This window comes from Cygnus olor, chromosome 6 (genome assembly GCF_009769625.2).
Source record: "Cygnus olor isolate bCygOlo1 chromosome 6, bCygOlo1.pri.v2, whole genome shotgun sequence".
Taxonomy (NCBI): domain Eukaryota; kingdom Metazoa; phylum Chordata; class Aves; order Anseriformes; family Anatidae; genus Cygnus; species Cygnus olor.
In genome coordinates, this window is record NC_049174.1 from 24821392 (window position 1) to 25095020 (window position 273629).

The following is a 273629-nucleotide window of genomic DNA, read 5'->3' on the forward strand; positions in this document are numbered from 1 at the left end:
AAATGGTTTAGGGTCCAGAGCACTGGAATGGATAGCAAGTCAAAGTGCTCTAGGCTGAGTCACTGTTACTTGAAATAATTCATGTTTTTATTAGCATTTCTTCCTCTCTCCACTCCATTTCTTTTGCGTGATTTCTGATCCATTAGGCAGGTGGGACCTGTGAACTTGGTATATAGCAGAATGACTCTTCTGTCAATTATAGAAGATGGGCACCTAGTTCATGTCTTTCCAGCACTGGACGAATATGTAATTTTAATTATACCCAACACGAGAAAATTATATTTGGAGAGTGCTTGGTATGGGTTATTTCCAGTAGCCTAAAGGTTTAGGAAACAGCTTAGCAGAGATGTTACGAGTAGCGTTTTAGAACTTTATATAGGATTAAATCTCTTTGCTTCTTTCAAGGACAGCAGTCTATCCAACTGGGTTAGTTTGCTCTATCTAGGGGAAAAAAAAAAAAAACAACACTAAGATGAATTAATTTGCTGCTCATTACATCTGACTAGGATCTTAGGCCATAAGATCTTTTATATGTCAAAGGAACCTACCAGTGTGCCTGATGACACAATGTGTTTGTGTAGGTCAAGATCTTCAACTTCAACTGAGTTTTTTGATCTTTTTCTCTAGTGCAAATATCAAATAAGAAACTTGCCTCATCTACCACACCATCTGCGGAGAAAGAACTTTCCAGTGCGCAACAGAATCAGCCGGTTCCACCAATTCATATGCCTTGCAGTCAACAGTCTCCTGTGATGCATCAGAAACTGTGTGAACGTTTGCAAACTCAGATGTCTCTGGTAACTGGCCAGCCACCGCAGAACAATAACCAAATTCCTACTGTAACTCCTTTTCCTACCTCAGATCATGGTTAGTAGGACTATTAATGTAGGGCTTGCTATTTTACTCTGAGTTTTGTGCAGAATTGCCCTCATCTATGAAACCATTGTTTTCCTTCAGGATATCAAAATGTTACAGCATTTAATTATCGACTACCTACCTCCACAGCAGATCCGTCCCTACAGTGTGCAGCTAATCCCTTATCTACTCAATCAGTAAGTAAAAGTTTTATTTGAACTATTAATAAGCATTTTAAATGAGCAATAACTATTTATTTATACATTTATTTGTGTTTTTTTTATTGGGCTTATGTAATTTGTTTCCTTAAGAAAAAAATGTACATATTTCAACCTATACTGATGAACAGAATAAATAATGACAGGAAATACTGCTATTTAAAATGTTTTATACATAGACACCGATGAATGAAATTGGAGGCGTTACAAATGGCTGATTGTTTCTCTGTGGTGAATTCTGTAATAGACAGCAAGCATGAAAAGTGCAGGGAATTATTCATTACTGTTAATAATTATATACTCAGTCATGTGTATTAGGGTCACTAAACAATTCCTGATTAAAGAAATCATCTGATATGTACCTTTTCCCCACCAATGATCAACTTCCATATTTCTTCAGATACTATGTTGTATCTTAGAGCCATATTTTAAACGGCTTGTGTGTTTCAGGGCATAAAATAAAACTAATGGAGAGTACCAACTGCCACCTTGGGAAATTGTATGTGCTTGCACCTTGAGACTGTAAGACTGTAGACTTATCTTCCATCTGCAGGCAGTCCATGTATAGTTAGTGCTAACCCTGACTCTTTAAAAATTTGTCAACTTAAAATATTGAAATGTAACAGCATTGTCCTTTTTTTTTTCTTTTTTCTTTTTCCCGTTCTGGTTTGCTTTCAAGGCATGTGTACTTAACAAAGCAAAAAACAACAGCAACAAAAATGCTGCTGAGGTTTTTTTCTTCAATAACAACTGAGAATGACTGTGCTTTATGTTATCTATAATATTTAAGGTAAAGATAATGTAAACCAGATTTACACATGAATTATTCAGAGTATGCTGGAAAATTTATGCAATTAAGGAGTTTGAGATGTAGTTATTTTTATAAAATGCAAAGAATGACCAAGACTACAGTGAGTGAGACAAGTTTGTTGTTGTTGTTGTGTTTTAAACATTTGAAAAACCTCCATGTTAATTTTCTGTTCAACATGGATCTTCTTCATGCAGGATGTTCCTGTAAATAGTGGCAATGAATACGTGGCACAGACAAGAGGAACTGTGGCTTTCCCTGTAGTTTCTAATTCTACTACTCCACAAACGCAGTCTGCCAGTGCTCTTCCTGGTGTGATGCCCTGTATAGCATCAGGTGCATCACGTAACTCTACGGTGCCTACATTCACCCCATCATCTGTTGGCAGAGAGATGACCCCAAGCCATGAGCAGCAGCATAAAGAAGCGGACTTGATAAGATGCATACAAGCTCACCTGTCCCTGTTACAATTGCATGAAATCACAAATGGCAGGACTGATCAGAAGCACTGTCATCATTGTCCAGCAACACAAAATGTCTCAATGAACAGGGAGGAGGACACTTTTGAAGAACTTAGTGAAGAAGACGACTTGAATGTACTTGATGTAGCCCCAGTGAGAGATACAAGTTGCCAGAGAAGTTTTGTAAGGAAAGATCTAAAACAGAGACAGGAAAGCCCGGAAAAAACAGCCCATAAGGTTAAGACAGTGAAATACCTCTTGGGAGAGCTCCGAGCACTGATAACAGATCAAGGTAAGACATGCTCGTTTTGCAGTAGAGTGATTATGTAAAAATAACAGAAAAACTGCATAAAATGAGCAAGCACTTCATTTTCAGGAAGGTGTGTGACATCTCGGATTGGTTTTCCACAACTTTAAGTCCTTCGTGTTTCACTGTGGAGAAGAATTAAGTTATTTTTTGGAGTATTTTAACATCATTGTAACAGCTAGGATAAAGATAGCTCTCATTTCATATACAGTGTTTTCCCCTCAGAAAGAGAGCGGTGTATACAGATTGCAACAGCAATCCCACCAAGGTTAGTTAGATAGGATTTATCAAGATCCAAAAGTGTAGTTCTCGTAGTCAAGCTTTAAAGTTTTAAATAAATAAAGATAGGTTGTCAGAATAAATCGGGTTTTCTTTAAATGTAGATTAGATACTATTGCATCAATTTGATTGTCCCATTACAGGTTTTTCTATGTCTTTTTCCCTGCCTTCTGCAGATGATTCAGAGATGTTAAGGTTGATGAATGAAATTGAAGACTGCATATCATTGCTCCCAGCTGTAGTGGGAAGTACAAATGTACAAACCGAAATAGCACTAGCTTTACAGCCTCTCAGAAGTGAAAATGCGCAGCTGCGTAGGTTAGTAACTGTTTGGTGATTCTGTATTTACAGCAAAAACACCTAAAGTATTCTTAATTGGTCTGTTCTAAATTGCACGTTTTAGCATTGTTGTGTTCTAAGTGTTGTGGCCCTTTCATCTTTGTCTATATTATATGTTACCAAGTGTGTTGGTAAGGCTTTGTTTAATTAATGCGTAGCCACTGAAGCAAGATGTCAGTTAATACTGGTGTTTTATTAGCATCAGTTACATCAAGACTGGGACTTTGTCTAGATGGGATCAGTATATCATCTTGTCCGAAAACTACAGTATTAACATAATTAGTTTGCTCTTTATTCCTTTTGTAGTGTATTCTTAGATGTAGAAATAACTCTCATTTCAGGGGAGCTTTCAGTTACATAACCGGGTAACACTTCACTTCAGAGCAGAGGGAAATATGTTTACCAGACTTTGCAAAGGGTCTTTTGTGTTGAAGAAAGATTGGAATGCAAGAAAAACACATTAATAAAACTTTCTCATATTTCTAAAATATTGTGACATTTTATTCTTACCAAACTAATTTAAAATGCATTGTTTTGGGACTTATTTTGAACTTTCTAACTATGCACTTTTTCACGATTCACATTTAGGAGACTAAGAATATTAAACCAGCAACTCAGGGAACGAGAGAGAAATGAGAAGACATCTGGACAGAGCTGCAACTATGAATGTAAAGTACTAATAGATAGTGATGTTTATTAGGAGCATTTTTGTTAAGGCTTTGTTTAATGAGATACATATAATAAAGATACAGATATATAAATAAAAAATAACACTACATACTTTGGCCTTTAGTGACAACTGAACTAAGCGTTGAGGATCTAGTCACGCAACTGCATTTGTATGGCTTGTTGTGACTGCTTAGGTTCCAGGGACATGAAGGGTTCAGCTCCAGAACAGATTATTTTACCTTATGTCCTCTTACAATGAGAATGACAATTAGCTAAGAAGAAAGCTTGCAGTTTATCTCCCTGCCCCCCCCCCCCAAAAAAAATTTATCTGTAACCAAAATTATGAGCATTTCATAAAAACAGTTCAGTGTATAAGTCCAAACTGTACCACACAAGACACTTAACTTCATATGTTTTACTTTTGGTAGTAGTTTCTTTGCAGTCCTTGAACATGATGCTCCAGACTCAATTGAAAGAATCATTGAAAGGCCTTGAGTCGCTGCAGGCTAAAAATGAAGAGCTACTTAAAGTAATAGAAAATCAGAAGGAAGAAAATAAACATCTTACAAAAGATATTCAAGATAAAGAAAAGGAATTGCTTGAAAACAAACAGCAATATGATATTCATTCTACCAAGCTCAAGATTGGTAAGTGTTTTGAAATTGTTCTTCTTTTGGTGTTTTAAAATTTGAAAAATTTTTAAATTCTTCTTGGTATTTTAGAGGTGGAGGAGGCATTAGCAAATGTGAAGAGCCTTCAGTTTAACCTGGAAGCTTCTGAGAAGGAAAATAAGATTTTGGGCATAACATTACGCCAGCGTGACGCAGAAGTTAACAGACTACGTGAGTTAACCAGGTACTGTTGGCTAAGTGTTATTTTGGCCTCTTGACCTCACTTTTTTTTTTCTCGGTACTTTAAGTTATTGTAATCTTTAGTGCTACACCAGTATCTTTGAGGTAGGCTAAAGCCTCTCTTGGTGCATACTGTTTGCTACCATAGTGCTACAACTGTATTAAAACAGAGTTGTCTTGTTCCATGATGTTAGTCAAAGTGCAATGCTACCTGAGGTAACTTGTGCAAAGTCTTAACTCTTGTAGCAGACTGCAAGTAAGGAGCTGGTTGGGTAGTGCATGGACCTGAAAATCTAGTGATACTTCCCTTGAAGCCATAGAATTAGGAAGTTAACTTTTGAACTGAATTAAGGAGGGATTTCTCTTTCCCCTTAGAAAATCAGAAATCAAACTCTTATGAAAAGAACTGGCAGAAAGATCAGTCTTCAAGTCTCCCACAGCGAGCTCTTCTTGTGGGAATGAGCAGTCCCTCATCTAATTGTACATACACTTGAATTAGATTATGCTTAAGTTTTAATGAAGGGTGAGGGTGGGAACTCTTAGATCCCCTGAAGGAATGTTGAATTACTCACCAATTTTTTTAAAAAAATGTTACTGTGAATTTATTTCATCATCGTGTTCTATGAATCTGGTGACAAGCTGAGAGGCTCACAAATGTTTTTAAACATCCAGAGTGGTGTGTGCATAAAATTTGTGTGGACGTGATGTGCGGAGGAAGATAAACTGTCATCTGTCTTGTTTTTAGGTGATATTGATTGAAATGGTGGAGTGTTTTTAATCGTTATTTCTATCTTTAGTAGACATTCAGATACATTATGTTTTTCTGTAGCTGTTAAATACTGACCACCAGATGGTAGTATAATGATGTCTTATTATTGCATGTTTATATAAATATGCTGGATAATATATATATTAGGATTAAGTATTCATTTTTTGATACAGAAAACAGAAAATTAGAAAATTTGATTTTTTTTTTTCTTTAGAAGCAATAGAATAATTTGGAAGAACTTTCTCTGATATAGAAACGACTATCAAAATGCTTTATAATAGTTTCTTGACATCTATTTATTTTGTAGTACTCAAAGCAGGTAAATCAGGAATAATCTGAATAACTTCAGTGTGTTGTGCTAGGTGCATTTCTCTGAGGCGAAGAATGAAATTGAAGGAACTTGCAATTGGTTCACATCTATATTAGTATTTTATGTATGTAGAAAGAATTATGTATGTAGAAAGAATTGTAATTTTGCTGTCATCTGATAAATCTGATTTCATTTTTATATAAAAGTTTTTGAAAAATAGTTGCCGAAAATATAGTTAACCTGCTGCATTTATCTTATCTTAACAGAGCTTTGCAGGGCAGTATGGCCAAACTTCTGGCAGACCTCACAGCAGACAACATTAAACCCAGATCTGAAAAAGGTCTCTCAAAGTCCCTTTTGGAAGACTATGAGAAACAGATGCAGCCTGATCCATTTCCTGGGAGTACTTCAGTAATGACTTACCTTAAAAAATTAGAAATGGATCATATTTTGACAGATACAGAACTTCAATTTTCAAATAAAAACAGAGAATTGCAAATGCTAAATCTAGCCTATGAAAAGTTTGCTGCTGAAGAAAATAATATAAACCATACATTCTCAGAAGAAAGAGCATCGGCTTCCAGAATATTGCCAACCTTAGTGAAGCAAGATGCAGAAACAGGTAGTGATTCTGGGACTTTAGTAGATGAACAAAGCAAGTTGGATGAGACTGTTTACATTCCATTGACTAGCAGTGCCTCTAAAAAACAGGTCGTCTCTGGGAGAACTGATGGACTACACGATACTAGAGGGGCTTGTAAGATGTTAGACTTCAACTGTGAGCTGTCAAACTCTTTGCAGCAGAATAGATGTGAAATGTCAAAGGATCCAACTATTCTGGATAAATTAAGAGCGGGGTACAGCATGAAAAAGACTATGGAAAACACACTTGAAGTTACAGGGGATAAGGTGAAACCACGAGACAAAGTCCAAGTGAAGCCAAAAGGCGCTCCAAGTGGAGCTGCAAAAGACTGTACAGACAAACCAGGCCAAATTCAGCCACGTGTTCCAATGCCATTTCAGAAAGAGTTTCCTAAGAAACGAGGCAATGAAGTAACTGATACTAGTTTTATTTCATTTGATGATATATCAGGGAAGTCTGAATGGAGTGCATCCTCTTTTTCAACATTTACTTCTCGAGATGAAGAGGACTTTAAGAATGGCTTAGCAGCATTGGATGCCAATATAGCTAGGTTACAAAGAACTCTGCAAAATACCATTATGAAACAATGACTCAGAAAACAAAATAGGATGTGCTTGTTCAGATAATTGAGTGTTTTTTTTTTTTCTGAGGTGTATTAATAAGTATGGTACTGATAGTAGTATTTGTATTTTTTGTATGAATTGAGTTCCTAGCTGTTTAAATTATGAATTGAATTTGTTCCTCATTAAATTATGGTGCTGCTTCCCTTGAAGCGTATAACTTCAAATAACTGGCATAAATTCATTTTTTTTAAAATTGATGACTTAGGTTTATACCCTTTAACTGCAAAATCTAATTCTTAGCACAGTCTTTGATAACTAATAAATTAATGCACTGTTGGCAGTATTTTTTCCTATTAAATGATAAAAGTACACAATTGTTTTCTGTGCTTTCCTAAAGTAGAAGGAACAGCATTAAGAGATGCATTTGAAGTCAACTGCAAATGTGATAAAATTAAGAGAAATTTTGATTTAATAGTAATTTGACATGTATAAAATAAGATGCCTAGTTATTTCCCTTGTTTTTAACTTTCCGTTTTCAGAAGTTAACTCCTTGTTCTGGTTTACAATGAAGGAGTGCAAAGTGTTATCATCAAAGAAATGGGTGGGCAGGATTTCTTTTTCAGCTGCACTGTTTTTGAGACAAGCCGGGTTTAGACCCATTATAATCCAGTAATAAAGTGGGAATTTAACCGATGAAAGTGGAGCTGCTTTGAACTTAAAAAAAAAAAAAAAAAAAAAAAAAAAAAAACCTTCTGCCTTGACTAGATAGTTCTCTTCACGTATTTTTTATTATTATTTTTAAAGGTGAATTTAAGGGCAGAAGTCTTAAACTTTCCTTTATTGAATTGTTTTCTTCCCTGAAGATCAGTTGCAAGGTATCATAAACAGGCAAGAGGTTCCACAGGTAAATGCCAGGGAAGAGCTAACTACCGAGCAGCTTTGCAGCAGCATTGGGGGGTTAAAACTAATGTGTCGGGATAAACAAATAAATGCAGACATCGTATGGGATTTGCAGTATATGGTAGATCCTGTAAAACACATGAAGTAGCCCTTTTTCACTCATCATTGGATAAGACTCAATTTTCACTTTTGAGAATTGTATTTGAAAGAATAAGGGGAGAGTCCAAAACCTTCAGAGTTCTGTTTTGCTTTACAGTTCTGTTTAAGGTCATAGTTTTTACAGATGATTGTTTGTTGCTTTTTTTATCTTGAATATAGTACCAGTGCATAAGCACAAAACACACTGGTGCTAAGAAACAGGAGCAGTAACAGGCTTCAGTTAACATAAAAGAGAAGAATTAGGCATTATTTAGAGCTGGCAAACCAGAACAGTTAGCAAAGCACTAGAATACACAGAATAGTTGTTGAGGTGTCAAATATCTACTGGGCATAAATAGAGTAAATAGAGTCTGGGCTGAGTCATGCAATTTGGCTTATACAGGAATGGGAGCAGAGCAGAGTCGTTCCAGTCCCTCATTCTCCTTGATAGGTATTTCCAGATCTCGATGTCAAGAATATGGATCAGGAAATATTTGAAGTTGAGATACAGAGAGGGTGTGTTACTGCTACTGTTCTGTTCCTCTTGCACACATAACAGCTCTGAAACAGTGTTTTTTCACGGCTCATGGTTTATCAGGGAAAGCATCTTTGGAAATGGAACAGCACTATAAAGACCTGAATTTAAGACCTCTTTTTCTGTAATGTTTGTAGTTGTGTTGTTTTGTTTTCCCTAGAACCTGGTGCTGGCCTTTTCCTTTATGTTTCTTTGTAGGATACAGGTATCACTTTCTAGCACTTTGAAGTTTTTCTTTCCATGGTTAGTTACTTGAATGAACATGTTTTAAAGTTGGTGTGCTAACCATGCATACGTTGTGCTGTGTAGAAGTTCTGAGGTTATTTTAGTTACTGGTAACTGGGCAATCAGAAGGTATGAAGACAATGCATACTAGAAAAAAAAAAGCCAATTGGCACTCCAACTTCGAAAAAGGAAAGTTAGACTAAATAGTGACTTCAGTGATTTAGAATGCTTTTAAGGCTTGGCCTGAAAATCTTAGTACTCTCTACGCTACTTGTGCTCAGATTCAAAATAAGGTTGATGGTATGAAAGCTAACATATTTTAATTAAATATTTACAAGCAGTTTCAGAGAAGAAGCAAAGCAAGATTTAAGCTATGATTATAGCATAGATTAAAGAGAAGCTACAATAAATTCTAGTCCTTAAAACTCACAAGAAGGCTGACAAAAGATTGCAAATTATTCGTTACTACACATATTAAGCCAGTTTTCTTCTTACAGTTACTCCTTTTGAAGGAGGATATTTGTCCTGGCCAAAGATAATCTGCATAAAGCAGCCATGGTGTCAAGATGCCTGAGCATGGTATTCTTACATTTTCATTCACTTTTGTCTCAATGCGGAGGATGTTACACCATCTTGTTTGTGTCCTACTCATCCTTACAAAATTAGTTTTATCAAAGCAAGAGATTGCTGCAAAAAGTTTTTAGGGCAGTGAGATGCGAGCAGATTTTTAATGTCCTCTTAGAGGGGGAGAAGCTAAGAAGAAATAGGAGGAAAGATTTTTCTTTAATAAAATTCTTTTGATTTTTTACTGAGATGTGTCAATCAAAGCTATAAGAACTTAAATGAACTATAAAATTTCCTATATATAGTCATTCATTAATTTGCAGCATTGTGGAAGCAAAAGCTGGCAAGATCAAATATGCAGTTCCTTAAAAGGCGAGAGTGGTTCAACAGAAAACAAGTAATGATAATATTTCTTACAAGCTCTTTATTTAATGAGTGTTGTGTATAATAAAACACCAAATTAAAAACACTTCCAGAATTTGCATGTCGTAGAAGCATTTTGACCACTCAAGTGTCATAGCCTGAGAAGTACACAGCAAGGAAGAGCCCAAGTAACTGGGTAGAGAGATTTGTCTTTGCTGGCTAAACCTGCTTGAGTTATTTCTTCACATTTTCCCTAATAACAAGGAGCAAATCACAATGAACATCACCTTTATTAACACCAGTTCTTGGAAGGTTGGAGCAGTTCATACTGTAGTACGTACCAGTGCGCTTCAGCAGTAACAGAGGTGCAGTCCTCTCCACACTGCTTTGGGGAGCTTTTAAGTCTGATCCCACTGGTGGCATTACCTGGCTAGATTCCAGCACCAAACACTGTTTCCCCACCACTCACAGTTACGCTTGTTAAAAACCGTAACTTCTTATTTGAAAGCAGGATTGAATTTTAACTTCTGTAAGTCCAACATCCATACCAACCGCTCCAAGAAGAGCGATATAATCTGTTGAATTTGGTTTTTGAGCACAATCCAACAGAGGGAGACAGTCATGAGAGAGGAGTCAAAATGTATTTGTGACACAATTCCAGTCCCATTTCTGTCCCAGGCTTTGTTAAGAATGCTTTGGGATAGCTTGGAAGAGGTAAAGAATAAAGTAATTAATTGGACTGTAGTGTCAACTACACAGGTCACTTTTATGTGGCACATGAAATTTTGCTGTTGTTTCTAAGGAAAAAAAAAAAAAGTAGTATTTAAATTCAGGCAGATTTATTGTCTAGTTTGAAAAGCGCAGACCTCCCTCAGAGCTGAAGGATCAGACAAAGGACAACCAGCTGTGATGCTTCAGTTTTTGTAGCCAGAAGACAATGTTTGAATGAGGAAGGTGAAGGGTACCATAAACAGCCCTGAGATAACACAGAGAGCTCAAAAGGAACCAGCACTTCTGTGTCTGAAGGCCTGTCCTTCCACACCTGCTGTTTTACTGCGATCGTGGGAAAGCCAGCTTAAGATTTTCTTCCATGGTATTGTATATAGTTACAAAATAAGTTATTTTATAATCTAATTTAAGAGGTTAAGAAGATTTACAATTGAAATTTATGATGCCAAGTTGAGCAGAGTGCAGCTAGTTGGGCTGAGCAGTTACAGTCACAGGTAGCGTGCTGATCATATAGCCAAACAAGCGTTCAGCACAACACTCCAGCTTGGCCAGGATGGCTGGTTTCAGGTTATGTCCGCCACTGTATCAGCCTCCAAATATAAGGGATATGTGAAATGTGTGTATTCAACATTAAATCATTGTTCTGTTCTACATTCAGGAATAGCTGCTGTGAAACACCTCTCCGCTTCCAAGGATTAGTTTACAAGGAACAGTTCAGCAGCTGCAATTTTAGCCATTGTGTAGCCTCCTCTAGATTTATGTCAGCACAAAGAGACAAGATACAGGGGTTTCATTTTTACGGAGCATATACTGTGAAGTTGACAGCTGCACTTTCCAGAGACATGAAAAGGAAAGGAACTCTTGAAATATGCTTTGCCAAGCTCTTATCAGTAAATTTCCCCTTATGCACCCTCTTCCATATGGAAAAGTAAATGGATAGGGCAAAACTCCAGCGTCCAGCATACCTGAGTTTAAGCCTTTTGTTATTCCCTGCTCTGATGTCCTGGGTGATGAGCGTCTATAACTCAGTGTCTCATTCAGAGAACCGGGGAATGGTGATAGCTCCCTGCAGACACGGAGGATTGCTGCCTTACCACTGTGTGCAAGCCTCTCCAAGTCTGCATAAGAAACAAAGATGTCTTACTTGCTGAAGTGAAGCCAGTGCTACTTCTGTATGTGTAAATAAACTGCCTGGGACACCAGCCCTGGTCAAGTGGCAACATCATTCAGCTCTGTCCAGAAGGAGAGTTTCACAGCTCATGATACATTTTGCAAAGTAACACTGGTTGCTACTAGTATCTCAAGCACCTTACTTAAATCATTGGTTTATGCAGTCATCCTTAATAATCATGATTTTTTTTTTTATTTTTTATTTTTTTCCCTAAGAACGTAAAGAAACACATCCCTGGTTAGAATCTGAGGGCTAGAAAAACAAATTCAGGAGGGAAAAATAAATAAAATAAAATTTAAAAAAGAAATCTTAGATTTAGTCACTTCAGTGATCTCCCCAAACAAGGCAGAGGAATATTCAAGTCTGAATGGGTTTTGATGGTAACGTGCTGCCCTGGTGAGGTCTGTCTTGCTATACAGTGAACAGCCAAAATGCCTGTTAAAAACATTTTTGCTCAGCTGCTTTCCATAACTTCTTGGAGCAACTATCTGGAAGTACTGGGTGAATACATCCAAGGACAATGCTGGACCAGCTGGGACAGTTCTGCACACCCACCACTGTGCCAGAACCAGAATGTCCAAAAACTGAGAACGTTAAGTCAGCTCAAGGGCATTAAAGCCAAACCCAGATTTGGCTCTTAACCATCCTGGGCAGATCAGGCTGCCACATTAATGACCTGTTTCCAGTTAAGCTCAGGCAGGCCATCTCAAGTCGTTCTTGATCAAGACTGAGTCAAATTGTGTTAGAGATTAGTGTCTGCCTTCCCCAAAGTTCAGTAAATTCCTTCAGTAATTTCATTGCACAGCCAAGTCCTTGAGTCAATTTTTCTTCAGCCAGATTCAGGGATATTCAGTAGTCTTTGGTTACATAAGTGAATCAGGGATTTTGCCTGCAAAGCCTCAGGTGCAGGGGACTCAAACAGTAGACGTGGTCTCACTGCTGAGCTTACCCCAGGCTGTCAGCTTTACGGTGGGATTGAGGGTGACAGTAACCAGCCAGGAGCCTGAACAGAACATAGCCTTTCTCCCAGCCTCCAATCAGTATTACATTTGAACAGATCTTTCTTCAGAATAAAGAATAGTTTATGCTTTTTTTTTTTTTATTAACTTAAAAGAAAAATGATGGTTGTACCAATGTGTACACGTATGGTATACAGACACACATTGTCCATAAGCTGTGAAATCTTTTTTGTAGGGAAGAAATCAGATTTCCCAGTTTTTGGTCTTTGGATTTCTTTTAAATGGTGAAAACGGACCCTATTTCTACAGTCTGTAATGTTTTTCAGAAGTGCAGTCACTGTAGATCTTTTCATCTGTTACTGCAGTGTAGGCAAGGGAGAGATACCTCTGTAAGTAGTCCACACCTTCAGTTATTGGCAATTCTCCATGATTCTTGCCAGGAGGCCTCAAAGGTCTTCCTGGTATACTACAGTGCAGTTGTGAGGAGAGCAATATTCACTAGATTATCTTTGTGCAGATGTGAGTTAGTCAGTCCACATAGTCATGTACTGATTTCCCTTCAGAAATTTGACAGAAGTGCCACACTTACCTGGTGATCTTTTTTTCAGTAATGAAATCGTATGTAAACAGGATGGTGTTAAATGTGAATTGTAAATCTACACAGCTGCTGCATTCATACTTAAATGCATCTTCAGTGAAAGCTTGCACATGATGTTTGAAGAACAAACACCAAGATGAAAACCAAATCCTCTGCTTATCAGGACACAAAGTGGAGAGTATTATCCCATGGGTTCTCCAGTCCTACCCTCAAATGTTGGTCCTGGCCACATACAACACTTCACTCCTCATTCACAGCCTTGCTGCAATGCCTGGTCATGAGGTACACCATCAGGATTACAAGTTCACCAGCACTGAGACATGCTGATAATCTCCTTTTTGCACCCTTGAGAACATCCTTTACTGGTGTTCTCTACACTATACTCCAAAGACAGTGTAAAAACTGGTACTTCACTGACCAGAAAAAGAGCAGCCTAAGCTGTAGCTAGAGCGTAGCAGCCATCTGTGCTGAAGCTCACATTATGTGGTTTATAGGCCTTTAAAGTATTTGCATGTCTAAAGACTACTTAGAAGTAGTATTTCTTTTAAGACTCCTGGTTTTGTTCAAGCCTGTGATGAATTCTGGCTACCTCCATGCTGCAATAATACAGCCAAAACATATATTTTCTTACTGCCTCCTCCCAGATTCTGTTCTCTATTTAGAAGCTAGCAGTGATGGTTTTGGACTTGCAATTATGGTATTAAGCTAAGTGTAAAATATTTTTCTTGGCATAAAGTAGAATATAAATAGCTTTAATATCAGTTTCAGGTTCTCTTTATTCCTTAGGGAATGCCAGTTCTCTCTCAGACCGAATCCCAGAACTAAGATCATCCCAACATCACCCTTACCCCAGCACCCTCTTTCCAAGAAACACAAACGGAGCAGGGCCAAGAGCTCTGCTCTGCCCCCCAGGACTTCAGACAGACAACACAGTAGTATTGCTCTGCGAAGATCTTCAGCCTTCATCCCCCTTCCCTCCCAACCTGCAGAGACGCAGCAGTTCATCATGATATTGGGCTCTATCCAGCACTAGTGTTGCCTCCAGCCTAAGTTGGTGTTTCTGTTCAAAGAATTTTTCACCATGGCGTTTTTATATCTTCCACTGGCCCCTGCACCTGAGTTTGAAATTAAAGGGCTAGTGATTTTCATTTTCATTTTCTGTAGCACAAGCACATGGGAATGTTGCCACCGATTCCAGGTTTTAAACCAGGAATGTCTGTGCGACAACTGGAGCTTCCCTAAGTCATGAAGCTAGAATTTCAGTGATTACTGTCACAGCAGCCATTGACTAAGGCGTTATATGGTCAGATCAGATTTTGAAGTGACTTCTTTCAAGAGTACTTGCTATTTTTCCTTTGAAAAGACATCATCACTCAATCCCATCTGCTTGGTGTACCATATCCTGAGCAAACACTGGCATTTGCCTGTTTGAGCTTCCTAGTTGAGTTCTTCCCAGGAACATTCCTGAAGAAGGTCCTGCAGCCACCACTACGTTGTTAAGAAGTCTTTAAAAGTCCCACCTGAAGGTGTTGCCAACAGCTACCTTCCCACTGTAAGAGCAGGCAGCAATGCCAACCGCAATTTCATGGTTGCATATGGACCCATAACATTAATGCAATGTTTTCACCGAATCCACACCTCAGGGTTAAACACTTCCTGACATGCCATCACCATCTTTATTTCACTTTAGTCTCTGCCATCCAATAGCCCAGCTCCAATCCTCACACGAGGGTTAAGATCATCCCTGTTAAAGCACTGCTTGGACAGCCAGGCTCAGGGCACATTGAGGACAGCAGAGCCTCTCTCCTAGCAGCTGGCTGGGGCATCGAGAGGAGGAAACACCACCACAAACCAGCTGAGGAGCCTCAGACACCCTTCTTGCAGACCGTCTTGAGCCATGTGTGGAAGAACTGCTATTGTTAGTGCCACTCAAGAAATATTCTAGGGAGTGTGTAATTGTTTACACACAGATTCTTTTATCGAGACTTAATTAACTGCAGTCACAACACATGTTCACTATTAATATTTTAAATTACTGAGATGGTTTTAAAATCTATTCTGTCGGCCTTCTTAGAAACTTCCACCAAATGTTCCAAAAGTGGTAGGACAGTCCTCTGCTTGCAGCGCTAGCCCCTTCTTGCACAAAGGTCTTCAAGTATGATCTTGCATGGCTTCTACATTTCATGCTTATGACAGAACAAAAGGGACCATTTCTAAACGTTATCTGATGGTGATCTAATTTTCTTCCTTTGTAAACAGCTCCGGGCATTTCTAAAAAAAAATAAAATGTTTTTTACCCAGCTACAACAAACGTTGTTGTCATTCACCCTAACTGCAGAAAGTGGTTACTTTGGATTTGGCCGCATCTTTCAAACACAGTTTCAACAGTCATTTTATCCAGCAGAAGAAGCCACAATGAGAAACATTTTGCTTCTAAAATCCAGAGACCATTTATAAAAGTCTAGACATTTATCCTAGTCAGCTTCTTCAGTTGGATCCCCTTTACTGAAGTAACAGAGCAGCAGCTTCTTCACCTTTTAAATAGAAATCTACTTAGTCCAATTCAAATGTACTAGGATTCCTTATACAAAGGCCTGGGAGGACTGCAAACGAAAGTAATTTTGCACTGTTTTTGGGGTTTGTTGAAAAATCAGTCAGTGCTCCAAAAACTATCAGGAAAAAAAATTATCCTTTTGAAGATTACATTACAGGCTTGCAAGAAGATTCATTACTTGGGTCACAAGGCTTGAAGCTGATCATTCTCAGCCTATGCTCTAGACAGTCTGGCTGTGCAGTACGCCTAGTCATTAAAGATTTCATGTTTGTGGTTTTGCAGAATTTTAGTTTCTAAAGAAGTTATTCTGACTTTTTAAGGAGACATTGACTAGCCTGCTTGTTCCCATCCACCTCTTGCAAATATTGGCATTTAAATCAAGATTATAATTCATGCATTCTTTCTGTGCATTGTTACACTTATGGTTGATCAAATCTGGTAACATCATTCCATTAACATTGAGAACACTTTTGTAGGTTTCTTCATCTAATCTGTGTGGCTTTATGCTTATATATTAAAGCCTCTCCTTTTCCTTCCTGCCATAATTCTCTCCTTGCATATATTGTATCAGGCATGGTTCTGCTCCCATATTCCTTCCAATGCAACCTTTATTGGAATAAGAGTCTACCTTGGTTACCCACTGGAGGAAACAAATTCTTACCATAATGGCATCTGAATGTCTGTGGGTAGTTTACTATAAATCATGGCTCTAACTTCCGGGGACACTGCATTTCCAAGCCAAGTTCCCCAAAGAATGCTCATAAAAGTGAGTGCTCTTGAGATCAGCTTAAGTGTCTGGGCTCCAAGCCTGTGGAGGCACTCTGTGTCTGTTTAGAATCAGGACCTATATTCCTCAGATTATGCAGTTCTTGCACTACGTAATAGAGAAACTAACAGCTGAAGGGGTGCTTTATCTAAGCTTGCACTTGTTCTTCCCACTCCATCCATAATCAATAAAAAATTGCAACATTCTCATGCTTCAGTCCCAATGTATTTACCTAAGGCTACCACTGATATAGGGAATATTAGGACTACTGTTAGAGGGGTATCCAGATTTGAATGAAAAGCATTTATTTCCATATTTTCTTAAAAATCAATCAAGCAAACAAATGACGACAACAACAACAAAAAAGCATTACCCTTTTCAGGTATGCACTAGCTATAACCTACATCTAGTAATAGAAGACCAGTTTTGAGGAAATACTGTAAAAATCACACATGCAGTGTGGCATCACTATTACAAGCCAGAGGGCTTCATTTTTATTTTTTATGAAGGTGAAATCTTTGCTTTTATCACCACTTATTCTATTGGTGGATAAAGACAAACATAAATTGTTAACCTAACTCTGATGGCAGGGATATGATCTGTGCAAAGCTACATGCATTTTAACAGTGAGAGTAAAATGAGCAGTTGCCTCATGTGTTTCAAAACTAAGCTGTATTATCGTACTTCTAAAGAGGTTTTGTATGTAACATAAAATACAACTTTTCACTAGAGTATATTTTTTCCAATGTAGCAAAGGCTTTAGAGATTAAGCAAAGATCTAAGTAATACAGAACAAGTAATTGAATAAATGTTAAAATTCTTATCTGTGAAACAAGCCAAGAAAACATAAGAAAGCTTTAACTACAGCACGTAATTTCTAGACCCTACACCTTCACTTTTCTGCTTACCATTTGACTATCCCTACTAAATAAGACCTAGAGTACTGAACTTGGGTTTATTTGTTGAGATAAAACACAAAACACTTCAACTTTACCACATTCACCACCGAACACATTCTGTTTTGACCGGCGAATGCCAATGTAGCTGAATGGTCCCAGTAGTTAGCACTTAGGAACAGCTCCTGACAACTTTATATTATTTGCATGTTCCTACTTGAATGTTTCCACTATTTCTAATTAGTCTGGACAAGGAGTTATTAAACTTCTTGCTAAGCCCCTGTTTTCATCTGGATTTTTCATAGTACTTTTTTCCTCAAGCAATTGCATGTTTTGTTTGACAGTGGGACTGTGCCAGCTATTTTTGACCTGAGCTTTGGACAAATCTGCAGGAAATCATGCTTTTCTACTTCTAGTACTAGCAGAGATACTTGAATTTTGCTTATTTATTTTCTTTTCAACATAGTTATATGTTTTGGGGAAAGAGAAGCTTCTTAAAATATACCCTATATCACTGAAGGAGGTGTGAGTTGGCAGATGATGGTCCTGGCATCCAAGGAGACGTTCCCCTGTAGAGTTGGAGCTGCCCTGGGAATAGTCCTTCTCCTGTACTTCTGCTGAGCAATAATGCTGGACCTGCTGCCTGCACCATTAGATTTCATATGAAATTTTCCTGAAGAGGTCAAAGGGCAGACCATAAGTTTTATAAAATATACATGCACTTAATAATTCTTATGGTATATGATTTTTGAAGCTTTGTAGCTGTTCTGGTATCATTCTGATCACCTGAAATGTTAATTAAGCATGAATGCATGTTCTAAAGGTTGTAAGGTAAGATAATAATTACTACTCATTAGATACACCTATCTAGGAATACAATCTCTTCCCTCATTGCTCAAGGAAAGGGCATGGGCCCAGCTTATTACAGGTACAGTGAATGCCAGTGAAAGTCAGGCTGGGACTAAAAAGATTTGAGTGAAAAGAGAGAAAGAGAGAAAAAAATCAGATGAGAGAGGGAGAACATTTCTATCTTAGTTTCTGTGCAATCAACAGGAGCAGACATCTGGCTGGTTAGATAATCTCCCTCCATTTCCAGGATGGTTGAGTCATTGAAACATCTAAGGGTGCACTTCGCAGCTAGGTATCACCAGAATTTATATTCTATTACTTTTAGGCTTCTCCTAAAATTTTAAAAATTTATTTTGAGTCATTGCTAGAATGCTTTTGTTTTCTTTTTAAGCATGTCTGGTCCTATGAAGGATTGCAGTTAGCTCTAGCAGGCATGAGGTATGCTGTTTCTGTGGAAACATCAAATCTAATTAAAATGGTAGTGAAGATATAATGCCCTTGGGTGCCTGCAACCCAAGGCATATCTGGGATGCTGGGAGATGGGATAATTTCCCATCAATCTGTAAAAGTCTTTTTGATGACTAGTGGCATCATCTTCCAAGACACAGAGAAGCCAGATGTTAATAATGCCCTCTAGCAAGGCCCAGAAAGCATAGAGAGAGCCAGTGACACCAGGAAGCACTAGATCACCATCTGTGGCGTAATGACCACAAGGACACCAGGGTTCTTTTAGGATCAGTAACTGCTACTACTTTAGCGATGACATAACTTCAGCTCTCTCATTGAGGGCATAACTTTAGCCTCCCTTACTGAGGACAGGCTCCCTTCTTATACTATTCGCCCCACAGCAGTACTTTTCCACTAACTATTCATCGGTCAACAACTTTGCCCGGCAACAGCAAACACCCAGCTAAACTCTTTACGTTCTTGATGGCCTCATCGTTAAGAGTCCGATGTTATCACCAACCATGGGGCTTGTCGACCCCACGGCCACACTCCCACAACCATCATCTAACACCATTTAAATATTAACTGTTAAAGACTGTTCGTCTGCTCTATTACGCCAGATTTACACAAATTGCTGAACAAATGAATCCCTTTCCTCATCAGTCAGGTTCCAGTCCCTACCCAACTTCACCATAGGAGTGAATGAAGTGCCCAGAGCTGAACACAGTGCTCTGGAGGGATACAGCCATCCCAGCAGCATAGAGCCAACCAGCTCTATCTTTGCAGCCACATTCCACCTGCCTGGCAGGTACTTCTCCCTGCTACTCCTTTTGTGCTGCATCTTTCTTGTTGTCATGGCACATTGCAAACTACCATTCTTTACATTGTTCCTCAAAACAGCGGGGCTTTCCAGGCTTCTTTCTACCTCTTAATAAGACATTTTTTTTCTCTTAGGTCTATTGATTTAGATTTTCCAAAACTAAATTTTCCTTCTTTTATTGCTTTTTAGATCTGTTTCTAATCACTTGGCATTATTTTTACTCCACTTGGCAAATATTCCCAATGTACTGTAAATCAATGTATTGCAAATTTAAGATTTAATTATTTTTTCTGTTTTCTCTCCTTCCAAATTTTTTTTTTAAATGTTGGTTTTGGCCTCAGCATCAAAGCTTCTATATTTACTGTCAAACTTTCAGATTAACTGTATTGTCCCTACACAACTTATGGTATATCCTGAACTGTAAGTTTGAATTTTGTATGCACTAACACAATGTATAACAAAACTAGAGAAGTTCTTAACACCCATACAGGGAGCTAATTGGGTTTGGAATTCTTTTAACCTTTTGGCCTCAATGCTATCAGGCATTTGTGCCTTGAAAGCTGTTTATATTCTGGGATAATAAGCATTATTTCATTCTGTTGTAAATACGTTGCCCTGAAGTTTCAGTTGCTATTCCATAGTCTCATAATGGCAGACACAATAACAGGACAGCCTGATAGGCTTTCTTTGGTACCATACATCATTTTACAATCCTAGTGTCCCTTCTTATTTACCTTCTCTCTAAACTGCACACATGCATAGTCACATTAAAAGCAGACGACGTTACCTGCATAAAAATAATAAAAATTGTCATTCAGCTTTATTGGAGCCAAATGAGTTCTGGACAAAGCTTATGACTCATAAAGATTCCGTGTTAAGAGGAAATGGGCTTTCCAAGAGCAGCTGTAGAGTCTAAAGCCTCAGGTAAATTTAGGTTAATAACAGTCAATCTGTTAATACTTCACCAGTTCCCAGTATAGAATGAAAGCAGATTTCTTTTTGTGGTTTTAGCATGTTATATTTGGTCAATTGTTGTTTTCAACCTTTCATTAAATTTGCCTTAATGAGATTAACTTACTACAAACCATAGTTCCATGAATTGATTAATTAATTCACATGTTCTGTTCTTTAGACATTTAACTAATTATTTTGAAATCTCTCAGGAAAAAAAAAATCTATTGCATTGGAAAAAATGTTAAAGCTTTTATTGTGAGACTTGTTGCAAATCATTTAGCACTTGAATGCCTCTACTGATGAATGGGAATCTGATCTGAGTTGGAGTCTCCAGCTTACTCTGTTAATTAATTAAGGCCATTTTCTGTGAAGTCAACATGATTAATCATATTGGTATGAGACTAAAAGACTGCAAACTAGACTGTTTTAGAAGATGGGGAATACATATAGAGGAAAAGACTGTCAGTCTTGTAGTCCTGAAAGTCTAGAAAAATTGCCAAGGAATAGCGTAACCAGTTATTATTAGAACTTCCATTTAGAAGCAGGGAAATTGAGACATAGAGAGATGCCCAAATCCAATTATATTGTAAATCCATAATAAAGAAATTAAAATTTTCTTGAGCTGTGTAGATGTGGTGAAAACATTTCACTTTGATGTGACTGACTTACTCCAACTTCCAATTTTCAGCTAACCTGAGAGACATATTTATGCTACCAATGAACACATGCTCCAGGATAAAAGCAAGATATACAACATATAAAGATGTCAAACAGCTCCAGTTCAAAATAAAATTCTGGCAACAAAATTAATTGGCCGAGGGATTTTTTCTGCAGTTTATTTTGCAGGTAGATTTTGTAGTCCTTTTTGGTTGTTTTTTAACCCCAGTGTTGAGGATGATTTAGGGTGAAATGACTGCACTGTTTGAGCTGAAGTAGGAATGATTTCCAACTTAGATGTATTTACAGAAATATGGCTGGTAGTAAACCTCCCTCTTTTTCATTAAAGGATAAAAATATAACTGTATTTTGTAACACCTACAAAAGCTATGGGAATTGACAAGTCTGGAGACATTCTATTTAAGTCTGGAAATGTCCATTCCTCTTCCGTTTCTCACGCCTTCTAGAATTTGCAGGTGGACAGCAAAGTTGTTCTTTCAGTCTGAGAAGGCGGCCCCTGAGGGTGCTAAATCAGAACTACTAGTGAGTTAAGCAGCCTGAGCAATAATCTGATTTAAGAATAATTAAGATGCATCAGAAATGCATTTAAATTTAAAAACAAACAATAAGAAAAAAAAATCTGCATAAAAATCTTCAAGAGACATGGATAAACTTTAGCGTGTAAAAATAGATAACTGAGAGTGGGAGAAACACTGGACCTTATTTGTTGTACAAGCATATTGATAAATAGCTGAATATTAACATAATTCACCTGGATTTCACACCTTTAATATTGCCTCATTTGGGGCCTTCTGTTACTTCATTTTTACAGCTAGACATTTTGCAGCACTCCAGTAGAAACATCCATCCTGATGGGATGACATCAGAGGTCTGGGGATGTAAGCAAGCTGTGGTTTGTACATATCTGAAACTGTGGGAAAAGCTTGAAAATAGTGTTCATCGGAAGAACGTGCCTGTTAAGATATTTATGCGTCAATCCTTTATTTCTGCAGTTCACCAAAACTATGACGCTCTTTGAGCTGTCGCAGCTATCAATCTTCAAATACCTCAAGCTCATTCAAAACAATTGTTTTTGAAAATAATAATCAGAGTTGACATCTGCATTGCAATGACATCTTGGTCTGTTTTGAAGGTCAGAGAGGCAAGCTAGCAGACTTTCTCCAGATTTCTGCTTAATGACTAAATATTGCCTTAGTGCTGAAGACAGTCACACTCATTCACTCAGACACACATGTATATTTTTATATGTATGCATCAAGGAAAAAAAAAAATACAGCCACAATATTATTTGAAAAGACTTGAATATTTTGTTAATCCTTATGGTGGAATAACAGAACATTAGTCACCATTTTCAGTATCAAGAGCACTTCCAGAAATGAAATCCACAAAGTACACACTTTCACCAGAGTCAAATTCCAGCTTCTCCAGCAGGGGTATATACTGGAAGTCTTAATGAATGCCAGGTACAAAATACCTACCCACAGCTGCCTTCCTTTCCCTACTAACAGCTTGTGTTGGAGCAGCATCAAAGCTGGCTACAAGCATAGCAAATATATGCACCTGCATAGAGTAATTACCGAAGCTAATGCCAGTATATATTAGCTTCAGTGCCCCTGTGGAAAAAAAAAAAAAAAAAAAGTATGGATTAATTCATGGCATTCAGCTTATTATAACTGTCTCACTGCACATCCAGTTGTTATGAGCACTAATAAAGCAATATCCATCTTTGTTCCTTTTTTTTTTATGTCTGATGATGGAGTCCTTCAGCCATGACATTGGAGTATGCTTCAAAGCTACCCCTTTGTCTGATTTTCTCCTTTTTTTTTTTTTTTTTCATTGCAAGCTCAGCATTAGTTTGCAGGTTACTGCCTATTCCCTGCCAGCACACATACCTCTGTTGATCGATGTGCACCTCTGATATAATATGTACTTTTAAATATCTGATTATGTGTTTCTTCCTCATCATCCTGGTTAACCCTCAAAAGACAATTTAGATATCTCTTCTAAAAATCAAAATGAATTTCAAAATCAGTGCTGTGTGCAGTGGATATCAATCTAATGGGAATTAAATTTAGGCACTCCTAATTTTGGCGAATATTGTCCTATGCTGGAATAAATCTGGAAACACAGAAATGGAAAAACTGCTACTTCTGTAACCATTCTCTTGAGCTGCCCCCAAAACCACTTAAAATTATTTTTATTGTGAAACTTTTTTTTTTTCTGTGAAAATGAAGTAAAGATAAAAATAAATTCGAGCTCTCATACGTTGCCTGCTCTGCATGTGCCTGTTTAGTCTAGACTGTGAACAATGAGAACCAGACACCATCTGAAATGTTAATTTAGTTTATTAAGGAAACAAGGCTTATATATGATCCCAGTATCTGTGTCCCCTTAATGACTTTTGAACTCTGTCTGATTCAAGCTAATGTGAGAAGTGGGGGAACAACAAGCTAATTAAGCTGTTACAAGTTTCATGCAAGTTAGAAGCTGGATAGAAGAGAGCAAGCTATAAATGCTCCAGAAGTCTGCTGCAAGAATGCACGTATACTCTGAGATCAAAAGAATCTGTACAGGCGAGATGTCTGATAAATCTCTACAGGAAAAAAAAAATAGAAACTGAAATTACAATTGCTCAAGAGCTCAAGATACTCAAGAGAGACAAACAGCAAGCCGTGCTTTGTTCATCTGGTGCCCTGTGAATCAGGCCGTTAATCTGCTGAACAACAGCAATGCATCCTGCGATGCTGGTGCCTGACAGAGATCAGATTGTCCTGGTGCTGGGCTGAGGATCAGCTGCTGGGGCTGGGGTTGGGGCTGGCAGAGCTGGCACAGCTCAGTACAGCTGCCAAGCTGCATAAATGTTGTCTGAAAACAGTGTTTACTATATGTGTGCTCACTTGCATTTGGCTTCCAAAAGTGGAGGAACTACAAGGGCATAAAACAGCTCTGACAAAAGTAGCTCTTTCAGTCAGAAGTGAGCTGAACATCCAATGCATCACCTAGGGCTGCAGGGAAAAGAGATGCTAACTTTGATGTCTACAGATTCTCTGCTGCAAGGTAGACGGTAAATTTATCTTCAACAGCCTCTATTTTAGCATGGGTGAAAGGAAAGAGCAGAAATGGTATTGGGAGACTGTCCCTAGCACCACAACTCATAGTCATGCTGGACCAGAAGAGCAGTGGTGGGTGAGAGTGCACACAGGTGTGGTATATTCTGCACAGAGCATGTGGGGTGGGGCCAGGAGGGCTAGCAGAGAGATCTGAGCAGAAACGTGCGCATTTCTCTCCTGGCACTATGTGCTCCTCTGCGCTGTTACTCATTTCTTTCTGAGTCTGTCCCATTTCAGCTCAAAAGTTCAGGGACACTCTGAAGGCTTTCTGCATTTATCTCGAGGGTGAACATGTGGTGAAGTCAGCTGCTTTCTTTCCACTGCCCTCCTCAGGGAGCCCTGCCCTGGTTGCAGCAGAGAAGGGAACCCTTCTGAGGCTGGGGGAGAAGGGCTGGGTGCAGGGGCAAGAACCCAGCTGTACCTTCGCTAGTGGGGCTGTCCCAGGCTGGCAGGCAGGCAGAGAAGTTCAGCAGCCCAAAGAAAGTTGTTTCCCAAGTGTCACATTAAAAATGCAGCTGTCTGCTCTGCAACTGCTAACGGCTTAGTAATAGAGCTCGTGCAGCAAGCTCCGATCATCGTTATTTTCTGGTAGATGAAGTTCACTGCCTCCTTCTGCCAGCCACTTGCTGGTTTGGAAGTTGTCTAGATGGGGAATTATTGTATTCAGGATAGAGTTAATTCGTTCTATATTCTCAATGAAAACTAAGCTCAGCTGCACGCTGCCCTGCCAGGCTCCGAAGCTCCCAGCTGCTGCGGCAGCGGGCAGCAGAGGGCAGGTGGCTCTGGCTCTCTGGCTCTGGGTGCTCCGGCTCTTTGGCTCCCCAGATCCCAGGGCTCCGGTTCTCCCCTTCGCTAGGGGCTCCTGCACAGTGGTGGCCTGGTTGGAGGGGAATTTTCTGCAAGAGGCTGCCCTCAGTGTAACTCTCACCTGTTATACTTTAGATCCGTCTCCTCTGGTGAGTGGGAGATGCTGACAGCGGAAGGATGTATCAACTGGGTGGTTGGTGATACGGAGTGTGGCTGTTGTAATTACCTATTGCAGGGGCAAAGAAGGAATAAGAACTTGCCCTGAGCAGTGCTCGGTCCTGCACCCTGGCTCCAGGAGTCCCTTAACCGTCCCTGGGGAGGGAAGGGATAGGGTGGCTTTTGTAAGGAACAAAATTTAAGCCAGCACAAATTACTCTTCTGTTTCCATTTCTAAGCTTTATCAGATGGGCAGTGGCCAACATTTGTTTAAGAAAAAATCCCAGCACAAGGCTGGGTTATAGACGTGACTGCCATGGAACACATTGGGATCAGAACTAGTGTGAGAAAGTCCCTGGACACCAACAGCACTCAGTTTTCAAGCTGAGCTGGCTGCCTTTCTTTGTAAGCACACCTCATATCCTATAGCCTATATTCCTGTACAAATGCTTGTACCTGGAGCATCACTCCAGAGGCTGTGAGGGTAACAGATCCTAATTTAGCACCCCTAGGTTTCAAAGGAATCACAGACTTGTTTCCCAACTGGAAAAATTTCCCCTGTGCTGACTGAACTTCTTGTTGTGCAAAGTAAGTTCAAGCAAGTTCTAGATTTTGAGTGAAGAGAAGCAGGCACCAAAATGTTCTCTATTGCCTTTTCTTATTATTATTACTATTCCTCATTTCCAGCAACTGAAATGCTCTTTATATCCCTGCCTGTGTGCCAACATTTTTAAATAGTTTCTTGGTTTTCCCGTGAGCAAGTGGAGGCCCTCATGTTTGGTCTCAAAGTGCTTTCTCCTTCAATCCCAGTGGATTATAATGTGTATGAATAAAATACACAAATGTATAACATAAAGATGCTTCTGAGAAGGTTGTGTTTAGTAAAGCAGAAGGTCTGACTTTGGGCAATTGGTTTTTTGTATTGCAGAAGGCCTGGAAGTCCTGCTGGGTGAGGTATTTTCACAGATCTTTATCAGAAAAGCCCTCACCACAGGAGGAGCAGAGGAGCCCACAGTGTTTCTCCTTGTACTGCAGCCTAGAAGCAGAACCTGCCTGTGAATGGCCTCATGAACGTGAGCCACTGAGCTAGGAGAAGTGGCCAGGCTGTAACTGCCTTTGTTCTCCCAAAACTTTCTTGTAGCTTAATTTCCCCCAGAGAATATCTTGACACTTATGAATAGGACTGATTAATTCTTGACTTCTGCTGGTTGATGGTAGACCTGGTAATGGCATGTGCTGTCTTTAGGGGTGTTATGACTGTCTGATTCGCTCTGTGAATGATACTGGTGGCTGCGTTTGGACAGGGGAGTGCCACTCACTGCACAAGGAAAAGCACCATAAGAATACAGTGAGAAGGCAGACCTTGGCTTAAAATAAATGAGACTTCCTCTTCCTACAGCAAGAAAAGCAGGAAATGTTTTTAAAGATATTTTAAAGAAAACCTTGATCCTGCAAAAGGAAGTAGGGGGTCCAAAATATGAAGTCAGTGAGAATTTTGCAAGGGGAGGAGTCTCCAGGTGGAGCGTAATCTTCTGACCTGCTCTTTGGGTTTAGGACCTCTCTGCGTCTATGTAAGCGTTTGCTCACTGGCTACATGCTTTTAAATGCTGTGGTAGGAAGAGAAGTTGGTTTGAAGCAAACATATAAAATGTTCATGGTCTTGTGTAATTCTTGGTATGTTGACAGAGCAGTAATGAAAGGCTGTTTCAGCTGACCAATTGGAATATAAATGGAGAATGTGCATGTGGTAAGGAGATCTGCATTCAATTACTATCTTACCACAGACTGGCTGCAGACAAGACAATTCTTCTGTGCCTCAGTTCCCTAATTCTGAAACAATGATGTTCCTTTGTCTGGCTTGTCTACTTAGATGAGATGCTCCTTAAGGCATTGATTGTCTCTTAAAATGTTTTTTTGTTTTACCAGCTAATTCAAAGCAGCTCTGATTATCTGAGTGCTACTGGAATTCTATTGCTCCTAATCGGACGAAGTGGTTAATTAGTCATTTGTTATCTCTGGATTTCATTTCTGTTTTCTTTATTTAATCTTGGCAAAAAAATGCTTTATTCTTAGATAATAACATCGTATGGTATTTTTGGCAAACCATTCTATGTGATGTCTTTGTTTCTCTTTAAACTCATTGCATCGAAATTCAAGAATATCAGCAATGGTAGTACAAATTCCCGTACCAGACCATGCAGACTGTTGTGTGCTTTTTTGTTGTTGTTGATTTTCTCTCAAACTAAGACATTTTGCTATAAGCAAACACCTGTGATTACCTCCACAGTGCTGTTTCATTGCCAGTTAGCATCTGGTGCATGAAGATAGGCTGATGTTGCCAGATTAAACTTGAGATGCCAAAATGTCACTAGCCTAGGTAAATTTTATTGCAGTCTCTTCACATGTGTGTTATTCGCATTAAAACTATCGCTTTGGCACAGAAGCCACTTGACCTAACTTAAAAATATTTGACCGTATAACAAGGAGACGTAACAGTCACTGGAAGCACTTCCAACTTGGGATATTTAATTAGACCTTATGACTGAAAATTCTTGTGATCATCAGAAGATCAACATTCCAACATATTCCTGGTTGTGTTTATTAAATATTCCCTTTTTTGGTCCTGAGTGTGAATGTTTGGAAAAATGTTAAGTTAATACAACCCACTTGACTTCACTGGCACATTTCACAAAAGAAGGAAGAAAAAAATGTAGAAGCCACCGAAAACTAAAGGGTTCTTGCTTTGGAGAAAAACAAAGTTTAAGCCAATGCAACAGACAGGCTGGAACTCCTCCACAGCTTTAAAAGGAAAAGACTATTGAAGACTCTTCACAAAGCTCCTTTGCTTCCTTTGAATAAAAGAGGAACCAGAACACTTAACGCTGTGTAAAACACATTTCTTTCAGAGAAGCCAGCTTTATCTTAAAGCCCTAGCTAGTTAATCTATACAAATTCATTTTTTAGCTTGAAGTCTCAGAAATTTGACACACCACAGGGACTTCAAGTTTTTAGTCTGGATGGAATTTGCTGACAATACTCTCAGCTAGGGCTCTGATATAACGGGATTAGTTTCTCTCATTATGTTTGGTAAAAATAAATGTTTTCTCTCTTGGGGAAAAGACGAAAGGGGAACAAGTAAAGAAAACATTTGCTTTCTTTCTCCCTAGATCTCCGCATGGTATCTTGAGACACATGTTCCACATAAGAATGATGTGCAGACATGGTCATTTTGACAGTGGCTGGGAAATCCTCTGTGAAGCCACAAGCCCACAAGATGCATGTTTACACCTGCTCAACAAGGGAGGTCTAGCTATAAATCCAGAAACCTAGGTATAGTTACAGTGGAATGGGGGTTGGCTTCCAAAATGTAGGTGGTCAGTTTTTTCTGTGGAACTTCTGCTGTGGGTGGCTGGAAATCCCAAATGTGGCCGTGGTCAGGTATGCGTTGCATTTCGAGACAACTCTAACATCCTCTTGCATTTCCTCTGTTTGGGTATTGGTTGATAATCACAATAGAATTTCCTGGCAAAAACTTTTGCTTTACAAATGCTGTGTTACTCTCCTGTAAGTGTTGAAGTTGCTTACTACAAGCTTTGTCAAACAACAATCTGATTGCCATGAATTAGGCAACCTTCAAATATACTACCTGAATATATTACTTTTAATTCTTCAGTGTAACGGATTTGTGTTATAGAAGACTTAGGAGCAGTTGTTTCTTTCTTGCCCAAGGGTAAGACTGATTATGTGCATGTTGCTCTTAAACTTTATATTTAAAAAAAAAAAAAAAAAGGCAATATTGTACATCTCTGTAATCATGCTGTAGCCATGTAGCCATTACCACTGCTTCTTTCTTTAGGCTAGAAACTGAGATTAGAGACTGAAGGTTGTAATAAAAGTAAATTATACTCTGTAGCTAGCTTGGCTGTTCTCTGTATGGAATGGGCACTAACTCAACTCTGTGTAATGGATTCTCTCTAGTTCTGGACCATTACTTGTGCAGAACATAAGTATGCTCTGGTAGAAATTGTTAATAAGCATACTTGCTGATTTTCCTCCAGCCGCCAATTCATCTCAGAACCTCCCCATCAATTCGAACTCACTTTGGCTGAAGTGAGAGCTTCAGGGGAAAAAAAAAAAAAAAAAGAAAAAAAAAAGCTGTAGTCTTCCACATATGTGCAGTTACTGCCCGTTTCCATTCTGTGAAGAAAAGGGTAAAGTTAGCTGCATGATGTAGAGTGGTTGTGTTGCCTTCCTATTCCCTTTATATTGATCTGTGCATTTGTAGGGTCAATCTAGACTCAGTCAGCACCTGTTTCTGAATGAGTTTTTGTGTAACACACAGTAACCGTTCCCTTTATCCATCACCTGGCTTGCATGAATACCAGTCGCGCTCCGTTAATGGCTTTAATTCAGCAGGGGCCAGTAGTAGTTAATGTTTTTAATGCTTTTAGTGTATGAAAGTGGAACTAATCTGCTACCACCAGTGGCTTTATAAGAATGATGGTGAAGAATTCTTGCAGTCTGACAAGATATTTGGCCTGCTAGTTTGAACAGAAATGTCAGGTTTTAACACAAGTTTTACATTTTAGTTCCTACTAAAATTAGTGAAATTACCAGCTTTTCCTTGTTTATGCCTTTTGCTTATACATTATTCCAACCTCTAAGTACAAGGGACTAAAACATCTGATGAGTTTCCAAACCTGTAATTTCCCCCAACAGCCAAATGCTTACAGGCCTGTTAACTTTTTCCAGCAAACCTAAATTTGTAAAGACTCAAATACCTGTATATTTCACCAGATGGGCACACACTTCTTTTGTGGTGTTTTGCTGACAGATCTAACTCATTTTTTTTCCTGCTTTTGAGCTGAGTGAACTGATGCTGGTCTAAACATTATATGTCAGTGTTAGTGCTGCATTGTGCTTGACCTAGTGGGCCTGACCTCTTGGCTTCCTGCCTCCTTAGCTACTCAATCTCTGCAGCAGGAAACACAAAGGTTCTCAATGCCTTCGACATATGCAGTCAGCAAAGACACGAGCAGGATGGGGGATAATAATTTAGTCTGCCTGCAGATTTGGGAAGATATTATAGTGACTTTTAAAAGATTACCTTCTAGTCTCAAGAGGCTAGAAGCTGCATTGCTTTTTAAAATGAGTGCTTACACCCTGCAAAAATAGGCCCCTGCATTCCAGGAAGAGAAAAGAAAGAATTAGTTCTGGAAAATGGATGAACGTGTTCCTTCCCAACAAAGTTATTTCCTCAGCGTCTTCAATTCTACCAGTTTCTCTTGTTAATAAGGGTTGTATCAAGAACTACCACTATACTTAATTTCTGAAGCAGAAGTTTGAGTGAGAAAGAAACACATATAAAATTGCAGTTGTGGTTAGGCACCTTATGAACTTCTTGCTGAAAGGAGCCTAAAAGACTTTACTGTGTGACTTCAAGTGAGAGAATGAATCAGGAAGAAAGCACAAGGCAAAGGAGAGAGAAGTTATCTTTGCTCCCTTTACACAGCTCTGCTCTTTGAGCTCCTAATTATCTGATAATCATCTGAACCTGTAGTTCAGCCTCAGTAACTCACTTTTCCAAACACTTCAGCTGGGTAACTTCAACCTTCATTTGTTTCCCGTGCCTTGCCCTACAGAAGCTATATAAGCTCTCTGAGGGTTTCACTGGTTACAGCCCTGGCTTGTAAGCTACGGAAATCTAAATGTAGGTCAAGATGAGTTGAAATCTTTTAAATACAGTCAGCCACTGCTTCCTAAACATATCCCTGGAGCAGCTGCATGAAGAATGTTTACAATTAAAAAAAAAAAAAAAAAAAAAAAACCCTCAAGTAGCCAGTTGAGAATGCACTCCTGTTCTAGCCAGCAACATTCATTAAATGTGATATGTGAATAATACGTTATTTTGAGCTTGACCTGACTTAGGATCAGTACCTACAGAAGTGGTTCTATTGACTTGCTGCTCCTGTACCTCCTGGAGGACCCTCAGAATGAAGGCCCAGCCTGAAGTTAAATGGCCCTAGCAAGGATGCTGGGGAGATACTATGACAGGATGTGAAGTGTTACCTCATCCTGGTTTCTAGTAGGATGGGACATCCCCCATTTTTTTTTTTTTATACTTCTTGATTTGACTCATGCAAACAAAATAACAGGAGGGGAAAAAAGAGCGAGAGAGAGAGAGAAATATGTGAGTGAGTTCTGCTGAGCATGAGTCAATCCCTTGAAACCCAGCAGGGGCACCGTCTGCTCTCCTTATGGAGCTCGGTGGCTTTCATCCCGATTCAAGTGTCTCCTACTCCTCCCTCCCAGCTGAAGGCAGATGTGGGTTCACTGGCAACAGTGGGCCTTGTTCTTTGTGAGGCCTGAGCAATCATTTTAAATTGAAAGCAGAGACAGTGATGCTATTACAAGATTGTCTAGAGCAGCGATTCTCAACTGGTAAGACATGTACATTTACAGGAAAGGAGTTTCATGAAGCCTAGACTAGAAATCAGCAGAGAAAAGTATGAGTATGATGCAGAGCAGCATCTTCTCAGAGCTCATGCTTAAAAATATTGAGAAGAAAACTTTATCAAAACATGTTGCCAGCACAGACTTTGGTCAGCTATGACATGGAAAAGGTCAAAGCGAGCTCATGGGAGGCTCTACAAGGGTTTATTAGGGGTTTGTGTTCTTTCCTAATTTTAATGGCAAATAATCGTTTATCTGCAGAAAGAAAACAATTGCATAAGATGTGCCTCTTTATAAAATAGCTGACGTGCCCATGACATGCACGTGTATTGCCATTTGCAACAGGGGAGGAGGATCAACTATAGACAGTCACACACTTCAGCAGGGATCAGGGATTTATGTGCATTTGCTTGCTTTGCTCTAAAGGGAAACATATCTGTACAGTCTGAGATATGTCACCACTGTGCACTAAGGAGGAAAAAAAAGCCTAGATGTAAAAGCCTGGCTTTACAGATATTCTTAAAATTTCCTTGAAACCTCTTTGTGATTTTACCAAGGTATAAATCTGATGAGGGAGGTTCAACAGAGACAGTGAGAACTGAGGTATTCGGAAACTCTGGAAATAAAGACACTTCTCTTTAGAACTCTTCTCAGTCATTCAAGTTTGAAAAAGAGAAAAAAAAAGTCCCAGGAACCTTTAAAACAGCGAAAGCCTCTTGTCTTCTCAGCAGATAGTCAATTTAAGGGAATAAAGGGTAAGAAAAGCATCATTGCCAGCACACAATTTCCTCCTAGCAATTCCTCCTCATTCACTCAGTTTCTACTCCACTTGGAAGAATCTAAAGAGATGGCTACAACTCTTCATAGACTCATACCGGTAGATGTTTTCACCCTTGGCAGAGGTTGTGCTCAGTAAGACAGATGATGTACCAGGAAAAAGCAGCATCTTGTCCTGTCTCCTACTCAGGTTGCAGGACATGTACATCCTTTATCGGTGGCTGAAAAAAAATCACCTCAGGATCAAAATGAAAAACATTGAGGTCTCTGTCAATTTAAAGCTCCTATCACTAATGCAGCAAATTGCAGCTTTGCTGTGACTTTCTTATCTTGTCCACGTTTTTCTGAGTTGTCCGCTGTTTAGCAGAAAAAGAGATGGGGTGGGGGCAAGAATTAGAGCCTGTGGTTTGCTCCATGGCCCCTAGAGGCGTTTCAGAGCCCAGTCCTCTGCAGCTTGTGCCTTCCCTTTTCTGTAGCAGCTAGAACCATTTTTGGGATACCTAGCAGCATTTTGATGGCAGCACAGAAGAATACAAGGTGATGGAAAGGTGAGGCTTTATCCCTAGAACCTGGGCTTTTAGTTCATCTATCCCCACGTGTTTGTATTATCTCACTATAAATTCATTTCAGGTGAAAAGTCAGGTGTTTTTTAAAATGAGTAAGTAAAAACCTTTAAAAGTACTGGAACATGAAGTGGTTTAAGTTTGCCACTTACTTGGCTTTCCTTGTCCCTCTTCTTCACGGTCTCTCGTTCCACCTTAGGGAGCAGAAGTAAGGTCTTGGTGTGGAGGAGGTTCCATTTTGTCCCCATCTCACATCTGTTCTTCTTCGGCACTACTTTAGCACTTGATATAATTAACAGTGAAGTGTTTATCAAACCAACCCCCCCACCCCAGGTCTGGACACCCCAGGCTGGTGCACCAGCCCCAGCCAGGCCCTGGGGGTGAGGTGGGGAGGCAAAGCCCCCTGTGTGCCAGGGAGGGCACCCCATTGCTGGCACGTACAAGCTCCATGCACACCCACACACCCCTGTAAACCCCTCAGGCATCCTCTCCACGTCCCACACAGCCCTTCCCACGCACCTTCTGTGTGTGCCATTCGCCCCCTGGATATGCATCCTGTACCTATTCCACGGGCACCCCAAAACTGCTCTGGATGCCTCCCACCCACGAACGCCCTGCCTGTACCCCAGCGCACACCTTGCGCAGCCAAACACACCCCTGCGCCCTCTTCGGCACCGCTCAGCACCCCATGACACCCCTCAGCACCCCTTCCCTGCCGCTCCCTGCCCGTCCCCGGCACCGATGCGGAGCTGCCGGGAGCCTCACCGACCGCAGCCTCTATCGCCTCCGGGCACCGCTTCCCCCCGGGATGGGGGGAACACAACGGGGGGGTTGCGGGTGAGCGGGGCGCCCGGGGAGGGACCGGGTGGCTGTTCCCGGTGCCGAGCCGCGGAGGGGAAGCCCGGGGGTGGGGGGACGCCGGGCATCGCCGGGTGAAAGCAGCCCGGGGGTGTCGGAGGTAGGCGGGGAGGAGGAGGCAGACCTGCCCCTCCGGGGGGAGCGGGCAGGCAGATGCCGGGCTGGGAGCGGCGGAGCCGCGGGACCCCGGCGGGTGGGGGCTTGGAGCGGCTGCCGCCCACCCCCCGGCTTCTCCCGGGGGGCTGCCGCTGGGAGAAGTGCTCACCTCGGGCTCCCCTCCCCGGGGCACGCTGAGCAGAGAGCGGGCGAGCCGGGCTGTAAGTACTGGGCATCTTTTGTGCGGGGTTTGGAGCAGTTCTGTCGTTCCCCGGTGGCAGGTAGCGGGGGCTCGGGCAGGAGAAGCGTTTGCAGGCGAGGCTGCGAGGGTCGGTTCTCGGGCTCTGCTTGGTCTGAGGAGCCTTTCAAATGCCAGGGTGCCTGTGTGGAGGCACGCTGAAATGTTCCTGCACCACGCATCTAGGTCTCTCGTGCTTCAGACAAAACGTGTTGGGCTTTCTTCCCCCCCCCCCCCCCCCCCCCCTTTTCTTTTCTATTTTTTTAAATTTCTGCTCCTCTCACAGTACTCTGTACCATGTCACACAACTCTCTTACTGTCTCAGGAAAGGATAAATCCCGGTGACACCACTAAAGTGCAATGTGTGAGGATGAGGGAAGGAGATGAAAGCTTTAAATCATTAACTTGGGAGAGGGGAGGAGGTGGAATCACTTCTCTGCATGCTGCCTTCACACTATAGAGCAATGTGCTTTTGGGGACTGTTTTGCCATAAAAATAAAATAAATGCTTTGCCGTTTAACACTCTTTCCTGTACGTGCACATCTGGATACTGGCCTGGCACTGCTCCCTGCGCTCAGGCTAGAAGGGGGTGGCATAGCTGGTGCTGGAGATTGGGGACAAAAAGACAGGGAACCTTTCCCTTCCTTTGCAGCTTAAAGATGCCTTTTAGCCCCAGCCCAGTTTTCTGCAGAGCAAATCCATAGGGATAATTCTCCCAGATTTGGGAAGCAGAATCAAGTGTTTTGAAGCCCAGATTATGCTCTCCGTAAATGGAATGGCTGAAAGGATGAATGCAAATACCTGGCTCCACAAATCTTACTTCAGATGTTCCCAAGTATTGAGCCCTATGGAGGGTGAGCAAGGAGTTGCATGACATGCAGACGGTGTGTTCCCTACTAAGACACCCCACACACCCCCCAGATGATGCCCTCTCTTACTGGAGTGCTGGAAATACCATTTCCGTCAGTGATGCTATTAGGGAAGGAGTCGTTCCTCTCACATTTTAAATCCCAAACTGAGGGACTGTCTCCCTCCCCCTACTTCCTTCACACGTCTTTATTTTTTCCTAATGACTTGCATTATTATTTGCCAAATATGGCATGCATCTTCCTGTGAAACTTCATATTTGCTGAGATGTTCCTGGAACTAGGCTCTTACAGTGCACTTTAGGAGTCTTCTGTTTTTAAACCAGAATTGTATATTTACTAATAACTGTCAGATGGCATGAACCGGTAATTTTAATCTATCATATATCCACAGCATTTTGTGGTTCTTCATGATGCAATTCTTGTGTAGTGACACAGGCTAGCAGCTATCTGAGCTGTAGTTTTGGTATATGGTGCTCGTTGTAACACGTATCCGTAATACATCTATGCTGCACTCATCCTTAGCACTTTGCATTCCAGCCCGGCAGGACAAGTGTTCTAACGCCAGAAGTCATCGGAGTGACTTTGTTAGTTGTAGGAGGAGTATTTTAACCACCAGAGGAGCAGCCACGTACCGTGCTGACATGCGGTATGTTAATGGTATTTAACCTCTTTAGGGAGACATGAACAGAAGAACATGCCTGGTTTGACATATATCACAGCTAGGACTTTCTATAAATGTGGGAGGCTCACACTAGTTAATATCACTGACCCAATTTTTATTGGTCTTGTAGGGAAATCTTAAAAGGTCTGCTGCAAAGGAAGTTAGAAATCTGATACTCTGCCGTTGCAAGCATCTCTCCATAACTTCAGTTGCCTTGCTACGTGGTACAAAAGACGATGAAGGAAATAAATCAGTGAAGTTCTGTTGATTTGCTTGTATAATGTTGAAAGTAAATTTATTAAGTTTGGAATAAGCAGTGATTACACATTGTCATTTGTTTAAGTTAAATTGTATAGATGCATGATTTTTCGCTGGTTTTTGGTCTGTTATTCTATTCTGCCTCCTTCTCCTTTAAGACCATAAGGACTTCCTCTGGGTGATGATCCTGTTTTTACAGTCAATCAAAATCCATTCCGATATCCTTATGCAGGCCAAAAACACTGTATTAGACTACAAACCAACAGTTACAAATTACTTTCAGAGTCCTCCTAAAACAAAATGCAGATGTAAATACAGTTCAGAGCTGCTTCATGTGCTACGCCTTAAAGTTGTGGATGTCTAAATCTGGAAAGTGTGCTCAGAAGCTCTCTTTGTGACAATCATGCAGGCAGATGGATGAAGTTTCTGGTAGGACCTCTAGAGAACAGGGAGCCACAGTCTGTGGTGGCTGGACTCTCTCTCCTGTGCGCTTTGGGTTCAGAGCTGAGCATAGACTGGAACTGACCCTGAACCATTTAATCCTGATTTTGCAGAAAGAGTCATCTCCTTTTTAAGAATTTGTCAAATTCATACTAAAACATGCTGGAGTTATTTGCTTTTGCCCTGTTCAGAGCTGTACTCAACAGTTTTCCCAAACTGTATTCCACAGGTATGAGTTAGGAGGTTTGTAACAAAGATAATGGTGGTGTTCATTTTTTATTTATTTATTTATTTTCCATGGCTGCTTAATATCCTCTTCTGTCTTTGTTGCTAAATTATTCATTTCTAACCTCCCTGTGGAAAGTAGGATGTCCTTTCTCTGATTGTTCTTGCAAGGTGTAGCTACACCTGTTGCAGCAGATATTGATTATTTATTTATTTATTTACCTACAATATTTTTCTGAGCCGAAATGACCACAGTGGCATCCAGAGTCCCAGACAGGATCTTAGCAAGCCTCGCACAGCTGCCTTAATCCCCTTCACTGGTGGATATCAGTCCGTGATGTACATTAGGATTACATGGGCTATTTGGACTTTAGCATTGCATGACAGAGAAGAGAGATGATTATAGTGCTTTGTGGTGATGAACAGGATTTATTAGTGAAACCAGATGGATCCAGGTAGGACAGACTCTGGACTTTTTTTTTTTATAAGCCAGCCCTCTGCCAAATTTAATGTTATCTAAATTGTCTGTGATTACAGTATATGTTTTGCTAAAATCTGTATCTTTTCTGAGCAATTGTAAGGGGTCTGTTGAAAGTGCTACAGCAAGGTCTGTCTCTAATAATGTCTTCATTAAGCTTCTCTACAAACAGAAGACTGTACTAATTGCCAGGCTAACATGCTATTTGGCTCTGTGAACAAGCTACTGAACACTAACTTATGAATGGAAACTTGAAAGGATCATTTGCAACCTGCTACATGAAAGAAATACCAAAATGAAATGAAAATATGCTTGTATCTCTGTTGCTGATGCTGTTGCTATTAAAGAACTGGAAACAGAAAACTGATTAGAGTGCCACTTTAATTTTCCAGGGAGACCTGACTGATTTCATAAATGTTTTTTGCCTCCTGAGTTGCAGCAGCTGCTCCCTATATAAAAGCTAGAAATAACTGGTTCTTCTTTAGTAAGAATGAAAGGAGAATTGAGCTCTATACAAATGAGGAGATTAGAGCTCCATGAGGCATATACCCATTTAATGCTGCTGGAGACTAAACACACTAGAATAATCTTAACTCTCGCTTCTGGTGAGCAGAAATTCTAAGAAAAAAAATTTCCTTTAGTGACTTATTAACAAAGGCTTTTCAGGTTTACTGGGATTTATCATGTGAGCCTAATCTACCTTTTGTTCATCCTGTTGGCAGGCTTTAAAATTTAAAAGGGTCTGCAGAAACTCCTCCCCCAAAACTCCTTATTTAATTAAAGAGGCTTGGTGCATTATTTACCTTTGAGTCTTCCATCTATGTGGGAAACAATGAGTTGGCATTAACGTATTGTAAATATTTGTAAATGCTGCATTATAAGCAGAGGCAGGGAAAAGAAACAGAAACTTTGACTATAACTTCAAGTTTGCAACCACTTAAATAGGCTCATTCAGAATGTCTGGAAACAGGGCCACTCCTACATAAGTACTAAATATAAATACAGGTGTGTAACTCCACAGCAGATTTCCCTTCTTCTGTAGGTGATTTAAGAGCCTGGATGCAAGTCACTCTGTTTGTTTCTAAGGGAGCTCTCCAGATTGTTTGGATGCGTAGATCAGGCCTTGCACACAATGGTATTTTATATGTTTTTGCTTTGGTAGCTTAGCAAGGACTCATAGCTATAGTTCTCTCACTGTTTCCCCAGTTTCTCCTCCTCCCCCACTCCATTCACTGCTGTAGCTGTGTGCATCAAGTGCAGATAAACGACTTCTGAGAGAGCAACGGGATGCAGCTCTTGCCAAAGGCAATTAAGCGCTTAGGATTACAGTGTGCTTTACAAAGTGTGTTCTTGCTGAATCCCTTTCCTCTTCTGCTTGCTGGCACAAAGCACTTTCTTGGCACTTATCTTTGTTATAACGAGTCTGAGCATCACTGAACTTCACTACAGTGTGTCAGCTCTCTCAGTCAGTCCAGCAAGCTGCAGTGTCTTGTGTTTTGAGGACAGTCTTGCTGGTGATTCTTCACTAAGAGTCAGCTTGACCTTGTCACCTCTGCTGTAATTGGATTAAATTACTCACTTGCCAAAAGCACGTCCAGTTTATAGCACATTTATTCTTTAGGCCGAAGTGCTGTTTGTATGCACAGCATTCTTAGCACCAAAGGCATTTCTAGGGCCTGTGTGATGCAGCTGATGTGCTCAGGATTCAGAATCCTGAAGGATGTTTTCAGTAATTTGCTTCTTCCAGAAAGGATTAAAACAGACCATATATTCTGTTTGAACATCAAAGATATAATGTATGGGAGAAAGAAGAGATGCTGTAGTTGCCAGTGATGTGCATCTTTTTATCTTCTTTTCTCGTAAAATGTCAAAAGTTATTGAGAGCCCACAGGTGGTCTGAAGCTGCGGCCTTCAGGCTGAGGGAAGCGTGTGATGGTAAGTGCTGTTTTTGCACATCCAGTGCAATGTATTTTAATTGCTGCACAACAGATTAAGATCATCACTCTGGATTATCCTTTTTACTGCTTTTTCTGGTATTCTACAGCTCTCTTGTGTTTTGGGGCATTTGCAGAGCAGCAGGATGATATCTGAACAGACAGAAAGGTGCGTCCAAAATAATACAGGGACTGTGTAGTCGAGGACAATCTGACCACCAGACCTGTAGTTTCATCCCAAGAAGTTTTATGTACTCTCTAGAACAGTGCAATCCAGCTTCTGGTGGGAAGACAGCCAAGTAACAAAAATTACTATCCTGATTGTTAACCTCAGCAAAATAATAAGGGACAAGTCAGTGACAGGGAGACCAAGGACCAAGTGAGTTGCCAATGCTCTCACAAAGAGGGTCAGGATTTGAGTGGCTAGAGAGGGGCACAGGTTAGTACTTGGTCTGGTCTAGGCACTTTCTGAAATGTCCCAAATAACAAAAGGATTTGGAGAATTAGCTGTTCTTATCTGCCTGGCAGTATTGTGAGTTTTCTGTCTGCTTCTAAGGCTTAGCAGAGTTATATTTTGAAGGCAGCTTTGGTCACAAGAGCTGCAGCTACCAGCTCTCTAGTTTGGATCAGGACATTTTATTTCAAGGTGATGCTTTTCTCTGAAGTGCTATGAACTGATGAATACTCATGGTGCAAAGCATTAACTGATAAACAAACTGGGACATGGACATGAGGCTTTCGCTATCTACTAAGTGACAGTCAAAATATCATTACTGAGTAAATGTGCAGTACAAATAACAGGATGCTGAATTCAATATCCCACTCTAAAGGTCTGTAGTGTTCAATCATGTTTTCTGCACCGTTAACTCTTAGGAAGTTGATCAACTCTTAATGAAATAAGTATATAATTCCATAAACTCATTATAATGATGTAAGCGTTTGTTAAAATACTGAAGTAAAGTATTGGGTTTTCTTTTATTTTATGTCATGTATCTGGAATCAATGTAATATTTAAAAATAAAATAAAAAATCACTGACCATGTTGCCTGAACAAGGATTAACAGCCTGACTCTGAAAAAAGTTGGACTCAGTGGTCTTTGTGTGTTCCTTCCAACTCAGGAGATTCTGTGATTCTGAGAACAAATGTGACGGCGTGTTCAGTAAGAAACACTTATAAAGTCCAAGTCAGGGAGCTACTGTCAATATGGTCTTATACTCATTTGTGTCAAAAGGAGAGTTACAGAACACAAGCAATCAGCAGACTGTGTTTAAAATATACATGAAAGAAAAATTTGGAAAAATTAATAAATATATAAAGCCCTCTTTACTCAGGTTATTTACTCTCAATCTTTTTTATGGCCATAAGTTTCCCTTTCCTTTGGTGGAAGAAGAGAAATATATTATGTAAATGCTTCCTGTCTGAACATGTTGCTAGGCCTCCACATCACTGGTTCAAGTCCAGCCCAGATCTGGAGGTGAGAAACCCTTTATTTCTATTTTATGCAGTGTAAGTTTGGTCTTTGTTGTGGGTTAGATCAGTGGGATCCATTCGTGTACACGCGGCCCTCCTTTAAACACCCCCGTTCTGGCTGTGGTGGCCGCAGGTATCTCCTGCAGAGCCTGTGAGACCATCGCACAGGGAGCCCTGGCTTTGAAATGTAACAGCTGGTTTATGGGCATCTCACCCCCAGCTTCAGAGAAGTGCCATTCCTCTGACCTCAATGGAGCTGCAGCATTCATGGTTTTCAGTAACATGGGGGTTAAACTGGGCCTATATTCTTTTAACTGGTCTATTTAGCAGCTCTTTTCCGTACGCAGTCTCCATGCCAGTGACAGGAGCTTCCTGGAACTGACAGGAGACACAAAAGGCTCTCTTCTCTAAATCACTGGACCTTAAGGATATTGAAAGGATGTTACAACAAGCCTCATAATACACCATTGTCAGGCTCTCTCTGAAGATGCCTGCGGTGGTATCGTACCTCTAAGCTTTTCAGAGGGGGTGTGATGACCCCAAATGGCAGAAAATAGAAGAGTAATGGTTTGGGTGGCTGTAAGGAATTTTATGGCACTGCTTCCCTGGGCTGTAACTTGAAACCAGCTGGAGGCAGTTGCTGCTGACTGAACTCGTATCAGTAAGAGGCAAGCAAATATATGAGTATGCATCAAGCAGTTTTCTTAGGAAGAGATCCTGGCTTATGTGTCTGTGCATGCCTGGATGCATCTTTCTCATAGACAAGGGAGTGGTGAAAGATGCTTTGTTTCTTCTTCATTTCCCTTTCTTCTTCCTACTATTTTCCCTGTTCCTCCTCAGTACAGAAATTTTACATGTTGCTGTGAAAACGTCCATGCTCATGAGTGGAGTGAACACATTTGAATGGAAGATGGCTGCTGATTTTTGAAGTCCAAAAGCCAGCATTCCTGGGGGGCCACAGGGTGTGCGCTGTGCCGTTCCCTGGTCAGGGATGTGCCCAAACAGCACGTTGTACTCTTGCTGGAGAGTTTGTGGCAAGACAACTCTGTGTTGCTGGAAAAAAGGCTCGAGTCAGGGAATTTTGAATTTTATTTATTATTTTTTGCCAATCAATACAGTGTTGAGCATCTCCAAAGCTGGAGACTGCACATCCTCTCTGGATGACTGCTACTAGACCACCCTCATGCTGACGGACATTTTAGCTCCACGGTTGGGCTCTGGTGTCTTTTCCCCACTGGGCCGCCCCAGTGCCAGAGCCCACCAGAACCAGCTGGAAACAGTTTGGAGCAGATCACAGCCTCCACCCTGGCACACAAACCTGCCCCTTACAGTGTTGTGGTGAGAGAGGTGAATAAAGAGGGAACTGAGGGGTGGCAGTGAGTATCCAGTAAGGGAATCCCCTCAAGCTGAGGGTCATGTGAGGTGGCAGGGACTTGTCTTGCCCTGAAGACATGGCTGGCCTGAGCACGTGCCTGGGCAGGCTCAGAAGCAGTCCCTCCATTTTGCCTCAGCCCTGATTTGTTGGACCAAAATTTTATTTCAACTGGTGGGGAGTTTTGCTCAAGATATGAGTTCAAGTCAACCTGAACATGGCATTTGTACTGGGCTACTCACTGATAAATGCTTCAGGAGCTTCAAATGCTTCTAAATTTAGTCAGCTGAGGTATTGCTCCTTTGTTTTACCTCAGCTTGTGCCAATATCTAGTTCATCTCAGATGACTTGTAAACCATTTAGGTCTCATTCAATCTATTTAGTTCTTATCTGCTATGAAACTCAGAAGTTATACTCCTTCTCCAAGGCATTTCCAAGCTATAGCTGGGGACTTTGAAGGATGGAGACCAAATCAGCTGTCCTGGTTAGCCTGAACAGAAGTGGAGGCTCAGCTCCTGACTGGACCACACAGACATCCAGAAAGTGAGTTTGTGCAGATTAATGACTTGCATGGCATCTTGACAGCCAGGACAGAAAGCCAGGGATGTTCAAATAGTTTTCCAGGTAAAATAATTTGGACCTTTCTCCACATGTGGTCTTGACCTTAGATTTAATGTAATATTCTTTAACTGCAATCTCTTTACCACTTTATCCCTTGTGTTTTGTCTGAGGTGGCAAAAAGTAAACATGAATGTGTAAGTACATTTAGTACTTGGCATTACAGTGTACCCTTTAGGGACACTGTTTTGTTGTTTCTCAAAATAATATCTCTTGGATTTGTTTTTCTCTAACTCTGTAGTTTGCTTGACAGCTAAGGTAACCTGCTTTGAGCTTGGTGTGGTCGCTCATCAGCGTGTGGGCACTGTGAAGGATCCTGAATGTATGGGATGTACCGTATATTACACTAGAGATGCATGGTTATTGATATCGGTGTAAGAAACTGTAGTAACATAGCTTACTTCTCACAAAATTAAAAAGGATATAATGCCAATGGTGTTTCTTGTCTCTTCACGCCCATTATCTGTCTTGTGATGAATGGAATTCTCTATAAAACTTTCCAGTGCTCATTCCTTTCTGGCTGGTTTTATTACAACCACAAAATTTTGAGATAGATTAAGTCAAGACCAAACACAAGAGAGATCTTTGTCTAATATTTGATCTGTGTAGCATTCAGATAATTTTTTCCAAAGAATCAAAAAAAATTTCTTTTAAAACTGTAGGAGTTAAAATAATGAGGAAATAAATTGAACCTCAAAACAAAAGCTCTATTGTCCTGAAGACAAACTCACTATAATAGCACTTCTTGTGAGGTATTTTTTCTGTCTGTCCTTATATTTCACTTACAAGACAGGAAATACAGCTTTGCTGATTAAATATCTTTATAAGATAAAAATAACTTACCGTCTTCAAAGATGGTATTATTAAACAGCTACTTAAAGAGGTACAGTATTCTTAGATTCTTGAACAGCTACTGTTTGAGATCACTTCTCTCCCTGCCTTTCCACTTCTCACAGTTCTTGTGTTAACAATGTTAGGATATACCCATTTAGTCCTTAACTGTATATTTATGGACCTGTTGTTCAGGAGTTGTTTAATCCCTTTTTGAACCTATGGACCCCTTTGGCTTTACTGCCTCCCATGAAAGCAAGTTCCAGAAGCTTGTAACCTGCTGTGTTAGCAAATATTCTGTATTTAGATGGGTATACTGTAATATTCAGTAAGTACAGCCTCATTCCAGCATTGTGGGATTTGGAAAATAACTGTTCTGCATTCGGTCATTTTTGTGTGTGCGTGTGTGTTGCCTAGCAGGTAGCCTTTATAGCTTTCTCTGGTTTGGGTTGTTCCATATACCTAGAAGTGTCTTTTGCACTGGATATGGATCTAAAATGATGATCAGTAGTGTGGAAACAATCTATTAAAATTGAGAGGCACAAAGTTGTTTGGGGAACTAATGGAACTACATGTATTCCATTTTGCATACACATGGTATATGCAGTGATGTACAAATCTTTGTATTTGTACACATTCTAGCCCAGGGTTTCATAAAATTTAACTCCCCTGCTCTTAAGACATCCAGAAAGAGCCTTGCTCTTTCAGTTTTTCAGACAGAAAAAACCTGAAGGAGGGATGCTCTGAGGTTATTTGAGAGGTCTCAGTAGGCACGTTTACAAGAGCTGGAGTGTGTTTTATTTATTTCTGTGCAGTTACCAGAAGATTGTCCTTCTTCCATAAAGCATGTGCAAGCATTTGAAGAAGTCATGTAGAAAGAGTTTGTATATTCTCTACAGATGCACTCTGAAGAGCTGCTCTTCTTACAGGCACATTCCAGCATTGATAGGAGACATGCAAACAAATTATTGTTAATTAATATTGCTTAGCTAGTCAAAGATAACAATAACCAATAACACCTACATAGATGGATAGTCTAGTGCTGTGTTCTCTGCGCTGTATGCATTTTTCTGGACCATGTCCTGTCCACTGCTTTTGCAATCACCTTACATTCTATAAATAGTCTCACCTAAATCTGCAGAGCTTGTCTTTTTGAGTCTTTACTTAACCTGTGAGTACTGGACCAGTCTTTCTTCAGATCCAGCTATATGTTTGTGCTTTCCTGTTGAAGGCCTTGGATTCAAGCCTACTACATCTGTCTGGAGCAGAGAGCTGTTGGAAATGTACATGCTGTCTCTGTGTGAGCCTGGGGCAGTGATGTATAGATGACTTTGTTGATGAGTTGCAGGAGTTCCCCATCACACCAGCAACTAAAAATGAAGAAGAGTTGTATACTTTAAAAGTTACTGAAAAAAAAAAAAAAAAAAATGAAATTGTCCAGAGCAATTTCTTCATCAAAGCTGACTGGAATAACATCTGTGGTGAAAACCTGTATCTCATCATTTCATTGTAATATGTGCAAGGGAAATGATGTTAAGTGAAACAGTTGCCTGTCATAAAGAAGAACTGGGCTTCATGATGCAGAGTACTTGCAGTTGTGTCTGATGAATCCGTTCTCATGAATGATTTCTCATCAAATGAAATTTCAGTGGCTGTCAGGAACTTTTGTGATCATTGGCCTCTGTGGACCTATTAGGCTATGGATTTATTCTCAGTGCTAGGCTTCAGAAGGATTTTCCTTGTTATCTAGATATCATTTTTTATTTTACAGTCAGACTTGTGTGTTTATGTGGCTAACCTAGCCACACTTCACTAGTCTGATATTTAGGTATTGATAATTTCAATAGCATAATCATTACGTTTTTCTAACTGTAAAATACCTTCTTTAATGTGAATTATTTGTAGGATTTCTACTAGAATGTTTTTCAAATGCTATGGTCAAATACATAGTTCTTATTGCCTTCATCACTAGATTTTAAAACACTTTACAGAGAAGGATCTGAAGGGAAGGAGCTTGAAAGGACTTCTCTAAGGCCTGAAAAAAGGTAAGCAATGTGATTCTTCTGAGTCCATATCTGAATGCAAAATTGTTTTACTCTAGCTAAAATTGATTTAGTAGTTCAGTGAGTAAATTCTGTGAGTGGTACGCTTGCATTACCTATAATAGGCTTAGTCTAGGTTTACCTTAATGTACTAAGGGGGTGGGATGAGCAGAGGCATCACTTTTAAATGCAAGTGTACACGCTTGAATGTTCGACTTTCATCAAAATTTTAGGTTCTTACCTTTAAAATATGCTTCATATGCAAAGTTTTTGTGACTCATTGGAGAATTATTGTTGTAGTGTGGAACAATTTTTGGGTCAATTTTTGTTCCTAGTTCTCTGCGAGTCTCTAAGATTTTGCCCTGGTCTTGCAATATTATTAACTCTGTTGGCTCAGCTGGATTAATTAGCTCAAAAATATGTACTTAATAAAAATAATAATTTCATCCACATTAAGAGATTTGATGTAAAAATAGTTTTCAGAGGCAAACTCTGATTTCTAATTATCCATAGCTATTCCACCCCATTTGCAGACCAAGCAGATTTTATGCTTACAAACCAAGCATGAAACTATTACTAGCTACCATTCCCAGTTTATACCTTGAAAAATAAATAAGATTTTTAAATCACCCTTTAAAACTATTACGTTTATTCCCTGTTTCTTGCCCCCTCCATATGACAAAGTTATTCACTCTTCTCCATCCTCAAATGAGAGAACTCGAGTGTGCTTTATTGAAAAACTGCTCTGCAAAGTTTCCAGGTTTATAGGAGGCAGAACAACTTCTGGAAACTAAAAAATGAGCTTATGAGAAAATAAAAAGATTTGGTGAACTGTTTGACAAATATTGAATCTCAGCTTGTGAAAACAAAACCAGAATTTAGGTTCACTGTTAGGACATGATGCGGTTATTTTGAACAGTTCTGGTTAACTTCATTTCAGAACAAGGGCTGACTGCTCCCTTTTGCATTATGCAGTTACGTAGTACAACGATTAACTTTGAGTTGTGTTATGCTGGCTGTTGTGCAAACACTGAGGAAGACCTTGTCACTGCCCCCAAAGAGCTTTGTGCAAGATAATGAACAGCTTGCTTCCAGTGAGGTGATTTTTATTTTTATTGTAAATTGGAGAACTCCACTGAACTCATAAAAATTGAATCTTTTTGATTTCTGTGTTTCTTTAATCTAGATGGATTTGCTGTCTTTCTGCTCTTACTCCTTGCTTTTCAGAAGCCAGTGTCTTTTCATTAGTCTTGTAACATGTTCTTTAACTTCTGTTGTTTAAACATATCATCCACAAAAACACCTTTTTTTTTTTTTATTCAAAAGAGAATGAAAGGGGACCAACATCATAGGCAATCACATGCAACACTTTTTTTTTTTTCCTCTCTGATTTGTAACCTTTCCTCATGCTTTAGAAGAAATTCACTCTGAAATTTAGATTTCTGCAGCTTCAGTTTCCAGCCCCTGGATTTTGATATGACTTTCTCTAAGATAACTTTCAAACCTGAGACGACTAGTCTTTTCCTTCGGAAAGTACTTCGTCTTCTGTGGTAAAAAACCTTGTAAGCATTTTAAAATGAACTTTGTACTTTTTTGTTGTTGTTTTTGTTGTTTATAGTAAACATTTATATAAGTATATATTTTTTCTACTCTCCAGTTTATTGTCATAGCCCATTTAATTCTCTCCAGACTGTTTCAATGCCCTTTTAAGGGATTATCTGGGTAACTCCACTGTTAAAGCAGAAGTCTATGCCTTTTTCTGGCTTATGTGTGAGAGGACCTTTTTCCTTCAGCAAGGCAGTAGATGTTTTCCATTACATGTATGTGCGTCAAATAAACTGGGAGGCCTTGCTTGCACTTCGAAGTTGTCTGAATTGGTGAATTTTAACCCAAACACTAGAAGAAAAATACTAATGCTGGATGTTTTCTAAAGGAAAAATAGGAAGAAAACAAAGGAGGGGAAGAACAACTAACTAGACCCTGGGGATTGATCTTGACTCTGCCTTATTACCACAGCTTTATCCTTTCCAGTTCTTCAAGATGCTGGCAGTTATTGAACTCTGATCTGATTAATGCATTGGATTGATGCCTATAGATTGTGGTAGTGATATTGCTTCCAGCTGGTTTCCTGGCAGGCAGATTGGCAACAAGTTGTCATCTTTGTGGTCATGAAGGGGAATAGTATAGATTTTTTTCTTTTTTTATGGAGCTTGTCTCAGCAAATAAATACCAGTCGTTGGGTCCATTTCTCTGAAAAACAGTAGCCTTGTGGTAAACTGAATTCTGTAGATTTATTGGAGTCTATAGAGTAATACAGTAAAAGGATGTGATATCTATATTGCTACCAGAGACTTAAAACCCCGTAATACCTGCTGCTCCTTCGGTCAGCAGGGAGCTGGCTTTTGAAGCTACGTGTATCCTGTGCATGTGGAATGTATGGGATAATCCTAGACATGTTTCTTGGGCAAATACTGGATTTCATGGGACTTAATTCAGAGACTTGAGTTCAGTCAATGCAGCAGGCCACAGCTGTTAGAAATTGTTTGGGTACCGCTGTTCAGGAATTATCTTTCTGTATTTTGTGTTTCATGTAGGTAGAAAATATCAGTTTCAGTATAGATAGTATAGATGTGAGAGGGTTAAATTGAGTTGCCTACAGTATCCAGTGGGTCAAAATAAATGACTGAACTGTATCTTCTGGCCTTGCACCCTAAAACTTTTTGACACCACTTCAGTGTCCTAACCACTTTTTTGTGCTGCCAAGAAATTGCTTCTTTTTAGTGACGACATTGTTTTGTTTGCATGATGGTTGCGTGTACAGCTGGTTCCATTTAACCCACAAGGCTGAAATGGTTTGTGAAGCAGCTTCTTATTTTTATTGTTAAAGCAAAGATTAGCCTCTAATCTCCTTTTCCTTACAAGGGGATTTATTCAATTTATCAATATATAAAGTGAAGACTCATTGGGCAGAAGAATCAGATGGAAGACTGAGAATATCACAACTCAGTTACTCCTTCAGGTCTGAGTTCTTTTAATCCTAGAAAAATGCTACCCTTCTGTGAAGGGAGAGGAGCAGGACTCAGTGGGAAGCCTCTATTTGTAGGCTATGTTTTTTCACCATCACTAACTCATTTTAAAACTAGTTCAAGCATATCTGCATGAGTTGTATGCTGTGCAAACAGTAGTGCACATATGTTTAATGCATCATAACTCGTATGGAATAAGATGGAAAATTCCTTAGATTTTTTTCCTTCCACCTTCATTATATTAATGTTCCACGCCACAAACACATAAATATATGTTCCTATCTGTGATCATGTTTGGGCACAATATTTTTCTTCCTTTCTCATCTGTTGATCTCTTTTGATGAGAGAAGAGATGAAGATGGAATGAGATGATATATTTTGCTGACCTCAGGACCCAGTGCGCTCCCTGCAACTTGCACAGAAAGTGGGTTTCTTGGAAGGTGGATTCTGTAGTTCTGAAATGTTATTGCATGTATTTTAACATATAAGCTAGAGAGAACATTGCACTGTTGCTCTTTTACCACTGGAAGAGAGAGAGATGATAAACTGTTACAGGACAAAAAGCTTTGGCTAGAGTTTCAAACTTTAATAACAGTTTTTGTTGCAAGGAAGCTCTGAAATTGCAGTGGTTCTGAGCCAGACCATGCTATAAATCCATGAAGATAGAGAGAACTTGCTAGTAATGTTCTCTGAGGCTGAGATTTCTGACAGAAAATGTGGTTCCTATTGCAATGTGCCTCCTCATTCCAAGACAACTGGCAGCTGGTTCTACTACTACTTGTGCCAACAAGGCTTTAACTCTGTTTTTCTTAATCATCATATTAATTTTCTTCTAGCCCATGAAGCAGAGACTACCACTTATGCACAAATTTAACGGTGGGTTTAAACTTGCTGTGGCCTCTAGGTTGGTAGTATGCAATGTAGCAGGGAGGGCTGATGGTTTTGGAAATGCTCCAGTTACCTATTTCACTTAAATTCGGTTTGTGTCCTCATTAGCTTCACTACTGAGTCCTACCTGCTTCCATCTGCAACCAGGCCAGTAAAAATGCCGTAGGAATTTGAAATAATGCATAACAGACACAACAGGAGAAAGCCAACTCATTCTGCCATGGTTCTAAACCAACTAAATCCCTAATACGTGATTTGTGTCTTGGGTGCATCTGGCCAAATGCTCCCATGCAGTAATTAATGGCAACTGTCTGGTGAGCAATCTCTAGTGGAATAATCACTAAAGCTTTCTGTGAGAAAGCTCTTGAGGAAAATCAGTCTTCCAAGTTCATTTCACCACTTCAGTTGTTTTCTGGGGACCCACAGCAGCCTGAAGAGTACAGAAGCAACCAATGTCTTTCTCTCCATATTAATTCCATTCTGTAATCCAAACTAGAGCAAATACATATCAATGTCATTGTCTAGTGCCTTCCATAGCAGGAGAAACTACTCCAAAAGGATTCATTGCTATAGATGTTTAGGGAGGGGAGGGGAGCACCTTGGCTTAGTCTGCCTAAACCAAGGAAATCTGAAATAGATACTTATGTTCCTAGCTTAATTGTTAAAGTTGTGGGCAGGGAGGAAGGAAGGGAAGTGTATTCAGTGGTATGAGGCTAGAGGCAAATTGCCCACGTCTGCCCTCAGATATGTAAGCACAACTTTCAGTAATTTCAGAGGGAAGAGCACGACATAATGAAAGGATAACGAGGTACGCAGAAGTATCCAACTCTGGTACTATCCTCACAGGGAATGAGACCCAGTGGTGCAGGAGGGCCTGTCCTACCATTTTTTTTTAAATAGCTGTGTCATACAACCTCTTTCACACTCTGATCTTTAAGTGCAATTAAGTTTCTTTCTTTAATTGGAAGTTGCTTCTTTACCATACTTGTGAGCATTCCTCTGATTTTTAAACTAAATATGTTCCCTGTTTATTTTTACCTATGATTTTTCTGTCTTTGGCTATCTCAGAGACATCTCTGGTAATCTCTTGTTGCTCAGAGTTGTGTGTTTTTTTTTTCGTTGTTGTTTTGTTTTGTTTTGTTTTGTTTTGGTCTGGTAGCTATTAAAAGTATGCTATGTAAGAAAAAAGTGGGGCTAAAACCCAACTGTGTAGGAATCTAATATGAGTGAGACACAGAATGAACCAGTAGGCTACTTATACGTGGAAGGCAACCTGGTTAGATTGCAAGACTGACACGTTTGGGTGTAGGCCTGTTCCTCTCCAAAGGCACAGCTGAACTCTTGCTGTGGTCCTTTACCATCTGAGGAAGAGGAGGTTGAAGGCACTAATGGCCTTATGCATAGGGTTCTTGGAAGTGCTTTGGTGGCAAGAAAATAAATTAGCATGCTACAGATTCATTTTATATCCAGGTCCCTTGAAATCAGCATTGTGTTTAGTCTTTACAAGGGCAAGATATGATGATGTGGAGTAGCTGCCAGAGAAGATTTATGAGGAATGATTAATTTGAGAATGTGATGGGGGGGTGGGAGAGAAAACAAAACATTTCACTTTGTGCCAGATCTGGTAGTTCCTAAAAATAAATAATAAGAAGAGCCACCAGTGCACTTGAGATGAAGCTTAAATATATGTATATTTTTTGGCCTCTACCTTTCTTGCTTTGTGTGGCAGCACTTTTCAGAACTACCTATGTTCTCTTGAACATCAGTGGAATTTAGCATATCAGTATCTGAGGAGCTCTCCAAAAAATGTGTTCTCTATGAACCATGCTGCTTTTGTAATGACTCTGCAGGGATTAATGCTGTATTTGGGATCAAGGAGCTTACCTGCTCTGCCATGGTTCTCCTGGATATGGGCTGAAATAGAACTGCAAATTTCTGATGAGTGTGGAAATGGGAAAGGAAGCTGCTGTCCCATGGTTAAATGCATGGAAAATGATGTGAATTTGATTTCTTTTTTGGATTGAAGACCTTGAAGCACAGCTAAAGTTTGCTTAGGTGTGCAGGTCCTCTTCTTGGTCATACCTCAAACTTGTTCCTCAGCAAGCTAAAATAAACTATGTAAGGATCAGGAAGAATATACTTCAGAATTTATCAGTGTCTGTCAAGTTTTACACCTCACAGAAGTTACTACATGTTATTATGATAAGAGTAAAGGAAATTTCCATTTGCAGTAGTGACAGTGTGACAGAAATGAAATGGCTTGCTGTGAGATTCCAAAGAGCCCTTCTGATTTCTGTGTGAAACAGTAACTGAAACCTGGTGAATATTGCTTGTGAATTGTGCTGCTCCTGCCTCCATCAGCTTGCCTAATGAAGGTCCAGAAATAATGGAGTTAAAAGAAAAAGAGAGGGAATATTTGAATTTTATGCTTTCTTTCCAATTTACCTTTTCTTAAAGCATCAATATAGTTCAAGTTGCTTTGTCTCAGTGGAAGTCATATAGCGGTTTTGATTAGTTCATTGTGAAGCTTGTTTGGATAGTTGATCACAATTGCCTTGGTATTTATACCAGCTCTTCTTGGGATCTCTGATAGCCACAGCATGGCTTGGGCCGCTGTGTTACCCTCTTTTCAGCCAACTCAGAAGATCAAAAGTAGTAAGCTAATAAAATACAATTCTTTTATGACTCCTATTTTTCTCTTCCCAAAACTCTCATGCAAGCTGGTAAGACTCCTCCTTCTTCCCCCACACTGGGAAGTACCAGGAACTTCACATAAGTAGGATGAATATTCTAGTCTTGCTTTAAATTGCAGTCATGAGCAGCATTACAAAAACTCTAAGGCTAAATAAGCTTGGCTCATATCTGCTTAGGTGGACGATTATAGCATATGCTTCACTTACTACTGCAGAGGCTACAGCAGTTGCTTAGTTTGCAAAACCACTACTATGCCTCTTGCCTATGCGCTAGATCTGGGTGCAGTGAGGGTAAACCCAGATTTTCCCTTTTTCACTTACGTAAAGTGGCCCTGAAGCTTCACAGCTCCCCTTCTGTTCCCTGTTCCCCAAAAGTATTCTAATATTTGGAATTTGTAAACACGGGATTTGGGATTCCATGTGCATCTGGAAATGATAAACTGTTGGTATTACAGAGATGTAACCCTTTATACCTCTAACCTAAGAATTCTCCAGAGAGAACTTTCAGGCACATCTGATGTAGATACAGGAAGATTCCTAGCAGCTAAAAGCAAAATGAAAAAGTTGCTGTAGAATGAGTGGAATTTTCATTGAAAACAATGTCATTGGGAAGGGTTGGGGGGTGAAAATTATAGAGTCTGGCAATAAATACAGCCATAATAATTTGAGCTAGGAACTGAAGAGACGAAACAAACAAAACTTGTCAGGCAGCATTAGTGGAGGAGAGAACCTTTTGCAACGGATGGGGTAGTGGAAAACAAAAACCAAACCAAACCACAAAACCCAAGACCCTAACAGAATCTTTGATTAGTTGAGGTTCAGTGAATGGCTTTGTTAAAAACTCAAGAAAAGAATTTAAATAGAGAAGTCCTGATAAAGGTGCAGGGCATCGCAGGGCATCGCAGCCCTGTTTCCATAGTGACATTGTTCAAACAGAGGCTTAAAGGAACATGAATACCATTGCAGCTGAGCTCTATAGAAGATACCAGCCTTCCAGTGTGGATTCTGGCCATAGTTTGTTTCATGTTTTTTCCCCTCTAGATGGATATGGAAAAAAAAAAAAAAGTGTTGGGAAAAAAACAAGAGTTTGGACAAATAAATGTCTTGACAGACTACTGCTTCCTTCTGGCTCCAGCTTTCTACTTTTTACATACCCTCTCCACTCATTTTTACTTTGACTGTTGGAGGTATTAAAAATTGCATTTGACTGTTGTTTAAAAGAAAAAAAAAAAAAGACACCTCCCGCCCACACACTTGCCTATACTGAAGCAAACAAGACTTTACACCAAGTGAGATTAAAATATGCATGTTCCTTCATGTCTGTATTTACTCTTCTTTGACAAGAAGATGGAGTCAAATCATTTACTCAAAAGTGGTCTTGGTGTAAGTGTAACATAGTAGATTTACTCTTTCGTGTTTCCCACTTTCTAATCATTCTATATCCTTTCAGAAATTCACCAAGAATCACCTTTTTCATAATTGTTGCTTTTCTCTTTGAAAAGCAGGTTCAAGCTCTGGGTAGAAAAAAATGTTTCCTGTTACAAATATTTTGGTGTTGGAGTTCTTCCTTCCCCTTTTCTTCTCCAAATTGCCATTTTGTAGATTTTTCTTAGCTAAGTGTACTTTGAAAATAAGTACAAAGCCTTAACTTCTTACTGTATTTTGCATTTTGTATTTTTGTATTTTTAGGTTGAAAGCAAACCAGTCATGTCTCTGTCTAAATTATGATACACTTCCTTAAAAACATTCTTTATTTGAATAAAACTTGAGCAGTTCTTGGACTTGCTTTAGCTTTTTAGTATAGGCTGAATAATGCAACCAATTAGGAAGAGAAATTGATGAATAAAGGTTGGGTGGAAAAACTGTATCTGCTTCTTTAGCAGCTTGACTTCAGTGCATAGGAGACTGGGGCAGTATGAAAATGCCGATTTTTATGAGAATGGCCAGGTTTAGACAACTCTTACTTAGATCTGAGCAGCTTCTTATTTTGCATGGATCAGCTGGTGCTCATCATTACTGTGACTATTCTTACCAGTGTTTGAAACCATATGAAGTCATTGGAGTTGCACCAATCTGGATTTGATCACTAGTCTGTTTTCATCTAAAACATAGAATCATAGAATATCCCGAGTTGGAAGGGACCCATAAGGATCATCTAGTCCAACTCCTGGCACCGCACAGGTCTGCCCAAAAGTTTAGACCATGTGACTAAGTGCACAGTCCAATCTCTTCTTAAATTCAGACAGGCTTGGTGCAGTGACTACTTCACTGGGGAGCCTGTTCCAGTGTGCGACCACCCTCTCAGTGAAGAACCTCTTCCTGATGTCCAGCCTAAACTTCCCCTGCTTCAGCTTCACACCGTTCCCTCGGGTCCTGTCACTGGTGATAACAGAGAATAGGTCATCTGCTCTCCCTCCCTCTCACGAGGAAGTTGTAGACTGCGATGAGGTCCCCCCTCAGCCTCCTCTTCTCCAGGCTGAACAGGCCCAGTGACCTCAGTCGCTCCTCATACGTCTTACCCTCTAGGCCCTTCACCATCTTCGTCGCCCTCCTCTGGACACTTTCCAACAGTTTAATGTCCTTTTTGTGCTGTGGTGCCCAGAACTGCACACAGTACTCGAGGTGAGGCCGCACCAGCGCAGAGTAGAGCGGGACAATCACTTCCCTCGACCGACTAGCAATGTCGTGCTTGATGCACCCCAGGATATGGTTGGCCCTCCTGGCTGCCAGGGCACACTGCTGGCTCATATTCAACTTGCAGTCAACCACAACCCCCAGATCCCTCTCTGCAGGGCTGCTCTCCAGCGTCTCATCACCCCAGTCTGTACGTATAGCCAGGGTTGCCCCGTCCCAGGTGCAGGACCCGGCACTTGCTTTTGTTAAACTTCATGGGGTTGGTGATTGCCCAGCTCTCCAATCTGTCCAGATCTCTCTGCAAGGCCTTTCCACCCTCATCCGAGCCCACAACTCCTCCAAGTTTCGTGTCGTCGGCAAATTTGCTCAGAATACCTTCTAGTCCTACTTCCAAATCATTTATAAAAACGTTGAAGAGGACTGGCCCTAAAATGGAGCCTTGAGGGACCCCACTAGTGACCATGTGTGACCAAACACAAGTAGTTTGAAGTGGAAACACTATTTACTCATTGAATCCATTGACCTTTAGTGTTAGGGAGAATTACCTAGGGAAGGATTTCAGCTTCAGTGAGGTGGATGGATATTTTTTTCCCCAAATTGACCAGTTGGCTCAAAACTTCACCTTTAAACTGATTTGAATGCATATTGCAATATTTAATTTTCTGTATATTGATTCAATACCTGTTTTATAAAAACATATCCCAAAGGTGCTCAGAAGCAGAGAGAAGAAAAATAATTGTGAAAATGCAGTGTCTTGGCATGAATATGCTAAGTTTAAACATACTATTCTAGTTAGACTTTGTGTTTGTTATTGTTAAGGAAACAGGCTAGTACAAATGTCCTGTAAAAGCATAAATATGGTATCTAAAAAACTGCGATGATGACAATGAACTTGGGAGAGAGTTCATTTTAAAATAGGTGTTTCTGCAGAATATTCTGTTTATACTTTGTAATGAGAGCTGCTTTTACATATTTCTTGCTTTATTTTCTCTCAGTCATAACCCTTCTGGCCAGCCAAAGAACAGAGAATATGCATTAAATACTTCCTCTTTTCCACTTCCCACCCCTACCTTAGGAGAAAAAAAGCGTACATCAAAATTTCTGATTTCAACAGTGGACTGGAAATTACCAGAGCAAAAGGCACCAGAGATACCAGGCACCAGAGCAAAAGTTATTCCTCTTCTAAAAGCATGGAAGCAAAATGTCACACTTCTAACTAAATTCATCTTTTAATGGGAACTGGTGTTTTATACCATACTATCTTATACCATCTTATTTTCTTTAATATAAATTTAAATGTAAAATGAATGGGAAACTGAACATTTACTCCTCAGTCTCTCTTCCCTTTCAAAGAGATTTCACTCTGAAGTGTCTCCTACTGAGGTGGGAGATTTTCAAATATTTAATATGTAGTATAGCTACTGAGCTGTCTTACCTCTGTACAGCACAGAATTGCCTTACTTAGAAAAAAATTATCAATACATATTATACGTCTTTTCAGTCTGAAGGGTGGTTATAGAATCAGAAATGGAAGCTGTGGGAAATAGTGTTCCCAACATTGTTTAGCATTGTTATCCGCAGAGCAGATGTTGTGACAAAATAAGCCTCTAAACTGGAAGACAGTACGTATTGACACGCTGTGATGGAGTTTCGTTCTACAAGGTCCTTGAGAAACTTGATGGTTGAGCCAAAATAAATCATGCGGTGTTTGACAAAGAGTGCAAAGTTCCTGAACAGAGTTGTTTGCTCCCCTCAGCTTGGCTTGGGGGTGAGTGCCTGGGAATGTCACATCCAGCTTTTGGGCCCCATCTCAGCAAGCTGTCAAGAAAGTGGAGATGGTCAAGGGGAAGGTGGTTAAAGGCCTGGCATGCACAGAGTCTCAGAATGGTTTGGGTTGGAAGAGACTTCAAAGACCACCCAGTTCCAACCTCCTGCCATGGGCAGCGACACCTCCCATAAGACCAGAATGACCAAAGCCCCATCCAGCCTGGCCTTGGATACTTCCAGGGATGGGACATCCACAACTGCATGCCTATAAGGAGAGAATGGAGAAGCTGGACTTCTTTAATCTGATGAAGAAGAGGCTCAGGGGCAGTCAGATAGCAGCTTACCTCTACTTGAAGGGGAGTTACAAATAAACAGCCAAGCTTTTCTCAGTGGTAACAGATGGAAAAACAAAGGGCAGTGACCACACGTTGAAGCTTGGGTGGTTAACACTGAGCCCGAGGAAAACCTTCCTCACTAGGAGTAGTGCAGGACTATAATCAGTGACCCAGAAATTTTTCTGGCATCTCTGTTTGTGGAGGTAGTCAAGGCTTGACTAGAAAAAGCTGTAGCTGATCTGGTCTGGTGGTGGTGGTGGTTCAGCTTCAAGTGGGATGTTGGATTAGGGTTGTCTAGAGATCCCTTCCACCCAACATTTCTGGAACTCTGTTGTTATGTTATCAGTTTATTAGCTTTCCTTCTTTCATCCATTTGTACAGCATCCCTGGGTAAAATAAAGACCTCTTATAGCATCTCCCAAAATAGATGAAATCTTCCTCTGTCTGGAGTCCTGGTTCATAGTTTAAAATTTTGGACAGCTCATTCCGCTTAAAGCATGTGAAGTTGTCTCTGTCAGCCTTGTTCTGAACTTTCTTGGATCTCAGCAAACAATGGCAAGTTTTGGTTATAATTTCCTTGTTTTTATTTATTTATTTATTTCCTGATCTAAAAAGCCATCTCTATCTATCCATCTTCCATGGAAATGATAATGTCCTATATCTCTTAATCTACTGCTATATATTGTCAGCCTAAGGATGCATGTTCTTAAAACTCCACACGGTAGCTGCAAAATATCTGCCTAGAATATAAAAGTCCAATACTCCTGAATTTAAATATCATGAAAGCACGTGCATTTTTAAAAGCAGTAAACTCATTTAATGTTGTGTTCCTCACTGCAGCACATCTTTTTCTTGGAAGTCCTCTTTTAGAGGGAATATGGTTGCATTTAAACTCTCTGTCTGCCTTGTAGAACTGCCACAGCAATTTACTTCTCTATTAACTGAGTAATTTCTGTTTGAACGTGAAACAAACATTATGTTTTAGACTGGCATTAAAAGAAATAGAACTCGGGTTATCTCTCTCTGGAGCTTATATCAGTGCTTTGTTACTGTCAGCTTGGATCTGTGAAGGCAAACGCTTGTGAAGAAAATGCGTATTGAATCTTATAATTACACCTGTAATGTGTTGTGAAAGTCTGTTACTAAGTGAGTTATGCCTGAAATATCCTAAATGGTGCTTTAGGTTAGCTTTCTGTACAGCTAGAATCACAGAATTCCTAGTCTGTCTGAACAGACTTATTGTCACAAGCACTGCAGCTGGGCTTTGACTACGCCTTCTGTTGTTCTCCAAGCCAGGAAGGTTTCCTGCCACAATTCTTGTTTTGATAGATTACTTATGCATGTATGGACAGTTCCACTGGCAGTGCAATTCATCCAGGGTGCCTTCTGTACCTTTTGGGTTTTGGAGACACGTACTGGAATGCTGAGCATGACAAGCACATTGCAGTGTGCTCGTTTTAAGGCCAGTCACTCCTATGACAAAAACAGTATGCCTTTTACTTTGAAGTAGCTCTTAGTGCACTGAAGGAAGTTACACTGAATCCTTTTCTTTTTTAAATTCCAAGTAGGTAGTATTGAAAGAAAGATTTCTTTATAAAGACACGAGTGACAATGCAAAGAAAAATCATACTTATCTGTCAAAACAAATCAAAAATGCTTCTCTAGCTAACAAGCAATGAGTGTTACACTATGATTCTGAAAATACAGTTCTATGTGCAGGAGGAACTGGTTTTGATGGAGCTTGTCGGTTTTAGCTCTGTCGTGTCTGGGATTTATTTGAGCTTGTCAGCTCATCTGATTATCTAATGGGAGGTAATTTTGCCTCTCTTTGCTGGTACCTAGATGGCTTTTGCCTCTTTTATAAGCTGTTGTCACTTTTTGGTGCAATCATCTGCATTTTACTATCCTATTATCAAATTATTAGCTTACTGAGCAGTAGGATTTTCTATCCTATCTATCCTGAATATTGCAGAAAGTGTATTTTATATGAGCACATCAACTGACTTCTGAAACACAAAAAGGTAGGTTTGGATTGTTTACTGAAGCATCCTAGTGGATGCTTGAGATGAGTTTACTTGAGATGATAAATTATGATTTTGGAATGACAGAACTACAGCCACTCTATTTTGTTCTTAACAAAGAATTCAAGGAATATTGCGACATTCGTCTAGAATGTATTTCTAAGACAGCATGTAGACAGGGACATTTGAAAAGTCATGTCTTAGATTTGAGAGATCTTCAAGGAAATCTAAATTCCTGTCCTTTTGAATGTAATGTGACTTTATTTTATTTTCAGTCCTAATCCATCTCTCCCTGTGCTTGGGTGAATGCTAGAGTTAGAAAAAAAAGGAAAAAGTATATGAGAACAGGTAAATGAGCAGGAGAATGTTGTCATTGGTAGCAGCTGACACTTAAGGAGTGGATCCTAGATCCCTCAAGACTAAAGATTAAAAACTTGATCACATTGCTGTACAAATATTAACAGATGCAGCTCCTGGCCTGAGGAGTTTCCACCTAGAAACACTGAGTTGCAATCCTTTTACGAGCAAAGAGATGAAGAACTCAGTTCTGGAAAGATGAGGTACCTTGCCAAAGGTCACTGTAGTCAGCCCTTCTCATGCACACTGACAGTGGCCCAACTCATGTCTTCAGAGTCCAGGGCATTCCTGCCAAACCACGCTTAGCTTTCCCTAATGTTTTCTAACAGTCTAGTCAACAAAGTAGAAAGTTAATTACCACAGAGCTGGTAGAGACCTTCCCTGTTTACAGAGGGTGCATGTGAACATACCCTATTCCTAGAATAAAACTACAGTTCTATCTTCCAACAGCCTCTGGAAATAATTTTCTCTCACATGGTACTCAGGCAAGCAGTATTCAGCCAGTGGATTTGGTAACTTAGGAGCACCATAAGCCATTTATTGTTTCTGAACCTAGCGCTGGATGTACAGAACCTGGAAGCTCTCTCAGCGGGTGAGCAAAAAGCAAGCCTTCCCAAGTACCTTTTGAAGTACATATGGAATTTTTTTTTTTTGAGTGCATTGATATCGGTCACTCTTTGTCAGAATTAACAGTGAAGAAATTAGGATCTTTCTTATGCTTCCAAAGGAGTCTACATTAATTTTGTCTTCTCTGGTTGCTTAAAATGAGAAATAAATAAAGCCGTGCCATGAGGGAAAACTATTAAATACAATGAATAATTTTGCAAAGGAAGTGTCATACTGTGAGATCTGACACTAGAGTTTTTTTCTTTTGATTCGGGGGTATATTTATGTTCTCCCCTCCCATCCTTAGTCACCCTTCTACTTCTAAGTGATATGGAAAATGTTGGTGCCAAAAAATAACTAGATGAAATATTGATAAATGTGGGAATCACTTACTTAGAACAGAGGCAAATTAGAAGGCAGCTGGTTTTCATCTCTTCTGTTAACTTGGGAGCAGGGGGAGATTGAAGAATTGAGGCTATTGATTTATATCCCATATCATGCCCTTGAAGAAGGGAAAAGCGAGTGCTGAGAGTGAGAATCAAGTACACAGCATTTCTTCAGGCTTCTCTTTATTATGGATTGGCTTTTAACAAATGGAGGGAATGTTCTTTGCAGCTCTTTTTCCCAGCTGTATGTCAAATGTCATAAGTGCTAGGGATGATATGAGACAAATTCATGGTATGCTTTATTCCCAAAGCAACTTTCTACTTAAAAACCTTTATTAAAAGTGGACTGAGTATTCTCTGAGAAGCTGTGGTGCTGAACACAATGTCTGTGTTTATTCTAGATTGGCTGTCATAGGGGTGTCGTGGTAATTAGTACAATTGAGGATTCAAGGATCCACATGCAATAATTTAATGGAGAATGGAATTAGAATTCTTACGTATAACGAGGAATGGAATTAGAATTCTTATGTATGACAAGTGATCTTGGCATTGTAATAGATGGTTGTTTCAAATATCCACTCAGGGGTGACCAAAAGAGGAAGTTAGGAATTATAATACAGAATAAAACAGAAATAATTTCTCTGTCATTATCAAAATTTATATCTGTGGCTCTGACTGTAACTCAGAAAGGCATGATAGAACTGAGTAGGATTCCAAGATGGGCAGAAAAATCAGAGGTATGGAATGACATGCATAGGACCAGAGAGTAAAACTAGTGTTCTTTAGCTTGGAAAAATGTTGGTTGGAGGCTGAAGATGTCATAAATCCAGAAATGGCGTGGAGAAGGTAAACAAGGAATAATAACTCATAGCCTCACTTGAATAAAGAAGGCACAAATCAGTAAAACTCAGGCAATAAGCTTGAAAGAAAAGTCTTGTTTAATTAAATAATTTTAATACAAGGCGTGTGCAATTGCTTGTGGAACTCACCACAGTAAAATGTCTTGAAGGCCAAAGTGGGTTCAGGAAAAGGTTAAATTCATAGAGGTTAACCTCAGGGACTATGTAACATGATGGTCCGGCTTCTTAAGTCCATAAATTGCTGATTGCCAGAAGCCAGGAAGGTGTATTTGGGAAAGAATTGCTGTAGGATTACTCTGGCTTTGTGTTCTTTCCCAAGGCATGCATTACTGATGGTCACTGGAGATAGGATATGCATAAGAATGAGACACTGGGGCATTTTCATGGCTTTCTTTCCAGTATCTCTAGCTGACTGACTCCATTTGTAGACAAGATACTTCGGTAACATTCCACCTAATGATCAAACTGCATCCTTATATTTATTCTCTACACCTCTGTTCATACACCGAGGCATACAGTAGCCCTATCTGCCATGGCATCATCCAGGAACTTCTAAGTCATTTATTCAGTGTGACTCCATGTATTTCATCAGAGCAACTGCCTGTGAGGTGCTGATCCCAATTCGGTTTTGTCATTTGTGTAGCGTCTAGATGCTCATTTCCACTTCACTTGCTACTACTTTAATTGTCTTGGAAGCCTTTTCCATTATATCCACTTCTCTTTATTGAAGTTATTCACAGCTGTTATCTAGTTAATTTAGCTGTTGCTTTCCTAGTTGGAACCCACACTTCTTTCCAGCCCCTGTCTCTCCACTTTTGCTTTTCAGTATTTTTTTCTCTGAAATAATGGGTGGGGGGTATTTCCTACTTTTGTCATGGAAAGGATGGAAGTGTGGCACTCGGGTTCGTGTTTGTTGTGAGTGTCTGAGGGAAGTGACACGGTAAACTGTTTGCTCTGTAAATCTCCTTTGACAAGTGACCGACAATTGTTTTTCACATGGGCAAAACGCACATGGGATTTTGTTTTTCAGGACTTTGCTTGTTTAATCCTGTAACTGCCATGAGTGAAGTTCAGGTCAATGTCAGTGTCACATCAGTGGTTGTGAGCCAGCACAGTGAAGCTGCAGGGGCCCACTGGTTTGTTAACCTCTGTAGTAGTGTGCTCAGAAAGTGTGTATACTTTTGCTGCTGTCCCAGAGACTGGGAGTGGGAACTTGGAATTTTCCCACTACAATCAATAGGAAACAAGCAAGTACTGAGGAATGAGAATTGCTTTCCTTTCTGGTACCTGGCTTGTTGCCTATTTTTGTGATTTATGTAGTATTCCAGCTTTCACACCCCTCCAGGGGTGCAGAGGTGACTGCTTTCTTCCCTGGCAATGCATATTAAAATACAGTTTGCATGCAGTGTGAACGTATGCAGCCCTGGGTGTGCCATCTTCAGGGAGATGAGGAGGTTTTTATGCTTTTCTGAGAAGGATGTCTTGTTGACAAAACTGTCCTGAGGGAAAGCAAAGAGCTGTGTCTCAAACACAAGATTTAAATAAATGAAGCACGCTTCTTTAAAGAGAACTAGCTAAAGGTTGAAGGTTAGACAAATATAACAGTCATACCCTGCTTTCTCTGACCAAAAGATTTCAAACTAGCTTTCAGGCTCTTGTAGTTGTGAAGAAACCTTTTGAAGTGTGACCAACACGTAACTGCTGCAGCCATAGCCACCTGAGTTGGCAGGCAGCCTGAAACAATAAGCCTTGAGGTGTGAATTCCTCTCATTCATTCAATGGGTGGCTAATTCAAGTGGCATCAATACGACTTTAAAGGTGAACCTTAACCGTTCCATTGTGTATCAGAGCAGCTAGAAAAATGGAAGGGTGTGTGATGAAGGTGAGTGGCATTGTGCTGGGCAGTCTTTTAACACTTGGCTTCTGAGTATCTGTGCAGCACAGGTCTGCTCAATTAAAGATACATTAGTTATAGATGAGTGGAGATAAACAGTGGAAAGCATGAAGTAAATAAAGAGAAAGGGAAAAATAGACTTTTGTCATAAAATTTCAACTGGAGTTAGTCATGCATTTGCATGCTGGCAGTCTCATGCTCACTGAAATATTCTGCACCCTTACAATGCAGAAATGTTTGCGTGCTTGCTGGATTTGGGCTTGGTACCTATCTAATCAAAGGGGGAAGAGACTAAGTGTGCTTCCTACCTGATGTGAGTAGATTTTTTAGATAGGGATGTGCGTGTTATATTTTGTTGCTGGCAGAAGTAAATAGTACATTTATATTTTTCATTTAGTGCAAAAAGATTGGTTTGAGGGGGAGAGTGCTGTAGGTATGTAGTCTAGCTCAGGAAGAATTGACACGTTATATTAAAAATGGTTTTGTGATCACCTGTGTTAGAGAACACAGAAGAAATTTACTGTATGAGCTTCTACTTCAAAGCAGCTCCAGCTGCTAAATAACAGTCTTGAAAGGCAGAGATGCAGTTAAAAATCTCATTTTTATTTCTCTATATCAAACATGGCTTAATTGCTCTGATGAGATTATTAATATTTTCAAATTGCTCTATAGTTAAAGGACTTTGGTGCCATAGTTTGGGAAAAAGACTGCTAGCCTCAAAGTGCTATAGACTAGAATTAAGTCAAATGTTACGAAAGTAGAAAAGTAAAGCAATAAAGCCTTCTGAGACGTGTTGTGGATAGGAAGAACTCTCAGATTAGCATGGAAGTCAGTTCTATAAAGCCAGGAGCAGATAGACCTTGGAAACTGTTAGTGATAAGGAAATACTAATTTGAATATTTATAGTTAGTTATAGCAAAGTCCTTCTCAGGCTGTGTCCTCCCCTTACAGGAGCTTCTTGACAGCAGATTCTCTTTGTCCATTTGGACATTTAATGATAAAATAGATTTTTGCCAAGAAGCCTGGAAGATCAAACAGCAGAGCTAGTCCAGAAACATTTTGCTGAACAAAATAATCTTAATTCACTTCACTGGGTCTCGTATGGGCCTGTAGTTGCCTCAGAAAGCTTGAACCATTTGGGGGTTTGAATTGTTCTGGATACCCATTAAGCATTGACCTTTAAAAATCATGCTGCAGGCTTTTCCATCCTGGCTTAATGGGTTTGTTAACACGTGTCCTACCTTTTGTTTAGAAACTCTTAAACACTGTGAAAGAAGTACTGCAGTTTTCATCTGTTGGTAGAGTTATGTCAGAGCCACCTTAAGTCTGCCTGGTTTCACACTCTGCCTTGAGTCATTACTTTCCCTGGTGTATCACATGTACTTTCCAAAGTAAGGGGCCAAATGCTGTGGAACTTATTGGAAAGGTTTAAAGTCTTTGACCTGTACTACGTTCCACTAGTTCCTGTTTTTCTTAGACTCTCTACAATTGGTAATTCCATTCAGTCCTTCCCATATCCTTCTAATCGAATCCCTCCTAGATCTTTTTCCATTCTGCTGCTTTTGGAGACTTCTGGACTTGTTGCCACAAACTCCTAAACTGGTTTGTTTTCATGCCTTGTAAGTGTTATAAAATTTTTTGGTATCCAATAGCTGCCCAGGCCTTTAAACAGGTGCTGTATCTACTACTGCCCTAATTGATGCTGCTCACCTTGTACTGTTAAAGCTGCGTCCCACTTCAATGATGGCCACACTCCAAGGCTGGGTGTAACAAATCACATAAAAAAGCTGCAATACCTGGAAAGCAGCTTGGGACAAATGGACACATGAGTGTGTCCGATACCGATGCCAGTGTTCCTGGAGGCCTTACTGTCTCCCCAGTAAAACAGGTCCAGAGGTTGGCTTTGTTTCCCTATGGCTGAATTCAGCCAAGATCATTCCTATCCAGCTTCTTAAGTGACTTGAAAACACTGAAATGAATTGCTTTAAACTCTAATATGTAATTTCTATTACTGAGAAGGATGCATTCACTGCCAGCATGGTACTGGTGCTGAAAGTGGATTACATTAGACTTTTGTTTGAAATCAATTGAGTTTACAACTCCACTTCAAAGTCTTTACAGCTTTAAAATAGAGCCAGCAGAAACTGTTTAACAAGTCAGTGTTGCCCTGGGATTTGCATTGTTCTATCTTTAGTTGTGAGAAGGAAAGACTTAATTTTTCTGTACTTTCACTTCACCCAGGGAGAGTGTTGCAGAACAATAAGCAGCCTATTCAGTTTTGCCTTACCACTGGTTTGCTAGGATTTGCCTAGGCGCAGATGTCTCTTTATGCAATGAATTGTAACTCCTCCAGTGTTTCCGAGTGCTCTCACTTGAAAGCCTGATTTATTGTTAGATCATGCTGTCCTTTTGGATTATTTCACTTTCGAAAACTTTAGATATGATGAAGAATACCTTAAAAAGTTGTTTATGGAACAGTGGAGCCTTTTAGACTTCGCACATTAACTTCGTGCTCCAATTGCACAAAGAGCAGCACGTTTTTTCAATGACCAAGGGAAAACAAAAGCAATAGTTTAAATTGTGAATGCTACCCTGCCATTTCAAATTCATAAATTTCTCAATCACTGTATGTTTCTAATGAAACCAACAAACCAGGAAGCCTTAGCTTAAACATGAATTATATCTTTTGAGGTAGGGGACCATTTTTCATAAAGTAAGGGTTTCTTTTTAACCTCTGCACAATGAAAAGACTTTTGTTAATGTAATCAGGCAGAAGGAGAAGCAGAAAGTGAGTGGGTGAGTCCCATTGTTTCACTAAATGTTTGTCTTTGCTCTCTCATTTGTGGATCAAGCAGTGAGGAAGTTGAAGGAAGCAACAAGGTGCCCCTTACCTTAGTAAAATGCTCCATCAATCCTGGTCTGCTTTTCAACCCTTCCTTGGTCTGTGTTGTTCCAACTCAGGTGTAAAAACTTCCTTCTTTTTCAAGGGCCGCTCACCTAGAAGATGAAATGAAATGTCAGCTCTGTGGAAATGAAGATAATAGCTGTTTCATTTTTAGGACTAAGGTAGTTTAATTTCTGGTTTGAGGAGGAAGTGTAGGCACTGGGGTAGTTCTAGAGTCTGTCAAAAAATACAGTAGATAACAAAGAGCAATATGCATTCAAATAATGTTTGGTGTGCTGAGCATGCAGATTTTTCTGTCTCTCTGCCACAGAAGGATCCCCAGATAGTTCTGGACTCCCCTTGCCTCTTTCCTCTCAAGGGCAAGAAAATGGGGAGACATATGCATATGTTCATTCCATGAAAAAAAACTTTCAAATGCACAGTTCAAAATACGTGGAACTCCAAGGTTCATAGCTGGTGTGAGCACCAGGCAGAGCCTGAAGCGTTATCTCCCACATTCTCTGAATACCTGTGAATACCTGGATTCTGACTCATTTGGGGTAAGTCAAGGCTGGTTTTGTACCTTCTACCTTTGACTGGAAATGGCTTGCATCAAACTGACCTGCATTTTCCCATGAAATGCTTTAGCTGTGACAAAGGAACTGTTTTCTTGAATTACTTTGCCAGAAAAATCCTCATTCGCTCCTGTTCCATTAATATCTCTTTTTCTAGAGGAACACAAAGAGACCTTGGCTGTCCAGTTCTTACATGTGGTATCTCTGACACCTAACATAAGGCTCTGTCTTGCCGCACAAATTGAAACAAAGTTTGAGTAACCTGGTAGCATGAAGTGCTAAAACTTTGGACAGCCCCTGGTATTTGCTGCTCAGAGCTTCCTTGTTCATATAGCAAACACACAAAGCACAAGTGATGGGACTGAACAGATCTTGGTGTGTGTGTGGAAGTGATAGATACTGGGTAAGGCAGTGTGCCTCCCTCTCTAGCTGTCGTTTCTACAAAGCATCCACAGGAATTTGTTTCATCACTTGTTTTGCAGTACTGCCAAAGGCAAAGAAGCAACTAAATATCAAGTGAGCAAAGCCTGAATTAGATTTTGTACTCTGATTCTTTATCTAATGATTTTAATGTCTCTGCGTTCTAGGATAGATAAGATTGATGCTAAGACTGGAGGTTGTGACTAATACTTATTTTTGCATTCCCTGAAGATTTGTGGAAAGGAAAGAGGAAAGGAAGGGAGAAGAAAAAAGTAATAAACCCAGGCCTTGTCCTTAAATCTTAGAAGAACATGCTATCACAAAATGGCTTTGAATGAGTAATAACTGGTATTTACACATAGTTTCTTCTGTTGGAGGGCAATTTGCATCCTAACGCAAGCTCTTCATTATAAATACTGGTTTCCCAGTGCTGGTACAGCAGACACATCACTGCCTCACGCTGCCAAGCACTGTGGTTTTTCAGAAGGAAGAAAAGAGCTTAATGCTATTTGTTCAACCCAGCCAGAGATCTACTGTTTATAATCTGAAATATCATAAAATGTGTTTTCAATTACCTCGTGCATATTTTTAAAGAATTAAATTTCCATCAAAGGATTTTGTGAGCTGTTTGATCGCACTGTGTCTAAAGAGCCCAATCTGACTGGAGATAATTTTGTCTGAACGCATATGGCCCAATTGTAACAAATGTGCCTTTTCAGTGTCTATGACTTTAAGAGAAATCAGACAGTTTATTAGTGAGAGATGAGGATGGTGGGGGGCTAATTCCAGTGTTAGCTGTGAAATGAGGAGCTAAGGACTGGATGGAGGTGTAAAGGGACTATGGTTCTTTGTGCTCTATGGCTGACTTAAGCTTTTCTTTTCCCACTGTGTTAATCTGGATATAGTATTCAGTTTTCCAGACATCTCTAAGTGTGAGACAGAGCCCTACCCTACTGTGAGAACCTGGAAACAAAAGATATAGTATTTTTTTGTTGCACAGTTTCTTTGCAATAAATTTTGATACACAAAGCAAATATAAAGGAAAGAGAAAGAAAAATGAAATGGTTTTATCCAGAAATGGTGTCAGATGTTTGAATTCCTGCTACCTGCTTGTTCTGCCTGCTAGGTCATGTTGTCTTTCCAGTGTCAGGCTTGAAAGAGTGTAATGATGGAATTCAGATTTTTGTTGCTCCTAGATGGGAACTGCAATATTTAAACTAAAAAAAGGAGAAATGTGGGAAGACCACACCTTTTCTTGCTGTAGTAGTGCCTCTTACACCAAGAAACACCTGGAAAAATTAGCTTAAGTCTTAAGAGTGATAATTAGTCCAGTGGATTAGCATGGTCATGTTGCTATTTTAGCTTTGAACTGGCCTGGATACGTCTATAGGATATTGTACTGCCCTGATTAGGCTTATGCTAAATGTAAGAACACCTTTCCCATTCTATTAAAGGAGCTGCTATACCTACTTAATCAACACACCTATTTGGAAACAACTCTCCTACTGAAGTCCAGCATGTATTTTTGCTTTTGATCTCTGTTCCTGTCATGCTTTGTTCTTAAGGAATCCTGATATGAAAGCGGAGTTTTTCTTGCACATTTTGCTTCTTCCCAGCACTTACGGCCCACCTGAAATCCAGGTTTTGTTCCAGTTCAACTGAAGATTGGGTAGCTGTTGCTATGTCTACCTACTAATTCACAGTCCTTTCAGAAAGATAAATTTATCTGCATTTAACTAATTAATGAAAACACATGCTATGCCAAATTAAATTGAAATTAAATTGGGAACATTTGAGTACTTGTGTTTGTGTGGTGGCCTTTGATCGGTCTTCTGCTGACATTGTAATTATTATTTAGGAAATGCCTGTGATTTCACAAATAGATGTCACATGGAAAATAAGCAGCAGAAGGTGAAGCCTTAAAAAGAGCCTTTCTATGCAGATGTCATCCAAACTAAGGAGAGGGAAAGAGAAAGACAGACACTCTGTACAGCAACACCAGTTGTATCTAAACAGAAAGGGGCCTATTTTTCCTAAGTTTCCAGCTAGTGATAGTACAGGCGGTAATGAGATACAGGACTGCTTTCCATCTTACCCTGCCAATTTAGCTCCAACAAAGGTGCCAAATAAGTTTCCATTTTGAGTTTTTCAGTAGAAAACAGCTTTAGCAAAATCCCTGCTCTTTTTTCTGTTGAAACTTTCTTTCCCAGTTTGTGGTATTTGCTACCTGTCTGAGTGTCATTAGCATGAAGCAATGGAAGATTTGTACGAATGATATGTATGGAAAATCCCTAAATCATTCACTGTCTGTTTCTTAGTATTGCTGGAAGAGAAAATAGTGATATCTCTAGGGATGTTTTTTCTATCAGCTGGACCTTCACTAATATGATTAACAGGCTAAATGCTCAAAATAAATCCATCGCTGGCATCAGTTATATTAGAGGTGAATTTTATTCGCTTGTGAATACATCACTAAAAAAACAATGTTAGTTTCTGAGAGCCAGTGAAAGAATGGATCAAATTCATTATTTATTTTTATCCATACGGAGTTTCAGACTAGTATTCTTATATGATACATATGAAAATGTTACTCCATCGTGACCTTCGCTTTGACTGAAATTGTATGGGAAATTTCCTCATGCCAGAAGCACCTTGACTGCAGTATACCACGTTCTGATTCTGGGTGAGTGGTTAATTGTAAGGACTCATTGACACCATGCAAGCCTCAGTGGGGCAGAGCTTGTGGTTGGTTTTGGTTTTGGTTTTGGTTTTGCTTGGTTTTGTTTTCCTTATTGTTTCTGTTTGTTTTGTTTTGTTTCTGTTTTCATTCTTTTTTTTTTTTTTAAGTCAATAATATAAGGAGAGTAGGCTTATTATATGTGCTAATCTGAATTTTATTGCAAGGCAGAATCTTGTTAACAGTCACTTGTTAGATCAAAAATATGGGAGCAGAGCATGGGTCAGAAGATGGGCTGTTACATCTGACAAAGCCTAGCTTTGGAAAGGTTTGGGGGCTAGTACTGGATAAACAAAGAAATAAGGACTCATTGTGATGCTGTAGACAAGAATTTGATTAAACGCTTACTGAGATGTAGAGGAGGAAAAAAAAACATCAAGGAGAAGGAGAGGTGAGGTGTTACTTTTCAGAGACTGTTATACATTTACTATCCAATACTAGTAGCCACACTTCACGAAAGAGGCTGAAATTGGAAAGGGTTCAGGAAATAGATAAAAGAATGAGTCATTTTCTGGAAAAATGCCTTGAAACCAGAGACTAAAGAAGCTCAGTCCATGTAGCTTTTCAAAAGGATAAAACGTGACTCTTATTGGTTCTAATTGTACCTACCTGGATAGGAGGTTACTTGTGGTGGAATGAGAATCAGAGGCTGGAAGCTGAAGGAGAGCTTATTTCCCTTAGAAGTGAGATGCCAAGATGCTGAACCACCTTTAAAGTAAATAAACAATAATAATAATCTGGATTTAGAGACATTTTAGGGTGACTGGATGTCTTCTACAGAGCATCTTAAATAAGAGGAGGAATTCTTGCATGATTTCTTTGGTCTGTGTCCCACTAAGCTCAGACAATATGATTGGAATAATCTCCTTTGACTTTGAACTCAGTAAAACTTCTCAGTTGCCAGTTTGAATTCAGTTCAAACTTCCAGTTTGTGGTCCTGTTTATAGTCTATCTGAAGACCTATTTAGAAGATAATTAGAGTTGTCTTATTTTTGGAGGACAGATAACTGTTAAAAGCATCTTTATAACTGGTGCCAAGGGAAAGCCTCATTAGAGCCTGTGTGACTTTGGTGGTTCTCTATTGTTACCATATTGCTTTAACTCTGGAGTTGCAGCTGGCTGTCTTCCCATAAACCATTTTGAAGACTCGTACTCAAATGAAGGCTGGAATCTCTGTTCATTTGTACCGTAAAGCTAGCACAGGTGAATTAGGGAAAAAACTGGAGTATACAGCCAGCCTTAGAGCACACAAACAGGTAAAGCTTTTGTGCTCTAATCCCACTTCTGTGGTTTTTGAGAATTCACTTGGGCCAAAAATGTTACGAATGAGTGAGCACAAGTGTGTGTCTGCCCAGAGCACGCTCAAGTGTGAGGCTTGTGTCAGTAGAAGCAAGCAAAGGTTGTGTGCATTTGTGTGAAACTGAGACGTAGGAGAGCTTGAGCTTTAACAAAGGTGATTTGGGTTATTTTGTCCACTGTAGCTGTGACTTCAAAAACATAAAAAATAGTAATTTGACTAAAGAGAGCCACAATGAGCAGCTGGATTGTATTACTGTTAGGTGTGTCAGCCACAGGAAGGCCTGCTGTCTCCTTCTGTCAGGGCTATGGGAAAACTGGCAGTCTCTGAAAATGCCTCACTTCTCAGCTCATACGCAAACTGAAACCCAAAAGAAGAATAAGCTTGCTTTATCCTCAGTCTGTCTGAGGAGCCAGCTACTGATAATGAAACATGTATGGTATTGCACAAGGACAATGACTTCTCTTAAGAGTTGTTTGAAATCTCTTAAGGAGAGTTGCCACCGTTACAGGTGAGCCCCTACAGCACCTAACTAGAACGTATGATCCAAGTTTGAGAGAAAAAGCTGAAAAGCAATCATGGTTTATTAAGCAAAATTGTCAAGAATACCAGCACAGTATTTTCCACCATTGGAGTGAAAAAATTGGCTTGTGCGAGCGTTTTTTGTGGTAAACACATTCTTTTTTCAAGTAACCTTATTTCATGAGTTTGTGTTATTCCAAAATACGCAAATCATCCTGGGTGAAAGCTATAAACTTTATCTTATTTGTTTGTTTGGAAATGGCATTGGCCTCTCTCAGACCAATAGAAAATGAATAGCTCTAGTGACTGGCACAGTAGAGAGGATTTAGGTTTAGGTTATAGACTGCAGTTACCAAAATACATGAGAGTGTATTTTCCTGGGCTTTCCATGGAACAAATCATCGTCATAAGGTAACAGATGCTCTTCTGGTATGCTGTAAGTCTCTATGACTCCCTCTTCTTGCAGATATTTTTTTTTTTTGTCTTTTGAAAATACCCAGAGAGAAGGGGTCATATGACATGAAATATGTCTACGATTCTATGAATAGGTTTCATAATTTTATTAATTAATTGAACGATTTCCACCAAGAAGTAAGGGGGAACTCCTCTTGCCTGAGCCGGCTTGCAGGACTGGAAAACCCCCAACTCGGTTCTTACATGGAAAAGAGAATTTCTGCTGTATTCCATATGTTCTTGAGACAGTTGTACTAACAGTTTGAAGATTGATTAGCAAAGACTAGGCTAATTATTGCAACTTTCTGTAGGCAGTCTTTTGTTTCTAATAAATGGCAATACCTTCAAAAAGTCTCCTGTGTATCAGTCAGTAACACACTCTCTTGCTGCCTGTTTAAACAATTGTGGTTTCAGTCATATACCTGTTGTCTAAATCTCTTACCTTCAGTATTTGCAAATTTGCAGTAATGTGTAGAGGATAGTCTGTTTCTGGCCAAGGTGCTTACTTTTTTACCATACAGGTTATCTGTATTGTATTTGTGCTGTCTTGCCTGTTTTCTCTGTGCAGTTCCAGGTGTAGCAGCCATAGCTACATCTAACCTGAGCCCAGGCATTACCAAGGAAAAGAGGAAGCTGTTAGCTCTGAATGGGGTATGATAGACTAGCTGACTAGACTAACTGAGATTCAACTTATAACAAAGCACAAAACCAGTCTAGGTTTGAGCTAGGGGCAAAGAGAATGGCTGAAGCGCTGGGATACAACTGTAGCGCATTATCTGTGGGTATGGCAATGCACTGTTTTGGATATCTTGGAATTTAGAGACATTGGAGGAGGAAGAATTTCTTGCTTGGTCAGGTTTACTGTTAAAAATGGAAAATGCGTTTCACTGCACAGATCATCTTCAGTGAAGAAATTAAATATTTCTTTGGGGAAGTGAGTGTAGAAGGAAATAATTTTTGACTTACTGAAAATCTTATAGGGACCAGAAGTGTATCAGGGTTGTTTCTTTATGGGGAATGGCATATATTTTTGCTTTTCATGGCTCAGCTCTGATTAATTTTAATACTGCTTAAAGGAAAGATCAATATATTTTATGTGATTAGACTTGCCTTACCCTCCTCTTGCCCCCTAAAAATCCCATCAGTACAACATAAAGCTACTGGCTCCCCTTAAGAGGCTATGTTCAAGGAACTATACTTCTGCAAACAGCTGATGCAAGTTACTGTAATACTTACATTCCACTCTTGTGAATGTCTGCTTCTCAAGTGGATTCAAAAATCCTGAAAGAATTTTAGATAAACATGACTATATTATGAAGTCTATAAAAGAAGAAGCAATTAACCATTTATGAGAATTAAATACACAAATTCTGGACCATTTCTTTTTCTGCAAATTGTGTAGTCTTATCGGCTTTCAAGCTACTGAAGGATTTGAGGTTCTTTTTCTTCCTCTTATGACTAAAAGTTACAGCCTTCTTCTAGTTAAAGGGGTGTCAATGACTGCATTTTCAATTACTGTGTTTTCCAGCGTTCATGTGTCTGGACCTCTAAATAATGTATGTATAAAACTCCCGAAGGCAGTAGCCCTGTTCCCATAAATGCATTAATTCAGTACAGTTTGGATCTTCAGTCCTTTAATGGGTGGTGAATTATGCCTGCAATGAATTTCCATTTTTCCTATTATTGGGTGATGTCATTGCAGGCATAAAGAAAGAAAATGAATACAGCTGGAGCAGCCAAAATTCACAAAAGCAGATGATGTTAATTTTTTTGGTTTTGATTAAAAGTTCATTCCAGAGAAGTATATTTTTCCAATACTTAGCTAGTGAGAAGTTGGGAGCTGAAAAGACCTGGTCATAAGCAGGTATTGCTTAATCTATTTTCCCTGCTTGTTGATGCTGCAGTACTTCCACTACAGAGCCAATCTTTTGAGGACCCCCCACAGAATCAAAAGCAGAGATTTAGATCCTCCATGAGCTGGAAAATCTTGATTTCTTTGTGGTTTAATAAAGCCAGTTTGTGTTACAGTGACAAATCTGCTTTTTCAGCATGAAGCAATATAGCAGTTATAGTGAGTGAGTGCAAGTGAAGATGGCTCCTGTTGGTATTTGGAAGAAATTACATAGATCAGTGTTACATATCTCCTTTTCTGTCTCTACAGATTAGAAATGTATAATGTACCAAGAACTGTTGTTTAGCTTAGTCAATATTTTCTAATGCCATTAAGGCAGGAGATGTATTGGTGCAGAGCTGTCAATGGCAGCTTTATTTTATTTTATTTTATTTTATTTTATTTTATTTTATTTTATTTTATTTTATTCTTGTGATGTGGGGATGGGTGTCTAGTGGAATCGATCACACTAGACAACTAAGGTGTCTAGTGGAATCTATCCAGTACAGAATGTTGAGCTGAAAATGACAGTTAACCACTTATTAGGATGGTAAATTAGTACACTAAAGCTGATCTTGTTTGCTCTTCTTTGTAAGACAGACATTCATAGGTGCTGCTTTTCCTTACTAGTTTGTGTTAGTGACCTCTGTAAAATAAACTACAACAATTAAATTTAAATCTGGCTTTTAAGACACAAGAGGTGAATGCACTGCAAAAGTTCTTGTCCCAGCTTGGCTGACAGGTGAAGACTGTTTACTGCATGTATTACTTGTTGCTATTGCACTTGGCTCAACTCAAGAGAAGCTGCTATACTGTGGCTATTTTGCTTCTCAATGTGATCAGAAAGAAAAGTCAAACCACAGAAAGCAGATGATTGTACGAGATGCATTAACAGGAAAATTGGCTGTCCTGGGAAGAATTTACAGCTGCAAATCTATCTCACGTCTTGAATTTCTTACTCAGATTCACTTAAGGAAGGGTTTATCCTTTCAAGCACATTGATTTTGAGTACTACATATGTAGTTGTAGTTGTATGTCTTCTTTATCAATGGCTAAGTTTGCCTCTGAAGTATTTTTAAAACACTAGAATCTTCATCTTGTTAAATAGTTTTTAGTTGTTGAGCTTCTGATGTAATAGTAAACATACCGTCAAATTATAATGTCCTCTGTGGCTGGGAAACATATTTCCTTGTAAACCATAACTAAAAAAGTGACCTGTGTAAGCAAAAAAAGAAATAGGAAGGAGACAGAGAAAAGATAACCCAGGTAATAAGCAAGCACAGGTTTCCTTATACTCTTTGGACTTGGGAGTTCAGGTTGGCACGTCTTTTGACCAGTGGCATTCTAAAGATTCTTTTTAGTGCTTCAACTGGACTGAAAATTTGCCTGATAGTTTGTTTTATTGTTTGTAAACAGTGCAAACCCATTTCACCCCGTGCATGAACTGAGTAGCTTTGAGCAGGTGTCTTGCTCAGTCATACCCATGTGCTGAGATTTTATCAGATGACTATTCCTGAGCCTTAGACCTATTAGCAGTGCCCCCAGTCTGTTTTAGTGGTTCTCTTTATGCCCTGTAGGTTCAGAATCAATTAGCATTGCTGTTTAAGCTTTGGTTTTCCCCACTGTTTAACTCAATAACAAAACTATTGCAAAGGATTCAGCTCTGTCAGATGCCAATAATCGTCTGCATCTTAGGACTTCACAGGGCTATGTCTGTTCCAATCAAAAATTGTAACAAGATATTGTTTCCTTTTTCTGTTGTTGTTGCTGTTTGATTTTTATTTTTCTTTTCATTTTCTTTATGTGTGTGCATACTTATTTATCTAAACAGATTGACCAAGTTCATAGAGACCTTTCCGTATGTGCAAGCAACAAAGTTTACAACAGAGTCCTTAAGGAAAAGAACAGGCATTAATTAGGATTAGCATTCAGGTTTATGGTAGTTTCTTTTACACAACAGCAATCTTCACCTTGTCAGAACACTAAAGACATCTAACAGTTATTTTACTGTCTTGTAAGTTTTTGTCTCTAACAGATCTTTTGGGCTCAGATGATTTCAGTCTTCCATGCAGCAGATATAGCAGCCCTGTATGAGAGGGGTTAAAACATGGCCAGCACTTGAATCTAAAGAAAGTAGCAGTTAAAATACACGTAGCATGGGGCACTCTGGCAAAAAGAAAGCCCACAAAAATCCTGTTTTTTTTCTCCCTAGAAGACTTATAAGGTCCCACAGAACCTTCCCAAAGAGAATTTAAAATATTTTTTTAATGCAGCAAGACATCAGAAAAGTTATCAGTAGCTGTTTTTTTAAAATCTATGGCAGAAAGGCAAAAAGAACTTGAACAATAAAAACAAAACAAAAATCCTCTAGTCTTCCAAAACAACTGCTACTCTTAGGGGAAAAACAGCAACAACAACAACAATCAAAACAAAACCAACAAAATTTGAGATGTATGCAATTGTTTCATCAAATACTCTTCCAACAATCTCTAGTTACCACAAGAATTAAAGTTTCTCAAAAGGCATGATCAAAGTCTGTTAAATCAGGGAACCCATTTAGTTCAACAGAGACTAGATTTGAGGGATTAAACCAGTTTTAAGTCAAAGATTAAATACTAAAGTTAAGTAAGAAGTAAGTAACTGGATTAGACATCCAGTTTTGACTGTTTGTTTTAAACTTGCAGCCCTTGATGATGTGAAGGGCTGTTTTTCTTGACAAAATTCATGCTTGGGGTGTAATTAAAAAGAAAAATAAAATAGCCCTCAGCTTATCTGCATTTCTGAAAAAAAGAAAAAAAAAGAAAAAAAGTAGAGAACAAGTCAGGCCCTAATACTGCAAAAGCTAATTTTCATGATTGATTTCACTTCTGTACCAAATGATATTGAACTTGGTTAAAACTTTCTGTGCAAGCTTCAATGTTGTTTACTGTTACAAAAGCTTCCCAGAGAAGCTCTGAGGAACCTCAGCAAGCCAAGGCAGTGATGGTCAGGACTGCTAGACAAGTAGCCTGTAGATGGGCACTTGACTTTTGATTCCTTCTAACTACTGAGATATCTATTTCCTCTTCAAACATAAGAATATTTGTTTGCCATTTGACCTTTAGGAAGTTGGCATTATCTAGCCCTGGTCTGTCAGAAAGCTAGGCAGCCTTTTAGAGGAGGTGGTTAGTGATATAGAGTCTTGATTTAAGCTGTGTTAACCTATTTGTTACCTACTGCCTGGCTTGTAGTACTACAGTGTATGTGGGCGTGAAGCCATCAGTCCTTAGGTTACTGCAGGAAGTGGAAAACACTGAAGCGTGTGTCCTGCAAGACAGGCTAATATGAAAAAATCATACTTGTATATAACTATATAGAAAAAACCGTCTGCTCTAACATTCTTCCTGAGCAGCAAACATCACTGAGATCTTGTAATTACAGCAGTGGCAAAACAAAGAATAAAACCTACGAGTCCTGATCTAACTGATGGATGGTCCTCAGTCATTCAGCAGCATGTCATTTCAAGACTAGCAGTCACAATTGCCACTTCGTATAAATGTAAAATGAGTAATTATGGGTGCCCTAAATCCCCTTAGCCTTCCAACTGGATAGTATTTAACTTTGTCATAATAATTTAATACTGTAGATAGCAGCTGCTTTATGTAGATAGCTGCTGTATTATATTCATGTGATCCTGGAAAAATACAAAACACAGGTGTCCTCCATCTTCTCTATCCCTATTCTAGTTTGGAAAAGCATCATTTGAAATATCTTCAGGGCAGTGAATTTCTGTTTGTTCATTTTCTTCTCCACTCTATAGAAAGGATAATCTTCCCTGAGACAAAAAGCTAACTACTAGCGTAACAACACTTAATGACCAATACCTAAATATTTTTCTTGTGGTAGCTGAGGGACCTTCTAGCCAAAACTTGCTCTGAATCTTGATATATTTTTTTTTCTTCAAAAATCAGCTATTTCAGTTTTTCTAGTTTAGTTCATTATCCTTTCTGGATAATGCAAAATATATATACTGGATCTGGGGAAGTTTTTATTTAACAGCTAAACCACAAAATTTCCTCTGCTATAGCAAGTGCTCTTGGCAAATAAGCACCTGCTTACTCGACAGGTCTGCCTCTGGCCTCTTCAAAGTCTTATCTGCTAATTTTCACCCACTAGAAAAGTATTTTGGTGCTCTTCTCTCATCTCTTCAAGATCATCCTAAGAGGAAATCTGTCAGCCATCACTAGTGGTGCGTTATATAAAAAGTTTTTAAGCTTATAAAAGAGACAGGTAGGAGAAGCACAATTGGCCCTTTTTCATAATAGGCCCTTGAAGATTTGAGGTTGGTGCCTGGAAATCCAGTGTGACTGTAGTTCATGTCTCTGTTCGATGTACGAAGAGATAGCCCTGCTGCTCCCTGACATCTGTTACTTTCCTGGGCTGCCCTGAGGCAGTGGGGTATTGCTGAGTGTTGATATTTCCATTATTCCCTTCTTGCTTCTAAATCCCTTTGATCATTGGATCCACATGGCTGAATGCAAGTGGAATTAATATCACTTTAAGCCTCCAGGCTCATTCAATTTAGCATGTCTCTTCCTTCATATGCATTCAATATAAGAGCCTCCTGTTGAACTGAAAACAAATACAGTGCATTTGTCTGCTTAATTCATTTTACAAGCTTCGAAGACTCTGTGCTGCTGTTCCCCAGCTAACATATGTTTTAAAAAATAATAATGATGACAGAAGGTTAGATTCATTCTTCTGTGGCTTTGTGTGGCACAGGAGCAAAGCAGTCACTTGCTGAATTGGACCAGTAGATTTTCAGCTGAAAAACAATTATTGTGACTACAGCAGCAAGAATCTCCGCAGCTTCATGCATACAGGCTCAGCATGGATCTGTTTTGTCCTGTTTCTGCTTGATGTGGGTTTGCAGTAAGCTTGGGTTTCAAATGCAAACAAAAGCCAATACTGTGGAACGAAAAACTTGCTGTGATTAGGGATGGCAATGGTAACTGAAATGTTTGCCAACCTCAGGAAATTGGAATAAGTTTTAGACTTACAAGAAACCCTTTCAAGTTGGGTAATTTTCTTTAGTTCAAGTTTGTTGTAAGGATGTCTAATCGTGATATCAGAAACCCGTAGAAATTGTTTTCCTAAAGGTTTTCTCCCAGATCTCTTTTCATGCATAGCACCAATAAAGCCAGAACAGTGTCTGTTTTTCCAGCACAGGAGCAGCCACCTCTTTGTAGAAAGCAGTTAATAATTGTTTCAGATATCTCAGGGGCTTAGATAATAGTGCCGGGAAAAGCTGCTCTTGACTGTTTTGCTAACAAATCAATTCTTACTTGGAGTTCTGCTGTTATTTGGAGCCTGCTGTTATTTGTTCTTGCTGTAATTTCATATCCAAAACTTTAAAATAGAAAATTGGGCAGTTTTGAGTCTTTTTAATATGTCTTGACTCTTTTTTTTTTTTTTTTTCTCCCCTCATTCCTCAAGAAGGGAATTAGTTTCGGCTTTGTGTCCATGACTCTGTGCATTAGAAATACCAATGTTCTGTTGAACATGCAGTGCAATATCATCTAGGATCCTAGAAAAGCTTATTTCATTGTCATTTGTTGGGCGAATCATTCTGATGTACCCTGTAGAACCAACCAAATAAAATTGCTGGCTCTGATCACTTGGGTTGCAACGTCCTCTAAACAAAACTGCATCTGGCCACACACTTTAAAGCGTCAGACTTGGTTGTGTTCTTCACTTTAACGACAAAGCATAAAGCTGCAGCAGGTACCTCATAACAACTTGTATAATTTCTATAATCTCTTTTATAGCCATCCTACATTTCTGAATGTCTATAAAGCTGCTTGCTAAGAGTTTCTTAAGTATAAATTCTTTGGCTGCTATTCCTAGTCATACAAAGTTGGCATGAATGGCACTTACAGTGCAAATAACAAAGATGATTAGAACGTGAAGACAGGCTCTACTGTCTTCTTGCAGCAGGGTTTGGATATCTAGTTGTCAAATGTACTTCAAAAAAAAACAACTCTCATAGCCATCTCGAAGATGAATAGCATTCTTTCACTAATCGGGAGGTGCATTAAGAGAATGGAGACAGGAAAAGATCACAAACTGAGAGAGAATCAAGATCAGAAGCAGAATTTGGAAGCTTGGACTCCCTGTCCACTATTCAGATTACTAGATCTTCTGTGCAATTTGCCTAGATTACTCTATTTAGGGGTTATCTATTAAAGCAATGAAAAGGATGCTTTGAAATGTCTCTACCATGTGAAAACAGGACTGTGCTATTTAATCTAAAGAAGAAAAATCTTGTTAGCTACTCTATCTCTGGTTTCAGATAACTTAGTCATTCTGAATATGAGGCTGTTGCCTCAGAGGCAGAAATCATCCTTTGTCCTGTACCTCACCAGGCAGATTCCTAGAGGCTGTTTTTTCCTGCCAGATAAGAAATAGAATAAATAATGCCAGGTCATTGTGATTGCAGATCTCACAGAACTGTAGTACTGTAGTTCATGATTAATGGGTTTACATGAGCTGCCAAAACTTTTACAGAAGATGTGCTACCAGATCCCCAGCCAGTGTACACTGGTTCACTTTTGTGACCCTATGAAAATATAATGATTTGTACCAGCTGCAAACTTAGCTTCTTACCCTAAGAGATTCCCATCCCTTATGAAAACATGACAATAGCAATCCAAAAAAAAAAAAAAAGCTTTATTTACCTGTGTTTGTCTGGCTTCTGTGCTTTACCTTTAATTTTAAATAGTCTAGTGCACTGTAAGGTATTTATTGTTTCAGTAATAAGTAGTAGTGTCTGTAGAATATGCATCCAGCAGTGATGTCACTGGAACATTCCATCCTTCCACAGCAGAGATGCAAAAGACAGGAAGAGTCAGTAGATGATCTCACAGTGATGCAAGGAATCAAGAAGGTATTAAGGAAAATAACCTTTAAGCTGAATCATGCACACCCTGGAGGGGAAAAAAAATAATCCTTCAGAAAGCAGGAGATGAGCTTTTCAACAGAGTTCAACAGATTGTGTACTGCTGTGAGGAAGTGCAGAGGAAGAAGCAGATGGTAAACATGGGAAAGGCACAACTTCCTAGATCAGTTCTTGTTCAGCTGTTTAAGAACTGAAGAAAACACTATTTCACAGAGCCCAAGGCTAGCAATAGAACTGGGTCCTGCTTCTTCTCTGGACTTTCTCTGTGTCTTCACTAAAGTCATTGGGAGTTCAGATATGCAGCTAAAAGATGCATCGGAGAGATGTAGCTGATGAGGCAGGGGGACACCTATAAACCTAACATAGCTGTGGCTTTATTGGAGTAGCCAGAGGTGAGATACTGTGAAAAATTGCCTAAGCAGAAACACAGGTGAATAGATCATTTAATAATTAACTGAATATTTTGCAACACTGGAGAGGAAGGTGGAGATATATCGACAGGGAAGAGGTCCTTGGCCGCTGGGAACAGTAGCAAAGGATTGGATTTGTGGGAAAAGTATTTGAGGCATCAGAGAACTTTTCCTGTGCTGTAGCATGTAACATTCTTCCCAGCACTGGCTGCTGGGCAATACAAGCTCTGATACTGTGGCAAGGCAGGAACTCCACTGCCAGCCTAGGATGTGCTGAGCAGAAAGATCTTTGTGCCTTCGCTACCATCTTAGCTTCCTATTTTGTGGACTCCAGAGATAGTCAGTGAGAGATTTGTATATGCTGATACTTGTCAGAATATTGTCATATTGATTTGGAGTTGTGGTACACACATCTAGTCTGTATATTCATATGGTCTTATTTTTCTTAATTAACTTATATTTCTCTCTCCTTCACAACTAGATTTCCCAGAACCTATACTTGATGTTTAAATAATAATAATAATAAAAAAAAATTCTCATTCTGACTCCCTTAGGTACAACTCAGTTTTCTTCCTTTTTTTTTTTTTTTTTCCCCTAGGAAAAAAGTGCATATTTAAGTGCTTGATTTCTCTTCATAAGTGTTTGTTCTCACAAAACTCTTTCAGCAATCAATTATTTTGCATGTGATTTTGAGGACATCTTTTAAAACTCAAGCCCAAGCATTCCAAGATCAGCAGACGTGGATATGTATCACATGAGGTGCAAGTATTCCAGGAATTTCCTCCGCAAGACCAGTGAACTTTCTGTTTGTGTACCTTTGCAGTTTTCAGTGCTATGATTTCTGCTCCCTGTTTACTGGTTCTTGATATGGATTATCCTTTTAACTGTCTTTTATTGGAAATGACTGTCTCTCTTTTAAAAAACCTACACAAGAAAAGAAGTCGTCTTGTGCTACTGATCAAACCACCCTTTCCTAGAATTGTGTCTATGTTGCATCTGGAGGTCCACTGGGAAAGGCAATTTTCTGTCCTTCTCCTTTACCCTCATAGTAATGGTTTCTAGACTAGGGGATTTTTATCTGAAAGGGGATTTTTGGGGTTTGCAGAACTCTGATTCCAGTTTGATGCTGTGTGTAATAGTTTCTTAGGGTGACTTTCTGGGTTTTCCTGACACAGGAGAACAGACTCTGCATATGGGGAAAAATAGTGTGGATTTTATTGATGTTTTCTCAAACCTTCTCCACAAGCTTTACAAAATTCCTTGAACTTTTATAATCCCATTACTACTAAACAAAGTTCAGGTTTCCCATTTCTTTTGTTATTTCCTGGTTAATTAAGAACCTTTCACAGACACCTAGAACTGAGGCTTACTGTCACTTTTAATGTCTTCTTATTTTGTAAACTTAGTCAATTTTTTGACTGATAAATGGTCCTCCAAGGCACATCTGGTTTAGAGCTTCTGTGCAGAGTTTAGAAGTGTGCCCAGTTCTAAACTGGCCTTCAGACTGCAGAGCTCTGTAATGAGCACAAGTCTCCTGGCCGGTGCTTGTAAATGAAGAGCTTGCCTTGGGCCTCCTTCCCTCTTCAGGTGCCACTAAAGGAACTGGCAGTCTTTCTACTGCCTTTGGTGAAACTGAAGTGAGTCAATGTTATTTTGTCTAGTGTTTACCTCAGATACATTACTTCTGAAATAAAATATGTGCTCAGGAAGACAAAAAAAGAGAGAGAAAAAAAAAACAAACTAGGTTAGGTTTTACTTTCTGTCCTCCTTGGCAGAAATAGATTGTGAGAATAAATTTGATGGAGAGAGATTAAATTTTAATCTTGGTTAAGGATTCAATATGTTATTCTGCTAAGTGTAAGTATCTCAGTGTGGTGGTGGGGAGGGGTAATTTAAGGAGAAGAGAGGGATGCTTCTCTTAATCTATCATTAAAGAAGAAATCCCTGAAAGAAAAAGGAAAAGGAGAGAATAGAGAGAACATGAACAATTTTTATATATAGAAAAGAGATACAAAAAAGGTAATGTGATGTGAAGTGCCAGTTGCTTTTGAAGAACAAACTTTTTTTTCCTTTTTGAAAAATATCCTTAAATGTTGTATCTTAGAAAAGTGAATAATACATTTCTCTGTTTCTAATATCAATGTTTCACATTTTTATTCACATCTGTATAAACACTTGTATAATTGGTGTCTGTCTGACCTGCTCATTTTCAGTATTGGCATTCAGAGCAGTTTGGTGGATGTTATATAAAGGAGAATTGCCCTAAACTGGCAACTAGACAAATTAAGTGAGTAACTGTATCCTGATATTAGTTCAATTAAAGACAAGATTCAGCAGTGGAGCCATTGTGACTCTCAGCCACACTGCCAGTTCAGCTGAAAATTAGTTGGCCTTTGAAAGTCTTCATCCCATGTTCTTTTTTCTCTCTCCCTGTGACCAAACTCTTCTCCCCACCTCAGTGATTTTCTGCATCCTCAGAATTGTCTTTAATTTAATCTCCTGTCAATTTCCTTCTTATTCCTGATTTTTTTTTTTTTAATCTCAGTCCTTCCTTTTCTTCTCTGTTCTCTCCTTGCCACACATCCTTTTTGCCTGGAAGTGGCACGAAGAGGTATCTACCTCCTATCTTTTGCTGCCAGTGAGGAGAGCTTATGCCCGTTACTCTCAATGTGGTAGATAAGTTGAGGTAACAAACAGGATCAAGCATCTGCTGAACATCTTCATCAGGACATTGCAGTGATAAACCTTGCTCCACCTGGGCCTTTTAAAGGGGAGTGGGAAAGTTTGTGCTTTGTGATCATGATGGAAGGATTTTGATTTTATTATTTATACCACTTTTTTCCCTCCTTAAAGAGTAAAGGTTGATATGTTCATTGAGCATTGATACAATGTAAAGAGGGGTTAAGTTCTGGATGGGGCCCAGATCTTCTGACAAGACCATCCTAATGAAATTCCATTGCAGAAGAAGGAAAATGGGCCTTCTTGGGCTTGTCTTCCAGCGGGAAGCAGAGCAGTCAGGACAGACTTGGATCTCAGACTGAATCCAACCAGTCTTCTGCTCATACCAGCCCCACTGAAATGTGAAGGGGCTCCAAACCACTGTTTCACATATGAATCTTCCTTTACGTACACTTTTAAGATGATAGCTTCAAGACCATGCAATGTGTGCTTTTGTGGAACACAGCTGAATAAATCTGTTGTAATCTGTATAATTTACTGCATCTATCTGATTTGCAAGCCCAGTAAGTATGTAAAAGAGCTTTTTTATACAGTAAGGTGTTTGAATGTAACAGGGCAGCTTCTTTATGTTGGAAATGGGAACAGTCTTTAAAGGCACTAATTTCTTTGCCTTCATGTCTACATGTCTCAAATGAAAATTGTATTTGCTTATTATCAGAAATGGACGTTTGGCTGAGATTTGCAAACCGGCGCTTGAGTAAGATTAATCCAAATTCCTTCTGTCTCCCTCCTTCTTGTAAGCCCTTCAATGTTAATGATTTATATATTGATATTGTTGTGGTTTTCATAGGCTGATTTTTTTTCACCTTATAACAGTTGTTTCTTTTCAGTTTTATAGTGTTCTCTACAGAGTAATAGTTGTCTTGCTGGCCCATATCCAGCATGTGAAAGTCCTATATTATATTCCAAATTTAACATTAGTTGTCAGCTGACTCATAGAGTCATGGGATTGGAAGGGACTTCAGAAGGCCATTCAGTCTTTCCCATGTCCAAGGCTAAATCAATTGTACATGTCATTCCTGACAGACATTTGTATGGCTTCCAGCACTGAAAACTCCACAGACTCCTTAAGCAATCTCTTCCAGGTCTGCTTCAATTCTTAAACATTTTCCTTAATGTCTAAATTGATTCTTCCCTGGTACAATTAAAAGCTTATGACTTCTGTTCTTATTTCCCATTGAGAATTATTTTTTCTTCATTTTCTTTGCAGCAAGCTGTTAAGTGTTTCAATATAATTACCAGCTTAACTTCTGCACTTAGTGGGGCCCAACTGGGGAATTTCTCCACACAAGAATTTATAAAAACCTATGACAATTTTTATTTGCTAGTTTTAAAACTCTCTAGCTGGTTCAAGTTTTGAGTGCAGCATGCAGTGTTGGATATGGAACCTAACCAGCTCCAAGAAGAGCAGGTGGGTGGCTTCAGTGTTAGAAGCTGCTCTTGTTTGGTTACATCGTTGCTAAAACCTGTACAGTAGAGGTAAAGTAGAAAAGAAGTCTCCAGCTCAAATGATGCATATAGGGGCTCACATTTCATCATATAAGGACTGCTTTAATTTTTTCGTAATCTCTGGTATAGCTCTCTTTGAGATGGCACTCTTGAAGCTTTTACTTCTTTTCTTTCTATGAAAAGAGACAAGAAAAAGGCCATAGGAAGCTGTCCTGTGCCTGATAAGTAATGTGGGTGAAAGAACATTGTGGACCAACCAGGAGTTTGTTCTCTCCAGTACACGTTGCTTTATCCTGAAGTTGTGAGGGCTGTCATCCCTGTAGAAAGATTTCTTCTGCAATCTAACAGAGATGTTCTTGTCAAGCCTGCAATTGGCTGGCTTTCTGGAGCATCTTGCAGCAGTAAGTTCTGCATGTAATTTAGGTGCTTTTATGAAATAAAACCAACTGCCTCTTTGGTAATTAAAATTTAAAAAAAAAAAAAAATTGTCATTGTATAGCCCATCTCACATTTAGGCTATAACTTTTTCACTAAGGTAGTGTTTTTATTTGCTTTACGGTGCCAAATACGTCGTGAAAGATCGACGTGTAACAGATGATTTTTGGAGAATTCTGGCTTGCATACATGAACAAAACTGCAGTTTCCAGAAAAAATAAACTTGTGGGAGAGCTTATGGGCCAGGTTTTGTGCTGACAGTTAATGGGACTTCATAGAATGGAAGGCAGCACAGAATCTGGCCTTGTACAAAGTATCTCAGCATGAAGAACCAGTGGCTCTTTCAAACGAAGAACCTAATTCCTTTAGTATTAAGTATTTGCAGCATAATTTGAAACTTAGTGGTGTTTATTCATGGCCCAGTCTACATCTGGCTGAAGTGAACAGGTTTCTTTCCAATGCTACCCCGGGGTTCACACACCTCAGCCAGTACAGTGCATGTGTTCATTTTCCCAAATGGCATAGAACTTGGCAGACTTGGGTCTCTTTTTCATTTTTGAGTTCTGGCTGTATTTGAAACTAAATCACAAAGCAAAATGTGGAGGCTAAATATTCTATGCTTTATGAACCACAAATCTTCCATGACTCACCTTTCATGCAACTTTATGGCCCTACTGGCTTGGAAATGGGCAACAGCAATTGGCCACCTGCAGTATCACCATCAAGGAAAGTTAATCTTGTGGTTACTCTTTGAAAAGTGGAACCTGAAAGAAAAATAATTTTAAAAAAAAAAAAAAAAAGAGAGAAGACAACTTATGCTAAACCAGTAGTTCACAGCAAATGTTCTACCACCACTAAGACACTGCAAAAACATGACTTTTACTATGAATCTTCTTTTATTTAAATCAAATGGTAAAGCAAGAATAATCAGGAGAAAATAATCTTAGCTTCTTTTAGGTTGCCTGTCTTGACATGTTTCATGAAGTATCTCAAACAAAATGTTCACTTCCCAAGTTCTGTCCCTTGTTGCTGTATAGTACTAGGCAAGTCAATAAGCTCTTGCTTTTGTCTTTTTTTTTTTTCCAAGCTAGCTTATTATTTAAAACTTATAAAACTTGTCCTATGCTAGCTTCATCTAAAATTAAACTTTTTAGTTTTGCTAAGAGTCTTTCTGAACCATGCACTCAGAAAATGGGAACTACAAAATAAATAGATTTTATCTTTCTTATTAAAAGATTTATTTTTGTATTCAGTCCTTGGAGTTTTGACATCTTGATTTTATTTTTTTTTAAATTTGTTTGTAAGTACCTTTACAAACATAAGAAGTTGTGCTTTTAACTTGGAAAATGGTTGGTTTAGTCTTGCAGTGGAGAGAGGTTTTGCTCTAATTTGGGATAGAGAAGATTTTTTGAAACATACAGCTGGCTCTCAAAACAGCTGCTTAAAACTGTCTCCAGAAAACTTCAGTCTTTGCTGTGGTTCCCCTTCCAACCCAGGAGTTTTAGTGCCAGTGCTTGTCCTGGTGCGTTTCTCTTTTGGTTTGGACCCATGAGTCTGTGGCTTCGCTGCCTGCTCCCCATTCAAACCAGATTGCTTTTCATTTGCCAGTGTATCCCATCAGGTTTGTCTTTGTGGGTAGATGGACAAGAAGGAGTTACCTCTCCATGTGGCAAGCTGGCTTTTGTCCCAACTCCAGAACAGCTACAGTTGTTTTGAATTTTTAGAAAGTGATGGCGTTTTGCAGGTGTGTATCGTGAACACGGGAATGAATTAACTTTCTTCCCCGGAAGCCCTCCTCATGGATTTGGCCAGTGACTGTGGAGTGGGAGTTAGATATCTGAAGTACAGCCTGAAGACTGAAGGCAATGTGTTCCTAAACAGACTGGGAGTTTAAATACTGCTCTCCTTAAAGGTGTCACAAGCTCTGTACTGTTTGAATAGTGAAAGGAGATTTTCCTTAAATACTAGGTAGGGTTCTATGTTCCCCTGAGATAATGAGTCCAGTTTTGCCCTTACCACTTTCCTTCTTCCAAAAATAGGATAGTAGTCCAATGTCCTGCTGTTCAGTGATCAAGGTCATTTCCGCACCCAGAAACATCCCTGAATTTTGGAAGATCTTTGACTTATCTCATGCATGTTTCTATCATCAACACCAACTTCTACCAGTTCTTTTCTGTACTTGTGAAACAAATTATGTAAGGTGAAAATTAAATGTAAAGATTCATTGGCAAGATGATGACTGGCAAAATCTTTTTCTTCAGAAATTGTACCAAGTGCTTGCTCAGCAAATCCTGAAAATTCTTTCTTAAGGACCACAAAAGATATCTTTAGAAATTTGTTCTTTTATGACACCGGTTATCAATGATGAAATTCAGATTTAGACTTTCAGTCCAAACCTTTCCAAGTCTAATGTGTTACATTTTGGTATATACTGAGTATTAGAAATGATCCTTATAGAAAAAATAGTAGAACTTCATTGACAGTGATCTGCTGCTTAGTACACTGAAAACCTTTCTGTAGGTCTTACCTTTTTTTCTTTTTTTCTTTTTATGTTGCTTGTAAACTAGAACTGTAGCAGGTTTTGAAGTCATATTGAATTACCCTCCCCAATGTTCTTCTATAGGAAGCCACTTTGGAATCAGTAAGAACAAGCCCAGCTTGCATCCCGTTTGCCATCTGTGTTTCCCTCTGGCTTCAATTTGTTGCTATAAAATAATTCATAGGTATGGGTGCTTTACTGAACCTGCCCAATGCATGTCATATTTAGTTGCTCATATTTCTTCTAAGATAACAGCTGCAAAGTTGTATTTCTTACGGTCTGTCTTGATTTACAGCTCCTTAATCTGATGTTTCAAATTAACATTTTTGAGTCTTAAAATGCCATTGCATTCTTTTAAGTTGCATGTCCAGCTGCTTGTAATGTGTATCTTTTTTTTTCTTTTCTTAAATTTTAACGTTCAGTGGTTATGGAATAACTGGATTATGTAACCTGTCTGTTTATAATCAAGATAAATATATGTTATCAAAGGTACATATCCCTTTCTCTCTTCATATGGTTTTCCGTATCATTCCTTATACCTGAAATACCCTCTGCAGCTACTTTAATATAGCAATAAACCATTAAGGTGTGATTGTACAAAAGCAGATATCACAGCTCTTGTTAGATGTAGTTTGTTTCAGCGACATGACTACTGACAGTAGGTGAAGTTAGACGTCTGTACAAGTCAGGTATCCACAGCTCAGTGGGCCTGGGATGGTCAAGTACCCTAAACAGAACTGTTAAATTGAGGAAAATTAGAGCATGGTTACAACTGGCAGTATCTGCAAGAAACACGCATCCTTGCTAGTGATTTTCTGGCTAAGCAGCACAAATTGATGGATAAGGAGGTTGTGGTTTTCTTTTTGTTTGGAAAAAACATGTGGGTGTTATTTGTTGTTTTTTTTTCTTTCCTTTTATGGTTTATATAAGTAATTAAGGATGTTTGACTACCAACCTTCTAGTGCTCTAATAATCTTTATATAAGTAAATGTCAATTAGCATCATCTTGAATTATTCTCTTTCACAAGATCAGGATGAAATTCCTCACACAGCAGTGTGATCGTATCATGGAAACAATTACAGGATAAAGCCCATGCTGCAACAGATATGCAAATCTAAAAGAAGGACCAAATTTGTTGATTAGATAGACAGATTCTCTTAAACCTTATCTGGTAAAAGTGGTTCAGTTCTCTGTGTCATGCAAACCATATGACAGTATCTTTTTGTCTCTTTTACGGACTTTCCAACAAAGAGGGCTGCTTTTAGGTTAAATATTAAATAATAAGTCACATGGGGTTAGCCACTTTTACTTACGGACACTTCTACAGTAGTTGTGATTCACATATTCCATAAAAGCTGATGAACTAACCCTTGAAGCAGCCCTGAAAAAATAGGTCGGAATTGTCATTGTTCTTACAGGGATGCCCAAGACACAGTAAAATAAAGGAAATCTTCCACAAAACACCACCGTTGTTTTTGTTTGGTTTTGTTTCATCTTTGTCATGAAAGCAAGTAGATAAAGAGAAGATCTGGGAGAAGGAAGAAAGAAAATGACCTAGCTTCATTTCAGAAAGTTCCTACTGTACTTAATAGTTCAAGCTCTCCACCACAGTCTCACATACATACATCTTCTTTAGAGCTGAGAATATTTCAGTCTTTAAAGCAGCCTGGAGAACATTGTTGTGTCTGAAATACCATACATGGGCTGCAATAGTATTTTGTTAAAATGAGCACCTGGAAGAGTTTGAACCTGTTCTGTCCTTTTTCTGATGTACCACCAAGATTCTTGCTGATGCAAAGCCACACAGCTGACTTGCTGAGTGTGAAATACAAGGCACTGAAATAATTGGATTTGAAGACCTTGCTTACTTCTGGGAAAGTCTTTGACATAATGGTCCCAAATGAAATTGCAACTTGGATTTTTTTAGGCTCAATGAAGTGACAGCAAAGCTTTTGCACAAATCACAAATTGGCCTGTAATTCCCATTTGTGTAGGACAGTTACACAAATGCACTTTGCGGGAACATACTCAGGGATTTTACATGCATGGTGTTGCCAGAACTTAAGCTTGCAAAATTTTTGGAACGTGGAGTTGTGTGTGAAGGTTTGGCATCTAATCCTGTTCCTACTGGCATGGCTAATAGTTGCTATTGAATTTTACTAGGAAAACGATTGGACATTCTGGGGTCTGGGTTGAAAACACCCTGAATATCTTTATGATGAAAAGGCTTTTCTAGAGGTTGGGTAGGCAGGGAACCAGGGAGAATAAGATGGTCATTTATGTATGAGGCAATGGAAGAAGAAACTCCAGTTGAGTTGAGACAGGACTGATACAAGGAGAGGCTTCCTAGAACATGGCTGTGATTAGTGGGGTTACGAATTCCTTGCTTTCTGTTCCAATTCTGCCTCTTCTTGCCTGCTAAATCCACACGTGACTTTATCACCTGAATTGCTTTGCTGGACCTCTGTGGTTTATCATTCTCCCTGCATACCGTTTCTTGGGTACCATTGGCTGAGAGAAGACAGGATACTGCCTTATGTGCTCTTGTAAGGTAAGACTGAAAAGATAGACACAAGTCACGTGGCTGCAAAAATTCATTTCTGTAGTTCTGGGGAGAGTGTGTTCAGATTTGTATAGGTGTATGGTAACCACATTTTAGTCCTTGTGCCAAAGAAAGAAACTGTAAGAGAGGAAATAAGGTGTGTGAACAGAGGAAGCTGTCAAGCAGGTTCTGAAATACTGAGGGTTTTAAAGCATAAGGGATGACATTTAGTCCCTAGCAAAACTGTTGAATTCAGTGATCTGTGTAAGGGAGTAAATTTTACCTAGTGTTTTAAAATGCATGCATTTTGAAAACATCACCCCATTGGTTAATTAAAAAAAAAAAAAAATCTATAATGAGATCCAGCTTCCTGTAAATTACAGTAATTTTGTGGCCTCCTTCCCCCCCCCCCCCCCCCCCTTTTTCTGGCTATGCTATTTATATAGTCCTGTTACTGTAGCCTGACTCCCACCCTCTAATATAGTTATCCTCATAGCACTTCTTTGCGGTAAGGAAGTAAATAATCCCCACTTCACAAATGGGGAGCCATGGCAAAAGAGAGGCTTAGTGACTCGCCTGAGGTCATGCAGGCAGTCCCATTACAGAGCAGGGAATTCAACCAGGGCTCCCAAAGAGCAGACAAATGCTCCAACCCCTGGGCTGGCCTTTTGCTCCTATTTTTAAAGAGCTCAAAAGACAGTGTCCAGATTTCAGAGATGGTTCAGAGGTTATTGAGGGCAGTCTGGCTAAAATAACAGAAAAGCTGGAGCAAGAAAAAATGTGCTGCTTACGTTGCACTAAGCAGAGTTGCAATATCAGTAAGTCCAATAAAGGCTTTTCAACTGGCAGCTCTGGTTTCCTCTCATTTTCACACACTCCCTCTCTCATACGCACACACGCCCTCTCTGCAACTCATTTTTCTTCTGCCTTGGAGGAAGGACTTGGTAAAAGGAAATTAGTATAATTAAATGGTTATGTAGGGAGCTGATGGTAAGTATTTACATATATAAACTCAGTGGACGAGAAAAACTATGAGATGGATTTCTCAGTGTTTGCTTTTTTGGGTTTATATTTGTGAGCAGAGTATTGAGTGACAGAGGTTTGTTCCCAGAAGAAAATGCTTGAAACACATTAGTCTGCTTTGGTATTAGAAAGATTAGAGGGCACACTGTGAGAATTTGTAAGGATTTATGTGCTTTTTAGAAAGGATTAAGAATAAAAAAAATCCAGATTAGAGATGCTGTCTAACCACATCACTAGCCTGAAAGCCAACATTTGCATGCTGGTTTTCTTTTATGTTTTATACCACAATGTTTGTATTGCAACTTCAGTTACAGTTGGTTTTGTTTAAAGACCATAGGTGTGCACAGTATGTGAAATGAAATGTTATGAGTTCATGCAGCATCTTTGAAATCTTATTCAGCAGCAAGCTTGCTAAGAAAAAGATCTTAGGGAGAGGCTCATTCTAGAAAGTTCCTTACATAAAAGAAGACCAGTTAGATGTGTTCCATAGTTTTTAAGTGCCTGCATTTTTTTCCTGCCTATCAAATTTTAAGCTTGAATAAGATTTGTTTTTTGGAACACTATTTCCTTGAAATATTTGGACATAGTGGTTCCATATTAACACCAGACCGCACAACATGGATTTATTTATTTGTTTGGGAACATAATTGTTAAACATCCTCTAAGCTGAAAAAATAGTTCCTAATTATTTGCTAGAAACATCTTCAGCATACACAGCTAATTAAAGTCAGACTGCTAAATGTGGATGATTAGAGGCTTATGTTGCTAGAAAACTGCTTGTGCTGACTTGAGATAATATGCATTGGTAAATTCAATCTTTTTTAGACATTTTATTTATAAAAGCATAAATCCACACAAGATGTCCTTATACAGAAGACTAGCTATTACTTTATTTTATACATTACAGTCCCACTATAAAGTTAGGCATCAATTTGTTGACAATTTCTGGCATGTTACCAACATGCAAAAGAAATGTAACCTGACCAGTACAAATGCCCATATTAGTTGCCCTACTCTGCTTCTTTCTCCCAACTCTGATTCTTTTTTCTTCCCTTTCCCTTTCCTTTTATCTTTCCCTTTCCCTTTCTTTCTTTTTTTTTTTTTTTTTTAAATCCACATAGTGTAGAGCTTAATTGAATAACCAGACAAATCAGTGGAAAAATGTTGTTGGAGTTTAGTTCAGTCTTTTCTTCAGATGATCTCTCCAGCCAGAGGACTTTTGTCCAATGCAGTCCATACATACTTGAGCACGTTGGTGCTTGAAGGATGAGCGTATGTTGGATGAAGCTTGTTTTCCAGGCATGTGCTGGTGGCTTTCCTTCATATACTTATTGAATCTGGTCTCACAGCATAACCCCATGGGGAGGTTTCTGTGTGTGAGCAGGTGTCCTGCCTAACAAGGTTCCTTAAAGATGCCCTGCATAAGCAGTGCATTGTACATAGGGGCAGATACTTCTTGAACATTTTGGACCCTAGAGAATTGTCCTGTGAACATCTGCAGTGCATGTGGTCTTCTCTCTTAGTTGTTTCGGCCATTTTAATGGCATTTGCCAAAATGGAGTTCCATTTACATAGGTGAATATCAAGCTTGAACTGGATTCTGGGTGATTTAGATTTTTCAACTGCTGTTGCAGTTTTAATTTTTTAACACGGTTTAGGGAGTATATGCTTTTTTGCTGTTTTGTTTTGTGTTGCTTGTTGGTGGTTTTGTTTGTTTGTTTTTCAAATTCTCTGCAAAGTTGATACAGATGTGTGTAGAACGATAAGTTTTATTACTGGTTTGTTATGGAATCAAACGTATTAGTGTCTTCAGATTGGAGAAAATTTTCATCATACCTGCATTATACCTGGCACATCGTTACTATTGCAAATGGTCAGAAAATTTTAATTGTAGGTTTGTGTTGGCAGACTGATTTGCTGTTTAAGAGCTAGAGAGACATCACTGATTTCACAGCTAGAGGGACATTGCAGACTTTGGCATTGATAGGATAAGGAAATGGGTAGCTTAGCAGAGGAGAACATTTGGGAAGAAAATCTGAAGACTGAGTAGTAAGTTGAGCATGTTGAAAAGTCAAGATCGTTTGTGAAAAGAGAAATTAAAGAAAGCACTTTTTGAAGGAGAACAGAAGAAAAGAGAATGAGAAATACAATTTAGGATGAAAGCCAACTCAGAAAATGTAGGCAGATATAAAATTATCAGTGTCAAATACCAAAAGTGATAAAAGATCAGTTGATATTTATAGTAATTAGTGATTTGAAAAATGTGTGTTCTTTATCTACAAAGAAAAATCAATCTAAAAAAAAAAAATTGCTGACAGATACTAGCTTGGTAGGAATCAGTTTACAGCTGTGGAATTGATGGAAAGTCTGCTGGGATAAATTATAGTTTTATCTGAGAACTGAGTTTGGAGCATTGTCCTTAACGAAAGAACAGTTAATTGAATGAATACTTCTCTCAAGCTTTCGGTTGTTCATTGGAGTAACTACAGCTGGGAGAGACAGTCATTCTCTGTCTCTTAGGGTGCTACATCGACTTGTTAGAAAAGAAGGAAGTCTACGATTTCATCTCTGTTGCCTGCGGAATACAAGCAGTTTTTTCCCAATTAAAGTTATGTTATGATTTCATATGGTTTCTGTGATAAATCAGGGTAAAATTCTCTTTCTTTCTTTCTTTCTTTCTTTCTTTCTTTCTTTCTTTCTTTCTTTCTTTCTTTCTTTCTATATTTTGAAGAGTTATTTACACTAGAAAGGGAGACTTAAGTTGAGTTCTCAAGCGACTGGCTGCCAGTACACAGATTCTCTGCAAGATTAGCTCTTGGGTAATTTCTTACAGGTTAAAACTTTGCATCATGGTTAGAGTCATCTTTATTCCATTTACATGTTGGTCTAAGCATTTCGATCATTAAAAATGCTAGAGGGCTTTCTTGTTTCTTTTGCATGCTGGTATACAGAAATGTTACCTTAACACCATTCCAGAAGAAATCCAAAGCCCATGTCACCTAGATTCTTAGGAAGACTGAGGAAGGAGTTTTAAAGTACTTTTAGAAAATCTGTGTACATACATAATTTAACTGATATCTTGGAAATATTTGCCTTCTAAACCATGGTTTCTAAGAGGTGCATACTGTGAACAAGAAAGCTCTGTGGTTCCTTCATCTTAGAACAAAACAACCTTTGGAGGTGCCTCTTTCTCTCTGTTGACTGTGAAGGAGCCAAAACTTGTAGCTTAGGTTAGCCATCCGACTTCCAGACTAGTAACTTCCAAGAGAGGAGCTCCCCTCTTAAACTGTTTTTTAACAATGAAGAGGTGTTTCTTGAGATTGTCACACTGTATGTTTATTGAACATGTCAGGTGTGCTGTATGGAAGTATTACGTTCTCAGACTGGCTTTCAGAAGCACACATGACAGCAGAGTATACGTCGTAATAGAAATAAATGAGGTTTGTGTTCCTAAATTGTCTAGTCAGTTTTGAAAAATGCTCTTCTCAGCCTCTGTACTCAGAGAAAAGCTGGATGTTTTCAGAAAGAGTTGCAAGGGAAAACTCATGGAATAGGTTCTGTTGTTGGTTGCAGAAGCTGCAAATGTGCAGTGGTCTTGAGATCAAAAAGACTGTTGCAAGGCCAGTGTTCTTCATAGGTTCAACATGATCTATTGGTTAGTCAAGCCATCTCTCAGTTTTATTCTTTGTTAAACTTGTCTATTAAATAGACATTTTACAGAGCGGCTTCTAATTTATGCAGACGATTCAAGAAATTAGCAGGAGGGTGAGCATCTATTTCTTTTTTTTTCTGGAAAACCTGAGCTTTTACTTTTTAACAAATATAATAGTGCTTTTTCCTTTTTTTCCTTTTTTTTTTTTTTTCTTTCTTTAGGGAAGTATGAGGTGTGTAGCAAAAGAATCACCTCTGAAGCAGATATCTATAATGAGATTTCTTAAGTGCCAGTTTTGTAGCAAGAAATTTGGTGCTATTTTACTAGTCTATGTGCTGTAGAAGGATTTGCAGTAAAGCAGAGACTTAGAATTTCAGCAAAAGTATCTGTTATGTACTAGCAGTACTTTGGAGGGAGATATCCAGATATTTCTTAAGATCTTGAAAGCACGATATGAAAAATCAGATTTTCCACATTCCCACTCACAAGTTAACTCCAGTGCAAACAGAGGTCTCTTGGTCTCTTTATTTCATAAGACTTATTTAACACTGGCTCTGCTTTAGAGACTTATTGATTTTGGTGTATTCCAGGCCAGGAAAATCAAAGTCATATTGCAAAAATATCCTCCTGAAGTAAGTTATTACAATTTAATGCAGTTGTAAAGGATGACTCCTTGGTTAAGGAGCTGGCCTGGGACTGGAGGGTTCAAAGTGAGTTCAGTTCAAGGCTGTGACCCTGTAACAACTGTAGGCACACCAGGAAATCTTCATGGGTCTCAGCTCCCCACCCAAAAAATAGCACTTTTTTCTTCAGGCTGAAGACTCTATGAATATGCATATAGCATACATACAGAACAATCTGCTTCTGATCTGGTTCTTAGCTGCAACTGTAAGTAATTAATGGTCGTAAATTCTACACTACCCTTTGTGTTTCTCTTTTACAGTCCACATCATGGGGGATGTGAAATTGGTGACAACTACTCGAGTATCCAAAACCTCCCTGACACTCAGCCCCTCAGTTCCTGCTGAAGCACCAGCATTTACTCTTCCTCCTCGGAATATCCGGGTGCAGCTGGGAGCCACTGCAAGATTTGAGGGAAAGGTAAGAAATGGAGATGATGGAGGGCTTCTTTGTTTGGTTGCGCCTTTTCCTGAGGCTACCTCATAGTCTGCAAAGCTAGCGAAATTGCCTCTTCAATATGGGACGTTTACTTAAGAAGAATACGCCAGTGTTTCCATTCCTGAGAGGGCAGGAGTGTGACAGGTCTGTTTCTGAGTAGAGGAGAGTGTTGCAAAACCTGACAGTGTGCTGAGCTAACCTAGATGAACATGCTAGGCACTGAGCTAAGTACCAGTGGAAAACTGCCTCAGGAGCTGTCTCTAATCAGAGAGCACATGTTCTCCTACTGCATATCGATCTCCATGCTTCCCAAAGTTGCCTGTTTCTGAAGCTTTACGTGTAGAACAAAGCTAACTGTGTTACATGTGCTTCTTGGTAGTTAAGCTATGAATCTGTACAAGAGAGTTGTGACTTTTCTGTATCTGCACCACCTGCCATACATGTAGCTAATCTGAAAGGAAAAAGCATTTTCAGAGGACAGACTGGCAGAGCGTGGGCATATGTGGATCCCATGTTCTCTCCTTCGCCTCACAACTGAGGCACTGAATTGTCCTTACCAGCATCCATATTCTTTTCATGCTTCAACCCTGGTATGGCCTCTTACTTGTTCTGTTTATCTTCCTTTCTTCTCCCTTGATCCAAATCTTTCTCCTGGGGCTGTCAGTTTTCCCTCTTAGCCCTTTCAGCTTCCTCCTGTCCATGTCATGCTCTGATTGAGTGCTGACAGCTATATCATCAAACTGAATGCAGTTCTAATCTTTGAAGTGGTGGGATTTCCCTGATAGAGGCAGGAAACTGCAACTTTACGATAACAAAAGAAAAGGCTAAAAGGAATTTGGGAAATTTATAACTTCTGAAACTAACTTAAACAGAGGGCCAGTAGAGGGCATCTGATATATATCTTATTTATTTATGCAAAAAAAGATGGCATGTTACTACTTTATTTATGTGATACCTGTGTACAATACTATTCTAACCACAACTGGTTCTTCCAGACAGCACTGCAACTAGCAATAACAGTACAGTGAAATGAAAGTTGAATTCTGTGATGTTGCTAAGTTTTAGTTTTACATTTCTTATGTTTCCTAATTAAAGACTCAAGTAGGGTATTTCCAATTTTTCATTCACTCTGCAGACTTTTTATTATTTGTCAAAAGAAAACAGTGGTAAAATTGACTGTCTTACAAGTTAGAGTGCCATCACTGTTTTGAATATTTTTTTCAGACCTAGCTTTAAAATATTAGTTCTTCAAAGATATCCATCCCCTTTTTAGAGTTGCTTTGAACATGGGAAGGGTAAACTACGCAGGGTTTTTAGTAGCTTGGATGAAATACACAAATTCAATACTAATTAAACTTAACGACTTAAGTTCCTTGAAGGAATGAAGGTTTGATGGAAGTTCTGGATTGAACCTCTTGACGAAAATCTAAATTCCATTTCTGCTTTTTTGCTATATGAAAATGGCTGAATCTTTTAATTTTCTGTCTTTAAAATGCAGATGATAATATACTGACTGAATGCATGTCAAATAGATGAAGTAAACCTGTATTGCTTAAAGTGCTTTATAAAGTGCTGAGCATTGAGACTACAGCTTTGTTGAAATACATATGAGATCTGCAATTACTTTGTGGCAGATAGACTGCCTTATGTTGTATTCCATGGCTCGGCAAGCCAAGATAGGTAATTACAGCCACTGTCTTTGGCACTTCAGCCTCTTGCTGTGCACTGAGTATTGTCTGGTATTTGCTTAGTGCAGCTTTGTTTTGCCTCTCTCAGCTAATGCAGCTGAGAAGCATACAACACAGCTGTAGACATAAAACAGCCAATCTTTATCATTGTGCATTAGTTCCAAATTCCCTGGAATCAACTCTAGTTGGAGGCTGAGATACAAGCTTGCAAATCCGGGGGAGGGAGAACAACCTACATTATAATAATTGGAAATACAGAGTAATACAAGCACAGCATGTTCTCCTTACTATCTTGTGCAAGAAAAACAAGTTTTATAATGATTATACCACCTATAAAAATTGAGTTTGTGCGATCTGTTGTTTATAATGTAATGTGCTTGGGGAGCTTGTGTTTGGTTCTGTTGTTTATAACTGCTGGGTCCAAATGAATGTCTTACTGTGTTCCTGGTCTAGTAACATGGACTGGGGAGGGGGGACACAATGCCACAGTTTGGAAGGACACCGTCATTTAATAGCTGCAGTCCTTCTAGATTGCAGCCTCAGAGCTCATATCATCTGGGACCATCTTTAGCTACTTTGTAGAATGTAGTTTCTTCCATTACTTCAATGTTCCAGAGGTTCAGAAGGACAGAAATTAATATGATTTAGTAATAGAGGTAGCTACTGAACATACTTAGTTTTTTCTATCCTGGAAAATAAGCTACAGATGTTATGAGGGTCTGTTGCTGATACTCTGCTTCATCACATAGTATAAATATTAAACTAGACTTAGGCTAAAGAAAAATAAAAAGTTTTAAAAATGGCTAGACAGGAGATTTTCTTCAAAGAGTTCCTCTGCAGTGGAATCTGTCTTATCAGAAAGAACAAACATTTTGAGAATCCAAGACAGGATATAAATCTGTTATTGTGATGATCCTGTACTTTGACTAAGTGAACAAGAAAGAGGGAGCACTGGAGTCAAACTTTTTGCTTTTCTTTCCAACAGCATGTAAGACAAATTGTGTGAAATGGCAATTGAAGATCAAGGAGAGAGTAGAAATTGAGAAATAGCCCATAAATGTAGGAAACAGGAAGTGGAAAGGAATTGGAATTGCCATTAACATTAATATATTTTTTCTGTTCCTCTCACTACCACCCTGGTTTTCTTGCTAAAATCTCAGCAAGTTTATCTATGTCTGACTGCAAATCTCAGTTTCCTAATGTGATCTCAGGGTAAAATGTTAGCTTATCACTTGCAAGTGCATGAACATGATGTTGGCCTGGAAATCTGACTGAGGGTTGGAACCACTTAGGCTAAAACAAGGTTACCTTCCCTAGGCACTCCCCTAACCTCTGCTGCATGGACACCTAAGTTGTTCATCAGTCGGTTGCTGAGGTGCTTGGTGGGGAAATCTTCCCAGATTATTTTGAAATTGTGTTGTAGGTTCGCAATTTGTTAGAAATTGATTGACAGGCAGATCTCCATTGCATGTCTTATGTGAGATGAACGGCTCAGGGAAGTAACCCCTGCCTTGTGCTAAGGCATTCTACCTTGTCTGTCAGTACTTTTTAAGATACTTTTGGAAAAGGAGAGCATGCCAAAATGTTACCAGGCTCTGTTTTAAGCTGTTTGTTTCTCTGATGGAGAAACTGGAATCACTGGAATATTTATCAATGCTTTGCAATATTGAATAATTTTTGTGTATCTTTCTAATGGAGCTGTATGTCACTGGATGAACTGTAGAACTTAGCAGTTATTTGAATGTTGCCCTGAGTCTACTCTACTTCTGCTTATGGTGTAGGTGGAAGCAGAGTAACTATGTGACTCGCTGCCCATACATAATTTTGCTGAACTTAAACAGCAACGGACTGAGCACATCAAAATTATAGCACGAACACTTCTTGTTCTTTACTCTAACATCACTGAGTGTCAAGCAGTAAAAATTGACAAGTCAGTTTCCAACAAATCTTTCCCTGTCCAGAGTGATATTAACCTCTGCATTTGCTTGCTGCTAGCAGTTAATTCAACCTGCTTTGGCTGCATGTATGTATAATTTTTGAGGGTAATATTGATGGTCATTAATTTTACGAGCCTAAAGAATACTTGTGCTACAGCTCTGCCTGAGAGGAACAGCCAAATGTCATGCTACAGACCACAGACTGATTGCCTAGGGGTCAGGAAAGAATTTTTCTCCTTGGATAAAGCATTGCACAATTGGCAACAGTGCAGTGTGGGTTGTTTTTCTGCTTCATGTGAACCATCATATATGGTCCATTGCCAGAACCAAGTTGTCAAAGTACTAAATCTAGTCTGGTATTCTAATCTGGGGAAGCTAGAAGTCATGTATTGACAGATGTAGTTCAGAGTTTGTGAAGATGTTGGGGTATGTAGTTCAGAGCTTGATGTCCACCGAGTAGTTATTGTCCTGCTGTTCCCATTCCATCCACCCTCAAATAAAGGAATTGAATGGTAAACATTAAGACTAGCCAGGTTAATGTCAAATCCTGCCCGTGGTTAACATTCTTTCTTGTTTTCCTTCTGTCATTCTTCTTCTGCAACACCCAACCTGTGTCTGTTTGTTTGAATCATAGTTAAGGCCAATGATATGTGTGAACTTGCCAATGTCTGAGCTGCTTTTGCTGCTGCTGGCTGCACAGGTACTCTTTGAAACATGTAGCCTGAGGAAATTGTCTGAGATCAGGCAGGGAGAAACAAGAGGCAATGGAGAAAATGACTACCTTCTAAGGGAAAAACTGAGATCTAACCAACCTGTTATGTTCTGGCTGCTGTACCAGCTTTTCATGGCAAAACCTTTGTTATTTGCCCTTTGCTTTGGACTTGAGCTGCAAACACGTGTTCCATTTTCAAGTTTCAGTCAGCAGACACTCCAGAAGTATGCCTTAATTACATTGTATGTCTGGATTTGAGATGGCAGAATATGAAATGAGAGAAGCCCACATCATGACAGAAGATGATGACATGGCATAAAATCCTTTGCTGTTGGCATGAGATGTTTTCTGTTACAAAGCATACCAGGCAGCTAATTGCATGAAGCTGCCAGTGGTTTTGGATCTGTACTTCCTGGAGGGGTGACTGTTCTAAGCTGTATGAGGAAGAAACTCAGGAAAGATCCATGCTTTTATGGGAGACGGCTGCCCTGCTGGGAAGTGGTTAAAGTGGGATTCAGTCACAATTGTTTTCCCATATGGCGTTATCTGCATACAGAATTATTCAAAGACACTTCATCAAATGATACAAGCACCCATGTGTGGGACACCTATTTTTGCTTATTTTTCCTTCTTTCCTTTCCTTTTCCTTCTTTCCTTTCCTTTCTTCTTTCCTTGCTTATTTTTTCTTCAGGAAAACCTGCAGAGGTAGGAGTTACTGCTCAAGAAATTTCTTGATTTTGGACAGTTGTGGTGCTGTTAGCTCCAATTCTGTCTCTCAATCTCTTCAGCTCAGAAATTCACTCCTTACCTGTCTGCCTGTCACATATGGCCATCATGTTTATATTCAGGAATTTCCAGATATTGGTACATAATGATTGTCTGTTTAGTATGTGTGCAGTGTGTCCAACGATTCCCAAAGTACTGGACGTAGTCCACTGTCCCTTGCAATTGGTCTGTTCACGTGCTGAAGCAACAGCCAAGACCTCTGGATATTTGGCAGCTCAGTTTGGTCAGACCTTTTGCAGAGTTGTTCCAAGCTGCCAGACATTCAGAAATCCTAGACAACGTTAAATATTCTGAAATTCCACCCAGACAAAATTTCTAAGCAGGAAAGAGGCCATGATGGGGGAAGACTGGATATACAGTATCCCTACCCTCAATTGCCATTTTTCAGCACAATGTTGATTTTGTGTGTGTGTGTGTAATTGAGACTGCTTTCAGTAACCCACCACCCCCAAATTATGGAAGAAATGTGCTATTTGCCACTATCATATATATTATTCTGTTTGCTTTCTATCTCCTTGCCCATCTTAATTGTTTATCTAGAATAATTTGTGAACAGGAGCTACTCTGTGCAATGGCAGGAAGACTGGCTCCCGTTCTTGGTTGACTTGTTGGAAATTACTGTAAAGGAACATAAAAATCAGGGTGTTTGTTTGTTTTTGTTTTTAATAATAATAATGAATCTAGTAAGGATGATTTTAGAGCCCTTCAACTAATTTACATATGAGCTAGAGAGAATCTCTGATTTTGTGTTGTATCTACATAAACAAGCATTGTTTTAACTGAAGCCAGAACATGCATTTGTGCTGCTCTTGGCCAGTAACTTTTCTTTCTGTCTTTACTTTAACATGCTCCCAATTGTTTTGGATTTTTAGATGGATGCAATTAAAATCCCATGAGGAACAAGACAATAAAAATCGTGTGATTTAATTGAATCTACCTGCTCCCAGTTTGAGATGAGGGGAAGGGAGAACAACAAACTTTTGATTCTGGGAATTTTATTGTAGATATCTGTTTTGGGATCACTGTTATGTGTTATCAGAATGCATGGCTTTGGATCAGCTAAGAAAGGCAAGTGTGGTTATTTAAGGATTTACCCATAAGAATATGCTTAGGGTTGATCTTGAAGATAGTAGAGTTCTTCGGTAGGAACTTCTGAGCTTGCCATTTTTCTGTAGTCCTTAAACAAAAATCAGAGAAGCAGTCAGTATAATTCTTCTTATTTCTCTTGTCCCGTGACGGTTAATTGTGAATCTCTCAAATTTCAGTTAAGTTTAATTAGATTTTTCAATTCTGCTTTTAATTTGAAAAATAACATCATCTTTTCCAGGCTAGTCTCCTTCCCTCTTCTGAGCTAGTGCATGTCTTTGTTGTGGTCAACTCCATTGGCAATAACGCTCATCATGTAGTGTTGTGCTTCCTTATTTAAATAAATGTTTCAGTCTCACTGCTGGAGGAAGCTGCTTGGTGTAACAAGCAGGCTCAAAGAGCACAAGTTGGGGCAGGTAGGAGAAAACCTTTAAGGTGAACTGGTATGACCTATAGTATGAAGGAACCAGGTAAATTATATCAATATAAAAGGATAATCTACTGTAAAGCAGCCTGTAGACTCTTACTATGTCCTTCTTTTTCTGAGACTTCAGTCTCAGTAAAATGCTCTGAATTCTTCCTCAGAGAGTATTTCTTGTGAAAATGATATCCTGGACGGATAACATGGAACCATTGAACAGCAGTGACTCTGCTGATGCTGCTGCCAACAGGTATGAAAACGTACTAACCATGGCACTTTGACTTCAGAGCAAATTTACTGCTATGGATTTTACCTGAGTTTAAATATATTTAATTCCTGAGTGCTCAGTGCTCTTTCGTTCTTCAAGGTACGGAAATAGTTATACTGATTTCACAGAATAGAGACCAGATCTGCAAGCAGGCTTGAAGAAAATTTTGATGTACACTAGGTAGTAATTTCAAGAAAAATATCTTCACTATCCTGTAAGCTCTTTGTGTCTAAAAACTTCTTTTTCTACTAAAATAAATAAATAAATAAATAAATTCTCTAGTTGATTAAGGTTTTACTTCCATAGGTGTTCAGTTCAGTTTTCAATGTTCAGTCTGTAGGATGTTATCAATACATCGTTAGAGGTTACTGAATCTCTAGTGTGTGCCTGAAATGGCACATATTTCTGTGCCATAGCTGCCAGAGCTCACTGCATAGTGTCTGGGGACAAACCTGCCTTCATCATGGTTTTTAAGCCAAAAGAAATCCCAGTTTATAGTTCAATATCACATGTGAATATACTGTAATCTGTATGTACTTCTCTCATGTGGAGGAAATAACCTCTGGAAGAGGAGAGATGTTGACACGTTGGGGTAGTGCTTGATGAGGAGGAGATGCTGCCACTGTTATTGCTGTCAGAGGTTATGTGTGAAAGCTCTCTGCACTAGTAGGAGCTGGAAAATCAAGGTATTCCACTGACTTGTCATCCCTGAGATGACCAGTCCAGTATAAGGGTCTTGAATTGTTGAATCAAGGCCCAAATATATTGAATTTATACTAGGAAATCTGACAGACAAGTTATTGTCTGTCAGTAACTGCCTTTTTTTTTTTTTTGGTTATGTTGGATGGAACTTTCTCTAATTCTTTATGATACAGGATGGAATATGACCAGCTTCTTCAGTGACCAATTTCCCAAGGACCTCATTTCCAAGTTTCTGCATTTAGTTACTGAATATGGAATTAGAGATGTTCCTGGAATCAGGGCCTTCAAATTCCTGTGAATTTAACTCCCAGTGACTTCTCCAAGGCTTGCTACAAATCAGAGGAAGAGCAGGGAATTAAATAATTCTTCTTGACTCACAAGTTATTAATCTGACATCTGGGCTACTCTTCCCACATTAAGGATGTGTTATACTGAGATTCTAGAGATGATCTAGGCTCTTTTGCTTTTCTTCTTCAAAGGGCTTGTAGGACTATGCATGATTATGCATGAGAGTGAACACCCAGAACCATTACGTTAAAAAAAAAAAATAAAAATCTTTTTCTAGACTTTCTGGTGATGAAGATAGTCTTATTCTCTGTAAATCAATGCATTGCTGTAAACCTGCAGCCAGACAGAACAAAGCAATCCTTGTCTTCAAAAAAGCTTTGCCTAAAGCTGGTGCAAATTCCAAGTCAGCTTTGCATGTCGTTGTTGCTTTATAGAGATTTTTGTAATTCATGTGTGGAATGAGGTGAAATGAGGAAATAATTTTTTTTATCAGTATTTCTGCATTTCCCTTGCTTTTCTGCACCTTTTCACAGTACTTCAGTGAATGTTACTCTATGGAATATATTGCTCGTTACAAGTATAACAGTTGAGCTTAGTGAAATACTATGCTAATATGTAGCATATACAAGAAATTTTCAGTTAAAGATGACAACAATCCGCACATGTGGTCCAAAGAAAATGGGGACTCAAAGAATAACAAATTAAATAATTCTGCTTATGGTCACTTGGCTGTTGGTGACAGAATAATTGAGCTTATTTCATCCATTTCTGTGCTTTCCTGACTCATGTTGAATCAATTAGAATGGTAATTTTCTTGTAGCTGTACAGTAGAGTCTCAAATTGTAACTGTGGGGCCTGAGAGGCTGCTGTTCCTTCTAAGTGCCCCGTAATATACAAGTAGGCCTATAGTTATGCTGCAGGTACTATTTGTATTGGTTTTGCAAAACTTTAGAATATTAGTGTGATGCATACTAACAGTTTATAACTTTTAGTAGTATCTGGCATCTTGTATCATTTGTATCACATTCCCATACTCATCAGACAAACAATGAATTAAGAATTTTTTGTTCTGGGAGCACCCTGGAACAAGAGTTAAATATACTTAAGCTTGATTCTTCAGCTTATGTAAGTTCTGGTGTTGCTTTATAAGAGAATAACTCAGCAGTTTGTCTCTGCAGGAAGGCAGATATAAATATTTCATAACAAAGTGATGATAAAAGCCAGGGCACTGGAAGAAAAAATATGATAAAATCTTGGAAATACAAATTAAAGAACTATGGTAAATGGTATTGATTTTTGCTTATTTCATGGTACCACTGAAACAGCATAAATGAATGGGAATCTTACTGTATGTTTGCAGATAGCGTTTAACATGTACATAGGCCAGTCTAGAGTTGGTCTTTTCTCTGATGACCTTTCTAGCTAAAACAACAGAGAAAATAGTTGTTGTTATCCTCTGTGACATTTGTTTGGAGTACTGAAGCATAGTGAGCTCTATTGGTTTGTACAAGATCATACAGAAATACATGCCTGGATTCAGCATTGAACTGTGCATTCCAGAAGTTCAGTTCCCATCCACTACCTTAGATGTGATCCTATCCTTCTTGGAGATAAATACTTTCTGATTTTTGAAGAGAAAGTTAAGATTTCCAATAAATAAAAATGTTACCAATATCTAGGTGACTGCTGTTGGATTTAGAGCATCACTCAATGAAAACAGAATAGCAGAAGTAGGTCCTCAGTGCCTTGACACAAAAGCTAGTCTGTATTCATGTTGGGATATGCTAATGGACAGAATTGTAGACAAAGATTTGTCTGCTCAGGAGACTATTACCCACAGGTTTAATGGAAAGCATTAAGTCGGATTTGTTCAATCTCAACAGGAATGCCAGCAACTGCAGTTAAGTGAAGTTCGATTGAAAGCATATGCAGAGTAAGCACTTTTTTCACAACATAAACAAATATAGCTATTTTTTGAGTGCACGTGTGTGTTGTTCTTACCAAGATCACAGCACTTTTAGTTTTGAGAGAAAGCATTAAAAAGCAGAGGCAAGCCCGCAAAATTTCTCTTGAACTCAGCAGGTCTGTAAATATTTATTCTGAACTGTTGAGCTAGAAATTCATAGCCACATCAATTTATTTAGTATTTCAGTTAGTAGTTCGAGGATTTTCTCTCTTAAATGGTTGCTGTTCAGCCCTTGATTTTTATTTTTATTTTAAACACAGCAGTTTATATGCTCATACAGTTTAAACTCATACAGTTTGTACTGTATGAGTTATCTCTGCTAAACTGTTATTAAAAAGTACATTTGTTAAGCTTGGGAAGCTTATTTTTTGCAGACGGTTATAGGATAAAAACATCATTGAAAGTTGCTGAGGAGCAGTTTGTAATGGGCTTCTGTATGGATGTCTTAATTATTTAATGCCTAGCAGTAAGTTGCACATTACAGAATAAGCAGTGCGAGAAGAAATTCTAGATGTTTAGGCTGTCCAAAGTATTCATATCTTAACAATCCAACATTGCATTTTATTACCAATTTGTCATCTCATCAGTCCTACTTTTTAATGAAATTTAAAACAAATGACATTTCATGCTCATTGTGGTTGCCAGCTCTGCAAAGCAGCATTAACAAAGAAGCAGTACATACAAGTGAGGAGAATTTTTATAACCTCTCCAGACCATTTCCTTTGCCAGCAGCATTCATCACTATCAGCAGACAGACTGTACACGAACATACAACCGTGCAGTTAATTCAGCAACAAAACCCAGTTTTAGCATTTTCTGTGGCCACTGACTGAGTGCTAAATTGCAGGAAAATAATCTTGTGTGGCTGGAAATTGATAAAGCAGGGGCACATTCATTCAAAGCAAAGACATTTTGCTACCACCTCAGACTACAGATGAGGATTGCTTCCCTTAGTTACAAACTTCAGAGCTCCAAGAATATTGCTGTGTGTTTTGAGTACAGTGAGCACTTATTTTTCTATTAATTTTCAACAGTAGGTCATTCACACTGTTTATATAGATTCCTTACCTACAGATAGCATGTATTGGTATCGCACGTTGGGGAATAGTGTCTCCAAGCCAGGAAGATATGAACATACAAGCAAGCTGTCTTGGTCAGTGGCTTAGCTCCTGTGAGAGGGTTGGGCCACCTGTATTTGGTGACATGTAAAATCACTTCACATCATACTAAGATAGAAACTTCACATTGGTAAGAAAAAATAATAATCTTTCAGTCTTCCAGAAATAATATGCAATGGAAAAATAGTTTTTGTGTGTGTGTGTTATTGCAGTGAATGATGATTGCCTTGAGAAAGGCAAGAAGCAGAGTACATTGTTGTCTTTAAAAAGTGACTGCCAATTCAAAAGCCAAACATCATTGTTATGAAGGGATCATTGCTCTCTGTAGATTAGTGATGCAGTTTAGTTTTTTGTTTTGGTTTGTGGTTTTTTGTTTGTTTGTTTGTTTTTGGTATCAGCAGAGTTTTTTGACCTGCTGATGTTGCAGACAAGCTGTTGCTCAGAGTATTTGGATTCCGTAATCAATTCTGTCAGATAAAACAGCTAAATATATATAGTTTTCTTCCAAAGTGGGGACATAAACATTTTGCTTACGGCAGAGTGAAATTTCACCCTGTACATGTCAGGGGGTTTCCTCATCTATGCACTTGGTCTAAGCAATCTTTTCCACCTTTCTGAGTGGTGACTGCATGGGGGATTCACAACCGAAAGTAAAGATATTTCTCAGGCATTAAAAGCTGACAGGTTTTTGATGTGAAGAGAGGAGACAGTTTCCCAACATTTTGTTTTTCTTGCGTTAAACTACATTGTTTGAGTCTTTCTTCTAGTGCTGCCAAATGAAATTTATGGAAAAAAGTAGCAGCAAACACAGTAAATCAGGCTGTCCCGTTGAAGTGGAAATGAATGAACTGCTCCTGTTCTGACAGCTCTCACATCACAACAAAACTTGGGACTGTTTTTTTAAAACATTGTTTCCTGTAGCAGACATTGCTGCTGTTCTGAAATGAACACTGGTCCTGTCAGGACTCCTGGCATGCTTCTAAACCCATTCACAGACTTAAAGCAGCTGCTTCATTTAGCAATACCTGATAGATATCTTGATTCAGAATCACCAAAAATGGAGAGGAAGAGAAGGATAGGGAATGAGGGCACATTTTAGGAGCTTACTGGGGTATGTGGAGCAATTAGCACAAGCTATTTCCATTCAGCAGCCATGGTTGTTTCTCTGTGAACTCATTTACGTTCTTACTGCATAATCCTAAATGACCCATAACCATGCACACAGATGCGATATTTCTTTGCATTTGGAGCATTTTAAATTATTCAAACTATTCAGCACCTCATAACGTTTAAAACATATTAAAAGGCCTTGACACCAGTTGGTCCATGGGAAGAAAGCTTCCTCTTTGCAGTTATTTTTTTTCTTCTAAGGAGAGACTCAGAAGCAGAGAAAATTCCCGTTAAAATTGATTAGAGTTTCACCCAAAGAAGGCTGCAAAGTTCATCTTCCTTGTTTTGCTTACAGCTCTTGTGCTTTGAGATTTTTTTTTGGCCCATTCTGCAGACCATTCTATTTTGCAGAGCTGTATGGCAGTGTTGGAGTTACAGAGAGCTGACCAGGTTCTGTCTTACTATGTTGCTCATATTCTCCTGTGGTGGTGAGTTAATTTTCTGTCATTTGTAACACTACTTCACATGTTTCTCATTTTGCTGCAAAGACTGTACCTGTTCTGTCTGGACTATCTTTACTCAATACTGTGCACTTCGATACCTTTATACAACCACATTAACGTGAGGTTGATGGGTTTCACTCATCATCAGAAGAGCAGCTGTTCTCCTGTGCTCCAACTTCAGTTTAGTCCTATTGATCTCTGCAACAGCAAACTTGTTGGCAAGGAGAAAATATGGTCAGATGATTTAATCTAATGTTACTAAATGTACAAAGCTAATTCCTTTATAATGTGAATTTGGCAAAGTCTCTGAGTGTTTCTGTGTCTCAGATGCTCAGCTATGAAGTTAGAGTGACACTTTCCCACACAACAGCTGTGTATTTTGGAACTGAGATCGTCTTCAGTTTGTACATAAATCAGTATCCTGCGCACTCTTCAATCTCCTTGTGATGAAGTACCAGAATTTCACCACTTCGTAGAGACCTTCTCATCTGTATAAAAATGTGCAACTGCAGAAAAGTAGGAGGGAGCCAGGACAGCATATGGTTGGTGTTGGGGTAAATAGCCTAAACTTTCTCCTAGCCTTTATCAAAGGTTTGTGACATCTGACTGCATTTTAATTGTCAAACTGATGTTGTTTTCTTTTTAAGAGGAAACTTTGGAGACTAAAGATAGATCTAAAAAATACAGAGATCCAGTCTGCTTGTAATCCCATTTTAAATTCAGAAAACTTGTACTTAGAGACAAAAAGTTCCAGGTGAGCTATATGGGTGGTTTGTATAAAGCTCTCCTCATGTTCTTAATAGCTACAGGTCATCTGGCTACAATGTGGGGGAAGTAGAAAGACATATGTTGCTAATGGTAGAATGGTTTATTAAAGCTTCATCAGAAAAGCATCGCCACTCTGGGATTGCAACACCTGTGTGAAAATGCCTCCGTTAGTGTAATAGAGGTTTACAGCCTCAGTTCCACTGACTGACGTTACAGATATATAGAAACTTTATCTTCTGTATGGAGTGTCTGCTTATTGGAAAGGGCAGAGGCCAACTTAATAGTGTTCCCTATTTCATCTGAATGATGTTTCAGGTTATTTGGGGACTGCCAAAAGCATCCAATAACACTATTACTTTAAACACATTAAGATTAAATTAATTATTTAAATGAAATAAAACTTAATTTAGGAAAAGCATCTAAGCATATGATTAACACCACAAGATTTGAGTAAGGCTTAAACATATTCTTAAGAACTGCGTTAGCTGGGGCTGATGTCTGAACTTAGGAATTAAATAAACTGAAAGCAGCTTGAACACCCAATACAGCTCTGAAATTCTACTTGAGTCCTTCAGAAATAATTCAGGACAGACAGACTCATAGATGTTATGGTACCTGGGAAAGCATTGCCTCATTCAAATAGCTATATATGGTGACTGAGCACAAAGCCAATACTCCATGCATCTTTGGGAACCCTCCATGATGAATTTTACAAAAATAGTAATAATAAAAAATAAATGTAGAAGACAGAAGAAGAAATTATCTGCAGCTGCTGTCTGCTTTTCAGTTAGCAGACCATGTCTTCTATGGATAAGTCATAAATTCTTCCCTGCTTGGAGAGCCACAAATGCTGATTCTCCCGAAGAACTGTGCTGGTGTGTGTAGTGTTCAGCTCCTTTGTAATCTGTAAAATGGAGTTGAATAGCAAAATGACAAAACTTGTAGATAATGCAGAACTCCTAAAGAGAGTCAAAGGGAAAACTGGTGGGGAACCATCTGCAAAAGGATTTCATTCTGTTTAGTGCATGGACTATAAAACAGTAAATGCCACTTGGCGTTGATGAGTACAGAGCAGAAAAAGTAATATATACTTAGTTCAATTTTTATTAGCTATTACCCCTGAAAAGAGAGATCTCACCCTGAACAGCTCTCTGATTAATCAGCTCAAGGTGGTAAAAATAACAAATAGAATGTTTAAAAAAAGAAAAACAAACAAACAAAAAAAACACCCTACTATGTCAATCTAGATATCTGTGGGTTTTCACTTTTTGAATGCTACATGTAGTTCTGATCTTTCCCTATCTCAGTCTAGAAAAGAGAAAATTTGACAAAGATTATCAGAAGTATTTCACGGTGTCAGGGATGGAATAAGCACAAAAGCATGTCAGAAAGTTATTCTTCCATGTGATCAAATCATTCCACGCTTTCTAGGATGGAGGGACTTTTTGCCAAGGTGCTGCACAAACCCTTGCAGTTTGCCAGACAGCCAAATGAAACTCTAAGGAAGGATCTCTCACATGAAAATTTAAACTCCTTTAATTTTTACTTTCCCCTATCCTCTGTCTTACCTGAATTCTGTAATTGCATTCTATGATCTAGAGATTAGACCCAGGGTCCACAATCTGAACTCTCTACATATAGGTTTACGATATTATAATGTTTTTAGTGGATTTATAAAATAGTTGGTACAGCAGTCAAAATGAGCCAGAAGTGTTTAGCATTCACTATAGTGTTTCAAGTCAATGAAAACTACACTGTACTCAGCATCTTATGAAATTGGGCCATGGGTTTTTTGATGGGATTTGGAAGAGGTAAAGATCATACGGTACACTAACAAGTGCATTGAAACAATGATTTTAAAGGAAAAGCTTTTAATAAATAGGAAGAGAGTGCTAAGTCTCTTTTTACCTTCTGGGTCTCCTTTGAATATTATGAATTGCATCTTCAGGTGATTCCTCCCCATCTCTCATCAGGGCAAAGGGTACAATGACAAAGCTTGAAGACTCTCTCATGTTATTGCAGTATCATATTAAATTTCTGCTCGAGACTAAAAGACTATGAGTTTTCCTCCACTCCCAATGTTAACATTAGCAATATCAAGGAGTCCAACTAGGCAAAACGTCTTTTCATTGCCCTAAATGGGAATCAAGTAAAATATGTATAGTTTGAAACTTCTAAAGGTGAAATCTTGAGAAGGAATTTAATATAGTTTTATTCTTTCTACTTTTGATTCTTTATTAGTAGTAGTAGTATTGGTTTTGAAGCTTTTTTTCCTCCTCTCTCTCCCTCTCTCTCTCTTCAAGACAGTAGTCTGAATTTTTGTTTTGTCATGGTTCTCTCCCTTCTCCATCCCATTTGGGAGAAGAACCAGAAGACTGCACACACCAGTCGTGAAGACTGATGTCTTCAGACTAGCATTCCGGTAAAGGTTATGGCCGAAGAACTAATTTATGAAGGCTGTATGCATATAGAACAAGAAAACTAAACACCAGATGTAATGTAAGTGTTCAGCTCTTAAAAAACAAACAAACAAACAAAAAACACTTTACAGAAAGACCATTATTGTTTCTTGTAGGTACTACAGATAATGCTTTGAAGTGAGCTATGTTCAGTCCTAGTAACATATTCCGGTTTTGTTTTAAATGAGGCAATTGTAATTCTAGACTGCTCATTTGAAGAAGTAAGAGACGCAAAGTTATTTGCTTTGTTTGCAAGGTTTTAGCTAAGTCCCCAAATATTTAACATTTTCATGTTTAACTTTGCCAGGCAGGTTCTCTGTTCTAGAAGTAAGTTTTTAAAATGGATAAACTGTTCTTGATATGTGGTTTGTGTGTATTTAAACTCTCAGAAGGAGCTTAACAATGTATCATGTCCACTCTCCTTTATCAAGAACATATGCTGTTCATTTGTTATGGCAAACTGCAGTCAGAACCTGACAGAAACACTGTTACAAGTCTTGCAAAAAATCTGTGCTGGCCAGAACCATATTTCCCATCTGCACTAATCCCAAAAAATTACATAAAAATATATCACCTCTTAGATGAGGTCATATTCATGGTGTTCATATTGCAATCTCCACAGGTTTGTACTATTTTTCTCCTAAGATTGACGTTAAGAGTTCACATGAGTATAAACTAATAAAACTAGAAGTAGCTTTTTTCTTTTTTTTTCTTGTTACAGAACAAGCTGGACAGAGCACGTACTGTGGTGTGTCCCATTCTTAGCATCCTCTGCTAAGTCTGCTCTCAAGTACTTGATTCCCTTCATAAGTCTTTAGGTCAAGATCCAAACCCAGAAAATCTTGGCTCTTGACTGAAGGCAGACAGAGTACACTGGCTAGAGTCTAATGACTATGGGAAACATTTTTTTGTAAGCCTTAGGATGAGCCTTTTGTGGGATGAGCCACATCCACAGAACAGCTATTACTGTCTAGATTGAATATCTTGGGGCTGCAGGACGGCCCTGTATTGCCTTTAGCTGTATGAATTTCAGATGAGAGCATCTAATACATAACTTGCAATAAAGTGAATAATTGTCAATTCTGGTGACACCTAAATGTTGGAAGAAGAGGTATGCTATACTTTCTCTGACATATTTCAAGTGTCAGTGTTATACACTGTTTATTCCTTTATCTACACTATTTTGAATAAAATTACAATTACAGAATTTGTCATGCTACCCAATCACGTTCCTTCTGATGCTTTGTTGATACAATCTGATGGATTTAAGTTTTGCAAAAGGGACAGTTTATGTCCCGCTAGTAATGACTGTTTGCTAAGCCAAGTCCTTTCTTTTCTGTGTTAGACTTTTGTTTGCAGGCTGCAGAATAAAGATCAAAGTTTGTCAGATACTCTGAATGGTTCTCCACACCTCCCTTGAGTCTCCTCCTGGTGTGACGTCTAATGATCTGTCCAAAGCACACTTTTTGGAAAAGCTCAATGGTAACAGCAGGCACATATAGGTGAAGCTATCTTGTTTCTAACCCTTTATAACTTCTGATCTCTACAGGCCTTTTCTTGAGTTGTAGTTCCCAGAAATGGCCAATTTCTGGTTGAAGGCAGGCATGGGACAGGGGACAGACTGCAAACCCTTCTCAAAAAGTTACTCATTCTGTGGCATTCTTTAATGTTAAGATAGGAAACCAGCCAAATAAGCAAGAAAAATACTGTTCTTCTGAAGGAGTTAATTGCTGTCAGACATCATCTACCAACCCAATGGCCAGTTTCTCTTACAGCATTCTCTGAGCAGTTTTGTTTGTGTAAGTCCCTTTTTTCCTGCAGAAGGAATGACTAGATCACTAGAAATACCAAAAAAAAAAAAAAAAAAAAAAAAAAAAAAGGATAAAATGAGTTAATACATGGTAAACATGAATGATATGACTGTTCAAATTGATACTAATGTCACACATGGCAAGAAGAAAACCAGCCAATGGTTACAATGATTACAAACCAACGATTACACTTCAACCATTTGCAGTGGCTTTTTGTAATTTCATGTACATGATCTTATAGTCATGGTCTCTTCCAGCCCTGTTTCCCATTATTCTTCATTCATTTTTTCTCAAGGCAGAGTCAACTTCATAGTCTCATTCCTGATAGGTGTTTGTCAAACTGTCCTTACAGGCCCACAATTATGGCAACCTTCCAGTGATAAAAGTCTATTGCTTGCCCTCTCCACCATATATGTGAAAACAGTTTATTGTCATCTGCTTTGCAGGTACCTTTATGCATTAGGAAACATTTCTCATTACTGTCCTTCTTGTTATACTAATTACCCTAGTTACCCGGTTCGGTGCAAACTGTGTTTTCATGTCGTTTTGATGCTCCAAACATTTTTGTCTAACTATAAATACATTTGCTGCCCTACTAACCATCAGTGTTTTTAACAAATTCTTTCTCTGTGTAGCAATGAATGAAGTGTAGGCTCTGTGCATCAGTTTTAATAGCCTCAAGGACTGCATATTCCTAGAAGTTTCAAGGCATGTGGAAAAGTCCATTTTTGCATAGCTCTTTATCATTGAACATTTTAATTTTAAAAAAAAAACAAAAAACAAAAAACAAAAAACAAAAAACATTTTTTCTCTTAGAAGTATATTTTATATTTTTCTCTCTGAATTATAAATGGGCAGTTATGGTAAAGAGTTCTCAATAAGAATGAGGTGTTAAAAGCAGTGTCACTTAGGTGCAGAAGCAGCAAATCTGCAGACTGTAAGTTGTTAAATACCACCTACCATACACTGTCATTCTTTAACAGCCTACAGAGGGGACATACCTCAAAAAGCAGGTAGGCACGCAAATTGGGTAGAAAGCTACATTTTAAATAGCATACAAAGTATGAAAAATTGAACAGAAAATATTTGTCTTTCAAAGATAAATTCAAAATTAATTGTTCTTCAGATGGATTGAACTATCTTAATAAAACCAATTCTTTTATTCAATGATTGAATTGTTTACCTACAATGGTCTTAACTCTGGATTTTGTGGAAATGAAGGCAAAAGCAATCTACAGAGGTAGTGGCACAAGTGAACACTGTGCTGACAGAATCTGGTGTAATACATATGATGTATTTTGGAGGGATTTTGCCATCCAAGACAGTCTTTTGGTAGATGTTTTCTTCTTGGTCTCACTGTCTGTGTTTTGCTGTAACCTTGAGCAGCAAAAAGTGACATTTATCTAGACCTTAACATTAAGAACTGAACATCTCAGCCAGTATAATGCATGTAACACTTGAATATGTCCGGCGGTATTCACCAGCCTTTCCAACAGCCTTACGATGCTATAGTCACAATGAGTAACTCAGCAATAACACACACCCCATCAAGGTTTCACAGTTGCTTACACTTCAGGTTTTTGCTATTTCTGGCTGACTCTTTTCAAGTGCTCTGCATTTGCATTCATTGTTCACCTTGCTGGAGGCAGTGACAGCTATTACAAACTAGGATCTGACATGGAAGTTAAAACCATGAGCCAAAAGAGTGCATCAGATTACCCGAATCTGCTACTGCAACTGTGACACATTTAAGCAGGCAAATTTATGGGTTTTTGGAATTGATATATAAGCAGCTGTTTTATGGAGCATAGATACAGGCCAAGTTTTAGAAAAAATTTCCTGCACCTTAGAACAGTCAGGGAAAAGGGTTACTGAATATATTTGGCCTTGGCTGTCACCGAATGCCTTTAGGTTTGCGACAATGGAGCCTAGTTTGTAGCAGAACATTTTTTAATAATACTGCCTTTTAGTGGATAGCTTCAATGGATTTGTTGTATTTTTTCTTCTCATTTTTTTCCTTTGGGAACCTGGTGCCGTCCCTTTTCAATGACATTCCCCCAGACCTGGATGCAGACTGAATCTTAGCTCTGGAAGTTTCACAAGGCAACAGGTTTTCTCTCAGCTTTTTCCACTTGCTGTGTTGATGCATGAAGCAGGAGACCTGTTTTACCTTAGCAGACTTTTCCAACCATCTTTTACAAGACTCTAAGTAGTTGATTGGTCCAGACAAAAACTCAAAGCTTACAGCAGATATTTGCTGCTCACCATCAATTTTCCACTTGTTAGTGTTCTGCAGGTAAAGAAAAACTGTAGCCTCACTGGGACTGGCAATGCTCACACAGACCAAGCTGTAAATAAAGGTTATAGCCTTCTGCTGCTGGGCATTAAATAAGCAGATAAATTTCTCTTTGCTGTGGATTTATTCAAGGCAGATGTTTTTAGTGAGCTCTGGAAAGGTTGGGAAGGAATATAAAATCTGCTGCAGTTCTGGAATTGATCCATTAGGATCAAAACCTAGTAACGAGTGATACATTTAAGGGTCCCTGACACTTTTATGGCAAGACTATGTATTTCAGAGCGGGCTGGCTCAGTTTGAAAGACATTCCAAACCCAAACCTGAAATAAATTCTTGCAACAGAGCAACTCAGTAAACTTCTGTTTTCCCCTTATTTCATTTTTGACAAAATATGAAAGAAAAATAAAATCAGATTTTGCGAATAGAATGATTCAACCTTTTGAAAAGAAATGGTATGCTGATCATCTGGGTTTGTAATTTTCTGGGTGGCATTTCCTCAGTGTAGAGGTGTGGATAAACAACATAGCACAGACTTAACAAGAATGAAATAAACACACACAGAAGAAATGGAAAAATACTTCATGTAGGCTTCGCTATTTGATACTGGAAGGGCATGTATAATTGTCTACCTGAATTTGAAGAGTCAGGTAAAAATGGCCTTGTCTGGTCCAAGAAAGACTTAAGAATATGATAAAACAATAAGGAAAACGGAAGTAAGATGCTTCCCATTGCTTCAACCCCAATAGTTCCCTGGCATAAGGGGTGGAAGGTTTGTGCTTAGGTCCTTTGAAGTTCGATGGAACAGTACATCATAAAAAACACCAGAAGGAATGATTGCAAACTCAAAAAAGTAGTAAATGGATGAAGTAATGTGCAATTGATGACTTGTATTCACAGGGCAGAATCTCAGCAGCTGTAACCAGTGGTTAGACTACCATTAGTTAAGCTGATGTGACATAACGCACTGAAAAGGTGGTTCTCTCTTCACACCAATACAAGTGCTACTCTTACTTTACTGTATCCTTAAAATAGGAATTTCAAAGAAATTTTGCCTCATATATTTCAAATTCAAAGAAAGCTTAACTTAATATAAAATAAAACAGAAATGAGAGGTAGAGACTCAATTCTAATCTATTTTCTGGCTTTGGGTAGCTCAATCTAAAATTAGAAGATAGGCAAGAGGGCATCAACAAGGTAATGGTTAAAAACAATTTTCTGGTACAAGTCACATTCTGTACCAATGAACACATTATCAACTCACAAGAGCTATGCTACTGCAAAAAAAAATAATCATATTGATGTTTCACAAACTTCTTATGGTGAAAATTAGATGTGCTGAGAAAGATACCCTTCCTGGGAGCTTGGTCTCTGATTAAGCACTAAAACAATGTGCTACAGTAATGTTAGAGGGCAATATCATATGGGAGCTGATGTTTTTCAGAAAGCACAGGAAAGAAAAGGCATGGGCACAAAATTCTTTAAAAAATGCTGTGGTAGTTTTAAACAGTAAATGACCCCCAGTTGTGCAGGGATCCACAATGCGTTCATCCTAGAACACGGCTCTTGCTGAGGTAAAGATAGAAAGAACCTGAGAAGTTTGTACTAGAAGTGGAAAGTTTATTCACCTTACTCAGCATATTCATGCTCTTGGCAAGCATTACTGTCCTCTCTATATACATATTAAGTAATGCTAGGAAGAAGGGGTAGCCACATCACTGGCAAAATTAATTTTTCTGAACTGATACCGAAGGAATTAAAGGAAAGAAAAATTTCTGACAGCTGTAGCTTAAGCTCAGACAGATGAGAAGCCCAGCTGGAGTGAGGTGGGGCTGGATTAAAAATGAAAGGTTTTGAAAGAAGAGAACATAAGAGTGGGTAAGGCTGGTTGGCTAAGGACTGTAATTTGGAAAGTAAATGCTGCGCAGATAGAAGAAAGCAGAGCTGAAAGGCTGATTTGAAGCTGAGAGGAGACTGCTGGGAGGAATTTGGACTAGCCACAACCCAGACTTCTTCAAATCAAGACGGGTCATCAATATTTTGCCCACCTGGAGGTTGAAGGGACTTCCTGTTCAGTTGCCAAGATTTGACAATGTAGTTCAATATGCAGCATTGCTACTTTCCTAGTGAGCAAACACAGCCGCAACGATTACTCATTTCAGTTCATCTTGATCCACTCAGTTGCTTCAAGACATTTAAGCAAAGCATCAAAGAGTTGGACGATGGAGAGCTAACATATCAGAGTGGGGGGAATAGGAAAAAAAGGGGGAAAAATGTAATCAGAGGTTGCTATGACAACAGGGGAAGTGTGCTAACAGTTAACACATACTAAACCAACCTTCAAAGTGGATGGCATCTCTCGTAAAGCAGAGGAAGAACCTTTGCCTGAGGAGTTAATTTGTTAGTGGAAAAGTATATGTCTCTTTTTTCCATCTTTTTATGAAAGGAAGGCATGGGTCCGCAGCAGGTTTCAACAGCTTAATTGAAATCAGTAACTGTTCTCGGTTATGCCAACTGAGAATCTCTCTGCAAATCTGAGAGTATCATTAATGCCGTAGCAGGCAAGGATATATCAACATGGTTACTGTTTAATGAGCATAGGATTGCTTTGTTTTGTTGAATTCTCCTCTTTGGGTGACTAAGAGACCACAAAGCTCCTTAAATGTAGCAGTGTGTTTGTGTGAATATAACTACGTCTTTATTGTCCACATGTCACCATAACATGAGAACGACCCCTAATGACACTTTCTTAAATGCTTTATGTCCTGCTTTTAAGGATCAAGACAAAAGGTGGTACGTGCCTGCCTGTATATAGGCTGGAGTCACTACATCTCAGCACATACAGGTTTACAAAACAAGCCTAATCCCTGGCAACCACATCAGAAATGTTTGGTCTAGATACCTTGCAGTCTTGCATACTTAGAGATATAACAGCATTTCTGCCCTTGAGTCTCTGAGCAATGAGAACCCAGGTGTGAGGATCCTTCGTTAGTACCTCACCATGCTTCTGGAGGCAAACCGTTCTAGTGGGAAACTTTTGCATATCTATCTGCCTCACTAGTCTTATGATTTTAACAGTCTGACTTATGCAAGAGTTTCTTCATTTCATTATGTTCTGCCATTTGGCTTGCAAAAGAGTATGTGTTTAACAGCTTGTGTGTCAAGAACTTTCCACTGCATTGCTAAATGTCCAACATTTCTTCCTAATACCATCATCTGTTATGTTTGCCTTCTTTCTCTGATCTCTCTCACATCTTTCCAGGTCAGAGGCTACCCCGAACCTCACATCACATGGTACAGAAATGGGCATCCTGTCCCAGAAGGAGACCATTATGTTGTGGACCACAGCATTCGGGGGATATTCAGCTTGGTAATCAAAGGTGTGCAAGAAAGCGATGGTGGTAAATATACCTGTGAGGCTGCAAATGATGGTGGGGTTCGTCAAGTGACTGTGGAACTGACAGTGGAAGGTAAGAGGATACTTATACTGTTATTTCAGTGATTATAGAGTTTAATTAAATGAACAAGGTGTGTGAAACTGCCTGTCTGGTTAAGATCACAACCATACGTACATGCTTTCTCATTGGTGCAAGAGTAATATTCATTAATTGTATTGCTGTTGTCACTGGAAGAGTAATGTGACATGTCTGGAAGACAGAAATCCCTTTTTCATAGCCACAACTCTAACATGGGTGTAGGTCCTAGTCCAAGTGCTGTGGTGGTATCAACAGCCTTCCCATTTCCACATATAAACTACTTATTTTCTTAACTTTTTGGTACTGTTCCCGTCCTGGCTTTATTTATGGACAGTTCTTCTTGGGGCTTTAAGAGGAACTAATATTGTTTTAGATCCCTTTTGAAGGTTGCCCATGCTGTTAGCTGAATGCTCATGTTAACATGAGGGGTCATCTTTGCTGCTTTTTTTCTGGTCTGCTCTATGGCTACACATTTTCACTTACCAGCATATCCAGTCTAAGGCTCAGTGGGCTAATAAAATTAAGTTTTATCACTAAATAAATATCTTCAAAACAGGAGCCATCCATATTAAGATCAAGCTTCAGTTTTGCAATTTGTTTGTAGAACAATGTGTGACTCCCAGCTGAAACTGATGAAGTTGTTTCTGCTGAAGCCATGTATGACTGCTAAATTTCAGCTTGTAAAACAGTTGGTTAGCTTTAGTTAGACTCACTCTTTCAGAGGTATTCATTGTGTTACTAGTGCTGTTTCTGACCTCCCTTTGTGTTAAGCTCTACTACAGGACCTGCACCACCAGTACTGCACTGTCATGTTCCTTAGGGACCACGCAGTATAAGCAAGAAGGGGGATGAGGGAGCAAGCACAGAGGGCTGATGTGCACTTCTCCAATAGAGACAGAACCCCAGCAGGGGCATAAAGGCATAAGCCCGTTCTGCCTGTACTCCTGAGATATGGGAGCAGATATTGGCTGACATCTGTTAGACTTCCAGGACGGAGCTAGTGCAAATAAAACAGGTAGAGCTGGCATTTGTCTGTACCTGTTAGCTTAGACCACATACAACACGTCTCATCAGACCCTTATGTATTGTTGCCCTGCCTTTCCCAGATAAATCTCACTGTTTAAGATGTTTTGCAGGGAAATACATGACTATAGCTACATAAAGTAGGTGTACACCTTCAGATGTGTAAGGCATTGGTAACAAAAGACCACATCTTAAAGACATTGCTATAAGCTTTGCAATTTTGATGGAATCCTCCACTTAGAACAAAAATAAAAGCCTGGAAAGTTAAGATTTTCTCTCAGACAGTAAAAATTATGGCAAGCTTGGATGTTTCACAATGTATCAGGCAGGCACACTTGGGGCAATAGGTGTCGAGTTTTGCCTGTACGCTTCCATTTGCTAAGTTGCACACCTGGTTGTAATTGCATGTTTATCGTCGCATGGAAACGGCTAAGATCAAACCCAGGAATTTTTAAGAGAAAATATGCATATTAGATTGTTGCAAATTCCAAATCTTAAATGTAAAGAGTGACACAGAACCAGTGAATTATGGAAATCAAATGTATTTCTTCTCTCTTAGCTATTTGGTTATGTCAGAGATCTGCTGAATATCAGAGTGTTTCAGGTCACAACTTTGCATTGAATTCCTGAAGCACAGCAAAAATTGACAGCAGGCCTGAAGCAATCAACATTTGGATATATTCTGAGTCAAAATCTCTTACACACATCCTCAGAGTACATACTGAAATATGCATGTGTCTGGAAGGATAGTTACTGCCTTCTGTTTTAAAAATTATGCAAAATATTTTTTTTCCCTAGTTTAAAACTGTCTGAGAAACAACTTGTATGGAGGTGGAGTTTTTTAAAAGTGTTTTTATATCAGTTATTCTGACCTAGGCTTTGCTACAGTTTAAAAACAATGCCATGGTATTTCCTAATGACTGAATTTCCCAGAGTTTAATTACAGTGGTCTTTATTCTAATAAATATGCATCAAGACAGCAAAGCACAGGTATTTTGTTTTTCAGCAAAGACCTATGTAGGGCTGACTGCTACCTGAAAAAAATGATGGACTGAAACACAGTCTAGTCTTTCCATCTTGCGTGACTGTCCTATCTGAGAGTTAATGTAAATTCTTATGAAGTGCTAGAACAACGTGTTTTTTCACAGCCATCAGAGTAGTTTGTTTTGTGCTGCTACTCTGAATCTATCCCAGGCCACTAGCCATTTTTTTCTGAGCCGAAGGTAACAGGAATGCTGTGTGCAGTAGATGGCGCTGAGCTTACATGACTTCGTACACATCTGTCTATTGCTCACAACACCAGTAAGCAAGAGGAACTTTAGAGCTTAAAAGAGAATGATTTTTTTAAGAAAAGGTATTCCTGGGCTAGTACAGGAATAATAATTGGGAGGAAGGGAGGAAGGAAGGAAGGAAGGAAGGAAAAAAACCAATACCTCTTTCAGAGTCCAAATAGTTTTTATGCTATCTAATTTGAGTTAGTGCTGCACTGTAGAAATTAGGCGCTGTCATACATTTTTTTTAAAACAGTTTTTTTCATGAACAGTCTGCAGTGTTGTTACTACTGAGGCCAAGGGCTAGATGCTAACTCTTCTGAAACCTGTTTTTGAAATTGGAGAGCCTAAATTTGGACTATAGGTGACATAACCTTATGTTGCAAGTGTTGCATTCCTCCTTTACTTTTGAAACCTGAAGAAATGCATGTTTTACATAGCCTTTAGTACCTGTAATTCCCAATGTTATTGACAACAATTCTTACTTCCTATTTTTCTGTCTTGTTCTCACAGGAAACTCCTTGAAGAAATACAGCCTGCCATCCAGTGCTAAAACCCCTGGGTAAGAAATCCAGTGGCTTTGATATTGTTTAACAGACACAAATACGTTTTGGTGGGGAACAAGTAAAATGACTGTTCCTAAAGAATATGCACTTCTCTTTTCATCTGCCTTTTGCATCTTTTCTTTAGCTCTGATTTACTCTGAGGGCCAGATAAAATGCGTTGAATTCTTGTACAGTTCTCAGTAACTCCTCACTGGAAACGTGTCCCCAAAGGTCCTTGCCTGTGCAAGAATGAGGGAAATGGAGGAAAGAAAAGTCTGGTAGTTAATGACTCAGTTCTGCACAGCATGACATTGGAATAGAATAACTGATTGGCATGATTGCTCACACTTGTGAAATGGGAATAACAAGGATGGCTGGGCTCACAGAGGCAGGGCAAGCCTAACTTCATCGATTCAAAGCCCTTAGCACCTGTAGAGCTGAGTGCCAGCTACAGCAACATCTGAAAATAAACAAACAAACATTTGTAAAGTCAAGTGTGTTAAGTCCAAATCTCCATTTTTCCCAAGTGGAATAGATACCATGAGAATTGCTCTGTCAGGAAAATGTTCGAGGCTGTCGGGAAGGCATAAGTGGTTTGATTACTGCTCCTTCATAACAGGAATTCAGATGGCTGAAAAGAGAGCTTTCTCTTTCTATCTGTGCTGCAGTTTTGCACCCTTCTGTCTCTGTTCTCTGAAATTCAGAAATCCTTTCCTGCATCTTCCATGACCTGTCAGGCATCTTTTAAAGCTAGAACAAGTGCTACTTTTAGAATGTTTAGTAACAAATAAAATCAACTGAAATCATAATTCACATATAATTTAAATATTTCCAAGTAACACAGTATGCATACTGTAGGCTGGAGGAAAGACTTGTTCTGTTTTGGTGTAACTGTTATGAAGAACTGGTTGATTGGACGATCTACTCTGACCTGACCTGGCACAAAGAGCCTTCTTCCTGTTCTTTACACGTAGCTTGAGGAAGACAGCATTAAAAGCTATCAGTTATTTAATTCTGCAATGAAGTGTTTTCCATTTTAGCTTATTACGGTCACTCTTCTCTCTCAAGCATTTTTACTGATCCTCTTCTCTGTGTAAATTCTTTCATCACAGTCTCATCTCTTTCATAGAAAGCTCAGGTTGCCTATATGGCAGCCGTCATGTCTTGGCAGCACCTTGGATTAAGGCAATAAGGTATCTGTTAGTATCTGACACCTGGTAGAAATGGTGAGGTACTGATACATCTCTCTTGCATGCGGTAAATAGCCATCTGGAAAAGGACTTGAAAGTGATTGAGTTTGCTTGAAATTAGAGCGTTTTTTTTTTTGTTTTTTTGTTTTTTTAAAAAAAAGGAAGGAAGAAGAAATTACCATTTGCCATCTCCTAATGTGTGTCTTTGTTGTACCAGGGCCTTAGAGCAAAGAATGCAAGCGTTACCTTCCACATTAACATTCCTGAAGTTGCACTTTTTTTTTCTTGCTGTAGTACTGTTTGATGTTTTATGCTTTATGGCTGTCTAACTGAGGTTTTTAGATTGCAGTCACTGTTGTCACTTTAGTTTCATTCCAGCTGTGCCATCCTTGTAAGAAGAACTGGGCCCTTGCACTTAAGAGACATTCACTGCCGTTTGGATGGGTGTACTTTGTTTTTGTGCCCTTTCCATGTTTGCTTTGGAAACATTGTAGTAAATGAGATTCCAAACAGAAGCCTTCCCTTAACCAAAAGTCTTTACCAGGACATGTCAGAAATGTTGCAAAAACAAATTGATGATTCATAAACAGAAACTACTGTGTCATTGCACTGAATGTTAAACAAAGTACATGATAAAGAACAGTGAACAACTATGTACAACTAATTAGGAGACAATTAAGAAACAGAAAAGGGTAAAAGCTATATGTATGCAGTGTTTCCTGTCATTTAGTTTGTCCAGCTCTGCTTATAGGCAACTCATGTGGAGATCCCTGTATACTGGATGAGGGTACATAGCATTATACTCTGCTAATGCTATCCTCATTCACTGCATGAGGAGTCAAGAGCAGCCATCACAAGCATTTGCATTTCTTCAGTTGGCCAAAAAAAATAGTGTATGGCTGAAAATCTGGTAACTACAATGTTGGTTACTGTTTATTATATATCCTTGTTGGCAGACCACCAGTTTAAAATGCTTCCTGAATTGTGCTTTAACCATGACGACTTCTAGTAGTTCTGTAACACCAGGATTTTGATTCCCTTTTTAGAGGAAGACTTACTATTCCTCCTGTGGAGCATAGGCCAAGCATCTGGGGAGAGAGTCCACCCAAGTTTGCTACAAAACCCAATAGAGTTGTTGTGCGTGAAGGCCAAACAGGCAAATTCTCATGTAAAATAACAGGACGACCTCAGCCTCAAGTAACTTGGTATAAGGTATGAATTCCCATTAAATTAATTTTTTCTTTCTGTTCTGATTTTTTTTTTTTACTTGGAAGAATGATATGCATTTGATACTGCATATGGCAAATGAACATGGCAAGAATTTATGTACAAGGAGGGCCATATTCTTCCTCATTTTCATGTGGAATAAATCCACAAAAGATGTTAGTGTTTCTTCTGAGTATAAAGTTCTATCATAAAAATAGCAAGTATGAGATATACTTGCCCCAAAACCTTGCACACCAGATAAGAGAAATAGAGAAGGGATGGGAAATATGATTATCACAATCTCTGTTTTATAGAGAAGGTCTGCAGGGATTTAATGCTTTGGCTGAGATTAGAGAGGAGTCTCTTACAGCTTTGAAAATTACAACTCTATTTCCCAAGTTCTATGTCAGTGCCTCAATCACAAACAGCCCTTTCTCTTTCACTTACACTAGGTTTCACCTGTACATTAGAATTAAGAAGATGTCTGCAAAGAAATGAAATTGAATTGGAAAGAAAACTAACAGCTTAGGAACTATCAGACATGATTATTTTTTGGCATGCACAATTGTTTTTTGCAAATTAAAAAAAAAAAAGTCTAAGATAAACAACTGTTTGACTGATTCAGTATGATCTCTGCTGAAACACTGGTAGCTGAAAAGAGTCTGACATGGAATGTAAAGGAGACCTGAGCTGTCAACTTCAGATCTTCATTAAAATGGGGAATTGTTAGCATATATAAAATACAAAAATACACATATTTATATAAAAATAAGCAACACTTAAAATTCATTAGACTATTAAAAAAACACTGAAGACTTAGGTCCTACTGCTCCCTTTGGGCATATGCAAGATCTCCAGACACTTTCTTGGTAGTTAGGAGAAAGTGTTCAGATGATAATTAAATATTTCACTGATTAGGCCCTTTATTTTCTGGAACTATTATTATTTTAGAGAATTGCTATTGCTTTCTTTAATTTGGAAGAACAAATATTGTGATTGCTCTATTGGCATCCTGCTCCCCTTCAACCTTCATGAACCAATTGCCTTATGCATTGGTGTCAAGAGAAATGGAAATGTGGCAGCTTTTCCCAGAGCTTTTAATTTTTTCTAATGTCTGCAGGTTTTCTGGGGGGGAAAAAAAAAAAAGGCAGAAAACTGCTTGTAGGGCAGGGACATGCTTCCTACTCATTGCCTGCTTCACTCCAGACTTATTCTTGTTCTCTGTTATACAAGAATGCTGTTACTTCTCAGAAAACAAGCAACCTTGTTCTGTGGAAGCACTTACTAAGAACATCTCCTTCAGCTGGCAGCTCTGCCTAGAATCTGCTTCCCTCTCTGGCTGCCATCAGTTCTCTTGGGCCCTCTGGCTCTTGAGGCAGTCTGCAGTGCAGCTGCTCCACAGCTGCAACAGTCTGCTTTCAGTCCCACCAGACTCACTTAGGCTTTCCAGCCATGCAGCTCAGTGCAAAACAAGATATGTCATTCAGTTCTCTTTGTTCAGGGCTATGTGGTAAACAGCAGCTTGGATAAACACTTTGGTACTTCATACACTGTTTTGCAGTTTGGTAGAGGTTACTTTATGTATTTTGCCATTCACTGTTAGCTTCTTTACCCTATGATTCCATAATCTGACATTCCTCCTCTAATCAAATGAACTAAGTATGTGACATTTTTGTTACTAGCAGCTCTATGAGTCCTGTTCATGTTTCTGTCCTTAAAAAACAAATTTTGACTCTCACAGGTCTGCATATATTATTCAGTAAAATACCATAGCTGTGTTGTTCAGAGGTTCACTAGTCACACCGTTGCTGGCCTGCAGACACCCTGTCACTCTTGAACTTTTCCTCAGTTCATCGCTACAATGTTTTGGTTGAGTTGGGTTTATTTAGGCTTTCATAATATTAATTTAGCACCTATTTTGAGCAGAGTAAAGCTTTCTTTCAATAATTCATGTGCTCTGTAAAGTAAAAATGTGTTGTTGCTCTGTATCAGAGTTTTATTGGCAGGTTGTTGTGAAGCATGTTTTTATACCTTTATTCATAAGGCATGACTCAAAAGGTAATCATGTGTGTGCTTTGGCTAGCTGAAAACAAGCTCAAGCCCACAATACTTCAGGTCACATCAGGATGGCACTGCAGAGTCCTGCTGAGTGGCAGGTGTATCAGCCCTGCCTCAGCACCATGGAAATGAGCTTATGTGACAACTGGACCACATCTGGCTAGCGCAGAGCCAACACATGGACAAATTAAAACTGCACATTTCAGAACTAATGAATAAGTTCTTGTGTAAATCTCTTACTCTGCTTATTTTTTTTCTTCAGCCTTTTCTTACTTAAGTTGCAAAGAACAGAAGCTTATACAATATCATTACCAAACCCCTGCTGTGAATCAGCTTTTTGGGTTTACAGGATTTACAGCACCCAGAGAGCAGCAAGTTCACAGAGACTGCAGGAACTACAGTGTCTGAAAACACTGTAGAGTTCCCAGAACTTTTACTGACCAGTACCTTACAAATCCTGGAGGAAGCACATTTTTTCCTTCCTAAACTTGGGATAGGAAAAGTTGTGGTGCCTGATAGCAAGGAACTCCTCTTTAATGGCTGATGTTGAAGCAGAGGCAAATTTGCTCACAAATTGAGGTGTTGGTCAATTTAAAATAGAAGGGAATTTAAAAGCAAATAAATAGTTGTTCTGATTGTCTGATCTATGTAAAAGCCCAGAACTAAATATATTTTCCTGCCTTAAAGTCACATGTTTTGATTCACCTCCACTGTAGCCCTTTGAAAGAAACTCCACTTTATTTTAAATTTTGGAGGTGTAGGAGAATGCATCAAATTTGCAAGTAAATTGTATTAATCTTCTACACTTCTCACTATTCCTGGCTTCAGACTTTTTAATTATTGGATTGCATAATATCCTGATGTGGTAGACTAAGGAGCACTCTAATATTAAACATCTTTTTTAGATAAGTTTAAACCTTCATGAAGTTTAGTTCTTTTGTGACAGAAGTAATAAAGTCCAAGTTGGCTTTCTCCCATCTATATTTTCTTTTCTAATGGCTTGTTTTGGTCATGAGGGCTCTGTTAGAGAATGCTTAAATCCAGACACACCTTCTGCTGGTCTCCACAAAGGATCTGTGTTGCAGCAGTGCCTCCTCAAGGCACAGTTAATGCCTTCTGCTACCCTCACCTGGCCATTGATAAGGTCCTCTCATGCAGAAATTTTCCAGTTCCTGAAGAGATACAGCATAAAGGAGCTATTGAATAATGGAGAAATACTCCTCAGGCTGGAAGTCGCTACTTAATGTGGTGTTTGATTTCCCGGGAATGAATATGAACGGAAAAGTGGTTTGAGCCAACATACAACAAAAGAAAATATTTGTAAGGATGTGGATATGGTAAATAATGAAAAAGCAAAACCAAACTGAAATGTGTGGATGGCAAAATGCAAAGAGAAACAGCCTCTTGCAGTTATGAATTAAAGAACTTTTGGGCACTTTTTTTTTATATCATCCAGGTATTTTTCACTGAAGGTATTGGGCTGAAAGATAGGAGAAAGACATTTTTACCTGATGTTTTACCAAAAAAAAAATATGGTTTCTCCCCTTTTCCTACCAACAGCTCTCTGTCTCATGGTGTCTTGTGATATTTGCAGGGTGATATTCAGTTGCAGCAAAATGAGCGTTTCAACATGTTTGAGAAAACAGGCATCCAGTTCTTGGAAATCCAAAATGCTCAGCTTGCTGATGCAGGAATTTACATATGCACAGTGGTGAACAGTGCTGGGAAGGCATCTGTGTCTGCAGAGCTCACCGTCCAAGGTACAGTAAAGACAAATACACAGGAGAACACAAAAGAACCACTGTCATTGCTTTGAAAAATTTTTGGTTGTGTTTTCAATATAAGCATTTACTTTTCTTCATTTTACTCTCTCTTCGTTAGATGGTACTGTGATAGCTTGGAGCATGCTACAGCTGAAAACATTGTGTTGGTTTAATGGCAATCAACAGTCTAATTGCTTCTTTGTAATAACTTTCTATAAAATGAGCTTTCCATTTTTACTGTGGTTTTGATCTTCATATATTTTGAAGATAGAATTTAACTTCGGCTAGGAACTTTGCATTTGTAATTCTAAACAGTGATTAATTTTGTATTTATTGAATAACAGCACTGGATGCATATTTATACCAACTATCTTTTGGGAAAAAAAAATGTATCTGTATTTGTAGAACTAGGAAAGCAAAGTACAGGAGCATAACTTTAAACTGTAAGAGATAAAAAGAAGTTTAATGAGATTAAAATTCAGGCTTCTCAACTCCAAAGTCCACTCCGTCTCTGTCCCTACTGTTAAAGAAAATAATGTATTTGTATAAATACTTCAGGATGTTCTATTCCATATATGCTTTACCATATAACAGTTCAATTTGCAGTTTGATGATTCTTACGGTACCCTTTACATTAGCCTCAAAATCATAAAGCCTTCAGCAACCACACTAAAGAGGAATTTCATCAGTCAGTGGGTAAACAGCTGGCTTAACAGTTGCTGAACCCAATGAAATAATTAAATCAACAGCTGCTGTCTTTACCTGCAGTCACAAGATCAATAAGGTTACATGCGCCCCCAGCAGTGAAATTTTTGGTGAGTGTTGTCATTCTGTAAGATAACAAGAACATAAATAACACATGGATTTCCATTTGGGATTCTCAGAACCACAGCTAGCCTTTACCACTAAAAGCTGTGTGTTGTTTTTTTTTTTTCTTGTTTTTTTTTTTATCTGTAAGTTCCAATCTGATGAGGCCATTATAGAAAGTTTCTATGGGTTGCCTGTTCAACTAATGTTTCATAGAAAAGGCCATAAAGTTCACTAAGCCCTTTTTTTAACATGAAACTTGATAGTTACTCACTCTCCCTGAACTTGTGAGCTTTCTGTTATGTAATGGGTACATCTGCCCTGAGAGATGATGCAGAACTGGGGTCACAAAGTCAGATGTGGTATATGTTTGCTTCAGATGCTGACCACATCTCTGAATAATGCACGCATTCTTTCTTGGATTAGTACAGGTCAGTAAAAAGGGCACTCTCTTACAATGTACTTGACTAACTGGATGATTCCACTTACCGAACCACAATAATATAATATCTAAGTCTTTCATTATCAATTAAATTAGGTAGTAGGAATTGCTGCAAAATGCTAGCAGAAAATCAAGTGTTCAAAATCAAGTTCAGAATTACTGAATTTTCTTTTATAGCCATGCGGTCTCTTATCTCTACAATCTTGCTCCAAGAGCTTCATTTTTTTCCCCAGCTTTCTAAAGTGGTAAGAGGAGAGGGAAGGGAAAAATGTTCTTTTAATTAGCAATGTTGCATGGCTTTGTTTTTTCTGCAATTGGTAGTTATTCAGCTTTCTCTTCAACATTTATTCAGTCTCTTTTTAGCTTTAATTTTTATATGAAGAATTTCAGTTACAGTTTAATGACAGGTTTATGGGTTATTACTGACAGGTCAACTGTCAACTTTAATCTGACCAAGAGAAAACAAACTGCATACCGCAGTTTTAACTATGGAAAAAATAGAGAGATGTGGTTGGTACTTGATTTGGAGTAGTATTTCTGTCATTCTCCTGCTGCCCCCAAGGGAATCAAATACTATCAAGGACTGGGAGAATGCATAGAGGCTTAAATACATATGACCTAAGAGACTGACTATGGGCAAATATGTGCTCGCTTATATCAATAATGAGGTAACTTGGCAAACCAGTGTAGCTTAGCCCAGGTTTCCTGGTAATGTTTCAAAGTGAAGAAACACTGTTTTAAACAGGGGACCACTGCAGTTTCATTGTAGGCATGCTCAGTGGTATTACTGGTGGTTTGTCTTTCACCCACTTCTGCATGCTCTTTGGAGTTCCCATAGGACTTGATGAGCTGCTTCTCAGGTGGAACCTCTTCTTCACTTCTGTTCTCCAACACAGAGTCTTTGAGATTCACAGTTCTCAAAGGACTTGAGAACTTACTTGACCTAGAAATGTCTCAAAATGGACTAAGACCTCTGTGTTTCAGCTGAGCCATTTGGTGTATTCTATATAAATTCTAGACATGGTGGTAGTCAATCTTGACTTCAAAGGACTGAAAATGTGTAGAGTGAAATTTCTTAAGTATGTTCTTCACTTATAATCTTTGAAATTTATTGGAGTGTGCATGGTATTGTACATATAAGGTACCTGTTCTTTTCTTTTTCTATTTCAGGTCCAGACAAGACTGACACATACACTCAGCCACTGTGGTATGTTTTTACTAGACTTCTTTCTCGGTATATACCAAGGTTCCTTCTCAGCACTGATTTTGACATTTACTGCATGAGCCTTCCTCACAAAGTGATCAATCTTTTTGGGTCAGTCTGTATTTGGAAGTCAGACAATGTGTACTTGGAATGAGATAGTGCCAATATCAGGTCTCCTGGTAGTATGAAATAGTTGGTAGAACTGCTGTCAAAATTCAGAATGCTGGTCTGGTTCAGGAAAGCAAAATTTAGATGACTTTATGCTCACAGTTTCCAAGTAGCCAACAAGTTGTATAATCTGAACAAGAGCTATGTGAGGACACTCACATATACTCTGTACCAATTGGTCAATTTTTTTTTTTTTTCATCAAAACCCTAAATATCAAGTAAGTACTGGGCAGGCTGTTCTTTGCTGTCAAAAGTAAAATACGCTATGACCATAGTCTTTGATATTGTTTGAAAATAGACTACAAAAGTAAGGGTGAAGTAATAAGTAATAAAAAAAATATATTTATTTTAGGACATTATCAAGATAATTAAAATTAAATGACTATGAATTTTAAGAAATCATTTTGTAAAATGACTTTAATTTAGGAACAGAAAATGCTGAAATGAAATGCTCTATGCTGCCTGTGTAAGACACTTTAATGAAGGCCATTTGCTTTACAGTCTTCAGGATGTTAAATCTGTCCTCACGTGCCATGGATGGCATTTCAAAAGTACATGTTTACGTTGTCCTGACTCTATGTCAGTTGTAAAGTGGATCTGAAAATGCTGTGCTACCTTGTTTAAGGTTTGTGTGATTTTTAGGAACATAGTTTAAAATAAGTTTAGTGTGATTCTCTACAGCTGGAATTCCCAATGTACTGGGTTCTTCACAGTATTTTTGCCTCCTCCATTGTTTACTCACAAATGAAGGATATTTCATAAAATGTAAAAATCTTACAGTTGTAACTGTAAATCTTGTGTGCATTATTTCTATATTGCCTTTAACTCTGGCTGAAGAAAGTACCACCATAAATATCCTGAATCTCCCTGGGAGAATAAGTCAATGACACAAAACATAGCAAAGTAGAGCTGGGTTAGAAATGACTTTTAGAATTTCATATGTTCCATTTCTGCCTTGGAAAAATAATTATGCTTTTGGAGGTGTGAGACAGACACAGTACTCTACAGGTGGCAGCTTATGGGTCAGGGCAGTCAACTTCAATGTAGGAAACTTAAATTCAAGTCCCTCAAGTTCTGACCAGCAGATCCATCACAGTTCTGAGAAACTCTTCCTAATAAAATCATAGATGATATTTTTACATCCATTCAATTGATTTTTTTTTTTTACTACACCCCTTTTCCCTCCTCTAGTATTCTGCCAAATTTACTGATGAGTTCCATTTTGAAATCACCTAAGTTATAAGACACCATAATTAGAAATAGTAAATTCACTGCATAATTTACATTTTAATTTCACCTTAAGGAGCTATTTTACGTGGCATTTTGAGCTATAATTACATGTAGCCTCAATTTATTAAAACATGTCATAGTGTTACACTATGGATATTCCAGGAACTCATGTAATTACTCTCTAGCAGCATATTCAAGGCTAGTGTCTGACTCACAAAACATGTGTTACAACCTGAGCAGAGGATTTGTACCCAGAAACTCCTCAGCTGAGACAGTGTTTGAGCACTGATCACATTTAATGAGTAATTTCACTTTACCTCTTTCATCCCTGTTTTTAATCTGTCTGAGGGAAAGAGCAGTGCTCGTCACTCACATAACTAAAGGCAAATTGATCTTCCTCCTAAGTGCTTGGACATTTATATCATTGCTGATAATAATAATTAGTCTTTATACAGAGTCATATATCTGTAAACTTATCTTCCTTCAGCATGCCGTCAAAACCAACATTTGCTCCTAAAGCTGCTGAAAACTCAGATTTCAAACAGGCAGCTAGCAATGGGATTGCCAAAGAGCTCAAATCTAGCAGCACTGAACTCATGATTGAAACCAAAGACAGGGTGTCAGCAAAGAAAGAGGCCTTTTACATCTCCAGAGAGGCCAAAGAGAGTAATCAAGTACAGAACCAAGAAGTCAATGCAGTATCTCTTCAAGAACCTAAAGGAGGAACAAAGGGATCTCAGGTCTTGCAGAAAACTTCAAGCACCATTACACTACAGCCCATCAAAGTGCAACCAGAACCAAAGGCAGAACCCCAGACCACTTTCATCAGGCAGGGTGAAGACAGGAAAAGGACTGTGCAGCCCCTGATGACAACTCAGCAAACCCCATCTCTGACAGGACAAGTAGGTCCAAGGAGTAGAGAAGCAGAAAATAGAGCTGGAGCCCGGAAGACTGTAATGGAGGAGAAGAGGGATCCTTTGGGAATTCCTCCTCAGTTTGAAAGCCGCCCAGAGAGCCTGGAAGCATCAGAAGGACAGGAGATTAAATTCAAGAGCAAAGGTAAAGGGATGAAAGGTATCAGAGCCCTGGGGTTAGTCAGGTTACCCTTCTGTGTGCAGAAGTAGGGAAGCTCTTCCTCCTTCACTGCAAGTTGCCCTGCTCATAAAGCATTTCAGAAATAGATGGTGAATTTCATGTTGTTTCCACAGTAATCTGCTGTGGAAAAGATCAGGTAAGAAACTGCAATCAGTCTCTATATTTCCATTTGGGAATCTACTATTGCCCCTCATATTTGGTTGGCCCAGTGATGATCTGAGTGCTTCCTAACAGCTGAAATGAAAAGGTCAAAATTAAAACGGTGTTTAAGAGTTTTCTCCACAGTTTGGCCAGGTTTCAACCTCTCGAAAGAGTAATGAGGGCTGTATCTTGCTGAATCCAAGAAGAATGTTTAGAACACTTCTTTTTTTTTTCTTTTAATTACAATTTTAGTAGAAGATTATTTGTAAGCTTTTTTTTTTTTTTTTCAAGTTTGCACTCTAAAATGCTCCTAAAAGTGAGAGAGAAATTGTTTTTTATGTCTCTAGCTTTCTCTTCTCTAGGTTGTGCAGTCCCAGAATGAACAACCACACTAATTGTTTCAGTGGTAGGAACCGTGGATTGTGAAGTACTGATAAGTACTCAGAGAAGCCAACTGAGCAGGATAGGAAGGAATGGCAGAAATACCTTTTTCTTCTCTAATATCACATCCATTTTTTGTGTGTGACTTGTTAGAGGAACAATTTTCAGACAGAAGTGCTGTGGTTTTTCAGGTTACCAAGCATTTTTTATTTTAAAGTTGGACTGGCTGAAAGGTTTTGGAACATCAGGAATATCAGACTGTCTTTTGAAGATAGTGTATTACTGACTCATTAAGGTTTATATAATCATGTACGTGTAAATTATACCTAATTTATACTAAAGCAAATAATGGAATTGCACTAATACCTGTTCATAAAAATTCAAAGACCTGATGGTTTAGTTTCAGGGAAACCAAAACCAAATGTGGAGTGGTTCAAAGAGGGTGCACCTATTAAAGCTGGAGAAAGTATCCAAATATATGAAGAAGACGGAGTTCATTGCCTATGGTTAAAGAAAACCTGCTTGGGGGACAGTGGATCTTACAGCTGTGCAGCTTTCAACCCCAAAGGCCAGACTTCCACCAGCTGGTTGTTAACTGTCAAAAGTAAGTAAGCTAGTGTGAGCCCATCTGCACTTTGAAAACTGTGGCTGGTCTTTACTGTGTTGCCAAAGGGTGGTGACTGAAAAATTCCTGTTAGAATTTCTCAGTAAAGTTTAATTCTGATTCCTAGTTTTGTCACTGATGTGGTGTGGGATAGCTGACAAGCCACTTTCTGCATCAGTTTCCATTCTGACCTTTTGTTTTTGTTGTTTGTATAACTAAAACCCTCTCATCACATGCTTTGCACCCAGGGAGGTCTGTTCCCCATTGGAGTTTTCTATTAATGTTTGTATTTGATACAGTTTGCCAAAGATTTTGTTGTTGTTCTGCATGTAGTTCTCTTGGAGTTGCTTAGCATTTCTGCAGGACACTGCATATCTGAAATGTTTTGCAAGCACAAACTGATCCTGTGCAGTAGAGCAAGTAAGAAGAAAAGTGAAGGAATGAGGATTGCATGCTGCCAAATTCAAGTATAGCTTCCAGTAAAAAATTATTTTGAGGTTGAAGGCACTGTCTTACTGGTCTTACTGAAAGATTTTTTTTTTTGCCTTTTAGTAAATCCTGTCCTCATTTCTAAGCGTTTCACCTGGTTTTAGGTTTTCTCCTGGAGCTATGATCATGTTTATGCAAATTTCTCTATTTGCTGTGCCTGAGGTTAAAGAAGGATACCCAAGATACTCTCACTTTCCATCTTATGAGACACCTGTAAACTGCATCCTTAATTCACCCTGTTTCACTGCCAACCAGGGGAAACTGGGGAGAGGAACTGGAAGAATACAGACAAGCATAGAGAAGAATTTTCCTTCTTATTCTTTGCACTGAGCTCTCTGGCAATATGTTGCATACCCTTCTAGTAATTGGCTGCAACTGGTGAAATCTGGAGCAGAAAACCACCACCTAAGAAACAGCTTGAAGGCTGGCAATGCTTGCTTTGTAGATTATGAAAGAACCCCTTATTTCACACCAGTTCACACTCAAAATGATTTATGTTTCCCAATAAAATATTTCACTGTGGTTTTGATTTTTTTTTTTCTGGTTGGCACAGGATGAATCTGTTAGCCCAGCCATGCCACCTAACCATACCTAGAAAAGTCACTAAGTGGTAAAGGTCATTTTGTCAATTTGGGTTAAAGGAACTGTTTTCATTTTGGTTTTAAGGGCCTAAAGTTGAAGAGGTTGCTCCATGCTTTTCCAGTGTCTTGAAAGGATGCACTGTGAGTGAAGGGCAAGACTTTGTGCTGCAGTGCTGTGTAGGAGGCATACCTGTGCCTCAGATCACATGGCTTCTCAATGGTAAGGAACCCCCTGGTCTGCAATACGTGCATGCACCCACTTACATTCACAGTCTCAAATGCCACCCTGATCAGTACATAGCATGGCTGTGAATACTGCACTCTAACTCACCATAATATAATACACTAGAACCTTCGAAGAAAATCACCTTATATTCAGATAGTAAACAAGAAGGATAGTGGTTTTTTTTTGTTTGTTTGTTTGTTTTCCTGTCTTACTGCAGTTTTCCAGTATGTCCAGGAGGGGACTCTAGTGACAACATTGTATGCAGATGGTTTTCCTGGGTTTCGTTAAATGAAGTTTTGACCGTGCTGCAACAAAATCTGTGTTGCTACTGTATGCTGAATCCTGTGCTACCTCCACTCCTTTGGTATGAGCCTCTGCTTGGAGAGTAGCAGGTTGGCACCATGATCCCACGGGAGAAATAAGTCCTAAGCAAAATAAGTACCTTATCACCTTCTAGGGTTGGAAGGAAATCTATGCCAGATTCCACTCATCTTTCAGCTGGGCAGGTCATAACCGTTTTTAGCATCCAGATGCCTAAGATAACAAAATCACAGCTTTTCTCATTGCTTGTCTACTAGGAAGATGTTCCTTGAGATCCTAGGTCTGCACAGGAATGCCTATAAAAAGTTGATTAAAAAAAGGATACATAATTTTTTATTTTATTTTATCAGGCTCTATAAACTCCTCCCATGTTCTTATTAAACAACTGAACATGGAAGCTTCCTTAACAGTCCCCTCTTGATATCAGTTGGACCCAAACTTCAGTATTTTGCTTAGATTTCAAATGATTTCAGAGATCCAAGGACTACATGCTTTGACTAAGGTCTCTTTCAGTTTAGAGTCATGTCTATTAAACACCAGACAGATTTATTCAGCTTAACCCTCAAGCACCTCTGTTATTCCTGAAGTGCAATTGATTTTTTGCAGACTCCCCCAGGCTATTTATCTTTGTGTGTGTGATTTAAAGACAAAGAGTACCATGCTTTGCCATAAAGCTGTTTCCTCTAGGATTGTTTTAAAATGAATTATTTGTACATGATCTCTGCTTTTCTTAAGTTGTTCGGAGTAAATGGGATAACTCAAAAAGGTGGCAGGGCAAATGAACCATGACCTTGAGATCGGTATGTTCCCACAGCCTGGCCTGTTCTCCTTCCCAATAGCTCCATGTCTAGAATAGAAAGGCCACCGCTTTATTTACAGCATGAAACATGTGAATGAAAGCTCAGACATACTCCCATTGGAAAGCATTTGTTTCTCTGAAGACTATTTTACAGTTCCAGCTTTGCAGACTGGGGTAGAATCACTGTTGCAACTAAATAATTGTGTCTTGAAGCACAGAGGGGACAACTCCTATGCATGGGGTCAACCTTTTCAGCTTCATGTTCCAAGGGTATCCCATGCCCTATGCAGTTCCCTTAGTCATTGAATGATGTAGTTACACCTAGCTGTCATCCACATCACACAGAGCATCTTCCTGTCTCAAACGACTTCAAATTCTGTGTTACACTTTATCAGGAACAGAGATAACGTCTCCATCGATGTAACCATGCTATCCAGAAAGACATTGTCTCCTGAAAAAATGTAGCCTAGAGGTCAATAAACCACAGGTTTCTGTAGGCTTCCAGTATGCACTGCGCTCGCCTGCCATTTTTCAATATGTTTGTTCTGCTTTGACCTTCCTCTTTTGAACTCAGCTGAGTCTGCGCCTGTTCAGGCATCACAATGTTTTTATTGTATCCAACCTTCTAACTGTAATTGTATCAGTATCACAAAGAGGCATAAGCATGGTGTTTTTTTTCAGGTAGCTGGAATTTAAACCATTTATGATTCTGTAGGTGAAAGCTAGCTCTGCTCTTAAATAAAAAGACAGTGATGATCCTGAGTAACAGTAGCACAACAAACTATTACAATAATAAAAATTAGGAACATCATTATTTTAAAGATATACGTACACTTCTTTTATTAAAGACTCCTATAATATACCATTATATTTTAATGTTTTCCTGTCTTGCATCTGATTGTGATGCATAACAGTTTGTATACCATTTTGATACAAACTTGAATGGATTATAAACAGTAGTTTAATGCTGCTAATTCCATATACACTCCTAGGGTCGTTATTCTACCTGACAATCAAATTGGATATAGCGATCTTTGAAAGCAAACTTTTCTTTCCTGTCTACAAGCTAGCTAGATACTACAAACCACTCATCTTTATAGCCATAACCAAATAAAGGAGAAAAGTGTGTTTTCAAAAAAAAAAATAAATAAATAAAAAATAAAGTGTTAGAATCTGCTGTCCATGCTTGGAATATAAAGCCTCTTCAGTTCATAAGTGGTAGACTGCTGCAGAGAAAAATGTAGTCTGCCCAGAGCAATTGCACAACTGTTTGAAATATAGCACTTTTTATATGGGACAGGATGTGCAGAGTTCACAAGAAAATATCAAATGCGAATTGTCTTCCAAGTGTGACAACAATAATGGATTATTTTTTTCGAAAGGACTAGTGGGAAAAATATGTACATCTAGATGAAATAATGTGTGCAAAGCCCAAGTTTAGCAAATCATAAGAGAACAGGGGAAAAAAAAAAAAAAAGAGTCTAGGCTGGCCAGCCCTTGATACCAAGCAGCATGTATGCTGCCCAGTTTGCCTCCGAGGAACCAACAATACCTGAGAACTAAAAGATTTACAACAGCTCGTTACATACAAGTACTACTTTTATATACTGACTGTTTTTACCAGTTGTGACTGCATGCAAATTTAAAATATTTTCCAAGCCATACATAGATTGACCTCTCTTTTTAGGGCAACCAAGCCAAAACAATAGATGATGTAAGTGGCACATTGTCAATAATTACTTCTTAGAACCTGTAAAGGCAAGGAGTTACTTCCACATTCATCCAAGTTTAGCTCCTACTCTTCTCTGCAGCTTTACCATCCTCAATTTCATTTTTATACTTTTTCCAGGCCTATTATAATGATTTAAATATTTTTTTCCAACTTTTTAAAGACAGTTCTTTTGTCTTTTGCTCTAATTCTGCATAATAAATTAAATTTTCCCCTGAATCTTCACCAATTTACTTCATTTTTTTTTAAAATTCTCTGAAAATAAACTTTTTTTGGTTTAGTTCTGGCCTCACCAAAATTTCAATTTCAATTTATTTTAGCTTCTTTAAATGCTTTACTGGTAACTTCTTTTTAATTTGTAAGGATAAGGCCCATTTCTCTTTATTTCAAATATATCCTTTTTCTTATTTTTTTTTCCGAAGTTAAATTGAACATCTTTTTTATTTAAAAACAATAATAATAAAAATATTAATTTAAAAACAATATGATCACAACTTTAAGCAGAACAATTCTCTGAGTAGTGTTTTGTTTTAGGATAGCTTTATGATCTGTACAGAAAGCTTTTAATAAATGGGCCAGGGGAAAATTTCCTTTCTTCTGGCATAACATGCCAGCAGTAAGGTATTTTTTGTTATTGTTTCTACTGCCAAGCTGTCATGGAGATTTGACTGTTCTGCCTCTAGAGAAGGCAACATTTCACTGCTGGGAGAGTTGTTTTTATTAGATCAAAATATAAGAACAATGGATATAACTTAGAATCTTGCTGTAGGTTATTCCTCAGAGCAGAAATATTTTCATTTGTTTGCTGGGGTCTAATGAAAAGGCAGAATGGTGAATAGTGCTAAAAAAAAAAAAAAATGATTTCATTGAGTTGGAGTCAGAAATGGGATGCCCTGACAAATTTCGATTTGAGGACATGGTAAAGGAGGCCCCATTTTCTTTTTCCACACAGAACATTTATCGTATTCATTTGTTTATTTATGACCAAAAAAAAAAAAAAAAAAAGTCCAGTTTTAACAATGCAGCTTTTGTTCTGAATGTATTTCTGACCTGGTTATCATCATAGCATCATTAGGCACCATTTATAGTTTCAGGGTCAGAATCCCAGACAGGATCCCTGACAGGTTTGACACCCTACAGTCAGACCAGGAAGGCAGTCCAACACCCCATGCCCTCTTACAGAAAGCTTTCTTTGCTTGAGCTTCAGTTCTATGTGTACGTATTTGAATGTAATGGTATTCCTGTATGCAAAAATATGTGATTGGAATTAATAGTTACAACAGCCCATGTAACTGAGTGAAAGGGATCTCAAAGGAACTAGCAACAAGAATATGTGATCTGTGATCTGCGAAGAACGTGAGGTGAGTTTATTCTAAAATCGGAGTCTTCTGGGCAATTGATTAAATGTTTGCCCCAGTTTTTCATGCTGTAGAAAATCTGCTAATTTAACAAAGAGATAACTTTAAAGAGAAAAAAAGGGAATGAGATCATCTACCCAGGCGTTATATAGTATTTTTTAAATATTGGATCATGCTGATTTGGGTGCATCTATGCATTTCCAAATTAAACTTCATATGCGGATAAATAATGCATAGATAATAACTGTCTTCTGCTAATGTTGGAAATCAGAGATGAGAGAAAAATCTGTATCATCATTTAATTTATCCTGCTGATAGTGCGGAGATGGTTTTTAGAATCCCCAGAGGTTTTTTTCCCAAATGTTTTTAAATGACTTTGGCAATTAAATCAATTTTGATCTTTCCTTTTGACCATTATCTCCCAAGTGACAGATGTCTTTGATACAGTCCTGCACAATTTCTCTGCAGTTTCACCATCCTCTCAGATGACCTTAGTTTCTCTTCCAGCATGGTGTTTATGCAGATATCAGGCCCTCTTAAGCATTGCATACACTGGGAAAGCAACCAATGATGAGTCAGTACTGGAAAATATTTAATATGGGGAAAACAGATTGCAGAAGCATTTCAGAAAGTAAGGCTGAGATTGATGATAGTTCCCGAAACAATAGCAAGGCGACTTAAACCAGTCTACACTAACATTTAAGCATGTTCCATATCAATTCAAGGAACCAGTTTCTTAAAATGAACTTCTTTAACAGTCGTGTCACTGTAGACCAGACTGTACCTGTCTGCTAGCAGACATACATTAGTGTAGATTGAATGCCTGGTAGATCAGCCTCTTGGCTCCATCCTAGACTTTGCTGCCTCTCTTGGAATGTCTTCCACTGCAAAGTACTTAATTTAAGGGGCTTCAAGTGCTTCATCATGCCCTTTTGTACATCTGGACGGTAATACCAGTATCTTTTTTTCAGGCAAAGTGCTATTAGATGGAGGCAATGTCTAAGTAAACACACAAGACATTTATTCTCTTATTTGCCTGAGAGAGAATCTCTTCAAAACACAAAGATAAACCTTCTTCCTCTTATTGCTACCAAAGGTGGCAACCAATAAACCTAATGAATGGTGAGGTTTGTCTGAAGACCATATTCTGCTTTGTGCTTGGGATGCTTCTGTTTGTAGTCACTAGAGAGCAGGGGCTGTGCATTCTAATATACTGACTGCTGTTAGGCATCCAAATTTCACTGAAAGCAAGAAGTGTTTTTGAAACATATGGCTGATGTATTAAGATAATTGTCTCCCTTTCTGTCTGCAGAACAGCCAATTCAGTATGCCCATTCCACTTTTGAAGATGGAGTTGCAAAACTGACTGTCCAAGATGCCTTACCAGAAGATGATGGCATTTATACCTGTCTGGCTGAAAACAACACAGGACAGGCATCATGCAGTGCTCAGGTCACTGTCAAAGGTGAATACTCAGCTTCGTGTAATTACAGCGGTGGTATCTGCCATAATCGTTTAAAAACAAACAAACAAAGAACATTAGATCATTAATGAAGGCGATTGTAAATGTATTCTGTGTTTTTCTTAGCTCTTCTCTGCAGGCTTGGTTTTCTCCTCTTTGGAGGTGTGTGAAACTTAGATGTTTAGGGACTGTGAAAAGTAAAGTTATATGTATGTTGCTTAAAAGGGTATTAATGTTCTGATATTACCAAGAGTGGCTTAATGTGGTAGAGAGCAGTGAAGCTAAGGTTTGGAAGAATTGTATCAGTGTAGGAAAGGACTGTCTCTGCTGAAAGAAAAGAGTGCAATATCACCAGTGTCACCCATCAGGAAGAAAGTGCTGTGATGAGAAGGCAGCTGCCACCCCTTTTGCTTGAACAGAGTTCTGTCAGAGAACAGGGCCAGGGACTGCAATTATGATGGCAAATGTCACTGTTCAGCTACCAGGAGTTATGAGAGGGAAAAATAACTTTGAGGAGGTATGTGTTAGCTAATTGGAGGAAGTATATCTCCGAATGAGCAAAATTTTGGTAGTGTACGTACCAGAAGAAGGACGTAGTGAGCAATTGAGATGATCTGTCATCTTTGAAATCTAGGAGCATCTTCTATGCAAATATCAATATTTTGATACCCTCAGTGGTGACTCGACATATTTCATTTGTCCATGAATGACATAATTCTGCACTATGATCTGGACAAACCCAATCTAAAACAACAGAGATCTCATCTTGTCAGAATCCCATGGATATATTGAACAGTGAGAGGTAGTATCAATCAGCATTATTTTTGTTATTCTTATAATCTCATGTGGTATCAGGTTATACAGTTGTTTTGTTTTATGGCTGCAGATGATCAGATTCCACCTCCCTCTGCATTCAAGACTGTATTTAGTATTTATCATCAGCAAATTATTTTTTTCCCAAAGTTATAAAAGTTTGCCACTGCCTGTCCAACAGACGGATGAGTGACAGCTGCCAAGGGAAGTATTCCATTTGTCTAGGACCAAGTAATGCCTGCAGCAAATTAGTGCATATATCTTAGTGGGAAATGTATCCTGATTCCTGGGATCCCCGGATTTGTCTTGGTTTGCCAATGTTCTGTGGTGTTTGTCTTCAGCACTTCAGTGATAGGTCTGCACCTATTCAGTCTATGTGAATCCACTTAAAAATCTAGGCAAGCTGAAAAATGAAAACAGAGTAATTGTGGTAAATCTGCGAGTTAATTTCTTGATTACAGAATTGGAAATGCAGTACCTACCCTACCCCCTCAAAAAAGGCATGAAGTAAGAAAACATTGACTTCAAATAATCCTGAAACTAATATGTTATCTAATATGTTCTCAAAGCTGCCATTTATAATTTCTCTGAAGCATTTTATCTGCATTAGCTAAGGGGCAATTGAGAGAACTGCACCTCAAGGGAGCAGTCTTTGACATGGGACCTGCTGATTCTTCACTGGGACACAGAATCAAAAAAGACAGCCCCTTTCTCACTAATAATTTCTGAGTTATTTTAGGGTTGACATGCGATGCTAATGCACTTAGTGACCTAGCCTTTCCCTAGGTTACTGTACTTTTCTGAGCTATTTCAGGCTACTTAGGCACCGTTGCACTGACTTGGATTCCTCTTATACTTTGGCTAGTCTGGGGCTCAAAAACTGCAATGCTACAGCTACTCTACTATGGGGAGTTAGTTCCTCTGTTCTGCATCCCGTTCTGTTTTCTGAGAGTCATGGAGTGTGGAGGGACAAAGAAGAGCAGAATTAACAACATGCGTGACAGGCATGTGTTTAAAGTTTTTACAGCCTTAGCTCTCCTCTCCACTTCCTCCCTAAAAGTCATTATGTCCTTATTGCTGTGAGGATTAGAATAACTTTCCCCAACACTCAGATCAATGCAGATTTGCCTGACAGAAATAGTACCAAATTTAAAATTGTGATTTCCAAATCTCTTATCTTTTCATATATTTCCATCAGATCCTCTAGCAAACATTTACTGGCTCTAGGCTTCTTTGAGACCCTGAATGCTGCAGCTAAGGCTTCTCAAAAATGCTTGGCTTTTGCAGGCAGATTACAGCAGGAAATCCATGTACATGCAGGAAGAGAGAAAACTTCATAAATCCTCTCCTGACCAGACACTGATTAGTGGGAAAAAGTCTGTACAAGCTGTTTCTGAATTGTAACTCATCTCTTCCCTTTTGTCTCCCAGATGATTTAAGGTTTTCAGGTTTTATGGAGCGTTCAGTTTGTTCGTTCATTGCTAGAGCAATATTTTCCTTTTGTACCTGAAATGTAATTTGTATTTAATCTAAGACAGAATTAATCTTCTTGACATATTATCAATATCAGACCAGTGTCAGAAATCATCTTCCTTCCAAATCATCACTCTTGGCTTTATTGTTATTTATAATTGTCTTTTTCTTCCTTATTACTGAGCAGGATAAATTCTGCCTTGTGGCCAGCAACCTCAGGCCTTCCTTGGTTTTATATGAAAAAAGCTGAAGGCATTTAGCCATTTGTAGGAGGCTTTTGGCATCTTGTTGCAAAAGTCCCACACTTCTTATGGATGGTGTATTAAGAAATGTACTGGTCTTAAAAATTAAACAAATTCAAACTAATCACTCTTGTGAAGATCACTTAAAGGCAGGGCACTAAAGGGACACTAGGTAGTCTCCGAAGAAAGTAAGTTAATCAAGGTGAAGCTAATTCTGGTCTTGTGAAAGACTAAGTAGACTAAATTGAATCCTGACAGTTGTCTTCTCTGTGATGGTGGTTTCTTAAAGCTGTAATGTAGGTTAAAGATGAGCTCCAGAGAATGAGCGGCACTTTTTTGAAAAACCAGGCTAGAAAATATCTTCACCATCAGAATGTTTTCTAACTGAATTCTCCAGTGAGCAGGGTGCACTGGATGAAATGCTAGATTCTAATGCAAGAAAACCTAAGAGGTAAGAAACAGTCCAGATTACTCAAACATTGTGACAGACCTCCCTGTTCCCGTAACAGTATCATTTGTCACTCTGAAAATGTTAGATTTTTTTCTTCACTCAGACTTATACATCATTTTCCATACACAGCAAAATCAAAGTTTGAGAAGCTTTGGGGCTGATGTGCAAGTTTTTCTGTAAGCTTTTAACTTCTGTATAAATGACTGAGTTCTTGCTGTTATTGTAAATTAGTCAACATTTAATACTACAATTTTCCAGATGTTTTGTGATATGAAAATAAGTATCCAAGCCATTTTCTAAATATACCATGCATCTCATTAAAAATAAAATAAAATAAAAAAAAAAAATCCCAGGTTCTTAACAGGCAGATGTAGGGTAAATTCAGGTCACCTGAAATGTATTTTCAGTGATTATATACTGACGGTGAGAGTAGACACTGAGGTTGAATATTAATATTACTCAGCTTTTTGCCAAGGTCTTTGACCTTTTAAACTAGCTTTTTATGAATAGAAAAAATGTGCTGAGGAGAGGTTAATTGACTTGGCTGTACATATAATGACTCAGTTATAGTGCTTTGCTGTAGCTGTGACAGTTGAAGTATATGGACAAGATGACAAGTGGTAATAACTGGTATAGTTGGAATTAAGGCCAACTCCGAGGCACAGCAGCTGTTCTTCAGGTCTGCCTCATACCTCAGATAAGCCTTCTGATATGTAATTGTCTCTGTCAGTTAACTATTCACTGACAAGGAACCATAAGCGAGACCTACCTGTAGCAAAGATGTGTCAAAGGGATATTTAACCACCTGACATTCACACCAATTCCTGGGTGTGCTATACAAGATTACAAGGGTGAGGGAGAGCAGGAGGAGGGATGGGACAAATGATGGGATCAATCTATTATTGTTCTGTACCAAATTAATACTGTGTGTAGAAAGCTTTTGTTCTTTTGCAAAAAGGGTGTGCATGTAAGAGAGGCAGTTATTTCCTTTTTCCAGTGTATCAAGCTGGAGTGCTTGTTACACGAGGGCCAGGAGAATATATTATATATTATATAATATATTATATATATTATACCAGGAGAATGTCCTTCTGTCTTACAGTTCTAACCAGCTGTAGATGACAAACAAAACATCTGACCTACCGCAGCTCTTCTTTCATCATGTGGACTTCCTGAGCCACCTCATGCCAAGCAGAAGCAGCATTGATTTTAAGAGGGAGTGCACAAAGCCTGGCTGGCGATAGCAGTAGCACATGCTTGGAGCTAGGATCGTCCGGTGGGCTCTGGTGCTCTGCAGCCACCCAGAACTGTTTTGCTGATGCTGGCCTTTTGTGCACTGCTTTCTTGAACAGAGGCCTAATGCTGCCTCCCTCAGTGAGCAAACACTATTCAGCAAATGCTGCTGCTTCTGCTCATTGGCTCTTGACCTCATTTCTTCCTCCCTGCCAACACTGCACTTTCCTGATTTCACACCTGTTCCTCTTTCTCCCCAGCCACTTTCAGTTCACAGGGTTGTGGGTTTTTTTTGTTATTTTTTGTAGTGCAGCCTCCCCAGTGTAAATATCTACGTAGGGAAGCTAGTAGCCCTTGTAATCTGATTACTGTAGTCATTCATTGATCATTGGACAAGCAGATTAGAGTCACCTGAAAGCCTGTTAAAGTCCCTGCTCTAGTAACCAGTTTATCTGAGCAGTGAAGGGAGATGTTATGTGGAAAACCAGTTTATTTTGTTCCTGTCACTTTTCTGTCTGGTGTGAGCGGGACTGTAAAATATAAGCAGGTTGAAGAAAGGCTTTCAGGTAGGAGTCTTTTCTTCCACTCATTAGAGACACTGTCTTTAGGTCATGGGTTATTTTCCTTTCTATCTCAGAATGATCTCTCACAGATAGTCATCTTCTAAAGAAAGTAATCACTGCGATAAGCAACCTCTCTTTGAATCCTTAACTGAGAGGCTACAGCTTTGTTTCTCAAATATTTCTGCCTAAGGTAAGTGAAGTGTGATGTCTTACTTGTCAAGAGTGATGAAATAGTTGTGACAGTTTTTCAAAGCCAGTATTTATTGAAAATAATTTGCTGTATTTGAAGCATAACATAAATGTAAAGGACTATAGAAGACTTTCCAAAATGCATGACTCTAGTCTTGTTAAATGTCCAGAAGGCATTCCAGACCAGTAGCCTGGTGGAACTGCTTGGCTATGTAAGAACTGGTTCAGAGCACTAAATGAAAGCAAGGTTTTTTTGTTACTACATTGAAAGGTCAGAGGTAAGCTGTTGTAAGCAGAGCTAATATTAGCTATCAAAGAAACTCTGTTCCAGTGCTTTCAAAAGTGTCCTAAAATTCTTGGTCCAGCACTATGCGTGGGTCAGTAACAGCTGTAATCCTTGTAAGACTGAGCTGCTTTTTTTAATAAATTGCCTTCTTTCAGAACCTCAAGACCAAACATGAAGAACAATGCTGGCTAGAGACCAAAAATGAGGGACAAAAGCAAAACATGTGTGGAAGCTTTTAATGATATAGGATTTGTGCCATCAATACAAAGTTCTCTAAAGACAGCTTCTTGATATAAGCCATTTCCAGAAAAAGGGGAACCAAATTTGGATGCAAATGAGGGATGAGTGATTGCAGAATGAGCGAAAGTTAAATGGCAGGAATTGTATGAATTTTTTTATAAATGAAAAACAAAGCTGACAGAAAAAAAAATTAATTTCAAAAGAAAAACAACAACAACAAGAAAACCCCCTACATCTGATGGTGTTCTCAACTGTGAACATTTAACTATTGTATACCAGAATGACAGAAAACAGATGGTTTTGTTAGCAGTCTTAGGAAAGGTCCTATGTTGGTCCAGGGGTAAACTCCCAATCTGGATTGCCAAATTCTATGATGTTCTAGCTTTAACTGAAAAGTGGAAGTTGTCAAAAAATATATAAAGCCTGTTAACTGAATATACACCTGAGTAATTTTGAAAGCATGGATATGACATTACCCCAAAGAATGTTTCCAAAAGCAGCTGGTATGGATTATCTAGTGCGAATTCAGTCAGGCATCAAATTATCTTATTGAATTAGGTTGACTGTAAAACCTTACAGAAATCATTGTTGTGCAGGAGATTTGAGGTAGGCAAGCTGTGGGAAGTGAAGAAGCCCTAATCAAAACTAATGGCTGACAGTTAATACAGTTAGGAGTGGGTGTTTTTTTGTTTGTTTTTGTTGGTTTGGAGGAAAATGGACTTGGTTTCTAACAGTAAGATCATTTCTATCTGCATTCATTTTCTGGACTTTCTCCTAATTTTTCATGTGGTTAGGAATTTACCCAGTTTATTTTACTTCTATGAATCATATTCCAACCTAGCTTCACTGAACTTCCTTACCATGCATATTAGAGTAACCTGAATTTATCAAAGCAGAGTCCTTTTTTGTATATATTGCTAAACAAATGAAAAAGCGCAAACATATTTTAGTCACTTTTGTACCATCAGTCATGACTACGTCATATAGAGTACTCGCCAATGAAAAACTTAGTCTGCAGACTGGTTATGTACCAGTTAAAATTACTATATACCCAAGAACATCACAGGTAAAATGGCCAAGTGCTAGAAGCAACCTGTTATAACAGGTAAGCTTTTCACATCTAGTGCCTCATACTTAGGCAGAGAGAGAGATACAGATGGAAGTGCACCTGTAAGTTTAATGTTTACCTTTAAACTACAAATCAAAAAGTGGAATACATCTTTAACCAAGCAGTTTCCCAAATTGTGAATTAAAATCTTAGGGGCATTAAGACAGCCTCTAAGGATATATCTGTGCCTTCTCTTCTCACTGTTTAAGGCAATTTGTACTTCCGTTAGTGTGAAGTTTTGTCCCTTTCTATTTATGTCTCTTGGATTTGGTAGCAGAAGCGTTGGCCGTATTTTAGAAGCCTCTTGATTACCTTGCATCACCCGCTGATGTAAAACATATATACAAATAAGCATATATATGCTCCAGTGCAAAAATCTCATAGAAGTTTTACTTACAGAAGGAAAATTCTTGCATAAGCAGAAGAGTATAGCCAACGGTTAGGGAAAAGCAGAGGGCGTCAGTGTCCAGTAAGATTTTTGTCATGTATCCAAGAAAATAATCATTAAAAAATGTCTCTCAATCAAAGGACTCAGTGGACAAAAGAGATTGGTTTGAGAGGAGGGTGATGTGCTTGTTTGAGCATAAATGAGAAAACTTTTGTGAATAGCATTATCAATAGTCTAGGGAAATGGGACAACCACGAAAAAGATTTATGATTGTATAAGCAAGGGATATTCAGCATGTGCAGAGAGAGAAGAACTATAAAGGGGAAAAATGAAGAATTACTTTATGAACAGCACTATGCAGGGGGAAAAGTAGGGTTATAGGGAGAGGAAGGCCAAAGTAAGATGAAAAGGGGAGATGAGTTTGCCTCAGGGGAACGTTTGTGTTTGATTTAGGTGACTACAGATAAATCTGGAAATTTTAAGTACGTAAGCTGGAGTGTATAAGGCCAAGTAAGGATGGTGAACTCTTGAAGGTATGTTTTTTCAGTTCAGTCTTAAAAATTTATCAATGTGTTCTTTAAGCATCTTACTGGGTTACAGTATAGATTCTAGTATTAGTATGCTAGGTTATTATGGACACCCAAATTGAAAACAAAGCTCCTCTGAGTAAACTGACCAAACAAGTCAGACTCTCAGGAATTCCATTTTCATTCTCATTTCTTTCATAGTGCTACTAATTTTCTGAAGGAAAACTAAACAGAACAGCAACAACAACAAAAAATAATATTCTTTGTCCTTAATCTTTGCTCCCAGATGAGAACATGAAGAGGGTAAGGTTTCTTTCCTATGTGCCAAGTCCAACCTAGCTGTTGGCAGGGCATTTCCACTAGGCATAAATGCTCGTATGCTGCTTAGACCCATCTTGCTTTCTGCCCTGTCTCAGTCTAAGGCAAATACTGACCTTGGAGAGCAGATGTCATGAAACTCGACTGTTGTGGACAGATAGTAGTGAGAAGTATCCCATCCTTATCCTACTACAAAAATGTCATTTCTTACCGAGTCAAGAAGAATTAGCAACAAACCTCTCCCTACAAACACAGGGCTCCATGCTGAATATTAGCAGGTCCTGCCTTGTCCTCAATAATTTTGCAAGTCTATGCAGTTCTCTTGCCTTAAAAGGCAGAATTGACCACATAACAGAAGCAGCATAACAGGATTTGTAGTATGAACATTTGGGTTGCAAAATGTACCTATCTAGGCATACACACTGCTCTAACACCTGTTTTCACTCTTCTTTGTAAAATGTAATTTTGTCAAACAATGATACTTCTAGAGGTATAAGGTTTTGATTTTAGAAATTGGAAAAATGTGTGATACAGAAAAGTTTAAGCACTTTAACACAGGTTACTGTGTAAGTCCTAATGAGCAAGTCATTTCTTTGAAGTAGAGGAAAGGAACAGAGGGCAGGAACTTCATGTAGCCGTATATGATTGGAGGTTTCCATATGGCTTCATTTTAGTCAGACCTTGCCTTGACTACAGTTCCACGGACACACTTTGCCTTTTTTTCAGGATAATGTCTTCGTTTTCTGTTTTGTTTTGTTTTCCAATATGAATTCATCAAGAAGAGACAACTGACCACGAACAAAGCCATACTACAACTTTGTTGCTGATGTGGATTTATCTGGGGAGGGAAGGGCTAATGGGGCTTTAACTCTTTGTTAATGCCATCCTCGGGGACAATTGCACTTTATGTGACTGTTGTTCCTGTTGTGCTTCCATTCCATTTCTGCTCATACAGAGCCCATGCTTTTTCTAATGATCAAAGTGGTATCTCAGTACTTCAATAGGCATTGCAATTAAGCTAAATTCTACCTGTGTGGCCAAAGAGAAATTGACACTGGACATGCAAAGGTGAAATTCTGCCTCAGCTGGATGCACATTTTTTGCTACAGAGCTAACCTGGATTGATCACACATATACGAATCACCTTTTCTGCAGTTCTCCATGTCAGACTGGTATAATTGCGTTTGCAGCAATGCTATATTAGTGCAGATATTGGAGTGAATTTCTAGTGGACTAGCTAACGTTGGGGAATTTATTAGCAGAGGGCCAGCTGAGCTGCTGTATAAATGCATTTGGTAGATGCACACACTCTCAGGCCTTCCATGGAGTTGTTGTCTGTGCCAGTGACAAAAGAGCAGCAATCACTTGACGTAAATAGCTCACGAACAGGGTTAGTCATTAATAAGGCAGATGGTTCTGAAGGCAAAAGCAAACAGCTCTTTGACTGCAAAAACTTCCAGTGAGACTGTCACTGCGGATTTGGTCTACTGACTGTGAAGCGCTCTGCAGTGAAACCAGCTGGCTACTTTGTAGTCCCCTGCAGAATAAATGGAGATTTTTGACCACGTTTCTCACAAATAATGGGTCTTACTTGTATTGTCAGCCTTTTGATAGTAGGATTTCTGGAGTGACATCTCTTTCAAATGCTGTGGGCTGCAGAAGAAACTGAATAGACAAAGCAGAGGTTAAAATGCTGAAGACCTGGTGACGTCCCATACAGAGGGAAAGACTCAAAGAAGAAAGAATGTACACAGAGCTGCAGGAGAGGCTGGATGACTATCCTGCAGTACTGCAGTAAAATAAATAGATTGCCAGGCTGGATAAAGTGGAACTCAGTTTCCTTTGTATATCCCTAACCACCCTGGCTAATATAGGCTTAGGGCATTGTTAGTCTGGGGTTAATATTTCTGTGTAATGCATGCAGGACATAGCATCCAGTCGGTAACTACAAAGCATCTCCCAAGGATATTTAAGCCTTGTCTTCCACGTACAAAACCCGATTACAACTGCAGAAATAGATGATGGGAGTTAGATATGTGAAAAACACTGCTAGGTCATTAAATGTCTAGTTCTCATGACCAAAGTTTGCAAAATGGCATACCAACCTGAGATCTTTAATAAAGGAGAAATGTCCCTGCATATCTCAAGTGTATAGAGGTCTCATTTTTTTTTATGCAAGTATAAACCAAGTTTGCGATTCCTGGAAAACTTGCAGAGCATATTTTTACCCTATCACTTCAAGTCTGAGACAGATGAGATGAGTGTCCTAATATCAATTTTCTGCCTTGTAAAAAAAAAAAAAAAAAAAAAAAAAAAACTAATAACAGTAACAACATTATTTTTTTGAGATGATAGCACTGTTAACGTGAGATGAGATCTGGTAACAGCTGGATTTATTTACACTGAAAATATTTAGAGAGGTGAAACTCCTTTCAAAATGTCTGGTTCATCTGGCCAGGCTACTTTACAGCTTTGGCTGTATGTATATGTGTGAATCTGAGGTTTCCTTTGAAAGATTTTAGTGAAATCTGCTGCTTCTCTCTCTGAGCTCGCTCACATGGAGAGCTCTTTGAGTTAAGCATTCCCCTCAGCTCAGTTGACATATTAGCCTCTGAGCCAAAATGATATTTAAACACCATAAATGGTAAATGTTGTTGAGGCAGTCCTTTCGCACGGCTCACGCTAGGCATTATTTGGCAGTTAACCATGTGATTCTGGCAAACAGATTCCTTGAGTATAATTAAATCTCTCATAAGACTAAACAGCGTGTTTGCAGTGTTCTGAACATAATGCAGCAAACTTTCTATTATTTGCGTGTCCCTGACCTCTAACCAGTTGTAACCCTGATCCTCTGCAGCTGAGTTATTGCATTGATGGTGTATATGTTCAGGGCTGTAGCTGACCCTGCACGAGCAGAGGGTTGGGCTAGACAGTCTCCAGAGATCCCTTCCGACCTCTACTTTTCTGTTATTCTGTGCAGTGTGAAGCGTGCTGAAGTCCTGATATTTCAACAGGAGATGTCAGCATTCTGCAGCTCATATTAATAAGTCTTCAGTACCTCTGGGCAGGCAAACAAGCAAGAAAATTTCTTAGAATAGACAATGTCCATAAAACGTTAACTGTTTTATCTAGAGGCCAGGTAGAACCCAAATTCAGTCTTTGGAAATCTTAAAGTTTGTGTCCTTATCTGGACTTTCTGCTTCACTCTAGCTTCAATAGCAAATCTAGGAATTAAAGTGCTGTAGTGAGGCTATTGACTCATTTTTTCCTTCTGTGTGCATAAATTTATCTTTTACCTTAATAAGTAAGTACTTGCAGGTATATGTGTACGGTACAACTGATTTGTAGTGGGCTAACTTCAGAGCAGCATGAATATTCTACTGACTTTTTCTTTTATGTATACACCTTCAACGCAATAACCCACCTCTGCTTATCATTCTACGGTATAAATGTTTCAAGTTCTCTTCAAGCACCAAGTTCTGATTCACTAGGTCCAGGTTTTTAAAAATTCAAGTGTATTTTGGCTCGGGCCCACAGCCAACATTAATATTAGTCTTGCAATAATTTCCTGTCTGCAGATATGTGGAGGTTAAATTGATGCAAAGTATTTTTGAAATTGTGGCTTAAGAGAAGACAAAGAATAGAAAAGCATTTTTTCACCTTAAATTTCTATTAATAGAGGTTAATAAATAGATGTCTGATATTGTAGATGTAGAGGGATTAATTTACTATTGATTGCACAAACACAGGAGAGCAGTGTAAGAGATGAATGGAAAGTTTTGTATCTGAAGCAATGTATCTCTTTACCATTGCCTTCCAAATATGCTGAGAATCCATCTTTATGTTTAAAAAATAATAATATTAACTGGAAGCATTTGAATTCTCCTTAATCTCTGTGGATTTAATGCACTAAATGTTTTGTTTTTCTTTAAACACAGATTTGAATGCTTATTAGAGTGTCCTTCTAATAAAAAATGAACCCTTGGGGGTAAGGCGATACTGTGGGAAAAGCCTTTATTACACTTGCTTTGTAGAAAAACATATGTGGGTATATAAGGTAGTCTTTAAATGCCTTGCTTACTATTTCTGGTCTTCCAGGCTAAGTACCAAGCTCTTTTGAGTGGCAGATGTGGAGTGTCTTGTTTGTTTCCCACTGAGCCGTGCATCTTATTACTTGACATTTTCCAACATTCATGCATATTAAAACCTGAGGAAAGGCAAAAAACATAGGAAACATGTAAGTGGGATCATTGTGGTGGGCTTTTAAATCTATCATCTTGTGTAATGCCTTATCAAAAGCTTGTTGAAATGACAAGACACCGCAGCTCTTCAGAGACTGCCCCAGATGGGCTTATGCATTATGCCAGACCACAGCTCTGTGCAAAGAGCTGTTAGACTTCTTGAGCCCGTAATTTTAGTGGAACCTTTGAGAACTCAGTGCTCTATAATCAGGCTTTGAGAAAATCACAGTATTTTTTGTATTATCTTGCCTGATTTGACCTGCGTGAAACCAATAGTTGTGCTTAAAAATTGTGACTTTTTATAAGCTACTGCAAACTAAACTAGTTGCGGTCTGAAAACAAGTTATTGAAATGTACCTGTGTTTTATCAAGCCCACGCTATCTAGTGCTTTCCGATGTTTCTCACAAATTGCTTTGGCATGATCCGCATAGGGTGAACTCCCTGCAGCAGCAGAAGCTGACTGGGGAAAGGAAGAGGAGGGAGACAGTTAGCTACTCAGGCTAGAAATTTTTGTGGTCACTATGACAGTATTGTTATGTGTTAACTCTTATATTCCTTCTTTTCGTTCTTAAAGGTAAACCTACTCCTAATTGGAAACAATAAGAAGTAAGAGTGGTGGGGGAGATGTTAAATGGCTGTGGGTGATTAGAGCGCGTTAACATAATAGGAAGAGATCAGATCTCCTCTATTTCACATCCAGTTGATTAAGCTTGAGGGTGGGTAGGCATATAGCAAAGTCATGCCCTCAATGCCAATGTCAGACAATTTTCTTTAGGTTCTGGATTTTCTTTTTGGTGCCATGTGTGATATATTTTTATTGTTTGCAGTTTTGGCTGCAAAAATACCCCCACAATATTTTAAAAGAGGATGTGCTCTTTTTGGTTTTGTGTTGTTTTGTTGTTGTTGTTTTGTTTTTTCAGTCAGAAACATAGTGGCTAGCAGTACCTGAGCTTGGAGTAGTACTGGTGCTTTCTTCCTTCTCTTCCTCCTGCTCTGGGCTCTGCAGCCAGGTGAATGTTGTCTGCAGCTCAGTGAATGAGTAGTGTCTCTCTTTTCCCAAGTACCCTCCAAAATCAAGTTGATTTCTCTTTTTCCAAATGATCTGTAAAATTTAAGAAAAGCTTAGGTACATTAATATAGGCTGTGAAAATGTATTACTGCTACCTCATGGTAAAACTGTGAAATGTTAAAGCCTTTGTCAGAGGAGCACTGAGTCACTGCATGCTGCTATGTAATAAATTAACAGCTAAAAGCATTTACAAGCCTCAGAATTTGAAAATAGTTAAGATTCAGACCTTGTAATTTGCCCTTTGCGTGATTGCATCTGTCCCTTCTGAGAAAATGCAGTGATTTTAGACTAAGACTAAACAAAACTAACCTATCTAAAACTAACTCTGGTGTTTTGAGTAAAACATCTGCTAAAAACTAAAGTTGTCAGTAAATCAATTGGTTTGTATTGTTTGTTTGTTTTATTGTGTTTTTTTTTTTTTTTTCCTAAATCTAGAAGTCTACAATACCAGATCTTAAGGAAGAATTGTTACATGAAATGAGCCCCTATGCTTTCTTAATGAACAAATAGTGTTTAGGGACTAGAACTTAAACATTTTTATTTGTTGCTACCAGGTGAAAAAATTGTAGACAATTTTGGTGATATTCTGCCTAAATGATTTGGTAGGATAAACATAGGCTACTGACCAACATGTACTATTGAACAACAGTAGCATAAAATCAGATATCCTATTTAAAAATATATATATAAAAAAATAAAAGGTAAAAGTAGAATGCTTTTGAAGAAAGCCTGTTCAAGTTGCTATGGAGTCAGTCTTTTAGTCTTATATTTATTCCATCCTGGATGTCAAACATTTGAAAAGGAATACAGGTAGTCTTAGCCATGACCAAGCCTCTAATTTCCAATGTGATGCTGACTTGGGTGTAATTTATAACTGCTTAGACATTTTTGAGCTTTTAGATGCAGAAGATTACATATCTGTTGCTGAAGAAATGCCTTCACTGTTCCAATGCTCCAAAGAACATCAGCAATAGAAAGGGAACCATTTTTATTCCTGCTCTGTAACAGGTATTGAGAAATTATGTAGTACTTAAAGGACTGGACTAAATCAAACAGTGTACAAAGGTAGGAATGTCTCCAGAAAGGTTATGATACACAAAGTTGCCTTTGTTTCTGTCCCTGAGGTGATCCTCAGGTTTTCAATATCTCAGACTTAATAATCGCTCTTAATGTTCCTCTGTGTAATTATATTCAGTTTCCCCTGAAACTTAAAATGAAATAAGACTTCCATCTCTTTTTCACCTTATATGGATTTCTGCTTCCCCTGACAGGTCTGTTTCTGTTTAAGGTACAAAGGGATTTTCTGCAGTGCATTGGAGTAGTGAAGGAATATGTGCTAGTATTGCTTAGTCTGGTAGTTGTAAGTAGAAGTTTCCCTGAGTAAACAGTACAAAACCTAGGAATATGGTGAACCACGATGGTTTATTAGTGCAGATGGGTTTGACCCAACTTCACATGCATTTTCTGTACAGAATCAGTACCCACAAGCAGGTACTATAGGACGCACGAAAACTGATGAACGTGGTTTAAAATCAAGCTTTTCAGACTACAAAGTCCATAACACCGAGCCCTGAGTGAGTCTCAGTCAGGTCCCATATTTCCATTCTCACATGCATCAAAGTCTTACTGCTCAGTGCCAGGAAAAGATCAACATAAGCCAGCAGGACAAGACTTTGGCTAGAAAAACCTTTAGTAGAGAAGAGGAAAAACTTCCTCTCCAGGCAGCTTCCAAATTTACATACAGCTCAAATAGCCCTGGGAGAAGCTTAACTTTTGGCCTCCGGGAAGTTCAGTGGACTTGCTCAGTTAAGCGCTTTCAGCTTATTCTTATTGTAGGAATATCTGTTTTTTTCCAGTCTGGCACTTTCTGTTACTGTAATACTGTTTCGGATGATCTTGATATACCTTTGAAAATGTTGAAGGTAGAAATTAGCAAAATGAAGTTATTTTCATGTATGGACAGAAACTAGGGTTGGCATTTTAAAGGTAAGACGTAAGAAGTCTGAACTCAAGCTAAACAAAACAAAAAGTGTATCCAAGTGACCGATAAATATTTATGACTTCCTACCTTTGGTCATGATCACTACTTCGTCTCCAAAAGTGTCTTAGCTCAGGTTTTCAGAGCAGAAGTATCTTTCCTGGTCTAGTGCACCATATAGGACACAGTTAAATGACCTTGCGTCATTGTCTCTTAATACAAGGTGGAGAAAAACACTGCAGGTACTGGAAATGTATCACAGCTAGATTTATTTTTAAGAGTCACTAAGTTAACTCCAGCACTAGTCACTTGATTATATAGCCTCAAGAGAAAAGAAAAAAGCCCCAATCCAACAATTTGTTTCATGCTGTGTGTTGATAACTTCAGGTTTCAGACTTTCCCATCATCAATCAGTTGGCTAAGTGTAACACACAAGAGGAGTATGGTAAACTTTTCAGCTGTTCTCAAATCCATTTGACATTGACCGTCTAACTGACTAACTGGTTTCTAGTTTCATACAGTGGCAAATCCTATATTCATGTGAGTTTAAATTTTTAAATACTCGATGAGAGTAGCAGCTTGTAACTTATTTTAAGATTTTTATGTGAATTTTGCACTGGTTAAAGGTATTGATTTGTTGTTTACAAGTTATTGGTCTTTGTTATTTTTTCTTTTTATACCTGAGCATATGTACTTGGGGGAAATGACTGCAAACTTCTTTGTGATATTCAATCATACGTGTTAATAATGACTTAGGAAGGTATCTGCAGGAAAGACAGTTCAATTCTGATTTCCTGTCTTCCTGCTTGGAGTACTGGCAGAAAAAACAGCTGTATTGGAGTGGCTTCAGTGATGTTGCCTTGTGAGAACTGAAACGAGACCACTCACTTCAAATCAGTTTGAACCTAACATCAAAGCTTGTAATGAAAATTGCAGTAAGAGATCACTTCTGTTCTCTTCTTGACTTCACAGAAAAGAAGAGCAGCAAGAAGGCAGAAAGTGCACAGGCTGTCAAGTTAAACAAGACTTTTGCACCCATCTTCCTTAAAGGCCTGACTGACCTCAAGGTAATGGATGGAAGTCAAGTGATAATGACAGTGGAGGTATCAGGTATGTAGACATAGAACAGTATTATTTAAACATTTTCAGTCCTGCTGCACTTTTTGCCATTCTCCTCTTCTTCTAGCAGGTGTCTTTGTATTTGAAAATAATATTTCAAGGAACTAGTTTTTAAAAAGTGAAAACTAGGATTGTCTAGTCTGTTCTTCAGGGTGCATGAACATTGTTCGGACCTGTACAAGTGTTTCTTTACTGGAATAATTGTCAGGTCATTGTCAAGTCCTGATGAACTAAAACTAAATCTCAGAGGACTTGTAATAGCCTTTGTTTTGAACAGGGCAAGACTGAATTCCTGTCAGCTGGGGTAGGATTAGCACTGCAGAAGAGAGCAGTCCTGGTATGAACTTTGGTAATAGAAACCCTTGACAGCTACCTTAGTGGTAACTAGAAATCATTTCCCCTCCCTATTGTATACATGCTTCCATTATTCATTTGCATTTTAACTCTAATAAGACAGACTTAGAACTGTTCTACATTGCACAACATCAGCAGAGTTAGTGAAATTCCTGAAAGTTTTGCAGATGCCATTGCAGACAGGTGGCAGAAAACAGCCAAACTTGGTCATTTTCTTAATTAGAATGTGGTGGGTTTTTTTTGCTTGTTTGGTTGGTTGGTTGGTTTTTTTTTTTTTTTTTTTTTTTGTGTATGTCTCTAATTTTTGTTCTTTGCTGTTTTTCAGCTAACCCACCTCCTGAAATTATCTGGCTGCACAATGGGAAAGAAATCCAGGAGACAGAGGATTTCCATTTTGAGAAGAAAGGCAATGAGTACAGTCTGTACATCCAGGAAGTATTTCCCGAAGACACAGGCAAATACACCTGTGAAGCCTGGAATGAATTAGGAGAAACTCAAACGCAGGCTACATTAACAGTACAAGGTATAACGTTGTTCTTCACCTTAGGAAATGCAAAAAGGAAATAATTCTAATGTGCTGGAGGACTGTCTATTTAAAGTAGATGAGTGTTTATAAGGTCTGTTGTGAAGGATACTAGGAGTTTTCAGTCTCTGCATCTGAGTTAAAAAGGATATTGAGCAGAAGCAACTTTAAAAAAATGATTTCACTCTGGAACATTATGTTACTATTTCAAAAATGCATTCCTGAGTCCTATTCCTAGGGACAGTGCAAAACTTCTGCTAAATGCAGCTTCAGATTATAATTACGAGGCTTACTTAGCTATGGACTTAATGTAAACCATTTAATGATGTTTTTCTTTCTAATTAAAGCACTGACTATTTGGAAAAGCTGTCTAGGAGCCAGGTATTTTAGCATTAGCGGGTGAGGAACACATGATTTCTGCAATTTGAGAACCGCATGCAGAAAATTTGGCTTTGAATCTCCATGTATGATGTAAATCCCACAGTAAACACTGAAGTACCTCCAAACTTACCATGATTTGGGTATTCACTACCTTCATGACACTAGACTTTATCTAATCTTGCTGTAAGCCAACTATTTTCCCATAGTCATTACTTCAAATAATTGGAGACTGACAGGAAGCTTTCATTATTTTTAGTATAAAGGTTCTTAACTCCAGGATTTCAGCGAGCTGTGCCTTAAGGGGTAGGTCTGTAGTCTGTTGTCATTGTCTGCTCTGAATTCAGACCTTCCCTGAGGTCTAGCATCAGAGTCAGCGTTATATCTTAAATGCAATTTTATGCAATTCCTAATGATTTATTACATGATCTCTGAACTAAACAGCAGAGTAATGTTAGTTGCCCTTAAAGCTATTCCTATCCGTATTCTCTACAGACAAATGTTCAAGATTCCTTTTAGGGCAACTTTAAAGTCCCTTTGTTTTGCCCTTAATACAAGTTTGGATTGAGCCAGTAAAGTGCCAAGCAAATGATTAATTTTAGTACTAACACAAGTGACTTCCAAAATTAAAGCCTGGTTTATTTTCAGATTAAAAACTTACACCCTGTATGTTCAAAACAAATTTGTTTTTCTTTTTTTGCTACACCTGAAATTAATTTCAAGCTTGGCATTTTCTCCTGACTGTAAATTCTGTTTGTAAACTACAGAACCTCAGGATGGTATTCAGCCCTGGTTCATTAGCAAACCAAGATCAGTGACGGCAGCTCCTGGGCAAAATGTCCTTATATCCTGTGCCATTGCTGGAGATCCTTTCCCCACTGTTCACTGGTTTAAAGATGGGCAAGAAATATTGCCAGGAAAAGGGTGTGAAATCCTGCAAAATGAAGATATCTTCACACTGATTTTGAGGAATGTGCAGTCTCGACATGCAGGGCAATATGAAATTCAGCTCAGGTATGTTTGCTGTGAAGTTTATTCCATTGGACCAATTAGTTATATTTACCCTCAAGCTGAAGTTCCCACCTGAACAAAAGTATTCCCTTCTATCTGCACAAAACAGTAGAGTACTAGAGGAACTAAATATTTTGGAGGGATTAAAAGATCTAATCAAACAACAAGAGGAAACACAAGAGAGAAGGACAACACAGTATACAGTTTCTTTGGGGATCTTGAAAAACAAAGCTTTGTAGCACCAGTATGGGAAGTGACTTAAGTTTCTAGCAAGGGAAAACACAAAGAGCATCTTGATTTTTGAGTTATTGTTTATCATTTTTAGCATTTCTCTGGATATTTGTAAGGATGTCTGCTTTCCATGAAACAGCCTGAGCAGGAAGGGCCATTCCACAAGATATATATGGTTCATACATTTAAGAGGAGAAAGTGCTCCCCTGCCATTTTGGAAATGTTTGAAATTTATACAGATACTGGAGTCTCCTTTTTTTGTCATATCTTTGAAACGAGGCACCTTAATACTTTGAGCACCTTGCCAGTCCTACAAAATTTGGAAGAGTTGTTTTTAAATTTATTTTATTTATTTTCTGGTAAAATAGCTGTTCTTTAAATCAAACATCAGATTTGCTACTGCTTTCTTTCTAGAAGGTGCTGTAATGTTTTTCCACTTCTAATGGTGAGGGTTGGACTTAATAACGTATTTCCTGTGAGGTTTTAGAAAACCAAATGTACAACTTTAAACTGATATCATTCTCTGCTATTTATTGTGCATAGGTATATCACCTTACTTGACTAATATTCGTGACCTTTTATATTAAAATGTATCTGACCATCATGGACAATTGAATCTATTACCCTGGAAGAAAATCTGCTCTGCTCTGCATGCTACTTTTTTAGGCCTGGCTGGCTTGTCCAGTAGACAGTTTAGCCAGATACCGCCCAATATCACAAAACATTACCATTACAGTTCCTCATCACTTACACTTGCCTGCTTTATTCTGTGTTTTTTTCTTTTTTTTTAAGCTATAAAAAAGTTACCTTTGCTTCATATCCTTCAGACTAGTATGAAATTCGAAAACTGAGTTGTGTTTTATTTTCTTGTAAATAAATTACTCTTGTCTTCCTAACCTATGGGAGGGGTTATATATTTAACCCATTTAGCCCCTAAACAATGAATTTAATTTTGTATAATTACTGTTTATTTTCCAACCTGTGTCAGAAATGGAATAAAGTTATTGTCACAATGATGGACATGTTACTGTATACATATCTAGTCCTAAGGTATGTTTCCATGGGCTACTACAGACAGCCACAAAGTAGCCTCTGTATATTTTTGTATTGTTAGTCGGACAAGGTAATCACTTTTCACCAGAACAGGGAGCTTTAGAAAAGTGTAGCTGTTTTAATTTCAAGTCTTATTACTAACACTTATGTAGGTAGAACCATATGCAACATGAACTTTTTGCAAATAAGCTCTTCAGTAGATTTAGACCCTTTCTACTATTTGCAATAATTTGTGAACTGACTCGCTACAGAAGAATTGGCTTGTTCACAATAAGCTAAGGTGGTCAAGGGCATGCATAAAACTGATTTGTGAAGGTTATGTCTACATACATCCTTGCATCTAAGAAAAGTCTCTTTGGAGATCAGTAGTGTTTCTAATACTCAATATGGGATTAACACTGGTGGGACTAGAAACAGTTCAATTGCATTAAGGTTGCTAACCTTGCTAACAGGATAGAGCAAATCAAACTGTGAGCATTGCTACCTTCTACTTGTATGTGTGTTGGTGGTTTCACTTGAACTAAAAGAGGATGAGATATTTCAGCAAAACTTCATGCATGGAAGGAGGAAAAAGAAAGAGATGAACAAAGGAGTGCCAAGAAGGCTTTGTGTAGGACTTTGATGTGGCTGTCTTGAACAAGGTTGACAATGATTCAGTGTAGCTGATGATCACCCTGGCCAAATTCATCAATGAAGACACTTGTCAAAGTGGAGAGAATGTTATGACTGTACAATAGAACAGGCAGTATGCTTAGATAAGAAATTATTTCATAAAATTATTGGAGGAGAATTTCTTGGGGGGTGGGAAGAAGTAAAGCAGTAGCTAGAAGAAAACACAGCTGATTACATACTAGTTTCAGTTATTCCTTAATCCCTTTATGAGACAAATAGCAGGGGATCCCACAAAGATCAGTGCACTCATGTTGTTTTCTAATCCATAAGGACTAAAGCTGTGTTGGAATTAGAGCCAGGGGAATGCTGATACCTCTTTTTACCCTGCTCTCATCTGTAAAAATTCTGCTACTGTTCAGCGAACAGAAAGCTTTTAGGCAATTGCTTATTGCTTATGAATAACAGAGAAGTAACTGCCTCAGGAATATTCCAGGAGCCAAATGTCAGCTGTATAACTTCATTTTTGCAGCAGAGCTAAAATAATTTTCAACAGCAAATAATCTTGTCTAAATAGCTGTAGAACTGCTTGCATTTGTCTTGAAGACTTGATTGAGAATTGTTTATATATTCAGGAGCAGTCTTAACAGTACCTGAGAGTAGGAGAGCTGAGTTTAGTGTCTTTCTCTCAAAAAGTCCTACAAAGTCCATTAAAAATGTGGAATAACCAAGAAACCACAAGTCAATTCAGAGAAGAATTTATACAGAAATTAACAATACACAGTGGGCTATTTTTAAACATAATCGTTTTCTCTTCAAATGAAATCTGCAGCTCCTTTTCATGTATTAATTTTAGAAATATGTTGCATAGCTGCTTTCAGAGAGTCATTCCTTCTCCAACTCCTTTACTTAGTCTGGGCATAGTTTCATACCAGTGTTAATTGTTTTCCGGTTTGTTTTCTCCATTATTCTTAAGCCCTAAATGCTGTCCTAGTATCTCCACATCTTTTGTGTTGGCTTCTCACAAACTAAAACTCTGGTTTCTAAAAGTTGTGTGTAATATAGGATTTTCCTAGTTCATTCTTTTTTCATCAGAGTGAACTGACAAGGGTGTGTGGCCCAGCATTATCCCAATGTGATCCATCAATGACTACTGGTTGGCTTTCTCTCTTTCCCTCCCTCAGCATCATTCAGGATATGTTCTTGCTTTGTCTTTTTCTGTATAGCGAACTACTAAGTCTGACTTCCAAGAGGGTTGTCATTTTAGCTGCTCCTGGTCCTTGTTTTAAACCTACACAGACCTCTTATTCCTATACACTTCCATTTTTCATTTTAACTGTCTTAATAATGTTCCATTGAGCCTGTTATTGCTCAGGCCTCCAGAAATGGTGTTGCATTAGAAAAAAAAAAAAAAAGATTCATGCACAGCTTTGTTTTATCTATTGAAATTTGAACATGTCAGCCTACCAAATGCCTGCCATACAGTTGAAGGACAAGAAATTGGTCAGAGTCTCCATGAAACCATCACAATTGAAATGGGAAATAGCAATCTGTTTTTATGCAGAAAACCACAGAAATCTTTTTCTCCTCCTGTCCACTGCATCCTTCTAATGATGCTAGCATGTGTACCCTTTTGTCCCAGTGTGTTTTTCCCATGTTCTTTCAGTCAGTGTATACATTGTAAGTACAAAGATAAGAAAAGAAAATGGGAGTACTGAACTGAGACTGAGGTTGTTGAACAAAACCATTGTCTTCATAACACCACAGGCAACACTAGAGATTTTAGAAATCCTCCTGCAGTTCCTTAAACAAATCATCTGCCTTGTTAACCTTTGTCTTCTCAGAAGCTTAGTATTTCTCTTCTCCCCATCCATCACCTTCCATAAAAGCTTGGTTAATGTTGAATAACCTTATTTAGAGATTTTGATAATGTGAATAAAATCAGAGGCAAACATTCATCTTATAAATGACTGGTACCTCAAATACTCTGCATTTCAGGTTATATAAAAAGTAGTTGTCAGATTACATTCCTTTACACCACAGTAAATATGGCTCTGTCTTTGTGTAAAATACTGTTTACAAACCTTGCTATCAACACATTGTCTATTTTTAGAAAAAGAAACCATGACCTATTCCCATTCCATTCTCCTTCTCAATACCCTAAAATGCAAATAAAATGAGTAGTCTTTCGTATGTTTAAAACTAAAAAAAAAAGGCATTTTTGCAAAGACTTAAAGTGAGGCAAGTCAGTGGATTCTCTTTGAAGTCAGTAGATCTGGTCTGTGTTATGTCAGCTAAATTGGTGACCCAGTAGATTAGTTGTGTTCTTTGGGGTGAAAACTTCATGGAGCTTTTTTGTTTGTTTGTTTCTTTTTGGGCTTTTTACCTCTATAAGTAACTCACAAAAGAATTGCAAAACCTCATTCTGAGGCTTTACAGTTACCTGAAAACACCAGCTATAGCTAAGGATCAACTAATTTACTATTCTCTGTTCATTCTCAAACAATGTAATTTACTTTGCAATACTTGTTTCACACTTCATAGGTCAGTAAGAATTTTCAGTGTGTCCTCATGTTGTAATTAACAGTGCATACTTTTTTTCCTCTTCCTCTGGAGAGTGACTCCTAGGGACACAGAGACAATAAGTCCCATCTAAGATTCAGTGGAAATATTTGAGTAGATTCTGCCAAGAAACTAGTATTTCAAGATACTATGAACATAAAAGCCGTTCCAGGGAAAACTGATCCCACAATAGGAGAGGGAGCTGTTTTTAAGATTGCTTCAGGCCTTGCAGCTGAGGCTTTATTTTTTTTGTTTTGTTATGTTTTGTTTTTTGTTTGTTTGTTTGTTTTATTCCTTGACATTTTAAAGTTAAATCCTGTGCATGGGCATTATACAGAACAATCCTACAAAATTCAAACTTTCAGACAAATCTTCGTAACTACTAAGCATAACTTTTATTTATGTCTTACATTTTATTCCACCTTAACAGAGCCACTGAGATTTGTCTTTGGCCAGGGTTTTGTTGATAAAATCCTAACACAGAGAACCTCATGATGCAGAATATTGTTATTGCCGAGACTCAAAACAGCAGAGACCTGAAAGACTTGCAGTAGTGCATGTGTACCACAAAGCTCTATTTTTTTTCTAACTGTCCCTATGTATCTTGCCTTTCCTAGATTCTGAAATTGCATAAATATTTACAAAGTTTCCAGAATTATTCTTGATTGAATTTAGCATCTAAATCATCCAATCCCTCTTAATTTTTCTTGGCTTTGTTCACTTTTTCCATCTTGTGGTCTTGAAGGTGGGTCAATGTTAGTTACTTCACTTTTTTAGACTCTGCAACTGAATTCAGAAGACAAAAATTATATTGTCCCTTCTCCTAATACCAGTAACTAAACTCCGATTTCACTGGAAAGCAGGATTTGACCTGAGAAAGTTATGCTTTTGAACAGGGACATGATGAATAAGAGTCAGACTCAAGGTTTGTATCCAGTGGTCTACTTTTCAGCCATTCACTTGAATCAGAAACCGTAACTAAGATCAAAAAACTACCTTGTGAATCATTTGTCCATCTAGGTACTTCTACTGTTGCCATAATTTGTATGTGTTTCCCAAGGTTTTAAAAATAGAGAGAACAAATGCTCTCCTGCTTTCTTGCTCCCTCCTTTATTTTCCAAACCCTGTGAAAAAATAGCTTAGTCTAGAAAGGTCTACTTTGCCTTCCTTATTTGCTTCTTTGCACATGCAAAGACTTGGCAGAGGGAAAGGTGCCCTGCAGAAGTGGGTCCTGAAGAAATGCCATTATTCTTCACAGTGGTCAGGGTCACTCCAGTACCCCTAGATTCCTCTCTTGGGAGAGTGCTGTGTCTGTTAGTTTAACCTCTCCCACTGGTGACATAATTCTTGTGGGCAAATATTTTTGCCATACAGTCATGACAGAAGCTGAGCAGTGGTGCCTCCCTATTTGATGAATGCTATGAAATGTCTGTACTTCAGCTTGCATGATCTCTTCTCCTTTGTCAGCTTTGGATTGCTTTTAAGTCCTTAAGAGAGAGTAGTTGGGCTCTAGGAGACTTATGGGAGGTATCTTAGGGTAAATGAGTATCCTGTCAACAGCCCAGCATTACTTAAGCAGTTTCAGAGTGCTTCCACTTATCTTAAAAGCTTTTGAGAATAAGGGAAAAGAAAAAAGAAAATCATGAGTTTTCAATATCTGCAAAAGGCAGCATTTTGCAATGAATTTGGGCATTGTTTGAAGACAACATTGGTATTTTGCCATCATTCAATGCCAATCAGTATGTTGGGAGGAAGTGACACATGCACTTCTTTCTATTTATCTTGCTTCTGAATGGAGGTCAAATATAAGAGGAAGTAAGAATGGCAGATCTCCAGCATAGAACTGACTTAAATGCTCCCTGCACTGACTTGGCTCCTGTCTTGCCATTTGGACAGTTTCTGTTTGGTACTTGGATGTTCTCTAGTCTTTTGTATTGAAGGAAATTAGGGTTATAGCTTTGAGGGCTGTTCAAATGGATTGCCATCGCTAACAGTTTCTAGTGTACATAGTCGGCATTTTTGGAGGTATGAAATGTTGAAAGTATTTCTGTGACTTCTTGTTGTTAAGGTCTTAAGGTCAAATAAGGTGTATTCCTACCAGCAAGTCCTTAACTTTGCAGTCCAGTAACTTTGGTCAGCCTCCGCAGTTTCTTCTTGGTTTTAAAGGCTTGATTTTCACACTGTGCTGATCCATTGTTTGATTATCTAAAGCAACAGAAAGCAAGGGAAATCTATCTGAAAAGGTGATGGCACTAACTGCTATTATAAAAGTATAACTTTTTGCTGCAATTGTGTTAATACACTTGCATAGTGTGTGACTCCATTGAAAGTTGCAAATGGGTCAAATTGTAGCTTAGTCACCCAAACAGAACAATACCTAGGAATGCATTTCTCTGGGCTATTTAAAAACAAGCCAATCAATATGTTTATGGTAAATTAACAGAAAGGCACTCCCAAGTCCATGTTTTAAACCTCAGGGCAAAATAGTCTTAAAGGTGCTCTTATCTAGCAAGAGTCTTTTGAAAGGTGATCAGAGTTGGGAAAAACTGCCTCTCTTTCCTTCCTCTCCCCCAGTTCACATGTCTTTTGCTATGTACAAGAAATGTTTTCAATAATAAAAAATATTTTTGTTTAAAAAGAAAAATCATCTGGGAGTTTGCATTAGTTTGCATAGTCCTAGCTTATATTTGTTCGCTTATATTGGGAAGAACAAAAGTGTTCTAATTATTGAAAAATATCTCCAATCCTTAATCACTTTAAAGTAGTAACTCTGTGTGTTTTTAATAGTATTTCAGGGAAGTAGTGGCAGCAATTACAGAGCTGCTGTCTTGGGGAGTTAAATTTTGCTTTTGGCATCTTCTGTGTTAAGTGGAGAAGAGCTGTTTGGGGCTAGAAGAATGATATATATCTGTGGGAGGGAGTGTGCAGTGGGGGTGGGGGGAGCGCTTTGATGAATTCTTTAATGGGAGCCCTTTTCAGAAGGCATCCATGGTATTCCTCTGCAAAAGGAAGAATAAGTACTCAGCACCATATATGGTGACACTTTTATGTTTTTTAATATAAACATGCACAGACTGGAGCAATCCATGTAGATGGGATTTGCTGATTGGTTGGGCTGTGGGGGAGGGAAGGAAATGAGACCCTGCTTTTAATATCTTAACATTAGGAAACTTAAGAGCTTGGGCTTGAATAAATAAACAGTAGGCAGAGTTGGAAAGTTTTTCAACTTTGCAAAATAACCCCCTTCTCTGCCTTGATTTTCCAGCTTTTGTATTTGTTTTCCTTTAGCTTGTTTGTTTGCAGCTGTTTCATTCTGTAAATTGCTTTGATTTTTGTTCGTGGAGTATGTTGTTCCCAGTGTAGACAGTCACAAATCAGGAAAAGCTATTTGAGATAGCTTGGCTCCAAGTATAAGGGGAACAGCTCCACTCAGTCAACCACCACAATGCTGCCCTGTTTTTGAGCTGTTTAGTGCAATACCCAGTCACTTAGCTCAGGTAAGTTACAGTCTTGGAGGGAGAAACCTCTTCTTTTCTGATTTCACTTAAACATTTCAGGAACCAAGTTGGAGAATGCAGCTGCCAGGTGTCTCTGATGCTGCGAGAGAGTTCAGCTTCCAGAGCAGAAATGCTCAGAGAGTGAGTATTTTTCCCAGGGACTTGCATGGGTGGGTTCTATTTTTTGCTCCGTTAATTCCCTGCCCTTACGGACCCAGGCTGGCTGCTGTTCAATCTAATCCCCAAATGTGACCCAACAAATTGTTTTCATCATACAGGCTAAGCACATTGTACCAAGCCAGAGTAGAGAAGATCTTTTTTTGTTTGTGCCCTTATATGGACCCTGAAGTCATCATTGATGCAATAAACTAATGGAGCGTGCTCCTCTAATCAACCTCCCCTTCTATAAACACATTTTGTTCCTGCTCTGAGATTGTTCCCTGACATTTTTAAACCAGCCCCTTTCCTGGCTGTCTCTTTCTTTTCTTTTTCGGATCATAGTGGGAGGGAATCAGCCAGCTCTGGAGAGCGAAGAGATGGTGGAGATCATGGTACACTAACATTTGGTAGAACAAGTGGCTTCAGAAAGAGCAGCGGTGAAACCAGAGCAGCTGAGGAAGAGCAGGAAGACGTCCGGGGTGTGCTGAAGAGGCGAGTGGAAACTCGGGAACACACAGAGGAGAGTCTGAGGCAACAGGAAGCTGAGCAGCTTGATTTCCGTGACATTTTAGGCAAGAAAGTCAGCACCAAAAGTTTTTCTGAGGAGGAACTGAAAGAAATCCCAGCCGAGCAAATGGACTTCCGAGCAAACCTGCAGCGGCAGGTCAAGCCCAAGACCTTGTCAGAAGAGGAAAGGAAAGTTCATGCTCCTCAACAGGTGGACTTCCGCTCTGTGCTGGCCAAGAAGGGCACCCCAAAAACCCCATTGCCAGAGAAGGTGCCACCTCCTAAACCAGCTGTCACAGATTTCAGGTCTGTGCTGGGTGCAAAGAAAAAGCCACCTGCAGAGAATGGCAATGCTGGCACCCCAGCACCAAATGCCCGCACCAATTCTGAAGCCCAGAATGCCACCCCCAATTCTGAAGCCCCTGTTGCCAAACCAGCAGTGAAAAAAGAAGAAAAGAATGACAGGAACTGTGAACATGGGTGCGCCGTGGTGGATGGTGGAATAATTGGGAAAAAAGCTGAAAACAAACCAGCAGCAAGCAAACCACCACCAAGCAAGCCAACACCAAGCAAAGGAACAGCACCCTCTTTTACTGAGAAGCTTCAGGATGCTAAAATAGTAGATGGTGAAAAATTGGTCTTACAATGTCGGATTTCCTCGGATCCCCCTGCAGCTGTCACCTGGACTCTGGACAGCAAAACCATCAAATCATCAAAGTCCATTGTCATCTCCCAAGAAGGTAAATCAATTGAATTACAAGCCAGCTGTGTGACACACTGTTATATCTGACTCTTGATTAATAATATTAAGTTTGTTAAAGATAATGCAATACTTTATTTAAGTCCTGTGCCAGTAACTGATTCCAGATGCAACTTTCTTGTTATTTCAGTGGAGTACACAAGGAACAGTATGTTTGACATTTCTTGCAGATTCTCCTTTAACAGCCTGCAGATGTAATTTTTATAAAGTTGAACTTCTTGCGTTTTTAAATGCTGTTTACATTGCTGATGCTGTTTAAGGAGCTGGTACATGACGTTTATTTAAGCTGAACTTTAAGGATTTAGAAGATGGAAAACAGAATAATGTTATTGCTGGTTTACAAATTCTGATTTAATTCTTTTGTATGTTTAATATTTCAGGTTTTTTATTGCATTAAGAAACACAGAAGCAAAGAGGGGTAGTGTTATAGAAGGAAATTACTACAAGTTTAAATTGCATGTTTAAGATCAGAGTTCAGAATTGACTTCTAGTGTATTTAGTGTCCCCCCACAGAAGTTTTTGTTGTCCTTACAGACACTGAAGTACTTGTCCACCAATGGCATGATGACTTTTAACTAATTTCAAAACAGGATAGAGTTTGGTAAAAGTCCTCAGAGAGAACATTTACTATTGTCAAATTGAGTGTTTATTCTTTATATTCCATATTCTGAGTAATCAAAATCCACTATATTGGTTTTGTATGAAATAATATTGCATTTAGATAAAGTATATTTGCCTTGTGCAAAAACATAGGTAGGATAACTGATAATACAGATAGTCTTCCGTACTTCATATTTATTTCATAAAACACTGAAGGAGTTATAGGGAGAATGACATTGTCTTACACATTGTCAAGCTATGATTCTTACTATGCATGTGAACTCTTTTTTTTTTTTTTTAATATACAGGGGTCCACATTCTTAATTGTGAATCGTGCTTCATTTAATCTAGAGCATTTGCAGTGTTATTACATGAAAATCAAATGAACACACATGAGGGTTCACCACAACCAGTGAATTCTTAAGCAGTGATCCAAGCACTGAAATATGAGGATTCTTTAAAGTAGATGCAGTCAGAATCATAGTTTTCCTCACAAAGGAAAAGAAAATTACCTGAGTACTATATTGAGGGGATAACAATGTAAGCAGATGGGGAGTGGGAAATGATAGCAGGTGCACTGTGTCTGGATAACTGTCATGTACATGAGAAAAAGTTGACTGGAGGAAATGACATCCTTGTGAAAAGGGCTGATGGGATCAGAAGGTAGGAAACTGCAGTTTAATAAACATTACAGTGGAAGAAGCCCATATAGCAAGGTTTCATGACTTTTCTTGGAGTTGCACAGAGTGAAAAGAAATTGTGCACATCAAAGTTTCACATGTCCTCTCAAAGTATGCTAGATAGAAAGCATCTCTATTAGACAGAAATAATCCAGTTCTGAGCTGTGGGAGAGCCTCCTAGAGTGCCAAAGCTTCAGTGATGTGGTGCTGCAGAAAACTCTTTTCTGGACTAAAAGAAGCTGAGTAATTGACTGTTAACAATCCCTGAACTCATATTTGCTTTATAAAATGGTACTTTGACTGCCTGTCCTGGTTTCAGTTAGGACAGAGTTAATTTTCCTCCTAGTAGCTGGCAGGGTGCTATGTTTTGGATTAGGATGAGAAAAGCGCTGATAACATGCTGATGTTTTAATTGTTGTAGAGCAGTGCTTACACCAAGCCAAGGACTTTTCAGCCTCTCTCTGTCCTGCTAGCGAGCAGGCTAGGGATGCAGCAGAAGCTGGGAGGGGACAGACCCAGGACAGCTGACCCAAACTGGCCAAAGGGGTATTCCATACCATCTGATGTCATGCTGAACAATATATAGGGGTGGCTAGCCGGGGTGGAGGGGTGGCCGGCTGCTCGGGGATAGGCTGGGCATCGGTCAACGGGTGGTGAGCAATTGCATTGTGCATCACTTATTTCGTACACATTATTACTATTAATACTATTATTATTATTATTATTGTTGTTATTCTTTTCCCTGTCTTAATAAACTGTCTTTATCTCAACTCACAGGCTTCACTTTCCCGTTTCTCTCCCCCATCCCGGAGAGGGAGGGGGGAGGGTGAGCGAACGGCTGTGTGGTGTTTGACTGCCAGCCGGGCTAAACCACAACACTGCCCAAAGAGGTTATAGTGTTTCCCTCCTTGGAGGTATTCAAAAGCTGTCTGGATATGGTGCTGAGCAACCTGTTCTAGGTTGCTCTGCTTGAGCAGGGGGTTGGACCAGAAGACATCCAGAGGTCCCTCCCAACCTCTACCTTTCTGTGAAAGTCCAGTAGAGTTGGATTCATTGTACTGGAGTATAGTGAAGTGATAGTGATGTACATACATGCTCTGCCACCTGCCTGAGCAGGGTTACGTGACATGTCCCACCCAGTTTGCCTGGACTAGGTGACACTCCTGGATCATGGCACAGAGCTGGCACTTTGTCAGGATGTCCCGCTGTAGCAGTGCTTTCCATTGAGGTAAAGAATGAAGGTCACCACTGGATGAGGAATCCATTGTTTCAGGATGTTCTTGCTTTTTCACAGCGTGAAGTAACTATCCTTATGTTTGAGTTTTACCTGCATTATTGCACTATTATCTTGCTTAGGTAGTCAGTATTGCCTGTGCTTAGAAGTTATGCTGTCTTTTGCACATATTTGCAGAGGCTCTTAGAAAGAAATACTACACAGGGAAGTAAATGCTGTGGTTTTCTCCTTTAATGGAAAGAAACAGAAAGAAGGTTACAAGTATTTTTATTAACCTTACTGCATACCTTCTGGTACACTGAAGGGATGCATTGCACGATGGTCAGTTTTGGTTTTTTTTCAGCCAGTACCTGCCAACTTTGACACCTGGAGAAGGACACGTTGCTGCTCTTCTGCTGTGAAATGCTTTAATGACAGCTGTTAAGAAGCTAACTACATATGCATGATTCTTAAAGTAATTTTCAGTTTTCTCAGAAGTTGATTTTCTGTTTTCCCCTAATTAGGAGCATGTAAATAGTTGAAGTAACCAGGAGAGAAGAAGGAATAATTAGAGCTACAGACTAGAACTGAGAAATAACAAGTTCACGATGAGTATCAAGAAATATTTCTTGATAGAGAAACTCTTCATATGGGTTAGTCTCACAGGAAGTGTTTGGAGCAGCTTTAAACAGAGAGCAACAATAAAACTGGATGCAGTGCTCAGCAGACCAGTACCAAAATCCCACATTCTGTGTTTTGCCCAGAACACTGCAAAGGCAGCTTGGTCAGGCCCACAGGCATCATATCCTTCAGCAAAAGTGCCTTTGGCCAACCTTGGAGCAGCATTTAATGGGCTCTGCAGATAATCCCCTACAGTCATCTCAGCTGAAAGAAGGCTGAGTCTGGAGGAAGGAAAGAAGTTCAGAGCAAATGGACCTAGCTCACATTAATGGGCTTAGATCGTGCAGTCATTTTTTATTTTTTCAGTATGATCTTACTCCTCTTGTGTTCAACACCAAAACCCACAATGAAAATGGGACTGTGTGTGTTCCTAGCTATTTCTCCTGGTTCTGTGCTGCCATGAAGTTTCATGGTGACTACTGGCTCATATATTGAAAATGCTGTATGTACATTTTCCAGAGTTATCTCACAGACAAAGAATGGCTTACTTATGCTTAGTCAGCTGGATACTGGAAAATCTTCTATCAAAAGCAAGAGATCTCTATTTCCTTATTATAGTACAAGCCCATCTTAGTTGTGGGCCAGTGGCCCACAAACTGTTCAATATAAGTAACACGTGAACCTTGGCAGAATGCCATGTATTTGTTCTTTGGAAATGAAATTAACCCTCTCTGTCATCGCCAGAAAGCCAGAAGCAGTGGTTTAGTGATCTGTTGGTGTCAAATATATTGTGTATATAAATGCATGAGATCTTGTTTCAGAAACACACCCACCTGATAAAACAAGTAGCATATTTGTCCAAGGATAGACTTCAAAATATACTTGTGCGTAACAAGTTCACTGGATAGGAGAGGTAACTTCTCCTTTTACGTACTTACTCACAGAAAGCAACTTTCCATGGCATATTTTTCCTAACTGATCCTAAGGCCCTTTACCTGTTAAAAACAACTTATATTCATGTCTCCTCTGTGTTTGAAAAGGCTGACACTGCATTGACTGTCCAAAGCAGGTTATCCATTATAGGGCAGAAGGGGGGGATGTTAGCCCCAAATCTTTGCCATCAGAAGCACAAATTAAAACACCAGTTGGAATAGTCATTGAATTTTAAGGTCTTCAGGGAATGAAAAAATACATTCTGCTCCAAAAAAGACTTTCATATTCAGGCACACTATGTGGTATTTGTGTAGTACTTAATCTAGGGTTTGCAATGTACTCAATATTCTTGGATAAAATTTAAATTAGCAATTAGAAGTCAGAATATAGGCAGCATTATACCGAATGTTACATTCACAACATGTCTAAGAACAATCTCATTTCTTACATTTTCCATTTCAATTATTAATAGTGATTTATTTCCCTTCCAAATCATGAACATTGGTACTTGTTTCCCCATTTCTTTTAATAATTCCCCACATCGTATTCTGTAGGTTGATTGGCATGTGTGATTTGTTGCTTAGAGTATCATTTTTATGACAAAGTGAGCTCTTACACTATTTTCCTTTTACAACTGGTAGGATTTTAGTAAGGGTTTGATTTTATTTTTCTTCTTTTAAACACTTGTCAGAGTTGTTTATCCTGTTTGTGGGGGAAGGCACTAATGTGTTTTTTTGTTGTTGTTTGTTTTTGTTTTGTTTTGTTTTGTTTTGCCTGTGAAATCTCAAAATAAATTGTGAGACAAACACAAAGGAGCATACTCATAACTTAAAGCTTCGTGCGTATATATTGGCAGGTTAGATGGCGTGTGGTTAAGAGGCAATTGTTTTCAATATGAGAGAATGCTCTTTTGTTTGAAGTTATGGGGGGCTTTTTGTTTGAAAAGAAAAAGGTTTTAAGAAGGCTGTAGCAGACATTACAGTGGAGTTAGACATATAAGGACTGAGTAGAACAAACTTCCTCACACGGTGAACTCTGTGGAGCAGGAACCATTTTGTTTTAGATTTGTATAGTACTTGGCAGAGTACTGGCCTGTGCTAGTGTCCTAATGTAACTCACTCTTGGATAGAAAAAAATAGATAGAAAATTTTTGCATGGTTACAAAAACTATTCTAGAAGACACTAGTGAAAGGTATTTGGAAGCTGGCATTCTTGCTAGACTGGAGAACTGAGATGAACGATGAATATAAGTACAAATTGGCAAATTTGCCATTTTGTTAAACCACCTTGTTATGCTTTTTTGGGCTAGATTTAGTACTGTGTGACTATATAGATTGAGGAGGAACTATTTAATACAGCCTTGAATGGCAGCAACAATGTAGGTTAGAAAATGCCCAGTTTGTATTGCTTTGTGTAAGACACAAATATTTTTTTTCTGTGTCTTGGCAGCCTGAAGAGTTGGTAATCCTGTTAGCAGTAATGCCTTAACAACTTTCTCGTGACTTAATATTACTCCTGTCTTCCTATCAATTATTCATGTTTATGTCATTCTAACTAGGATCTGCCATGACTTTTTTGATTTATTTTTTTTAATTAACTTTTAGCAAGAGTTTGGTGTGTAATTAACACAATTCTGTGTACTGCTGAAAGTAGCTGGAACCTGCAGCTTTAAAAGCTTCTTCATAAAGCTTAAGTCTAGGGCAACCGTCTGAGCATCAGTTCTAACACAACTACATGTTTGTCAAATGCCACAAAATTTCCCTCTGTACGGTCATTTTTGTCTGAAGTTTCCTGTACTAGGTATGTAGTGTATATTTAAATACAATGAAAGAGATGAATTTGCTATCATCTCTGTTAATTTATTGCAATGGCTAATTATTCATATTAGTACTTTGCTTTTAAATCGAGAAACAAGGAAATATCTTATTTCTTACTTGACTGTATCTGGTTTCTGCTTCCATATATTAGTTTCCTTCCTTCGCTAAGCTAAAGAGCCTGTTTGTACTTGATATGATGGCTTTCATTCTGTAATCAAGACAGCTCTCCTAATTCTCTTATTTTTAAGACTTGACAAGTCAAGCTCTTATAATTTTCTCTCTATAACGCACTTTATCTAGGCCTTAGCGGTTTGGGTTTGGGGTTTTTTTGTTTGGTTGGTTTTGTTTTGGGGTGGGTTTTTCTTTGTCTTTTTAATACTCCTCTTCAGTTGCTGCTTGTTGGTTTGTTATCTGGTTTAGAAAACAGCCAGCAGCACTGTATCTCAGCATCAGTATCAGTGAGATGGAGATCCTACTGCTGTGCTTGCTGGAGATCATTGGTTCTCTTTCTACCTCATAACAGTGGAGCTCATGTTTGTTACTTCCGTGTTAAACCTTTAAATCTTATGGCAGTAGAGCATCCCTTACCATCCATGGCTATGTTATTTGTCACTCCAATAAGCCCCATTTTCTTTGAGTGAATAGGACTCGGATAAAAAAGTAAATGAGACTGTTTACGTGAACTGCCCTGTTTTCTATATCTTTCTCCTCTTTTCCCTTTCCAATAGTTTTTTGATCATCTGTAAGCTTATCAACATTTAATTTGTGAATACTTCTATATCACAGATTAAGATATTGAATAGCTGTGGTCCTTGTCTGATCACAGAGGAAGTCCACCAGAAACATACCAAGTGATGACTTCCTATTGTCAGCTGTTTCCTGAGATCCTTATTTTGGCAGCTCTAACTCTGCCTACTGCGAACGTCATTAATATATTAATATGGCGTTCACTACAAGCAGAAATGTGAGATAATAAAAATATTTCAGCAGAGACAAATTACCTATGTACAGGTACATTTCACAGTTAAATGTGTAATCTCATAAAGGATGAAAATAGGTTTCTCGTGTTGCTTTCCTTACAACTCTATCAATTAACAATAATTAAATTTGACTCTTTTTCTTCTCTGAAACTCCTGTGAGTTTTTCACTACTTTGGCTGTCGTCATCCTAATTGTAGTCAGTAGTTTCCAGGTCAAGCCACTTGCCATTTTAAAACATGAGTGGGACATTAGCACATATTTGCACTTTCCTGCACAATTTGAGATTCATTAGAAAATTAACACCAGTGGACCAAAGAGTTCTTCAACAAATTTATTATGACTCCTAGGCACAACTTCTCATGACCTAGTATTTGTTAATACTGCTAAATACTCCATATTACCTCTTTGTCCCATGGGATATAAACGAGAAAGACATAGTAACTTCACTTCGCATCACAGACAGGAGTCAGGAGTTAATCCAGCTAGATGCCAGAGCAGGGAATAAGATGCAGGAGCTGTTTTTTGTTGGTTTGTGTATTTGTTTTATATCTGAAGTTCACTTTCTGCAGAGTATCATGGAAAGAATGCAGAAGCCTAGAGATATTTTAAACTGGTTTGTACTATTTCTGAGTAAGTCAGAAAATCCTTTAATAGCTCAAAATGCAAGGGAAAGGCTTTATGTCTCTAAACCAGAGCTCCTAGTAAACTGTCAGCTTCTGTGGCTGCTAAGGTCTTTTCTAGAGCTACACCATTCTGCTAACTGGAAGATCCAACTATTAACGTTTACTCTAACCCTGCACTTCATGGCAGTGTTTTAAAGATTGACAGTGGGCTGGTTCCTAAAAGAAAAAGAGGAGAAAAGGAGGAAATTAATTGCAAATTCTTTTAGTTGATTGGGATTTGCAAAGTGCCATGATTCAGATTTCCAATTGGAGTAACTAGTCTGGGTTTTCTTACATTTATGAGAAAAATAAGCTCATTTCAGGTCACAAAGCGTTTTTGCAGAGGAAATACCATATACCATATACCAAATACATTTGGTCCTCCAGCCCCAGGAATCAGCTGGAGCTCTAGCTCACAGAACATAGACATTCTGGGGACTTTCCTGTCCTTATTAAATCTTGTCGAGTTTTGCCTGGTTTTTGGTTTTGTGCTTTTTGTTATTTTTATTTGTTTGTTTTCTTGTTGCTGTCTTTTTATCCTGGTTTTCCAAGAAAAGAGGTTTCTACAACCATGCTGTCAGTGTCCCCTTGTCCCCCTGACCCAGCCCGGCAAATGCTTTTGTGAACCATGGATCAATTTCACACTAAGTTCTAGTAGTCCACAGTTTCATAAATAGTAGTGGCTAAATAAAGGAGAATGACTCAAATTATCTCATTTCCCTTCACTCCTCCACTGAGGGCAGAATACTACCATCACATCTGGTGGTAGCCACAAGCCCAGCAAACCCTATGTCCTTTGTACGTGCTGTCCTGGTGTAGCTGCTGGGGATTATGAAGGAGTGAAGGGAAATAGGATACAGATTATTGCTGCAGGGTTCTTGAAGTCAGGAGATAAAGGTTAAACCTTGAAAAATCATGTTTCCTTCATTCTGCACTCATGAGGATTCTGTTTCCAGTGGAATAAGCCAAATGCAGCTTCAATCAGACCCTGCCACATGGCTTGGCCAATGCTGGATTATAAAATCACAGCTAACAGACCATTGAACACACGTGGCAAGTAGAAGATCATCATGAGATTTGCTAGGATTAGCTTCTAGATTTTAGTCTAACTTTAGGGAAGGTCTTCTTGTTAAGGTGGGATGTTTCTGTTTGTGTGTGCTGCATAAGGAAGTGTGTCTCATAAGGCGTTAACTTATGCTGCTGCAGAATGCTGTATGGTCAGCAATGCAACAGCATGAATGGTGAGGCATGGTCCTATGTCACATGAGTCTTCAGTGAGCTCATTAACGTACAGGCAAGTAAGGGCTTTTGAGCAGGTAGAAACCTCCAGCAGAAACTAAAGTACATAAAGTACATGCTGCTTTGTTCTAGTCCCTTAAAGATTCAGTTATGCTTACAAGCCAGGCTCCTTCCCTGCAGTAAGATGGCCAGAAATCTTCCTCATAGTTATGTGTTCCATAGTCTATGTTCTTTGGCAGCGGCATTTTTAGGTTCTAAGGTGTGATCTTTTCTAAGCACATTGTATAGATTTACACAAATTCTTAGACCGTAAGTTATCTTTTGTTTACCCTCCAATTTTCTCTAAACAGCAGAGACACCTGAATTTATATTTGCTGGATGCCTGCAAGAATACTTTGCTAATGTCCCTCCTCCATTTGGAACGGGGCTGCAGCTCGTGACATTTTTGGCTCAGCCTGATTCATGAAGATGAGTTGACTCAAGGAAGGCACATGGCTTTTCTCTTCACCCTGTGGGTGACTGAGCACAGCCCATCTGAGTGAGGGGTCAGTGCTCCTCTTCTGAGAGAGTTTTTATGTCATTTCTCAGGGGAAAATTAGCACTATTTAGAGCTTCTTGATTTTGTGGAGAATGAGGACGACAGAAACATTCAATTCTTTCTAACCCATGTGTGTCTGACAAAGCAAATTTGTTGAGAACTGTCTGAGTGTGTTTTTTTTAAAGATTTGCCTTGAACTATAACAACCAATTTTGCAATGAGAGAAAATCTGAATGCCAAAAGTATAGTTACCATATCAGAACTGAGATCTGGTCTCCAAGAGGAGCCATTAAACTCCCAAAGTTCTTCTGACAGCAGAGTGAATCGGCTCGTTTCCAAGGATTAGTGTCACGTGTGACCATGCCATCTCCCACATCACAAGTGATATATTTGATGGTGAGCCTGGGATCAGGCACTCTGGAATGTAGAAGGCAGCTCCCAGGTAACATAGAAAAAAAGATGGAAAATGGCAAGAGAATTTCTTTGTGTCTCAAGACACAGGGAAAAGATTTAAGAAAGATCATCTGTCTGCTCTTGCTGTTAATTAGGAGAGATTGAGAAAGGTAAATGGAGGAAGAAGGGAAGGGAAGATATTCCTGTGGTGGAAATAACTGGAGGGTCGAGGCATTCTGGGCAAAATAACAACAATGGCTCAGGCTGTGTTTAGAGTACGGACCAGGCTTTCCAGTGAGGAAGGAAGAAAGCAAGACCACGCTTTACTCTCTTAATGAGGGATATTTGGAAGGGAAAGTCTGGAGTGCTTTAAGTGGGGTTTTCCCTGAGAAGCAAAGTGCTTTGTTCCAAGCAATGCAAGTGAATGTAAGGAATTAGGTGAACCACATTTCTCCTTCCTTGTCCCCCAACCAGTGGGAACAACTTCTGTTTTGGTTCACAGAGTTTTATTTTTTAAGAGGAAATGTATTTCCCTTGGGTCATACCAAGCTTCCCTTGGTAACTACAGAACTTATGTCGCATCCTGTTTCTGCAAACCCAGTAAAGTCAGATTTGGCTTTTTTGTTTGAAATGGAATGGGGAATTTGTTGCAGTGACAAATTTGATTGCCAATTATATGTTGGACTTCTTAACATTATAATATTAGTCACTCATTCTTTGAGAAATTCAAGCAGAAAGAAAATGGCTCTCAGTGCCATTTTTAAACTTGGTCAGGAAGCTGGAGCTCTACTTTCATAGATGCCCATGGGAGAGCTAGAGACAAGGCTGAATCAAATCTTATAGATGGTCAGTTTATAGAAGTGCTCTTATTTATAGTCCTGCATTACTAGTGCTTTTGAGAAAAAAACATCGAAGTGAGGACTTCTTTTCCCTACTACAAGACAAAGAACAGTAGCAGAGATTCTGCTTTTCATTTTCTCTGCCCCTATCCATTAACCACTCGAGCACTGCAGGGACAGCTTTGAGAATCATGGGGAACAGTGATACGATTCAACATATCTATCCTCCATTTGCTTTTATTTCAGCATTAATAAGGTTCCAATTCCACTGCTGAATTTTTAAGGTCAAAACATCCGTTTTTTTTCTGGCAGTGAAGATCAACTGTAGTAAAGGATTGGATTATTTCATGCATTCTGTTTCTTAGCAGCACTGAGCTTTTAGTGAACTGCAACATGATGTTCATTTGGTCTCTCCTTTGCATTAGGGACACTGTGTTCACTTACCATTGAGAAGGTCATGCCTGAAGATGGAGGCGAATACAAATGCATAGCAGAGAATGCAGCAGGAAAAGCTGAATGTGCTTGCAAAGTGATGGTGGAAGGTAAGTACTTTACTACATACAGGAAAATCATCCTTAGAACTTCCTCCTTCCCTCCCTTTCTCTCTCAACGCCAGCCTTTATGAACCACTTACACAAAAAGTAACTCTGCCCACTTCCCTCCTGCGCTTTTTGGTCCGTACAATAATTCAGTGGGTACCATAAAGGAGCATGAGCAGAGAGACAGTACAGAACCAAGGACTCTCACTGCTTTGTAGAATAATCTACATGCTCCTGCTGCCTACTACTTTTCTAAAGGATTTTAGAGCAGTAAATTGAATCCATGAGGATTTGCTTCTGATCTATATACATTCTTTAAAAGTGTGTAAGAATTCCATGTGGGAGGCTGGCTACCAGTCTGTCTCAGGTCTGCTATGTATGGCATGTTTCTCTGTCTAGAACTTCTCAATTCTTTGTATTCAGTGACATCCGGTCCTTTGTTTTTCCTAGTGAAAGGGAGGTGATACAAACAAATTAGTAGCTCAACTGCCCTTGTATGCCATAGTCTTAGAAAATGAATAATTTGCTAGCTGAGGGATGCCATTGTATATCCCATATCCATGACTGGCAGAGGGGATGGCTGATATTTTTAAATTTGAATTGTGATCTAAAACAACTCATATTGCTTTCCTATCGTTCAGTCTGCTGTCAGCATCCCAGATGATGATTTTTAGACTCAAGAAGTAATCTTAAATTTCATTATATTCCTTTTGTCCCTATGGACTCTAACTACCTGTGGGAAATATTTGACTTAAGTTGTCAAAGTAGATCAGGGACAAATATATAGAATCTTAAGTGTCTAAGCTCAGACCTAACACAGCGTTCTGCCCTTAATTGTTTGCTAGGTGGTTCTGTCTTCCACCAATAACTTTTTAGAGTAACCAAGTTTCATGCTCTGATACCTGGAGATAGGTGACTGAAATGGGTGGTTCCATGTTTATTCTATCTTTTTTCCACTAACTAATTTTTTAAACAGTTATCTCTTGCGTAAAATAATCCGAAAGCTGAATAGTAGAAAGATATAAATTGATACAGGTAGTGCTGTGATCGTAATCCAGAACTGGAATCTCTTTTTCCAAAGAGAAATATTGGAATCAAGCAATCTAAAAGATAACACTAATTAGAATTTGTGTTAAATGAAATGCTCTACCTGGGATAACCTTGCTGAAAAAAAAAAAAAAAAAGATAGCATCTCCTAGTTATTTGTCTGTATCCTATGGGATACACATTGAAGAGAGCATGTATTGACTCTCAGATGCTGGTGGAGTCCACAGTGCTGAGTTGTTGCTGGATTTGGGCTGTGCAATCATGAGAATAATACAATATTTATATCAAACTTTAGTCCTATGGTGTCCCTTCTACTATCCTCTTTAGGAAATGTACTAATGTGTACTATTTTCTTGGAAAGACTTAAACATACAGAAGAAATGCTACTTTTCAACGTGTCTTCATCTCTGTGTATGTCACATAGACAAAGGAATAGAAGAAACACATGAAAGATACTATTTTGGATGAAATGATGCTTCAGAGATGCCTTTACTTCACTCTCCCTGCCATGTCAAAAGCAGCTTTATGCAAACTGTACTTTATTTAATCAAAGTAGGCCCATCAGCTTTGATGGCACGTCTTTCCTAGTTGCTTTCTCAGGTTCTCAGTGCAGCTGCTTCCACTGAGGGATTCTTCTTCTCTGCTCTCTCTTCCTTTAGGAATGCAACGCTCTCCAGCAAGTCTGTGCAGAAAATGTTGCTTAAAAAACTAAAAGCCGGCAATTTCCTCTAACCTTGCAGAAAGATACAAAACAAAGCAATGTTAACAGACAGCTCTTTCGTTATTGTTTTTTAAATAGAATTTATATTTTCTTTGTTTTGATTGCAGACAGTTCAGCCACAAAGACCCCAAAGCCTACTGAGAAGAAGATCAAGAAGCCTAAGACCACACTTCCCCCTGTGCTGTCAACAGAGAGTAGTAAGTGACAGTGATTTTAATTACTTCCTTTTCACCGGAAAGAAAAGACAACTTTGGGTTCTGTGGTTATTCCCTTCTGTTTGCAGGCATAGTCTCAGAAACTTGTGCTGCTTCTTTAACCCTTGAACATAAGGCATGTGAAATGCATTTTTGCCTTGTAGGGATTAGAAGTAAGAACTGAAACTGTGAGTTCAGACCTAGCCCACTCAGTTTTCTGTAATGATGCCATAAACACATATTTCTTTCTCACTGCCTCCCAAAGACGGCATAAATTCTCAAGTAGTGTTGTGTCCTGTGTAGACAATATACTGTCTTATCATTGATAGGTAAGGTATCTTTACTGAAACATCTCTTTAAGTGATTTTTTTTTCCATGAGTGTGGGGAGTGGTTTGTTGAATTTTGCATTCTTTTTTTCAAGCTTAAATGCTTTACTTGTTTTTAATATGTCTTGAAATAACATATCAGCCAGAAATTCCTATGTTTGCTACTCTGCATACATGCATTTCATTAAGAGGAAACTTTAAATGGTAAAGAAAGCACGATAATGTCACTGTTTAGAAATTCCTAATACCACTACTATTTTTGAAATGAAGTGTTCATAGTATACAAATGTCTACTTAGATCAGAAACTGGACTTTGAAAGTTCTGTATCTCAGATGTCCACCATGTGAGTTCCTAAAAAAGATGTAAAGACGGAGTTTTAATGGAAATTTGAAATATTTAATCCAGCTGTCTGAAAAAAAAAAAAAAAAAAAAAAAACATATATATGATCTGATGTTCTAGCACAGAACATTTTCAGCTGCTTCCAGCAGGATTCAGTGTGATTCTGTACTGATTGATGATCACAGGTTATAACTGTTCTTCTGGAATTGATGTCTTATGTAGACCTGTGCCCTGGGCTACAGCTGTTTTTGTTTCTTAATTTCTGACTGAGCATTACTTTTCCCTTCCAGCAGTCATTTAGGAGTGTGGGAAGGGTCACACCAACATACTCCACTTCTGTACCTCATCTTGAAACACTGTAAATTGCAGAAATTAAGAAAAAACTTTTTTTTTTATTTTTCTTGGGTATGAAAGAAAGTTTAAAGCCATCTAAAGTTCCACAAGATAATGTTTTGAATATCATTTTCTCTGCACACAAACTCAATGCATTTCACAGAATCACAGAATGGTTGAGGTTAGAAGGGACCTCCAGAGGTTACCTGGTCCAAGCCCCCTGCGCAGGCAAGGACAACTAGAGCAGGTTGCCCAGGACCATGTGTCAGCAGCTTTTGATGATCTCCAAAGAGATCTCCACAATCTCTCTGGGCAACCTGTCCCAGCACTCAGTCACCCACATAGTAAAGGAGTGCGTCCTGTTGTTCAGAGGGAACCTGCTGTTTTTTGTTTTGTGCTCATTGCCTCTTTTTCTGTCCCTGGGCACCACTGAAAAGAGCCTGGCTGCATGTTCTTTGCATCTTCCCTTCAGGCTGAATGAAGGTTATACACATTGATAAGATCCCACCTGAGCCTCCTCTTCTCCAGGCTGAACAGTCCCAACTCCCTCAGCCTCTCCTCATAGGAGAGGTGCTCCAGTCCCTTAATCATTTTGGTGGCCCTACGTTGGGCTCTCTCTAGTATGTCCATGTCTCTCTTGTACTGGGGGGCCAGAAGTGGACACAGTACTCCACAACACCAGGTATAGCAGAAGGATCACCTCCTTTGATCTGCTGATGATACTTTACCTATTGCAGCCAGGAATATTATTAGTCTTCTTAGCAGCAAGGGCACGTTGCTGACTCATATTCAACTTGGTGTCCACCAGGACTCCTAGGTCCTTTTCTGCAAAGTTGCTTTCCAGCAGGTTGGCCCCCACCATGAACTGGTTGGTGCCTGGGGGTAGTTCCTCCCCAAGTGTAGGACTTTGCACTTCTCCTTGTTTGAACTTTATTAGATTCTTGTCAGCCCACCTCTCCAGCCCATCCAGCTCCCTCTGGATGGCAGCATGGCACTCTGGTGAATCAGCCACTCTCCCCAGTTTCCTCTCATCTTCTCAGCAGTGTTATCAATTGCAGCTTCCCCAGGAGAAAGCGAGAGTGGGAATTAAATCTAAATACACGTATGTATGACCTGATCCACATCCTGCTGGAATCATTGATTGTCTTGCTGTTTATTTTAGTGGAAATTAGATATAGGAAGTAAAATGGAAGCTCATAATTCTGTACTCAGTAATAACTGGGAAACAAACGTTGAAATAATGGTGATTTGTTTTCTTAAGAATGCTCTGTGGCATGTTATATCAGTGTATAAAGTTCTTGAACTTCCGATAAGCTTTTTATTCAAAATGTCTTTAATACATGTTTTACGTTGTACTGAAAGCATCAAGATAACCAGGCAGAATGTTGGGCTTCAGAAGAGCTTTCGGAAAACTTTGGAAAAATGCATACTTAATATTAAAAGGATTTGGCTGCAGAGATTCCACAGGTGTCTTTTAACATCTCAGTCTCAGACTCTGGAGGGCTGTGGGTATTTATCTGTCTGAAATGAGCATTACATTTGTCAATGGCAAAATATACAAAACTGATCCAGTAGACTTCATATTTTCAATATAAACTGAAATCCCTTCCAGAAGTAGAGAATTTAAAGTTCCTTACCTGAAAGAGAATGCACTTAACAAGTCAGGTATTTTTGCATCCTTATGGTACCATTTCTCTACAAAAGAAGGTTACTAAATAGTGACTGTGAAAAAAGATGTCCCAATCTAAGAAGGAGATAATTTTTTTTTTTTACTATGTCCTCTTATAGACTTTGTTGCCACATCAACTCACCAGCAGTCCTACTGACAAGTACAGCGTAAGGAAAGACATGGAAGTAGAGAACAAAAATTCCTGATAATGCTACTGAATAAATTCTGTATTTTGAACAGATATTTCACTTCCAACCCTCCCACCCCAGCTTCTCTGAATGGATGTTGGAGAACTAAAGAAATTACACAGCAGAGATTAACTAGACTGGGAGTATTTAGTGAAAAAAGGTGGCAGTGAAAAGGGGTATGATAAAATGATGAGCAACACTGATGTTTAGTGCTGAGCCTGACTGAGCATGGAAATCAGCAAGAAATGCCATTTCTTGTTGAATTCAGAAGTGATATACCTTTAAATTCAGAGTACATTTTTTCCATCACAAAGTGTAAATGGTTTGTTTTATTTACCCTTCCTGGATTGATAAGATTCAATTCTATTAAGTCACAACAGTATATACTGTGCGAGGTATAAAAACTATATAATCTCTGTCATCTTAAGAAATACTTCTCAGGAAAAATATTCCATATTCTTCATTTTCTGTAAGAAAGTACAAGTCAATTTGTGGTGAGCAGCTATGTCAACCTTTTCAACCTTCAGATAAATTATAAGTGATCCCAAGATTTTTGCCCTAGTGGGAACCTTCAGGGAATCTTACAGAAAGTAGTTCATTTTTGTTCCTGAAAGCAAAGATCAGTACATTTCTTTTTCTGAAGGTGAATGAATGCTTCTGGCATCTGTAGATGCAGATCTGTAGGGTTAATCCGTAGCTGTAGATTCTAATCTGTAGAAATTTTCTCACTGTGAGAATATCTGCTGTCCCATTGACTCCTTCTGACAATGTTATTTTATTATTGGAATTTTGGGTTTTCTAAGCTACAGAAATCCAATAGTAAATCTAAATTGGGGTATTAACTCTTTTGAAATGCTATACATACTAGACTGTCATTTAGAATAAGCAGTTACTCTCAGAAAAGCATCTATGAAGACAGCTTTGTAACGTTCAATATTTTAAAAGATCTCTGAGTGGATCCTTGCAGTGTTTACATGCAGAAAGATTGTTCTTATGTTAGCAAATTAGCAAAATTTGAATGCATTTTTTTGTTAAAAATTTGTATTCTATCACCAGAATTTAGTAATGATTATGAATCTGTTGCATTTAGCAAATCTGAAATGCTAAATAGAATAAATAATAATGTTTTTGAGAAAAACAAACAGATTCAGGTTTGAATCTGAATGAAATCAATATCAATCCTGAGAAAGAATGGAGGAAGGATGTCTTTTTTTTCTCGTGTCAGAACCAGTTCATTCTACACTGACTTTGCTGACTTAGGCTTTGTCACTTGTATGAATGTGAAATGCTGCTGACAAATGTGCTGAAAAAGCTGATGTGAGATGCTAGGTGAATGTGAAATGCTACTGAGAATAATAAGTGTTGTGTTTCCTCTACACGGATACGAAAGACTAGAAGAGACAGTGGAAAATTGGAACCTTTCATTATTTATCATACTTCATACTCCATGCTACACCAGTACAATAAGTGAATAGTGTAAGAGTTTTCTAGCTTGACATAACCCTGCAGCAGAAGTGTTAAGCTAAAATCCTCACCACTTGAATATTTCTCTAGGGAGCTCCAAAATCATCTGATGTAAAGGGATTTGGGAACTCATTTCCCATTGAAATTAGAAGTTACTTCAAAGGAGACTTAAAGGGAGTTACTTATTTAAATTACCAAGACCACTTTGCAAAATTTTCAGTGGTCATTAAATAAATGTTTTTGGCCCAACAGACTGGAAAAATAGAAGTGCTGCTTGAGACTTTTAAGAGTAAATAATGATTTGATGGTTTATAAATAAATAATTATCTTTTTTTTTAAAAAAAAAAAAAAAGGAAAGAAAAAAATAAACTTTTACTACTCTATACCTCCTAAAATTTTTTGTTATTTTATGTTCTTAAGCTGAAGAACTGAAACAGCAGCAAAACACAGCTTGAGCAATTAGCCCAAGAGCAGGAACATTCACTTGCAGGTCTGCAACTCAGCTTTCTTGGTGCTTGATCTTGTGATTAGTTTGCACACCATCCACATAATGTTTTGGTTTTTTTAAACAACATCCCAAAAATTTACATAAATCATGATTTTTTTAAAAGCTAGATTTTTTTCAAAGTGTGTGTTTCTTTGGTGGTTGGGGTTTTTTGGTTGGTTGGTTTTTGTTTTGGTTTGGTTTTAGGATTCACTTTGTGAAAAGGCATATTACGACAGTTAGAGGCTATTTCTTAAACTTCACCAGGGCTCAGCAGTGCAACATAACTTTACTATAGTAGGAAGAAACTGTATCCCAGTCATTGCTACTGAGAAAAGAATTGGCTTTCATGCTTTAGAAAATAACCCTCCTAAATCTAAGCATCAGATAAAAGTGCCTGCTGTTTTTTGAGAGCTAATTCATAGCACTACTTCCAGTAAATATTAAGAGGTGACAACTATCACCTGTCAAAATCACTGGTATGAAAATCTAACAGGATACCCTGGATTCCCTCATTTGAGTTGTTTAACCCACTGTTCTCAATACCCAAACCACATACATTAGAGGAATGCTCCAGCACATGCTTTGATGGCACAAGCATTTCTTCTGCTTTTCTGTGAATAAAGTTACATCAAAGGAAGGAACTTCTTCCACACACCTCCAAGTAAAGGGGCCCAAGATACATTATTTAACAGTATTTGGCATCTTGCTGATATAAATCTTTTATATCAGCTACTATATAAATCTTTTTGATTTCATGTCAAATACATTTTGGTTAAGTAATGATGCATTCTTTTGCTGACAGTTGTTAATAAAATGTCTCCACTGACACTTTCCAGATTTAATCCTCTGAAAGGCTGCATTGTTATCTTACCAGGTCTGATTTCTCAATAGTGTTGGTACTTGAATTCAGGCTGAACAGTGGCATCCCTGGAACAGGGTTATAAATACAAATACGTCAAAGAGGACTTCTTAGCATATTACATATTCTTTGCCATCGTGTCTGTGTGCTTGGGGGTGGAGGGGGGATTTTAAGAGTTTTAATTACCATGAAGAAATTATGAGTCAGTGGCCAAGTGATTAGCTCGCAGTCCTGTTATCTGCTCTTCAGTAAACAATCTTGTCAGAGAAATCCAAATCTGCAAGCACCATTTTAAGAAAACGTTACATTTAAAATTTAAGTTTGATGAGGTTTTGGTTGATTTCCATTCCATCAATATAATATGGAACATGGCATGGATGAACATAAAATGTTTCTAAATTTTACTGTCATATCAGATTGTTTTCTCCTCAGTATAAAACTTGCCTCTTTCTAAGGGAAGAACTGAGTTGCTAAGGAAGTAACTAATCAGGTCAGAGTTGTTCTCTTAATTGTACAAATAAGACAGTACTGTGTAGCAACTGTGGTCTGGCAACTGTGCTGTTGCTGCTGTCTTCTTTGGTCCCTAGCATAGCCTGAGATGCTTTTTAGGGCTCAATGAGGCTCTTTAAACCATTTCTCTCAGTCCCATTCATTTCCCAGAAGGTTCGTGCTGTTCAAGTTCTGACTGTTGCAAGAAGAACCAAGATGTTTTCTGCCCAGTGCATGTGAAGTACCTAGATCTCTACTCAGTGTGTTGGAACAATATGAGTTTCAGTGCCTGAGAAGTCTCTTACCAAAATTTTTCAAGGAAAAAAATCAATATGTCAATAAGTATATGTAAATAAAATTGCCGTGAACTGTTATTAAGATGTAGATTTTTTTTTTCAAATTCTAAACAATGAGAGGTGCTGAATGCATTCTTCAGAATTAGGGTCCAAGGCTGAATAACCGTGGCACAAGTCCTTCCAACCAAACTGGCTGAAATAACAAGACAGTGTTAAGAATTAACTTGGGTTACTATGAAGGCTGGTTGCTTCCCTTGATGAAAAGAAAATTCAGTTACAGTACCTGTAGAGGAGCAATGGAGAAATGCTAATGTATTGTGTAAGTCACTTTTCCATGTTGCCCAGTCCAGCACAGTTAGATAATGTCAGGTATGCATTTTGAATCTCTTCCAGGTTACTTTACAGCTCACACCGTGCTGACATTTTCTGAGTTAAATATTGGCATGGGACAATATTTTCCATGTGTTTTTCATACAGTCCACCCTACATAGCTGTATGTTGACAGAAGAAGACAGAAATGTTTATTGACTGTCTCATGCAGAGAAAAATGAGTGTAGCTTTTGCAACATGGCCTTGAACTGAAGAGATGCCATGCGCTGTTACTTCCCAGTTAAGTCATTAACTAGAAATTGCAGATCTTTGGTAGGTAATAGAAACATTGACCAAAGTTTCTTTTCTCCAAAAGGGACCTAAATCCGTTGGATTAATAAATGTGCAAAAGCGCAGAACACTTAGTTTTTCCTACTGAAATCATTTGGAGCTCCTGAATATCTAAATGGCCTGAAGTCTTTTTCCTTCCTAACAGACTGGGTAGCAGGCTGTTCATACACAATTGCTGTTCATACACAATTGAGCACAGCATTTTAGCAGTTAATTCTAGATGTTCTTGCAGGACATGAGAAATGCAAAAATGTAACCTATATTTAAGAAACTAATGTAGTTGTCTTGCTCCCATCGAAACTTTTAGTGGAATTCACAAGACTAGATTGTTTGTAAGCTCTGTTTGATACTGGATCTCTTCTGTGTTACTCAGATTTGTTTTAACTGCAGAAATTGCTCAAGGAGAGTGCTGACAAACAGCTAAAGAATTGTTTTTTCCTCCAGCTGAGCTGTTTTAAAATACTAAATTACTTTCAGTGTACTATTCTGCATTGCAGAAGCTCTGAGTGTGCTAGTATATGCTAGCTCTTTCTTGACTGGAATGCAGTAGTGAATATTTCCTGGAACTTTTTTCCCCTAATGGAGGAGGAGGCTGGATTTTTTTCAATTAGAGGACAATCTCTGCATGATTTAGAAGCTAAATATGGGATGTTGCAACAAAATGTCAGTTGTTTTTAATGAGAAAAATAAAAGCCACTAAAAACCGAACTGAAACACGCAAACTGAAATGACTGTCTTGTACGGCATTTAGTTTTCTAATTTCCTCATGTCATCAAATTTAATCAGAGTTGTTCTCTATTTTATTGTATTTAGATAATAAATAGTTATTTGGAAACAGAATGAGGAATTTACTTCTTGAGAAGCAATTGAGTGGAACTGTTCAACTTTCAAACCTAGAAAAAGTGTTCAGGCTACTGGTTGTGGTACATTGTTAGTGTTGGTTTCCTCTGTAGGAATTAGCACAGATTCATGAGAGTATGAATAAATTGGTAAGTAATGATGCATTGTCTTTTAGTACAATTTTAGTCATCATCTTCCTCTTATCTCAGCTTGTCTGTGTTAAGTAATACTTGTAACAAGTTTTTGTACCAGCAAGGAAGCCTGTGATAGAAGCAAGGTTAGAACTGAATAAGTCATTGCCTTAACTGTGAGGCCAAGCTTTTTATTCTTCTGTACTTTTAGGTCTCAGTCATACTATGCTTTCTAGCATCAGAAGTGGTAGAGAAGATTCAGAAAACTGTCACCTTTGCTATCAGACCCTGATGTCTGTCCCTAGGGTCAGAATGAGATTACACTGTGATTCATTTACATGTGGGAGACAGAGACCTCTTAAAGTCACATCCCACATACATTGATGTGAGATGGAGAAGACAGAGCAGAGACTTGAATCTGTGTTTTCTGTCTCCTTTATATATGTTCTCGTTTCTGTGATATCTAACACATTATAGACATGACTTCTTTTTTCAGTGTCTCTTTAAGGAAACTCTCTCAAAAAAATAATTTAGCTCCTCTCAGAAGGCAAAATCTTGAAAAGTTTTGCGTGATTGGAAAATGGTTTCCTGTGTGACTATAGTATTAGAGTATGACATTGGCCCTTCTACCTTGAACTAAAATGAGACTATTACACAAGAAGGCAGAAGCAGAGAAATGTCTTGCTCCTTATGTTTAACAGTTAGATATATACTGTGCTTGTTTCACAGCTGCTGAAATCCATCCCTATACAAGATACGCATATAACTTTAGACATGTCCCTAAAGAAAGACAGTAGGAATTATGAACTGGTTAGAAATGCTGTCTTGAGAACTGATGTTTTTTTTCAGACTGTTACAGACTTTTACTTCATGCTTTATGAAAGCAAGTTGTGCAGAGAGCCATTTCAGGGGAGGACTATGACTATTTTTAGTAAAATTCCAAAAAAGGGAAACAAAAAAGAAAGACAGAGGCTTCTGAACATATCTGCTCTCATGAATTCAACATCACGGCAAAGAACTTCACAACCAAATGTCCCACAGCTATCAGCCTGTATGGAATCTTTCCCTTTTTTAGTGTATGTCCCCCCCAGACACAAGCTGTCTAAGAGGCAAACCTGCCTATAAAGTTATGTAAATACCAGCCTTGTGATGTTTACATTAAATCATTTCTAGAAGGCAGATTCATTTAAGGAGGCAATATTATGTCCTTTTTCTTCCAGACTGGTTTTCAGCTTCAGCCTATTTTAATGTAAATATCAAAAGAGAGACAAACTCTCTTTTTTAAAAAAAGCAGCAGAAGCAGACTTGCACTAACATTTCCAAGAGACTTAAATATTTTAATGAAAACAATCATTTGACCTTGTCAACTTTGATTAATCTTATTAGATTCTTTCAATGTCTCCAGCAGCTTTTGAAATAAAAGCTGCTTTTCAAAAGATGCATGAGGTGAGCTGGGATTCTTAAGGAACATCTAAGAACAGTAGAGTGTACACAAGCAGCCAAAAAAGTCAGCTTCAGGGAAGTAGTGATGTATCCTACTCATTCCCTTCCACACTGCCCCTGCCTTTCATTCTGCTCAGGGCTATTTGTGTCTGCAAAACAGGATATTCAGCCAGACCGTCCAGCAACCCTTTGCAGTCTCCATGGTTTGATGAAGTCCAGTGACAGTCTGCATATCCTCAGTTAAGTTAATGTAATGTCCTGATGGGTAAAAATGAAAGATTAAACAAAAATGTTTTATTTACTTATAGAAAGTATTGTCCTAGCTGAATAAGGTGATGGGGTTGTGTTATTTGCTTTGCTGCTACAGAAATCTGCATTGAGGTGAGAGCCTTTTAAACCATCTTAAACATAGCCTTTATTTTTTCCAGGACTAAGAGGGACACCATGCATTTATTCCATTTATAGGATAAAGTAATACCCAGTGGTTCACTGTACGTCCTTGCCTATACCAAATCATTGTTCTTTAAAAGTGATAAATCAAATGTTACCGATTGTAGTTGTGAATGAACAAATTATGTTATTGAGGTCCCTTCTGTGACGAACTGGATAGTTGATAGTAAGCAGGGAAAAGTGAGAGTGGTATCTGAGTATACAGACATCTGTTCTGTGTATGTGTTGTGCAAAGGCAGAGAGTGACATTGTCAGCCAGGTGAAAGAAAAACCTTGAGATATTAAGAGTCAGAGTGAAATATGAACATTCATAGAATAAGATGACTCCACCAGAACCTTCCCTGTTAACTAAGATACTGCACCAAATATGCTGCAAAGACCAAGAGGTAAAAGCTGAGTGAAAATCATGTGGGATTAAGGAATTTGGTTTTCCTCCTATTTGTCTCCAGTGATATTTCTGAAAAACAAAAATAGTGTCTGCAACCCAAGACGTCATTTGACAAATGGTACTTTTTACTCATCGCTGATGTGCTTTGTTCATATCAAGCTTAATGGAATATGAAAATAGCTGAATTCATGACGTTGCTTTAACTAGTATTAAAAGCCATAATTCTAAGGATATACTAAGCAACTATTCCATTCTCTGTTTAGAGAAGAGAATCTGAAGTCAGCAGCACATGAAAAAATATTTGCATGTTATTAAATCATATAACTGAGTTTCCATGGGATTATGCATCTAATGCATAACTAATGGATTACTTTCATTAATGGGGATGTTTAACAGTTGATGATGGGCTAGATTCTCCAGCCCTTCCAAGTGGCACCTGATATATAAGTAGTTTCAACCACATAACTGTAACTATAGCCTGAAATAAATGAGCTCGAAGTGTGACCATGCAATGTTAAAGAGGAGAACTGCTTTGAAAATACCGCTTGTCGCTTTTGCTCGTACAGCTTGGGCAGGAAAGAGGAGCTGGAAATATATATGCTGTCACTTACTATAGCAGCCAGGGGACTTGTCAGCCAGTTAATGGACCAAAAAGTAATGGGTCCCTTCAATGAGCAATAGTGCTCTTCGAAGGCCTCTATTTAAAAAGAGTTAAATCCACAAGGAAGATATGGTCCAGTTATACTGGGATAAAATCCCCAGAAGCACTAATCTAAACTTTTAACTGTTATGTTGAGCTGACAGTCACTGAAGAACGGCATCCTTGGGAGATAGCCAAGTCTTCTTTTTTGACTCAGCCATAAGTACTGCAATATCCTACCTCTCCATTTTAGCATTTCTGGTTCCAACAAAATCAATAAAGACAGAGCATATGAAAGCTAAGCATACCTTGAAAGAAAATCACTATGAAATGGAATATTTTATAAGAAGGTGACAACAACTTCTATATTCAGAGCATAGTGAAACATTCCCCAGAATGTACTGGATAGACACTGGTGTTGACAGCTAAACCATGACTTATTAAAGCATTTGGTCTTTTAATAAGCTATAGCACATCAGTTGTTATTTCTAGCAACTCTAAAACTAAAATCCAAGTCTTCACAACTGTCTGTGACACTAGAGCCCCATGATGGGTTCATTTCTCATGGCTCCACAGGGCATCAGATGATATGTTACCTGGGTATCATGCACAGCTTGTAGTTTGCAAGTAGCAACGGAAGTTAAAATAAAATTCACTCTTTATTGCTTTGGTGGGGGTTTTGGTATCCCCGTTTTGTTTTGGTTTTAGTTCCTCATTGTCTTCTGACTTTGAAGTATTTTAAACAATGATCCAAATAATTCAAACCTTTTGACACTGTTATGGCTACCGCTAGGCACCTATGTAGATGCTGCCAAATATTCAGAATCACTTAGCAGATATTACCTCCATTGCAGGCATCAATATCTCAATAGCCAAGCTACTCAATCAAGCTGCCTAGTTGAGTACAAGAAAATAAGAAATGTCCTTTCAGAGCAGAGGCCATCCTCTGACAAGGATGCTTAGGATAGCAGATAAAAAGAGAGTGCTTTAAAAGGAATTATTTCTTCCACTTCTGGAATTCAGTGGTTTAAAAGCATCCAGACTGTTACATTTAATGGCCACCACTAGACATAACTCCTATGAATCTGTCCTTTTGAACCTTTCTGTGTTTCTGACCTGCAAAACATTGTCTGTGAACCTAACTTGCGCATGCTACATTTAAAAACACTTCTTTTGTTTCTTTCAGAACTGTTCCCTGGTACTTTAATTGGATAGCCCCTAGGTCTTTTTTCCGAGAAATAGTGAATGGTCATTTTCTACATAGCTGTCTTCTCAACCATTTTGTACTTACCATTCACAATTTTGTAGAACATTGTCTTCCTGATATATAGATGCCCAGGTGTCAAATACTGGGCCATACTTTTGGATGCCATGACCCTTTCTTTTGTGAATACTTGAAAAAGTTGTCCCTGCCTAGGGAAGAAGACGTGGCAGAGGAGTGATACGAGTATTTACTGCCTGTATATGTCTGTTTCTTTACTAGCTCACAAATTGCATGATTAGTATGTGGTGTTCACTGCTTTAGTTTTAAATGAGCTCATTCAGCATTGATTATGCTTGAAGTTTGAGCAGATATTCAATATGAGTTGGATCTTGGCCTTGTGTTTTTACCTCGTGAAACTGCTATGAGGAATGGAGTATGACAGACTATGGGATATGGGCAGCAGATTTCTTTGACTCTTTTAAAAGTTACCATTTCAACAGTGAAAATTCTGAGGATCATTCAACATATCAGAAGTGTTTTTTGAAAGTGTTTTTAATTCTTGAGTTTTATATGCTGCAAGAACATCATAGATTTCCAAATGCCAACAAAGAATCACTATGAAAGTAAGCAGTTTATTTGCTACCTTCCAAAACTCACCTTTGACTTAACTTTATTTTTATTTTTTTATTAGGTGAAGCAACAGTGAAGAAGAAACCAGCTCCAAAGACTCCTCCAAAAGCAGGTAATCATTTTCATGTATCACCTACTTGGAATAAATAATAAACCAATACTGTTTTACAGAACAGGCAATGCATTTCTAAGTACAGCCGTTTACCTACTGAATTTATCATGCATGTGTTATTAAATGGCAAGTATGAGGATCTGTGAGGACAAAAATGAAAGCTGAGTCCAGTTTTCAAACTTGTTCATAAAGTTACACGTGGTTAAAACTTCAATTATGAGCATGCAAAAAAGTAATTATCAAATAAATTATAGCAAGATCCTATAGCATGTCAGTATTGTAGCTCTTGCCCATTTTTCTATCCACAACACAGTTTAGCCTTCAGTGAGAAGTGTTTTAATATGTATCACAGAATGCCACATCTGCGTGAGTAGGTACCACAAAGAAGCTGATAAACCATACGTTTCCTCTTAACTGGCATTATGGTAACTTGTTTGTGTGTTTGCATTCTCCTAGGAAAAGCTATATTTAAAGCTATCCAGAATGTTCCTTTGTAAGAAACTGCTTTCAGTGTCCTAAAACTTTGACAGGCTTTTTGACTATTCAAGCTGTTTTCTCTGGCAGATGTGTGCCTCAGCCTAATTTCTTTCAGATACTTTCAAAACAAAACAAAGCAACAACAACAACAAAAAAGCTTTTCTAAGGAAAACAAACCACTTTGTTTTACTGACATTGAAAAGAAAATAAAAGCACTGTTTTCATGCCCAGTAGCCCTGTGCTTTGGACGGGAATGTTACATTTGGCAATGAAGTCATTCTAGTGTTAGGGACTCCCTTTTAATATTTCTGTCAAAATATCTTCATATCTGCCGTCCCTCACCCAAAAATATTTTTTTTACCATGCTGCTCCTGTAAAGCAACTGAAAAGGTTTAACCCTGGAGTTGTCAAGAATGTGATATTTCTGGCATCTGTCCCTAGCAGTTGCCAGGGGCCTGTCACACTCAGCATCACAATTGAGAGGCAGGAAATGGCACTAATTGAAAAAGAGAGGTTCTGCCATCTAACCGTACCCAGATGATGAGAAGGAAGAGGAGGAGAAATACCTGTTTCCAACGTGGAGGAATAAGAATGGGACTGCAAGACTGAAAAGACTGCAATACACAAACAGAAGGATGTGACATTGCTCATAGGAGAATTGAATATGATGAAGAAAAAGTTGATTTCCTTCCTTACCTCTATAATAGATGTCCCACATGATGCTCACCTGGGCACTCTAGAAAGAATATTTAAAGGCAGCTGTTGAATTTTAGATTTTATGAATGCTGTTGATGACATTAGGGAGTAGGTTTGCAGACCCTTTCGTCATGTGCAAATTGAGATGAAGTTAGCTGGGGCCCTTCAAAAATACAAAGTGAAGAAGAATCCTACAGCAAAACATTTTGTAAGCTGTTTGGAATTGATGGTAGGTTTTGACAGTTTCCACCTTCAGATTTCTGTATCTTGGTCTTGTGTGAGCAGCTTCTGATGTGTAGATTGTTACTGCTTCACTACAGTAGAATTAAAAATGTCCACAGTGTTGTTTCATTGCAAGCAACAGATAAGTGCCAGTCTGTATTTCAAATGGCACTCTGAAACTGTTGAACCGAAACATGTGTTTTGAATTTTAAGAAAAATAGAAAGTCTAGTTACATAAACGGATTTTTTTTTTTAATTATTTTTTTTTTTTTTTTATTTTGGTCAGCTACTCCTCCTCAGATTACTCAGTTCCCAGAAGACAGAAAAGTCCGTGCTGGTGAATCAGTGGAATTGTTCGCCAAGGTGGTAGGAACAGCACCCATAACTTGCACCTGGATGAAGTTCCGTAAGCAGGTAAATTGTTTTCTGTTCTGTTTTAACAATCATAAAAAATATAGCTGGACAAGAACTTCAACAACCCATCTTGTCAATCTCCTTTCTCCAGGGACTGGCAGTATCCATGTCATTCCTGTCATATGTTTTCTTCACCTCTGCTGAAAACATTACAGTGATGGAGATTTCACAGCCTCCATTGACAACCTACTGCAGTGCCTAAATATCCATAACGTTAGAAATTCTTTTCCTAATGCCAAACCTAAATCTTTCTTGCTACAGTTTAAACCCATTGCTGTGTGTTCTCTCCCCTAAAAGTAATGACTGTTCCTTTGAGAAAAGCCTTAGACCATGTAACTAAAATATAGTTGATGCAAAGGATGTAGTATCTGAAAGATATTTTTCACAGGAAATGTTTCTGTCCTTTAGAAACAATCTTTTCTTCATTGATGCTAGTTCTAAAGCTATGTCAGAGGGGCAAAATACCATGTAGAAAACTTCAATGAAATATCTTAAAACACAAAGGTCACACTGCAAGACATATCAGCAACTGTGCTGCCCTCATTCCCTGGATTTAAAGTTCTTTCTACTTGAATTACTTTCCTTGTATTGTATTGCATATGTCCATAAAGGCAGCTTATAAAAAGAGTTTCTTTAATGAGTAATTAAAACACTTTAAACCAAACAATCCAATATGCAAGTACAAGTTGGAAGATGAAGTGCCATGTTAAGACAGAGCAAATGTAAATATGTACTGTAGCTGCTATTGTGTTTATTTCATTCTGAATTTGTTATGCACTCTATAGAACATAAATAAAAACAGCTCCTTCTACAAGGAAGTTTATATTCTAAATCCAGATGGGTCAGCATTTAATTGAAAAAGTTCTAAACAGTTTGCCAGTCCAAAGGGTATTCCAGCTTCCTTCTTTGCTAAGCCTAAATAACCTATTTTAGGGGAAAGAGTGTTTTTGTTTTCATTTCCCTGAACTCTCAAATTTCCTTAAAATTCTTTAATTTAGTGACTGGAATTAAAAAGCGGTCTACTCATTTCCACAAATATAGGCCTCAGAAGTGACACTGAGTTCCCCATTTGGCTGAGATCTGTCTTGGCGCATGGATAAAATGTACCCTTCAAAAGTGAGTTGCTGGTATGTGCAGGTTTCTGAGTTCATCAGTGAATACAACAGTCCTATTTGTGTAAATTTCAAGATTTTTACATACAAAGTGAAAGTGCAAACTGAGACCAGCACCTAATACTACCCCTATCAGATCTCTGGTTCAACAGTTTTTTTCATTTGTAAAAGGATGGTAAAAGTAACCATCTTTATTATTTCTTTTCTAATTATTTACTGTGAGACAATCTAAAGGCTTGCAAAATTGTAAAATCAGATGGAGGATAATTTTTTTAGATGGGTCAGGATGGCAGGTGAATGGTAGATGATGGTAGAAAAGATGAAGCCTCAGGAAGGTTAATAAACACTGTAGGAGGACAAGTGAGGGTAGCAGTCTTTCACTCATTGAATTAAATGGGAAGCCAATTACTATGTGCTGCATTATAATAGCCAATAGTAATAGCCAATTACTATTACTGTGCTGCACAATTATTTTGCTTTCTTTTTCACTTATACTTCTTCACACCTTGTTTTTATCCTGAATTTCTTCCTCCTCTATACATGTGGTTGATTTCAACTCTATTCCATTCCCAGTCCTAACAGTGAAAAGAACCCAAGTATTCTTATAACTTTCCTGTGGACTATTTGTTGTAGTTACCTGAGCAAAGCCAGTGAGCGTTGAATTCCAATTTCAGCCCTTCCACTGTATACAGCAGTGAGCAGGAGGGATTCATCCTCTATATGTCCTTCCTCACATTTCCTCAGGTACAAGAGAGCCGCTGTAGCCTCCATCAGGTATATTCTGGACAACTATCTTTTGCTGGAAGAAAGGGAATGTCACCAAGTTATGAGCCATACAGTTGTACATGATTGCAATCTAGTGGAGTGATGCTGGAGCCATGCTTAGCTAGAAAACTGAGAAAGCCTTTGAAAGCCTCTTCTATTGTTAGCTGAGTAACAAAGTCTTTTGTTTAACCTTTCCAACTGTTGTAGACTTGTAACTACGACCAGTGATTCTGTTTTGGGAACGTAGGAATCTATCTTTCTGTTGTCTACACCCATTGCAATGGGTATATAATGCATATCCAGTTCTACTAGACTGCTTTTTTATTACTATTATCCTTTGACTAGTTCTAATGAAGCAAAACATATAAACCAGTATAGAATCTCAGAAGAATGAAGTACATGGGGAAGAAAACAACTTTCAGAAATATTTAAACTCTAATCCTATATAATCCCATTTACTAACTTTCTATAGCAATTACTGTAGGAGCCACTTTCTCAGGTTACTTTTGGGCATATAGTAATGTGCATGTTCCATCTCAGATGAGGAGAAAGCAGGGTAGGTCCTGATCTTAGCCTTGTAATTTCTTATTCTCTGAATATATGTGACAAGATAAGCCAAACTAAATAGCCTTCATTTTTAATGAAATTCTGAGAATGAGTTGGAAGAGTCACATATCTAAAAAGGAAGTGGTGGGAGGAACGAGGGCATTGACATTGTTGTCTGTTTCATAAGAACACAGAGTACAACTTCTATAATTGCAATGTAGCATTATGAGGTTTTAAAATAATCTTTCATGTCTCAAGTTAATACTGATTAAAATCTAAGTCTCCTTGGCCATTTATGCTATGACAGCTTAGTTTCAATTAAAAGCTAGTTCACAATATGCCTATGGTGTTCAGCTGCGATTTTAAGTTTGGGCTCTCCAGAAAATAAAAATGCCTTAGGAAGGCTAAATCTGCTGTTTGTACTTCTCTCTGCACAGCTGTACCATTACATCTCCATTTCAGGCAACATCTTCAATTGCTCAAAACAATGAAACTGTTGCCCTGATTTATATGGAAGTACAGAATAAGGCTGGTTGAGACAAGAGGGTAAAAGTCATAGCTATGGATGACTTGCACATTCAGCTTCTGAAAGGAATGGCAAATGAATTAGGGTATTTAGAGCTAAACCCTTGTGACACTGTGGTCACTGTGAGTTAGTTATGTGAGACCAAATTTTGTTCTTTTGCCAACTAGACAGTGTACACTTTAAGCCTGTCAAAGGGGTCATAGAAAGTGGAGATCCTGTTCCTTAGTGGAGTCCCACCAGAAACAAGGATCCTTGTTTCTCTTGCAGGACTGGAGCAATTGTAATGTTCCACTGCATTTCTAGATGTCTCATGTTGATTACACTCTTTATCAGCTGCACATAATTCACTGTTGTGATAGAGTTATCTGCAGATGACTATCACTATGCTAACCTTGTGTTGTAATTTAAGCGCTTTCATGTATAGAGGTACAGCAATTTCTCCTGTAAGATCTTTTTTTTTCTTTTCATCTTGACAGATTCAAGAAAATGAATATATCAAAATTGAGAATGCTGAAAACAGCAGCAAGCTAACAATATCATCAACGAAGCAGGAACACTGTGGATGTTACACACTAGTTGTAGAGAACAAACTTGGCAGCAGACAAGCACAAGTCAACCTTACAGTTGTTGGTGAGTCCATAATAATAATTTAGATATATACTTATGCTAGACAACAATCTACATTCACTTTATAATATATATGATGATATGCAAAATTAAATGAAATTATCAGATAAGTTAAGAAGACTGAAAAAAAAAACAACTCTAAAATTATCTGGACTGTATAGCGGCATTGTAATAACCACTGTAAGTAACTTAAGTAGGGTTATAATGTGTTTTATTTTCCAAAATTACTAACTATAGATGGAGGTGTAAAATAGCCCAGACTTTATAAAAACACAAGAAAAAAAAGGTCATGTCTCCAATTTTGGTTAGATACCACTATAGTCCATCTCTTCACATTTAACATTTGTAGCATCGAGATATTTGCTAGACTGCAAATTTTAAAACTGCTATTTCAAGAAGGCCTGAGATGACTCCTCTTAGACTGTAAATTTGAAAACATCCTGTTGCTTGGGGGAGGGAGGTATTATCCTTCTAAATGAAATTCCTACCGTTGTCTACTTGTTTTATAGTGACAGAAAGCATCGGACAGAGGCAGTCTGTTATGAATATGGAGCCCTTTACATTTGGAACATTAGACACATGTATTTTTAAATACATATCTAAACTATGGAAGAATCACTTAAAGCATAATAAAGTTTCAAAAAGCCTTGTCAGATGACAACTTCAGAGCACCAGGTTTGTTGCAGCAGGCTGTGGATATCTACAGATAATTTTAGACTGGTAGACAGTTTCAGTATATATGCATATATAACTGCTTGAGTATTAGAGAAAAACTAGAGCTGTGACATCTAGCTTTGAAAAGGCCAACGAACCCACCTTGGCATGGATGCACTGCAAATGGTTTCCAGGGAAATCTAAGAAATGTCTATAGGCAAAGAGGGAGATCTGTTCAAAACATTAGTCTGCATCCTTCTGTTCCTAGGCTCTGGTCTCTATGGCCTGTGGAGGGGTCTTGACATGAAGACCCCCTCTACTGCGGGAGTGAAGAGCATGCCCAGGCATTTGGACAAATTCTAGTTCAAAAAGCAAAGCTTCATCCTAGTGATGCAGTCATAACTGCATTGGCTCTGCTGCCCTTACAGATATGTGGGCTAGTGAGTAAAGCAAGTGTGTATAATGCCAAAGGCAAAAATCGGACTTCAATGAAATCCATGGCAAAACACCAGTAACACAAGTTGGACTGGAAATCCATTTCAGTGATCCAAAGAATAACATGCAAAGTTGAATGAGTAGAATCACACTTCCAAGTACAATGGCCACTACAAAAGAGTGAATGTCGTCGGTTGCGTCCTGTTGTGCGTATCGTCAATACAAGTCTCCTGATTATTTAAATTATTTTTTGTCTAATCTGTGGCACTGGTTGCAGTTAAAAGATAACAGTGAATGCATATAAATATCAAGCAGATGCCAACAATATGCCATAGAATGCAAGAATAGATCATAGATAAATCATATTATTCCTTCCAACAGTAGGTTGTACAAATCAGAAGTGTAGCTAGGTTAAAAATGAAACCCTTGAAAAATTAATCCTCAAATAACTGTTCTATATATTGTTCTAACTACTGCTTTTGTGTCCAAAGTCTCAACACAGCTGTCTAGCAGCTAGAGGTAAGGCAGGAGACAATCTGCTCTTTACATTTCCCCTTTTATCACTCCTTCCTAGGCAACTGCTGCAGTCTGTTAACTGTAACAGGTTATTCGGCAAGATGGATTTTTTCTAGCTGAACCAGGCCAACAGTTCCTATGATCTTGTCATTATGTGATCCTTGCCTCATTATTATATGTCACTGTTTCATGTCTATTGGAATTAATTGGCTTGAAAATCTTTGAATTCTATAACCTTATAAAGCTACATCTCAGCCTCCTGCTTTGCTTTTTCATAAGTGAGAAATGTGCCAGAGAACAGTGGGATTCCCAGAGATGCTTTCGGGAGAGTTGGGTGAAGAATCCTTACAATGTGCTGGAGTTTGCCATGCATTTTGGCTGATGACAAGCTATCTGTTTCCAACTGAAAAGAATAAATTCCCTCTTGTAAAATTGCCAGGCTCTTCAGTGAGACATCTCGCTGATGTCAGCACTGCCAAAGGCATTACAAAGCCTCAAGATTTCTAGTTTGCTCCATATGCTTTTTAACGATAGATTCTTCTATGCGGGTCCTCAAAAATGTGGGAAAAGGGGGCAAAAAAAAAGTCTTCCTTCTAGGGAGTAGGTTTGAATCTCACTACTGAGATAAAATCCCTCACCCCATTTGCACCTTAAAAGGTTGGAAGATGTTGTCTTTTCTCCAGAGCCTGCTCAAGTCAGGATAGGGAAGATGTACTTCTCTAAATATGCAAAACATGAGAACTCAGTCTACCAAAGCTCATCCTTAGTCCTAAATTCTCACCTGTCCATTCTCTCTGCTCTGTCCAAAGTACTGGGAAGAAACTTGCTCTCCCTGCCCTGATCCCCCATTCATAACAAGGGTTTGTGGAGAAAGCCCTGGTGCTAGAACTGAGTCAGCTATTTATAAAAAGAACTATAACTCTGTAAGAGCTGCCTCCCTATCAGTTCACCAATGAAAGGCACATCTGTGTGTATGCTCTGTGTGCAAAACATTGCTGACTGACCACAGTCCACAATTAGTCTTGAATGTATTGAGGAAAACTACAGATACAGAACATCTGCTCTCTGGAGGAGTGTGTCTGAGCTGACCTAGAGCTATGTCTCAAAGGCCTAAGTAATGGGTTTCTCTATTCTGAGTTTCAGCAAATCAAATGCGTTTGTTAAAATATAAAATTAAATAAATAGGAAAATAAAGAAGTATTTATTTTATTATTACTTTTACAACCATGTGAGTTGCAAAGTCTTCATGGTGATGGGCAAGTTTGCCACGTGAAAGACTCCAATACATGTTTCCCAAATTAAATTTGGACTGTAACACATGACAGGGAGCAGGTTGCCCAGAAAAGTTGTGCAGTCTCCATCCTTAGAGGCATTCAAGTTCAGACTGGATAAACATCTGAACAACCTGGTCTGGCCTTGTAACTGACACTGCTTTGAGCAGAACCTTCCTGAGGATATTTAAGACCGTCCTGGATCTTCCTTTTTCAGTTAGGAAAGTAAAAGTGGGAAAAGAAGCACTTGAAAGAATTCCAACTGTATTCTAAGGATTTTTTTCCTTTACAATTTTAATGAATATCTATGAGCAAAATGTCCATTAAACTCAGCCTCCAGTGTAATCTGTTTGCAGTCCACACACCACATGCAGAGATATCTAGTCAAGTTAGTGAAGCCCCTTGTTAATTGTTTGACAGGATGGTGTGATGATGAGTACACAGGACTGAGCCACCAGGATGGAGTCTTGAGTTTAACATTGCTTTATTGTGTACCTTTGTGCCTGTATAAGCACTAATGATGCTGGGAGACCTGCAGTAGAAGGAGAAGACATCCAAGTTAAGCAATCTCTTCTCTTAAAGGATAGACGGTTTCCAAAATGTCCATGTTGAGTTCTGTATTGTTAAGATTGGCTCTCTCAAATAAGCAATTTCATTAGCTGAATGATCTCTCTAGGGAGATTTTTTGCAACATGTTTCTGCTCCAAATCCAAATCAGCCTGATGTGGGACTGAGCTAATGATTTACGGCAGATGCTGTGTCAGATTAAGTGGACTTTTGTTGCCAAAGCTATATTAAATGAGCCAGTGGCGAGCTGAGTGTGAAATAGGACTGATTTAGGAAAGGTAGAGCCCTCACTCTACAGTGATAGCATGGAATATTCATTCCTTCTGTGCCATTTACTGGCTGTATATGTGTAAATATATCAAATTGCCATTTCTGAACATTTTAGGTCTGTGACAGGAATACCCTATACTTTTGAAAAGGAACTTGGTCTTCATACTGGCTATAGCTGGGTACTATGACAAAGAGTCAAAAGAATAACAGAGTATTCAACAAGGAGAATGTGGCACTAAAGAAGTGGTCTATTCTGCAGGTGTGCTGCAAGCTTCTTTCATGATTTTGGGCTAACTGCTCAATGTTTCCGTGCCTATAATACAGGGGTATTCTGATGTTCAACACGGTTTGATGAGTACTTTTTGATATCAGCAACTTTTTTTTTTTTAATACAGAGTTAAAAGCACATGTACTGCCTACCTGTGGCAGTTTGATCAACTTTATAAATCCTTTATATCTGTGTTGTTTCTGGTGTAGTTGTAGTATTGTATAAAAAAAAAAAGAACAGGATGATGATCAGTGAGCTGTAAGATAGATACATATGCAGAAGAATAGGAGCAATATTATTATACCCTGAAAAGCTCAAATATTATTATTGTATATTTATTATGCTAAGCAGTTGTGCACATAACGTGTACTTTGTGTCCTTGTGCACTGTTGAACAGTGATAAACCAAATACTTAACTATACTTATATTTAAGGACGTTGCGTGCAGGCATGTAGTATAACATGAATTCATTAAATAATACCCGCTCCTCTGAATGACATTATAATTCTGTACTTGGTTTGTGATGGAGAGGTTGCATTCTGGGACAAAACTATTATTTCCATGCCTTTAGCAGAACCTGTATGAGCAGAGTCTTTCCAAGCAAAAATGAGAAAATTGAGAATTAGCTGGAGAATAAGATCAACACTAACTCCAGCAGTCATTGAATATAATGGTAGGATTGCTGATTGTTTATATAAAGGAGTTGGTCCTGGTTCAGCAAGTGACATAGATGCATGCTACATTAGCATTACTTCTTTGCCCTTATTTTGTATTATAAGGAAATGTAGTAGCGTAATCAACAGTTAACAGTGGCACTACCAGTGTTTTTGTGAGTGCCTGAGAGGTCTGGCTCGGTGCTAGTGGCTCAGACTGAGTGGATCCAGTGGTGATTAGAAACTGTTATCCATCTGGAAAAGAAGAGAACACTTCTACGGACAACACTGCAGCTCAGAAGTGCTAACATGACTGCTTCTGAAACTTATTTCATCTTCTTTTGAGGAGCACCAGATTATATCTTGCAGTAGCCATGTGATTCCCTGTTTACATCTAGGGTCTGAGAATGCAGTGAATTTCCTAAGAATATGTGGGTGGACTTGGCCTCTAACCTTTAGCCTTTTAAATTCCTTTGGATTGCTGAAGGATTTTTGTTACCAGTTTTCTGGTTAAAGGGCAACTAGACTGACAGTTAAGGAAGAGATGTCTTCTCTTACTGTTTTTGTTTCTGTTGTTGTAGTTCAAGAGTGCTGTGACCCCCACTGTCAGTCTCCCCTCTAACATTTGGTGGCCAAACTCTGCATCCACATCTAAACTAACTTATCACAGCAAGATAATAATGTATAGAGGAAAAACAGCTTACATTGCCTTATCCATCAGTGCCGGCACACTGATGAAGCTTTATTCCTTGAAGGGCCATCTAGTTTCAATGTCATTTCTGTTAAGAGAAATTATAGTAGAACTCTGCCTAGTTATTTTTCCTCACAGTTGCCTTCATTTTTCTTCTGGTGAAGAAAAGGAAATATTACAGCAGTATTTCTCACAACAAACTTCCTGTATTTTACCTGCTGTTAAATGCCAGGAATGTCTTACTTCTTAAGGAATAATTCATCATGACTCCAGTTCTGCACATGAACACAGTGTTCCTAGGACCTGAACTCACACCATCAGGGACTTGGAATCAGCTTACAGTCTCACCAGGACAAGTCCTAAAACTTAACTCTGCCTTTCAGGAGACAGGTATCAGAGGCCTAATTCAACCAGTTATCAAACCAGTTGCCTAACATGTAGCACATGAGTAATCTGAATAGCTTGTTGATTCAGGCACAGGAACAGATGGTTTAGGAAAAGGGCTCCTGAGAATGCATTATATATTTGTTTGTTCCATTAGGCCTGTGGCAGAAGGAGATGTTCTTGTGCTGAGGGCATATGCGTAGGAGTGGTGAGATCTGGTTTCATTCCCAGTTCCATTCTCCTGTGTGTCCTTGGGCAAGGTCATTTTACTCTTTTATGCCTTGGTTACCCCACTGGCAAAGGGGGAAAAACAGCACAAAGTGGTGCTGTGGGCCTTCAATGTTCACGAGCTATTTTACCTGCAGGTCTCAAAAATGCAGATTTTAAACAACAGTTTTATGTCAGCGTTGTGGGGAGGGATCATACTTTGAGGAGGCTAGCACGAGTCTGCTGTGTGTATTAAAAGGGACGGGTGGATTTCAAACTCTACCAGAGCTGCAGGTGTGGAAGTCCCCTGAGCTAACTAACCTTGGCCATATAGTCCTTGGCTCCTGCTGGGGAGGCTGCTTCATTAGCAGAAAAATTCTGTTCATTTCATCTTCACTTGTGTTATTTTGAGGGAGAGCGCACACATTCTTTTCTACTTTACTTTTATGCTAAACCTATGGTGCAATAACACCCAGAAGGGCATTAGCGGGTGTAAAGGGGTGCAAAGGGGTAATAATCTCTCTACTTACAGCACTCCTGTCCCTTGGAAAAAAAAAAAAAAAGCTGCAGGGCATAGTTTTCCGAGCACAGCAGAGAGGTCTGCCATGACCCTAAGCCCTGTCAGCAATAATGCAGGGTTCAGTTATGGCCTTTTATGGTTTCGCTTCTCTCCTGCTGATGAATTTCAAATGAAGGCTTTGCCAGTGCTGTCGGCATGGACAGTGTTCAACTGGCTTTTGCAGCATATTAAATACCTTCTCTGGCTAAACAGCCCGTGGGATGGAATTAAATTGTTTCTTTCTGTCTGTTCTTTATCTGGCAGACAAATATCACAATAGCTAATAATAGTGTTATACAGTAATACGATAACTGGATTTAGAAAGAAACCAAACCAATTTTGAGAACAGATAAAGACAACTACTTCAGAGACATTGCTTCAGTGCTGTCTCTGTTGCTAAAATAACTTTTTTTTCAGGGCCAATGGTTATATAGTTCTGTTTTCAGAGGCTTTCTACTGCAACAACATTGCTGCTTAAAGCACTGCCGGAGCCATGCAAGCTCTGAATGTGCAGCAAAGCCTTGGAGCCTTACTTTGGCTCAGGCTGACCGTCCCATCAAGTAGCAGAACGATTGCTGTTTCCCTGCGCTCTGAGTTAGATAAGGAGAATGCTGCCTTTTTTGGTCTCCTGGAATGGTGCTTGTGTTCTGCAGACTCTGTAAACTGAGCAGTGCTAAAAGGCCAATGAGGTCTGCATAGCACGGTTTCAGATTTTGTGGGAGTCCTGTATGAGCTGGGGTTTGCTACCTATACAGAAGGAGAGAGAGTCTCTTATCAGGAGGAATTTGGGGTTACAGACCACTGAAAAAGGCAAGGACCTCAAGACAAATCTGTTTCTTAAATAACAGTTTCTTAAATATTTTTTTTCTTAAATATTTTTTAAATATGTTTCTTAAATATTGTGCATGCTTATGCTTTATGCTTCTCAGAGTGTACAAATAAAAATTAATTAAAGGCTACTCCAGGGTGTATATCAAAACCTGTTTACCAAAATATCTCTGAGAATTTGTCTGAGGAGGGAGTGCAGCTGAATTCAATTTGAGTAAACAAGAAGTGCATGTTTCAATCCCGGTATGGCCTTAAATGTGGCTTATACATTTCATGCGAGTCCAGCTCATGACTTTACCATCTGCCCTAATGAAAGTATGTCACAAAGAATAAACTGGAACCTGACCTCCTTGGTCTGGGGTAGCAGTAATTTATGTCTCCGTTTGTTGGGAAGTACCTTCTTTCCTAATCTGTGCCAAGTTTGCTGGAGCACAAAGGGAGAAAAGCAGTCGAGTCCCCTTTCACATCACCTCCACTATCCTCTTACTCCCCTGTGCTTGGTGAATAGTAGTACATGAAGCAGCTGCTGCTCCTTCCCCTGTGCCATTAGTGTCAGTGGCTTTACGCAGTCTCTATGCTGCTGTGCAGAATAGTCCCTACGGCAGGCTGGAGGCCAAGTTAGCTGATTGCCTGTCTCCTTTGCCTGCAGCTGGGCTTTGTGAGGCACCTCAGGGCAACCCTACTCTTATTCCTAAAGAGATTACCTATGGAGCTTTGTGCTCGAGTCCCCCTTAGCATTTAGCTATCCAACCTGCAACTACTTTGTTAGCCTTTGCTAACTATTAGGCAAAGAAGGTGATCATGCATGCTAGTAAAAGAGGTATAAGTACTGCCTGCTACGAAGGGGGTGTAGCTTGTAGGAATCTGGGCAAATTCAGTAGGACTATGTGGACACAGCCAATTTGACCAGGACAATCTAGAGTATCATAAAGCATATCATAAAGCATACCTAAATCTTTATTTTGGTGTTATAGTCATTCTGTAAATTAGTCAAGACTGAAACACCCCTGGTTTTGTATAGATAAGACATCTTAGGATAAAGAACATACACGTTTTCTTTTGCTGCATCCAGTAGTGAAGCTGAAGTTAGAGACTGACATTTAAAATGAATTGTTCCCCCTACCATTAGAGTCCTATGGAAGTGTTCACATGGAGCAATGTTATCTTGGAATGCACTCACTTCCTTGTAGATCATATTTTGGCTTGTGGCTATGGTTTGGTATGGGACAGCAAGAACAAAATTGTGGTCCAGTGAAGCTATGTAAAATCCTTGCAATATATGCCTAAGTGTGAAGCACACGTTTGTAAAAGACTGCACATGATATACAAATGAAACATTGAAGATGGGCAGCTCAAGGACATGAATGATATGCTAAACACTAAAACAGAAGGACAAAATAGAGAAACGTGCTGGAGCTTCTGCAGCCCTCCTCAACCCACTGGATATTTTTATTGGAAGCAGTTAATTGTGCTGATAGAGATTTCATATTCCAGAAGGGAATGTAGTTTGGCAAAATGTCCTAGCTTTCAATACAGACAGATGAATAAAGGGTAACCTTTAAAATCCCCATGGAATAAACTATTGAGAAACAAAACAGACACATGGAGAGACCATCTGTAAATTCTCTGAATGTGCAGAGCTGTAAAATACCATCCAGTCTGATATCAAATAATTTCTAAGCGTGGTAAAATGGTATATACACATCTGTCATATTAAGAAAGAGCAAAGATTAAGCTTTCTTTCTTGTTTATGATCTTCCATAGCAGCTACTACCCCAGTATTTATACATTGAGCAGATCTGCAAGCAGCAGCACTTGGTAGGCTTCAAACAAAAATGTGCATCTTTCTGGCTTGAGCAAGTCCAGCCGGGGTTACAGGTTCGCTTATTTTCTTACTGGGAAAATATATATATATATTAGAAATGTAGAAATATTCCCAAGACTGGCAGATATTAGACTAAAGTCATGTAGCATTTTCTTGACAGCTAATGTACGTGAATGTTTTCTCTCTAGTGATCACATACCTTAAAAGCCTTGCTTTATGTAAGCTATGCTGGTCTAAAGGGTTTCCATATCCAGGTGAGTCACGGAAAGTTTAGGCAACTGTTAAAGCATGCCCAGAGTTTCATTTGGAAACAGCAGAGTGTTAAAAGTCAGCAAAGAAGTCACTGTATTCTCATGTCCTGCTGTGCTCTGCAAAGACTGAAGCACATGAGTTCTTTTCTCCTTCACATTAAAATTCAGTGTATAGCTCTAGCCAGAAGCTGTCAGATGTATGGATCTCTATAACCTCATCTTCTCTCTGAAATGAAGGTTTTAGTATTAGAGCAAGCTACTTTTTCTTTTTTTTTAAATAAACCCATAGTGCCCACATTTAGCTGTGTGCATGGCAGATGTCAGAGACTCTGCACTAGCTTGACAAATCTGAACAGATGCCTCTGGAGTGTGATAGACTACTGGCTCTTCAAAGTATTTTCCCCTTGCTATCAGCAACTGCTCTTTTCTGTTTGGATTTAGGATAAGTCAGCTCTTACTTATCCAAGTGCTTATATGTGCATCCTGAGATGGTGCAATGATGATTATATAGGAGGAAAGTATGACACACAGCTAAATGTTCTTCTGAACAGATTTTGAAGAGGACAGAGGCAATATCATTCCCCATGAGGTCTCAATGCATAATAATTTGTAGTGAAAAGTAGTTGGCTGTCATTGCTACTTGACTGAAAACATATAACGCATGTGTGCCATGTAAACGGTTCTCTGGAGCCTGGTGCAGTATTGCACAAGGGTGGTGAAATTGTGAGTGATGTGAGCACTGACCTCTCACTTCTTGCCACCCCAAGGAGTCTGGGGCACGACTACTGCTCCTCAGGCACAAGGAGCCTGAGATACTGTTCTTATCTTTGCTACAATCTTTCTTTCTAATCTTGGACCTCTTTCTAATCATTTAACTTCTCTGTTATTCAGTCTGTGATACCTTAAACTACAAATTTATGCTTGTTAGTAGTCCCTTTGATTTTACCAGAGAATGAGACCAGTAAAAAGTGACAACTAAGCATGGCAGTAAGCCATTCCAGAGGTTAAGGACACCTATTTTGTTTAACAAAAGATGTACAGTATAATGATGACTCCTAGTGGAATGGTGTTTTAAGTGTTGCCAAATTGAATGCAGATAAACCCACGCTCTGGCAGCCTATCTCTCTTCTGCCTGGGCATTCTCACATTGAAGGCAGCAACAAACCCTTGGTGCTCATCTCTCTTCCTCTCTCCCAATCTTTTCCCTCGTACTTAAATGTTCTATTCATACAACTCTTAACATGTTTAAGTTGGGGCGGAGGTGGATATTCAGTGACAACTGCAAATGAATTTTCTCAGAGAAATCATTGGTCAGTGGAACTCTGTAGAAAGAGATGGCCCTGTTCCAGATGGTGAGCTGTCTTGATCCTACCCCATTTTCCCCCTTTATGAGTAAAACCATGGTACTCAGAAGGAGAGGTCTCTCTGTCCAAGAACTAAAGTTGGGCTTCTGGCAAACTGTGGCCACTTCTGTCTGCTAAGTGATTTTCCTAGGGATGATAATTTCAGTCTGGAGAGACAACTGATATAGTCTACCACAGTAAGGCTTTGATCAAAGTCCATGGCAGTTTTCACCAACTTTTGGATGATTTTATTTCTCAAAAAGTTGCCAGACCAGCCAAAAATACAGCCACTCTGCCTTTCTTAAGGAAAAAGTGATAATGTCCATTATCAGTTTTAACCAGCAAAAGGGGACAAGATTTTATCAGTCAGTGTCTAATGCAACCGCTGTAGCATCTCACACTTGCTATCCTTTTATTTTCATCTTCTCTCATTTTATTCCATCCTGTGCTTTCTCATTCAGCCTTTAGTCACTAGTTCACCCAGATCAACATCATCATCATTTTGTAGGTTTTTCTAGATTAACTCTGAGAGGATTATTCCCAGGGAAGACATCTAGTTCCCTTTAAAGTCTTTAAAAGCGCTTAAGTTCATAATTCTTTTTTTTTAATCAGTTATTTTTTTCAGAAGCCAGCATTCTTCTGTCTTAGGAGAACATTCATTTCAGTGACTAGTCAATGATTAAAATTAATTTTGAAAAAGTCATATAACTTCAAGGTTTCTGTATTGTGCCAGACATTTGTATAGTTGGTTGCTCATCTACACACCAGGTTCTGATGATATTGGCTTTTTTTTTTAACCAAAAAATGCACCAGACTTCCAAAGTCTGCTCACATAAAACTCAAGATCTGTGTTTCTATGTCAACATACTGGTTTGGGTATCTCTGATACCCAGGTATAGTTGGACAAGCGGTGCATAGAGGCTATGAAATGTTAGCAGGGGCCTTGAATTATGGAAGCAGAAGAAGGGAGCTTGGGGAATAGTGTCACAGCTATGGTGACTGTTAGAGGGTAACCCTCTAAGGAAGTTCATCAAGGAGAGGTTTGCACTACTGTGGGAGATTTGATTTCAGCACTTGCCAGCATAGTTGTGACTGGTTTTAGTCTCAATGGTTTCTGTAATGATAGCTGTGAAGGGCATTAGGCTTCAGAACAGCTTAGCAGGATGCCCAAGGACTGAACAGCCCATGCTGAGGCCCATGTGGGATTGGCATCTGCATTTGCTAATTCAGGTGCTACAGCTGTATTCTTACTCTAGTACAAACCTCTGAAGCAGAGCAATAGCATGGAAGGAAAATGGTTGTTAGCTAGGGCAAGTAATACCTTAACAGAAGTTCTACCTCTTACCCTTCCAATTTCATCTAGTGTGCTTTGCATCTGTATTTTGCAGATAAACCAGACCCACCTGCTGGAACACCTTGTGCATCAGACATACGGAGTTCCTCCCTCACTCTTTCATGGTATGGCTCCTCTTACGATGGTGGAAGTGCAGTGCAGTCCTACACCGTGGAGATCTGGAACTCAGTGGACAACAAATGGACAGACCTCACTACCTGCCGCAGCACGTCTTTCAATGTGCAGGACCTGCAGGCTGACCGGGAATACAAATTCCGCGTGCGAGCTGCTAACGTGTATGGCATCAGTGAGCCTAGTCAAGAATCCGAGCTGGTCAAAGTTGGAGAGAAACAAGAAGGTTAGTTTTTAAAAGAAAAGTCTAAGTTTAATTAAATCATAACAGTTCCCCAGTAGGGTCAGGCAGCTTTGCCACACTCCTTCGCGTGTGCTTCTGTGCAATGAATGCTTAAGCTGGCTGTAAGCATGCTGAAGTCCCTTTGTAGCTTCATGTAGGTGTCTGTGCTTATGTTTTCCATGCATCAATTGTGGAAACTTGGCTTCAGGAATCCCTAAAACCTGCCTTGTGAAAGCAACCAATAAGTTGACTTCTGGCTTGCTCCGTGCATGCTGGCTGACAGACTTCTGTCGTTCAGCACACAGGTAAAGGGAGATAAAATATTTCACACGTTACCCATTCAGACCTTGCCCAACTGTGAAATTATGTTTGGTGGCTTACCTGAAACATACTGGGGAATTCATTTCACTTTATAGTGGACATACCATAGAAAACCAAGCCAAAAACACTATCCCAAATTTGCTTTTGGAAAAAGCAAATCAGCTTGCTGCCAGCCAAGCACTGAATACACAGCAGAAATTGAATTAGCCTCTCATACTAGACGTGATTTCTGTGCTTCAGATCCCAGCATGGTAAAGCACCTCAGTCCTGTTGCCCCTAATATACCTGATCTTGTGAAATTGTGACTTGTATCCTGCTTAGCATGTTGGGTTTGCAGCATTGTATGGGTGCTAAAAATATTTTTTAGAGTTTTTGATTCCAGGTGCAATGCATGTAAAATATTTTTCAGTATGTTTTTCCTCTTGTCTGCTTAACATCTTCTCAATTAGGCTAATGGGAAGAGTTGAAGCATTTTAGAAATGATTGTAAATTGTTACAAATGTTTTAAACACACACAAAGAAAATCAACATTATTCTTTTTAAAAACAGATTTTGAGTACAGATTTCTGTGCCCACCCACATCTACCTACTGTGCAAGGATCACTTTGATATTCCTACCACACTGAAAATCCCAGAACCAAATTTTCAGCACCAAAATTATGTATTTTGTCATGTTTCCTGTCTTTGGAGAGTGGACTGTGTGTTGTATCTCTCCCTCCTTATCTTTATATGCAGAGCTTTAGTGTTTTAAATGTCTCACGTAGTCCTTGTGATGTTATCTTTCATTGCCACAGCAAGACAAAATGATAGCAAAATGGTGCAGCATCACAAAGCTGTGTAAGCTTCTCAACAGTCATTTCCAAGCACAAGGAAATCATACTCCAAGTGTTTTAAAGATTTAGAAACTGATGTAAATCAAAATGCAACTTCTCTTCAAAGGGAGAAAAATAATGTTAAGAGTAGTAATAAAATTGAAAGAAAGCTAGGCGGTATTGGCTTTTCGTAGTAGAATTCCCTGTGTTTGAATGCCCTCTTTCTTTAGTTGCAGGATGAACACCTTCTAGAGCTGGGGACCCGACCTGTTCCTAGATTTGCTTTTCCTAGAACAAGCGCTACTTGTACTGGACCAAAGCAAACAAGCTATTTTTCTTTTTAAGTCTGACAGTTTTCTTACATAGATTTAAAACAAAGAGTCTATAGAGCAAATGAATCATTGTGATACAAATTTTTAACAGTCAAAAAGTTTCTTTGGGTGAAAAGAAAATGCATTTTGTTTGCAGGAGGGTGGGTTGTCTTTGTGCTCTCAGTTCCAGGGCTTCTAGCTTTCTGTTCTTGATACTGCAGCTAGCGTGAAGAAAGGGCAAGTCATGTAAAGTGTGATTTTTCAAGTGCGTGAGTGTAGCTGGTGCCTTAATTGAAGGCAGTGGAAAATGCACATGTTCAGCACTTCTGAAAGTCAGGACATTAAACTGTCATCTATGTAAACACTTAGCTGAGTAACAGGGGATTTTTCCATTACTGCCAGGAAGAGTGATTACTGATTTTCATACTGAGGTGGCTGTTACATATCAGCAATCTCAATCTCAATAAAATTCTAGCAAAGAAAGGCATGGGTAACTTTTCAAAGTGAATTTCAAGAAAACAGCTACTAAAATAATGTAGTAAGTCACAAGAGATTAAAGAAGACATTGCCATGTTTGAGGAACTCTTTTTACCATTAACACACTTCTGAGAAAGGTTTTAGCACAGCTATGCAGAGCTTACAAAGCTCAGATATATTCTATTTAGTTAATTTAGACTTCCAGTTGTGAACCAAAACGTTTCAAGTTCATGTCTTCAGTATAGTGTCGCCGCAGAACAGGGAACTGACTTCTTTGTCTGTCTAATCACCGTTTGGCAGACCTTAACTACTGGCAGTGTGGCTGGGATCAGCTCCCTTAGGCAGCCCTTAAAAGGGGAGGAAAATGTGATGTGCTTTCTGCAAGTGTGGTTTCTAGCTGAGGAAGATCTGAGGACAGCTACGCCTGCATGGGGAGGGCTCGCTTCCCTCCCTGCTCTTCTGGTAAATGACTGCAAACCAGCAAGTCTGTTTTGGGACATACAAGGGTTGCAAATCCTGCAGAAAGAGAGGAGGACTTTAGTAACAGATTATATTTACTTGATTGGCTTTGCTACCAGAATACATATGCAGGGTTATGTCTTGAATATGAAAAGGTGATGCCTGCATCAGATCAGTTACCTGCGCTCCCTTCATCTTTCTTTCTATTTTCTTGTCCACTACTGCACTTAACTCTATACTCTAAGGCAAATAAAGGTGTCCAGAGTAATGTGTTAATGTTCCATAACATGAATTGGTTGACACAGTGGGGATAAATCATTTGATTAGGCTTGCACTCTATGATGACAAAGTGCAGCTTTGGCAGCTACAGGGAAATTCGTACAGGTCCCCGTGAAACTGCCTTTGCAGCTGCTCAAATTACTGGTCATAGCCAGAGGTCTTAGGAGCAAGTCCAAGCAGTGTAAGTAATATATAGCAACATTCCAGCTACCACCCCTTTGCCTCATACCTGCAGGCAACATAGGGAATAACACACAAACTGGTGCTACTGACAGTTCATTCACATGAGAATAAAAAATTAAAATCGGAACACTCAGGCCAGCTTCCAATCTGCCTTGTGTCATGGGGCTTGCTTACACCTCTGCATGCCTTTGAATAGTCCTGCAGAACTGAGTCTCCATTTGGATATTTTTGCTTTCAAAGTTCCATGCTCAGGAAGGTGTACACTCTCCAAATTTTCTAGTCATCTTGAGTCTGAAAAATGCGTCTCTATGCTTTGCAGGAAATCTTTTCATCTATAAGCATGCTTTAATTTTAGGTTTGCAATTGCAAAAATGCATCAAAAAGCCAGAAAAGGATTTGTCAATGAACCAGAAGTGTAGCTATTGATTTTAATATTTTTAATTTATTTTCTATTCCATTAAGGCTTTCCTAAAGCAATTTATTAGATGATTTTGAATTGATTCAGTATGCTCATGTTTCTACTAGGGAGGTAAAGTAGCCAAACACTGTAAAACACATGAACTAGATTTATCAAGAAATGGTGACTGAAGTTTGACTATGTAGTTATTAGAGATGAAAAAGTGGTGAAAAGATTTTAATTATGGAGTTAATACACAAAATCCCTGACTGGTTTTGCTGCTTAGCCATAAGGGTCTACCAGTTACCCATGTTACTGTGAATAATTTGACTGCTTTATGTGAGTACAATATCCTATTTAATGCATTATTCATGTCTTGATTTTCTTTACAGAAGAACTTAAAGAAGAGGAAGCGGAGCTATCTGATGATGGTAAGAATTTCATATTTTAATCAGGAAAAAATAAAAGCTATGTTTTTATTTCATGTTCTATGGAGGTTTTAATCACGGTCCTCACTCCTTATTTGTAGAAGGGAAAGAAACAGAGATTGAATATCGGACAGTTACTATCAACACTGAACAAAAAGTTTCAGACGTCTATAATATTGAAGAAAGACTGGGATCGTAAGTACTATACTGTGCTTTTAAAGACGCATTGTTTTCCAGGCTACTAAGAAATTACAAGGCTAGAAAAAAAAAAAAAAAAAAAAAAAGAAAAAGAGGAACACACTGTGCACTTGCATTTCCATTATATCGATTAGTGGTTACAAGATTATCCTGCCCACAGGCTAAAATCTCTGTTGACAGTGGTTATAATCCCAAGAGCATTAATAGTATTGCTCAGAGAAGGTCAGCGATTAGCCTGGCTGTTTCTCACTGCTCAAACTCGTGGTTATGTGAATTGCATGCCATGATAATCTTTGAGCAATTTGTGCTGCTGGTGGTGCTGAAGGGCAGAGGATCATGTACGGTTCTCTTAACAGAGCTGGCATTTATCCTTCTGCTGGCTAAGTGTGTCATAGAGGTGCAATTGTACATACACAATGAAGTGAATTGAAAGTATTGAAGACTCTAACATTCCGGTTCTGATTTCATCAACATCCTGACATTTCACTTCAAACCTGAGATGTTTCCTACCTTCTGCTTCTACATAGGTGTATGGCCTATGGAAAACTGTATGGAGACAAACTTGAGTCACATGAACTAAAGAATGCTAGGTGTCCCTTTTTTGAACCCTCTTGTATAAAAAATGTTAATTGTAAAATTGGGGTCTGTCTAAATATGGTAGTCATCAAAATTTCTTGCAGATTACTCTTCACAAAATCAGTACAGAACAGTACTCGATATGATGATTTTTTTTTATTTCAGATAGTGTGGTTGCACTGGCAAATTTAGTAAAATTTTGTTAGTCTTTGTGGACCATGCATTGTAAAAACATTTTATGGAAATAGATGTATGTTTTCAGGGGCAAATTTGGACAAGTCTTTAGGCTTGTTGAAAAGAAGACTGGAAAAGTGTGGGCAGGAAAATTTTTCAAAGCATATTCAGCTAAGGAAAAAGAAAACATAAGGGATGAAATCAGCATCATGAACTGTCTACATCATCCAAAACTCGTCCAATGTGTAGATGCCTTTGAAGAAAAAGCCAACATCGTTATGGTCTTGGAAATGTAAGTATAAAAAGGATCATGCTAACAAAGCTAATAAAGTTGGAAATAATTGTGCATAGAAAAGTAGCAACTTACCTAGATAAGGGTGACTGACAGAAGCTTCAGAGTCTGCAAGGTTTCACACCTTGTAAGTTTTTCCAGTCATTCATCCAAGCTGTTTAAACTGTGTAAGTAAATCTGTGATGTCTTTCTTTAAAAGCAGTGACAATGTGTTGCAGACTTCATTATCTATTTCATTTGGTTTTTAATCTAGTACGTGTGGTGCTTTTCTGCAGCTCACTCTTCTATTGCCAACTTGGAAGGGGAGAGAAAAAAAGTTAGTTGCAATTTGGCTTGTTTTTAGAACCAAAAATGTTCTTAAGGAGGAGAAAAAACATTTTTCTTTAGGAAGTTCTAAACAGATATTGAATAAGCTTGTGTCAAATTTCACCTAAACACTGACCAGTTATCTCTTGCAAAGAACTGTATGTGGATGAAGAATAGGCTGTAGAGGAGAAAGACATACTTGCAAATGCAAACCTTAAAGCTATATTACAACAAAATAGTTGAATTTCCATGAAAAAATCACCCAGGGAAATTTATAGTATCCAAGAGGTATTGAGAACACTTGTTCACATCAAGGGCAATATCCAGTTTTTATATTTTTAAGAGACCTTAAAAAGGGATTAGTCTGATGAGTTTTTCCTGCAACAACATAAACACTCCGATTGTAAAACACTTATTTTTAGTAATGGAGATCCATCTAAGAAATATTCACAGGTCAGCACAGTGAATGCTCCAAATCTAGACCAGTAGATGCAGAAAGATGGTTTACACTGTAACCCATTTGTATTTTTGTTTCCAAATTTGTATTCCAAAACTGTAAATTTTGTTTCCATATTTGTATTTTTTGTTTCAAAAAATAATAAAATAAAATCTAGTTAAACATGACTTGATCTGCCCTTAATATCAAGACAGATTCTGTGTCAAGGTCCAGGTGTCGCAGTTGTAGAAGGGGATTTCTCATCTCCCTGAAAGTCATTACACCCTTTATCACAAGATTTACAATTGAGTAAAGCTGGATTTGAAGACAGCCTAGGTTGCTTTCATGTACTTGCTGAGTAAGCTAGCAATAGCTATCTTCACCTCACAAAAACTGCTTTGGGCTATTAACTCCACACCACTGCGGGAAGGAGAAGAAAAGCGCCTTAAGCAGTGCTATAAAGCATCTCACAGGGCTGGAACTTAGGCATTGAAGATAGATTTTTTTTTTCTTCGTGAAAAGAGAAAGTTGAGAACATGTTCATACACTAAAATTCATTATAAGAAAAGTATCTGCACACTGAGGAGTGGAAAGTAGTGGTCAGACGTCAGAAACACTGAGAATGAGCATGCATAACCAACGTGATGTTTGCATCATGCGTAATGCACCTGCTTAGTGTGAATCCCATACTTGCGGCAGTAGCAGCTGGAAAGAAAAGGAAATCCTGATCTGTGCTGATGTGTTTTCCCAAAAAGTTACATCAGCCACTGTGCTGCTGCCACATCTAGACAGCTGCACTTTAATGGGCTGTCTGCTGCAAGGAGAAGCCGTTTTTTTGCTGGCTGGAACTGCTGAACAAGAAATAGGTTGTTAGGAGCAAAAGAGACTTTATCTATTACCTTGCTTTCTTGGCATTTGCCTAGATTATGTGAAAGCTGCTATTGCACTGGCATATTTCAGAGACTGAAATGCTGTTATACAACCTTGGTACTTATGTGCAAGACGGTGCTTTTATTTTTAGATTCAGAAGTTGAACAAGCTGATGATGGTAAGGGAAGGGAGCCCTACTTAGCTTGGAATTGGAAGCTGGCAGACCTAATGGAAAACAAGGAAATGTATAAAGAGGTTTGAATATCATAGGGCTTTACACTCCATTAGTTCCCCTCTGCAAACAAAGGGTGTTTATTAAAAAATATATATACAAAAATACAAACAAACTTAAAGTAGTTTTGCTAACCAGTCTAATTAGGATGTGATTTTGGTGGCTACACTGAGTTTTGAAACCCCACATGGAAATTTCCATAGCGTTAAGAGCCATAGGAGGAGGAGTTCTTAAAGGAGCATGCAGGCAGGCGATAGCCATCAGTCCCTGCTCTGGAGCAGGTCTGGGCAGTGAGATGCTTCCGTGACACCTTCATGTCAGATGGTTTAGTGGCCTCTGCACTGTCACTGTCCCCAGGTGACACAGTTACAGCATGGCAACTGCACCAGTATTGTTTAGAAAGGCACCAATGGATCGTTTCTGTTTTATCTATTAAGCTAATATTTCTTTGCATGTCAGGGAAATTGTGGCAAGTACTTTCAAAAATTCTTCATATCCAAGCTATTCTTTTTATTCCTACCAGAGTCTAAATAAGTGGATTTTAAATAAATCAAGCTCATCTGCCATTAGTCCTCTGCTAAACCAGATGTTAGCAGTGACTGGAATTTAGCAGCTCCCCCTTGCACTCACAGTGGACCTTTTGATGAGGAGCACCTTTGGATTTTTCTTCCTGATATTAATCCTGAATTTTTCATTTTAATTTTATTCCTACGTCTTTCTTACAAGCTTTTAAACTTTGCCCAGCAATTCTTCTCTCATTTTGCAATTTGTCATACCACTATTCTGCATTGTTTGATTTTATATATATAATAAATTTAGGGTTTTTTCTGGTCATTCATTTTAAATTAAATGCTATAGTGATTCAATCATTTGATGTGCTCTTCCCTGAAAACCTTCTTATCTACTACCATTTGTTAGAAGTCGGGGCAAATCTCAGGCATTTCCTTTGCAGATATAATACAGGATCTGTTCCAAAATAAGTATCTCAGTGGAAAAGGAGCTTAAAAAACAGTAGCATGTTGTGAACAGTATTCAGCGTTGGGAGCTAAGTGCCTTAAAGTACATTTTTACATACTTCAGATAGTCAGTTTATTTTGACATAGATAAGAAAATTATTGTGTTGAAAATTAAGATTATTAAAGCAAAATTGCAGCAGTCAACTCTGCATGTCTCCATTTATTTGGTATGATTTAAGTTGACACAAGTCTCTAAGGTTTTGTCTTTGTTTCAAAGGAAGATTTATCAAAATGCAGGGAGTATTTGCTTGGGCGGCTCCATGGTAGAGTTTTCTCACTGTTCTTCCATGACCAAAATATTAAAATCAAATATTTTAAGTGTGTATTCTCTGACTCTGTAGAGAAGAATATTTCCCTCACATTGACCTGATTAGACGTTTAATTCTGAGACAGCTGTGACTGTGTGAAGAAAGCCTGCAGAAGCAGGTCCTGCTGTGTGTATGCAGGACCAAATCTGCATTGGTTCGGTTCAGCTTCCTAACCTGTGAAAAATTAACCTGCATTTCACTCAGGATATAAATGGAAAAATTTGCATTCTATAAATGCAATTGCAGTTTAATGGTGTTTCCAGAGTTTCTGGTGGTCCTAAGGTAAAAACAGCATGCAGATGCATTAACAGTAATTCATTTCAAAATTGTATGCTAAAAAGTGGTGCTTGAGGCAATGGTACAATTTCTGGAAAACTTTCTCTTTAAGGATCTAAAAAATATGTCAGTTTTCTGTTAAAAATACATCCATGTTAACAGTCAAAAAGGAATCCATACTTTTTAGTATCAGGATGATAATCATTTGGAATTGCAGAGTGCTCCAGTTATAAATATTTTGCATATAGATGTTTTCATAAACACATCCATACAAGTTAATGTCTTACTGCAGTAACAAAATACTTGATCCCATGCTCATCAGAGCTGTTTTTTCAATAGCTATCACCATATTATTGGCTTTATGTTACAAATGTGCTCTAATCCAATGCAACCTCTGAATGTGTCAAGTGTGTGCTGTTCTTTCTATTTCCATGTTAACAGGAAACTGCAGTAGCGTCTATGACTATATATTTTCTGAAATCTTGTAGCCAAAGCAACAGATGTGTCCAGAACTCCAGATGTTTCAATTTCAGTAGAGGATATGAGGGGTATAATCCTATATCTGACAACTTGCAAACATTGCAAGGCCATTTTTCACTTGCGTGTTTTCTTCCTGTAACTGAAATTACATTTGGCAATAAGCATGAATGCTGCAAAATCTTAAGCCATATAAAGACCATGAAACGTTTCAATTAGAGCAGATTTCTAATAGCAAATCTGCTCTAAACACCCCTTGCTCCCTTCTGTATCAGTCATTCATCTGCTACATCCAAAAACATAGTTCCCATCTTTGGACACGAACAGATGAAACAGTTGGTGATTACTCAGAATTAAAAAAAAAATAAAAAGAAATGCATTTTGTTTTATTAAATCTATGTGAACTGTCCCACTTTAGTTCCACAGAGAGTCCAATCCAGGAGATTCTACCCTGGAAAGACTACTTATTTCACATCTTAAATGAACATAAAAATGGAATTGACCTACAAGGAGTGTGATGATGGTTCAGCTAAAAATACCAGCACTGAAAGAGTAGTGGATTATATTGCCCTGCCATAGCTAAGGGGGAAATTCCCACTGAGCTCACTTGGGTCAGAAATTTACCCTTTGAGCTTTCCATTCCAATTAAACATATTGTTTGAATTCTTCCTTCTGCAGACATTCTTTGTCACCCTCAGCCTCCCTTCTTCCCAAATGCCTTTTTGCTAATCTACTAAAAGTTTTGTCCTTTTCTACGACCCGTCCCATACTTTGGGATCATACTCTTGCTCCACACTTTTTTCCCCTCCTATCCTGTATTGTAGTTTTCTTGATTTCTAAATTATGTTATCTGCACTTGTGTAGTAATGGATCATAGAAAGGAAGGAAGCAGTGAGAAACATCAGTTTGGAGTCTGGAGTGGTGGCATGGACATGTCAGAGGTGTGACAACCACATTGCACGCAATTGACAGCCAGGTGCAGGTGGCTGAACGATAAAGGATAATGACATTAAAAAATGTAGATTGTATCCTGGAGTGACTACTGCAAGCTTGAAATACTTGGATTTGTGTAAAGGAAATAGTTTGATTACTATCAAAATGAAAATGGTACAGAAGCCCTCTTTTTTCTGTCTTTCCTAGGGTTTCAGGAGGAGAACTCTTTGAACGAATTATTGATGAAGACTTTGAACTGACAGAGAGAGAATGCATTAAATATATGAGACAGATTTCAGAAGGAGTTCAGTACATCCATAAGCAGGGTATTGTGCACTTGGATTTGAAGCCAGAAAATATTATGTGTGTCAACAAGACTGGTACAAGTATCAAACTCATTGACTTTGGACTTGCAAGAAGATTAGGTAATGACTTTTCTATTTCAGTATGATATGGGGAAAGGGACAGGACAAGCATTAAATCATACTTGCCATTATATTCTTCCATATAAAAGAGTAAACAGACATGTTTTATACAAATAAGTATGAAATTAGGAAAAAATAGAAAAGGGGAAAATAAGACTTTCCAGAGAGAGAGAAGGGCACCTCATCTTTGAAAGTTTGCAGAAAGTAGCTATTTTTTTTCCATGGCCATAGTATACCTGTAGATTGCAAGGTAAAATATACAAAAGTACGAATATTAACAAATATTACTTTTACTATGAGAAACTGTAAAACACTAACTTTCTAACTCTAAGAAATGGAACAAAACCTCAACCTGCATGAGTAGTATTACAAATATTTGAAACTTTTTTAACAGCAGAATTTATGGTGAAGTTCTTGAAGACTTCCAAGTATGGATAGTTACACTGAATTTACACCTACCTATTAGTGTTCTCATTTCCCATCCTAACTAGTAACATATTGTTGTATACGTAAAATACAGGAGGAATTCTATAAAGAGGTGTGTTTTGGTCATGCTCAAAATGACTAATAAAATAATACTACTTAAAATATCACAATGGAAAAAAAAAAGTTCCATTTGACAAGCTCCTCCTCATCCTAAGGTGTTTTTAGTTGTTTCTTTTCATTCATTCTGGACTAAATTTTCCAGAATGATCTGCAATCTGAAAGCCAAAGACCATGGAGGGTTCTTCTTTTCATATTGCTCACTGTCAACTCAGCTTTAGAAGGCAGCTCTCCAGTTGTGTTTGTTCAGTGTTAAACAATGCCAAAATCACACACTGATCTTTTTTAATCCTGCACTTTCACAAGAAAGAAAATAATAATAATTCCAAGAATTAAAAGGAGCTAAAACACTTTATGAAGATGTTACACTGGCTGAGCTTTGTCACTCTTGCCATTAAATTGATTAGAACAACTCTGCATAAAGTTGCCTACAGCTATATTCTTAGTTATAATCTTTCCCCTTCACTCTTTAAACAAAATTATAATTAATACTTATTAAAAAATAGAACATTTTCGTAAGAGTAAATTTTGAAATTGAAACCTGTTCTTTATTACCTGCTATATGCTGCTCATCCTACGTCTTTTGATACTTAAGTAACAGACTACAACATACTCAAGAATATGATTTTACTAAAACAAACCAAAAAATGGTATGTTGAACGAGTAGGGAAAAACAAATCTGCTTTTCAGATTTCAGATATTCAGCTTGAATGAATTTTGCATGAATCTCATTCACAACATTACATGAGTCTTGGAACTAAGAGATATAAGCGTTTATTTCATTCATTAAAAAAAAAGAGTAGCGCACCATTTATGTTCCTTCGCCAGTGGTGAGATTTTTGTTACCAGCTGTGTTAAAGACTTCATCCCAGGATGTTCCAGCTGTCAACCTGGAAAACTATAGTTTTACTGCTGAAGTGAGTGGATTTCAACAGCAACAGACAGGCATGTAACAACAAAACACCTTTTCAAAGAAATTTCTTCAGCTACCTTCATAACTTGACACCCTGGTTAAACCCACATTCAGCAAAAGGAAGATCCTGTTTCCAGGGGCTCGTTCATACCCATTAGGTTTTCCATTTTTCTGTTAATGTAGAGGCACGGCTGTATATTGCAAAGCTGATACCAGTTTGTGAGCTGCTACCGTCAAATCGTATGTGGCAAATCTCTAACCTGTATATAATTTTTTTTTTTTTAACATAGAAAGATGAGAGCTATGGGCATTGAACCTGATTTTGGTTTTACAATGCTGTACATTCATTTGGCTAATTGCTAATTCTTGCAAAGTTACACTGTAGGTAATTGCTGTTTCTTTCACCAGCCTGCTGTTCTGGACAATTCAGGGTGTGTGGCATTTCCATAGCAAGAGAATGTGTCCTCCCGTTCCATGCCCCTAATGTTCCATTTGCTAAAACAATTCTTACTACATGACCTCTTTTTGCTAATTGTCTTACATGGAGAACTGACAGCACATTCCTCCATTTGTATTCCTTCAAGCCTTGTGATTTTGAAATTGACTGTCAAATTCACTTTGATGGAATAGATATGGGATTAGGAGCCCTCGTACTGTGTCCACGTCCCTGATGCAGCAGATATCTCTCAAGCAAGGGACTGCCAAAGGGAGCAGTGACTGATTTTGCATTTCAGCTTCTGAGATTTATTTGTAATTTTTTTTGTAACTAACGCAAACTGATGGTTCTAAATATTCATTGTTTCAATCAGTTTTAGAGAAAATAGAATCAGCTCCTTCTGCCGTCATTTGCTGCAGCTAATTAGTTTTCTTATACTGTCAGGAAATACCAAAGCCGCAGTGGGATATTTTCCTGACCTTTTTTGGTGTGCTGAGGAACACATGTAGAAAATTGTTTAAGATAAACTTCTCGAGGAGAAGAGAACGGGTTTTGAGTACTGTAAAGATATTTTTTTATTAATCAGTTGACTCTACACAGTGCCGGCAACAGTTTCCAGCTAGCCTGTCAGCTTTCTGTCTGAACTAAGTGATATCCAAACACAGATCCTACTGTGTACCAAGCTTGTAAACATCTGAGTAAAGATTTGACATATTACTGCATAGAAAAGGTCTTATTCTTTTCTTTTTTTCTTTTATACACAGAAAATGCTGTATCAGTTCTTTCACTTTGTATGCTTGCACTCAAATGCCATGTTTTCAAAAAACATTTCTCTGACCTATGGGCAGCACATTTCATACACCAGCCTTTTGCATACACAGTGGCTCATGGTAGTTTACACAGTGCACAGAAAAGCTTCCAAACTTGGATGTGAAAATCCGAGCCTGAGATTTGGACGATCATGATGAAGCTTTTAGAAAATAGGCTCTTTGTGACAAATTTTGGTAATTTTTCATAAGGACAGGTGGAAAAAAAATGTGGGTGCTGACCTTAGAAAAAAGGCAACAGGGAAAATGGTATCTTAGGCTTCCTAGTTGTTTTTGGAAAGGAAGGGGGATCTCTCATTGCCACTATGGAGAAGACATCGTCTTCATTCTAGCTAAATCAGTTTAGGTTGGATCTTTTTGTTGTAGGAAGGCTCTGGTTTCATGAGTATAGGGATGCTGTGGAATATCTTTTGCATGTGATTTTTAAAGGCTAATCAGATGTCTGGCAGAAAGGATCTTGTTGTTGGTGAACTTGCATGGGGAGAACAAAGTGAATTCCTGGGACTGCTCCCAGACTTTCTTCTGTTTCTGTCCCTAGAAAAGGGTTCTCTCTGCATAGCAGAGAGTCTCTGAAAGCAGGGATTACATGTGAAAATGAGGTTTCCACAATTAATTTATTATCATCACATTTGAGCAGTGCAAAAAGTGTTTCACAACATTTAAAATGAGAAACTGGCACAATTGTGAATGAATTCACTATGGTAGTGCCTAAATTTCTTGCAAGCATACTGTGCAATCCTGAGGGAAGTTCTTAACCCCATATATCCTTCAATTTTCATGTTGTAAGCTGGGGATTTACATAAATCAAAAGAGTACTAGCATAGATGCATGATTACATTTTATGAAATGACTAAACAGTTTTCAGTGGAGGTAACTGTAAATGCATCATCAGAATTTGGATCAGCATTTATGCTGCAAAATAAAGTAATGGAAGTTCGAGTCAATAAAAATGTTCTGTACTGATTCAGTGTTGTGGACAAACAACTTTTATTGTAGTCTTCTCCAAACTTTGACCTGCTGTTTTGTTGTTTTTTTCAAGCTTTTCTCTTGATTACAGAGCTGGAAATATGTGCATGTGGTTACCTTAGCAGAAGCAGGATTGGAATCTGTTACATCTGTTTTTCTTCCCATTCATATCTGCTTTGTTTAGATGGTAATCTCTTTGGGAGAGGGATGGTTCCTCCCTCTATCATTGTACTGTGCCTAATCCGGATGCTACTCTTGCACAAAAGATAAGCACAATGCAATGTGTCTCACTTAAGGCAAATACTGATTGTTCAGGCACATGTGCAGACTGGACACGAGTATCTCAACCTAAATCCAAGCTTGTTTGAAGTCAGAAACAATTTATCTCCTGACATTTTTCTACTTTTATAATACTTTTTTTTTTTTTAATTGGGACTGTTTTTTTTTCCCCATCCCTAATCTATTCCTTATAGTTTCCTTCCTGCCTGCCCTTGCTTATTCTTTTGCTCTTCTTCCTATCCTATTTAGAATAACCATCAAAGAAATTGAGCCTATTGAGATTTATCTAGTATCTTCTTAGTGAATTACATTGTGTTTCACACTATCAGTAAAAATTAGACATATCACTCCTAGTTGCATACTGGTAGCATAAACTGGTAATGTTAGATTCTGTATAGGTTCTTATTCTACCTTCATCACTGCATTTTCCAGTAGAGTAGTACCGGTGGGTCAGCACAAGAAAGATAAAGACAAAGTTCCCATGTCCTATGACCTGATTCTTTTAGTTCATATTGCTAGCAGTAGCTTGGTTGTGGATCATTTTAGAAGCATCCACAAGCAGAGCCAAATGTAAGATATCTCCCCTTTTTTCACCACTTTGGGGCTCCAGAGGTATGCTTGTAGTCAAGTCTGGTTTTCAGAGCAGGCTCAAACCCACTTTTATTGATAAGGTAGTGATCCATTAGGTGCGTCATCTTCTTGTTTTCTTGTTTCACCTCCTACCTGTGACACTTCAATTAAGAGACAATGTGACCCAGTATTGATTCTCTTTCCTGTTTAACCTATAAAAATGTGTTGGATTGAAATAGATATTTCTTATTATTATAACTTTATCATTACTGTATCTCTACCATAAAATACAGATCCCTGAGCTTTAATAAATCTTGGATAATTTGTGAAAACTCCTTTCTGACCCTGGAATCCTGAAATGTTCTTGTGAAACTGCTTATAGCGATGGAGGCTCAAACACTCGTGTACTTCAGAACATCCAAACCTAATTAAACAGTAAAAGTTGTCTTCTTTCTTAGTCCTGGTGTTGTGCAAACTCCTTGCAATAGCAACCTTCTTAGCATGTGCCTTGTACTGTGTGGTAAAGGATCCTTAACATGTCATTCTTTTTTACTATTCACGTGTCAGCTGAGAAAATAGCAGTTCAGGCATGATTTATTTTTTTCAGGTAAGAATCTTTAACAAAACCACAAATATGAGAGCAAAAGTGGTTTTTCTGTTGTTGGAGAATAACTGTTTTTAAATCCTGCATGCAGCAGTTAACAGTTTTCTCTTTCATTCTTCACAGAAAGTGCAGGTTCTCTGAAAGTTCTCTTTGGGACACCTGAGTTTGTGGCTCCAGAAGTTATAAACTATGAACCTATTGGATATGAAACAGATATGTGGAGTATAGGAGTTATCTGCTACATCTTGTGAGTACCTTTACTATTTGTGACCCAAATCCCGACAGTTTATGAACACGTGAAATTTCCGTCAACTCGTGTTCTCCGTGTTCTCCAATTTTCTTTTTTCTCTCTTTTTTTTTTTTTTTTTTTTGTATTCTATTACAACCTCCATCATGATTAATAAAAATTCTCTGTTCTCTAAAGGGTGTAACTGTTGAACTGCAGAATTAGCAGTTCTGGAAATTTAGCCATTTAGTGATACACACCCTACATCATAAACCAGCAACACTTCATCTCATTTAAAGGACAATGTGACAGTATTTTATTATTAACTTCAAACTATTATTCCTCCAAGCTGTTTAAGAAAAATGGTTGGCCATGTGCTAAATATCTTCCCATTCTTGTATTCTCAAGAGAGACAATTTTTGTGAAATTTGGGGGTCTTCTTATTCAGGGTACATCCCCAGCAGGACAGACTAAAATACTCCAGCATTACTGTATCTGTTCACAGTGCATTTTCATTTATTATTAAATGCAAACTACTAGATAAATACATTTTATAAGTAGCATGGATCAACCTCATGGAAATACTTTACAGGAAGGTTGGTGTGTATTTGATGTGATCTTTATACGTGATTTGATAACATGTGATTATGAACTTCAGTGGGCTTAGAGAAATGTATATGGAAATAGCATCTCCCAGGTCTCACACCTAGTACATCAGTTGATCTTCCTCCAACTGTGACTTAAAAAACATCATGCCATATAAACAAATGAAATGGGAAACTCAATTTGGAGCACGGTTCTTTTTCCCTCACTGCAGTTTCAATATTCAGTGAACAGGAGATCTACTTTTCACTTGTTCTTTTAAAAGGCTTCTGTTGATGCTTTACTTTGTTCTGTAAAAGAACCCCCCCCTCCCTGGCCAGCCTTGTCCCTGGCAGCTGGCAATGCGGAGGTGTTTGCCTCGCCTTTACTCAGTGTGTCTGCGATTCTGCTTGCCTTGTCAGCCTATTTTTGTTCTCATATCCTTCTCATTTCCAAACTAAGCAAAATCATTTTCTCTCTAATCCTGTGCAAAATCTACTGCATCAACTTTCTTACTCCCAGCAAAGACTCTGAATGTTTCTGTTATTTAATTTGTATGGGAAGTGTGCTACACTTTTCAAGGTCACTTTGCTCTGCCAGTTTATTTACAGGACTTTATTTTCCATTCACTTCCAGCATTTTTTTTTCTGGATCTTGAAAGCTAGTTTGGATCATCCTGTAGTTCAAATAATTTAGACCACACAAGCTGTACTCAGAAGACGAATCCATTTATTTCTCTAGTTTCTGAGGCCTCCTGAGTTACAGAGCACTGGAAAAGTGGTGCAGAGATCCCAGACTGCCTGCATGGCTATGGAAAAATCACCACTGAAATCAATGCTGCATTGCCCTCTAGAGGCCTTTTACCCGTTAAGGAACAAAACATTCACAGGAGACACGCACATTTGAGGGTTTAACATCTTTTGCTGTCATCTGTTACCAAAGTATATGATGAGGTTTGTGTACTTGCAGTATAAGAAGGTAATCTCTTGTGTGAAATGCCAGACAAGCACAGCAGAAGTCACTGGCAGCAGCTGTGTGTCTTCCTAAGTCGTGCAGCCAGGGCTGCTGCTCCTGTATGCTACCGGTGGGTCACACCGTCATCGTCTAAGTAGGCAAGGCAAAGGGAGCAGGTGAAACAGAGAGAGAAAAGGTGAAATGTCTTGCCGAAGGTCAGTCTGCTGGCAGTGGCAGGACTGCAACTTCCCTGTTCTTCTGTGGCACCAGAAGCAAGGTATTTGGATGCTGTAATGTTCAGCTGATGGGACCGGGGTGGCTACACCTGATCCGATGTGCCTTGTGAAATACATTGTGAAATAACTTGTTTGCTAACGTGTTTAAGCTTGTTTAAATCCTAATGAGGGGAAACTAACATTATCCAAATGCAATGAAAATCATCTCATTTTTGATGCATAACTATTGCCACAAGAATGATCAGCAGTAGTAATCAGCATTTGTTTCTTGCCATCAGAATAAAGTAACAGAAGTCAGGGGAGACCTGTGAGTCATCACTTGGACTTTCCCTCCCCACCCCAGAGTGACAGGCTCCAAATCTGTCTTCACTTCCTTAAAGTCCAGCTATTTTTGCAGACTTATAACTGTGAGCTATGATCCAAAAGGGACCATCACATCACCATTACAGAATGCAAATAAAAGTCACGGAGAATTGGATCTCTCATTAGTTGTAACTCTGCTTTCCTGTTTTGATTGTAAGCTCAGAATTGCCAAATCTCATTCACGAAGTGTGAGACTCACTCCCTTGCTGTCTGCCTCACATACCATCTCTGGGCTTGTAACTTAGCATTTACATCCTCCCTCTTCCTGATGTGGTGAGTGGGGTCATGAAGGAAGAAGTGACCACTGCTGCGGCACTGGACCTAAGGACAAGTCTACTACAGGTAGCTAACAGCCCAAAGCTGCTGCTGTGTCCATCATATGCCTTAAGTGAAGCTGCAGGAGGCATTGCATGACTTGACAACACCTCTTTCCTGGTAGGATTCAAGAGAGTTGAGAGATCTGTAAGCAGCCTAGAGAGAAATGTGTTCCTGGTATGTCCTGCACAACAAGAAATACAACCCAGGCTCCACAAAGAGCTACTGAAGAGATCTCTGGGAGTGAAGGGTCTTCCCTACAGAAGAACTAATGGGTGGGATGTATCCTCAAGTAAGAAACAGAGTGAAATCACTCCTTCAAGACCCTTCAGGAAAACCTCTCTCCTTCTGCCATGCAGGCATAAATACAGATACTGCACTCTGCTGGGTTGCTGCATGTCTTCCTTACAGCATGATTCACTTAATCCTACAACTAATGGTACCCTTTCCACATTTCTAAGCTATGCATTAAATCCTCTTAATCTTTCTGGATAGCTCATTTAGTTCTCTCTCTTCATCACTCTCTGTTCTTCCTTAAATTTCCCTATTTGTATTCTCCACCTCATGCTTTTTATCTTCCACTTTTATCTTGCTCTCTGTCCTGTTCTGCATCACAGTACTGTCCCACATATTTAAGTTGATATACTGTCTTTGAAGTAACAGACCACAAATATTATAGCTTGTGTATATCATCTCCGTTTATGTCTATTTAAGCGTTTCTTTTTGCGTTTGCAATAACCTTTATCTAGTGAAGGTTAAAACCTCCTGAATTCTTTCCAGCACTTTCTGTCCAATTTATTTTGCTAAATTTGTTTGTTGTGTGGTGTTTTTTTTTTTTTCTATTTCTAGTTCTTTTCCAGTGATACATTTGGATAGCCAGTAGTTCCAATATTTAGTAATCTGAAGCAACTTCTAAATTCTATTTTATTTCGGGACTTCGATAAGGCATGGCACTCTCTGCTGACTTGCATTCGGCTCTATGTCATATTAAAATTTTAAGCCTTGTTAATATAAAGATGAGAGAGCATCCCTTGTTCTTTCAATAAAGCAAGTTAAGAGGCCTTTGATGTTACAATTCTACTGCTCAAAAGGAAATTAATACTTTGGTCAGTGGCACTAGCAAGGCGTGATTGCGCATTAATCCACTGGGCACGTAAACGAAGGATGAGAGCAGAGTACTCACCCGGCTTCAGCAATGAGCTGTATTCGTTTACGTGGGGCTCAGTGGTCCATTTCTTCCCTGGGATGACTGGTGCAGGCATGAGTCAGCCCTCAGATACGGAAAAAATTGTTTTGTATGGTGGATGCATGTCTCCAACAAAGTAGAGTGAGTCTATTTATTTGTTTTATTTCACTTGTAAAAGAATTAAATTACTACGTGCTCTCCAGGGTGACGTTATTATCATCTCTGCCTTAATGGGCTTATGTAGCATGACCTGCACAGCTTTATCAGAACAAGATAGAAGTTCTCTTCATACTGAAATTTGTTACTTTTTTCATTAATGCAATGCAAAAACAGTAAGGAGGAGCTCAGTGTCAGCAGCTGCTGCTGCTGCAGTCACTGCTCGCAGAGGAACGCTCAGAGTCTGACTTTTTGGGACATGCAGCAAGCTCATCTTTCCTGGATTAGTGACAGTCTTAATGCACAGAATTCCAAGTGAAATGCTGTGGTGTTCGTTACACAGGCAGTAAGACTGGTGACTACATTGGCCCCTTTTGATCTTAACACTTCTAAACCTGCCCTGAGAGCTTCATTAGAACAGACCAATAAATGTTAAGGATCATCTAGAGGATAAAATATCTTTCTTCTTTATTTAGAAGTGGAAACCGTGAAAGACTTTTTAAACAAATGGTTCTTACCACGCCAGGAAGATGCCTGGTTAAGTAGCTGGAAAAATGTTTTCAGTAAACAACTTGCTTCTTGTCTAATAGTAACTTCACAGTGTAAGCTCAGTATTAATTTTCTGGAGAGGTAGCTCATCTTTATCACTTAGCTGCAGCATTCCAAAAAGAAATTGTTTCCATAATCTGTCAAAAGAGTTGCTGGGCTATTATTACTTTAAATGGCCATTAAGAAACGAACAACCAAGACTTAGGTCAGTGAGATCTGTGATAAAGATAAGAATTTCTGGGTATAACCTACATTAGTTGCTTTGTTTTTTTGTGGTTTTGTTTAGTTTTTTACTTTCTGTACACAGGGACTTAGTTCTCCTTACAAGTTTTTTCATGACAAAGAAACTGATTCACAGTGTAAAACTGTGGTAGAGAGAGATTATTTTCACCTTATAAATTTGGCACAGCACATACAGAAATACAAAAATACGTTCATTGAAAGCTTGGAATGGGTACTGTTACACTGGTGTTTGGAATGGCAAAGCGAGTGGCAGCTTAATGGGAACAAACCTGGCAATTTACAAAATGCATGGAATGGGTCAATCCTACAAAAGCAATTAAGATTTTAGCAGACAATCCTGTCATGCAATACTTAAAAAAAAAAAAAAAAAAAAAAAAAGCCAAACAAAACAACTCAAGTTTCTTTTTAACCTGTTTAATCTTCTGTTTATCCTCATCCCTCAAAAGATGTGTGACACGCATTCCCTTTGCCCTGAAAGCTAGATGTCTCTATAAACCCTGCATCTGCAATATCAGCGTGGAGCAATGGGCAATATCTGCAGCAGTCTCTTTAGCATGAAAGTGATCTCTCAATACAGCAGCTTTAATCTCTGGAAATAGGCCAAACTATTATTGTAGCACAAGAGCTGCATAATACTATTTGTGGTAATACTATGCAAAGGTCACGTTTGCCATCCTTCGACAAAGTGTTGAAGGGAAACGGGATTGTTCTTGCTCTGCCTACGCAAGTGTTTCCTCTGGAAGTTGAACAGTGTGAAAATAGAAGACGTGCATCCCCTAAATTGATAATGAATTAAAGAAATACCTCACAAACCTGTCATTTATATAAATTGTGAGCTCTTTTGTAAGCCACTGAATTGCTTGAAAGATTATTGTGCTTACTGCATAGTCAAAAAAGAGACAACTTAGAAATCAATATCTAGAAGACAAAATCTAGACTTGTGATATGGATGAGATCTTTTCACCTCCTAAAACATTATGGAGAATGATGGTCTATTACTACAAACAGGAAAATTTTTAAATGTTTGAGTGGGGAGAGATTTAAGGCTTTGCAGGAGTGCTTTGCAGATTCCAGGACAGAGCTTTTGCATCAGCACCTGACCTGGCCGGGACTGCTGATGTGCATGAGGGCACAACAGAGTCCTTCTCATTCTGCAGTGGCTACACCAGCTCGCCAGTGCTGTCAGGCATAAAACTTCTCCTGGCAAACTGTAAGTGTCAAAGACAGAGAACAGTTACGGGAAAGTAGGCTGGTTTTGTGAGCATTTTTGTGTGTGTGTGTGTGTGTGTGTTAATCTTTCAGCTTTCTGCAATTTATGCCTACTATACGTTCATAAATGGGTTATGCCACCTTCTACATTTATTAAGGCAGGCTTCACTGTTGTGTTTGAATGCACCCCATATAATGGAAAACAAGACAGCAGATTCCTTCTATTTTGATTTACCTTCTTCTGCCGGAGAAAAAAAAACAACCTTTTATCTTCATCTCATGTATTATTGCTAGCAAATTTCTGAGGTATACGTATACGACTCTGCACTCCACAGTACTGCACACAGCTTCCAGAAATGGTAAAAGATTTTGTATCTGCTTTGCGTGAGACTTCAAAGAGTGTCTTCCTGCTTTGCCTATAGAAGTATAATCCATAAGAACAAATTCTGAATGAGATTTTGAATGTAATTAGTAACAAAATAGTAGCAAAATAACTTCACTGGAGATAATATTAATCTTATTAATCTAATAGCTCACTTTATTTGATCCCAATCTCTTTTTTTACCAATCTGTTCTGTGATATTCAGTGGCTTCGCAATATTTTCCATATAATATTTTCGGAACACTAATAAGTTCCATTTATTTTTCCAAGGGAAAAAACAAAACAAAACAAAAAAATGCTGTTGAAATGTAACTGGTTGTTTAAGAGAGTGGTTTACATGATTGTACAGACAAAGGAAATAAAGTCTGTAAAATTTCGTGAAGAATAGGTTATTATGTAAATTGCATGCCAGGGAGAAGACCTGGAAAACTGTATAGCTTGCAGTTCCAAGGAATAAAGCAACCTTTCGCCTGAAATTTTTTACTGAAAGGGTGATATATACAGATATCAGAAGTATCTGGATGCACAAAGACACAGTATAATAAACAACAAAGCTAAACGAGGGAAAGATACTCTGCAAAAATGACACCATGATGTTCTGTAATTGCCTTTCACTTGCAATTTATCAGTTACATTGAGTTAAAAGCCTTGGAAGCTCAACTTATGTTATAAAAGAATATTATTTCCATTTCATGCATCATCACGACTGACTGAGAACATAAAGACCAAAATACTTCTGGGTGCATCTGCATAACTCTAGAGCCTGCAGTGATGTAGGACTCTTTTATCTAGCAATATAATTTGCGGGTGGGAGAGGGCTGTGTGTGGTTTTGTTTACAAAATAGCCCCTTGAGTGTCCTGATTTCATGCAGCATCTTTCTTCCTGGGTTCTCTCTGCAGAAATAAATGGAATAAAATGTACAGAAACCTGTATTTGATGGTAAGGGTAGGAAGGTCACTCTGAAAACACACACACACACACACACACAAAAGATACTCAACTGAATTTGGTGTGAAATTTGCAGTATTATTTACGCAGAACTACACAAGTCACTTAAAATCTGGTATGCTCCACTTTCACCTAGTTCTAGTTCACTCCTCAAAAATCTTGGGAAGAGAGAAAGAAGCAGAAACATTTTCCTTTCAGTTTTGCAGTCAATTCTAGTTTCCTCCCCACATGACTATCTGTAGTGAGCTTTGTGTCTTTTTTATTAAAAAGAAAGGGGGGGTGAAGGGAGCTTTTACTGACAGAGCTCTGCAGGACATCGGAGCTGTCACGCATTATTTTAATTTCCTCCATTTGCAAAATGTCACTGTTTGTTTTGTGCCTGTCTGTCTGTTCTGCCCCCAGGGTCAGCGGGCTTTCTCCTTTCATGGGAGACAACGACAACGAAACCCTGGCCAACGTAACCTCAGCAACGTGGGACTTCGATGATGAGGCTTTTGATGAAATCTCTGATGATGCCAAGGACTTTATCAGCAATCTACTGAAGAAAGATATGAAGTAAAGCCGTTGGACTTGATACACTCTCTCTGTTTGCATTTAGCTGAACTTGCTATTCTTGTTTCCCCCGCTGTGAACCTCCACATCGCCGCAGGCACCTCTGGCAATACTTTATAAGGAGCTCCGCGTGCCCGCCTGTCTGTGTGTGCAGCTCCCGTTTAGTTTACAGCACAGGGGCTCAATGGAGGGCTTACTTTAAATCGTCTGCACGTTCTGCTTTTGCTTTCCCTCAGGCAAGACGCAGCCTGAGGCTTTGTGTGCCTCCTCGTCCCTTTACTGTAGCATGACCACTCTGTAAGAACTGCAGATTCTGCATGAAATGCTCTGTCTTGATCTGAATGGGCTGCAGTTTCGCTCAGTTTAGCTCGTGTGTTGCTTTTTGAATGCGGTGCCTCTGAGTACCACAGCTTTCCTACAAATCTAGGAATTGGGCAAGAAAGAAAAAAAAAATCAGAGTTGGAAACCCTGTGTACAGCACACAAACAAAGGAACAAACCAAGGAGAGGAAACATTCTTCCAATGAGTTTGCAATCGGATAGATAGAGAACAGAGGGTTACTTGTGTGTGTATCACGAACAAAATGGAGAATGGGTGTGGCTTGGTCAGAGAATTGGATGTTTCTTTTTTTATTTTTTTTTTTATGTTTAGTGCTGCAGGGAAGGAGGATATTAAGTGGTGGGAAAGGGGAAGTTTCCATAAGCGAAGGAAAGGAGATCTGGGACAGGGCAGGCATGAGGTAGCTGGATCATTGCCATCGAGGCTCTGTTGTATATGTTCCATGCCTAAAACATATGGCTTTTCATGCTTTGTTTTGTAATGTTTTATTCACAGACAAAAATGTACAGCCTTCTCTCTCTCTCTCTCTCTCAAAAAAAAAAAAAAAAAAAAGGAAAAAAAAAGAAAAAGAAAGAAAGAAAATTACAGAAATTGAGAAAGTGAGTTTGGGAAGAGAGCATGGCTGGGAAAGCAGTGCCACGTGATCTACATTGCTAAATTTAGGAAACAGAAAAATCAGCTCTGAGAAAAGAGAGAGAGAAATAATGTTAAAGCAGCTACCGTTAATGGCAACACTGACTAGTCTTTTTATGTAAAAACAGGAGTCGCTTAAATTGTACTCAATGTCTTCAGCATCCATGGCTGCAAAAAGACACCAAAAACATGGAAGCCAAAAAACTTTCCAAAGATAGGATGAAGAAATATATGGCCAGAAGAAAATGGCAGGTAATGAAGAGGATATACAAGTGGGCTTGTTATCCTAATAAGTCTCTGTATTTCTAATGTTTGTGATTCCAAGAAACACGTCGTGCCAGGCAGTTTCTGCTGCAAGGGGAAACTCCCATGCGGGCAGTGTGTGAATGCAGTGAGCAGGTTTGGTGCCTATGGGCGAGCAGGAGGAGGGTGCACGGCTGCGCACATGTAACACGTGAATCCATGTCAGGCTACTGGAAGGCACAGGAGTCGCGAGCCCAAGAGTAGATTTGCCTGTGCTTCTGGGGGTCTGACTGCCTTTCCTCCCTGCCCGCTCTGTGCTGCTGAGGGCCAGGGGTATATGTTACCCTTAAGAAATCTGAACACTGTAGTAAAAGCTTATCCACCTGGCCTGTCTAAAGATAACTTCATTTTGAGGTAGCTTCATTCTCCTAAACCAGTAGCTCCTGTCCTGTTGAGGCACCAAGCTCAGGATTCAGTCAGACTGGTTTAACAAATTTATTTGACCTATCTGGTGTCCACGTCTTCTTTTTTCTTAATGCTGGAAGTGTTGTAGCAGGTCCATCTGTGCCATTCTGATAGTTGGGGTAGCTGATACATAAAGTGCTGGATCCAGCTTTTTGATTCCCTACAAAATACTAATTTATGTAAATCTACCTTATATTTCCTCTTACATTATATTTTACGTGTTTCTTAGGAGCTCATGCAAGCTGTACAAAAATACACACATCCATACTGGAGGCAATGTAGTTTGCGTGTATTTTAGTATCCCGGTGGTTGATTCTCGAGCCTGTCAGAGGTCTGCTTCCATCATGCAGATGGTACTTTTTCATCCGTTTCGTATTAGCTGCTTGTTCATTCTTGATGAAACTCAGTCCAGCCCATAAGGCTATCGAGAAACCCGTCCTCCTCCAGAACTAAGTTCCAGTTAAACAGTACATAGCTTTTTTGCTGGCTGTCCTCTTGCACAGTGCTTCTTATCCTCAGCTAACAGAGACATTCATTTAGGTATGAGTTCATCAGGGGAAGTTTATATCTGCAACTAAATTTGGTAATTCAGACCAGCCTGCTCTGTCTCTCCTAAAACATCAGAGCTATATATAAGCAGTTTGTCCAACAATTCCAGTGCGGTTTGCAGAGATCCCAGCTAATTTGTCCGAAGCACCATTGTTACAGAAAATCACATGCTTTTTGGATTGGATTGATCAGAAGCCTTTTGTGTTATGTCTTAGAAAACAGGCCATGCTGTCCGAGCAATAGGAAGACTGTCATCCATGGCAATGATTTCTGGTATGAGTGGGAGGAAGGCCTCTGGGAGCTCGCCTACCAGCCCGATAAATGCAGACAAACTAGAGAACGAAGGTAAGAACCTTGCTGCACCACCTTTTTACCTCTCCATGAATTGTACTAAAACTTTCAGCAAAATGCTAGAGACCAATCATTGAGGAGGTTATTTCTGCTCTCTCTCTTTCTGTTGTTACCTTTTTTTTTTTTTAAATATATATATATCTATCAAAAAGTCATTGTTCTTGTATTCTGCTACTCAAAATGCCCCAGTGTAAGTACTGGCAGTAAATTGTTCTCTTTTTAAAGGCAAGGAATTAAGGCAGATTTGTCAGCTGCGCTTTGTATCAGTTTGGGAATGTGTGTTTATATAAAGATTGCAGTGATGTATTAGCTTCTCATGCAAGCGAGCAAGCAGTAAAGTATTAACACTTGCTGTAACCAAGAGCTGTACTGGGGCTTAACCATGCCTCTCAGACAGGAGTATTTCAAAAAACAAAAATAAATAAATAAATAAACAGTAAAAATACAAATAATGTGCCTACATTATTCCCCTAAATCCCCACTTGAAATGTGGATTTGTGGTGTATATCGATCAGAGGTGCAGATGCTTGACACTTCTGGAAATCAAGTCGGTCATCCTGCCATACTCACACAGATTGCGGGGGGCCTGGTCCAAGTTGAAGTACTTTACCCCTCTGATGAGCAGAAGTCTGGATTTGCATACAAGCAAATTCAAGGAAAAAAAAAAAAAAGATTATTCATAGCATGGTGGCCTGCATGTTGATTTCATTCTATTTATGGTCTGAATAGTTGTTCAGTTGTGAAAGACTGGCACAGAACTAAGCAATTAATGTCCTGACTGTCCCATCAGCCTTGAAGAATTAAGTGAAATGAAATAAAAGATGCTTTCATTACCATAAAAAATGCAATGCATCTTTTGAGAACATCCCCTGTAAAATAACTAACTACCTTTTCACTCTCCTCCAGATGCTTTTCTTGAAGAAGTGGCTGAGGAAAAGCCCCATGTAAAGCCATATTTCACTAAAACAATCCTCGACATAGAGGTTGTGGAAGGAAGTGCTGCTAGATTTGACTGCAAAATTGAAGGTACATTCAATTAGCATATTTCTTTTTCTTTCTTTCTTTTTCCCTGCCAGCTTTCTGCATTGTGCTGTAGTTTAGCTCTTTTTTCCCTGTGTTATTGTTGTGTTGGTGTCATTTTGGTTTACCAATATCTGCATGTCACAGCATGGATGTGTTGTAGTAACAGAACTTACTGGGAGCAGCATGGGCTTGTTCTGTGCTTGCCATAGAGCAGAAGCCTCCAAGAGTCTACATGTGAGTCACTAATTTACAATACCAAGTGGGAGCAGTAGGATGATTTTTGAGGGTGAAAACAATTAAAAAGAAAATGAAAAAAAAAGATGCAATGTAGTGCCGTAAGTTGCAAGAGTTACTCTTAGAGACTGATAACCAGAAACTAAGAAGAAGTAGGGAGTCATTGTCTGAAATGAAAGACAAGTTTCAGGTGATATTAAGATGACTTTAAGCTATGCATGCATTGTGTTAAAGGCAACGAAGTCCCTAAATGTATTTGCAGAAGTAATAATATAATTGTGCTCGTTACCAAAGTCACAGCTAGAAAACAGCATGTGTTTGTTGTTGTTGTTGTTTTAACTTGCAAGTTCAAGAAAGAAAATTCAGACTGGAATATGCAGATAGAACAAGTTTATGAGAAGACTCCTAAGGAGCTTCGCTTGGTCAGCCTAATAGCCTGAAGGCTGACTGCTAGCATTTCTATTGCAATGAGATTGAAGTTCCTATGTTACAGCTGTTGACAAAAACTGGAGATTAGGAAGAGAAGTGCTGTTAAAACAAAATGAATAGGGTTGGTACCATACTGCATGCGTTAAAAATTAGATAATTTCTAATTTTAAAATTAGTTTCAGAACCTGCTTCACTGACCTTCTGCTTGTTTCTGTGCTCCTAATCTCTTTCACTGCCTGTGTTTCCTACCTCACAGCGGAGATGTGAGGATGGATTATTGGTGCTGATGGATGCTCAGCGTGAGGGGTATGTGCCTAAGTACTGCATGGAATAAAATGGGTGGATGTTTGGAACTGCTGGTGTTCTAGACTTTCCAGTGCATCTCTGTAATGGTCGTTGTGCATAAGGGATTCCTGCACTTTATTTCTGTTCAGCGGGAAGTCACCCTCTCGTCACAGTCCAGGACTTGGCTGAGACGAGCCTTCAGTTTGCTACACCAGCCAAGAGTACTGTATAAGGGATTGTTCTTCAGCATGTACTGTACAGCCCTGCTCCGGGTGCTTCGAGTACAGCAGAGCCATTTGCTTCACACAAGGCTCGGAAACTCCCTCCGAGCTGCATAATTAAAATGCTTTTCTTAGACTCCCTTGTTTATCCTAACAAAGACAAATGAGAAACGCGAGTTCCATGGTCACCTCACAGGACAGGCTGGTTTGTAAGGAACACATTAGGAGGAGGAAAATTCAGAACAGCTGCAACAAAGCAACCTGAGAAGTATTCTGAATTGTAGTTGTAGCCCAAAACACCATACTCTTTACACTCTAAATCTCAATGTTGGGAGCTGCAGGTCCCACAAAAGCTACACCATAAGGTAAGCCTCACACACGCTATTAAGAGTCCCTTTCTACATACAAAAAGCTGCCTGTGGACATTGAAAAACTGATGGAAAGTGGTATCTAAATAGTACCTCAGAGCTAACTTTCCAAAAAAAAAAAAGCCTCAGATCATTTGCATTTATTTTACACTGAATTCAGTGAAATATCTGTGTATCAGCATATTGGCATATCCACACACAGATGTGAAATTGGAGCTTAAAGTAATTACAGATGAGTTAATACTCGTTTATTGCAATTGCTGGTCTCTCTCCACTATTGCAGGCTACCCTGACCCTGAGGTAATGTGGTTCAAAGACGATCAGCCTGTCAAGGAGTCCCGTCACTTTCAGATAGATTATGATGAGGATGGGAACTGTTCTTTGACTATTTCTGAAGTATGTGGGGACGATGATGCCAAATACACCTGCAAAGCTGTTAACAGCCTTGGGGAAGCAACATGCACCGCAGAACTCCTTGTGGAAACAATGGGAAAAGAAGGAGAAGGAGAAGGAGAAGGAGAAGAAGATGAAGAGGAGGAGGAAGAATGAAACAAGGCTCAAAGAAAAAAAAATTGATAAAAATATATTTAAAGACTCTCCTTATAAGGCTCAGAAAACCAAGTTATCAAAAGCACCTTGTGTGATACATAGGTCTTTGGGGGGTTGTTTTTTCAGCATGATCAGTTGATACCTGTTTGCTTTATGTATGGGCATTAATTGAAATCAGCAGGCAATCTAAGTTGCTAGCATGATTGGATTTACTTTAAGCAAGTCATCAAGTAAGTTGCCCAGTCTATTTTAAAATTCGAACGTATGGAAAACAAGTTACAATTATATTCTGATCTTCTTGAAGAAAAGAATATGGTAACTGAGCTCATTGCTCTATAACATCACTTTCCTCAGCCAAAACTGCAGCTAAGTTGGCTCCCTAAGGTTTACTTTACAAGGAATCATTTGCCAGACATGCAGTGAATCTCTCCAGTCCAAAGAAACACGCTGCTCCCAGAGCAGGAGCTTCTATAAGGGAAGGTCTGATATAGCCAGCATTGCAATTTCTATGCTGGTATGATGCATTCTGCATTTGTTTTAAATGCAATTTCATTGTCCTAACTTCAGACACATATACTGCCCTTTCTCGGTGTGCTGTTGGTGCAGTTCTAATCTTATCAACTTTCCCTTATAGAACCTGTCACCTCAGCGCAGTTACAGCTGCCGACTTAAGAAACAGACTGAAAGACTGCAAAGACAGAATATTTTCTGTTGCTCTGGTCAGTTTAATATTGATTTATGATTCATATATATGCTGCTGTGAGACGTATGTTATTGCACAATCAGTGGCTTCGATGTGCATGTGAGTGAATGGAAGCACAGGTTAGTTAAAAATTCACTTGCATTTGTTTGGCAATTGCAAAACAGATTTCAACTGATGGTAAGCTGGAAACTCCCATAGATTTTTGGAGTAGCCAAAAAAAGACAGTAGTCTGGATTAAAAACTCCTTTATACTTAGCAGTTTCCAAAGAATCTTAACCTATATAGAACCTTATTTGTACCTTATGAGCTTGACTGTCTTGTTTTCGTCTTGAACCTGCACCAGTAAGGCTGTTGCCTTTTTTTAAAATGCAGAAAAAAATGAAACAAAAAAATCCCAAACCCTGCGTTGTTTTTTTTTTTTTTTCTCAGAAATTGTTAATGCACTCAAGACTTAATAACTTTGCTTTCCTTTCACAGTATTGGCACTTTTTAATTTTTTTTTGTTGCTGTTGCTCAGAGGTAATATCAGCGGCTGAAAGGTGATATGCATAATCCAGAAAGTGTCTTATATCTATGCATCATTCCAAAAGTGAATCTTTTTCTTTTCCACTTTGTGTGTAAAGTGCAACCATTTGCATTTCAAAGGTTACCTCTTTAAAAAAAAGTACCTTAAATCCTCACAATTAAGTAGTCAGTGTACTTTATTACAGATGTGTACAATATCAACCTTAGGTTGTTTGATATTACCTAGTTGTGTATGTGTTTCATATGATTTGCTCTTCTACATTCAAAGCTCAACTAATGTGGATGACACAATGGTTTTTAACTGCTTTACTCTTTGTTGCTAAATTCAGATTGCCAGCATGTCTTTTCCTTTTCAATTGATAAAGAACTCTTGTTATACTAAACACAGTATTGCCACAATTCCTTATACAGAAAGGTTTTAATCTGATTTAGAGCATACAGAGCTTTTCTCACGTTTTTAAATGTTTTAGGCAACAATGGGGTGTATTTTGTACCTTAATAAAAATATGCTAATGTTTTCCCTGTTTGTTAAACCATCAGAATTGCAAAGATGAGAACCCTACGGCTGTAGTTACTCACAGTTCCTAAATAAATAATACCACAAAGCATGCTACTTGTATACTCTATTGCAGGCGTCACTGCGGTCACATTGGCTAAGCAAACCAACAGCAGCGGTCTTTTCCTATTCTGTCTTGAGACCTGCCTGGCACAAAAACTGATGAGGTGGCAACAGTGAAACTTGCTTGGTCTTTGCGGTGCTGCTGCGCTTCTCCTGTCCCCTCAGCACAGACGAACGCTGCAGGGAGGCTGCTCCGTCCCAGTGCCATCAGGTGCAGCATGGAGCTGGCACGACTTACAGCTGCGTGCTCTGCCATGCGTCTCCAGCCTCATCGCGTGGTCACAAGTGTAAACGTGGATGGGACACCATGGCAGCCCCGGTTTTTCTCTTACAGTTGAGAATTCCTGATGACAGGGAAATGTACAGTTCAGAAAGACTGCAAGCGCAAGAGGGAAAAAAAAAAAAAAAAAAAAGCATTAGGAAAGGATAAACAGGTGCATATTTATACCAGTGTTCCTAGGAACTATAAAGATGAAGGTATTTAACACCTTTGCTTACGCTGCCTTTATGCAAACCTTTCAACACACAGTCCGAGGCAGCATGGGCCATGCAGGACAACACACAAATTCCCTAAAGCAAAGGTTGTGAAACATCTGCTTGTAGCAACACGTTTCTTGAGCAAACCTTCCGCCCTTGAGACAGTCATCTTTGCAAGATGGACTCTACCATCTTGTGAATGTACTTGAATGTACTTAACTTTATTCACTGGCTGCTGGTTTCCACTCAGTCACATTTATAAAGCAGTAAAAGACACGGGTTTGATAGACCTAGGCATGGCAAGGTCTGTAGGATCATGTACTGGGTATCAACACCCACAAACAACATTGGTGATACTGCACAGATTTTTCCCTTCGCTCTCCTCATTTAATAGTCCTTCAGCAGCCTACAGGCTATAAACTGCCTCTTTTTCCCCAAGGACATAATGCGCTTGCCATCCTTCTGTTGCCGCCTGTTAACATCCCTTCTAGTCTGCAGGATAAAATGAACTGCAAAAATGGTGTGATACATATCTAATTCAACTTTGAGCAATTGATTCCAACTTGTATTTAACCTTGATTTTCATTTTCTGTTTGAAGAATAGGAGAAAGACTATTCTATTTTAACTGAAGAAGGATATTTTATGTACTTGAAACCGTGTCTAATTTTGCCAGCCATCCTAATTGGTCTAATAAAGGGTATTACCTCTTCCTACAAACCTCGTCTTGTTTGTATAATGTTCACAGAGAGCCACACTTGGGGTGTGGTGGGGTTGAAACAATCCCGAACAGGAGAGGTTAGGTGAGACACTGCACAAGTTAGACCACTTAATTCTTTTTGTATTTCTTTTGTTTAAAATTCAGTCTTCTTAAGAGGCATTGAAAATTTGGGACTGGCCCTCACTAGTTGGGTTTCTGGATTTACAGAAGCCTAATTGACTTAATTTCAGGCCTGTCCAACCATCTAAGCATCCAGAGCATATTTCTGGTCAATCAAGAGACATTTATAAATTGTATGCAAGGTATGCAAAGATTTCCATGTTGCTTTCTCTTTGCTCACAAGGAAGGCAGAACAGGACTACACAGCTCTCTCGTCTGAAGTGATTATCAGGCTTTGAAAACATAGATTTATTTTTTTTTAGTTGCATATATGAATAATGAATGACTCGCTTCTCTTAAAATTTCTTGGAATGTTTATTGGGAAGGTTCAGAGTACTGCACTAAAAAATTACTGTCTGAAAATGAAATTCTCATGAATCATCTTTGAATTATTAAGCCACACTGACTGCAAGGGATGTGCACGTAACAACACAGATTTATTATAACAAGTACTTATGTGAAAACAGAATTTTCTAGGAGAGGGAGGGATGCTTATGTTGTTATTTTGAACTGGACTTAAACGAACTGCACCATGACCAAAAGGAAAAATAAACTGAGAATTGTTCCTGGAAGTTGAGAGAGAACTCCACAAAATATTTACACTTTGTGTAGAAAAGAAAAAAAAAAATTATTTTCATCTTTTCGTTTTAACTCTATGGAAAAAATAGTTCTAGTTACAGCTGCCCTAAAAATGGTGCCTGAATTTGTGCTACTATCAAAGCAACGTTATCTGGGTTTCTGCTATTGCACAGAACTTCATCAGAAAATGAGCTAAAGCCTTGGCTGCGCTCTGCTTCGGCAGCTTGCTGACCTATAAAAATGCTGAAAACCCACAAAACACCCCAAAGACAACCTCAATTTGAGAACTATTAATTTCTCTGAGGAAATTACAAACCTATTTCGTCCTGCTGGAGTGAGAGCACAGGGGGGTATTTTTAACCTTTGAAGATGCGACTGAAAGGGGAAGGGGGGGTGAGCTGAGCTGTGGGGACACCTCAGTGCCCGCAGGGCGAAGAGTGGCTGTGGGGACACCTCAGTCCCCTTAGGGGGACTTGGAAATACCCCCTGGGCGTCCAAGGGGAAGCTCCTCCCTCCTCAGGGCGGCTGCGGGCCGGGCCGGGCCGGGCCGGGCCGGGCCGGGGGCGGTGACGGGGCGGCCCTGCCCTCCTCTAAGATGGCGGCGGCGGCGCCGCGGAGGCCCCGCCTCGCCGTACGCTGAGAGCGGGCGGAGGCCGCGGGAGCGCCGCAACATGGCGGCGGCTGGCGGCGGTGGCAGCCGGGCGGATAACGGCTACGGCAGCCAGCAGCCGCGGCGAAGGAAGGGCCCGGGCGCGCTAGCCACGGCCTACCTCGTTATTTACAACGTGGTGATGACGGCGGGGTAAGAGCCGGGCGGGGAGCGGGGGCTCGCCGGGGCCGGGGCAGCAGCGCCCGCTTGCTGCCGGGCTCCCCTCGGCGCCCGCCCGCTGCCCCTGCGAAACTTCCCCGGGGCCGGCCGCGGCTCGGGGTCCCCCGGCGCCTGGATCCCCCCCCGACATCCGGGGGCTGGAACGGGGCCGGGGGGGGAGCCCTGGCGGGGCGAGGCGGGCGTCCGAGGTCCCCCGGCTCCCCCTCCGTCTCCCCCGGTCCCCCGGCGGCCCCCCGGCCGCCTCTCGTCCCCCACGAGGTGCCGGCCCTACCGGGCTCCGTGTGTGTAGCGGGGGGCACGGGCAGCGGTGGGTGCGCCCCTGGGCACAGCGACAGAAGCTGCAGCGTGCTCACATTGGGCTGAAGGAGACTTTTGTTGTTATTATTATATATATTTTTTAAGAGGCTGTAGAGTGTTACTGGGACCTGGACGAAAATAATTCTTTTGGGAGGTTGAGGATATTTGGGTGGTAGGAGGAGGAAGGAGCCTTAGAGGGGATCCTGGATGAGCCAGTTCCCCGCTGGGTAAGGCCCGGTGGGTGAGGCGTCAGGCAGGAGGACTGGTCTTGCATCTGTGGGGCAAGACTGGTGCAGAATTAGTGCAGGTAAGGCTGGCGGTTGGACTCGACGATACTTATCTTAGCTGCTGACGGTTGGTGCTATTTCAGCTTATAAAGTCCTTGTGCTTGTGAGGAACAAAGGTAACCCACGGGGGAGATCGCAATTCTTGCAAGGTGCTTGTTACACATCGCCCAGTAGGTGTCTTGCTGCGAAATGGAACTGCTGGGAAGACCCGTGGCCCTGTACGGTATTTGCAGGGTGTTTTGCTTAAAGGGGGAATGGTAATTACCCACCAGTTTGATATGATTTAATCATCTTTCTTTTTTTTTTTTTTTCTTTCAAGCAGAAATATTTAATTACCTGAACAGTAAAACACAATACTGGCAGTCAGGAGCTCTCTTCTTTTCGGTTTTCGTGATATCCCTGCACAGTGTTAACAAGTTAACCTCTCTGAGTTGTTGTTAGAACTAAAAGCACCTGCTTGTTGGCGTACTGATACTTAATTCACTTATCTTTATAAAAGATCTCAAGAACCTGATACAGAAATTGTAGTAGAAATAGAAAGGTTTTCTTAAACATCATGAACTTTATATCATGGCGCGCAAGCTCCTGGTTGTGTGAAACTTCTGCAAAAGAAAAAATAAAATCCAGGTGTTGGAAACTAGAATCAAATAACATAAATCTGTACTTCAGTTCCGGTTGCCACTTAAATCTTAGTCGTGATGTTACTTGTTTTCCTGATTTATACCAAACTTCCTAGAAAAGTCCAGTCTGGTGAGTGAGATGTGACACTTCAGCGTGAGCTGCTGCTTCTGGAAATATGTATGGTTAGATGATATCTGCAATTTGGGGAGCTACCAGAGAATTCCTGTGATGAGTGTTCACGTCTCTGCATTGTCACTCACTGCCGTTCTTTTGGGGCAGGTCACTGAGGGCTCTGACTGATAACTTGGTTTCAAATAAACAAGGATTTTTGTACTTCCCTGGCTACTGTTGAAATTTGGCAATACACAACATCGACCACAGAAAAAAAATACGTATTTTCTTCTAAAAGCTTCATAATAAGGTAGTTTTTCAGGAGTTGTTTGACAGAAGCTCAATTCTTCATATAAGATTGACACACAGGTGATGGCAGTAATGAGTTACTGTCCCCATGTCAATCAGAGTGCTCAGGCTCAGTTCCCCAGACAGCATTGCCTTGGAAAGAGAGCGGTGAAATGAAAGCACAAAAAATTCTGAGGTGCCCAGATGATAAAAGTGATGCTGCAAAAGCACGCAGCAGCTTTGTCATGCAGTGGTATGCAATAAAGTATATGTTCTAAAATCTTAGTTGTTGGCTTTATTTTAAATGGATGAAGTGACAATCGAAAATCTCCATGCAATTATATTTACTTTGCCTTTATCTTGACTTAGCTGAAGTGAGTGTATTGACTCTAAAAATAATTGGTCTTATTTCTGATTTTATCCTGTAGAGCACATAGTATATGGATTCTTGGTAATACGATGGCTTTTGCAAGAGCAAAACAGTACAGAAAGTATATATACCCGTGGATCTCTAAATGAAGCCGCACACACTTCTTAGTTCACGTGTGGGTGGGTGTTTTCTTTCAGAAAATGGACCCTGGTGTCTTACAGCAGGGAATAACCAGTGCTGCAGTGGTTCTCAGCTGTACTTGGTGGGTTTGCTGACCATGGTTCAGTACATTGAGCTGAAGAAAGGGCAGTGTCTTTCTTCTCTTACATTTAGTCAGTTTGTTATTTGCGTGTCACAGCATGGCAGTGCAGTTATGCTTGACCTGGCAGAGGCAGTTCTTTCTGGAGACATAGATGGATAATAGAAATTATTTCTTAAAAAGTGTGGTTGGCTGAAATCACTGGGTGATAGGGATGGGGGCTCGCTGTTAGTTAGTGTGTAAATGTTTGGTAAGCTGCTTCAACGTGTGATCATGTCTCTTATGTTCAGCCAAGTGCGATAACTGACTAGGACTTTCAGGTAGAAGTAGCTGATGGTGGTATATACAATGAATTTTGAATGGATTTCACTCAGCAAGATAGTTCTTAACATAATAACTTTTGAATTTGCAAGAGTTTGTGTTACCATGCTGAGCAAAGAGTGCTCTGAGTTACAGGTTTCGTTGTCCACGTCTTCAGTGGGTGTTTGCTGAGAGTCAAAGTACACTTCTCCCCTTTTCAGGTTCATTTTCTCTGTAGCTTTGCCATATTCTCTCTTTGCATAAACAAAGCAGAACTTCAGTGAACTTTGCACATTTTTTTATTTAAACTAAGGCATTAAACTAGTGTCCTGAGCATGAAGTTTGCTTATCAAGTCTGAGCAGCTGAAAGTATTTAAAAAAAGAAGTGTGTATTCCATATTCATTTTCCATAATTGGGATTAATCAAAGAGTATAAAAGTCTAGCTTAAAGTCTATATCCATGGCAGTTTTTATTTAGTGACACACCAACTACAGTTGGTCTATCAGGTAGAATTTAGTGTGTAGGTCACAGAAAGCTGCAAGAATTAACTTCTCGCTTAGCCTGCATGTGACAGTGGTGCCTTTTCCTGCCCTTCTAAACTGCTCACCAGGTTTCTTTTTTATTTGATCTTACTGCACTCACCTACTTCTATTTCATTTTCCATAGTCGTAGAGGGAGAACTGTCTAAGAAATGCAGAAGCAGGACAGAGGTACTGAAAGCTTTGACACCAGGTAGGCACATCCTTTAACTTTGTGCAGATTCATGATTTGATGTGTATTAATTGCTCTTTGAAGGACAGTAATTTACTGGGGAGGGTGGAGAAGACGAGCAAGGGGCTGAAGCCCTCGCCTGAGAACAGTTGGCTGCAGGCGCCAACAAGCACTGCTATCTTGTGCAACCTGAGAAGTTGCTCAATTCCCTGAAGTTTCTCAACAAACAGGGAAGATTAGGAAAAATAGAGAAACTGACAGATATGAACAGGACAATGAACATGCTGTGAGCTCTTATTCCAGAAGAGAGACATTCAGTGTTGCAAGGGACAGTGGTTGATCCTGCAGTGCTTCCTGCTTTATGCTGCACTGAGGTCCAAATAAGAAATTCATCCGATTCTTTATAAACAGGAGTTACTTGGCAAGCGTCTGTCTTCTGGTTTCACAAAACAGCTTTAACAGAAACAGCTTTTTACTACCAACAAAAGGGGAGCTTGTTCCTTGCTCCCCATCTCTCTTCCCACTCCTGTTGCTTGTCTTTCACGCGCATCTTCTGAGAAGTCCAGGCAGAAATGAAATAGCTTTTTTGCAGTCCTACTAACAAGCATTGTTATAAGCACAAACTGGGATGCCAGCGTTGCTTGTTATTGAAAATCTGCACTTTACAGTATATTTCAAACAACAAAGTATTACATTTGGGACAATATTTGTAAGCACATCATAATACTTAATTACCAGGGACCGTGAAGAAATTCCTTTGGAAAACCACAGCTGCAGATTTTTTCAAAGGGTAAAAAGTTGTTGTGTACTTAGGAGACTCTCTGTATGCCTGCAGACACTTCCAGTGAGGTGCACGGCTGTTAGCAGAGCCACTTGGTGACTGCTAGCACAAGCTTTGTGCCAGCGCTTCTGGGTTTGGCAGGAGGTGGAGGTGAGGTAGGGCGGCATTAGGAGTAGGTGAGGTCAGCGCGGGAACAGCAGAGTCTGTGAGAAGTTGGGGAGCTGCCGGCAGGGATTTCCCTTCATCAAGCTCTTCTGCCTGTGTTTGCCACAAGCAATTGGAAACTGAAGTTAACTGGAGATGCTAATTTCAGGTGGAAGGGTATTTGAGCAGAGCGTAGCCACCTTAGTTCTGTGGCTTGTCCGGGACTTAAAACGGTTGCTTTCTGAGTCTTGTTTGCTTTTATGTCACAGTTCTTTAAGTTACGGAGTGGCAGGAGATCCTACAGTAAATGGTTTTGTGTTTTGAATAAACAACGTCTGATGCCAATCTTATTTAAAATGTCGTGAGTACCCTTCATAACTTAACTAAATACAGCTTACTGAAAAATAAATCCAGGCAATAAAGATATTGGTATCATGCTGGTGCTGTAAGATGTCTAAAAATCAATATTTAACTTTGGTAAATTTGCAGAGAATCCAAATATTGAATGTTTTCGGTGTTGCAGAGAGTAGGGAAAAAGTTCCTATCTTTCAAAGCAGTTATATATCTGTTGCCTTCCCACATATTGAAAGAGACGTTATGGGTTTCTTTGTGTTTATGCTCTACTTAATGTCTCCTTATCTCAGACTTTTTTCCTCTCTTTCAGATGGCTTGTTATTGCAGTTGGTCTAGTTCGAGCATACCTGGCTAAAGGTAGCTACCATAGCCTTTACTACTCAATAGAAAAGCCCCTGAAATTCTTCCAAACTGGAGCTTTGCTTGAGGTAGGTGTAGTTGTCTTCCCCAGAGGTACTTATATTTTTGTGAGTGTTTTGTGTAGCAGAAATAAGGCAGCCTTTGAACGGTACTTTCTAGGTACCATGTTCTTCATTAGCATTTGTAGGGTAATTGAAGGTAAATATAACTCAAGAAGTAAGTTCAGCACTTGTGTGACATATTTCCTTCTACCAAGAAGTGAAGGAGTTTACTGTCTGCTATTTAGCTTGGGCAGCAGAGCTAAATAGTAAGCTTAATCTTTGAGGTATAAATATTGAGTCGTAAGCTCTTGCGATAGAACTAAATGTATTTCTAAATTGCTTCATTTGAAATGTTAGTAATTTGATTTTTTTTTTCTTTTTGTTCTAGATTCTGCACTGTGCATTTGGTAAGCCTGCAAACTTTCAGTTTTATTCATAGAAAACTGTACTTTTAGTGGTATATCAGCACTAAAAAATGTTATGGTCTGTGAATTTTCAGGTTTAATTCTTACATAACCCCCTAATTTTTGCTTGAAGCACATTCCACTTTTTTACTAAATTTGACAAGTCAGAAAAAGGAAAATACAACAGCTTTTAATCACTTGACGTTCTATTTTTTTTATCTAGATCCTTCCAACATAACAAATTACAGCGGTTTATAAATGTTTTATAGTAGATCATGACTCTCCATTCTCTGCATGCTATAATCTTCTGTACCAAGCTGTCTTTCCTCAAATCCTACTTCTAGCTGCAAGTAATTTAAATTCTAATGAAAATGACAGCTCAAGCACATAAACTTTGCCTATGTCCATAGCGCATAAGCATGTGCTATGAAATTGGGAAGGGGGAAGCCACTCTATCCCAGATTTCACTGTGCTTTAGTGGAACTGTTCGTGAGAACTAGAATCACTTAAGACTTGAGTTGACAATTCTCGTTAGCCTACTACTGCAAGGTCTGGTAGGTTGGTGGCAGGCACTTAGCTGTGTGTTGGTAGCAGTGTCATGAATCAGTTAACCTGAAGAGTCTCACGTTTGAGTGACAGAGTTGCATTTTGTCTGGTTTGTTAGTCCTTACAAGTAGCGAATATTTTGGCCTCAGCATCTGGATTGTTTGTTTGCAGAACACATCTGATGTAGAAATATCTGCAAGATCAAAGCCCCTGTGCTTTAATAGGGAGCAGTGCCTGTCTGCGCCTTGGCTTTAGCTCTGAATTTTTCTGAACCCAGCCTTCATGAAGAGACAGTTTTATGTTCCGGTGGTTGGTCTTGTGGTTTTACATATAAGTGTCTGAGCTCCCATCTAGATGTTACTAGCTGCTATTTGAAGAATAAGATAGCATTAAGGTTCCTAAAGCCACAGCTACAAACCTGTTATTTTTCACGTATAATGCAATCCATCTAAATACTGGATGTATTTAGGTGTATTACTAGGTGTAACCGGTAAGCTCATACTGATTTTCTGTTTCAAAGATTTTACTGAATAATTATATGCAGTAGTTGGGAAACTTAAAACATTTTCATACATTTGTCAGCAGAGGGCAGTGTAATTCTGTATTTGATACAGTAGTTCTTGCCTTCTTCCATAATTAGGTTACTCTGAAAATGTTATCTTACAAAGGGCAGTTTGCAGACTATGCGCAGGTCATACCAAGAAATGAGGGATCAGATGCTCTTCAAATTAATGTAAAGCCTGCTTAGTATAAACCTGTTGGTGTACAGAGATACCTACAGTTTAGGTGAAGGAAAAGCACGTGCTACTACTGACTTTCAAGCAACTTGAGTTTTCTGAACATTCTTAAAATATTTGTCTGCCCAGTAAATGTTTGATCCTCTCCAGAGTTTCACTTCATCTCTTCTATCTTGGAAGTGATGTTTCCACTGTAAATAAATTATTTTCAAATGTCTTCTACTCAGTTTGTTTCAATTAATTGTAAGTAGTATACAAGATTTTGTGAGCACTCCTGTTAGTTTAACTAAGCAGAAAATAGCTGTGTGCATTGGTCTTTGGTGGATGTTCTAACACAGACCTTGACATTAAGCATCTAAATATACAGCCATTGCAATCACTTCAGAAAAGCAGAGGCATTAGCTATTAAAACAAATACAACTGTCATGAATAGGAATTTATCATATAGTTGCCTGTGCTGCCAAGGTGGTCCTTTTGATCCCATTTTATTTTACTAAATCTCAGTTATTGTTTTTTTTTACCTGAATAATCCATACTTAGTTTAAAAAACAAAATAAAACCAAAAAATTTTTTGACAGATTTTGAAGTCCTATTTAACAACCTGTCAAGAAGTTGTTAAATCTCAGGCTCCTGGGCCAAAAAGATTGCTAATAAAATGTTCTTTTACCACGCTAAAGCTAATGCAGAAGCACAAGAGCTCCCATGTCTTGCTGTTTTCTTAAGCTAAACTTGTGCGCAGATCTTAACTCTAAGAAGTAGAGTATAAGAATTCTCTTGGATTATCTTTTCTGTACTCTCTAGAGTATATGTCTATGCAATTGAATAGTAGAAGTAGTTCTGTGTTGCTGCCTTCCAGGCTGCTGCAGAGCAGGAAACAAGCTGACTGTACCAGCTTGTCTGTGTGCAATGTTAATAATCCTGGCTGAGTTGAAATGAGGTGTGGATCCATTTAGCCCATGTTATCCTCAGTCACACAAGTTAATGTTAGTGATGAGAGCTATTAGCGGAATGTTGCAACATTTTATGCCATTATAACTCTATCCTTTTGCTTTCCCTAACTTTTTTTTTTTTTTATAAAAAGTACTACTTATAACTGCCCATGGAGGTTTTTTCTGTCAGTGGAAGTATTTGTCAGCTAAATGAAATGAGGTTCTCTTACACAGCTGGATACACTGCTGCTTGTCTGCTGTGATGCTGTTTCTGAATACTACAATGGCTGGTTCCAGACTTTGGAGGAATGTTCTAGGTATTAAGGAGGGGAGGAAAAGAGTCTTCCTGACTCTGTTAAAAGTTTCTATGTAGGGAGAAGCAGGAAACTTGCAGATTGCTTTGCCCCTGGAGCTGTTATTCTCTTTCGACAGGAAAAACTGAGCAATGACAGATGGTTGTGCATACCAGCATAACTTTTCTCTCTACGTCTTTTCAGTAGAATCTGAATCGTTAGCATCTGTGAGATACATTCTTCAAAACATGAAGATTGATAGGGGAATGTTTCTAACAAGCACGGTTGAGAACATAACTTTGGCATGTGGAGAAGGAGAGCTTTACACGGAGAGAGGATGCATTGTGTGGTACAGACACCAAGTGGAGAGATGGAAGGTCAAGCAAATGGAAAGGGAACATTCAGTTCCTTGACTTGTGTAGCAGACAGAACCCAAGCGCATGAATAGCACTGATAGCACGGGAGAGCTTCTGTCTGGAGGAACTTGGTAAGAAAAGAGGTGATAGGAGTCCCCAAAATGAAGAAGCTGTAGTGGGAGGGGTCGTGAAGGGAATGGAGAAAAGCAAGAAAGCTTTGGTAAGTACAAGCCCAACCTACAGGATCGCTACAGTACCAGCCGTCGTACCACAGTGGTGCTTACTGGTAGCCCTTTGTTAAGCTGGTGTTGACACTGGTCGACTTTGAATTATCCTGTCTAGTTAGGAAGGATAGAAGAGCTCCACCTTTAAGCTATGCATACCACCTGGTCTCAGCTGGGATCCTCCTGGGAGACAACTTGTCGGACTTAGAGGATTTTCTGCTGGAGGTGGGAGGCTTAGTCCAGGACCTGGGAGAGGTGTGGGCAAAGCTTGCTTGGTGCTTGCTTCGGGACCAGAGAGCCTTCTGTCTGCCAAGACCTGCTCCAGCATGTGCAGTGTTAAGTAACCGGTGACATGCTTTTAAAGATGCCGAATTTAAAACTGTCTGTTGGATGCCTTTTTAATGCAGTTAGTAAATAATTAGAGGCGAGTAGAGGTTACATAAATCACAGTTAGCGAATTCGCGAATCACTGAACTAGATCTCATGTTTTTGGCTTAGGCTGGTGTTGTCTTGGCCATAACAAAAAATCTTGTCTTACTGTGTGGTAATCTTGGATGGTTCCTACAGAGTCTTTTTGGCTTGTTTAGAGATTCATTTTCAAGAGCATCAGGTTATTTTGTTTAGGAAGGGTTGATACAAACCATATAAAAGAAAAGGTATTGTAGGGGTGAGCCTCTAATGAGCTCAGATTGTGGGATTTTATGGCACCCCCTTTTGTGTTGTCTCAGTAACACAAATTCTGCCTTGATGTTTTATAATCAGAAATCAGGTTATGAACAATGCATTATAAAATCAAAGAAAACTATACAGTTTTTTTCTATTTTCTCTGAAAAAAATGATTAAACATAGTGACTGAAATTAATTCTAATAAAACTTGCTTTTAGCTTTTCTTATTCTTCATTTTTCTTCCACTTTCTAACTTTTTCTTGTTTCTGAGACTGTTGTGCTGCTTGCTGTGGTTTGCATTTGTTTTAGAACACACTTGTTACAGTATTTTAGCAGTTACGACTGCTCTTGCATTTGTCTTCATCATGCTGCTGGAAGAAAACAAAACTTTGTGCTGTAGAGTTTAGATGTTTTGTGTAATCTTGCAATCTAAAACTACTGCTCTGTCTCATACCTGGGTGTGTAAGACCCTTTAAAAGTCAGTTTAATTGGCACCTCCGAACTTGCTCAGAAGAGCCAGTTAAATCTGCTTCTTTGAGAAAAATATTTAAATTGTTTCTGTACCTATCAGTGCATGAACTATTCCTTGTTTTTGTTTTGTTTTTAAAAGTTTTATTCCCAGGAAGGAATTATAACTGTATCTAGCAGAATATGGGGTAGGACTTCGTTTCTTCAAAGCAGTTGTATTTTTTTTTGCTGTTTTGGGGGATACACAGTGCAAAACATCTCAATTGTTTTTACCTTTTAAATCATGATAATTAAGAGAATCTTGAATATTTTAATTAAACAGGTTTTATTTGAGAGATGGAGTTAGCTTCAATCAAATAGCTTTTGGGATACGTTCAGTTGTTTTATGTATTCGTGATATGATTTCAACAAGGCTAATTACTTTTATTTGCATTTTGATATACAAAGTCCCAGTCAGGGGATTGCATTGTCTTAGGCTTTGTAAACACACCATGGGACGGACTTCATACACTCAAATTAAAAAACTTCTTTCCTTCCAAAAAGTTCAAGTGACTGGACCTTGGCTTAGCTGTACTTTATTTCACCACCCACATCCCAATGGTCGGGGATCTTTACTAACTCCAAAATATCTTCCAGGCATTGTTCCCTCCTCTGTTGTTCTGACTGCTTTCCAAGTGATGTCAAGGGTTTTCCTGACCTGGGCAGTAACACATAGTGTAAAAGAGGTAAGTTAAGCTACAAAATAGATTGCAAAAAATAATTATCCATGCTGAAAAGCAATTGATGATTGCTGTTTCATGTTCTTCAAAATGTCTTCTGTTGTATCGCAACATGTGAAATGTCATGAGTCTGTGTGGATCAAAGGAAATAAAAATAAATCTGACATCATCTCTTCTGGATAATCAAATAGATTGAGTTATGAGTTTCTTGCTGTAAGACAACTAGCTCCTGAATAGCCTTTGTAGTCTGTACTGAAAGCTGAGCAGGAGGTTCCCAGTATGTAATCTGGACCCCAGAATTTGGGACAGAATTCTTGTGTTGATCTCACTAGTGCAATATTCAATAGCAAAATGTCCTCACCGTCCCTGTCTGTACTCTATGATTTGCTGTCTGTATCACAGTATGTGGAAGCTCCCCCTTAAACGATTGTCCAGGAAAACGAATGTTTTCCCTCATCACTTTTCCAGGATAATTTTCCCTCTGTCCTTCATTAATCTTTCTTGCATTCAAGCGTAAGTGGGTTTGGGGTTCTTGGTTATTGTATGCCATAACAAATATTGCTGTACTTTACCAAATGTCTGCAGAATCTTCTGGAAGCAATCTTACTTGAAAATTATTCCCAATTGACAGCTGTTTTAATATCTGAACATGCCTTAATTGAAATAGATAATGCTGACTGACTTCATATTATCTGAATACCTTGCAGTAGCTCACATATGCTGCATCTTTGCTGTTACTTTAGCCAGTTGATCCTTTGTTTCATTAAGGAAAGAAATTACTCTTGATGTCAGTGTGGCTGACTAAGTGATAGTCTTCTAGTGATAGTCTTCTACATATAAAAGATATTTTGTGACTTGACATGGAGAATGTCTTAAAGAGCTTGTGTCATTGCCAAGTCTTCAAGGAAGCTGCTGTGTCTTCATTACTCCAACACCTGTTACCAGAATGTCCACCCATAGGTGGAGTAATACAAGTCACTGTAGTTCCTAATAATTAACTGCCCTTTCTAATATTATAATGCCTGTTCATGTGGAGCCGTAGTTTTGTGCTATTCCTCAAGTATGAATGTTATTTTTCTCAGCAAACTTAAAATCTTGTAAATATTTATCTTCTGACAGATTTTACTTTTGGTGCAAATAAAAGAACTCTGGTCCCTGTCAGTTCAGTGGGGATAAATGCTAGGTTCTGAACAAAAAGGGTATAATTCCAAGACACTGTATATTAAATACAAACGTAAAGTATTTTAAAGAAATATGTCTGTAATTTTGCTTGTTGCTTGTATAATGTTGGAGTACCTGGTGCTTCAAAACCAGCAATAATCTGTTTTTATGAATTGCCTCCTGGCTTGAAGTAATCCAAAATGTTAAAGACTGAATGACCTAGATTAAAAGAATTCCATGTGTTATCTGCAAGACATCAAAGGGAAGTCTGTAAAATGATTGTGGGTTAGATTTTTTTAAACCTGTGCCCACATTCTCACCAGAAAAAGAACAGCAAAATGGGAGAATAAACAAGAAAGTTTAGCCTAACTAATTCAGTTTTTAATAAGGATTATTCCAACATTATTGCATGTTTGTTTTTCCTCTCACACTTACATGGTCTTTTGGTTAAATTCTTAAGAAGAGACTGTCTTATGTGTTAAACTTTTTAATGTCTCATAGTGGGCATAAGAATGATGAGGAATGCTGTGATGAGTTTTTCACCTCTGACTTAGTGGTAATAAATCTCACCCCACCTTCAACCCAAGCAGAGAGCATGCAGTCTCACCTGAGGAGATGTATTTAAAGTGTCACAAGTGTTCTACTTTTTCTAAAGGGCTGTCTGCACAAGTGAGCTCCATGCTGAAGTCCAGGATAAAATTCTCACACAGCTTTATGGAACTTGTAAGCTATGCAGTTGCATGATGAGGTTCTTGTAAAATAAAACTCAATTTTCCTCTTTAATTTTTTGAGTGAGAGTTGTTCAATATATTGCTTTTCCAGACTGCTTTCATATATAACGTGGTTAAAAGAAGAAAAATCTGTATTGCATCCCTCCTTTCTGTCAGAATACACTTCTAGATATGTGATGTGATTTGAAGCATGCTTCTTGCCACTAACATGTTTGTGCTTTTGTTTACTTTAGTGCTGATGTGTTGTTAAATTCAACATGAAAGTATCTATTATAAATGTTAAAGCATGGCAAATGTTAAAGCACTGCACAATTCTCAGAGTTGCAATGAGATTTTCTCTTGCCTCCACAATACAAGTAGCTGTTGGCTTACTGGAGAAGGGTCTGGCATGTAATACAGTACTCGTAGTCCAGAAAATACTGTTTTGTCATTATATTGGAAAGCAATTGGTTTGGTGAATTTTGCTACTTCTCCTACAAAGGAGGGAAAAGAATGAGGAGCGAAGGGCTAGAAGAAAGTAGGCATAGGAGAACAGAAGGTGCCCTTCAGATCGAAATTCTCTCTTTGAATTTATGTGAACAGTGAGATCATGTGGTGACATCGTAGCGGGCCTTTGTGGAGTTCAGTGTGACACCCAGTTCTGGTAGATAATTAAAAGAGGTACTAGCAGTGGTTCAAAGTTTATCAAATCAGGTGCAGGTACAATGATAAGTAGCGTATGTATTTAGAGGAACCTTTATAGAACACAGTCGAAAGGCATGGTGTAACGACATACAGCTTACTGAGCAGATCATTAAGACTCCAGCATCTGCTGCGGTGAACTTGACGATCGTAAACATACTTAAATTAAAAATATAAGAGAACAGTAATTTTTATCATTTAAGATTGAGTTGTAGTAAAAGAAGTCCCCAGTGGAAGGTTCGGAACTCTGAATGGGTTAGTTGACAGGCCTAAATCATCACTGCTTTACATCTGTGCAAAATTTGAGTAATTCTGTACAATGCAAATGTCTTTCAGGACCCTTTATACCTACTGTGAAGCTTTTTTTTTTTAATTGATGTGCACACAGAACCCAAGCTTTGGAGGGAGATGTGCTGTTTATCATTATTGTTGCATACTGATGCTGTTTGTACTCATCTGCACTGGATTGCTTCATGATGTGTTTAGCAGAAATTCTCTGTAATTCCTCACTGTTACTCTTAATATGGAGAAATCTATAGAATTTCTGCGTTTATGGTATTTTAAATGTTTCAAACCTTGCTCAGCTTTAAGATAGCTTTTCATGCATCAGGAGAACAGTAAAAGCCTCTCAGGCTTTATTTTGGCGGTTCCCAACTCTGAATCTCATCTTTGTATCTTAAAAGGCTATTAATCCCTTATATTTTAACACAGATTATCTTTTTTTCATAGTCATGAGACAAAATAAAATATATTCAAGACCATCCTTGATACATTGGTTTGGAACACATACTAAAAAAAATTATACCCATGGTATGACTCACCCTAATTAAGGCAGTTGGACAATAAGTTGTATATGGAGTGTAAAATGTGCTTTGACTTTGCGTAACACCACTTTCAAAGACTGGGATGAAAAGGTGGAGGAAGAGTTCTGAGGCATTACTGGGATTTGTGGTTTGAAAAGTCTGCTGCTTGTTGGCTGTACTGTGCAATGATGTTACAAATGCAGCATTAGCAGGGCCTAAATGAGTAAGGCTCTTGAGAGACTGCTTTGTAAATCAGTTCCCAAGGGGTTGATAACGTGCATCTCAGACATCTTTATTTGAAGTATTGAGAAATTCAGTCCTCAAAGAGAAGCTCTAATGGTGACAGTCTTCTGACAGATCTGCTAATATGTAAGAAACATGCTCTTTAATGACGAACTTTGGAATGTAGATAAAATATGATGATAAAGTCCATAGCAGTCTTCTGTTCCTTGCTGCACAGGTTTGGAGTGTTTGAAAAATGTATAGGTCGCTCTTATACTGGGAACCGGTGTTTGTTTTTGTAATTTTTTCATTAAGCAGGGACACAAGCAGTAAAGTCACAGTCTGTGATTCCTAGTCAAGTGACCTTAACAGGGGTTAGCTCTGTTTATTTTTTTTAAATGGTGTGAACTATTTTAGTAGTTTCCAAATACAGTTCAAGTATTAACATAGATGGGAAAGACTAGACTTGAGAAAGCAATGTTGCAAGTTCTGTGGTAGAACTGGATTGTAACTGCCAGGTTTTCTTCTTCTATGTGCATCATTCACTGTTAGCATCCCATTTTTTTTGTTCTTGGTCATGTCCTTGGGTGCTCCCTCAAGCTACACATTTTTGTTTGTTGGTTCTACTGACTTTCATAGTTAGGGAAAGAAGTGGGGTGGGTGTCAACATACGGATCAAAGTCTGTGATGCATAAGCTTAGATGAACTCAGAAGCTGCTACTCCTGATTTGACCAGAAGATGCAGCTCTGGAGTGCTTGTGAAGCATGTTGCTCCTTGGGAACAGCGGCATCTGTGAAGTGATGCTACCAGGCTGAGAAGTAGGTCTTGTTTGTAAAGCAGGGTCAGGATCCTTTTCTAGATATTGTAGCAGTGTAAAAATAGATTTGGTCTCTTCTCAGGAAATCTTCAAATAAATCTTGGATATTGTTCTTTTATGGTGATATAAGGGAGATTAATATATATGGAAATTATATAGTTTCACAGAGTTTCAAGTGAAAAAGAACAAGGCATGTTTGCCGCAAAAAGAGATGAAAGTGACTTGAATTGCTATACACAGCAGAAAATGGCATAACAGTAACTCTACATTACAGGATTCCCAAGAGTTTTGTACGATTCTTTCTGGGTTTAGTAGTCTGACACAAAGTTTTTTTATGGGTAATCATTATGAGCTTTTTTACACACAAATGTATGGCCAGTCCCCTCCTCTGAAAAGGTTTCTGCTTGCCCCTATAATTTCTTGTTCCTTTGTTTGTACATGTACTTTGCCCAAGATGAATAGGGTGTACCACCCACAGCTACTGACTTCCTTTTCCCTTTTTTCAAGAGTTGGAGGCAAAAAAGAAAATGCAGCCCCTTGTGGTTGAGCTCTTTTTCTTCCCACGGTCCACTGAATTTGGGCTCAAGGTGCTCTCTCAGCTGAGAATTCACAACATGCTTCTGTTGGGTGGCGGGGGGGGCTGCATAAAAAATCGTGTGTTTACTCTCAAGAGTTTGTCATGCAGGTATGTGACCCCGTATGCTTCTTCATAACTGCTGTTCTATCTGAAACTTAAACCTCATAATTATGCTCCCAAATGTAATAGTTCATTTTTAAATTCATGCTTTTGAAGGTTCATCTTCAAAACACGAAGAAAGTAAAAGCTGTTTCAGTAATGTGCTTCTGGAATACAAGCTCTAAGAGGTGTAAAGCAGTGAACCAAAACGATGCCTTGAATATAACCAACATCAGAAAAACAATGCTGCGTGCAGTAAGCAGAAAGAGGAGCAGGGAACAGCGAAGCAGGTAGTTAGTTGTAAAGCTTGCCTGAGGTGACACAACCTGAGCTTCTGGTTCTTCTCTCCTCCAAGCCTGCATCCTGCTGTTAGCTGTCTTGCTGCTGCTGCTCAGAATTAAGACCCAGTTTCTCAAGTGAGAGAGGGAAGCAGTTCTCCTCGTACTCAGAAATAGCACTGACTAGGAGCAGAGTGTAAAGTCTAAACCAGATCTCGAGTGTTAGCATCCTCTCTGCTTCCTGCACCAGAAAACAATCACAGGACCGAAGCGGAACCTGGTACTGTATAGGAGTAGGAAGTGTTATGGGTTGTTCTTGGTATTTCAGGGGTTTCTTGCACTAATTTGCATTGCACAGAATGAGAGATCTTGAGTTTTCTGATCATCAGAGCTATTCTTAAGCCAACTAGAAAAATACAGAGCATAATGAGAAGGGTTTTTTGCAATTGTTACTAATGTTGCTTTTACGCTTTTTCTTGGAGTCTGTTATCTAAAATGATGCAGTAAAGCAGCCCCTGGGAATTAATTTCTTTGGGGTGTTTAGATCTGGTGAGTAACTAGTAACATTTGCATTCATATTGAACCTTTTGCTTCTCTCTTGCAGGTACAAACAGAAGATAGTGTCCTGTTGTTTGTAGTGGCCTGGACAATCACTGAGATAATCCGTTACTCTTTTTATACCTTTAGCTTGTTAAACCATCTCCCTTATCTCATAAAATGGGCCAGGTAGGTGGCACAATAGAAATCATAGCCTTTAAAGCACTATTTTAACATGGATATTTACCTTGTAAAATAGTTTTGGTACAAAAAGTTAAATTCTGTCCTGGGGTAATTGCCCCACTTATAAATGTGACGTCCTATCTTCTTTCCAGCAGATTTGTGTTACAAGTCTATTAAATGTAAGCTGAGAGTACTTTGCTAAATGGTACTGAGTTCTGGCAAAGTGATTGTGTTTGTCGGACACTAACACTTAACAGTAAGGGATGGCAGTAAATAAACTGATACTTAACAGTAACCCTTCGATGTAAGGGTTGTACCTTAGATTGGTGAAAAGTTGGTGAACACATTGATTAATACTGACTGTTTGGCCCTATTTTGATAATATGACCTCTGCCAAAGAGTTCAGAAGCCAAAGTAACAAGCATGGGGGAGAGGAGAGGGAGGAAACAGTTGTAAAAATAGCTTTCAGATTCTCAAAGATAATCTTTAAATAATTCAAACTGGTTGCTGACTTCAATATTCTTGTCTTGCAGTAATGTTCACACCTAATGTTCACATGCTCTAATCAAATAAAAGCTAAGAGTTTAAGATTTGAATATCTATAACTTAACAAATACTTTGTCAGTTTGTCAGAGCTTTTAATCCTTTCCTTAAATGTTTTGTTCTAGGTACACGTTGTTTATAGTATTGTATCCAATGGGAGTCTCTGGTGAATTGCTCACAATATATGCTGCGTTACCCTTTGTCAGGCAGTCTGGCTTGTATTCCATTAGTTTACCTAACAAGTACAATTTTTCTTTTGACTACTATACATTCCTGATCCTGGTTATGATCTCGTACATTCCAAGTAAGTACAAGTTTGATTTTTTAAACATTAAAAACAATATCAGGAAAAGCTAACCATTGGGGGATTTGCATATATACAACTAATGTGGCAAAATACATTTTGAAAACTATTTAGAGAAGTCAAAACTGCAGGAGTTGCTTTCTACAAACACTTGTAATATAGTAATATTTTTCCCCTCTTATACTTGGAATATAAAAATAAATGTAGTATTTGGCAAATGTTGACTTTTTTTACTCAATTATGGACTTTCATGAGAACAGGGTTAAAACAGCTTCTTAAAATTTGGTTCGTTATCAGGTGTAAGAACATTGCTTTTGCAGTAACAGCTAGCAAGGCATTTCTGTTGAATTAACTTGAATCAATGTTATCTTTGGTTGGTATTTCTTTACATGCTATGAAGATTTGGCTTTGCTGCTTAGAAACAGGGATTAGGAACGCACAGGCCTTCAAACAATTTAGATGTGCAAATAGACATCTAACATGCAGAATGATGTAGCGACTACGTTGCTGCTGGTAGCTGTCTCTGTAGCTGTCTTTATATGAACCTTGTTTGTATAGAATGAAAAAATCATATTCTAAGATTTAAATTTCAGCAGTGTGGCTGTCTGTAATAAGCGCTTACTCTTTCAGTGAACCATCTTGTAATGCTGACATCAAGATTCATAAGTTTTTCCAGCTGTTACAAATGCATGAAAAGGGTTTTTAATATCTGCTCGTCTCCTTCTTCCAAAAACATTGATATTACTAACTCCAAGGAGCCAGAATAATATCTTTTGTTCCAGTGAAAATAAACACGAGTATTAATTACCTCTTGTGGGGTGGCTAGATCACAGCTGACAGGCCACACAGAAGGGAAGCAGATAGAACCTAGATAATTTTAGCCCTGTTTCTCCTTTAAAATTGCAGTCTCTCAGTTGAAATATTTTGTGATTCATTATCATTTGTGGGATGTGTAACTTCGATGCAGTCTTTTTTTTTTTTTGGAATCATTTTTGTGAATTGGTATCTTAACTCCACGTACCAACTGTTTGGACTCAATTGGTCTTAGGTACCTTTTCACATGAAGGTATTCTGTGTTGTTCCACAGGTACAAGAAAAGCAATGATCATTACATTCATTGATTATACCATAGGTCAGTTATTCATTCATAAAAGCTACCTATTCAGGGGGGTTGTCGTCTTAACCCACAGAAGATCTTGCAAATTTTGGGAAAGTTAGCATCACAAAGAAAGCAAGCTTTAAAAACTGTTGCTAAAATTTGAGATTAACATTCTTGATAGTTGCATTTTACCATTTATCTGACTTTAAATATTTAATTTAGTACCTATCTGTCAAAATTGACATCTTGCCAGAAAGGATGTCATTCAGTTTTTTGCATATAGATTTCAACTACTTAGACTTCTAACAGGAATCTTGTGGCTCTGTATTCTGTTATGGTCCTGGACAACTATATTAACTACTTAACGCTGGTGGAGTGAAATCAAATGAAATGCAGGCTTGGGGGAAACAGTCAGGAGATGAAATACTGGGTAAAGAAAGCCAAAAGAGAAAACAGTAACCTAAAATTTAATCAAATAGTTTTTGGTTGGCCTACATATACTACAAACACTACTGTAACTGATGTCATGTAGGCTGATGCTTGTTTAATTTTCAGGGGGTTCACAAAGATGGAAGTTTAGTCTCTCATGGGAAATTTAGCTTTTGTTGTTTGTTTTCCATTCCCTCCTTTATTCTTCTGCAAACATACTGTGTAATGTAGTCTTAGAAGGAAAAAAGCTTTACATGGAGGATAGAGAGAGATGAAAGAGGCACCAGTTTGCATAAAGTTTGTTAGATTCTGCGAAAGGGACGCTAGAATTATAAGTGAAATCTGGAAAAGTCATTCTTCTGGAAGGACTTTCATTCCTCATGGAATGAAACATTTTTTTTATTCTGTGTGTACAGTTCAGGAAACTTTGTCATCCCACTTACACCTGCAGAAGTATAAGAGGGCTTTTTGCTGCCTTTGCCTAAAAATGTCATTGCTCTAGCAAAAATTAAACAGTACCTGAAGTCTAAGGGCAATATTGCTTGTTCTTAAGACAGAAGATGATTAGAGCAGAAAGTGAATAGGCATATTTCCTTTTAACAGAATTGGTGACCTTGAGTGTGACTGTGTGTATTACACTGACACAGAAGCCTGACTTAATACTTCACTTGTTTTCTCTTCAGTCTTTCCCCAGCTCTATTTTCATATGCTACATCAGAGGCGAAAGGTGCTTTCCCACACTGAAGAACACAAGAAGTCTGAGTAATTCCAGCTCTTTCAGAACTTTTCAAACATCAAAATGCTGCAGATTTTCAATACCAAGCGTATTTATAACGAATATACCAAGATAAACTAAGTCAGAGGTAAAAGACCAATAATTTAGCAAGAATAACCAATAAATCTGATTTCACTGAAATTCTACGATGTAAAACATGCAAATAACTTTCAGCTTGCAGTGCTCCAGAAAACTTCTAAACTTTATATGGCTTGGCAGGTAGCCTTTTACTTTTCCTTAAGTGATGTGCTAAAATGGTTTTAATTTACAACTAAATGCCTGAAGGTTACAGTATGAGTGATGAAATTGTATCCACTAAATGCTTGAATTGGGATTATATCGCTGATACCTCCTCTTTTTTTGAAGTTTTTGACTGCATGCCAGAAACTGTATGTATTGCTGTGGAAGCAAACAGTATGCTCTGGAATGCTTTAGGATTTTGTCAGAGACTCCAGTGGAGAATGTAATCTGGGCAGTGTTTGAACTTAGAAAGGTAGGTTATGTATTTAAAAGGTGATGAGAACAAGAACAGGAAAGCAATTACGGGAAATGAGGGGAATGTGGTTTGTTAGGAATTTAAACAGTAGGGTGTCTGACCAGAGTGTGTTCTTTGAAGATCTTGTTTAAGCTGATTACTCAAATGCTTGTTAATTCAGAGGCTATAATGCTTATCTGAAACATTAAAACTCTAAATGCTGCAGCCCTGGATACTTTATTGAATACTAAAAACATAAAAAATACTAACTGTAATATTTCTAGTGATATCAGTAATTAAACAATATAAGGAGGCAGGTCACCCAGAAAGAGGTGCAGTTCTCCCTTTTTGACTTTAAATTATCATCTCTAATCATTGTCCACTATTTCAGTGGTACTTATCTTTCAGTGCTAAGAACTATTTGGTCTACTGTGGAATCATTTGAGGGCTTTGTTCCTCAACATGACTTTTCGTAAGTGACTAATGTGTATTGCTTTGGCACATCCAAACAGGTGCTTCCAGGCACTCGGCTTCTGAAACGTTGCAAAAAAAACCTGAATCATAAGTTCTTTTAGTTCTTTTTTTTGAAAGCATATTATCTCATGTGTTACATTCTGCTTTTGCAGATTGGACAAGCTTTTCCTCATCTGCTCTTCTGAAAGAGCAGAAGAGCTTAGAAAGGTAGATTTTCCAAGGTCTTTGCTTTGGGTTCTCAGGCTAAACCTTGGGAAGGTAAAGCAGAAAATGAAAGGAGTGAGAAAGCCATGTGGTGAAGCAGATTCCACTAATGCTGCGTGAACAGTGGCCCAATTTATGAACAGACTGTACTGGGAGGGGGTGAGAAATGGAAGGAACAAAGGGACCAGGGAGATGAATGGACATCCCAGCAAAGGCAAAAGGAAATGTAGCTAATGGTCTTTGCTCTGTCATGTATTGAAAACGAAACAGTACTGACCTTACCCGAATAGAGCCACTAGACAGCAAAACAAGGGCTTCTCTGACTTCCCTCTTGTAACATCGTGATTTAGTGCATAAATCAGGTGTGACCAGGATACCTGCAATACTAGTCTTGTGTTATGCCTGCCAGCACCTACCTCCCCCTGGACATGATCCATATCTGTGTCCCAATTATTTGTGCTCCCAGTTCTCCCTAAACATAGGGCAGTAAGTACTAAGTGCACTGTGTCTCTGTTCTAGTACTGGAGGAGAGCTGCATTTACAATACTCTTCTTTTTATATTTGTCAGAGCTGTATTTGAAAAAAAAACCTGTATTTTTCAGCAACTTCTTTTGGCTCCATCAAAAAGCCTGACTGAATATCCCTAGCACTCAGTAATGTGTAACACCTTGCATGTTCAACACAAATGGGTCTGGTGTAGGTAGGGAGAGGGTAAGAGACAGTAACGATCTTAGCTTCTATGTTAAACTTTTTGCAGACAGTTGTTGGCAGTAATCAAAAATACTGTAGCAACATGCAACCTCAGAGTGCTTTTTGCCTTCAAAGATGCAACAATTCAAATTCATTTCTGTTGGGCTATGTATTTCTTTGTTCTGGTTATCTGTGAGAAATGTTGCATTATACATAACTCATTGCTCAAAAGTGTAAACTTCCACCTCTGAACAAAATATATTTTGCTTGTACACGCTCTAAAAGAGGTTAGTGGCAGCATTTCTGAAGAATGTCATCTAAAAGATCTGACTTCATGATGTACTCGGGTTACTGGATGTTGTGGATGCTTAGCTCCTGAAGGTTTTGTTTGATTCTGTGCCTACATACAAGATTTGGATTCAAGTTTGTAGTTCCACTTTGCAGAAGAAATGTGTAATAATTCTGTATGAAACAAACTCTATTGATGGAATGGTGTACAGATCTGTAGTAGGTAGCACGGGCACTACAGAGAAGCAGGGAGAGCTGCCAATAGGGAGAAGGTTTGTACCACCAGCCTCTTTACTGAGTAAGCTTTATTATGAAACAGTTAATTGAAAATATTAATTGGCCATTAGCTTTTTAAAGAAAAAGGAGTTCCTTTTCCTTCTAAAAGAAAAATTAAAGGAAGTTACTTTGATAGTTGGAAATCTTGTCCAAAAAGTAATTAAAGAAACCGTATCTTCTGAAGTATGAAACATTTAGTATATACAAGAATTCTAGCACTTCAGCTTACAGTGCTTTTTCAAGTTAAGTTTCCATGGAAATCACTGGAAGGTGATCCTGAGTAAGAACTGTAGTGCAATTCCCTAATATTGCTGGGGTTTTTCCTAATGCTGACTTTGATCAAATGTGGGTTTTTTCCTTCTCATAAAATATGAACAAATTTCCCCTTTTCTGTCACTGAAATTGTAATGTGGTATGTGAACTTTATAATAAAAGCGTTGATTAGTACTCTCTTTCACAAATCTAGAAGTTTTTTTTTCCCACAAACTATTTACTTGGCTTGCATGTTTTCTGTGAGCATAACCAAACTGCTGCAGCAGACATGTTTTCTGCCTTGGTAGTCTTTGGGTTGCGTGCACTCTTGCAGTTGACAACACTTTGTTCTGCCATGCCAGCTTTGACCATGTCAGTCATTACCTTCTAAAAGACCAAGGTTCTTACCAGTGTATAGTTTACAACTGGAATTGTAGAAATGTTCATATTGTAAATTACAGTAAGATGCAGACTACGGTAAATTGTAATTTTTCACAATGTGATGTTTCTATCCAAGTTTTTTTATTTATCACTAGAAAGGTTGGCATTTGTGTGGACCAATCTGCAGTGTCATTTTAAAACCTATTTTTCATCTTAAAATTTTCATGAGTATACATCAAATCATGTGCTTTGATGTATATTTGTTGGTGAAATTTGGGTGAAAACTATATACAGTCATTTTTGTATTTTTTCTATGTTGTGAAGAATAAAATTGTAATTTTATAAGTCTGATTCACTAAGATTATTATAAGTTAAATGTATTTTTTGTATATTTAGGAATCTGGTATTACCTGGAGCTCTGAAAGGTTAAGCAAAGACTTTTTATGCATGTTTGAAAGATATTTCTACTTGACAATGCGGTGAAATGGTTTGTATGCGAAAATACTAGTCTGTGTTGTTGCCTTGTGAAATTGATTCTGTGTTCTCTGCCTGGATTTGGTCTACTGACCAGTGATACTAATTGCTATAATCCAAATAAAATAATTCCAAACAAAATATGCTGTACTGTCACTGTTTAGGGAACAAAAGTAGATGCTTGGCAAATGTGGATTAGGGCTGTATTTTTATTTGTCTGATATAAGCTGTACTTTGCAATTTCGATGTTTTAGGGGCATACATAACTTTTCAAGCACAAACAAAAGACGCGTTCTAAAATTAGTACTGTTACAAGTGCTCTGCTTTTCACTTTTGAAAGATCATAACACGTTAACTGACTCTGTTAATGTTCAAATTTACAACTTCCTGAAGGATCCTCAATAGAATGCCAGCTCTTTGTTCTGCTGTTATCTGTACTCTAGATGGTGATGGTTTTCTACAGAAACAAAATCTTTGGAGTATTCTAAATATAATGGAATGCTTAACTAACGCGACAGAATATTTCAGAGTTGATTTACTAAATATAGTATGTCTGCTACCACAGCAACGTTCTTAGCATTTTTAACACTTCCTGAGAGAGATTTACATACTGTGTCTAGATTCCATTAATGCTCATAAATAACAAGTTATACTCCTCTAACAGGAACTGAGTGGCAGTTGCAGAGTGCATGCTATTATTCTAGGCATATGCTTGTCATAAGATTACACAACTACAATGATTTTTTTGTTTTACTGCAGAAGGGATGAAATAATGTTGTCATAACCAGCATCAGCACATTTTACATATGATAGCTGTGACTTGGCGCTACTGTGTAATTAAACGTTTCTTTGGAATGTAATGCTGTGAAGAGTGGTGCTGAGCTCCATTTGTGTCTTCGAATAACTATTACTAGTTATGTTTCCTCTTTGCATTTTGAAAACAGTACATGAGGAAACAATTTTTGTTGCCGAGGGCAGCATTAAAAAGTCTGAAAAGGATAAGAATTCTGTGTTCCTAAGTAAATTAACTTTACAATAGCTTTTAAGGCTCATCTTAAAGCACTGGCAGTTCCAAACATAAGACGTGAGGGATGATCTCTGCTGGTGTGTTCGGTGTAAAATAGAGAGGTGTGAATTTGTGTGATTCAGTTTTATTTGGAATGGACTGAACATATCTAGAGAGTTGGGAGTGATTGATTGATTCAAGCCACCTGACTGCCTGGACATTCAATATCCAGTGGCTTTTAAATCCCGCTTCCTGTCTCCTAAACTAATACTCTTCCATACTTGTCAGAATTCTGGTATTGTGGTATAAGAGAAAGGGTTAAAAGTTTCTGTGGTGGATTTTGAAGGCTATCCTGAAGCAGTTGAAATTATAAATTCAGATAGAAAATTTAAAATGCTTCTAATCTTGGTCACTGATTTCTAAAAATAATACTTTCCTTTACAGATTAAAATAAATAAAAATAAAGCCCTTTTTATGTTTTCACAAATTAACTTGGGATTAGTATTTTCAGAGGTGTTTTTCTCTTTGATGTGCGGGCATTATCGATGTTAACAAAAGATGTTATTGTCAACATATTTAATTTTTCTAGTCTAAAGTAGATGCATGTTATTTCAATCCTGCCCCCATAAAAGCAAAATACACAATGCTTAAATACTTGCATGTCTATTTATACTTGCCAAAGCACAAACCCTAAGGTCTCATGACAAACTCCTGCTCTTTAGATGAAATTAATTCAGCCTAGTTTGTACAAAGAAATTTGATGTCATACCCAATATGACTTAGAGATGTTTGTACTGGGAAATTCATTATTGAAAGTCTGCAGAGGCTTATTTTGCTGAAATGTGAACACCGAGTTGCATTTTCTCCTGTCTTTTGACTCACTGCTTCAGACAGTCTGCACAGACTTCTGCAAACCATCTGTAGCTGTTATTTAGGCACTGTTAAAATATATAAATATCACTTACAGCAAGCCTATGTTAAAAACACTCTTTGCAAGTTCAGGTGCTCCAACTAGAGAATCATAGCTGCTGTGTAATCCCAAATGTATGCCTAACCAAAAAAAAAAGCCATTGGGGGATGATGCAGAAATTGGAGGGCATTCCAGTCAGCTGAATACAAGGTTGCTTTAAGAAATCAGTTTGCTTTCGAGTTAAAGGTCTCTTCAGGTAAAATACAACAGCCTCTCTTGCTGGATAAAAACAAAAAATACTGAGTGCTGGGCTTCTCTGCTAGATGGCATTCTTGATACAAGTACAAGATGGAAGAAGAGGAGAGGTACTGGATACAGAGCTACTACTGAGTTTCCAAAAAACATTGCTGGGAAAATTTCAAGCTTGTCCTCCCTTTTTTTTCCTTTGGTGTCCAGTAGTTTTTTTATTATTTTTAAAATAAAATAATAAACTGGGGGTGGGGGGGAAATAGCATTAAATGGAAGTGCTGAGATGCTTCTCTGGTGGTGTGCTGATGACATGGAGTCACTTTCATTCTACAATAAGCATTTATTGCATGTTTGTGATCGTGGGGAATAGTGTGCATGGCTTAGGTGCTGTTTTAGTCCTCTGTTCCTGTGTATAAAGTACTTTCAGGAAAACTACTGTACTGACTATTAAATGTTTCCTTATTCAGCTTTTCTGTGCAATTTAAACTGTTCTAGAAGTGTTTTTCCTCTGATTAGAATACTGCCTTTCTACAGCAACGGAGCTGAATTGGAGAAATGCTCGTATTTAGCTGAATAAAAGTAGTTGAAACTAATATTTACAGATGCATTTGTAAACGCTATTTACTTTCTCATTGTTCATAGCATGGGAAAGTGTTGTTTCAGTAGAACAAAGACTGCAGAATACAGTATACAGGACAGAATACTGTCAATATAGCAAAGATCAAGTTTACTTGAGAAAGTAACATTCTTAAATCCTCATGCTGACATAATGATGTTAGTTACAGCGTGCCATTATTTTACTATATGTGCTTACTGGGGTTGCCTTGCCAGACAGCAAGAGTAGTTGCTTCAACTGTTCTGAAGTTAGAAAGCTAAACCAGCAGAAAAGGCCTTTTTTGCATCTGCAAGAAAATGGCTGTTGAAAGTAAGGCATCATGGGTTAGTTTACTTAGCAAGGATTAGAAATTAACAATACTGTCAAAGCCCTACCACAAGTAAATTATGCAATCTGAAGATAACTGCTTTGTTTTTCAAAAGCACTATCATATCAAAGGATATAGGGAAATCTGCTCTAGGAATATAGGTGCATACAAATGTGGGGCAGACATAAACGTTCAAGGGTCAGTGTGATCCAGTTTCCTGGTGACACATGACTGCAGATCAGGCCATAGCTTGCCAGATTTTGAAGAAATAAATAGCTGATAGATGTAAATACATAT

At 38.8% G+C, this 273629-nt stretch overlaps 3 protein-coding genes and 2 long non-coding RNA genes across 17 annotated transcripts in view; 3 read left to right on the top strand and 2 right to left on the bottom strand.

Moving 5' to 3' along the window:
* Positions 1–7412, top strand: part of CCDC14 (coiled-coil domain containing 14) — a 9947-nt gene extending 2535 nt beyond the window's left edge. For 3 of the 5 annotated variants that reach the window (XM_040561785.1, XM_040561786.1, XM_040561789.1), the window contains 8 exons: positions 628–867; positions 958–1052; positions 2079–2634; positions 3105–3246; positions 3856–3935; positions 4365–4583; positions 4659–4791; positions 6133–7412. In XM_040561785.1, the coding sequence (XP_040417719.1) occupies positions 628–867; positions 958–1052; positions 2079–2634; positions 3105–3246; positions 3856–3935; positions 4365–4583; positions 4659–4791; positions 6133–7099 (2432 nt within the window). In that variant the 3' untranslated portion in view covers positions 7100–7412. The remainder of the gene's footprint in view (positions 1–627; positions 868–957; positions 1053–2078; positions 2635–3104; positions 3247–3855; positions 3936–4364; positions 4584–4658; positions 4792–6132) is intronic. The other 2 variants (XM_040561787.1, XM_040561790.1) reach the window with 1 other exon arrangement.
* A 10112-nt stretch (positions 7413–17524) lies between these two features.
* LOC121072596 lies at positions 17525–22914 on the bottom strand. The gene is made up of 3 exons (XR_005821334.1): positions 22697–22914; positions 21983–22088; positions 17525–18143 (listed from the first exon to the last, which is right to left on the bottom strand). It is a non-coding gene; the product is annotated as an uncharacterized LOC121072596 (long non-coding RNA).
* An 8650-nt stretch (positions 22915–31564) lies between these two features.
* LOC121072479 lies at positions 31565–34002 on the bottom strand. The gene is made up of 3 exons (XR_005821250.1): positions 33721–34002; positions 33237–33355; positions 31565–32877 (listed from the first exon to the last, which is right to left on the bottom strand). It is a non-coding gene; the product is annotated as an uncharacterized LOC121072479 (long non-coding RNA).
* A 47-nt stretch (positions 34003–34049) lies between these two features.
* MYLK (myosin light chain kinase) lies at positions 34050–242621 on the top strand. Of its 7 annotated transcripts, XM_040562079.1 has the most exons (32): positions 34050–34259; positions 96393–96550; positions 119747–119954; positions 122768–122816; positions 125036–125201; positions 128848–129013; positions 131436–131472; positions 133355–133926; positions 134885–135088; positions 136244–136378; positions 141904–142056; positions 158146–158283; positions 158972–159169; positions 160315–160561; positions 168571–168651; positions 169012–169916; positions 180877–180993; positions 182866–182955; positions 195853–195903; positions 197585–197712; positions 201138–201291; positions 213399–213701; positions 217330–217368; positions 217467–217560; positions 218402–218605; positions 223667–223884; positions 229146–229269; positions 236775–236927; positions 238025–238148; positions 239369–239498; positions 240411–240530; positions 242348–242621. In XM_040562079.1, exons 2-32 carry the CDS (start codon positions 96401–96403, stop codon positions 242611–242613), a joined length of 5724 nt encoding a protein of 1907 aa, XP_040418013.1. In that variant the 5' UTR covers positions 34050–34259; positions 96393–96400; the 3' UTR covers positions 242614–242621. The 7 variants fall into 7 exon arrangements, with proteins under 7 accessions (XP_040418013.1, XP_040418012.1, XP_040418014.1 ...); XM_040562078.1 differs by lacking the exon at positions 136244–136378 and having other exon boundaries at positions 34055–34259; XM_040562080.1 differs by lacking the exons at positions 34050–34259; positions 96393–96550; positions 119747–119954; positions 122768–122816; positions 125036–125201 and adding an exon at positions 128573–128590.
* Positions 242622–246964: 4343 nt separating this feature from the next.
* Positions 246965–270385, top strand: HACD2 (3-hydroxyacyl-CoA dehydratase 2). Of its 3 annotated transcripts, none has more exons than XM_040562086.1 (7): positions 246965–247196; positions 252058–252175; positions 252537–252555; positions 257408–257496; positions 263465–263586; positions 264249–264427; positions 266639–270385. In XM_040562086.1, the coding sequence occupies exons 1-7, from the start codon at positions 247066–247068 to the stop codon at positions 266719–266721; spliced, it is 741 nt and encodes a 246-aa protein (XP_040418020.1). In that variant the 5' UTR covers positions 246965–247065; the 3' UTR covers positions 266722–270385. The 3 variants fall into 3 exon arrangements, with proteins under 3 accessions (XP_040418020.1, XP_040418022.1, XP_040418021.1); XM_040562088.1 differs by lacking the exon at positions 246965–247196 and adding an exon at positions 247561–249459; XM_040562087.1 differs by lacking the exon at positions 246965–247196 and adding an exon at positions 249477–251754.
* Positions 270386–273629: the final 3244 nt, after the last annotated feature.

What these genes read in the sequence shown, in the direction of transcription:
- MYLK (XM_040562079.1), top strand. Translation starts at nt 96,401, where the DNA reads ATGGGGGATGTGAAATTGGTGACAACTACTCGAGTATCCAAAACCTCC. An exon ending in ACATACACTCAGCCACTGTG is followed by an intron (nt 131,473 to 133,354) that starts GTATGTTTTTAC and finishes ATCTTCCTTCAG; the next exon opens with CATGCCGTCAAAACCAACAT. An exon ending in AGAGCAGAAATGCTCAGAGA is followed by an intron (nt 168,652 to 169,011) that starts GTGAGTATTTTT and finishes TTCGGATCATAG; the next exon opens with TGGGAGGGAATCAGCCAGCT.
- HACD2 (XM_040562086.1), top strand. Translation starts at nt 247,066, where the DNA reads ATGGCGGCGGCTGGCGGCGGTGGCAGCCGGGCGGATAACGGCTACGGC. An exon ending in AACGTGGTGATGACGGCGGG is followed by an intron (nt 247,197 to 252,057) that starts GTAAGAGCCGGG and finishes CCTCTCTTTCAG; the next exon opens with ATGGCTTGTTATTGCAGTTG. An exon ending in TATCTCATAAAATGGGCCAG is followed by an intron (nt 263,587 to 264,248) that starts GTAGGTGGCACA and finishes GTTTTGTTCTAG; the next exon opens with GTACACGTTGTTTATAGTAT.